The 288,358-nt window shown below is 39.8% G+C and overlaps 1 protein-coding gene and 1 non-coding gene across 4 annotated transcripts; both read left to right on the top strand.

The window, feature by feature from the left end:
- The first annotated feature begins 12,920 nt into the window (after positions 1–12,920).
- Fam107b (family with sequence similarity 107 member B) lies at positions 12,921–217,420 on the top strand. 3 transcript variants are annotated; one of them, XM_047521684.1, is made up of 5 exons: positions 12,921–13,334; positions 97,557–97,611; positions 207,288–207,471; positions 214,066–214,216; positions 214,760–217,420. In XM_047521684.1, the coding sequence occupies exons 1-5, from the start codon at positions 12,921–12,923 to the stop codon at positions 214,874–214,876; spliced, it is 921 nt and encodes a 306-aa protein (XP_047377640.1). In that variant the 3' UTR covers positions 214,877–217,420. The 3 variants fall into 3 exon arrangements, with proteins under 3 accessions (XP_047377640.1, XP_047377642.1, XP_047377641.1); XM_047521686.1 differs by lacking the exons at positions 12,921–13,334; positions 97,557–97,611 and adding an exon at positions 146,627–146,820; XM_047521685.1 differs by lacking the exons at positions 12,921–13,334; positions 97,557–97,611 and adding an exon at positions 204,389–204,516.
- Positions 82,051–82,121, top strand: Trnag-ccc (transfer RNA glycine (anticodon CCC)). Its single transcript has one exon. It is a non-coding gene; the product is annotated as a tRNA-Gly (tRNA).
- Positions 217,421–288,358: the final 70,938 nt, after the last annotated feature.

Consider the following 288,358-nt stretch of genomic DNA (forward strand, 5'->3'; position numbering starts at 1 on the left):
TGAAATGAGTTTTATGGAGTTAAAGGCAGAATATGGGGACTTTAACGCTGTTCCTTCTGGGGAACTGACTGGTGGCATCCTCCGGCTTCTAGAAGCTGCTGGCTTTCCTTGGCCAGGGGTGACATTACTCTAGTCTCAGCTTCCTTTGTCACACCACTGTCTCCTTTTCTTACTCAAATCTCTTTGGTCACCCTCCTATAAGGACATTTGTGATCACATTGAGGCTTACCCTAGTAATCCAGGAAATCTCCCCTCTTTAAGGTTTTAGCATAATCACATCTGCCAGGTCCTTTCTGTCATGTATAAAATATTCTCTGGTCCTGGGAATTAGGGCAGACTTCTTTGAGGACTATCACTCATCCAAATTGGATACATGATTAGAACTTGACAGCACACTATTTTCCAAACGTAAAAAGAATATGTACAAGAACTGAACATACACTGTGCCAGAAGAGAAATCTCAACTGATTCTGAAGAACAAATGTCATATAAATCTTGTGCTCCGACCATTATGAACAATGGTTAAGAATTAGTAATATGGAAAACGAACAAATTTCCTGTATCTAGAAACTAAATAATAATATAATCAGCAACACGGTAAACAGGAAACATAAGGGCCATGATAAAATGTGTATTTTGAGAGACTTTTAGGGACACATTTAAAGCAGTAGCTAGAATAGTGCACTATCTTATAAAACTTTCTGCAATCATGGAAATGTTCTGTATCTGCTCTATTCCACTTGGTGGTAGCCACCGGCCTCCAGGTCACTCTTACGCACTTGAAACGTGATCAGGGTGACAAAAGAACTGGACTTCAAAGTTTGATTTATTTTTGACTAATTTAAATTTAAAGTTAAGTCACTACATGTGGCTAGTGGCTACCTTATTGTGCAGTGCGAAGTCAGGGGAATTTGTGTGTCTGTAGATATGTTTATAAGAAACTTAAAAAAAGGTTGGAATAAATGATCTTATATACAGTTGGAAAAAACGAAAGTGCAAATCCCTAATCTGGCAGAGATAAAAGCAGAAATCAATGATCTAGAGAACAAAAACAAGAAAGCTGAACAAAAGTGAGTTATTTGAATAGATTAATAAGGTGGAGAGAATGCTGGTAAAACTGATTAAGAAGAAAAGAGGAGGAAAATAAACAATATACAGAAACACAGAAATAAATAGAGCAGCAGGGGCGGCAGAGGTCAGTGTTGAGGGGACCCCCTGTTAATGGTGAAATCTGGAACGCCTTTACTTGGGTAACTGTGGCAGGGGCTCCGTGGGAGGTTGATGACATTTTAATGTGATCTCTAATTGCATAGGCTCATAATCTGACTTTATGGTTTTCTTAGAGATTCCATGAACACTAATATCTTTTTAAGTAGGTTTTTGAAGGTATACTTTATATAAGATAGAATCCACACTTTGAAAACACATGATTCTGAAAGTGTGAGCAAATGGATATAAAATATTTCCTTGTGCTTTTCTGCAAACTACTTTGGTCCTCCTCATCCCTTTGTAAGTTCTTGACAAACACTAATATTGAATTCTGTCACTCTTTAGGTCCTATGGACCAATAATTAGGACATTTTTAATAAACTCATGTTGTTATGATAAAGTCAATGATAAACGTTTTCCATCCATTTTATCTTCCTAGGCACACAGGAAGGCAACCTTCTTTTGACCTCCTTTGCAATTATTCCTGAGAATGGGTACTTATGTTCTAGACAATTGAAGGTAAGTATAGATAACGTAAGACCCTCACTTGATCTTTAATGAATGCAGCCTTCTCTTCCCCCTTGACCGCCATCTTGGAAATCACATATTCCAGACAGTGGGATTACAAGATGGAAGCAAATCTGTGTCATGAGTCCCCACTTGGGGCATACCTGTCCAGAAGAGTTACCTTGGACTGTGACATTGAAAAAGAAGTAAATCTTTTTTGGGTTAAGCTATTGAGATTTTGGAGTTTATATGTTCCTGCAGCATAACTTAACCTAACCTGATTAATTCATTGTTTTTCTTCACCTTAGAGTCTTCACCTAAACTTTTGTATCCCTCAGTCCTAGTCTGTCACTCATTTCTAACTCTTAGACCTTTCCTTTCTCTTGAAGTATCTTCTCCACATCTTGCATGTGAATATGAATTTTTTTGGGGGGGGTACCAGAGATGAACTCAGGGGTCTTAACCACTGTCACATCCCTGGCCCTCTCTTCTTTTGGGTACTAGGTATTGAACTCAGGGTTACTCGGCCACTAAGCCACATCCCCAGACCTATTTTGTATTTTTATTTAGAGACAGGGTCTCAGAGTTGCTTAGCACCTCACTTTTGCTGAGACTGGCTTTGAACTCCTGATCCTCCTGCCTCAGTCTTGCAAATATAAGTTTTTAATTTCTATTTTTAGACTTTATTTTTAATTGACACAATAATTATCCATATTCATGGGGTAGAGTGTGATATTTTGATACATGTATATATTGCATAATGATCAAATCAGTGTATCTAGCATATCTATTACTTCCAACATTTATCATCTGAGATCATATGTCATAAGATCATTCAACATCCTGTCTCCTACTTTTTTGAAATATAAACATAATATTGTTAACTACCATCACTCCACTGTGCAATAGAACACCAGATCTGGCTTGTTAATTTCTTATAAAGCCTTGCTGAGGCAGAGTGATGTGTGTAAGTTGTTTAGAAATACCTTTCAAGGAACTGAACAGGCACTTCACAGAAGAAGAAATGAGATCAGTCCACAAACATACGAAAAATTGTTCTACATCTCCAGCAATTAGAGAAATGCAAATTAAAACTAAACCGAGATTTCATCCCACTCTATTCAGAATGGCAATTATGAAGAATACAAGTAACAATAACTATTGGCAGGATGTGGGGAAAAAGGTACTTATACATTGCTGGTTGGATTGTCAGTTAGTGCAACCACTATGGAAAGCAGTATGGAGATTCCTCAGAAAACTTGGAATGGAACAACCATTTGACCCAGTTATCCCACTCCTTGGCATATACTCAAAGGACTTAAAATCAGCATACTACAGTGATACAGCCACATCAATGTTTGTAGCAACTCAATTCATAATAGCCTAGCTATGGAACCAACCTAGGTGCCCTTCAACAGATGAATGGATAAAGAAACTGCACAATGCAATATTACTCAGTCATAAAGAAGAATGAAATTATGGCATTTGTCAGTAAATGGATGGAACTGGAAACCAGCATGCTAAGTGAAATAAGCCAACCCCAGAAAACCAAAGGCCAAATGTTTTTTCTGATATGGGAATGCTAACAAACAATAAGGGGTGGGGATTAAACAAAGGGGAATGAAAGGAAGGGAGGGGGGATGGGAATAGGTAAGAGAGTAGAATGAATTAGACTTAACTTTTATATGTTCATATATGAATACACCACCATTGTAACTCCACATCATGTACAATCACAAGAATGGGAAGTTATACTCTGTGTATTATAATATGTTAAAATATACTCTTCTGTCATGTATATCTAAAAACAAATAAAAATTAAAATTAAAAAAAGAAATACCTTTCAAGCTAAGCTTGTTAATACTTGAGTATTCTCAATACCACTGAATCTTCTGAAAGTTACTATTTCAATTTGTACTCTCTTAGGAAATATGTCAGTTATAATAAGAAAAATAAAAATTTAATTCCATTTTTATAGGAAAACAATAACCATAAGTAAAATATTCAACATCATGTGATATTCAGTGATAGGGAACTTTCAGGTCTTGGTATCTACTAAATGGTTCCAACATCAGCTATACTGCTTTCCTCTATTGTTTCTGAATTCATAACAAAAGCACCTGGTAGTAGGGAAAGGTTTCAGTGACATTGTTGATTTCATTACATTGTCCAAGTTTATAGGGTGAGAAGCAAAAGACTCTGCTTTTTGAAGACCAGAGATCTAAAAGATGATGGTCTAAACTGAAGTTTAGCCTAAGGCAACCTTTCATGGTGTTTATAGAGCATTACTACTAAATATAGATATCAGTGAATCAAGAGTCCATCAGAAACAGAATAAGAAATGTTTGGAGTGAAATGTGACTTTCTGTAGAAGTAAGAAATGTTTTTTTTATCATGTAGCCACATCTAAACTTTGAGCTTCAGAGAGAGGATTTTATGCTTCCTCTCTTTTCTCAAGTGTTCATCTCAGAATTTTTGTTCAAGGTCATGGCAATAACAAGTCACATATAATTTTTTTTCTGAGTTATATCAGCCTGTTAGTAACAATGTGTGAATTTTGAGGGGCACAAACATATGACCATAGCAGTGTCTCACTACTGTTTTATCAACTTTTCAAACAATTCTACACCCTTGACCTCTGATTTCTAAGGTGGGAGGGTCTGTGGGATTCAATGATAAGCTTCTCACTTATATTCTTTATAGATATTGCAACTTTCAATCAATAGACTCTATTTCCCTTTCCAGTTTCTGCCTATACATATTGCTTGTCTACTATTGTCTCTTCTATCTTCTTTGTCCTTATGGATTTAAATACTATAAATTATTTCACTGTTATTTTAGTGAAACTCTTTTACTATCATCTTAACTCTTGTTTAGATCTTGCTTTAACTCTTTGAACTATACTAGAAATCTATTTCACTTTTCTTTAACATTTGGATAATTTAACAAATAAGATCATGTATGATACTTTATAATCCATTTAAAAAAATAATATGATGGCTAGAGTTGTAGCTCAGTGATAGAGTGCTTGCCTAGCATGTGTGAAGCACTGGCTTCCATCCTTAGCACCACAAAAAAATAAATAAAAATAAAGATATTGTGTCTTTGTACAACTAAAAAAATCTTTAAATTGTTTAAAAAATTAATAAATGACCATGCACATGAACTAAACAGACATTTCTCAGAAGAAGAACTGCAAATGTCCTACAAATATCTGAAAAACGTTTACCACTATTAGCAATCAGGGCAATGTAAATTGAAACTACATTGAGATTTTTATGTCACCCTAGTTAGAATGACAATCTTCGAAAATATAAATAATAAAAAATTCTGGTGAGGATGTGGGGAGAAAGAAATCCTTATACATTGTTGATGGGACTGCAATTGAGTATAACCACTATGGAAATCAGTATGGAGATTGCTCAAAAGACTAGAAATGTAACCACCATATGACTCAGCAATCCCATTCCTTGGTATTTATCTAAAAGAACTGAAATCAACACAGTATAGTGATACATGCATTACAATATTTATGGGAGCCCAATTCACAATAGCTAAGTTATGGAATAAGCCCAGGTGTCCATCAACAGATGAATGTATAAAGAAAATGTGGAGTTCTACTCATCAATAAAGAAGAATGAAATTACATCATTTGCTGGTAAATGGATGAAACTGGAGAACATTATGCTAAGTGAAATAAGCCAGAAACAGAAAGTACTTTCTCTCGTATGTGGAAGCTAGAAAGAAAAAAAAAGTGTAAAAATGGGGTGGGGGAATATCATGAAAATAGAAGGGAGTCAGAAGAGGTAGGGGAACAGGAGGAGGGAGGTGGGAAGGGAAAGGGGAAGTACTGGAGAAGGAGATCGAGCAAATTATGTTATGTGCGTATGTGATCACGTCACAATGAACTCCACTATTATGTATAATTATAATGTGCTAGTAGAATAAAAAGAAAACATATTGCAAATGGTCCAAATTAAAAAAAAATCAACACATTATGAACACTGGATGTGGGGCCACCTTGCCATGAGTTTCCTATTCCACTGACCCAGAGTATGTCGCCCAGGAAAACAAGCATGGGTGGCACACCTGCCCCTGGGGAAGGTGGAGATTTCAGGGGCTGAAGGTCTGAAGGAAGGGGAGATGTGAGCATGGGACAAACCACTGTCCAGGTGCAGTTATTAGAAGGGAAACAAGGTGTGTGGGCTTAGGGAACTCTGAAACTACTAGAGCCCAGAATCATAATGCAGATAGCTGAGTGCAATCTGAGATAAAGTGTCATAATGATTGTGCAGGGAAGCATACTACCACCATCACATCCATGTAATTCTCTCTGCACAGCCTGTCCACTGTTACAGAGTAGGGGGGTAGTGCTGAACACAACCCTGAATGACAGGCGTGGGCCAAGGAGAAAGGTGAAAGGAGCTGTGGAGTGGGCCCATCTGGGGATCTCTGGATCCACCCAAATGTCAAGGGTCATGGAGGAAGCTAATAAGGAATCTGATAGAGTAGTATTTACTCAGACATATGGGTAGAAGCTGTACGGATGTAAACATAATACTGAAGCTTGAGGCTTTGCTGAACATCAAACAGGAAAAAGTCTGTTTTCTCATCCCACCTGACTCACCAGCTTTGAGTAGAAAGTTAAAAAGATTTTGCTTTCTTTTTTTTTTTTAAGTTTATTTATTTTGATGCATTCTAAACAAATGGAGTACAACTGTTGTTTCTCTGGTTGTACACGAAGTAGAGTCACACCATTTGTGTAATCATACAAGTACATAGGGTAATGATATTTGTCTCATTCTGTTATTTTTCCTTACCCTCCTCCCCCCCTTTTTTGCCCCCCCCCAAGAAGAGAACACTGTGATTAGCTGGGATTTTAGTGTGATAATCAAAAAGAGAAATTCCAGTTTGTGAAGGCAAGGCAGTCTTCCTTCCAGGCAAATCCCATGCTCATTAATCTAGTTTTGCAACAAATTAGAGCATTTTCAATTGCCTCAGGAATGTTTGAGAAATTCTTACCAAAAACAATTTTGAAAAAGAAAACATAACCCCATTTTTAATTCATTTTGATTTTAAAATAAGTATGGGGAGAGGGAGGGAATGTGAAATCAATCAGTCAATGACATCATTACTGCCTCACCTAGACCCATGGCTGTGTTTCTGGGTCTGAGATTTGAGTCCCCTGCTTGCTGCCCTTACTCTTCCTGTCTGAGTTGGGTGAACTCCTGCCACACTCAGAAGGAAATGGTCCTCCTGCCATTTTCAGAGACTGATGTTGGACTCCTGAATACTGCTGTACACACTCCTCTTGCTGGGACAAGGGCTAAGGTGAGGAGCAAGGGAGGTGTTCCTCGGAGCTGAGGACATTCTCCACACTCATGCTCCTGTGGCAGGCAATGACTAAAAAGGAGGGGGAAAGCTCTCGGGGCCTTACCTCTTCATTCTACACTCTAAGGAGTCTAGATGGGCTTGAGGGGCTAAGATGTTCGATTCCTCTTGGAGACTGACTGGACAGGAGCAAGGAAGGAGGGAAGCCTGAGAACCCTGCAAAGATAACTGGGGACTTTGGGCACTGACAATGATATCATCCAGCAACCAGTCAAAAAAGAACACATCTTTTTAAAGAGGCATAATTCCCTTTTGTAATCAGCCAAATCTGCTCAAATACCAGAGACCATACCACAGACCATTACTAGCTGAGTTGTGGAGAAGGGACAGGCGTATCTCCTCCAGGGTTGGTTTTGTAAAGGGAAGGGCAGTATCTACGGAAGTCACTGGGGCAGGGCAGTGGATTTCAGGGTGAGCCTATGGGCTATGAAATTAGCCTGCCTCCCTGTCTCCAGGAGCTATTTCACTTTGGGGAGGTAGTGGACTTTCCTTATCACACTTCCACACTGGCTCATGTGCTCCTCTGGACTTTAGGTTCCAAGAGGACAGGGTCCTGTCTTGTGACTTGTCTCCCCATAGCAGCACCTAAGGCAGAACCTGCGTTACCATGGGTTCTTAACAAATACTGCTTGAAGACTTGGGTCTGAGTGTTAGAGCTTCACCTCTGAGTTCTCAGGGAAGATGACTCATCTCAGGACATTCTGACGATGGCACAGAATGACTTCACCCATCTCACCTGACCAAGGTCAGTTCTGTAGTCTCCTTTTGGGAACGATCACTTGAGCCAAATACTTGACTTTCATCTGAGACTCTGCTAGAATTGATTATTTGAGTGCCATGTCACATCACCCCGTTTCTGTGCTCATTTTTAAATTAAAAAAATAATATTTACTTAAGAGTTCAAAAAAGCTCAAACAGAACAACAATATATACCATGAAAAGTGTTGACTTTTAGACCAGATTTTTAATGTCCCCCTCCAGAGGCAGACATTAATGTCTCAGACATTCTTCCACAAATTTTCTACATAAATATAAGCACACACATGTACATATTTATATGTGTATATTTATAAATATTGCACATGGTGAATACAATTGGGAATATGCTTTTGCTTTGTTTTTAATTTGCTTTTATCTTGCCAAATATTTCTTGGGGATCTTCCATATTGTCCCATATAAATTGACTTCACTCCATGGTTCGAATCCCCGGTGCCTCAGAGAGAAAAAAAAAAAGAATGATAAATTGACTTCACTACTGTTTTTTTTCCTTAAAGATGTATTAAAGTAATTCGTGCACATGGCTTAAACACAAAACATACATAAGAATCCATGAAAGGGACTCATCTTTTACCTTACCTCTAGCCTCACTCCTTGAAGGCAATCTCTTTTATCTGATTATCTTTAGTTTTTCAGATAGCGCCGAATTATTGAGAATGTGTTTAGACCTGTTTCTTAATTTATCAGCTTAAAATATTATCTATTGATATTCTGCCATGATAGGTGAGGACCTACCCAACCAATATGCTTCTTTACCTATCAGTATTAGACATTAATTATTGATTTTTTAATAAGGTAGGTGAACACCTAGCTGCTTATTCTACCCTATCTCTCCACAACAGTGCGCCATGTCTATTTACAGTGCCTTCCCTGTCACCTCTGCAACCTCAAACACCAAACATAAAACTCTACTTCTTTTTGAACCACCCATAGGAAGCATCTCTTGACTTTGAAATCCAAGAACCTTAGCAAATCTAACCATTCCTCTTCTTATATCATTCTTTACATAACAAACTTTCCATCTTTACAAATCTCTCAGCTCTCCCTTAATTTTGCCATTGTCAAGGCAGGCAACATTTTTGTTTTATTCTGTAACCATAATGAAGTCTTTGATGATTTTCTGGTACCTGTGGGTCATATGTTATTGGGACTCAGAAGCAAGCCACCGAAAACTCATGTCAAAGCAAATGAGGCAGATGAAGAAATTTATTTACTTACATAGTAAAGAGCAAAGGCCAGTCACAGTAAAATTTTTACCCAAAAGTATTATGCGGACCTTAGTTCTCGCTCCAGCTCTTAAAAACTGCTTTGTGTTGGTTTGACTGGGTGAGTCTTTCCCTCAAGGAGGCAAGATGTTGGCAGCTACTTCACCCTCTTATTTTCTCAGGTTGAAATTCAGCAAATTTTATGGAAAGAAGAGAAAGGATTTTTCCAAGTAATCAAATTTTGGGATTTATTCTGATTGCAACAACATGTTCCCATGCCCATGCTGAACCAGTGCTTGGGACCCTGTGAGCACGGATTGTAGGCTCGATGGGTATCCAACCCTGTGTCTAGGTTCCTCTCTGTAGTCAGTGCAGGAGCCTCACCCAAAGCACAGAGAATTCCCCAAAGAAAATCAGGGTGGTGTTACCCAGAGAAAGGGGAAAGGACATGTCCAAGAATGACAAATACCCATCAGAAGCAAAAGACATTCATGCCTTTGGGTTTTGTTTATGTAAATCTGTGAACCAAACCAGTGACAACAGAGTGATGGTTACTGTAGGTGAACAACTGGGCAATAATGTTTTCAAAATGTTATTAGCCAAACAAAATCCATCTGGAGGCCTAATTTTTCTTGAGAGTCATCAATATGCAACAATTGGCTTGTATCTTAATTCTGAAAGTTGAAAAAAATGCAAATAACATTTATATTATTGCAGCTATGCAAACAGTTTTTAGAGCAGAGTGCATTACTGTTTTGCAGTTCTCTAGGATCCCTGTCCTTTGGCACTCAGGGAGAATACTCCTGGTATCAAGTTGCCAAGATTCTCGCCCTTGTTCCCTAACTTGTTCAAAATCAAGCAGCGCTGGAATTTATTTGCTTATTCTTATACCATCCTCTGAATGATGGACAGCTGTCTACTCACTTGCCACTCTCATTCTTCCTGCCTAGATTGTTTTCTTTTGTTTACCTTGGTGGTCATGTATGTTTTACAGGAATTTGTTGCATATTCCTATATGCTAAGAGCTTCCTAAGGTCTTCAGTGTTGTGCATTTATGCCTTTAAGAGAATTCCACCACTATTACCTTAATTATTTCTTTGAAAGGGGAGTTTATACATACATGGCACTGTACACTGTATCACACCTGAAGTCTCTATATCATTCTTTCTAATATTATATCTTACAGATGTTTTCTTATATGTTAACAGATTTTTTTAATATGTTAACTTTTCTTCTACTGATTAACAATTTTGTGGTTATAAACACAAGTGCTATGAACAGTCCTCTATGCTCATGTATATCTTTAGAATAAATTCTTAAGGGTAGAGTGTTGGATTGAAGGTCATTGGAAAGTTCCTCTGGAGTGTGTGTGTGTGTGTGTGTGTGTGTGTGCGTGGAAAGTGGTGTTGCAGACTGATTAAGAGCATGAACTCTGTGGCTAGGGTGCCCTGGTTCATCCTCCTGGCTTTCTTCCTTAGCAGTGTGGTGACCTTGGGCAAGTTACTTAAGTTTCTGTGTCTTATTTTTCTGAAGGATAAAAATAGGAAAAATAATATCACCTTTCCCCTAGGGTTGTGAGGATTAAATGGGTTAATTGGATGAGATACATGTCTGATACTAAATACTCAACAACCATTACCTGTTAGTGTTATTTTAAGTCAGACTTAACTATAACACTAGTTAAAAAAAAATAAAATAAAAGGGAAGAAAGAAAAAAGAAAAAAAGTCATTGTTCTCAGTGGTCTGGTGCTATGATTCTGGTTACTCTGAACAGTCTCCTGAGGCTGCCCCTTGAGGGATGTGAAGTGGTCCCTATAGCCAGGCTCAGGCCTGGGGTCTCAGGTATGCAGCCCTGAGGGAGGGCTCTGGGCTTTCTCACCCACTGAAAGCTGCAGTGTTCACTGCCCTCTCTAGAGTTCTTTTCAGTGCTTAGTTCATAGTGGAATGAATAACAATGTGAGTGAAATAAACAGATTTAAGAATCGTTTTCCTGTTGTCCCTAATTCCGTCCCATTACCTCCAAGCCTTTAAAAAGTCTTAAGACTTTTGGTTCACATTCTGCCTTACCAATGAAGAGCTGGGAAGGAGAGGATGGAGCTGGGAATCCATGCTGATGACTACAGCAACCAGGGCAGATTAGAGACAAAACACAGTCCCCGTGCTCCCCAGGAGAACTTGGTGAAGGAGCCTGTAAAAGCCTGTCCTTTGTTCTCTCGAAGTGGGTTTGGAAGGCTTATACCTGTGTATTTAAAGGAGGATGAACAGTCCACCCTTGGAAATCTGGCACAGGGCCTGCCAGATTACATGACAATCTCTAATGACAGCTATTTATAATCTAAATTTTGGTACAGGCTAAAATGAAGTCTGCATTTCATACTGTATCCACTCTTTGTATCCATATCTGCCTTCACACATTGTGGATATGACTGCCCATTTAGAATGATATGGTCAACATGGCTGCTAAATGGATAAGATGATTGCCGGAATGAATGATGCACAGAGAGACCAGATAGGTGAGCAAAGATCTTGGGTTTCCAACCAGATTCTCTCAACAGCATAACCTTACCTTAGTTGGTTGAAATTTCCGAGAACTGGCTTCTGCCTCTGTAAAATGGGGATTAGTGCCATAATAACTACCACCTGTCTGTGTTTAAGAACACATCTTGACATTAAACTGGGGGGGGGGGGGGAGAGGGAGAGAAACGAATACATTACAGTGGATAATATGCCCTGAAACCTTGACCCCAAAGTCACCATTAATAGTAAAACCATTATAGTATTATGTTTCTATAACATTCCTAGCAGTTGCTTGGCTAAGGAAAAGTCCTGATTTTGAATTGTCTTAGAATATGGTTGTAATTTATTATTTCTTTTACTATTCACATATGTGTTAACATAGAAAATCTATGTTCAATAGGGGTTTACTTTCTAAAATTAGATAATGCAGAAATAGACATAACTCTCCTTCAGATAAATAGTACCTTCACATATAATGACATAGTACACATTAGTAATTGTTAATTATTTTTTAATTGTTAATTGTTAATGGACTTTTTTTAGGGGGGTATTGTTTAAAACTAATCAAGAACTTAGACTGGGCAGTAAAAACATTAACAAAGACTCTTTTGTAGTTACCAGATCCAATATGGATCCTGAAGCCAGGAAGCTTGTTTGGGGGGAAGATTCAGGAAAGATCCAGAAAAGTCTTTGTGACATCAGACCCAAACATAGATCTCTCCACGTGAAAAATTCAAGTCTACCTCTTATTTTAATAATGAAATGGCTGCTAGGGTCGTGGCCCCTCTTGTGGGGGAGGGGGATCTTCATTTGCCATAGATAACTGGGTCGTTTTTGTTTTGTTTGGGTAAATAAATATTTGAAGGGGGTAACTAAAGATGGTTTCCCTGCTGTTATGATGTTATTGATACACAAGCTGAAGCTATTATGGCCGACGCTATCAGACTACATTATCTTTATGCTTGCAAGGTAACCTGAAGCAGCACTCTATTGACTGGGCACTACCTTATACTGAAGCGTCTGCCCTGCCTGGGGACTGTAACCCGAGTCAAGCGCCTGCCTTACAGACAGCTTTCTTTAGCCACTGACAGCATCAAGGAAGGAAGAGTGCGAAATCACCTGGGATGGACAGTTCAGAAGTGGGGCTGGCGGCTGAGTGACTCTCAGGGAGGGTGGCCTTGCCATCTCCTCAACTTCTCTTTAGGGGCAATCACTAGTAAGTCCTTCTTTTCACTCCCAGAAATAGCTACTATAAGGAAGCCTCTGGAAAACTTCCTTTACCCCTTTGAACCTTGCAATGTTTCGCCGCAGGTCATGTCCACGTGGAGAGCCAAGCTCACCAAGGGACTAAAATCTCCATCTGGAAGGATGCATCCGTTTCCATGCTCAGCTCTGCTGGCTTGTTTTGGGAACACAAGGGAGAATGCCCCCTTCGATCAGTCCAGCGCGGCAGATACCCATTCAACCATCTATGTCCAACCCATGGCCAAAGTGGGCAAGCACCCAAGCCACCCAAAAGCGGAAGAGCGAGCGCCAGAGAAAAGGCAAGATTCGGGCACCCACGCGGAGCGCAATGGCAGTGCAAATCGGAATTCAAGCAAACGGAGCACTGTCCAGCCTGCTGCGACCCCTGAGGGTTTGTCGAGGTCTCCTGATGACGAACCAGACTGCAAAGCTGCTACTTTTCAGGCTTCCATCCCCAGGCCATCAATTATTGGCACGCCAAAGGTGAGTGTTTCCAATTTTCTTACAGATGGAATGGCCTCTGAGGGAGAGTTCTGAGCATTTAGGGAATGCTGAGGCAAACTGTTTAAACTCGCTGGGTAAGACGCAAAGCTCAACTCTAATTAGCGGGTGCAAGTGTGTTAAAGCTTTTTAAATTCTCAGGAGACATGGAAAGAGCCAATGACAATAAGTGCTGGAGCCTTAGCAGTGGCCAAAGGCCACTTTAATTAACTGGCTATAGTGCCGTAAAGCAAACAGTGTCTTGACCAAAGATCAGGAATGATATAGCCTGGGAAAGCATTGTTTTCTTTTTTTTTTTTTTTTTAATTGGTCTGCAAATTTATTTATGTGAAAATCCACAATATGAAAAATTTTACTGTAGGATTTAAGAAATCTCCTTTAGTGCTTAAATTGAATCACATGACATCAAAGAAGTATGGGAAAATTTGGAAATGGTAATCACTGTGTACAGAGTGGTACAGAAAGAATTGATTGATAAAACTATTCACAATATGGATGTTTCTATGATCATTTTCTGAGATTTAAAGACAGGAGGAGGAAGTTATTTGAAAAAAAATGGTGTCGTTGCTCTTAAGAAGGAGCATTTTGATTTATTTACTAATCTATTTTATTTCAAAGTTCTTGGTAAGGCAAGGTGTCTTGGAGAGACAGTATAGTTTCCTAAAAGGTGCTTTTCAAAGATCTCCCTTGAGGGACTTTTTTTTTTTTTTTGTCATTTCCTGGACAAGTAACTTAAAAACAGACTTTAAAAACTGAAAAGTCTTTGGGCTTTGAGGGATCATTACTAAGATATTCTGTTTTTTTAAATAATTTTTTCTATCTATTTAACAAATCCTTTTTCTTTTTGTCTGACTACTTAATTGAATCTAAAGAACTTCTTTAGCAATGAAAACTGCTAAACAGCAAAAATTAGTTTCATTTGCACTCTTCAAGTTTATATTAAATGATTGCATCCTTCTATTCTGAAATCAGAGGGTTTCTCCAAATCTTGTGTTAAAGCAATGACTATGATTTATTTTTAGCTCTACTAAATCAAAACCAAAAACCAACTGACAACAGCCAGAATACTTGTTCAATTTCCAAAGTATGCCCACATCCAGATTAAAATATTTTTGGTGGTACTGTAGTTAATTAGATAGACATCATGACCAAGTATATTTATTCATATTCAAGGAACTAATGATATACTGTTTCAGTGAGCTGGAAGACTTTTCTGCTGCATATGATGTCCAGCAACCCAGCACCCGCCCTATGTTGCCGAGTATAGCAGGAAGGACAAGTGTCGATTTGATTTCATCTTTCCGTTTTAGTGGTTTATGTGACACAGGGACTCATGGTAAGCATGTGTATTCAAACAGAACCAATAAAACACATTGAGGATTTTGCCACCCTAGGGATGCAAAGACCCCAAGCATACTATTTACCAACCCCAAAGAGAGAACTAGGAGGACTCAACCGAGAGGTGTTGGACATTTTATTTCTTACTCGTTCCTTGGTGGCAATAGAGTGCTGTGCCATACTTATAAGCAGGGGGAATATATAGGATAGGATGCATGCCCACTGTGCTGGTGGATTTCCTCAGATGTTTTATGAGTACATTCCTTTACAACCAGAGTCCCTCTGTATAGATCCCTCTCCCAAGGACTAGAGATAAGGAAAGTGGCCAGCTCTCCCTCCCCATTTCCCACATTCTTTTAGAGACCTTCTTACCACAGTGCAAACTTCCCTAGGCAATGCTTAGATTTAACCTAACAAGGGGTAACATGAATATTTATTGTTCAGTTGGTAGGAGCAAAGCCATGGGTAGAATACAGATATCAGGCAGGTCTTAAAATGGAACCAGATCAAGTACAAGACTATATATGGGTTACAAAGAGAGGCATGCATAAGAACGTTCAAAGGAGGGTTGGAGGTTCAGCAAAGTTGGAGGGGAGACTGTTCTAGAAGGAGGCTTAGGATTTTTCAGGGCAGAGATGAAGGAAGGACTTTGCAATAAAGGAAATCATGTAACAAAGACTATAGATGAAGAGGAAATGTAGCATAGGAATAGGGATGTCAGATAGGCCAAAGATGAAGCTGAACATTGGAGAGATACCTGGAAAGATAATTTAGGGTTGTTAGTGGGATGCCTTGAATGGTGTGGCGAGAAATTAAGTTAATGGCAGTGGGAAACTGAAAATTTTAAGCAAAAGAATTTAATGCATGCGATTCTGGGGAGAGAAATAGGTAGAACAATGCAGATGGATTCTAATTATGAAGCCTGGAGCTGAGAGGCCATTGCAAAAATCCATATCTGGGAATAATCATAAAACAACTAGTAGGAACAAGAGCTAGAAGTGGCTAAGAGGATGGGACACTGTGAGTTAGCAAATGCAGTGAGTGACTGTGCAAAGTGAGTCCAGGTTGGGAGCAAATAAAAAGACAACACCGTAAAATTAAGTGCCAGAGAGTGTGATAAGAGGGCATTATGGATAAGCAAGTGGGCTGTTTTAGTCAGCTTTTTCACTGCTGTGACTCAAAACCACAACCAGAACAATTGTAGAGGAGGAAAAGTTTGAGGGCTCATGGTTTCAGAGGTCTTAGTCCATAGAAAACCATCTCCATTCCTCAGGACTAGAGGTGAGGCAGAACATTATGGTGGAAGAGGGTGGCAGAGGGAAACAGCTTACATGATGATCAGGAATCAGAGAGAGGGAGACTCCACCTGCCAGATACAAAATATATACCCCATAGCCATGCCCCCAATGAACCACTTCCTCCAGCCACACCCCACCTGCCTCCAGTTACTACTCCGTTAATCCCATCAGGGATTAATTAACTGATTAAGTTAAAGCTGTAACCCAATCATTTCTCCTCTGAACCTTCTTGCATTGTCTCACATGTGAGCTTTTGGGGGACACCTCACATCCAAACCGTAACACATGCATTCATTCTAGTTCAGATGTCAAGAAATAACTCATACAGAGCACTTGGCAGTTTGCCAGCCATCTGCTGAGTGCTCTTCACGAATTCTCTCATCTACCTCCTCTCCCACTGAGGTGCATAGTCTCATGATTCCCATTGTGCAGAGGAGAACACTGACGCTTTCTCAAGGCCACAGAGGGAGGAAGTGACTGAGACAGGGTTGTAATCCAGCTCTATTTGATTCCAAAGTTCATCTTTTGAAATATAATGTGTTTCCACTATGATTAACTGTGTGGCATTTGAAGATTTACAATCAAATATTCATACATGATCTCACTTGATATGCAAGCAGATTTAAATTCCATATATATGTGTATGTGTGTATATGTGTTTTGTGTATATAAGTATTTGTTTCTTATTAATTTGCTCAACCTTTTTCTCTCAGTTTTGTGGTGAGAGCCACCATGGAAAGGGATAAGTTTATATTTGTACTCTGCTAGTGACAATACTTTCTTGATGAAAGTATGGGGTATTGCTTTGAGGTCTTCTGATGTAAAGTAGCACAGGATTTCCCAGATTTTACCTACTAACTTTGGGGTGGCATGTTTTTCCTCAGAATATGATGAGTGGGCTGCTTTTGTTATACTCTTGCCTGGTGACAAAAATATTTCCTCTTTGGATGCTTTGAACCTCCTCACTTAAACTACCTTGGTAGTGACCACAAATAGTAGTACTTTTTTTTTTTTTTTTTTTTTTTAATGCACAGTCTGAGAACAAAACTATAGCTAAGAATTAGCGACAAGTCTCCCAATCCGTCTTTAGTTACCTGGTGTTCAAGTAGCTGAAACAACATCTGGTCTGAGAGAAAAAGCTAGAAGTAGTAAAGCCAAGTGAACTAAGTAAAAAATGAAAGGTTTATATCTTGTGTAAATATAAATAAGTGTATGTGTCTATATTTGAAAAGTGTTATAAATTAGCCTTTGACCCTTCTGTGGTCATCTCTTCCCTGTTCTGGGCCCGAAGTCAAGATGATAACAAGTCTAGAATTGGAATCTGTCTTATAATTACAGATATCTTCAAATTATCATATTTTTCCCTTCTTGGTGATCTTAACATTGAAGCATCTCATAATTGGTAGAATTAATTGTAGGGTCAATGAAATACAGCAATACTGCTGTCTACTTTTTAGCCAAGAGTTACTGTACTCTCCTCTGTGTGAGGACAGCACTAGCCCTGGGGAAGTACAGCCGACTGGGATGTGATCCCTGAGGTTGCTACCTTAGCAGGAGAATGGGATGTGCAAATAGGCAATACCAATGCAGTATGAGAAAGCTTATGGGTCAGCTCTGAATGCCTCACAAGCACAGGAAGGAGCTCTTAACTCAGATTCTGGAAGAAAGGGGAGGCTGGACTATTTGGAGAGAAGGTTGGAGCCTTATTCTCTAAGAATTACCCCATCAGAACCAATACTGTACCCTTCCTAGTTGGATGGTGAGAAAGGTACAGTTCACATATCAAGCAACTAAGGGCTTCAAAGCAGTTTGGTAGTTTGAGAAAGTCTGTAACAGTTGTAAGTTTTTTTTTTTTTTTAATTTTTATTGGTTCATTATAATTATACATAGTACTGGGATTCATTGGACCACATTCATACAGTTCTAGCTTTTTATCTAATTCTTATTCCAACTGAGAGTGTCTAGCCTGATATAGCAAGAGAGAATAATTGTGGCACAGAAAATCATTTCTGGGTGTATTTTAACAAAAAGTGCATTGCAGTAGGGCATGACGACTCACGCCTGTAATCCTGGTGGTTTGGGAGGCTAAGGCAGGGGGATGGCAAGCTCAAGGCCAGCCTCAGCAATTTAGTGAGACTCTCAGCAACTTAGCAAGACTCTATCTCAAAATAAAAATAGAAAAGGGCTGGGAATGTAACTCGGTGGTAGACAACCTGGGGTTCAATCCCCAGTACTTAAAAAAAAAGTCAATTATATAAAAACATATGAAAAGGAAGGGAAAACTAGGTGGAGTGGCTCATGCCTGAAATTCCAGGGACTTGGGAGGCTGAGGCAGGAGGATCTTGAGCTCAAAGCCAGCCTCAGCAACTTAGTGAGGCCCTAAGCAACTCAGCGAGACCCTGTCTCTAAATAAAATAGAAAAGAGGGCCAGGGATGTGGCTCAGTGGTTAAGTACCCCTGGGTTCAATCCCTAGTACCCCCCTCAACCAAAAAAAAAATGCAGAAGGGCACATTGTGGAGTTGACAACTGTATTGCATTCTGAAACAGGTAGGTTTTGCAGTGAGACTGAGAAGAGGTAACCAGGTCATCCCTGGCACTCATACAGTGGGCTGGATGAAGATTCATGGTCTCAGAAGATCTTCCAGGTTCTGAGTCTCAGTACTGATGTCTAGCAAAGAGTCATCTGTTAGTTACCTTTCTCTAAGAGATAGTCTCTTGATAGCCAAGCTTAAAAGAGTCTGGTGTATAAATCAGAATACTCATTCAGTTGTAAGCTTTAAGAAATAACTGGCAAAGCTAGGTCCACTGAGCCATGTATTCTCCCCACTAGAAAATTACACATAAAGAGAAATGCTAAAGACAGTAATAAATCTAATATGGTTTTCTCATGTGCACATAAAATTACATCAGTGAACCCCACTGTTGTGTCCACCCACAAGAATGGGGCCCTAATTAGAATAAGATGTATCCTATGTTTGTATCAAAGTGGATTACACTGTCATGTGTAACTAAGAAGAAACGATAAAATAGATTTAAGCAAATTTGTTTGAAAACATGGACTCCGAGGGAGGCAAGTTGTTTATTTTATTGTGTGTGTGGTGAAATATACATAGCATAAAATTTATCATTTTAACTGTTTAAGTGTATAGTTCTGTGGTTTTAATCACATGCACATTATTATGCAGCTGTCTCCAGAACTTTTGTATCTTCTTCAACTAAAACTCCGTATCCATTAAACAATTGTTCCACTTCCTCCTCTCACAATCTCCTGGCAGCCACCATTCTACTTTCTGTCCCTATGAATTTGACTACCGCAGACCTCATACAAGCTCGGTTATGGTGTATTTTTCCTTTTTTGTCTGTTTTATTTCACTTAGCATAATGTCCTTGTTCATCTGTGCAGCATGGGTCATTTCTACCTTTTTGCTGTTGTGGATAATTCTGCTATAAACATAGATGTACAAATTCTTTCAAGACCCCATTGTCAGTTTTTTTGGGTTTCTACCTAGAAGTGGAATTATGGGACTATTTGGTAATCCCATATTTGATTCTTTGAGGAGCCGACATAAATTCCTAGAGTGGCTGTACCCCTTTCCATTGCCCCCCAGTGATGGTTCCAGTTCCTTCACATCCATGGCTGCCTGTGTTTTTTCTGGGGTTTGCTTGTTTTTTAATAATAGCCATCCTAATAGGTATGAAGTGCTATCTCATTGTGGTTTTAATTTGCATTTCCCTCATGACTAGTGTTCTTGAACATACTTTTTTAATTTTTTTTTTTTTTTTTGTGGAACTGGTGATCCAACCCTAGGGCCTCATGTGTACAAGACAAGTGCCCTACCGTTGAGTTATACCCCAGTCCAACAATGAATACCTTTTCATGTGCTTATTATCCATTTGTATATCTTCTTTGGGGAAATATCTGTTTAAGACCTCCCCCCACTTTTTGTTTTGAACTGGAGATTTAGTCCAGGGGAACTTTACACTGAGTCACATCCCTAGCCCTTTTCGTGTTTTATTATTTTGAGACAGCGTCTCACTATGTTGCTTAGGGCCTTGCTAAGTTCCTGAGGCTGACCTTGAACTTTTTTGTTTTGGTAGTTGCAGATGGACAGCATGCCTTTATTTTATTTGTTTATTTTTATGTGGTGCTAGGGATCGAACCCAGTGCCTCGCACGTGCTAGGCAAGTGCTCTGCCACAGAGCTACAACCCCAGCCCCTGGCCTTGAACTTTCTATCCTGCCTAAGCCTCCCAAGTTAGTAGGATTACAGGCATGTGCCATAGCACCAAGCTTCCTTTTTCCGTTTTTTAAATCGAGTTGTTGGTTTTTTTCTTGTTGAGTTGTAATTCTTTATATAGTCTGGATTTTAATCCTTCATTCAATATCTGGTGTGCAAATATTTTCTCTCATTGGTAGTGGCCTCTGATGAAAAAAAAAATTTAAATTTGATGGGGTCCAATTTTTTCTTTTGTTGCCTTTGATTTGGTGTCATGTCCAAATGATAACTGTTAAGTAGTGAAGATTTTTGTCTTATGTTTAACCATTTTAGCTCTTACATTTGGGTCTTTAATCCGTTTTGAGTTAATATTTGTATCCAGTATAAGTTAAGGAGCCAAATGCCTGCTTTTGGGTGTGGATATTCAATTTTCCAGCATCATTTGTTGAAAGCCTCTCTTTTCCCCCTTCACTGGTTTTGGCACCATTGTTGAAAATCATCTGACTATGCACATGAGGTTTATTTCCAGGTTCTCTATTCTTCCCTTGTTCTGTTTGTCTTTATGCCAGTGCAACAATGTTTTGATTACTATAGCTTTGTAGTAAGTCTTTAAATATGACAGAATGAGACCTTTAATTTTGTTGCTCTGTGTTATGATTTCTTTGATTATTTGGAATTCCTCGAGATTCTGTACGATTTTAAGGATGGATTTTTTTTTCTTTTTAGTATGCAAAAAGCACCATTGGGATTTTGATAGGGAATACATTGAATATTTAGGTAGCTTTAGATAATAGTGGCATCTTAACAACATTAAGGCTTCTAATCTGTGAACATGGGATATCTTTCCTTTTATTTGTGTCTTTAACTTCTTTTAGCAATGCTTAGTAATTTTTAGTGTATGCTTCCTTTGCTTCCTAGGTTAAGCTTATATCCAAGTATTTTATTCTTTTTGATGCCACTGAAAATAAAATTGTTTTCTTAATTTGCTTTTTGGATCCTTCATTATTATTGTATATAAATAAAATTGATTTTTGTTCATGGATTCTATCTCAAATTTTGTTGATATCATTTACTCTAATTTTATTTTGTGTGTTTTTGATGTGTGCATAATCTTTAGGGTTTTATATATATAAGATTGTGCCATCTATATACAGAGCTAATTTCTTATCTTTCTTTCCAATTTGAATGTTCTTCTTTTCCCTGCCTAATTGCTCTGACTGAAATTCTCATACCATGTTAAGTAGAAGTAGTACAAGTGAGCATCTTTGTCTTGCTTAAGACTTTAAAAAAATATTTTTTGTTGTCAGTGGATTCTTATTTTTTTAAATTTTTTATATGAAATGATGAGAATCAAACCCAGTCCCTCACACACGTGAGGCAAGCCCTTTACCCCTGAGCTACAACCCCAGACCTTGTTCACGATCTTAGAGTAAAATCTTTTAGTCTTCCAAGCTGAATATCATATATGGACTTCATTATGAGGTAATTCGTTATAGTCCTATTTTATTGAATATTTTTATGATAAAAGTGTTGTTGAATTTTGTTAAATGCTTTTTCTACATTAAGATAATAGTGCCTGTTTTCTTTCCTTTGTTCTGTTAAAGTGGTATGTTTCCTTGTATTTCAAGAATAATCTCACTTGGTCATGTTATGATCTTTTTAATGTGTTATAGAATTCTGTTTTTAGTATTTTATAGAGGAATTTTACTATCACCTAGGATATTGGTCTGTAGTTTTATTTTCTTATAGTGACTTTGTCTGACTTTGATATCAGCATAATGTTAGTCTCAGAGAATAAATTAGGAAATGTTTCTTACTCTTCAGTTCTTTGGAATACTTTGAGATGAATTGGTGGTAATTCTTTATTTGTTTAGTAGAATTCAACAGTGAAGCCAAGAGTTTTCTTTGTTGGGAGGTGGCTACTGATCCAAACTTCTTACTAGTTATAGGAACATTCATATTTTGTATATCTTTCTACTTAAGTCTTGGTAAAGAAAAGCTCCTTTTACGGCTTCAGTGAACTACAGTAATTGCAGTTGAAATTACCACTTATTTAGCACCATTAGTAAGCAAGGTATAGTGTTAAGTGCTTTACTTGGATTGGCTCATTCCATCCTCCTAATCTTCTTACGATGTTAGTTTCTGATAATACCCTCCTCTGCTCAAAAATCTCCAGTGGCATTCCATTTCCCTCAGAGGAAAAGCCAGATCTTCACAGTGGCCTCTAGGTCTTTATAAGATTTTCCCTTTACCTGTATGAACTCACCTCCTACTGTTCTTCCTGATGGGAAAACTGGACTAAGTGAGGTTAAGTGTCTGATCCATTTCCACTGTAAAACAACCCTTCCAGCAGCCTGAGAAGCTCAAGCCAACAACTCAGAACACGATTTCCTTGGGTGATACAGGCTACAAATAACTAGGTAACTCCTTATTCTTCTCCCCTTGTCTAGGTTTCAAGCCCATCCTTTCTCTTCTCTTGGCGCTGTCTTTACCAACACCTGAGATCATTTGATTATTCAAGTTTCCGTTTTCTTGGTTAGAATCAGACTCTAACCATGGTCTCCTGAGGCTGCATCAAGATCATGTTAATTGGAATTTGGTGATTAAAAGTCTCCTGGGGTACCTATTAACAGAATAATTCTTGGAGACAGTCACCTCTATAGGTAACTGATCTTATCCAACTTAATGATTTTTATTTTTACTGTCTTAAAGTTGCTCAAAGTCAAGACTTGGGGGTGCCATCTATAGAGGCACCTTAGGCTCCTTAGAAGTATGTTGCAAACTCATGTGTGATCATCCATAGCTCCTGATTCCACCTGCACTCTCCATCCACTTATATAATGGCACTTTGGGGGGCAACTCTGCTGAACTTCATATCCATTTTCTGGTACAAATCAATCCCTTTGCATTTTTAAGGAAAGAAATGCTCCTTCCTTTTCCTATGGCTCTGAAAAGAAGTGGACAGTCTGTTGAACAGATGATTTGATATAAACTCTTCAAAAATAGAAAGCAACTTACAGATCCATGCAATCAAGTCTTAGTTCTCTAGTTTCTATGCTCTGCAGTAAAACCACTATTTCCTGCTTCCTTCCCAAACAAGGAGGATGTTTGAATGAACTGGCGAGAATCCCATCCCATTCCACTTAAACCTTGCTCATTTTTCATGTCAGGTTTCTACTTTCAAAAGATGTTAAAACATAGTGGCCTGATAGTGCATGATGTACCTGTATACTCAGTCAGGAATTTTCCAATCCAGATATTTAGTTGCATCCCAACCGGAAAAGGGAGAGATGGCTTCTTGGTTCCTCTGGGAATGAAATGAAATGAATAGCTCTTGTAAAACCATGAACACTTACATTATACAACTTTGGCTATTGGAAACTACCCATAAAAGACTGCAGAGGAGGGCAAAAAAATGCAAAAATTTCAGACAATTTAGAACTGAAGGGCATGTGCCAAACTGAGTAATAACAGGTGAGTGCATAATTTAATCAAAATTTGAAGCACTGTTTTCAAGTGAGGCTACCACTGTATTTATAATTTAGATAAAAATGGTAAATTATCTCTCAGCACTGATTGAAACGTGGAAGAAGAGCGGTACAAAAGGAAGAGGTTGGCCTGTTTTTGAGCAGCACCTGTTTCCAACTCAACAGAGAATCTAGTAACCTGCCTGTGACCTACTTGTACCTTTACCCTCAAATTTCGCAGATAATGAATGAAAGAGCAGGTTTACTTTGTTCATGGGCAGTGGCCTTGAGTATCTAACCAAGGAGATTCCAACAAGACCCATTTCCCCCAAACACCTGCATCTTTCTGTTTAATTGGGATTTCTGTTTTCTTGAATATCTACATTGCATTCATGCTTCAGTTTTTAAAAAGTTGATTCCCCTATTCTACTTGCTGGGTTGCTGGAAATGTTATAATTTCTTATGCTCCGGGAACCACAGGGGCTAGCTGAATAAATGTGCTATATCAATCATGGGAAATTAGAGAGGGTTTTTTCCAACGAAGGACATGGCTAATCTGATCTGAACTGCTGCTAGTTTTCCACTCACTGTTCCTCCTTTCCAAAGAAAATACAACTCGTGGAGTTAACGCTTTTTCCAACATGAGGTTGACACACTTGGTTTTGTAATTCTGCACTAGAGGAGGCAAGAGTTTGGAAATTTGTGACAATTAGAGGAAGGGGAAGCCTCCATCAGGGGCATTGAGCCTACTAGAAGAGGTGTTTATAGTCTTGTTCTGAAGATTGGTTTGTGTGTGTACTACGTTTAGTTAGGTGGAAAATGACAACGGCAACTGTGAGAATTAAACACATAGGCATGATTTGATTGTCCCTTGTAAAGGAAAAATGTCCCCCCAAATAAGTCGCCTGACTGGGAAGAGTCACGCTATGGACATTAAAGCATCAAATCTCCACAGCAAAGGGCAGTAAGATGTATCTCATGTAATTTATTATTGTAATGAGTTCACTGAAGCTTACAAATGATAAACTACTTTGAAACATAAAGTTTTTAATTTTGATAGGAAACAATGCTTGGTCTTTTAAAAGTTCAAATATTTTATATGTACACCTGTAATTAGAGTTGATTCAAGGTTTTGTCTTTTGTTAAATTACTCACATGATCTGCTCTCTGGTATACTAACTCAAGCGGGGAAGAAAGGAGGCAGTAGATCTGGGGAGCTACTGGCTACCAGTTGTTGGCCATGCTCCTGTGTGAATAGTGGGCCTGAGAAAATCATGTACAGTCATCCCTTGCTGTCCATGGGTGATGGCTTCTAGGACCACCCACAGATACCAAAATCCACAATGCCCAACTCCTTTATATAACATGGGGTAATATTTGAGTATAACTTATGCAATCCTCCTGTATGCTTTAAATCATCTCTATATTATTTATAACACCTAATACAATGAATAAGCTATATAAATAGTTGTTGACTGCATTGTTTAGGGAATAAGGACAAGAAAAAAATCTTTATATGTTCAGAACAATTTTTTTTTTTTTTTGTACTGGGGATTTAACCCAGGGGCACTTTACCATTGAGCCACATCCCCAGCCCTTTTTAAAAAAATGTTTTATCTTGACCCAGGATCTTGCTAAGCTACTTAGCGTCTCACTAAATTGCTGAGACTGGCTTTGAACTCACGATACTCCTTGCTTCAACCTCCTGAGTTGCTGGGATTACAGGTGTGTGACCCCACGCCTGACTTTTTCTTTATACTTTTGATCCACAGTTGGTTGAATTCACACATATGGAGCCTGTGGACATGCAGGAGGGCAACTGTATACTGACGCTAAATAAATTTACTTAGGTGAATTTCGAATGGGGCCTCAATGAATATACCCTTAACCAGTAATAAGTCCTCTCTTATCTAGGAATTATTTTCCTTTTTGACTGAGCTGGCTTCTGGAAGGATACATGAAGTAGCCATGGAGCAAGAAGACCGATTGACTACACCTTGGTACACAGTGAGGTGACAGGTCTCACAGGAGACTTTCATTCCAGGCCTTTTCCAAGGACTCCAGAAGGCCTTTCTTTTTTTTTTTTTAATGTATATTTTTTTAGTTGTAGATGGACACAATACCTTTATTCAATTTATTTTTATGTGGTGCTGAAGATCAAGCCCTGTATCTCACACGTGCTAGGCAAGCACTTGACCACTGAGCTACAAATCCCAGCCCTCAGAAGGCCTTTCTTAAAGGACAGTTCTTTTGTCTGTATTTTTGCCAAAGTACATCTGCCCTGTGTGCATAATATTTGAGTCTCTGTAGGGAGAAGTAACTTGGTTTAATGGTGTTGCAAATTGACATGACTTATTTTGACCATTCAAAACCGCCCTGTAAATATTGTGAGCCTCCAACAGTTATAGGCATATGGGGCTACATATTTGCCCACTCTTGTTCCCTGGTGATATGTTGCAATAAAGAAAGTCTCACATGAATTCAGCCTCAAATACAAACATCTGTTGGCAAACAGGCACAAAAAGAGTCATGTTCCCTGATTCTGGGGTACAAGAAGAAATTCTCAGCTCTGTCCTTTTAAGTAGTAGCACCTCGAATGGATAAAATAACACACAGTAATAAAATAACATTTTAATGGCAAAACCTGGCAAGACTTCCAATAAAATAGGGCCAAAGAGCCTTCTATTACATGTGAGTCCAGGACCAAATGGAATGCAAATCCAGAATATCTTGCCATATTTCTATACTTCATTTTACAGAGGCAAAGATGGTGGTCAGTCATATCCTTTCTCAAGTGAAAAATTATTTCCCAAATCTCATGCTAATTCATGAACCCCCTGGTTAGCTTGCCTCATTTGAAGCACTTGCTGTGCTGACAAAGGTCCTTCGGTGACTACCTAGCCATTGAGTGTAGGCTTCATAACTTGCTCTTCAGAGGGACCCAAGGCAGATTTTGGCTTTAGACTTTACAGAGTGAGAATGGGATGCGTGGAACTGGCATAGCCATCCTGTGAGCCTGAGGAAGCACAAGCCACACAGCACAGGGTGACAAGAAACCTGGGTTTTTGATGATGCCATGGAGTCATGTCCAGTACAACTGACATTTGTGTATAGCAACTCAGATTCACACTAACAAATTTGAAAATAACTAAAAACCTGTTTTAATGAGCATCATCCAAACCCACCTATCCCTGGGAAATCTCCAGGTGGTCTCACAGCTGCACCTCCTCCTTGTGCCCTTCAACTTGCTTTAGCCACAAGGAAGAGAAACGCTTACTCCAACTTGACAGGCAGGCACATTCTTTCACCAGACTGCTAACACAAAGAAATGATACATGTTTAAGAAGGTGGAGATGCTAATTACCCTGATAATATTGCGTATTGAAATTATCACATTACTCCCCATAAATATGTACAATTTGTTATGAGTCAATTAAAAAAAAAAAAACCCAAGCCCTGCAGTAGGGTGGCTTTAGGGTTGATGGATTCGGTAGCCGCAGGAGGCCATGGAGCATCTGGGTTCTTCCCATCTCCGTTCTGTCATCACAGCACTGTCCTCATTCAGGCTGTGTGTGGTGTCCTTCATGATCTTAAGATAGCTACCAGCAACAGCAAGGGTGGGAAGCATCTTCCTTTCTGCTCTACTTTGTACTATTCCTGCTCATATTTTTCTGCTTTGTCCCCTTCTCTGTCACCCTATTCTGACACCATCCCCAACACTCAGTTCCAGTCTGGCGCCCTCTCCTGGGCTTGACTGGCACTGGGCCTTTATTTCTATTAAAGCACTTACGAAATCACACTGTGTGTATGTTATCCTACTCTCCTGCTGAACGGTGAGGAGCTTGAGTATAGAAACTGGGTATTTTCTTCTTTTTATCTCTTACAATTAACAACTAGAGCAATTCCTGGCACATAGAAGGTACTTAATGGTATTTTTGAATAAGTTAAAGGATGAATCCATTAAGTCAAAATTGGGGTGAAGTTTGTGGTGTAGAATCTTCACATATTCTTATCATTTAATCTTTGATTAGTATTGCAAATATCTTTGTGAGTCATTCATTCTTCTAGAAATTGATGGAAATGCTTTATGACCACATGGAGGGAGTGGGGGCAAGACAATTTGTTGCCTGGCACAGTGAACTATGTGTTACTTAGAACTGAGACAAAAGACCTAAGAAACTTTATTTCAAATTGAACTCAGCTGAAGCAGTTTCCTTTTGACTGTCCTGATAGCCCATTTCCTGGTCCCTCACTGAAATTTCTTGCATGGCAAAGAAATACTCTTGATACTTCAGTTTTTTTATTTGCAAAATGAGGGTAATAACTTTTAGAATTCTAGTACTGTACTGAAAGAACAATTATTTATCCGGCACTTTAAAGCTAAGAAAATACAGCATATTAGTTACACAAATAATGATACCTTCAAAAGAGGAACAGAACAGGAAAGGATGCAAACAACTTATTATTCTCTGATTTCAATAGCAGAAGGAGAATTGTATACATGATATTGATTACATTAACGACAGACCAAGCTGTCTTAAGAACATTACCAAGAGTGATTTTACTTTTTTTTTTTTTTCACAATTTGGGTTTTACAATGTTTTGGGTTTATTTTTTCTCATTGGCAGAGAATTTGCTATCTAAAAGTTATTTTTAGTCTGATTTAAGTATGAAATATATGATCTTTCACTTAATGGGTTACTTTCTAAATTTGAAGGCAAAGTAAAAGGCTTGTATATTATCATATCTTCCACAAGTTCTGCATCCATGCTTCAACCAATGATATTTGCTATGGAGTTAGACCCATGATGATTGCATCTGCATTATTTACACAGCATTTTCATTGTATTAGGTATTAAAAATAATACAAAGATTTAAAGTATATAGGAGGATTGCATAGGTTTATATGCAAATGCTACTCATTGATTATTCTGAGTCCAGCATTGCTGGATTTTGTCATCTGTGGGGTCCGGTCCCCACAGGATGTTGATTTAATGAGAAGCAGTTTCAAATAAAGCATTCGGCACATTATTTCTTTTGTACTTTCAGTAATTACTGTGAAGTCTAACTTTGAAGTTTTAAAATCTGCATTCATTCCTTAGGTTAACAGACTTTGTGGGGAGCCTAATGCGTGCTTTGTTAGGTGCTAAGATGCTATGAAGAACAAAATTCTGGTTTTGCCTTTTGAGTTGCTTGCTGTTAGTCAGCAGCCAGGCAAAAAACCAGCTGCAATAAAAGTTATTAAATACTGAGACGGCACTTAGCATTTATCTCATCTCTATGGCTTGTGGTTAAAAGCATTTATACAATTATAAACACTCTTTATCTTTCTCACTCTGAAATTTCCATAAACTCTCACTCGACCACAGATCAGGGTCTTATAATCTTAAAATTGCCCCATTTTCATGTCTCATAATTCCCCATTTCCATGCTGACTTTTATTATTTTTGTCTCCTTTTCTCCTAACTCAGACTTAAGCTTTAGCATTTCTGCTGTCACAGGGAGTCTCTGTCTTCAAGGCTAATCTTTCTTGCTTTCTCTCATTCATTTATTTATTCATCTTTCCATTGCTGGCCATAGGCTCTGCCAGGTCTGGAAACACAAAACATATAAGATACATTTCCATCACAGCAGAAGCTTGTAGTCTGGCCAACAGAGACAATAACATCCACTGCAGGGTGAGTGCCTTGCTGGAAGCGTGGGACATTGTGAAGGCGGCAGTGAATCAGCTGGGCAAGACTTGGGTCTCAATACTGAGCAGGTTTTCACCAGGCAAGATAGCCAGAGAAGCCTGTTCCAACAGCAAGTGGCAGAGAACCTGACTCCAACTGGCAGGGACTGGAGGGACATTTTTTTCTTCCTTTAAAAAATTTGTTTTAGTTGTTGATGGGCCTTTATTTTTATTTATTTATATGTGGTGCTGAGAATTGAATCCAGTGCCTCACACATGCTAGGCAAGCACTCTACCCCTGAGCCACAACCCCAGCCCCTAGAGGGACATTTCTTTCTTTCTTTTTTTTTTTTTTTTTCATTTTTATTGTAAACAAATGGGATACATCTTGTTTGGAGGGACATTTCTTACGTTACATAGCTAGAAGTCCAGGGTTTGGTCACCTTCTGGGTGGATGAAAGTTGCCAAGAGATAGATTAGTGAAAAGATGTACTTTGGTAGCTCTTGTAGGCTCAGGGAGACCCTGTCCCTGCCACAAGCCCATCTTACTCCCCAAAGTAAGTGATTTTTTTTCCTATGAAATTTTTATTAAGAGGTGAAGGGAAATGTTAAAAGTGTTTATGAACAATGGCTTAAGAATAAAATTTACTTGCTGGCACTGTTCTGTTTCTTTCATCTTCCTGAGAATGCACATTTCCAACCCTGCAGCCCACCCTAGACTCTTAACTTCAGATAAAAGTTTTGCATTTCTAGGTTCCTCGGGAACTGACCTGCTAGTACCTGTTCCAGATGGGGACCCAGACTAGGCATCTGGAGCAGCCTGTGCCACACTCTATTCCCACCCCTGCAGGTCTTGCCCTGCTTCTTGGTGCAGTCAATGAAAAAGACCCTTCCTAACTGACCTTCAGGATTATTTTCCTAGGCTTCGAGCCTGTCTCTTAAATGCCTCCTTGGTTTTAGGACTTTGAAACAACATACTTTTGTCCTGGCTAGTTTTAAGTTGTTGTTTGTTTGAAGTGTTCACTAACTGGTTGCTATGGCCAGTTCTTCACTCTAGAAAGAGTTTATGTACCTACACTAATCCATTTTCTGTTGTCATAATTGAAAACATTAAGACTGGGTAAAGAAAATAGATTTATATCTTAACAGTTCTGGATGATAAGGAAGTCCAAGGTCAAGGGGCTGCATCTGGTGAGAGCCTTCTTGCTGGTGGGGACTCTGTGGAGTCCCTGTGTGGTTCAGGTCATCACATGGTGAGCCTGGCTTATACAAGAGACTAGAACCAAATTGTCTTTTATAATAGACCTACCCTCAAGTTAACCCACTAACACAATAATATATGAATGGATCCCACCTGATCCCGTGTGGTCCAATCTTTTAATACCTCATAATGGGGATTAAATATTAGCATGAGTTTGGTGGGGACATTGGAGCCATAGCAGTACCTCTCATGCTTTGTCTCTGTGGTCTTGATAGTGATACCATCTTTCCCTTTTGCCCATGTAAATTATATTCATTTCCTCCATTGGCCACAAGTAAAACCCCCTCTTCATGGGTTCCAAGACTCTCTGTTGAATGATCCACTAGGTTGTTTATTTCTGCCTGAGGGAGCTTCCAACTCTTGATTCACTTGCAGGATAACATGACTGACAAATCCCAGCCCAGTCTGGCCAACTGGCCCCAGCATGGTATAGCACTGACTCTATCCATGATGATCTTCATGGATGGCCTTTCAGAAATTAATTACTAAATTTCACAGTAACAGAACTATATTACTTGAACAGTACCCAGACCAGATACAATTTCATCCATTCATTCCTTCATCCAACACATATTTATTGAGAATACACAGCATGACCAGGCACTGGTCTAGTTGCTAGGTATCCATCCACTTGTGAGAAAAAAAAAATCCCCATGGAGCTTCCATCCTATAGAGGGAAGCAGGCAATGAATAAGTTAGTAAGTGATATAGCATACTCTAGATAGTAATAACTGTAGGAGAAAAATCTGAACAAAACAAGAAAAGATATGAAACGTGGAATGGGTGGGTGCAGAAGTATTGAGAAGGTGGCCAGAGACCAACACTCTTTTGCTTTGGGTTGATGCCCACTTTGTGGTTGTTGCTGTTCCTATTATGTATGCTGTTGTTTTAATTGATGACCAACAGTTTTATTGGTAAAAAGTTACCATTCTTTATCCTAGTTGTTCTCAACTTGGTCTGCATCTAGAGCCACCTGTGAAGTTTTATTTTTTTAAATTTATTTTTATTCATTGTACACAAATGGGCTTCAATTGTTGTTTCCCTGGTTGTACACGAAGTAGAGTTGCACCATTTGTGTAATCATACATGTACATAGAGTAATGATGTTTGTCTCATTATATTATTTATCCTTCCCCCCATCCCCTCCAACCCTTCTTTTTCCTCTATACAATCCATCCTTCCTCCATTTTTGTCTCCCTCCCACCCCCCATTATGTATCATCATCCACTTATCAGAGAGATCATTTGGCTTTTGGTTTTTTGGGATTGGCTTATCTCACTTAGCATGATATTCTCCAACTGCATTCATTCACCTGCAAATGCCATAATTGTATTCTTCTTTATGGCTAAGTAATATTTCATTGCATACATATACTACAGTTTCTTTATTCATTCTTCAATTGAAGGGCATCTAGGTTGGTTCCACAATCTAGCTATTGTGAATTGAGCAGCTATGAACATTGAAGTGACTGCATTACTGTAGTATGCTGATTTTAAGTCCTTTGGGTATAGGCCAAGGAGTGGGATAGCTCGGTCAAATGGTGGTCCCATTCCAAGTTTTCTAAGGAATTTCCACACTGACTTGTGAAATTTTTTTAAAGAAATACTAATAAATAATAACACCTTAAAAATCTGTACTTAACTGATCAGTGGTGGAACTCTCACACCGCTATTTTTTAAAAGCTCTTTCCATTAATTCTAATGCGCAATCAAGGTTGAGGACCTGCTTTACCAAACAGAGATGGGAGAATATGTGAAAACCAGGCTCTAAGAACTGGTTGCTACCATTTCTGTGTAACAGGAAATGAAGAATCCTCATCAATATCACGTGACAACTTCTTTATTGTTCTTCAACTCTCAAAAATTCTCTCTCTCTCTCTCTTTCTTTCTCTCTCTGGCAAACCCAGGGACTTGTACACTCTGGGCAAGTGCTCTGCTACTGAGCTGCACCCTTGGCCTTACCCCCAAAGATCCTTAAGGAAAACAATTCCCATCACCAGGTATGACAGATCTCTTGTCATTCCTCTGTCAAGTCAATGGCAGAACAAAATAAGAAGGGAAAGGAAGCTTCCATGACCTATGCATTAAGTGTGCAGAGCAAAATAAATGGGAAAAAAGTTTCCATGACATATGTATTAAGTATTTTTAAATAACTCCATTGCAATCTGTAAGTCATTCCTTGTCAAGTCTCCTTTGAAACTTAAAACAAAAATTGTCCTGTCTATAAGCACTTTACATAGACCCATTTCCACTCCTATCTTGCAAATAAAAACAATGGCATCCATCAAATATTAGTCTCAAAAGTATAGCTAACATACTTGGCAATTGATGGGGAATCTTTGAAAACTCACCTTCAAGTTTCATGATTTGTTTCTCCAAGAAAAGAGAACCCAGATGGTTTTATGAAAGGAATAAGAAAGAGAACAGCATGAGAGCTTAGCCTTCCTTCTCTGGTTCTGGCTACATGATTTCAGCTGGGGATCTTATTTTTCTCTTACTGGGCACATTATTTCAAAACATTGCCCACTTTAGGGCATTCACAATTATGTTATCTTTTCTTTGTGGCTGGAAATGTTTTCCTCTTGGTCATCACTACATGACAGTGCAGTTTTGAGGTCTTGTTCACATTTCCCCATCTCCTTGCAGAAGTCATTAGGCTGTGGTGCTTTGGGTTTTGTTGTTGTTTGGTTGGTTGGTTTGTTTTTTGTTTTTAACACCCTAGTGATTGTCCTCTCAATCTCTCAACTTCTCAACTTCACAACTTTGGGGAAATTTGGAACTTATCCTATTTGGTTCCTTGAATAGTTTATCAGGAAATAGAACCAATAAAATGTGTGCATGTGTGAATGTGTGTGTGTGTGTGTGTGTCTGTGTGTGTGCACGTAAGAGAGAGAAGCAGGGGGAGAGGGAGAGAGAGATGGATTGAATGTAAGAAATCGGCTCACACCATTATGAATCTGATAAGCACCAAATCCACAGGCCAGGGCCAATAGCCTGGACATTCAGGCAGGACTGGATGCAGGATGCTTTCTTCTTTGGAAAACCTAGCCTTTGCTCTCAAGACCTGTAATTGATTGGCTGAGGCCCACCTACATTATTAAGGGTGAGCTCCTTTACTTAAAGTCAGCTGATTATAGATGTTAACCACCTCTACAAAACACCTTCACAGTCACACCTAGTGTTTGATTCAATACCTGAGTAGTGCACCTAGCCAAGTGGACACCTAAGACTATCAAAAAGGAAGAGAAAAGAATCCTGCATTTTGGAACTAGAAAATCTGGATTCGAGTTTTCCATTAACTTGCGTAAATTTCTTAAACATCCAGAGCCCACTTTTACTCTTCTGAAAATTTGGGGATGGGGCAGTAGAGAAGTTTCAAAGGCAGTAATGTCTCATTTCGCTCTAAAATTCAGTCTTTTGAAATAATTCAGTATCCCGAATGTTTTCACCCCATCTTAAAAACACACATACTCTTGTGGTTAAAGATTTTCTGCTGGGGAGTCTAAGTGAGTGATACGGTGTCTCCCGGGGAAGAATGGATGAAAAGGGAATTTATAGAGTGGATTCTAGAAAGAGCGGTTTTAAGGGGATTGATCAGAAAGATTTAAATTGAGGATAATGCCATAACATTGTGATCATAGATCTTTTGCTTAGGAGATTTGAGTTACTTTTGATTCCATTGCCCATAGTTCTACCCTCCTAGACCTAACCCTGAACTGTTGCTAGGGTGTTCTTGCTCAAAAAAGATTTCTCTAGGACCACTGAATCATTGTAAGCTTGAGTTAGACCACAGCTGGTGTTAAATGTAACTTAGAAGTGTCAAGTCACAAAATCTATATATTTGCTGACTTGCTTCAGATGGTTGGTTTCCAAGTCTCTATTTCTCTAAAATATGCTTTCCCTTGACAGTGAAATGACAGATAAATTAAACTGCCACCGAAACAGTTCTGAATTCACGCCTGGCCCTGGAAAGCAGAAATGACCTCAGATCTATAGTTAGGAATCAAATCCAAGTTTTCGTGTACAGAAGTGTTATTCATTTTCCCCAGATCTGTATTTGACTGAATAATTTTTAAAAGGGAGGAGATGGTGAATTTTCAATGAGTTGCCCTAAGGAAAACAAAAGAATCCACACTGCTGCACACACACAGCAGACAGGTGGATCTGACAAGGAACGTTTGTGTCTTAGTGTTAGAGACTCCAACTCAAGCAAATAAGTGTAATTGTTTACTTAATTACAGTTAAAGTATAAAATTATAGTGTTCCTTACTGTAAAGTCCAGAGCTGGGGCTGGCTTTACAGTGGTATGACTTAGTGACTCAAAGATGGCACCAAAGACCAGCTCTTTCCGTGCAGCCTCTGCTTTTTGCAGCCTCAGCTCCTTTTATTTATTTACTTATTTGTATGTGGTGCTGAGTATCCAATCCAGGGCCTCACACATGCCAGGCAAGTGTTCTACCACTGAGCCACAACTCTAGCCCCTCAGCTCCTTTTAGATTGTGGCTCCACCATGGTGTGCATGTGTAACTGTGCTTGTGCATATGTGTGTGTGTGCACGTGTGTTTTTGTGTATGTGCATAGGTGTGTGTGTGTGTGTGTGCTCACTGGCATCTGTCATCACTCTTTTTGCCACCTTTTTGATACTGTCATGAATAGCTCTTGAAGTAGACACTTTAATAGGATCAGTTTTGTAGGTTGGGAGCGCTTATACCTTATTGAAATTATGCTCAGGTTGATAAAAATCACCCATTCTTAGTATTTCTGTTATGCAGTATATTATTTGGATGGCTAAGTTTTCGTGATCCACCTCATCTATGCTTATCAACAGGCTCTGTCATACACAGACCTTCCCTCCTACACAGTGGTACCAAACACTGCATAAATTCACTTCCATTGGCATTTACTGTTCATGTCCCACACTGATTCTTCTTATTCACAACCAGGGTGGACTAAAAGTTATACGACTTTGTACTTGACTAGGCCCAAGAGAGGAATTAACTCTCTGGTCTGCACTTTACAACCTTCTCCGGAGAGTCCGGCCCCTCCTTGTCCTCTTGTTCCTGCAGTTCTCAGAGCCATAGGCCAGGGCAGAGGAGCCCCCAGGAGCCCCCAGCCTGGCAAGGACTAAAGAATTATGGACATCCTAGAGAGTCTTACAGTTTTTCAAAGGATTAACATATAAAATCACTCCACAGACCCTTGTCCCCTGGAGTTCTGCCCAGTGCTTGGCATTCCAGAATATTTCAAACTCCCCTTGTCCAAGGCATTTCCCAGCTTAGCAGGTCAGTTCAAAAAGGGATGCGGAAGACAAGATGTGCTGTCAAAACATGTTCAGTTCCAAGCCAGGCTTGGGAATTTATACAAAAACTGAATGATTCCCCCAAATGTCTTCCAGTTTTAACAACAAAGAGACATCCTTTAGAAATTCATATTTGCAGGCTTGTTTTGGAACATCCTCTTGTTTGAGAAGGCTGGGATGGGGTCTTTGTGTTTGGATTCAACCTCTCCCCTGGGATCCTAATGCGGAAGGGAGGGATTAGATGTGCAGGTCCCATCTGCACAGCTGGGGCCAGTCCTCTTCCTCACTCTGATTAACTAGCAGATGCCAACAGCACATGGGGCCAGTTCCTTCACAGACATGCTGACACAGAAACAATGCCTGAGGCAGACCTGCTCCTAATATTTGCAGGAGTAAAGTAAGAGTGAAGAGCTGAGTCCAGGCTCTCTGCCTGTGCCATCCCTGACTCCACCTTGCACCTCTAGGGGCATCTGGCCCATGCTCAAGCATCCTCTAGCCTGCAGGTCCCACCTCTGTCTCTCCCTCTCCAAAAAGCCACACTTGGAAGCTCGTTTCTGACCACAGGTGTGCACACTTGCCATGTGGTCCTTCAGGAGTATAATCGGGAGGAAGAAGGCCTCACCTAGGATGGTTTGATCAGGAAATTCCAGGTCCCAAGTACCAGGAGCATGGTCTAGATGGGGCAGGGGTGCTGGGTGAGCATATTCCCTCCCCCGAGGACTCCTGGAGGGGGTTCTCTTCAGCAAAGTGCCCTGGGTAGAGGTCCTGGCAGCTGGAGTGTAAGGGCTAGCTAGATTCAGGATCCTACAATTCCAGGCTTACCTGGTATAGTATCAGTAAAAGCAGCATGCCTCTATCTGTATGCTAACACTTTGCATAGACCTGAATGTGCTTGTCTTTGATAGCTTCACAGTGTTTTGAAAATGGGTTTCCAGGGAATTCTGTTTTCATGCCTTTCCACTATGATGCCTTTCCCTTGGTGTCCAAAGATGTCCTATTTCCCAAGACTTGGCTCAGACCACAGTCAGTACTCACCCAGGGAGGAAACGTTTAGAAGACTTTCATGAATGAGAGCAACTCTACTTCCATATGAAAGGCCTTGGGGTTGCTATGAATGGATTTTCACCCTAGCTTTGCCTATAGTTTGTTCTTATGGCCCCAGGTGGCTTCTGTATGTTCTCCTTGTTTGCGTGGTTCACTCCCATCTTGCCAAGTCCCAAGGTGAATGTCTTAGCCCTCATTCCCTGGTTCTTCAGGATGACCACACAGATGCCTCATTCATGACTGGCCTCCTGGTGTTCCAGCTGGAATTGAACCTTTCTTTTCTTCCCTCTTCCTCCTCTGAGATTTCATTCCCTTAAGGTCTGCCATTTGTGGATGTTTAGTGGCTGTGCACATTTGCATTGTCATAAGTGTCTTTGGAATTATGCCTTATTGCAAAAGGCTGAATGCTGATGATTTTAGGAACTGCAGCAGGATAGGAGGGAGAATGTCATTGAGAGGGGTGAGCTCTTGGTGCTTTTCCCAGGATGGGGAGACCAAGGGTGAGACATTGTCTAGACAGAGTCACATGGCCTAGAGCAACTTCTGTCCTCTGATTTACACATCCCTGGGAGGACCTCACCTGGAACGAGAGATGAATGCTGGGCCTTGGTTCTCATAAGGCTGCTCTGTAACTCCTTCGTCCAGGGAGTAAGGGTGCTGGAGCCAGGGCAATCTATTACATGATAAAGTGTGTGTTTTACCAAACAGATGAACTCACAGACTTGCTTTGCTGAGCAGAGTAGATTATAACTAGGGAGAAGGGATAGGCTCTGGTAGCTCAGATGCCAGGTTGATACAGAGGGCAAGGAAGAGATGTCAGGAAAATGCCAGAATGTGAGGCTCTCGCTGGGAGTGCTGAGCAAACAGCACATTTACAGCATGTGAGCAGGGAGAGAACTTCTCCCCACCTGCCACCCTTCAGAGTGTCACTCAGCTATGTGTCTTCAGACAAGCTGGATCTTAAGTGGCTGGAAGGTCACACAATCTGGTCTTTTGTTTCTTCTTAATGACATTTTCCCCGGGCTTACAAACGCAGCCATTCCACCTCAGTGATTCGTCCTTCCCAGAGAGCCTGGCACCAGCTCCTTGCAGCACTGTGATACACCTCATCTGGCGCTAAACTCTGAGCGCACCAGGGGACACACAGGTGTGGACTCTGTGAGAGGCACTCAGAATTCTTTTCTTGTTTTAAAGAAAAGTTATTTTAGATCCCAGAGGCATAACTAGATCTATTCTTACACCCTGGTTAGAGGAAGGACAGGGGTAAAATCCAGGCCAGCTGGCACTTGAGCAAGCAGGCCACACAATCCTCCCGGGACTGCTTAGGCTTTGTGGGTCCTGGAATTTTACCTGGTTTTCTTTGTGCTACATTTTAGTTAAATGTACACTGAAACCTTTGGGTATTGGCCAAGATTCATAATTGCAAGTAACAGAAATGGAGTCACGAGGAGGCAGGAGAATTAGGCTCTGGTCTAACATGCTGGAACAACATCCCAAGCTATGCTGTGGAACTGGCCCTAAGAAGATAATTCTGTTACTTCTGTGAGTGCAGATACTGCAGTTGGATCCTCTGATTCTGCTGATTAGGAGCGCTAGTACTACTGCTGTTGCTGGCCCAGAAATGCAAACTTCCTTTATGGCCACTGTTTCCAGTTCCATCTACCTTGAACTGCTAGTTTCCCATTCAGTCTCAGGGGAGGGAGGGCATCTTATGGTAGAAGTCAGGTTAGATCCAACAGCTTAGATATAGGAAAGACTAGGATAGTGAACTACTGAGATCTTCAGCAGCTGTAGTGGGAGAAAAACTGCCTCCTCCTGAGTCTCAGAGTGAGGAATTCCCTAGAGGCAGAAGGAAAGTTCAGATACTGAGTGGTCGAAAAGAATGATAGATGCCCACTACCCTCTCTTAGATCTAACCTTGATTATTTACAGCTTGGGACATTCATCTTGCAATGTACATTTATTGAGCACTTATTAAGAGCCAGACACTGTGATTACTTCTAAGAATGATTCCTTTCTAAAGAAGTCCATGTTCCCCTCAGGAAGATGCTTGGGAAACTATGTGATGTCAGATTTAGGGGAGAGAGGATATATTTTCTTTGGTAAACACTGAGTTTGAGTTTGAGGTGCTCATGAGGTACCAGAGTAGAGATAGCTGAGAGGCAGAGGAAGATGTCTCCTAAATTTCAGGAAAGTAGATTAAACTTCAGATAGAAGTTGAAGACCACCATTATCTGGTCATCCATGAAGTTATAGAGTGGCTGATATCACCTAGGCAGACTCTATGGAGTGAGCAGAGGGATTAGGTAGAAGGGTGCCAAGTGGCATAGGTTGTTGTCACCTATCAAACCATAGAGGGAGCCTGAGAGGGAGCTGAGAAGGGTCAAATTCACAGAGGCAAGAAGAAAACCAGAGAGTGCCAAAACCCGAGGAAGAGTTTTAAGAAAGAAGAAGTAGGGATTTTCAAGATGGCGGCCTAGAGGGTGGCTGCATTTCATGTTGCTCCAGGACACAGGATTCAAAAGAGGAGATAGTGAGAGACTTGGGACCAGCTCAAGGCCGCCGGGTGAGTCTCTCCCATTGGGGAGGTGTCCTGGATGGGGCAGTAGCCCCGGAACGCAGGGAACTTTGTGAAGTAGAGTTGCTTGGCGAGACGCCCCTCCCCCCACTGGAGCAGTAAACACGGACAACTGGGATCATCGTAGAGGAGGTGGCTCAGCACAGCGCTTGGACTCGGAGCAACCACTGGGGCTCCGGGCGGCTGCCTGAGGAGGAGCTTCGTGACGAGCTGTTTGGACACAGAACGACCGCTTCCGAACACTGGGGGTTTGCCCGGAGGAAGAGGAGAAGCATGGTGGGTCGCTTGGTCTAGGAGTGACTGCATCAGAGCCACAGGCAGTCACCAGAGGAGGAGGCGAGTGGTGAGTTGATTGTACTCAAAGTGACCGCTCCTGAACACCAGTGGCCTGCCTGGAGGAGGAGCGCGGTGGGTCGCTTGGTCTCGGAGCCACCGCTCCTGAACACTTGGGGGGCTACCCCGAGGAGGAGGAGGAGGAACAGGGCGGGTCACTTGGGCTTGGAGTGACTGCCTAGGGCTACGGGCGGTTGGCAGGAGGAGGAGACGCAAAGTGAGTTGCTTGGGCTCCTAGTGACTGCGTTGGAAACCGGGCCACTGTCTGGAGGAGGAGGTGTGTGGTGGGTCTCTGGGTCTCGGAGCTATTGTACGGGGCTCCAGGTGGCGGCTCAAAGGAGGGGCTGCATAGCCAGGCGATTAGGTGCAGAGCAGGGTCCCAGGAGCTGGGTGGCTTCTTGCTGGAAGAGCCGCACAGACACGCCTAGGGGCGGAGCGAAGTTTCCAGGACTGTGGACAGATTCTCTGGGAGAGGCAGCCTAAGGATACTCGCCTGCAGAGGGTGAGGCTCCCAGGCCCAGGAGATAGGTCCGGGCCCCTGGGAACGCTGCAGAGGAAGACAGCCCAGCCCAGGCAGTAGTTGTAGATTGAGGGGAACCTCTAGGAGGGCAACTGACCAGCGAGACGTCCCCACTGAGTGAGTCTTCCCTGCTGGGAGAGGTTTTCTCACAGGGACGGTAAAACCAGAGACACAGGCACAAACAGGCCTTGCCTCAGCCCACAGCCCAGTTCCCCGTTGGATGACCATTGGTCAACAAGTGAAGGCACTAGCAGGTAATATATGCCACCTGAGGGTCACCACCCCTAGAGAGGCAGCTTCTTCGTGGAGCTCTGCATTATCAACTTCCTCCAAGACTTCAGGCTACTGAAGGATAAGAGGGGATATATTAGAAATCTTCAGGGACATTATAAGTCGATAGAGGAAATCTGCAATATCTCAATGACCCACTGATTAATGAACAATATGAGAAAACAAGGGAAGAAAATGCCCCAAACAAATCTAGATGTTACATCAATAGAATCCAACGACAGCATGGCAGAAGAAATGACAGAAAGGGAGTTCAGAATGTACATAATTAAAATGATCAAAGAAGCAAACGATGAGATGAAAGAGCAAATGCAGGCACTGAATGATGAGATGAAAGAGCAAATGCAGGCATTGAATGATCGCACCAATCGACAGTTAACAGAGCAAATTCAGGAAGCAAAAGATCATTTCAATAAAGAGTTAGAGATATTGAAAAAAAACCAAACAGAAATCCTTGAAATGAAGGAAACAATAAACCAAATTAAGAACTCCATAGAAAGCATAACCAATAGGATAGAACACCTGGAAGACAGAACTTCAGATATTGAAGACAAAATATTTAACCTCGAAAACAAAGTTGAACAAACAGAGAAGATGGTAAGAAATCATGAACAGAATCTCCAAGAACTATGGGATATCATAAAAAGGCCAAATTTGAGAATTATTGGGATTGAGGAAGGCTTAGAGAAACAAACCAAAGGAATGAACAATCTATTCAATGAAATAATATCAGAAAATTTCCCAAATCTGAAGAATGAAATGGAAAATCAAGTCCAAGAGGCTTATAGGACTCCAAATACACAAAATTACAACAGACCCACACCAAGTCACATTATAATGAAAATACTGAACATACAAAATAAAGACAGAATTTTAAAGGCTGTGAGAGAAAAGAACCAAATTACATTCAGGGGGAAACCAATACGGATATCGGCAGATTTTTCAATCCAGACCCTAAAAGCTAGAAGGGCCTGGAACAACATTTTTCAAGCTCTGAAAGAAAATGGATGCCAACCAAGAATCTTATACCCAGCAAAACTTACCTTCAAATTTGATGATAAAATAAAATCTTTCCATGATAAAGAAAAGCTAAAAGAATTTACAAAAAGAAAGGCAGCATTACAGAACATTCTCAGCAAAATATTTCATGAGGAAGAGATAAAAAACAAAGAAGCAAATCAGCAAAGGGAGGAATTATCCTAAAGGAACTGTCAAATAAAGGAGGAACCAAGATGTGTCAAAAAATAAATAAATAAATAAAATTTAAATATGAACCAAATGACTGGGAATACAAATCATATCTCAATAATAACCCTGAATGTTAATGGCCTGAATTCATCAATCAAAAGACATAGACTGGCAGATTGGATTAAAAAGAAAGATCCAACAATATGTTGCCTGCAAGAGACTCACCTCATAGAAAGAGATACCCATAGACTAAAGGTGAAAGGATGGGGAAAAACATACCATGCACATGGACTCAGCAAAAAAGCTGGAGTATCCATACTCATTTCAGATAATGTGGACTTCAAGTCAATGTTAGTCAGAAGGGATAAGGAAGGACATTTCATACAGCTTAAGGGAAGCATAAATCAGCAAGATATAACAATCATAAACATCTATGCCCCAAACAGTGGCTCATCCATGTATGTTAAACAAATCCTTCTCAATTTTAGAAACCAAATAGACCATAACACAATAATACTTGGTGATTTTAACATGCCTCTCTCACCACTGGACAGATCTTCCAAACAAAAATTGAACAAAGAAACCATAGATCTCAATAACACAATCAATAATTTAGACTTAACAGACATTTATAGAATATACCATCCAACCAAGAGCGAATACACTTTCTTCTCAGCAGCACATGGATCCTTCTCTAAAATAGACCATATATTATGCCACAAAGCTAATGTCAGCAAATACAAGAAGATAGAGACACTACCTTGTATTCTATCAGATCATAATGGATTGAAGTTAGAAATAAATGAAAGAGTAAAAAACAGAAACTACTCCAACACCTAGAGATTAAACAATATGCTATTATATGATGAATGGATAACAGAAGATATTAGGAAGGAAATTTAAAAATTCTTAGAGGTAAATGAGAACAAAGAAACATCATATCAAAAACTCTAGGACACTATGAAAGCGGTACTTAGAGGAAGATTTATTTCATGGAGCGCATTTAATAAAAGAAGTAAAACTCAAAAAATAAACGACCTAACACTACAGCTCAAAGCCCTAGAAAAAGAAGAACAGACCAACACCAAAAGTAGTAGAAGACAGGAAATAGTTAAACTCAGAGCTGAAATCAACGAAATTGAAACAAAAGAAACAATACAAAAAATTGACAAAATAAATAGTTGGTTCTTCGAAAAAATAAACAAAATTGATAAACCTTTAGCCACACTAACAAAGAGAAGACGAGAGAAAACCCAAATCACGAAAATTCAGAATGAACAAGGAAATATCACAACAGACACGACTGAAATACAAAACATAATTAGAAGCTATTTTGAAAATCTATACTCCAACAAAATAGAAAATTTCGAAGACATCAACAGGTTTCTACAGACATATGAATTGCCTAAACTGAACAAGGAGGACATACACAATTTAAATAGACCAATTTCAAGTAATGAAATAGAAGAAGTCATCAAAAGCCTACCAACAAAGAAAAGTCCAGGACCAGATGGGTTCTCAGCCGAGTTCTACAAAACCTTTAAAGAAGAGCTCATTCCAATACTTCTCAAAGTATTCCATGAAATAGAAGAGGAGGGAACCCTCCCAAACTCATTCTATGTAGCCAATAGTACCCTGATACCTAAACTAGACAGAGACACATCGAGGAAAGAAAATTTCAGACCAATATCCTTAATGAACATTGACGCAAAAATTCTCAACAAAATTTTAGCAAATCGCATACAAAAACATATTAAAAAGATAGTGCACCATGATCAAGTGGGTTTCATCCCAGGGATGCAAGGTTGGTTCAACATCAGGAAATCAATAAATGTCATTCACCATATCAATAGACTTAAAGTCAAGAATCACATGATTATTTTGATAGATGCAGAAAAAGCATTTGATAATATACAGCACCCCTTCATGCTCAAAACACTAGAAAAAATAGGGATAGTGGGAACATTCCTTAACATTGTAAAGGCCATCTACGCTAAGCCCATGGCTAATATTTTTCTAAATGGTGAAAAACTGAAAGTATTCCCTCTAAAAACTGGAACAAGGCAGGGATGCCCTCTTTCACCACTTCTATTCAATATCGTCCTTGAAACTCTAGCCAGAGCAATTAGACAGACCAAAGAAATTAAAGGGATACGAATAGGCAAAGAAGAACTCAAACTATCCCTATTTGCTGATGATATGATTGTATACTTAGAGGAACCAGGAAATTCCACCAGAAAACTTTTAGATCTCATAAGTGAATTCAGTAAAGTAGCGGAATATAAGATCAATGCACATAAATCTAAGGCATTTCTATACATGAGCGATGAATCTTCAGAAAGAGAAATTAGGAAAACTACCCCATTCACAATAGCTTCGAAAAAAATAAAATACTTGGGAATCAATCTCACAAAAGAAGTGAAAGACCTCTACAATGAGAACTACAGAACACTAAAGAAAGAAATTAAAGAACACCTTAGAAGATGGAAAGATCTCCCATGTTCTTGGATAGGAAGAATTAATATTGTCAAAATGGCCATACTACCAAAAGTGCTATACAGATTCAATGCAATTCCAATTAAAATCCCAATGATGTACCTTACAGAAATAGAGCAAGAAATTATGAAATTCATCTGGAAGAATAAAAACCCAGAATAGCTAAAGCAATCCTTGGCAGAAAGAGTGAAGCAGGGGGTATCGCAATACCAGATCTTCAACTCTACTACAAAGCAATAGTAACAAAAATGGCATGGTATTGGTACCAAAATAGAAAGGTGGATCAATGGTACAGAATAGAGGACACGGACACAAACCCAAATAAATACAATTTTCTCATACTAGACAAAGGGGCCAAAAATATGCAATGGAGAAAAGATAGCCTCTTCAACAAATGGTGCTGGGAGAATTGGAAATCCATATGCAACAGAATGAAACTAAACCCATATCTCTCACCATGCACGAAACTAAACTCAAAATGGATTAAGGATCTCGGAATCAGACCTTGCATCTTATAGAAGAAAAAGTAGGTCCAGAGCTTCAACATGTCGGCTTAGGACCAGACTTCCTCAACAGGACTCCCATAGCACAAGAAATAAAAGCAAGAATTAATAACTGGGATAGATTCAAACTAAAAAGCTTTCTCTCAGCAAAAGAAACTCAGCAATGCGAAGAAAGAGCCTACAGAGTGGGAGAAAATCTTTGCCAATCATACTTCAGATAGAGCACTAATCTCCAGAATCTATAAAGAACTCAAAAAACTCTACACCAAGAATGCAAATAATCCAATCGACAAATGGGCTAAGGAAATGGATAGACACTTCACAGAAGAAGATCTACAAGCAATCAACAAACATATGGAAAAATGTTCAACATCTCTAGTAATAAGAGAAATGCAAATCAAAACCACCCTAAGATTCCATCTCACCCCAATTAGAATGGCGATTATCAAGAATACAAGCAACAACAGGTGTTGGCGAGGATGTGGGGAGAAAGGTACACTCTTACATTGCTGGTGGGGCTGCAAATTAGTGCAGCCACTCTGGAAAGCAGTATGGAGACTCCTTAGAAAACTTGGAATGGAACCACCATTTGACCCAGCTATCCCACTCCTTGGCCTATACCCAAAGGACTTAAAATCAGCATATTACAGAGATACAGCCACATCAATGTTCATAGCTGCTCAGTCCACAGTAGCCAGATTGTGGAACCAACCTAGATGTCCTTCAATTGATGAATGGATAAAGAAAATGTGGTATATATATACAATGGAATATTACTCAGCCATAAAGAATGATAAAATTATGGCATTTGCAGGCAAATGGGTGAAACTGGAGAATATCACGCTAAGTGAGATAAGGCAATCTCAAAAAACCAAAGGAAGAATGATATCGCTAATAAGTGGATGAGGACACATAATGGGGGGTGGGAAGAGTTAGTGTTAGGGTTAGAGTTAGGTTTAGGGAGGGGGGCAAGAATGGAGGAAGGAAGGACTGTATAGAGGGAAAAGAGGGGTGGGAGGGGGTGAGGGGAAGGGAAAAAATAACAGAATGAATCAAACATTACCCTATGTAAATTTATGATTACACAAATGGTATGCCTTTACACCATGTACAAACAGAGAAACAACATGTATCCCATTTGTGTATAATAATAAAAAAAAAAACTGTGGTTTAAAAAAAAAAAGAAAGAAGAAGTATAAATGTTAAGAAATGCAAGCATTGAAAAGTTGTGTATTTTATTTTGGTAGAATGACATCTTTGATGACCTTTCTAGGAATTGTTAAAGCAGAGGGATGACCAGGGAGATTGCAGCTCATCAAGGAGATAAGAAGGGTTAGACAGTGGAGAGAAAGGGAATACTTCTCAGGAAGTTTGTTTATGAAGGAAGAGAAATGAATCAGGGCAGGAGCTAAGGGGTGACATAGAATCAGAAAGGAATTTCTTAAATTTGGCCATGATTTCCTTTCCAGACTTTTATTTCTAGGGCCAATTCCAGTATCTTGTAGGGAGTTATGTCACTATAACTCTTAGTGGCTCTAGGATTAAATGCCCACAACTCCAAGTCCAGCATAAGGAAAGCATCTCTTTCCTAGATGTTCTAGCAAAAGTGCTTGAACTTGAATCATGTATCCAGCCCTAAAACAATCCTTGTGGTCAGGGGTGAATTAAATAATTTTCATTCCTTCATTAATTCATTCAGAGTGAACACCTATTATGTTTCAGGTATTGTTCTAGGTACTGATGATGATTGGTCAGGCCCACATCACATATTCTAGGGGTAAAATCTATCTTTTACCCAAACCCTATGGACTAAGAACTGACAAGGAAAGTTCCCCCAAGGCACTGTTACCAGAAGAAAGCTGGATGGATCATGAGTGCTAGGCAGGCAAAACTACCTTGCCCTCTCCCTACTTAATCTGTCCACAGAGCTTGTCCTACCCTGTGGGTGGGTACAGTTCTATGTTCTGGATCATTCCACAGTTTCTCCAAACCTAGCCTTTACTTGGGCCTTTCTAACCAGGTCTGGAGGTAGGACACCATGGCAGATTGGCACTCCTACCATTGAGACATGGGACTCTTCCCCCTCCCTTTGAATCTGGGCCACTCTGTAATTGTTTTGCATAATAGGGCATGATGGAAATAACACTATTCTACTTCTGGTCTAGACTCTAAGAGAACTGGCAGCTCCTAGAGGCCACCCACCATGTTAGAAGTATGAATGTCTGACACCACCATCCTGGGAAAGGTCTACACCACAAGGAGACACAGCAATACAAAGAGGAAGCCATCCTGGAAGGAGATCCTTTGATCCCAGCCACCCCAGTGGATGCTTGTGGATTGGAGTTAAAGAGCCTGGATGAGTCCTTTCCAAATGTCTTCCCTGCAAGATCATGAGCAAAATAGTTGCTTTTAGTCACTAATTTGGGGGTTCCTTGTTATGCTGCAACAATAACCAGAACACAGAACAAGTAGTATTATGATATGATCAACTTGAACTTTGCACACTGACCCAGTGGGCTCATGCATTTGCTAGTTTTAATGTTTGGATATCTGGCATTCACTGGTCCTACAGGTGGTCCTGCAGGTGCTGCTGACCTCATTCTATATTTACCCATCTAACCTCCTTTTTCAGATGGAGTGTGATGTGCTTCAGGCTACCCAGAAATAGGCTACTGCTGGGAATCCTCAGGGAATCTTTTGGAACATCAAGGTCCCTGAGAGACCACCTCATTTTGTTGAGAAGATTCAGAGAGACCTAAGGAGGTCAGGGGAGTTGGCTGTGGTCTGGAGGAAAACCCTGAGCTGCCACTCAAGATGACCATCATCTACCTCACTTTCTGGTCAACAACTGATCCTCTGTGAATGCATAGACTCTGTGGTGGCATGGAAAACTCCAAGTTTTATTCTGAAGTACACCTTATCTGAGCTCCCACCAAGAACAAATTTGCTGTTCGGATTGCTTTATCTTATCTAATTTAAGACCATTTGAAGATAGCCTGGGCTCTGCAGTGAGCTGTGTATTCAGGTCTCTATTCAGCCTTGTGTCCTTGTGCAAGTTAATCAGATTTTCTGAATTTGTTTCCTTAACTGTAGAATAGGGAAATATTCCTCCCTGGTTGCTGCACATTTGTATGTGTAAATATTGTTACATTACAAAGAAATCTGTGCCTCACATTTCCAGCATGTGATGAATGTTCCTCAGTGATGGCAGTAGCTACCTCTGACTGTCAGGGAAATGAAATGCATGGGACAGAGCTTTTCTTCACTAATAGGTTTTATTCTAAGATATTCAGCACACTTTATGACATCAATACCAGTTGTGGTGGGGGTGTGAATTTGTATTACCAGATGGAGGAAAAAATAAACTAAGTCACAGAGTTGGTGCCTTGTCGAAGTTTAGCCAGAGAGCTATTGAGAGAGCAGAGCTCACAGGTAAGCGCAGGCCTTTGGAGAGCATTTTCAGAGGGGCCTCTTGGTTTGGGAAGATGAATTTACCTTAGAGCATTTCTCTGTGGAAAGAAAATGCTTTCTCTATTGACAGGAAATGCTTTCCTTTATTCTTCACCCTTCTCTTCTCTCTCTCTCTTACTTCCCTTTTCTCCCTACAGCATCCGACTCCAGTTCTTTGATATATGAATAAGAGAGAAACCATACGAGTGAAACAAAAGGACTCACTGTGAAGCAGGCATGAATGGAGGCTCTTTGCTTTTTCTCGGGTCCCTGACAAGATCTCTGACTTCATCATGCTCCAGGAATTCCTCTTGCCCCACTTGCTTTCTTACCTCTTTCATTTCTCCTTTATTTCCTTTGGTGTATTCACAAACTTTCTTCTTCCCTCATCCCGGGGTCTGAGGTCTGCTCTGTGGTCTCTCCCCAGACTGCCAGCAAGGCCACCAGGTGTTGACATCCTCTTCAAGTTAGTGGATGGTATCAACAAAGCTCTAGTGGGTTCCTTGGCAGCTCTCAGGCACACATTAACCTTGTGTCTGGTTGGCAGTATTTCACATTGCAGTCACTTAGACTCTATTTTTAGATGACCCTTTCAAAATTCTAGCATTGAATATCCTGAAATAATATTGTATGTTTGTGAGTGGAAATAAATCTTAGTAATGTTTACCTCTGGTTAGAGTTAAAATAACATTTTTTGGAAATGACTAGTTAATGATTTATGATACTTATACTTAGTAAAGATTTTTATGTATCTTGGACTTGGAAAATAACATTGATTTATAGAACCAGTGAAGGAGAATTGAGTGATAGTGTGCTTCCTTAATAGCAGACTTAATTATGCTTTTATAAAGTCTTATTTACTTTAGTGTAATAAGAAGTTGAAAAGTATACAAATGAATAGAGTCTTAATTGTTATTGTTTAAGAAAACTGTCCCAAATAGTTTGGCTTCTCCCTTACATTGAGGTACACTATTCATATCATCAGAGATCTGCTAAAAATAGGTTGACAATTGATATCAAGGTAGTGTTTCTTTAACTTTCATAAAGAGCACAGTAAAGCAATACTGAGCAAAGAACAATGCTGGAGGCATCACAATACCTAATTTCAAATTATACTACAGAACTACAGTGACAAAAATATCATGGCACTGGCAAAAAATGGATAGGGACCAATGGAACAGAATAGGAAACACAGAGACAAACCCACACAGTACAGTCACCTAATTTGTATCTGTTGGAGAAAAGACAGCTTTTAAAGAAAAAAAAATAGTGCTGAGGAAACTGAATATCCTATATGTGGAAGAATGAAGCTAAATCCCTATCACTTACCCTACACTAAAGTCAACTCAAAGTGGAGGAGAGACCTACAAGTTAGAAATTATAGAGGAAAATACAGAGGAAACACTCCAACATATAGAGGCAACAATTTCCTGAAGAGGACTTCTAAAGTGATACCAAGAGTTAATAAATGGGATGGCATCAAATTAAGAAGCTTCTGTACAGCAGAGAAGACAGTTAACAGTGTGAAGAAAGAGCCTACAGAATGGGAGAATATCTTTGCCAGCTACTCTTCTGAGAGAGGATTAATATCCAAAATATATAAAGAACTCAAAAAATAGCAAAAAAAATCAACAAATGGGTGAATGAATTTCTCAAAAGAAGTGCAAATGGCAAACAATTATATGAAAATATGTTCAAAATTCCTAGCAATTGGGGAAATGCAAATCAAAACTACACTAAATTCTGTCTCATTCCAGTCAGAATGGCAATCACAAGAGCACAAATAATAAGTGCTGGTGTGGATTTGGCGACAAAAGGATAATAATTATATACTGTTGGTGGGAATGTAAATTAGCATAGCCACTATGGAAATTGGTATGGAGGTTACTTAAAAGACTAGAAATGGAACCACCATATATCCAGCTATGCCACTCCTTAGTATTTGTCCAAAATTAAAATCAGTGTACTATAGTGATACACACATGCCAGTGTTTATAGCAGTACAAGTCACAATAGTTAAGTTATAGAACCAGCCTAGGGATCTGTCAACCGATGAATGGACAAAGAAAATGTGGTGTATATAAACAATGGAGTTTTATTCAGTCATAAAGAACAAAACTATGCCATTTGCAGAAAAATAGATGGAACTGGAGAGCATCATGTTAAGTGAAACAAGACAGATTCAGAAAGATATGTGGAAGCTAGACAGAAAAAAGGAAAAAAAGGGATCTCATGAAAATGGAAGGGAGACCCTCTAGGAAAGGGATTAGAGGTTAGGAGAAGGGGAGGGTAAGGTAAGGTACTGCGGGGGCTGAAATTGATCAAATTACATTGTGTGCCTGTACAACTATGCCACAGTGGAACCCACTATTCTGTATAATTAGCATCAATAAGATATAATTCAGAAATTTAAAAAATGTAATAGAACATGCATTTCAGATTCTACATGTATTTTTCTTCAACACTATCTTACTCTTGAAATGTGAACTTGACCCAATTACTTCCTCTCTGTAAGCTTATTTCTTTACCTAAAAACTGAAGAATGAACATGTTGATCTCTCAGATCCCTTTAAGAGTGTCCATTTTAAGACTGGCAGTCACAATATATTCTAGAGGTCCACATTGTTAAAAAGGCTTTGTCAAACAGAGAAACTTTTTCTTTGAAGATGGTCATCTTTGCTATCTTCTTCCCCCAGGCACCATAAGTGAAACTTCCTATAGAATCCATTGCACCTAACCTGCAATTAAGTCCTGCTTTTCTCATAAGTTTCCTATAATAATAAGATAATAAATATGGTGTATGCTATATATTATAATGTAAATATGATAATACATAATATGACATACATATTTATATATAAATTAGAAGTTTGGGAAATTTTAGAGACATACTCAAATATTAACTGTTGACCTTACTACATTTCCTAGGGAAATCCACTTAGTAAAGCAGAACAATCACAGAGCCATGGAAATGCACCATGAAGAGTGCTGGAGTTGCTGCCCTTGTTCAGAGAAGCTTTGCAGCAACTCAGCTCCTCCTTTTGCTTTAAATTCTTTGGAAAGGAGTCTTCCCCAAATCCCTGATGAATGCATTCCAACGCTTTATCCCTTTGCAGTCTGGAAATTCTTTCTAGAATCCTTCTGAAGCATACTGTCTTTTCCCCCAAATTTTCTTGCTAATCTTTCAATGATGCATTTCAGTAAAAATGGATCTGGAATTTAAGCCCCTTCTCCTTTACTGGGAGGCAGACATCCTGAAGAGTAATCTTGCAGGCCATCAGCCTGCTTTCAGACAAGGCTATCCTGAAATAGCTCTACCAGATAGATGAGTGGCTGGCCTATCACAAAGGGCCATTAGTTCTTGGAGAACCACTTATTTTTCCCATCTGGATGCACAGGATGTCAGAGTGACTGAATACTGAAATATAATCCAAATTTGCAATAGAAGCCTACCTCCAGACAGCAGGTGGGTGACATCTTGCTGGACACCAGCATGTGTGGCAACCGTCACTGACTGGCTCCAGACTTTGCTGACTTGGCAGGTTAGTCTGGAACAGATGGGTTTCCTTGTGCTGCCAGCGGAGATCATGTATATTAATTTGCTTTCTTCGAAGGATTTGTAAAATTGTACCTACTGCCTTTTACTACCAAGGTAACTGATAAATGAACTATTCAAAAGCACAAAGCTGTAAGGAAATAACATGAGCAGTGTTTGGTTTGTGGATTGGAATTGTCACTTGGTGTGGGGACATTTCCTAAGCTTTGGTGCACAGGGCCTGTTAATTCTTACTCATCACTTTTATGATCAGTTAGTAGATGCTGCTAAGCCCCTTTAGGTCAGGATGGGCCAATATCAGGAAGTTTTATTGGGTTCTAGTTTGTATGGGACAGCCTTGGTGTCAGTAAGCACACTGTTCACTGGCATGGAGACTCTGCAGCCTGACCTTCGGTCCATTGCTTATCAAGTGATGACACAGTGAATCTTTGGCTCTCATGTGGCAGGTCATTTATTTTCCTTGTTGTCTTTAACATTTTCATCTCATTAAAAATCCATTAAGGTTGTTTTCAGTGAAAGAACCTTTACTGAAGGAAGTCCAAGTGTATGTGGTTAATCAACTCTAGTCCTAAACTGATGTGGTCAAGTTCACTTATATTTCAGTGGCTCAACCGGCGACAATAGTGGTTTGGCACTGGTTGCCTTCTCAAATTCCTCTCTAAATACCAGGTGACCACAAACTCTTTTTGAGAATGTTTATTGAAATTACATCCAAAGAATTACTGCAAGAAATATGGCCAAATTAGAAATCTGTTGAAGAAAATGTTGACAAGCAGTGTGCTTGTCTGGAAAGAATCGGGTTTTGAAGACTCCAAGGTGAACATTGCCTCTGCTTCTTACTCTCTTGTTTGGGCAAGTTGTGTAGCCTCTCTTAGGCACAGATTTCTGTTGTTAAATGGAAATTATAAAACCTGCCTCTCTGGGTTTTGAGGTAAGTAAGTTAGATAATAGAAGCTTATTATTTTTATGCACAATAATTTATCTTATAATTAATATGGCTGTTTCTCCAGTGCCATGTGTATCTATTCAAATCTTTTCAGAGTTCAACAATTCACATATATCATTTGTCAGTGTAGCTTCCTAGTTGTGACAGACAAACTATTGTCACTCTACCCTGCATTTAGAAACTACTTTGTTGTTATAGGTAAGGCAATACCATCCTGCTAGCTATCATTTCTACTTAAAGTAACTTCAGTCAGGTTTATACAAAACTTGATGATTTTTTTTGGTTAACAACTGCAGCATGATCTTTGCATATGATTCTAACAAAACTGAAATAAAATGTGATCTCTGTTGACATGACTGAATCAGATACATTAGATTGACTCTGGGTCTATTTGATTTTGAAAGGTTGGGAGAGGTTGGCTAATGTTATATTCTTTTCTGTGATGGAAGTTATAGTGATGGTTGAGAAGAGTTCAAATGCTGTATGGGATTTGAATAATTTATGCTGTTCCTAAATATCTAATATTTATTACATATAAAAGTCATCATATATATATATTATACTGTATTGCAGAAGTACATTATTAAGTGTTATGTTTTACTATTATTAAATATTAGCAATAACAATATTTTTGAACGTACTTCTTATAAATTTGAACCTTACACACCAAACTCTGTATGTTTCTACCAGCAAGAGGCACATTTTGAATTTACTGTGTCAACTATAATGTGGAATAGCAAGTGTATTCTATTTTCATATTTAGAATATCTTACATTTATATAGCACTTTACAGTTTAGAAAAACTTTCACATACATTTGCTTCTCAAAACAGCCCTCTAAAATAATCCAGGCAGATATTGTTTTTCCTGTTTTGAAGATAAGGCCACTTGTCGGAGCTCTGGTAATGAAATGACATCAAGTAAATAGCAAAGCCACCACTGAAGATAGCTCTTTGGACTGCTGGTCCAATCAATATTTTTCCACTACCGAGCACTGCTTCCCTGACAAGTTGATTAATTGTCAATCTCTGGGAGAGACTGGTTTATAGAGTGGAGAAATAGCTTCACTTCATTTCCTTGCTCCTGCTCATGGGATGTTCAGAGTGTGGTCACTGCCTGCTGGACAATGTCTGTGAGGGATCGTGTTGTAAGAATATGAACCTGAAAATCAATAGCGTGACTGAGGTGCAGAGAGGGAAGTTATACTTAGGTCATTACATACTTTACCATAGAAACTGGGATGCTCTAAGAATGACAGGTATTGCTGCTCATAGTTACAATGAGACGGCAGGTGTCAGTTGGTACTGTCCTGGAAAAACACATGTTTGGTCCTCCTATATAGTAGTATAACAGGAGAGAAAATGGTAAAAACAGATGCATATGCCCTGGGAATGAAAATAAATCCAGGTAGAATTATTGGTTCAATCCCTGCCCACCTCTGGACTGGGAGTCCTGTAAGTACAAATATCCTCTCCTTTTTCGGTGCCTGGCACCTGGTAGGTACTCAATAAACGAATCGGTGGATTTACTGATAGTTAGATACCATGACCCAAATTTTGGGATTTTTGCTTATATACCTGAAAGTGAGCAGGTTCAAAACAAAATCTACACTACCTGCCTGTAGTTACTGAACTTTCTTCCTCACACCAGTGTCCCAATCATGGTGATAGCACCCATCCATCAGTCACTCAGACCAGAAACTAGGGGGGTCAGCCTTGTCCCCCTCAGTCTCTTACGTCTCTAAAATCTATCCCCTTTGCTCCCTTCATGCTGCTGTTGTTGTGGTTTAGAAAGGGTCTTTATCTGTCCAGGTTTCCCTGGGATTGAGGGGTTTATCAGAACTTTCAGTACTAAAATCAGAACATTTCTAGACAAAGTGGGGAGTTCAATCACCCTAGGTCCAGGTCACATAATTTCTTGCCAGGTCTACTGCAGTACCATCTTCACACCTAATTTTGTCCCCTACATTTCATTCCCACACTATTTCCAGAAAAAAATCTTTGTGAATATGAACCAGATTATGTCATTGGTGAAAATCCTTCAATGAGTGTACCAAGTTGCTGCAGACCAACATATTGTTCCAGCTCCCACCTACCCCTCAAACTTATCCTTTTTTTCTCCCCTAGTTCCTCAATCACGCCATCTTCTCTACCCTGAAAGCCTTCAGACATGAGGTTTCCCCATGTGAATTGCATTGAATTCCTGTTTCAGCCTGCATTTTCCTTCTTTGAACTGTTGGGGATCAAATCCCAGGCCTCATGCATGCTAGGCCTCCATACAGTATTTTAGCTTTTAAAATGGAGCTCAAGGGCTGGGGAGATAGCTCAGCTGGTAGAGTGGTTGCCTCGAAAGCACAAGGCCCTGAGTTCGATCCCCAGTACCGCAAAAAAATAAATAAATAAATAAAATGGAGCTCAAGAATGTCATCCCTTGTGAGAGTCCCTGAACTGGGGTCACTTCACCTCAGAACAATGGTTTTCAGTCTTGGTTTCATGTTGGAATCACCTGCAAGAAGTTTAAAAGATCCTGAGGCTTATGTCACACCCAAATCAATTCAGTTCCCATCTCTGGATATGGAACCAGAGATGATTCTCAGATGATTATTGTGCATCCAAGATTTAGAACTACTAGTCCATGGAGAATCTTCCCTGATCCCATGATTCTTTCTACTCCCCAGACCCCTGTTTTGATCCTTCCTACCATATACTTCATATAGCTATCCCTCAGACACTTGTTAGCACTACTTTTTGAGGGTAGGGATATAGGTTAATCCATGATTCTTGGAATATAGAAAGGGTTTAACAAATGTTAGTTGCATGTAACAATGACCTTGAACAATGTAGGTATCTTTTCTGTATCTCATTTTTGTTTTCCTTAAAATGGGGCTAAAAATATCTAACTTGAAGAGTTGAAGATTGAACACTTTATGCCGTGTGCCCACATTGTGCTTCACTTGCTGTTTGATGGCAGTGAATAGGGGAGAGTGGTCCTTTCATTTCCACAGTGTATTAGTCAGCTTTTAATTATAACTAAATGCCTAAAGTAGGTTACTTTATAGAGAAAAAAGGTTCATTTTGGGTCATGGATCTGGAGGTACCAGGTCCAAACAGAATGGTGCAGGTTCTCATAAGAGACCCTTGGGCTGCATCACATCGTGGTGGGAGCACATACATATCTCTGGGTCCATGTGTTCTCTCTCCCTCTTCTTATAAAGCTACCAGGATTTAATCATGGGGGCTTCACCCTAGTGATCACATCTTATCACTTCCCAACTTCACCACTCCACCCCAACACTATAGTCACATTAAATTTTAGCCCTTTTGATACCATTAAGATAAGAGTTTGGTGTTTAAACTCTAGCAGGCATTTGGGGAGACAAATTATATCCCAAACCATAACACTATCTTGCCTCATTCTAAGTTTACTCTTGTCAAAAATAAGAGAGAAAATTTACCTAGTGTCAATGCCCACATGCTTTTCACACATGAGCAGGAATACTGAATTGAAATAGTGTTATAATGATAATTGGATATCTGGAGCACATGTGTCTTCCCCAGCTGGTAGCTTTACAAGCCCGTTGGTGACTAAGACTTTTACAAATAAATCAGCGTGCAGTAAGAGGGAAATGATGCGACCTCCCAACCCACCACTCTGGTCTACAAGGAGACATGGGGGTGGAGAAGCAGTTGAAAAATAGAAAGCATTTCTTGAGGCCCTCGGTGACAGAGAACCCATATACACTGGACTTCTGAGTCACTTGGAATTGATATCCTGGGGGCAGTTCTCGTCCCCTTTCCCCTTCCTTTCCATTTAATGTGTTCTTTTTCTTTTTTTTCTCATTGATTTTCACCTTAAAATAGTAAGCCTTCTACCTCTGACAATTAAAAAGACCCCTCCCACACACATACTATACCACCAAAGAAATTAATAACCAAAGTAGGAAGAAGATAATTGTTGGCTCTTTTTCAAGGAAGTTGATGGACCGAAGTGATTTTTTATCAATGGAAATACGTGAGCTAAAGAAAATGATTCAAATGCATCATTTAAGTTCAAATAATCACCCAAGCCATGGCCTTGTGCCCAGATCTCAGACCACCCACGAGCTCATAGACATTGGGTTGGCCAGACATTCCATTTTAGTTTTCAGAGTATTCAACAGATTTCCTTGCTACATATATATGTGACAGTGAACCAAGAGAGAGAAAACAAGAGAATGTGGTGATAGGGGTTGCTGATGATTTTCATCCTTAGCCCTGTCTTGGTTCCTTTGTTTGGATTTAAGAGTTTGCAGCTCGGGTGTATTTTATCTTTTTTTGCGCCTGGCTTAGAACTTTTTTTATTTACCCCAAACTTCCTGAAATCCCCTTTTTACTTAAATTAGGAAGTGAGGTGGGCTGGTAAAGCACAGAAATTTAGGTTAGCCTTTTGATGTCTGTCATGGGTTTCCTCAGAAGCCTCATAGGAGAGCGGGAAGTGACTCAAGGAAGAGAGGCTGTTACCAAGTCATGTATACAGTGGACAACTGGTGCTTCATACCATGGGGAAAGTATGGGAAGCATGTCGAATACATACCTCAGAGGGAGTTAGGGTATGTATGCACCAACTCCCAAGGGTCATCAGTTTAGTGCTGCTCCTTGAAGGTGTTAAACGCCTGGCACTTCCAGCCTGCTGGTCCCACCTGGCTGCCATCTTCCTCAACTTTAGAAGAAACCCAGTGGCACAGACATATAGCAGCAACAGTTGGAAGTCCATGCTGGAGCACACCGATAACAGTTAAGGTGCTGGAGACATGGGTTGAGAAGTGTTACCAAAGTATGTACAGCATGGTGGTACTATTTCTAGAACAATGTATATCTCTATTAAAAAATTAGAGAAAGGTCAGAGTTTAAAAGACACTTTATGGAGGAAGGCTCAAGAGAACAGCTAAAAATTTGGGAAAGATGAGTCATTTAGTCTGCCCTGGTCTGTTTGGGCAGTACTTCTTGTGTAGGGTCAGCCTATCTGCAGGATATTGGATCTGTAGATATCTAGTTGCCATGTGGCTAAATAGGGTTTCTAGCGGGAAACATGTTGTTCTTCATTTTGGAATATTATCTGCCCAAAATTAGCCCTAGAGATCTGACAAACACCTGACTGTCTTTCAGGTCTGATTTTGTGTTGCCCTGTGCTGCAACTTCAGTCCTCTTTCATCAAGCTTGGGACAGACATTTTCACCAGTTGCATGTGTCCTGCACACGAACCAAACCTTTGTAGAAGAAAAACCTCCCACTTAGCATTATCATGTCTTCACTTCTCCCTGCATTTAAATGTTTATATTCCCCCAAAATTCATTTCCAATATGATGGTATTAGGAGGTGAGGCCTTTTAAAGGTGTTAGGTTTATATGAGGTCATGTGGTAGGAACCCCAGGATGGGATTAGGGTCCTTACAAGAAGAGACACTAGAAAGCTTGCACTTCCTTATCCCCTTGCAATATGAGGACCAATGAGAAGACAGTCAACTGCAAACCAGGAAAAGGTTCTTCACCACACACTGGATCTGCTAGTGCATTAATCTTAGATTTCCCAGCCTCTGCAACTCTAAGAAATAAATGCTTGGAGCTGAAGGAATAGCTCCTATTGGAGAGCGCTTGCCTAGCAAGCACAGGGTCTGCGGTTCGAATCCCTGGCATCTCAGGAATAAATGCTTCTTGTTTAAGCCACCCAGTCTATGGTATATGTGATATAGTGGTAGCCCAAACTAAAATAGAAGCTTTGGTTGAGTATAAAATCCAGAATTCATACTTTGTCTTTTCAATCTTGTCAGTGCTCGTCAATTTCTCTCTCCATCCCTGTTTTCTTTTTCTCTTTATCCTCCTCTTCCTACTCCTTCTCCTTTTTCTCTTCCTTCTCCTCCTTCTCCCTCTTTGTCATCATCTTCTTCTCCTCCTCCTCCTTCTTCTCTCTCTTTTTTTCCAGAGACCTCAAGTGTTTCTAACTATAAGTAGAGCTTCTAGCCTCTTAAAAAACTCAGCCAAGCTGCACAACCAGCCCCGTGAGTCTGACTCTGCAGGGAGGTAGGATGATGAGAGGGTCGAAGTGTCTGTCCCGAGTCTTCCTGCAGGCCTGTGGGTTTGCAAACCGAAAGCTCAATCCAAAGGCATCTGGTTCTCAGGTGCTGATTCCCCCCACCCCCACTTCCCCATGCTGTTGGGTTTATTTTCGTGAAAATCTAAATCATATGTTTCTGTTTAATTTACACCAAATTCAAAGCCATGTTGCTTCCTTGCAGCCTTTTGAAGTTATGGGAGCCTCATGGGTTGATTTCACAAATGTTTACTTTTGAGTCTTCACTCTCGTGAGCTTTAGAAATTTCCCAGTTTCATTTTCTCACAGTCAGTGACCCTGGAAGGGAAGAGACTGGAGTCTGGGACTTTAGGATCCATGTATTTGGGGACCTTCTCCACTCTACAGATGGGGATGGACTTCTGTTCTCTCCTCCTGTCTTCTTCCAGGTCTCACTGTAACTTAACTCCTGTGTGAAGCTTGTTTGGGGCTAATTTTGATCCTTCTGGGAGGGTTCTGGTCTAAGCTTCTCATGCTAGAGAATGTTCCTTTCCTAAAAATGAAATTGTGAGCACATGCTCCAGATGATGGCTGGCACTGATCTGTAGGATTCATATTTGGGTTTAGTGTCACCCTAGTGGATAAATCATTTGACGACATGGAAAATCTATAAAATCAGGATACCAGCGCTCTATGAACCCCAGGAGGCTAAGGATCACATCTCATTTACCTTAACATTCCACTATGTCCAGACAGTGCCTGGCATGTGGCCCGAAGGTCACTGATGTACATGTAAAAAGTGAATGGGTGGCTACTTGGTAGACAAGGGAACTCTACATAAACACATATGACTATAAATATATTCATGCACATATTCATATATGAAGACAGTAAGAGTGTTAATCTCTCAAAATAACACGTAAGCACAGGTTCTAAAGTGAGTGAAAGCATTTTTTGTTTTTGTTTTGTTTTGTTTTTAGACTTTCTCACCCTCACCAGAGTAAAGTGACTTTTGATTACATAACTAACGTTTGTCAAAGTTAGGAAAGCTGAATTAAGGTAATGCTAGATCCTAAAACAAATATTCACTGACCTGTCAGAAGTTTGATGCAGCAGAAGTTTTTTTTTTTTTTTTCTCACTCACATAATTGTACTGGTGGGTGAAGAGATCAGCAGGGCAGTCTCCAGGATGATGGGTTTTGTCATCTTCAATATGGGGCTTCCCAGGTCTCCCTGGGGGTTACGTGGTTTCCAGACAAGAGAAAAAAAGAGCATGGAGAAACACCATGGAGTTTTATGAGCAATTCAAAGAATGACATCACTTCTGAGGACATTGTTAGTTCAACTCAGTCACATGGAAGAACCCAACTGGAATATGGTCACTTCCCAGTGACAATCTTGCCCATGGGAGGCGAGCATGAATTTTGGAGGACATCTATCGGTCTCTCCCACAAATGCTAAAAGGTTCACCTCAAATCCCAAAAGGGACGACCAGGTAGGTCTCCACATTCAGCATGTAGAAGGCATAAAGGACAAAGGCTTACAGGTCCCAGGCAGGGACCACTCTCCTTGGCCCAGCATCCCAGCCTTGTAAACGGGGATCACAGGAATCCATCTTTGGTGGAGGGAAGGGGAGAAGGTATATGTGTGGGACATAAAAATGTCTTGTACTTTATGTTCCTTTTAATAGAACTGAGAAGTATTGTACACAATGCATTACTTATAAAATTTTATTTCTAGGAAAAATGTAAGGTCGGGAAGATGTCAAGGATAAAGTCACAATGGTGTGAGCCTGAATTTTGAAAATGATTCTCTTTATGTCTAAGTTGATCTGTAACCCTGCAGACTTGGATCTGGCTGAGTTTGTGATAGAAAGTGTAACTGGACAGGGTAGCTGCGATGGTGGTAGACCTTCCTCTCCACTTCCCGAATGACTTATTCTTGGTCACACAGGTGCCAACCTCTGAAACATAAAACAGAGACACAAAGCTCATATGTGGCTCAGTCTCCTTATAATAATGATTCAAATAATGATGGGACTTCACTCTTACTGTGTCCTTGCCAAGTGCCAGTCACTCACCGAAGTACTCACTTTATGTGGATGAGCTATTTGTGTTTTCGTAAGTTAGGTACTCAGACTCATTTTACAGAGGTGGAATGTGAGGAAGTAACTTGTGCCAAATCACACAGCTAAGAAAATATGATGCCCCTCCCACCCCCTTCCCACAAATGAGGAGGAAACACCAGTTGCTATGGGATACCAGGAAGAAGTGGCTCAGGCAACAGTACTCATGTGGCATTAATAAAACACACCTTCTTTCACCACATTTCATTTCTCTTTCCTTTCTTTTTTGATTCTGGCACCACTTATACTTCATACTTGATAGAACATCCTAAATACTTTTCTAAGCAACTTTGCTACTTTATTTATTCTGAGGGAATGTGATACTTATTGGGAAGAGATAAATTGTGGTTTGCTGTCATTCCATTGAAATAAAAGAAGAAATTAATTTAGAATAATAGGGACAGAGAGAAAGATCTGTGGGTTTGGGCAGGGCACAAAAGTGCATTCCTTTAATAATAAAACACTCAACAACCTAAGAATAGAAGGAAACTTTATTAACCATGATAAAGAGCATCTTTGAAAAACTCCCATCTGACATCATGCTTAATGGTGAATGACTGAAAGTTTTCTCCCCAAGATCAATTACAAGATAAAAATGTCTAACCTTTGCTGATTCTATTCAGTTTGTACTGGGGGCTCTAGACAGGACAATTCAGCCAAAAAAGAAATTAAAAGCACCCATATTGAAAGGAGGAAGTAAAAGCATCCCCACTTGCAGATGACATGCTATTGTATATAGAAAAACCTAAGGAACTCACTAAAAATTATTTGAAGTAATAAAAGAGTTCAGTAAGGATGCAGGTTATAACATCAATATATGAAAATTAATTGTATTTCTATACAGCAACTAATTACAGTTGATCCTCAGTATCCATGTATTTTTTTTTATCAAATGTTCATGGCAGCTTTATTTATGAAAACCAGAAGAGTTGAGACAACCCACATATACATTAACTCACCTATAGATAATGGAATAAATTTCACTGTATCCATACAACGCAATCACCACTAAAAGTCACCAAGCAAAGGAAGACTTGCATGATACATATAACAACAGGGGTGGATTTGAATACATTGTTATAAAGAAGCCAGACACAAAAGCAGCCACCCTGTATGATCCTATTTATGTAAGATTCTGGAAATGGTAGGACTAGAGTGGTAGCAAATCAGACAGTGGTTGCCAGAGGGAGAGTCTTGGGAGAGGGGAAGGACCTTCAGAGGGAAATGAGGAACCATTTTGGGGTGATGGAAGTTGTCTGTATCCCGACTCTGTGTTTTGCGTACAAACCCAGACATTTGTTAAAACTTATTGAATGGTGGGATTTAATTATGTTCAGTTTGTTGTACTTCATTTACACCTCAATAAAGTCATGATGCTGGTGACAGCCTCCTGATAGTTTCCTATGTGAAGGAACATGTGTAGAAGGGGCACATGGTGAGACAGGAAGCAAGTCTGAACTACCTTTATAACAATCCATTATCATGAGAGTTCCTCCACTGAGAGACCAGAATTATTCACTTTTGCTGGTAAGCTCCTCCTTACTTTGCACTAGGCTCCATCTCTTACCACCTCAACACTGCCACACTGGGATCCAAGCTTTTAGCACGTGAAACACTGGGGGGCACACTCAAACCATATCCAAACCATACCAGTATTAATTCCCGAAGTCTGAGCTCCCACTACATGCCAAGTGCCCATTGTGTCATATTTCTGGGGACATGGTCTGAATTGGTTTTTTTTTTTTTTTTTTTTTTTAAATAAGGATGTATTTGGGGGAAAGTCCTGAGCCATATTGCTGGGACTGGATTTGTTGAGAATCTGACTTATTTTTTTTTTAACTTTTTAAAATTTGTTCTTTTTAGATATACATGACAGAGTATATTTTGACATATTACACATACATGGAGTATAACTTATTCTAATTAGGATCCCGTTCTTGTGGTTGAACATGACATGGAGTTACACTGGTGGTGTATTCATATATGAATGTGGGAAAGTTATGTCTGATTCATTCTACTGTCTTTTACTTCTACTGTCTACCTATTCCTATCAGTATCTGTGGGTTCTACCTCCATGGAGTCAACCAATGAAAGATCAAAAATATAGATAGGTCTATAATGGTTGGGTCTGTACCAAACATATAGAGACTGTTTTTCATGTCATTATTCTCTAAACAATACAGTACAGCCATGTTTACATAGCATGCACATTGTCTTATGTATTATAAGTAATCTACAGATGATGAAAGTACACAGGAGGATGCTCTATGTGAATTCTACATCATTTAATATCAGAGACTGAGCATCTGAGGATTTTGGTATTCATGGGGATTCCTGGAACCAGCCCTCCCTGTGCACCAAGGACGCTATGCTAGCATTTCTCTCCACAAAATATTTATGTTAGTTGAAATAATGTAAATGATTTGTTTTTAGATTCCCAATGAGGAGGGGAGAAGGAATCATTGAAAGCAGACTATTATTATATTAGGACACTTATAAACACATTTTAATTTAATTAAAAAATTGTCTTCCCAGAGGACAATCGAATGGAGAAGGTTAGGATTCTTATTTTAGAGTTAATAAAATAAAATCAGCAGAGAAATGTGTGCCTGGCTGAAATTCCAAGGCCTGAGCCCAGACCTGTGTGTATGTTCCTATTCCAGGAAAACCCAAATTAGTGGGTCACAGATCTTGTCCTGACACCCTCATCTGACAGACAAAGCCCTGTCTGAATATGAAGATACATCCTCTCCTACCACTAGCTAAGTGCATTTGAGGGACAGGGGCAGTCCTGGATCCTGGGAAGGCCTGAACTCTGATCTTAGTTCTGCACTAAAAGGTCTGACCTCAGGACTCTTATTTCCTCTTTTAAAGCTCTATTTCCTCATCTGTAGAACTAGGAATAAAATTTTTGACTCTTCTCACTTCTTAAGGTTGTTGAGGATGGAAACTGGTAATGACTGTAGAGATTAGAGAGACATGCACAAGCCTAAGTTAGCATTATTAACAATGCATTTCATCTACTGTAATAATCAGGGTCAACATCTCCACAACACACAGCATGCTGTGTGGTTTTCCCATGTCTTACATAGCTATTTCACAAAAGCCAGGTAGATTGTAAATAGACATGCAACTTTTATATGAAAGGGTGAAGGGAAAACCAGTTAGGTATCTGTTTACCACCAGATGCCAGTCTTATTGGGTGCATTTCAATGTCAGGATGGGTGGTACCTTATTCCTACCATCATTAATTCACACTGCTATTGCCTTTGCTGTGAAGTGGGAGATTGAAATGTATTTTTTTCTCTGCATTTGGCAAAGACTTCCCAAGAACTAAACACCAAAATATGACTTTTCATTAGTTCTTCATTTCCATAAAACCCATATTCCAGAAGATTCCTCTGGGCTGTAAGCAGAATCATGATCATCATTCAGAAATGATAGAGCTGATAAATGGATGAAGCTGATAAATGATAGAGCTGATAAATGGATAAATGGAGACTACCATGCTAAGTGAAATAAGCCAATCCCAATAAGTGAATTCCAGTTGGTTAGCTATCTATTTCTGATATTGTTCAGAGGGGTTCTGGTCTGGGCCTCAGCCAGAATTTCAAAGGAAACCACATACTCTTATTTTACCCAAGGGCTTCTCAACATTAATAAAAATAATAGCTGGGAATTACTGGGCATCTACCATGTACAATTCAGTTTAAATATTTACTCTCAACAGAACTTTGCACAATGGCAACAACATCACCATTTTTATTTATTTATTTTATTATTTTATTTTTTTAATGCAAAACAGGTTTATTCTCATTCAATGAAAATTAGGAAAATATTTTCCTAATTTTCATCATTTTTAGAGATTAAGAAACAGGAGAAGTTAACTGATTTGTTTGAGGAGTAGCCAAAATTCAAATCCATGATCATTTGACAGCAGATCCAGTCTTCTTTTTACCCCACCCACAACCATGAGCTACCTCAGTACTGTTAAACCTTTCTATATATTAGTATTCATATATTAGGGAGAATATTGGGTCTTTGGATTTGGGGGATTGGCTTATTTCACTTAGCATGGTAGTCTCCAGTTTCATCCATTTATCAGCATATGCCATAATTTCATTCTTTTTTATGGTTGAACAATATTCCATTATGTATATATCTGTTGAAGGACACCTAGGTTGATTCCATAGGGAAGGAAGGGAGTGATAGGAAAGACAGTAGAATGAATAGGACATCCTTTCCTACGTTCATATACGAACACATTACCTGTGAAACTCCACAACATGTACAACTGCCAAGAATGGGATCCTAATTAGAATAAGTTATACTCCATGTATGTATAATGTGTCAAAATACACTTTTCCGTCTTGTATATCTAAAAAGAGCAACAACAACAATAATAAAAAACTTCCTAGTCCCATCTTCTTGAGTCAGACTAAGGGACTCACTTCTAACAAATAGATTGTGGTTGAATTATAAGTATGTTACTTCTGAAAAGCATGAATACTTGCTCTTTGCTTTCTTTGGATTACTTGCTTTGGGATAAGCCAGCTGTCATGTCCTGTCACTCAAGTAGCCTTATAAAGAGGCCCACATGGCAAGGAACTGGGCCTTCTGCTAACAGTCAGTGAGGAACTGCCCAGTGAGTGAGCCATCTTGGAAATAGAATCTACAACCTAGTGGAGCCTTCAGATGACTGTAGTTCTGGCCAAAGTCTTGACCATAACCTCAGAACAGACCCACACTAGAACTACTCAGCTAAGTGCTGAGTATGCATAGTATGCATGAGATAATACATGTTTATTGTTGTTTTAAGCCACTGTATGCATAGTATGCATGAGATAATACATGTTTATTGTTGTTTTAAGCCACTGTGTTAGTGACTCTTTAGAGAAACAGATATAGGATGTAGATAAATAAAACAGGATTTATTACGGGAATTGGCTCACGTGATTATGGAAGTCAAAAAGTCCAGCAATCTATCATGTATAAGCTGGAGACCCAGGAGAAAATGATGTAGTTCAGTCTGAGTCCAAAGATCTGAGAATCAGCAATGATGACATAACTCTCAGTCAGACCAAAGGCCAAAGAACAAGGAGATGGGAAGTCTCTAGTTTAAATCCCAGAGTTCAAGGACCCAAGAGTCAGGGGTACTGATGTCCAAGGGCAGGAGAAGAAGGATACCTCAGCTCAAAAGAGGGAATAAATTTGCTTTTCCTCTGCCTTTTTGTTCCAGTCAAGCTCTCAAAGGATGGGATGATGCCCTCCCATATGGGTGAAAGTCAATCTTCTTTACTCAGTTTCGATTCAAATGCTGATCTCTTTCAGAAACACCCTCACAGACATACCCAGGAACCATGTCTTACCAGTTATCTGTGCATTCTGTGGCCCTGTCAAATGATACATAATATTCACTGTCACAGCCACTATATTTTGGGGTGATTTGATTCATGGTAATAGATATCCTATATTAACTCCTAAATTGATCATATTTAGGATTTATTGCTTTATTTCTTTGGAGATTTCTTTGATTTTATTTTCTAGCTTCTGTTAATTTGAGCTATCATATTTTTAATTTCTAAAAGTTCTCTCTTGTTTTGATTTTTGTGTGTTATTTGTTCTTGTTTTAAGAATCGTCTCCTTTCTCCCTGATGATGCTAATGACCTTTTGATATCCCTCCCAACACTTTGCACGTCTGATTCCTTTGAGTCCCTTTTTTCCTTTTTTTTCTCTCATGTTGAAAGTTCTCCTCAAACATCTGTGACCCTTACATGTCAGTTCATATTTAGAGAGGACAGAAGAAAGGGGGTTGGAAACTCTCTTTAAGAGGGCTGGAGTGTGCCAATTTGTGATTTCACAGCGGGACAAAGAGCGTGTCACCAAATACTTACTGTAAATCTTGTCATCAGTGTTTGATGGTCTCCTCTCTGATTTAGGTTTGTGAAAGCGTCCTTCATCCTCCTTCCTTGAGGATAAATCTGGCTACTATGGCAGTATGAAAGTTTAACACTGCTGCCACTCAGCTGAACTAAGAAATGGAGTTCATTTTCCATCATGATCTCATTCTGCTTCCTTGGTCCAACACTATTTTGGAAAGAAAAAGAAAATTCTCTTAAGTTTTTTTCTGGGTGAAATAGTCCCTTTCAGGTCGGTGTCTTTGGATAAATGTTCAGTTTTTCAGATTTTCTTTCCCTCAGCTCCTTCCTAAGATTGAGATGTTTACATGGGGCAGCAGTGGTGGTTTAAGAATTTGGATCCCATGTGCTACCATCTGAATCCTCGTTGCCATATAACCAAGAGAGGTGGGCCTAGATGTGTCCTGGCCTGCTGTCTGCTAAGGTGTGATAGTGTCTTAGGACTTTTTGAGCTATTAGGTGGCTCCTACTAGTGGATTTTATGGTCCTAGCAATTTGTATCTTGTCTTGAAGTTTCCGCACACTGTCACCTCTGTGTCCTGCACCAGTCAACCAATCCCCTGTGCCTGTGGAGGCACACAGACATTTATAAAGACCCTGAACTAACAGAGACTGGGGGCCCTAGGAACACAGCCGCAGGGTCCTCCACCTGGCCCCAACCCACCATCAATGCCCCGCTAGCCTCAGGAGCTTCCAAGCTAGAATATTATGAACCCTGATATTCTTTTATCTCAAAACAGAATACCAGAATCTGACTATTTCCCCCCAACTCTGTTTCCCACTCTCTTTTCCACTCCTCCAGAAATGTTAAGAGATTGGTACTACTTTTTCCTATTCAAAGCCTGTCTCTGGGTCTCTACTCCCTCCATATTTCAGCATTAGTTCCTCTCCCCTCACTTTGAGGTCATAATCGTGAATGTTTTTATGGAACTTTTTGTCTGAGAAGTAGTCACCTGTCAAATATTTTCAGAATGTTTTCTGTGTAGTGTTATCTGTGCTATAATGTAAACATCCTATGGAAAATGCTTTGCTGAAATTTTACAAGACAGGAACAGTATGGAGGCATTTGATGCATACTGTTGATTGTTGAAAGGGGTAACATAATAACCCATTATCCTCTATTATAACAATGTGGTGTACTTAATCTGATTAACTAGAAGAGAACATGGATTGGAGTGAGATTCTAATTCTAATCTTAGCAGAGTATTGGGTCCTGGGGGAGAGAAGCAGGGGAAACATGGCCACTTTGAAGGCTTATTAACTAAGGACTGGGCTACAGCAGAAATCTGGATACAGGAAGAAAAATCCAAGGATACAAGAAGCCCTTAATGAAAGGTGAGCTTACTTTTAGTTTTAGTCACCCTTAAGGAAGTTGCTAGAAATTAGAGCTCAAAGCAAATCTGGATTTTGAACTTTTGTTCTGAAACAAAGTCTTTCCTGAGCACTTCCAAGAAATTTAAAACTCACACACACACACACTTCTCTGAATCTCTGACCATTTTGTACCTGAAGCCACTCCCACCAGCAGTACTTTTGTTACTCATTAAGCCTTAGACTCGTTGTGACAAGCATCTTGGTTTCTAGTCTTCTCTACTTCTGTGACTTCCTTAAGTATCAGTAAGTCTGTGTGCTTTTCTTTCATCATGCTGACCAGTGAGGGTCAAAAGTCCTGTCTTTCTTAATGTGGTGAACTTGGGGGATGTCTTGTTCTTTGGAAAGAATCTGTGAATTTAAACCCCAGACTTCCTACAAGAAAACTTGCATGAGCTACTAGAAATGAACTAAATCAGAGCCTCTGTTGGAGGGCCTAAGCATTGGTGTTTCTTAAACATTTCTCATTATGTTTTTAAAAATTCATAGATTTTTTAAAAAGCAATTTAGATTTACAGAAAAATCAAGCAAAAACTACCTAGAGCTCCTATAATGAGAGCCACTACTAGGACATTATTATTATTAACTGAGGACCATAGTTTTTACATCACCCTTGGTGTTGTAGAGTCTGTGGGTTTAGACAAATACACAATGACATGTGTCCACCATTACAGATCATCCAGAGCACTTGCACTGACCCCAATTCTCCTGTGCTTCAACAATTTCATTCTTTTTTTTTCTTACCCCATTCCCTTGGCAACTGCCATCTTTTTACTGACTCCATAGTTTTGACTTTTCCAGAATGTCATATACAGTCATGTACCATATAATGATATTTCAGTTAACAATGGATGCCAAATGTGACAGTGGTCCCCTAAGATTATAATGGAGCTAAAAAAATTCCTAGTGCCTAGTGGCATCACAGACATTATAATGTCATTGGAAAATGTGTTCCTCACTTGCTTGTGAGGGCACTGGTGTAAATAAACCTACTGCACACCAGTTGTGTAAAAGTAAAACACATATGATTATGGCCCACACTTGCTACTTTATAACATGATCAATGACTGTGCTACTGGTTTATGTATTTACTACACTAAACTTCTAATTATGATTTTAATATGCAGTCTTTCTACTTTAAAAGAGTTTGGTAACACAGAATGCTGTGCTTCTGGCAACAATTTCATACATCTTAGTCTTATGTTTACCTCATTTCTCGACTGCTTCATTTCCTCTTACATATGGTTTAATCTCATGTTATTTTGTTCATCATGGCCTCTAAGCATACAATATCCACTGCTAAGATGGCTAGTAAGAGTCCACACTGAGCAATTGACCTGGAAATGAAAATAAAATGGAGGACTATGCAGATGGAAAATTAGTGATGGTTGTTGCTCCCCGGTCTATCCCATCTAAACGACAGTCGTTCTTTAAAAATTATTTATTTATTTATCTTTTGGTACCAGGGATTAAACCCAGTGGTGCTTTACCACTAAGCCACATCCACAGCCCTTTTTTACAATTTTTTATTTTAAGACAGGGTGTCCCTAAGTTGCTTAGGGCCTTGCTAAATTGCTGAGAGTGGCCTTGAACTCAGTATCCTCCTGCCTCAGCTTCCCAAACCAATGGGATTAAAAATGTGTGCCACCACACCCGTCCTCACAGCATGAGAACAAGCTGATGGAAACTGTTAATGGATCTGCTTTGTTGAAGGAAACAAGACTTACAAAAATTAGAGTAGGTCCTGTATTAGAAATGGAGAAACTTCTAATGACCTGAATTATAGACCAGACACTGAAGCGTTCCCTCTTGGCACCATGAAGTTTCCAGTCAAAGAGAAAAGGTTGTTCACGATGTTGAAGGAAATAACTAGATCCAGCCATGATGTTGAATTTCCTGCTGATTCCGGGTACTTTAAGCAATTCCAGAATCATCATTCATGACAGGATATGAAAGTGAGTGCTGAGTCTGCGAGTGCTGATGTGAAGGGAGCTGAAGAATTTTTGGAAACTTCAGATAAACTGATTGTGGAGAGAAATCACTTGCAGAACAGATCTTCAATATGAATGAAACCTCCTTATTCTGTAAACTGTGTCTGAAAGGTCTTTCATCCATAAGGAGGCCAAGTTGATGCCAGGCTTCAAGGTTTTTAAAAACAAGATAATCGTCTTGCTTGGAGGCAGTGTTGCTGGCTACAAATTGAAATACTTTGTGATCAGTCACAGTGAAAAATCCAGGCCCCTCAAGCATATCAATAAGCACAACTGCCAATGGAGCAAAAAGAAGTCAGGGATGACCCAGTTCTTCTTCCAATATGCCCTCCTGAATTGGTGTGTCAGAGAAATGGAGAAATACTTTCTGGAAAATAATATATTTCTCAAGATGTTGTTTATTATTGATAATGCTCTTGTACATCTTGCTTTTATTTATGAACTTTATCCCAATGACAAAGTTGTTTTTTACTCCCTCCAAACACCCACTTCTACTCAAATGACGCTTTTGAGGCCTGATAGCTGTGGAGAACCTTTGCCCAGGTTCTTGCTGCAACTGAGGAAGACCCTAAAAAGAATCTGATGCAATTCTAGAAGGATTACATCATCTACGACTGTATCAAGAACCTTGCTTGGGCTTGGGATGATGTCACCACAGAGTGTATGACCACCATAGACATATTTCTGAAAAGAATGACACCTCTCAAGAAGAGCCTTAGGCAGTTCCTTCAGGAGGGATTGCAGAAGTCATTGTTATTACAGGAGGTGACAGCTCCATGTGTGTCATTGGCCTTAAAGACCTTCCAGTGGGACAAGAAGTGGAAGTGGAAGACTGTGATATTGATGGTCCCGAGCCTGTGGAGGCCTAGGCTGATGTGTGTGTCTTACATTTTAACAAAAACATTAAAAAAATTTTTTTAAAAATTAATTTAAAAATATTCTACACTGTTAGCTAATAAGAAAGCTGAATCAAATGTGGGCTCTCACTTCCTTTAAGTACAGTATGATTGTGTATGTTCCTTTTGTTCAATGACAGTCATGTTGAACACAGACCTAACCAATATTGAAACAACAACCTAATAATAAGTTACATTCCTGTAAGCCTCTGATTTCATTAGCAGGTAATACAAAACCTTGTTTTATGTGTGCTTTTGTTCAAAGATACATCTTTTCATATTAAAAAAATATTCTACACTGGGGCACAGTAATTTCCTGGACCTCCCACTCACACTTTTTAACTCACCCAGCAATGCCCAGTCCTGCAAGGGTCCTCATGGCAAGGGTCCTATACAGGTGTGCCATTTATACTTTCATACCTATTCTTACTGTACCTTTTCTATGTTTTGATGCACAAATAGTTACCATTGTATTATAGTTGCCACCCACTGTAACATGCTGTACAGGTTTGTAGCCTAGGAACAATAAGCTGTGTACCATATGTCCCAGGTGTGTAGTGGACTGTACCATCTGGGTTTGTGTGAGTATACACTATAGTGTTCTCACGGTGATGACAGCATCTGATGACGATTTCTCAGAATGTATCCTGTCATTAAGGCACGCATGACTGTAGTTGGAATTATACAACATGTAGCCTTTTAGATTGGCTTCTTTTACTTTTCAATATGCCCTTAGGGTTTTTCCATAGTCTTTTCATTGCTTGATAGCTCTTTCTTCCCCCCATTTAAAAAATACCTGAGAAATATCCCACCATTCGAATGTACCACAGTTTGTTTATCATTCCATTTATTGAAGTCATCTTTTTAGATTCAAAGTTTTAGCAATTATGAATAAAATTTCTATAATCTTCCCGGGGCAGGTTTTTGTGCAGATATAAATTTCCACTGATTTAAGTAAATATTTAGGAGTACAGTTGATGGACTCTATGGTAAGAATATGTTTAACTTTGTAAGATATGGCCAAACTATTTTCCAAAGTGACTGTACCATTTTCCATTCCCACCATGAATGAGCATGCCTATTGATCCACATTCTTGACAGTGTTGTGTTAACAGTGTCTTGGATTTTAGTCTTTATAATAGGTGTGTATTAGTGACTCATTATTGTTTTAATTTGGTTCCCTAATGACATGATGCTGAGCAACTTTTCACATACTTATTTGCCATCTGCATATTTTATTTCATGAAGTATCTATTCAGTCTTTTGCCCATTCTTAAATTGAATTGTTTGTTTTCTTATTGTTACATTTTAAGAGTTCTTTGTTTATTTCAAATACCAGACTTTTATCAGCTATGTGCTTTGTTCCCAGTCTGTGGCTTGTCTTTTCTTCTTAATGGTGTCTTTGGCAGACTTGAAGTTGTTAATGTTAGTAAAGATCAACTTACCAACATTGTTCTTCAAATATACTTCCAGGACTGAGATGCTCAAAAGTGGCCAGACTGCACAGTTGCTTTCCTGGTGGTCTCAAAGGATGTTTGCCCAGGAAAGTCAGCCTCATGGATCCTAAGTGGGGAACACCCCAGTGTGCCCTTTTTGCTGATGTCATCTCAAATGCACATGAGTCATGAGCCAAGGAAATGGCCAGGTTGATCTGGGGTTCAAACTTCCTGAAGTGAGGAAACTGGGCTGTCATTCAGAGCAACATCAAGGCCAGAAATGAAGGGAGAGGGTGGAGACAATGCCTGGGTGGGAAGCATTTATCTGCAATGCTAGGGACCGATGGCTGTGCTATTTGTGGTTGTTAGCATGTGCTGTGCCTTCCACAGCCTGGTCTGCATTTGCAGTTATTTTCCCTCATAAGCTTTCTGTCTCTACTAAAAGCTGGGATTCATTGAGAGACTTTCTTTAAAGTACTTTTAAAAATTCCCAAATATATGTATATTCACCAGCATGATAAAGTGGGGGTAGGAAGAGGAAGCCATGTTTATGGGTAGAAAAAGTAAAGAGATATTAATACAGTGAAGAAGGAGAAAGAAAAGGAGACTAAAGACTTGGATGCCCCCACTCAAGGTGCTAATGTGGCTCCTTAATCTTTCTCAGATGTCCCAACCTTCAGAGGGGCATTATTCCTGGAAACCAGTCTTCCAAGTTAAAATAGATGCCAGGGAGAAACTGACTGGAGGAGTGAGCAGAGCCCCCTCCTCTGGAAGGGATTTACTTCACTTCAGTCTTGGGACATCCTACCAGGGGATCATGATTCCTTGTGTTCCTGGTGACACGGTGCCCACTAGGGCTCTCAGGGAAGTATCTGGAAGCACAAATTCTGACTGCTGAGGGTGATGATCCAGTCTTCTCTCCTGACCTCGATCTAGAGGAGAATGCCATTGTGAAAACAGTTCATGGGAAGTAGGCGAAAGGCAGGGCGCTTGTGAACTCACTTAGGAGGTGGCTACGGATGAACAAGAGCCAGACCACTTAAAATCTCTGTGTTGGTGTTCATGCGCGCGTGCACGTGTGTGTATGGGTAAAACAGGCACAACCTACCAGGTTATCATTTTAACCTTGTAAGTGTACAGTTCAGTAGCATCAAAGACATTCCAGTGTTGTGCACCCATCTCCACCATCCGTCTCCAGAACTTCATCATCCCAAACCGAAACTATACCTGTTACACCCTCTGTCCCACCCTCCAGCCCACTCTTCTATCTCTGTCTCTATGAGTGTGACTACTCTAGGTATCTTGTATGACTAGGATTGTACCGTATTTGTCCTTTCTGTGACTCTTATTTCACCTTAATAGTATGTCTTCAAGTTTCATTCATATTATGGAATAACTCAGAATTTTCTTCTTTTTTTTTAAAGGTAGAATCATATTCTTCTGTGTGTGTATGTGTGTGTGTGTGTGTGTGTGTGTGCACACGCGTGCACACGCACGCACATGTGTGTCATATTTTTAAATCCATTTTTCCATCAATGGACATTTAGATTATTTTCACCTTTAGGCTATTGTGAATAATGCTGCTATGGACATGGGCATACAAATGTCTGTTGGAGACCCTGCTTCCTATTCTTTTGGATATATACCCAGCATTGAAATTGCTGGATTGTATGGTAGTTCAATGTTTAATACTTTTGAGGAACTTGAATACCATTTTGCCTAGTAGATGCACCATTTTACATTTTCAGCAGCAATGCATGAGTATTGGAGTTTTTCTACATCCTCACCAAAAGTTGTTATTTTCTGTTTTTTTTTAAAATAGTTGTCAATATAATGGGTGTGAAGTGTCATTGTGGTTTTTATTTTCTTTTTCATAATGATTAGTGATGTTGCACATCTTTTCATGTGCTTGTTGGTTGGTTGTATGTCTTCCGTGATTAAAAGTCTATTCAACTCCTTTGTTTAGTTTAAATTGGTTTTGTTGTTGTTCTTGTTGAGTTGTAGGAGTTCTTTATATATTCTACACATCAGTCTCATCAGATATATGTTTTGCAAATATTTTCTCTCTTTGTGGAGGCTGTACTATTTTGACTTTACTTCAGATGTGCCCATTTTAATTTTTTTTTTTCTTTTGCAAAAGTTTGAGGCAGGCAAATTCCAGGTCAGCTGGAGCAACTTAGTGAAACCCTGTCTCAAAACAGAAAATCAAAAGAGATGGGGATATAACTCAGTTCTAAAACAAAACAAAACAAAAACCACCTTTGTTTTAAAACCATCATGATCGACCATTTCAGTTGCTACTGAACCTGGGAAGGAGGAGAAATTGTAGTCTGTGCTGCTCAGCTGCTCCCTAGTAGCAGCCTTAAAAAGAATTAGGGCAGCATATCTGAAAAAAAAGAAGACTTGAAGACCCAGTTTGATATCAAGTCCTGATGTAGGTGTGACAGCTGGAAGCTTTCCCTCACTGTTTACTGACGTACGACTGATCACTACCTTTCATCATGACTCCAGGAAGACTTAGAAATGAGTCCAAGTGTCACTATCAAAAGGCTAGTTTTGATCATTGATCAAAAACTTAAAGAAGGAGCAACCATATTCCAACAGAAGGCTAATTGAATCACATCTGGCCTAGGGAAAATGGTGAAACTAAGTCTTTAGATGCACACAAACACATACAATACTTACATAAATGATATTGTATATGAGCATAAGGAAATCATGTGTTCTTCTTTAAGAATATTTCATAATGGGTTCAGTCCCCAGCCCTGCAAAAAAAAATTTTTTTATGAAATGCATTGCATTTCATGCATTGTTTGTTGAACAATTTATCATGCACTTACTTATCAATGTATTCTCTATTCTATGTTTGAAAAGAAAAAAATATAAGAATTTTTATTTCTACAATTTTTTTTTCCAGTGGGCAGCTATTGCCAGCAGTAGGAATCCTGAACTGCTGAAAGTTTGTTTTCAAATACTGCTAATGTTGTGACAATTGCTTTCATTAATATTTTGTTTTCTAAGAAGTCAGTCTGATTGACTAAGGAATCAGTCTCTTCAGCTTCTTTTCAGGGTTCAAGAACCACCCTTGTTCATCTCAAAGACCCACAGAAGGATAAATATTTCAGTGGTCTAGTGTTCCCAAAGATCACAGGTCTGACACCTCACCCTTCCCTTTCCCATCCCTCATTGTTGGAAAAAGTCTTGCCTGGCTGTAGTCATGCCATCTTTCTCTTCTGTGTCCTGTTGTGTGGCATTAGATGGTTGGATTAGATGGCCTTGACCATCTTTTAGTTCTCATACTCAGGATTCTGTGATAGATATGTAGATATTATTGGACCCATTATGACTACTTAAAGCTTAAAGTGAAAAGGTTTACTTGGCACTAAGATTTCTTCCCCCACTCCAGTATTGGGGACTGAACCCAGGGCTGCACTATCACTGAGCTACATCTAATATATTTTGAGACAGGGTCTGGCTAAGTTGCCCAAGCTGACCCAGATCTTGTGATCCTCCCGACTGAGCCTCCCAAGTAGCTGGGATTGCAGGTGTGTGCCACCATGCCTTGCTGGCATTAATCTTTTAAAATATAAATTTATTAGAAGGAATTAAGTATTAGCACAATGTCAGGGAACATGAGGTAAAATCAGGACATAAAACAATGTTTTAATAGTAGTGGTTTAAAAAAGGATGAACTCAGTGCTTCCATAGTAAGGAGCAGCAGAGAGAGAATTTTCCAAGGAAAACAACTGGATTTCACCTCTGATCCTTGTCCAGCCTCAGGACAAACCTCTTGCTGATTCAAAGCATCCTGGAAGCCACGTCAGGATTGAGGTATGATGTGTGCGTGCCCCACATGCTGGTCACTGACCTGTGGCTTCCAGTAAACCCAGTGACATTTTTCAGTGAACACAGCTCAACTTTGGTGCTCACACTATTGTCATGATTTTCCTCTTGCAGTTTGTATCCAAGGGACCAGCCAGGCCTGTAGTTCATCTAGAGCTGGTATGATTTCAAATAGCTTTGGCTGTCAGAGTTGCCAATGGAAAATGGTTATTTAGTCTGTTACAACATCTGGGAAGGAGGGTGCCATTGTTGTTTATGGCAGAAGATGGGTGCCCTGGGCTCCGCAGCAGTGTGCACATCACGGATCTAGCTTGGGATACAGAGATGAGCACAGTCTGGATTGTTTTAACTTCCCAAACCCCACATTCTTCTTGTCACTTTGGAATCAGTGCATTCATCTTTTTATTAGATCTCTTTTTGATGTCGTCACTACTCATGCTCCCTGCTTTAAATTCTATGCAAATACTGAAATGCTCTCAAGGCTTCCATATGGAAATAAACCCTCCATTCCATTTTATAAAAAAAAATTTTTAGTTGTAGATGGACACAATACCTTTATTTAATTAATTTATTTATTATGCGGTGCTGAGGATGGAACCCAGTACCTCATGTGTGCTAGGCAAGTGCTCTACCACTAAGCCACAACCCCAGCCCCGCCTTTTTTTTTATTTCAAAAATTATAAGTTTGGGAGCCAAGTGCTCTCTCCACCCCCAAGGTGTCCTAGAAGATGCCCCACTTCATGGCAGGCATTGTGACATTGTTATTCTCAAGATCCATAAATTGCCCAAAGAAATGACTTACTTTCAAGGAATAGTCTTTCCTCAACTCTGCTGATTTTCTCCTGGATTATGCCTGCCCTCAATTTGTCAGCTACTCTTTCCTTATCACAGTTGTCACTTTTGCTTTTTTTTTTAAAGACTCTTCACTGTCCCATCCACTTGCAGGCTTGCCACATGCCAATGCAGCCCCTACTCAGATGCAGAGATTAACCTTCAGGATGGGCAACCTTTTGCTTCATCACAGGCTTCCCACTGCTTTGCAATTAAGTAAAAATCCTTACCATGACTCTCAAATGCTGTATGAGCAGGGTGTGGTGGCACATGCCTGTAATCCCAGCGACTCAGGAGGCTGAGGCAGGAGGATGGCAAGTTCAAGGCCATCCTCAGCAATTTAGTGAGGCCCTCAGTAACTCAGCAAGATCCTGTCTCAAAATAAAAATAAAAAAGGACCGCGGATGTGGCTCAGTGCTTGAGCACCCCTGGGTTCAATCCCCACTACAGAAAACCTCTCATATGATATATGTGAGGGTTAATTTTATGTGTCAATTTAAAATGATGTGTCATTGAGGCTAGGGGATGCCAGGAGAGCTGCTAAAACACTATTCCTAGGTATGTCTGTGAGGGTGTTTCCAGAAGGGATTAGCTTTGAGTCAGTAGACAGAGTAGACCATTGTCACCAGTGTGGGAGGGCGTCATCCCATCTGTGGAGGGCCTGGAAAGACCCAAAAGGCAGAGGAAGAACAAATTCTGTCTGCTGGAGCTGGAACACTCCCCTTCACCTGCCCTCAGGTGCAGCAGTGCTCCTGGTTCAGGATTTGCACTGTCAACCCCTGGTACTTACTTCCGGGGACTTGTGCTGGACCTATACCAACAGCTTCCCTGGGTCTGCAGCTTACAAAGATGGCAGTCATGGGACTTCTCAGCCTCCATGATCTCGTAAATCAATCCCTCAGAATAAGTCTCTTTCTTCGTATCAATGTCTGTGTCTATATCTAATCTACAGATATGTCCCATTGGCCTATTTCTCTGTTCTCCAGAGAAGTAGGCCAACAGGATATAGAACACTGACTAGCACAGCCTGGTTCAGCCTATTTCTCTCTGTTCTACGGATGCTCCCTCTACAACCAGAACCTGCCATGCAGTGTTTTTACTGCGTAACATACTTACCTTTGCTCACACCATCCTTTTAGTTTTCAGGGGACCCCTGCCTCCTCTCAGCCTGCTCACAGTGTGCCCAGTCTCCATGCTCCAACTAGAGTTTATTCTGCCAACAAGATTTTCCTTGCATCCTTCTCAGACCCTCCATGGTATAGGGAAATGTGCATGTGCCTCTTTATGGTGACCACACCTACTTTGTACTACAAGGTATTTGTTTTTCTGTCTTAGCCTCAAGGAATTTAGGGCAATGCTTTCTAAGTTGTATTTTTCTAAAGACAGCATCCAGTTTACATCAGGTAAGGAGCCAGCAGGGATATAGCAGAATGAACCCCACATTAAACATCAGACAGGTCTGGAGTTGACTATTAGTTACACCATCTTGGTCAAATCACATGGCTTTTCTGAGTCTGCTATAGTTCAGATCTAGAGTGGCCCCCACGTGTTGAAGGCTTATGGCACTCATGGTGGAATCTTTAAGAGGCGGGACCAAGTGGGAAGTCTTCTTGTCATTTGTGGGCAGGCACTTGAAGAGGTAGTAAGAGCCTAACCTCTTCCTCCCTCCCTCCTACTACCCCACCCCATCTCTCTTTTGGCTTCCTGGCCCTGAGATGAGCTGCTCCCTGCTCTGCTGTGTGTTTCTTCTATGATGTGCTGTCTCACCACAGGCCCAATGCAATGAGTCCCCAAAAAGTATAAGCCAGAATAAACCTTTTCTTTTATAAGTCTGTTATCTCAGGTATTTGTTATAGTAACAGAAAGCTGACTAACACAGAGTGCTAATAGATCCAGGTATAAAATGTGTATGACAGTTTTTTCCTCGAAGTGTGTCACATGACATAATGTATAGGAAATATCTTTTCAAATTATACAGTACAATACACATATAAAAATAAGCAGTAAATATTGGAGAGTTAACTTAAGGGTTTGCAAATGGTTTCTAAAAATCTCTAGGGTACAAGTATTCTAATAGTCCTCCTGGTTTTGCATTAGCTCTGCCCAACTTACCTGTGTCACTTCTTTCTCGTTTTGTTAAAGTAACTTTCAATTTGCCTTCAATCACTGAATTTAAAAGATGCAGGAAACTGTGTTCTATAGGTTTATACTTCTCTTCTAGCAAAGCCACCATGATTTATGGTGTCTAGGAGTATGATAGCACAAGTGATTTGTGTGTGTTAAAAGTATAAACATATTATTTTTAATCTCAGTATTTGTGTTTTGAGAGCAAAAGCTGAATTGGGACTGGGCCAATGTTTGGCAATGACCTCATAGTGATAAAGGTACAAAATTATAGAAACAATTCAGGCAGAGCACATCAAGGCCAATGTCAGGATCTCTACAGACAGGGCTGCTGACACCTAAGCCCACCAGGCAATGCATTTAGCAGAGGGGTAAGATAGACTCCAAGGGCCCCTTCACATTTGTCCTAGTGGTTATTTCTATTTACCCCCTCCCCATTCCTCTAAGGCTGTTGTTTAAAGGAAGAAAAATGGATTCTGGAACATAGTAGTTTATAAATTGCAGCCAAATTTGAATTTGGCTTACAGTTACTTCTTGGGTAGCGTGGCAAACTTTCCAATTACATAAACACAGAGCTCTGCATTATGTCAAAAACACATGATATTTACTCTGGAAATGATTGTGGATTCCAGGCCATGGTAAATCTGAAGGAGCTGACCACTGCCATTTCCGGGACTGTTAGGTTTGGAGAAAGTTGGGCTGGGGGTCTTGAGAGTGGAGAGGAGAAGAAAGGAAGAGTTGGCCATTGAATTGATGAGGGGACAGAGGGAATGAGGTATCCTTTTCCAGCTCCTTTTAAGGGGCTGAGATAATTACATCTTTCAAATCTACACCCTCAGTTGGAGACCTTAGCCTAGAACTGGCTCCCTGTCTAGGCTTTGTGCTGAAGACCATGTTCTTTGGTGACTCTTTCTCCCTGTGACTCCCCACCCCTTTCTTTCTCTAGACTGTCAGTTTATCAGAAATTATCTGAACAAAATTGTTAGGCCTGGTTGAGCAGTGGGAATTGGCAATGTTCTTGACTAGGGCAAAAATAAATAGGACAGAGAACAGCAAGACCTTCAAACTCATTGGGAACACCAAAGAAACAAAACATTGGAATTGAACCACAGTGTTCCTGGGAACAGTCAAAGGCTCTTGGGGTTGCCTGTACACTGTCCAACCTTCTTGGTGAAGTCAGACTGATGAGTTGGCAGGTGCAATCCACATTCAGAAACACCTAAAATGTGTGCCTTGCTGAGGTGTGTTTATGGGACATTGAAATTGCAGGATATTTTGTTATTGTAAATGTATGTAAGAAGATTCAAGACCAGATGGCCTCATGACTGAATTCTGCCAAAGAGTCAAAGAAGAATTAACACCAATACTTGTTAAATGCTTCAAAAAAATAGAGCTAGAGGGCATACTTCCAAACAAGTTTTATGAGGCCAGCATCATCTCGATTCCTAAGCTTAAAACATCACAAGAAAGGAAAACTACAGGCCAATACATTTGATGAAAGCTTATGCATAAATCTTCAATAAAATATTAACAAACTAATTGAATTCAACAACACATCAAAAAGATTATACATTTGACCAAGTAGGATTTATTGCTGACATGGAAGCCTGGTTTAATATATGCAAATCAATTAGCATGATACATCACATTAGTAGAATGAAACCTTAAAACTACATGATTATATCAGTTGATACTGAAAAGCCTTTGACGAAAAGGATTTTACTGATAACTCAGCAGTTTAGGTATAGGAGGAATGTTTCCCAACATGATGAAGATTACTTAATGGAAAACCCACAGCTAACATACGGAGAAAAATGAAAGCTTTTCCTCTAAGATCCAGTGGAATAAAAGGGAACTCACTCTCACCACTCCTACTCTGCATAGTACTGGAAATACCAGCAAGAGCCACCAGAGTGCTAGAGTGTAGCTCAGCTGTAGAGTGCATGCTTACCATGTAAAAGCCCTGGATTTAATCTCCAGCACCAAAACAAAACAAAATAAATGAGCAATCAGACAAGAAAAATAAATAAAGGCATACAAATCTGCAAAGAAGCAGTAAAAGTATCTCTATTTTCAGATGACAGAAACATTTATGTTAAAACTCTCCAAAGATAACACACACACACACACACACACACACACACACACACACATACTGTTAGAACTAAGAAATGAATTCAGCAAAGTTTCAGGACACAAAACAGCTAACATACAAAAATCAATGCATTTCTCTACACAAATAACAATCAACCTGAAAAAGAAATCAAGAAAATAATTCCATTTATGGAAGCATAAAAAATACCTAGGAATAAATTGAACCAAGGAACTAAAAGATCTGTACACTGAAAACTAAAAAACAGACATGGAAGACATTGTAGAAGACATAAATAAATTGTTCTTGAATCAGAAGAATCAATATTGTTAAAATGTTCATACCTCCCAAAGCAATATACAAATTCAAAACAATCCTTATCAAAATCCTGGCTTTATTCACAGAAATAGAAAAAACAATCCTAAAATTCATATGGAACCTCAAACAATCCCCCAAACTAAAGCAGTCTTGAAAAAAAAGAACAAGGCTGGAAGCATAATACTTCCTGATTTAAAATTATATTACAAAGCTTTAGTAATTACAATTGCACGGTAAAAACAGATACATAGGGCTGGGGATATAGCTTAGTTGGTAGAGTGCTTGCCTCCCATGCACAAGGCCCTGGGTTCAATCCCCAGCAGCACCAACACACACACACACACACACACACACACACACACACACACACACACAGATACATAGACCAGTGGAGCAGAAAAGAGCATTCAGAAGTGAATCTAAACATATAAAGTCAACACATTTTTGATAAGAGCACCAAGATTAAGCAACGAGGAAAGGATATTTTCTCTGATAAATAATTTGGGAAAACAGGATTTTCACTTGCAAAAGGTTGAAATTGAACCCTTATCTTAGACCATACACAAAAATCAACTAAAATGGATAAAAGACCTAAATGTAAGACCTGAAACAACAAAATTCCTGGAGAACATCATAGCGGGGAAGTTCCTTGACATTGACCTTGGCAATGAACTTTGGGCCTAGGCTATAAAGGAAAAGTAAGCAAACAGAATTGCATCGAACTAAAACTTCTGCACCACAAAGAAACAAGTTTAAAAATTAAACTGCAAGCTACAACTTGGGAAAATAATGTGTTCAAGACATACATCTGGTAAAGAGTTAATATCAAAAAGTTATAAAGAACTCATGTAACTCAATAGCAAGAAAATAAATAATGCATTTTAAAAATGGGCAAGGGACCTGAATAGGCATTTCTCCAGAGAAGACATAAAAATGGCCACCATGTATATGAAAAGGTGCTCAACATTGTTAATCATTAGGAAAATGCAAATCAGAACCATTGTGAGATTTCACCTCACACCCTTTATGATGGCTGCTATCAAAAAGTCAAGAGATAACAAATGTTGGCAAGGCTGTGGAGAAAGGGGAATCATTGTGCACTGTCTAATGGCATGTAGATTGATGCAGCCATTGTGGGAATTAGTATGGAGGCTTTAACTGAATTAAAAGAGCCTACAGCAATCCCTCTGCTGGGCATATACCCAAAGGAAATAAGATCACCACCTGGTAAAGGCATCTGTACTTCAATGTTCATTGGAGCATAATTCACAATAGCCAAGATATAGGCGCAACCTGTGTCCATTGATGGATGAATGGATAATGAAATTGTGGTCTATGCCACCATGAAATGTAATTCAACCTTAAAAATGATCCTGACATTTGCCACAAGGATGAACAAGGAGGACATTGTGCTAAGTGATGTAGAATAGAAATATTGCATGACTTCACGTACATGTGGACCTTACACACAAACAAGTCAAATACACAGAGAATAAAATAGTAATCACTGGGGGAACTAGGGAGATTTAGGTCAGTACTGTATACAAAGAGCAGATATGTAGGATGAACAATTCTAGAGATGCAAAGTGCAATGTGAGGACAATAGTTAACAAAATTGTACTATATTTTGGATTCCTATGAAATGAGTAGATTTTAGCTGGTCTTACCACAAAAACAAAAATGGGCAACTATATAGGATGATGGATATGTTAATTTGCTTCACTATGGTAACCATTTTACTGTTTATATGTATCACATAACATCATGTTGCATACCTTAAATATATAAAATAAAAAGCACTTAAATAAAAAACTTGAAAACCAATGCTGACTGGTGATTAGAATTACACTTGATAAAAAGCTTAAATCACCAATATATCAGCTCTCAGCATTGTTTACTATGGCTGAATTGATTTGCTAGGTTTCTCCAAAACAGCAAAAGACCATAGTGAATGATAGTGATTGACAGCATCACTGAGATTTTTGTATGACTTTTCATAGTCCCCGTGCACTAAATGATCCCTCGAGGTTGTTTTTAGCTCTAAGATCTATAACTCTCTGAACTGCTTCTATTTGTTATTGCCCATAAAAGTCATTGGCCTCACATTTTATTCTCACTTGGCACATACAGGATCAGAGAAGTTAATTGAATAACCTAGGCCCTTTGCAACAAGACAACATTCATCCTGAAACCAGACTTGGGCTATCTGAAGCTTAGAGTTACACTTTCATTTGTTGGGCAATTGCATACAGCATAGATGGACTAATTAATCATCCAAATCAGGTAGAAGCCATGACATATGGATACTTTGGCACAGGGGGAAAGTAAGGTAGTTTTTAATGAGGGTACAAATGGGTCTTAAATTTGAATTCTACCGAATTTATGGGGCACTCTAAATTTACAGTCATTTGTATTGCTTGCCACTCATAAAACCCCTCTTGTGTGATTAGGGTGGTTTCCTTGAGTACAGAGAAAGCATATGGTGAAGTTGCCCTGCCCCCAGCCCTAGTGTGGCTAATCACAAGTAGAACAACCTTAAATTTCAAATGTGACCCTTATGACCCTTCCCACTAGATCATTAAAAAGGAGCAGAGTTTCCCCAGAATCAAATCTCTGGTTGTGCCCCTGGGGTGCATCCTGTTTTACTTGCTGTCTCCCTCCTTTCTAATTCCAGGGCAAATTGTTAGCTGATGTCAGATTTAGTATGTGGAAAGAGGAATCCCAAAGGTGGCTTCCCCACCCATTTCTTACTATGTGCGTATAATAACAGAGATTAGACAAAATTGCAGGATCACTCTTTACCTCCAAACCCGTAATTCACTCATATTTGGCAAACACTGTTTGGTCTTGGCCGTGAATTGCCTGCTTCCAGAAGAGATACTTTGGGGGAATAGTTACAGTTACGTGCATGGGCATTAGATACAGACTTAGGTTCAAATTCAGATACTGCCAACTACTATCTATTTAATGTTCTAAGCCTCGATTTTCTCTTCTGCATGACAAGGAGGATAATACCTGTTTCACAGAAGTTGTCATAAAGAATAAATGCAATATTCTGTATAGAACTTTCATCTCACTACCTGGTTACAGAGTCTTCCATACTATCTCAAAGTAGCAGATTCATCACTCAGCAAATGAGGGAGCTTCATTCACAGTGGAAGTGCACAATGTAGAATGCTTTCTTGACCCTGCCTGGACTTTCTCTATCTGTTCTTTCCTTTTAGTGACATGGACTTTGAGGGAGTAAGCTAGAGTGTCAACTCTGAGAGTACATATTGCACCTTACTCATTTTGCCATTGTTCATAAGCTACTAGATCACATTTTTGAAACCCCAAATTAAAATGTATTGTTTCACCTTTAGCAAGGCGTGTTGTAGCTCATACTGTCTAAAATCCAGAAAGGATGGTTTCCTTTCCCATCCTGTTTTTCATGTAGTCAGCCATCAATACGTGCCTGTGGAATGAATGCACCGATCAATCAGATACCCTCACTGCCATCACTGGCGTCTCTATACAGCTGTTGTATCCTGCTCTCCCTGATGTGTTTGCTATTTGCTGTATCAGTCAAGGTTCTAACAGGAAATGCTCTCAAATTAGAATAATTCAAGGAAAGCTTAACAAAAGACTATTTATGAAAATATGAGTGGGATGTAGGGGAACCACCAGGGATACTAGTAACAGTGAACGGGCTATTACCACTCCAAGGCCCCCAGGGAAGAAGGGAGGAAGCAGAAGTAGGAACCTGGAAAAAAGAGCCTTTCCTAGAGAAGACTACCTTGATGGAAGTCTGGACCTTCGGGGACTGCAGGTGTGAGCAGGTGAGAGGGAAGTCTTCTCCTTCCCTCTGATCTGCTAGTGGTTCCCACTGACTGAACCCAACAGGAAGCCAAAAGCCAAAGAAGCCCTTTGATGTAATTATCAACAGGCATAGGGAGAAGGAAGTGGCACGTGGACAGTCTTGGGGTTGTGCTGTATCTGAGATGCAAGGTACACTGAAAGTGAAAAATATTACCAGAGGTTTTGTTTCCATAGGCAATTCTCTAGAGGCATGCTACTGCCTCCACCTTCCTAGCACATACCATCTCCCTGGAAAAGTCATCCTTGTGCTTCTCATCACCTTATAGCTCTCATCACCTGCAGACCAGGAGGTGTCCCTCCTCAGGACTCGCGAGCACCTTACCTGTAGCTCTACCCTAGCACTTTTCATGTTGTAATGATTAGTGTCCTTCTCTGTGCTTAGTCAATGTTCATCGAATGAATGGCATTGCCCACATAATGAAAGAATGCTTGACAATGGATGACCTTACTTTTCTAGATTAAAGGCCAGAATCGACCCCAGTAACCTCTTTCTTCCTTTAGAGCAGTAGGCATGTTAAGGCCAACAGAAAGAGTTCCAAGGGCACTGATGAATTTGAACATCTGGAGTGTGTTAGCAGGGGTTGTGGGAAGCATCAAACCGGCAGGAAGGTGTGGGTGGGAAGGGTGGTCAGACTAATGGGCGGTGTCTGGAGAAAGGAAACTCCATTTGTAAATTCCTTGTAAAGGGACCTCGCCATTGCTTAAGTTCACACACTCAGATTCCCATCAGCATCCCTTCCCTTTCTGGAAGCTCTCATAAAAGAGACACTAAAACAAATGGCATGTACCCTGTTAGTGAGACCAGAGGCTTTAACAGGAGGCTCGAAAGGCCGAACAACTTGAAATCCTTTCTCAGACTTAGTTTGCTCACTTTTGTTCCACTGTGCACATGTGCATTTGTATGTGTGTGCTTCTACATGTGTGCATGTGTGCATGTATATGTTACCCCAACATTCACAGTGCAGAAGTAACTCTATCAGGTTCTATGCAGGAGTAAAAATTGGACAGAAAAACATTTATAGGTGGAAAGGGAATGAAAATGGAAGGTGATAACTCTCAGGCACACTTCATTGTGACCTACCCCTCCCATCTACCCTCTCCGCCTCCACTCACACCTGCTCCTTCCCTTGCTAGTTTTCCTGGGTAGTTCATGCATGCTTCAAATTGTCTGTCTGGTGAACTCGGTCCACGAACAATACATATTTGCTGAGTGATCACTGTGTGCAAGGCAACAGAATTCCATCAGTGGTGCAGTTTTGTATTTGCATGAAAGTGCCTGAGTGAAGCCAAATAATATATTCTGACCTTTGTAGTTATCTATTTCCAAATAATAAGGTTGTTGATCCTTCAGTTATTCTAAAGACCTCAGGATGCTTTTCATGCCTCCTCCTTTATTTGATCTGGAAGCTTCGAATGAGGATGTACAACTGCTGGTGTCTCTGTCTTGCTGGGGAGAAGATGAAGCCCAGGAGAAGTATGAATTTGGTCAGGTGCACATAATCACTTTAGAGGTGAATATGGGTCTTCTCATTTTCATTAGGTGACATTGCCTTTCTAAAATGAGGTTAAGCTGGGGATATAGCTCCGTTGGTAGAGTGCTTGCCTAGCATGCACAAGGCCCTGTGTTCAATCGCCAGCACCACCCCCCAAAAAAGAATTCTTCTGAAATGAGATTAACGAGGCTTAGTGGGAAGAACATTATTTATTCTTTTCTTGGTGATAGCCTGAAAGATGAGAGCTATATAGTGATCCAAGGAAATCCTTAATACTCTCCATGAGGCTTTGCTAGGTGTTTTGAGCACAAAGCTTGCTGACATTCCTGAAAAGCACAGATTTACATGACATGACTATAATTGAAAGAGTCAACATGATTACATTTAAAAATAACAGTTTAAATTACATTTAAAAATAAAAGTTGTTGTAAGAGATGTACTTAGCAAAGACCCTGTGCATCAGGGGTGCCTAGGAGAATGTTAGACAATGGGTCACTGCCTCCCAGCACAGTCCTTCCATTCCCTTAGTTGACATTGAAAAATCCAAGTTTAGCATTTCCTCCTAGGGTGAATTCAGACCATACTTTAAGTTCATTTGGACAATTTATAAATTGTACTTTATGTCAACTTGAGATTGGGGAGAAGTGTTTGGGTGCCAGAATTGGAGTCTAAATTTCACCACAGCTTCGGCTTCAGTGAGGACTAGAACAATTTAGGATTACCAAAAAAAATCCACCACCAAGTTTTTATGCATTCTGGAAGGTTCTACAGGAAACCAAAAGAATTGTTGGGTGTCATTGCCTAGGGCTGTGACTTCTGCCCACAGACATAATTGCAGCTTCCACAAATGCCAGGACTTGAAATAAGTTCTGAAGGGGAGATTGATCAGGGTATGGAACCTGGAACTCAGAAAGTTTCTTCTCCAGGATTCTTAGGAATGCTCCAAGGAAGTGTTCATCCTAGGGCAGTTTGTGGCTTTTGGCCACACCTCTCTTCCTTCCCTATTTTCTGATCTCCCTGCCTGATCTTTGAGGGAGCAAGAGAAATCAACTGGAAACTCACTCTGCTCCTTTGATGGTTGGTGGAGGATCTGGCCTTGCCTATCTTTGTGTGGCTGTGAGGCCCAGATTTCTCATGTGGAAACTGGGGGGAGTTTCTCTGCCCACCACACAAAATTATTGAAGGAGTCAAATAAAATTATGTGCTAGACATGGTATTATATATGGAGAGGTATTAGAGAGGAGGCATTACTAATGTTTTGAACAAATGTGGAGACCGAATAAAAAATGGTGCCCAATTTTCAACAAATAACCATATTCTTTCATTCACACTGTATTTATGAAATTCTTGTGGCATAATGCTATCTATGGTCTGAATATTTGTGTCCTACAAAATTTGTATGTTGAAATGCTAACCCCCAAGGTGATAGTATTAGGGGGGTAGGGACTTTGGCAGGCAATTAGGTCCAGAGGGCAGAGTGTTCATGAATGAGATTAATGCCTTTTTATAAAAGAGTTTCCAGGAATTCATTTATTCCTTCTATCAGGCAAGATTAAGGTGAGAAGGCACCACCTGTGAACAAGGAAGTGGGCCCTCATTAGCCATCAAAGTTGCCTGTTTTGATCTTGTACTTCCCAGACTGTAGAACTGTGAGACATAAATTTCTGTTGTTTAAGAACCACCAGTCTATAGTATTTTGTTAAGCAACCTGAATGGACTAGGACACACCTTTCTTCTCTGACTGCATTGTCTTTCGGGGTATGAAACACTATGCTCTGTAATGCTGGGCAATGCTCCACTTCCTGGAGCTTCAGTTTTAGGGAAAGATTTCTAAGGAGAACATTTTACTTTTAAACAAAATTCATTCACTTATTTTCTCATTCATTCAACACATGTTTATAGAGTGCCTAAGGATAGAACTAGATGCTGTAAGTAACTACAGAGTCATGATTTTTCTCTTGTCACTCATTTGTGATCTATGACATAATCTACATATGGGATCTGTAGATTTATCAATATGGGCAGTCATTAATACAGGTAGTCATTGACAGAAGCCATCAGTTTTGCCCCCTCCATTCCCCAGCAGTTTGACATTAGTTTACTTTAATTCAAATATTTTTGCAATCATTATGTAACTTTGACCTTTGGTCCAGCAGGTTGAATTATAGCTGTAAATATTGTGTCAAACTTTCCTTTGCAACTGGTTCTGAGTGGCAGATGTTGTTTTGCTCTTGTGGTTTTCTTGGCCTGGGGCTCTGTAAACCTTCACACACACAATGGTCTGTCTTTAAAGAAGTGTCCTTTAGCCATGAGGAACACTCACTCATTCCATTGCAGAACTACACAAACTACATTCCTCCTTACTTCAAAGAGCTCCTTAGCTAGTCCTTTCTCTAAGGATAACTATCCAGTAAGTAGCTTTTATTAGAATGGCGATTATCAAGAATACAAGCAACAACAGGTGTTGGCGAGGATGTGGGGAGAAAGGTACACTCATACATTGCTGGTGGGGCTGCAAATTAGTGCAGCCACTCTGGAAAGCAGTGTGGAGACTCCTTAGAAAACTTGGAATGGAACCACCATTTGACCCAGCTATCCCATCCTTGGCCTATACCCAAAGGACTTAAAATCAGCATATTACAGAGATATAGCCACATCAATGTTCATAGCTGCTCAGTTCACAATAGCCAGATTGTGGAACCAACCTAGATGTCCTTCAATTGATGAATGGATAAAGAAACTGTGGTATATATATATATACAATGGAATATTACTCTGCCATAAAGAATGATAAAATTATGGCATTTGCAGGCAAATGGATGAAACTGGAGAATATCATGCTAAGTGAGATAAGCCAATCTCAAAAAACCAAAGGAAGAATGATATCACTAATAAGTGGATGATGACGCATAATGGGGGGTGGGAGGGGTTAGTGTTGGAGTTGGAGTTGGGTTTAGGGAGGGGGGCAGGAATGGAGGAAGGAAGGACTGTATAGAGAGAGGGGAGGGGTGGGAGGGGTGGGGGGGAAGGGGAAAATGGCAGAATGAATCAAACAACATTACCCTATGTAAATTTATGATTACACAAATGGTATGCCTTGACTCCATGTACAGACAGAGAAACAACATGTATCCCATTTGTTTACAATAATTAAAAAAAAAAGAAAATTTTCAAAAATCAAAATCACACCAGTAAAGAACTCACATTGAAGAAGGCAATGGATATCAGTGACAGTAAAGACTCTGAGCCAGGCAGATGGTATGAATTCTTCCTCCACTGTATGAAGGGGCACTGTGGTATCTCTGCCTTTTTTTTTTCCAACATAATGCCATCAATATCTATACATCAGTCAGTATGTATTCATTAAAGTGAATTTTGTCTGTGGTTAGTTTTGTTGACAGTTCTTTATACCATCAGGTAAAAGCTTTTAGTGGATGACCTCTAACCCTCTTTTTAGTGTACAATGGACATAAACCATAGTGTCCACCACTCCACTGGGGGGGAGAGAAAAGGTGCATAATATAAATTTACTCTGTGGCAGATGCTAAATAGGTATCTTATGTATATTACCTTATTTTAATCTCACAACAACCCATGGACACAGATAGTATTATCTTCAACTCCAGAAGAGGAAATGTCAAGGGAATGCCATTTGGGATGTGGGATTATCAGTATAGATCAGACCACCCGGGTTTGTCTTCAGGATCCCTCACTTATCAGCTTGCGTGATCTTGGGCAAGTTCTTTGATTTCTCCAACCTCAGTTTTCTCATCTGTAAAAAGAGAACAATAATATTTACTAAACATTGTGAAGCACTATAGAAACAGCACCTAACATAGAATTTGATAATAGCAGGTTAAAAACACCCATAATAAGGACTTCTCTTTACCAACACAGTATGTTTTGTAAGTTTTGTTTTGTTTTTGGTGGATCAGAAACATCCACAGAATTCATTCATTAAAGTTATAGACCCCCAGGCCACACCCAAATTTGGTGACCAACTTGTCCTGGTTTGCCTGGGATCTTCCCGGTTTTACCACTGAAAGTCTTATACTCTGGAGAACCCCTCAGTCTGAGCAAATTGGTATGGCTGGTCACATCTGTACCCATACTTATTTACCAAGCTGCAGTCTCTGGCAGTGGGGCCCAGGTATCCCTGTTTTCAAGGGAGAGGCACTGGTCACTGGGAGGGAATAGTATAATGAATTGTGCCAGGGGTGTGGGAGCTGGACGGACCTGGGTTTGAATCTCCTTTTTGACACATTTGGGAAATGCGACTTTGGGCGCGTTGATGGGTTCCTGGGAATCTGAATGGAAGAGAGAGTAGCACATTACAGAGTTGATTAGGAAGTGCTCTTGGGACCCACTTTTGTGGAAGGGAATAGAAGGAAGCAGGATAGTGCAGAGGGGGACTCTGGGCTCTAGGGAATCTCAATGAAGACCTCAACCAACCTCACAGAGAGCTCTGGAGGTAGGAGGGAGGACCGTTCAAAATTGTCCTGAGCTAGAACAAGGGATTGGCCGATAACCTTCATGTCTACAAGTCAGTGGATGCCACCTTCCCTGGCAGCAATCCCAGCCTGGGAGGCTGAGTGGGCCCCGCAGTTTCAAGGGTAAATCTTTCAATATCTAAGTGGCCTCCGGTAGCACACACCACATTCACCACAAGAATTACTTAATCCCTCCAAACCTCTGTCTCTCCATCTTCGAAACAGGATTGATGATAGCCAGTTTACCAACTCAGAAGATTGTTAATAATTAAGTGATCTACTACAGAGAAAACACAGTTTGATGCTGCAATCAAGAAATGTTAGCTAATATTCTATTTTAAAGTTAGAATAGAACAAAGTTTGGAATGAGGGTGGGACTGATTTAGAAATCTTTTTGAAGGAATGACTGACTTGTCTGATTTGCCAGGAGGGACAGTGTTGGATTTTTTTATCGTGACATGTGTTACTGCACTGGGCATTAATCAAAGTATAAAGCAGGTGAACAATTAGTTCATTTAACCCTTGCTTAATAAGCATCTGTTAACGGAGAGACTAGACACTGAAAGAAGTTTGAAAAAGGATCATAGTCCTTGCTCTGAATGAACTCATAATTTAGTGGGCTACACTAAGCTTAGCTATAAGATCCTGTGGAAAATTAAGCATATCTTTATTAGTAGCAATACAACATATATTGGTAGGGTCATTGGGGATGGACTTCTAAAATGACCTCCTATAAGACGCTCTTTGTATCCATCAAAATGTGCAATTAGACAGAGAAGATGTGATGACAGTGTCACAATTTTCAAATTAACTTGCTGAGACATTTGAGGGGTAATTATTAATCTATATTAGGAGCTTCAGAAACACTCACCCTTTCAACTCTGATCCAAAATTATTTGAACTAAGAAAAAATTAAAAAACTATACACTGAAAGACATAATAGAGAAAAGTTGGAAGGAAACTCCTTAGATGTTTGCTGATAGGGAAACAATTATTTAAAACTAAAATTCAACTTTCTTGAAAAGAAACAGGTCACATTTGGGACCCATTTTCTTAAATGAAGGAAGTTGAGGCCAAGAATCAGAAATAGACTTTGCTAAGGAGTGAAGACAAATGGAACCAGCTGTTCCTTAGTCCTTGCTTGAGAATTCTGTTTGTCTCTTAAACTGCCTTCTTGCCTCTAAGCATGATGTCTTAGAGTAAAATGCCAGCAGTGTCACAGAACCACAAAGCCAAAGCAAAATGACTTGAAGTATGTGAGTGAAATTAATGTTTTTAAAAGTTTTCCTTTTCTTATTCCTCCCCTCCCTTTTCTCTGTGTCTCTCTGACTCTGTCTCTCGCACTGCTGCTCAGCTTGGCAAATCTTTGAAAAGAAACTTATTCATACCAAAATCGTACCTTGAACTCACAAGGTGTAAACCCAGGTTGTGGTTTAGCATGGTCTTTTAATAAAATATTTTGGAAATAGGCCTCAAAGGAAATAAGTGAAAAGTCTAATGGTTTGCCAAATTTTACTACAGAGTCAGTTCATACCCTTAATTTGAAAACCCCAAATTTGAAATGCTCCAAGTCCAAAGCATTTTACATGCCACAAGTGGAATTTCACAATCTGAAATACCCCAAATCTGAACTTTTGAGTTCCACAAGTGGAAAAATCATACTTGATCTTATGTGATGGGTCATAGTCAAAACACAGGCACACTAAAAATGTCGTCTAAAATTATCTTTCGGCAGTGTGTATAAGATATACATGAAATGAATGAATTTCACTTTTAGACTTGGGTCCCATCCTTCAAGGTATCTCATTATGTATCTACAAATATTCCAAAATCTGAAAACATCTTAAATGTGAAATACTTCTGCTCCCAAGCATTTCAGATAAGGAATGCTCAGCCTTGTCAACATATCATCAAGGTCAGTTTGATTAAACTAGCATCATGAAGCACAGAAGGAAGCATGAGGGATAGAAGCCCATGATCAACACACATGACTATCATCAAGAGCTAGGGTGTTTACCTCGTGGTGACATCAACTAGGACTCATTCTCTTAGAAGGGACAGAAATATGATAAACATTGGATTGATTTAAAAAATATATATATATATGTATATACACATGTATATTTTAAAGCTAAATGTATTAGCTGACTTATGCTGAGAAGTCTAGAATTAAGCTTGCTTCAGGCATGGCTGAACTGGGGGTTTGACTGATATTATCAGAACTCAGAGTCAGTTCATCTCTTGACTCTGCCTTCTGTGGTGTGGGCCCCAGTCTCAGCTGCTTGTGAGAGCAAGATGGCAGCCACAGCAGCAACTCCCATCCCAACAGTTCTCTCAGGTTTCAGATCCAGTGGTTAAGAACAGGAGTCATATTCCCAAAAGTCCAGAGAAAAATCTGATTACTTCTCATTATCCCTGATTGGGTCACATGATCATCCCAGACCCATCAGAGAGAAACACGACATACTGATGGGCACAGGCCTGGGTTACAAGCACAACCTCTGAAGTGGTGTTGGGGGCACGGAGTCAGTTTCATGGACCACAGGAAGCCACAGGAACCAGTGCTCCTTGAAAGTGGGAAGGGGATGGCTTTAAAGATGAAATCAGACTGCCCTTATTAGATAGAGAGTGAATGAATGCTAAACAGCAAAATCAACAGATGTCCATTACAGTTGGGCTGCTGTCATTTCACTCCAACATTGCTGGGAAAAAGCTGCTAAGAACAAACTCAGCAAATCAAGATTTGCATTGAAGAGAAGAGACACATGAATCTACAGAGCTCAGCCACTTTTCTCTAAATAGAACATAGTTTATACTATCAAAGACAGATGTTTGTTTATTCTGTGCTGAGCATGCTCCAGTCAAGAGGATTCCAAACAGCCTTCCCTCTGCAGATTGCAGATTGTAGGGGGTGGGGTTTGCAACTCTTACTAAAGGAAAATTTGAGGGGACTCATTAGAATGGAGTAATAAATATGTTTGGAGAAAGCTAAAGGGCTATGTTATTTCACAATTCTGGAATTCAAAGCCATAAAAAAATAAGCAATCTCATTAACTCAAAGGACAGAAACTTTTATGTATGAAACAACTTTATTTGGATAATTTTGGCATCTCAAGAGACTTTCCCTGTGGCTATGTTGTAAAATAATTCCTTATGTTTTTATTATATACTATCCTGTTGGGCCTTGTGAAACAAGAAATTACTTGCTGCATTTAGTTGCTGTGCTATGGGACTTCTCTATAATTTTCATGTTCCTTGGCATATTATTAATTCACACCCTTTTTTAGAAATGCAATTTTGGAAGCAATTTTCATTAAAATTTCTTAAAACCCATAAATTTGAAATAATTGGACGGAATCCTTGTTTACCCAAATTGCCTATGCCAATACTATTTCATTGGTTTTAAAAGTAGGGCAAATTTTTGGAACTGGTCTCTGAAGATGAACATTTGGAGATGATTTTTGATCTCTGGAAAAACACTTGCTCCCAACACAGGTGACATCAATTCTTTTGTGAGCTGGTACTGATGGTAATTTAATGAAACTAATCTTTATGAAGAAAAAAGCACATTTCTGTCTTACTAATTGAGCTTGAGAATCTGATGGAGTCTGATCCTGATGAACTATTACCTAGAAACTGGTAAACTTAGCAAAAATTTGGAAGTGTTTCTATGGTGGACAATATCAGTTTTTGAGTTCCATTTTTTCATTTTGGTTATAGAGTAATCTCAGTTATCATATGAAATCCCATACCCTATGCTTATTATGGTCTAGAATATCCCCTGTTGAACTGAATTTTTAGAAAGAACAAAGTGTGTGCAGAAAGTGTTCCAGATTAGGAAGGAAACTGAATAGGCACTGCTTGCAGTGTAATTTAAGGGATGTTAGAAGGGATTCTCCTTACAGAGTAAGATCCCACAGAAATGGCCCATAATGGTACTAAAAATGTTTGTTTAATGAAAGGAAAAAATAAATGAAAGAATCAGCATAAAATCATCTTTAAGACAAAACTAGAAGGGTTAGAGAAGTATTCCTTAGGCATCCTCCTAAGTTACCTCCCTCACTTCTGGCAGGGTCTACTTTTATCAGCATTACAGTTGTCACTGAAGAATATCAGATTCTGCAATGCCTCCACAATGAGATACAATCTCACTCCAGTTGGAACTGTTATTATAAAAAATAAAAAAAATTTAGAAAAAAAATAATAATAGGGCTGGGGTTGTGGCTCAGTGGTAGAGGGCTTGCCTTGCTCATGTAAGGTATTAGGTTCAATTCTCAGCACCACAGAGATAGGTAAATAAAATAAAGGTATTGTGTTCATCTATAACTAAAAAAATTAAAATAATAATAATAAAGCTGTGGTGACTCAGGCCTGTAATCCCAGTGACTCAGGAGGCTGAGGCAGGAGGATCTTGAGTTCAAAGTTAGCCTCAGCAAAGGTGAAGCACTAAGCAACTCAGTGAGACCCTGTCTCTAAATAAAATATAAAATAGGACTGGGGGCATGGTTCAGTAGTTGAGTGCCTCTGAGTTCAATCACTGGTACCAACCCCCCCTAAAACAAAAAAACAAAAAAATAGTAATAGCAACCACTAGTGAGGATGTGGAGAAAAAGGACTCACATATGCTGTTGGGAATACAAGTTAGGACAACCATTATGTAGAACAATGTGGAGTTTCCTCAAAAAACTAAAAATTTAACTACCATATGATCCAGCTATCCCACTTCTGAGTTAATATCCCAAGGAAGTGAAATTAGCATACCAAAGAGCTACATGAACACGCAGGTTTATTATAGCACTATACATAACAGCTAAGACCCAGGTTTAACCTAGGTATCCATTAAAGGATGAATGAAAAATGAAAATGTGGTGACACACAATGAAATATAGTTCAGGCATAAAGAAAAGGAAATCCTGTCACTTGCAGCAAAATGGATAGAAACTGGAGGACTTATTTTATTTATGTTAAGTGTAATTAGCCAGATGCAGAAAGACTGTACTACATGCTATGTCTCATATTTGGGAGTCAAGAAAAGTCAACATGAATGTAGAATAGTGGTTACCAGAGAGTTGGAAAGGTTGGGGAGGGAGGTTCGATACAGGGAGGTTGGATTTGATCAGTGTATTCTCTTACACATGTGTTTGAAATATCACATTAAACCCCATTAATATGTACAATTAATATATGTTAATAAAAATAAAATATGATAGTAAGAGCTATCATATTAGGATTCAAAGGAGAAGGTAAATATCCACCTTTCCACAGATAAAAATAGTTGAACAATGATAAAACTTTCAAAAGTGCATGCAGTCGGGCATGATGGTGCACGTCTGTAATCCCAGAGCTCAGGAGCATGAGGCAGGAAGATTGCAAGTTCAAACCTAGCCTCAGCAATTTAGTGAGGACCTAAATAACTTAGCAAGACTCTATCTCTAAATAAATAAATAAATGTGACTCAGTGGTAGAGTGACCCTCCTGGGTTCAATCCCCAGAACAAAAAAGAAAAAAAGAAAAAGAAAGTGCATGGATGTCATCAGCTCCTTGAATTATGAAAAATCATATATAATTTTCTTTGTTCCACTATCCTGAAAGTACTTCTATCTTATGGAGAGATCTATTGCCATCTTGTTTAAGTAATCAGTGTCCCCAGAGGACCCCTGGGTTGTGCTACTGAAGGGACAAATTCATAGATACTTCCATGTGAGTGGCACCCCAGAAGTGTGTAACCCAACACTCCCATAGCCAATTCTCAGTATTGAGAATTTATGTGTTGCTTGCCCAAAACCTCAGCACTTTGGGGCTCAGTCTAATTTTCTCAGATTTTGATCTCATATTAATCAGTATTATGCAAAAAAAGTGTTTCTATAAATTAATGTTTTATTTTTACTTTCTGTTTTTCTGGTTTGTGGGGATGGAATTTAGGAAGAAGAATTCCAAGAAGATAAGTGCCCCAAGTTGGAGCAGAAGATGGCATCAGGTAGAGTCCAACTCGGTGTGAATCCTTTCCTGGGCTGCTGTTGCTGACAGCAGGACTCAGAGCGTCCAAAAGCTTGCAAATTGCAAAAGAAAAATTGTATGTTCCAAATGATTGGAAACACTACTAGAAATGTCACTTGTGATGTATTCCAGGCACAACAGCTGAGCAATCTGGTCATGAGACAGAAAATAGCTTGTTCTCATCTTTGTCTTTTTCTTTTATTGATTACACTTGATGAGCAAATGCTTACAAAGTAGATGATGATAAAGAAATTTCAGATTCAGTAATGCTAAAATAAGGAGTTTGGCTACTTACTGAAATAATTATCTTGGAAAATATTCCTTAGATACGTTTGCTTTAAAAGTTAGTGCATAGTCAAATAGGTAGCTTTGCTAAAGCTATTTACCCTGTAATAAGACTTTCTATGAAAAAAAAAAGACTTTCTATGAGATAATGTGGAAAGAAACAAGTTACAAGAACATTTATAATTTAATTTAAGACTAAGATCAGGAAAGATAATCAGAAATAATGGCCATAAAAATAAAATTAGGTCCATTATTGAATGGACCTAATAATAGTGAAAGCTAAATCTAATACCTTCATCTTCTATTTTCCAGCAGCTTCTAGTTTTGTGTTTTATATGACTCAGTATTAGAAGATGACTTGAGATGTGTTTGTTGCTGGGAGAAGCTATGTTCTTAGAACTTAATGGGAATCAGGGAGCAGGAGTAAGAAATTGGAAATAGTAATGGAAAGAATGTGCATGGTGAGGGTAAGGTGGCACCCTGCTCTGGTATGAATGGAAAGAGAGAAGCAGCTACTAGCCAGCTCCACCATTTCCCTACACCTGTTCTCCCCCTGCCAGGTGACCTGTACTCTACTGAGAGCCAGCATTACTCTAGTTTGCTGCCTCTTCCTAGAATCCTGTTCCCTCACAGATCCTCATATGCCTGACTCATCATTCAGTTTGAATGTCCTGTCCTAGAAAAAACTTCTGGACAACATTCACATGTCTCTGAATCACTCTTCATCTCATTACCCATTAAAACTTTTTCATAATGCTTATTCTGATCCAAAATCATCTTTCTTTTGATTGGTTTATTTCCTTATTGTCTTCTACAGAGCAGGGACATTGTCTGTTTTGCTTAATGGTATCCTTAGCATGTTGGACAGAACCTAGAACATAGTAGTCATTCAGTAAATTCTTGTTAAATGAATTCCTTGTGTTCACTTGTGCAAGGTACTCTCATTCTCCAAATGGGGACATAGATGGGGTGGGCTTGATAAGGGCCAACACTATGCCTATTTTAGATTTGGGGGTTATAACAAAGAATAAGATAAGCCTCAAAAGAACAAACTGCAAATGAAATGGATGGAACTGGAGTATATCATGCTAAGTGAAATAAGCCAATCCATAAAAACTAAAGGCTGAATGTTTTCCCTAATTAGTGGATGATGATATATAATGAGGCGGGGGATGAGAGGAGAATGGAGGAACTTAAGATTATGTAGAGGGAAATGAGAGGGAGGGGGGTTATGAAAAATGGTGGAATGAGACAGACATCGTGCACAACCATAGATACGAAATTATGTACCCCATTTGTGTACAATGAGTCAAAATGTAGTCTGTAAAAATAAAAAAAAAAAGAACAAACTCTGTCTAAAAGATAGAAGTGTTTACAACACAAGAAAAAATGTAAAATGTAGGTCGTAACTTCACAGAGCTTGCTGTTAAAGAGGCCCTGTAAATCATGGACACAGGGAGCTAAGGCAAAAGGCAGAATACAGTACACGTCAAAACTGAGATAGGAGTAGGCAACTTGCAAGCACTAAAGAAGTGGAATGAATGCAGTTCAGAGGATTGAATGACATCTGAAATTCATTCATGAAGAGAGTCACATTAGCTGGGGTATTATATTAATACATGACTACTGTACATTGAATCCATAGTTAGTGGTATCTATTTGGAATTCCCCTTGTTTTGTTTTGTTTTGTTTTGTTTTGTTTTGTTTTTACTGATGACCTACTCCTTAGGCATCTGCCACCTCATCCTGAGGTCTATAGTTTATACTTGCAGGGACCACTCAGGAGTCAATGATTTTAGCATCTGTGTATATTTGAGGGTTTCTTAGCAAGCAACTTGCCTGTGATTAATGCCTACCCCAAATCAGATGGTAATTCTCCCAGACTCTATGGACATCTAACTGGGTGGAAAGGATAACTTTTTAAAAGTGAAACTTGATCCTTAATTAAAAGTGCCATTTTAAAGATGCATCTTTTGCATACAATATTTGATGCAAAAATAAAGAAAAGGACACAAAACTGAACATAGGCTATGCCTGTGGAAAAGGAATGATGAGGTAGTGGGCCCATGAAAGATGCTATGTTGGATGGAGGATGTGAGGAGGAAAAATTTCCCTACTTGAGAGTTCCTTCAACATGACCAGAAGCAATGATTCTTTACTGACAGTGGCAAGGAGGAGGCTATAATGCTAAAGAAAGAGGACAGTTTGTCAGCAAGAGGCCATAACTTGAAGACCGAGAGCATGGCTCTCCAAGGATACGCCAGTTATTGGAGTATCTGAGGACAGGGACAGAAGCCAGCATGTGTGTTTTCACCTGAACTTATACATCATTTGCAGCAGTTGCTGCACCAGGAGCACTCTTTCTGTATTAGTAAGGGTTCTCCAGAGGAAAAAGAAAACCACTGGGATATAGATTTGGTAAGAGATCTACTATGAGGAACTATCTCTTGTGATTATGGAGGCTGACAGTCCCATGATCTCTCACTTTGAGCTGGAGTCCCAGAAAAACTGGTGGTATAACTGTAGTCCAAGTTCAAAAGCTTGAGAACCAGAGGAGCCCATAGAGTTGTTACAGGGCGCAACTTAAGAACAGACCGATCACCATTGAGAAGTCCAAATTTGAGAGTCTTTATTAAGCTGGCTGGCTGACTGTCTCACACAATGCCCCAAAAAATGTCTATTGGGAGAACAGCCCCGACCACAGGGTTGTAGGGGTTCTTATACCAAAAATCACATTAATCATAAGTGTCTGTTGCTACGATTTGAAATTACACATTAACATTATGAGGTCATCGACAGAGGGGGAAGTGGGTCAAAATGACCCTTACTTAGGCACAAACTAAAGAATGGTTACTAACATCCACACAATCACTGTCCACATGGTACATTGTTTAGGAGCAATAGGAATCAAAAGAGAGCAATTCTTTACCACATAGGAGTTGCCATTGTATATTATTAAACATGTCACACCAAGTAACTGATGATGGGCACAGAGGCGGGGTGTTCCCACGGGAGAAGTTTATTTCCTACATAACATGGAGTCTCAGAGCAAAATGGAGTCTGTTTAGTCATTTCCCTTAGAGTCTGGCCTATAACATTCTCATGGAGCCAGATCTGTCAGCCCATCACAGAGTGAGTCCCAGTCAAGGGAAGTGGAAGACTGATGTCTCCATTCAAGCAGTCAGGCTGGAAGCAAAGGGGGTGACTCCTTCCTTCCTCTACCTGTTCTTCTATTCTGGCACTCAACAGTTTGGATGACACCCACCCACACTACAGAAGGCAATCTACTTTAGTCTGGCCACCAATTCAAATACTGATCTTATCTGAAAACATCGTCAGAGATGCAAGCAGAAATATCTTTTAACTTGAGCACCCCTCGACCCAGTCAGGTTGACCCAGAATGAACCATCACACTTTGCCTGGGAGCCTCTTTCCTATTGGCCTTTCCATGGAATGTGTTCCTTTTCCTGAGTTTTTAAGGTCTCTCTGCCTTTTATTTGGAGAGGAAGTTTTATGATGAACCTTTGCTTATTCTCTTTCTATTCCACTGAAAGTTTCTTAGAACAACAACCAACCATTCTAAACACACACAACAGTCTCCGTAGGTCTCCAAAAGTGAGTAAGATAAAAAAAAATTGAACATTTCTTACCTAGTACAGAGACTCAGGCATATAACTGACACAGAGAAACAATAGATCCTGCCCTTACTGATTTTATTTGTAGCCAAATGAGTAGAAATTAGTACCAGTTTTGTAGAGAAAGAGGGATATGAGCAACCTTACAGAGGTGGAACATCATACCTTCACTTGTTCATTTATTCCCTTGTGGGCAGGGAGATGAATGACTTGGCCGGCTATGCTTTCTTGAGAGAATTCTTTTTGAAAATGAATTGCATCCTTTCTGGTGGCTATGTTTCAAAAAAAGTAAAATGTGTTTGAAAAATGTTGGCTCTATTTCACCATTCCCTTATCCATGTACTGCTGTAGAAACAGACCAAGTGTTTTCGCATGCTGAAACAACTTAAAAATGAACTTAAAATTCAAGAAGACCTTGTGGAATCTTGATTATCTGTGTTGCCAGGGCCTCAAAGATTGCAATGCTTGATAATCTGTTAGTCATAGCCCTTTTATAGTGGTCAAAGGGTGCCATCACAGTATCCTCTTTTTGTTAAAGGTCACCTGGAGTGGAGTGGGGCCCAGCACATTATTGGAGTTGATTGTGCATGTCATTTGCATTTAGTCAAGTTTTCATTTCCTGTGGTTTGTAAGTTACTTAAGTGTGAAGTAACAAACCCTGAACGGTTAGAATTCTTCAACCAAAAATGGACATAATGAGGAAAATGGTGTATGTATTTTTGTAACTTCTATGGGGAAGTGAGACCAGGATTACACTGAGCAACCCCCATTGCTGCCTGTAGGGTTGACATAGTCAGAGGTCAGACCTGCCTGGGCAAGACCCATTTCTGATTATTCAGACAAAGTGTCTGTTTTTACTTTCATGTCATGATAGAACAGTCCACAGGGAGACTTCCACAGGGAATGACTGTATTTCAGTCACATCCCCTTCTATTGGGCAAAAAGAGAATGAATAGGCAACTCTTCAGATAGGGAGGTTAGAGAAAAGAGAAGGGGAATGTCTCATCTTAGTTCACTTTTTTAGACAGCATGAGTGTTCAGGGCAGGCTTTTCATTAGAGATGATACCACTGGGGGTCATGAATGATTTTCAGGGAAGACCTGGTTTCTAAACTCCTTCCTGGGACTCTGTTCTGCATGGCTCACATCCTCACCTCAGACCAGACCTGTGCTCCCTGTGAGATCTTCTTTAGCCACTATATGTCAAATTGCAAACTGTCCTGCAATTCTTACCTCCTGCCTGGATTTGTTTTTCTAAAACCACGGGCAGCTATCCAACGCACTGAGGAGTGCATTTGCTTTTTGTCTTCCTCCCTTTTAGAAGGCAAGCTCCATGGAGGCAGGGATATGGGAGCACTTTACTGCCTCTGCACACGGAAAGGAGACCTAGAATGGAACCTGACTAGTAGCAAGTGCTCAGTACATCTTTGTCAAATGAGGAATGAATGCTTGTTCTTCTCTCTTAAACTCTTGCTAAAGCAATTTGATTAATCAGAAATGGAACATGACATCTTTTTGTACTTGGTTTTTACTTCAGCTTCTAACTGTATGCCTGGATTGCAACAGAACACAAAATAAGTAGCTCAACTCAAGTGTGAGTGCATGAATGAATGATGGGTGGGCTCATAACTCAGCCTGTGATGGAAAAACGGGTTGGCTGGGTATTTAACAGATAGGAAGCAAATCATTATCAATCCACCTTGAAATCAGAGATGAGTCAGACATGGGCCTTGCCCTCCAGAAGGGAAATGTTTTTCTTTTATCAGGAGTTTATTTTCTTCCTGTTCCCTGAATTGTAGGACAGAGAGTTTGAGGTCCATAGGAAACCTTTCATTGGAGAAAGTGCTACTCAGGTTGTAGATGACTCAGTGAAAACCAGATACCCTACACTCCTTTATGAGATTTAACTATCATAATCTTATTTTAGCCTGTGGAATCCCACTACTGCATCTTTATTTTGAATAAAAACAATTGGGTTTCACTATCACATAATTTTTTCCAGGAAGTGAAGCAACATGCTTGTTGCTGGAAGAACACAAGCTTGAGGAGGGGGTGCATTCCCATTCCCAAGGGTTTAAAACACAACTGAGCAGGAGGCCATGGGCTCTAACACACATCCATAAAGAGATGCTTCAAGAATTTATTTTCAAGTCTTGCATTGTCGAGTGGGAGTATGTAGGAGAAAGATACTGTTTTTGCCTACATTTTCTCCACTGGTTAAATCCATTGGAATAGCCTTAGACTCAGAGGAGATGCATCTCTAGTGATCAGATGTGGGACAAATGTTCACCTTTGGCAGAAGAAGCAGGAATGCCATGTTTAGGATCTGAAGTGAAAAGAGATTTCCTGACTTGTCTATTAAAGATGTGACAATCTGCTTCCAGTCCACTGCCATTTTGAATTCAGAAAGTATCAACTAATGAAATAGGGTTTCAAAGTATTTCGCACTCTCCTAGGCCAAACCTATGAAGAGATATTACCCAACCATGCCTCTGAAAACAGCACCCATCCTTCACAGGGTCATCAGCGCAGTCTATGCTATTTCTCCCTCTCTCTATGGGCAGAAAGCTAATTGTTTTAAGATTTTTTTAATTCAGGAAATTCAATAGACCGCTTATTGTTCATGAATGGGAAAATGTCAAAGGTAAATAAAAATGAGGATTTAGTTTAGTGCTCTGTATCCAGGGTGCACCTGATATGCTGTTGATTGACTGGGTTTCTGTCCCTTAGAGAAGAGCTGAGGTGCACCTGTATAGCAAACTGACAAACTGCCAGGAGACACCCTGGTGGCCTTACTACATACTCTATCACACCTGATTTTGTGTTTGTTAACACAGTGGTAGTAGAGGCATGGAGCTTTCCAGAAGTTTACCCACGAGGAGCATCAGTTACCAGGAATGAAATTTTGAGTGTTGATACTTGAAGTAGAACTGCCTGTTTTTTATGCTAAAGATATGTTTCTCTACTATTTCATTTTCTTTCAATAGTTTCTTTTTGTTTGCTTAAAATTGGATGTTTTCCCTTTGTAAAAATTTCCTGGAAGAGGAAGTATTGAGAAGGTGACATTAACTTACAAAGTCAGAAGCAAAGCGATGGTCTGTAAATGTTTCCCTCCTAGAGGAACCTCTCTGCTACTTCCCACTTCTCACTTCCTTCTCCCATGTAAGAATAAAAATATGGATCTTGTATTGCTTTCTATGGATTTGGATGCCTAGCCAGATTTCTCTTTAGATTAGTGGATGTGGAAGATACAAACCATCATCTAGAAATTCTAATTACAGGTCACAAAGGTTCATAACTGAAAAAAATCCAAGGTTTTCCAATGTGAAAGGCTATTGTTGATGTCCTTGTTATTTTTGGTACTTACCCATTTTTCCCTGTGAATAGGTGAAATGAAATTTCTGCCCCAGAGGTCCTCTATAAAGTCAGCTTCTTTATTTCCACCCCTTCTCCACACTTCAGTTCTGCTTGGCTTCTTAGCCCCCATACATTACCCCGTTTCGATGTTTTCTGGTAGATCAGTCACTGTTCCAGAAATGTACACATATAGGAGGAACATATGGTCAGCAGTGTGGTTGAAAAGTCATTAAGGAATTTGTCCCAAAGCTGTGTGGCACTGCACTTATGCAATACTGAGAACATGTCCACTGTCCGTATTACAAGTTGGGAGTATGGAGAGATGAAGTTGATGTGTGTGGCTAGTATTCCCTCCTGTGTCCCTTGGCTCCTCACTTCAGTGCACACACTGTTCCTACTTCAGCACTTGTGTACCTCTGACTAGAGGCCTTCCCTTACCTACCCCAGGGCTTGCCCTCATCCCTTATGGAGCAACCCGCGATCAATCACAAATGGGACTTGGTAGATAAATACTGCCACTCCCTTGTGCTTGGGTAGTGAGTGTTCCACACTGGTTCCCAGTTTCCCCGAAAGATTAAGCCCAGTCATCCTCAGGAGCAGCTGGCTGAGCATAACCCTGTGACAGAACTTTTCCTCCCCTGTCACACCTCTTCACCCCCAACTCCCACCTCAGCTGCTCCCATCTGATACCCTGACTCAGGGCACGCTTCTGGGGGAACTGAAACTGAGAGAGGGTCCTTTGGGAGGCTCATTGATTGAATACAACTGCAATATTCTAAGACATTGATGAGCCTGGCCAAGATCATGAAATCCTTTAAAAATATTTTTAAAACCTTCCAAAAGTAATTTAAAAACTAAATGTAAAATAGTTTCTTTTTATTTACTACCCCACTAATTGGTGAAAACAGTAACATTCCCAAGATCTTAACATTTGCTGACCTTTTCTGAGTGTACTGTTCTAGTTGATGTGTCCATTGGGAGATGTTTAATGACTGGTAAAAACAAATGGGATTTTTCCATCTTGAAGTTTACTGTCACAAAACATATCTATCTATTGCCAGATTTTGACTCAATTTGAATGTGCTTTTTTTTTTAGTTTGAGTGAACTTGAATCATAATATCATTTTTTTTTTTTTTTTTTTTTTTTTTTTAGCTCCCACACATGGACCCTGATGCTTACCCTAATTGCTGACTGGTTCTGGGTGAACTCAAATAATCATATTCTCTGTTTTCAGCCTGTTTTATTTTTTAAAAAACAGTTTAGGAAAGAATGCATCTAGTTTCACATCCTTTCTCACAGACAGAATGAGGGAGAGATAACATATAACAAAGTTACAAAGACATACCTCAAATGAATTATGACTTTCTTGTTAACTAATAAGTTCGGGCTATAACTAATAATTAGGGGTAATATGCAGTGTATGCTTCTCACAGATATTCAGAAAATAGTAAATGATTCTGAGAACTTGGAGAACCTGATTGTAACTGCTTGGGACTGTTCTAAACAGAACAAACCCATCCTATAGATGTGTTCTGTTTGGCTTGCAATTAAAAAACTTTTTGGTTTGTTTTTTTAGAACAGGTTGCCAATGTTTAACAATTATAAAATTTTATGTAAAACCTAGGTTCAAATTTCTTTTGAAATAGTAAGAACCGGCCAAACCAGGCCTTCATTCCTAAGTAAAAATAAATAAAACTCAGCAGAGTGAGGTCTTCAGCAGCTCCCTCCTCATCCTGCCTCACCCCTGCAGGCATTTGAGGATTAAACCCCTGGATTGTGGTGTGCAGAGAAATAGGAGGGGAAAGGAAGAAACACAAACAAACAATAAACCTTATCACTTCCAGGTGGGAAGAAACTCATCCCACATACTTGCAGTCTAATAGATAATATCATGTGGTTTTGCTTCTTTATCAGAAATTTCTTCTTTGGTGATGATCTGAGGAGCAGGTAAGGTGGAGTGGCTGCCGTTGCTATAGAAACAGAGGAGGAAAAGCTAGCATCAAGCTTGTGAGTGCTTGCTTTTCCTCCGCCAGCGATCTTCTCACAATTCCCTGAAGCTTCCTGCAGTTGCATTTTTACATTTTACTCTATAAAGGGTGAATACTATACTATCCAAGGCTTTTCATGATTTCAGTAATGGAGGATTACAAAAGATTTTGCACTATGAAGAGTACTGCCAGAAAATGCAATCCCTTAATGGGTGGGCGTGGCTGAACCACTAGAAATACAGTTCTAACTCCGCCCTGATGACCCAGAGGTTTGGAGATCTCAGGGAATGCCCAGGGCCTGGGCTTTTGCCCTAGCTTCTTCTTTTAACGGAAGTGAGAGACCACTGCATGCTTCTGACAGGGCTAGAGTAAAACACGCTGCTTTTGCTCTTGCTCTGCAAGGCCCATGATGCAAAATCGCCTGGGGAGCATTTGCCTGTCTGGCTGTGAGTTTGGTATCTCACAGAGAGATTTTGATCAAGCATGACTCCAGTGCATATAGTGATCATGGAAAATTTCAGTGTTGTTATCCAAGGAGAAATGGACAAAAAGGACCAAACTGCCCTTGGCTTTTCCTGAGTCATGGAAGCAGAACAGATCAAAGAGACTCAAAAAGTCAAGGGCACATTTCGCAAAGACCTGATTCTAGTATTTGGCCTGAATAGTAAATAAGGTGGCATCAGTCCATTGGATCCATGTGTTCAGCAAATATTTAGGCAGCCTTCCCTTTGTGTTGGGCACTGAGGTAGGCCTGTAAACTCTGTTTACTTGGTTTTATGTACAGTCAGAGACACTTAACCCTCACAACCCTAATGACCATGTTTCCAAAACTTTGTGCCTCATAATTTTTCTGTACCTGAATTATTTTTTCATGGCTGCCCTGCTCTGAGTAGATTGATAGTATGTGCTTTATTCTAATCACTCAAAAAGGCATAAATAAAGTGAATAATTATATGAATTTATTCAGGTGACTAAAACTGCCTCAGCTTCTTACCCTGTCTAACCCATTGTGTCCTGAGTTAATCTCGCCTGACTGCCAAATTGAATTTCAGTAATTTCAGGATCATATTATCCTAACTGGTCTTTTGTGACAATTGAACACAAAATATCTGGTCCTCATTTCAGATTTGATACTATCACAATAACAATAGCTAACCTTTATTACTACTTGCAATGCATAAGGCACTTGGCTAAGTCTTTGTGTGCATTTCTTTTTTAATCCTCTTAATAGCCCTGTGTAGTAGGACTATTTGATTCCCCCTTTGCAGATGGGCGGGTTCAAATTTAAAAAGTTAGCTTATCCAAGGTAATATAGCAAGAAGGGGCTGGTGCCATGACTCAATCCAAGCCTGGTTAAGATCAGAAACATTTTAACTCTTTGCAATTTTGCTCTGCAAAACTCAGTGGATCTTCTGAACACAGCTGAGCATTTCTGAGCAGTACCATACTAAGAGGGTAATTTTATATCCTCTGGTCTGAATGAATTTATCTGCAGGGATCTGAGATCTGGTCCTATTTAAAAGGCTAACCCTTCTGGTTTTTAATAAAGAGGGAATTCTGAGGGTTGGTGAGTTTTTGGAATTTCCCTGTGCATATAAAGTCATGCTTTGATGGAGGTGAAATATAGAAATGAATACCACTTTCTTTTTAAGTTTGCTGAAGGTGAATATCTGTGTTTTAACTCTGACTTCACTCTAATAGCACATTATATTTAAATCTGGTAGAATCAAAGACAACAACAGGGCTGGGGTTGTGGCTCCCTGGCAGAGCACTTACCTAGCACCACATATAAATAAATAAATAAATAAAATAAAGTTCCATTGCCAACTATATATATATCACAACAAATGTGCCCCAAAGTTGGCTCTTCTTTCTGACTCTACAACTTATGATCATGGTACTGCCATGGAGGCTGGTTTCAAACTTCAGTCATGTAGGATTCCTTCTTTCTATTTAAACTCTGTATCAGTCTTTCAGGGTTCCTTTGCAGTTTTTCTCATATCTATTCCAAATATTCCAGCTTTGCAATCACACTCTAGTTTCGGACATTGTTCCCTCATACCTAAACATTCTTAAGAGTTTCCTAACTGGCCTTTCTTTCTGTGTCCGAGCTTCACCTCTCCTTATATATCTTACATGTTACCTGTCAGGGTATCTGTTCACATATAAAAATCACACCCAGACTTGAATGTCCAAGTTAAATTCTGTAGTCTCAATGAAGTCATGAAGTACATACCAAGAAATCGTCTCTCCAGTGCCTTTCTTATGTCCTAATACTTTTCAGTTATATGAGGATAGGCCTTATCTCTGGTGAAAGAGATGGGTCCAATGTCTATATTCATATTTTCTTAGCCAGAGCATCCAGATATTATTGGTTGCAATGATAGCTTAGCTATAAAACTACATTTCCCAGTTCCCTAGAAAGAGGACTGGCCAGTTGTATATATAAACCGAAGTAGTCTAGATGTGTGTGTTAATTAAGTTTTCATTGGTGTGACCAAATTAACTGACAAGAACAACTTAGAGAAGGAGAAGTTTATTTTGGTCTTACGGTTTCAGAATTTCAGAAGTTTTGTTTGTGTTCGGTTGGCTCCATTGTTCTGAACCGGAGGTGAAGCAGAGCATCATGGCAAAAGGACATGGTGGAGGAAAGCTGCTCAGCTTATGGCAGCCAGGAAACAGAGAGAGAAGGATGAGCCAGGGGAACAAGATATAATCTCCAAGGGCATGCCCCGGTTACCCACCTCCTCTAGCTATGCCCCATCTGCCCACAGTTACCAACCACGAAATCTATTCAAACTAGGAAGGATCAATTAGATTACAACTTTTATAATCTAATCATTTTACTTCTGAACTTCCCTGCATTAACAGGTGTGCGTTTTTTTTTTTTTTTTGTCCACACCATGACAAGTTGTGTCTTCATTTGGTTCCTCCAGAACCAAGGCTGGAGACAAGTATTCTCATACACCTTGTTTATTTTGGATGCAGTTTCAGTAAGTGCAAGAAGTAGAGAAACATGGGAGAACAAGAGAAGGGCAGCCTAGGAGATGTTAGTTATTAGGAATTAGCCACTGGGTGGTTGGAGTTTCATGTTACTGGGCAACTTTGGGATGCACACCTCAGATGCTAGAAGTTTCCTCCACTATCCCTAACTCTTTTAGCAGCCCGCTTTTCCTTAATTTAGAGTGGTGCACACTGAAAGGATCAGAACAAAGAATTATGGCTGGGGATCTTTTTAAAATAAAGTTTTCAGTTTTACGATGAGCAAATATTCTTTAAAATTTAGTGATGTAACAAATGAGGGGGGACCCTTAATGATGTAACATTAAGTGAAAAAAGTAGGATGTAAAAATTTTGGCTGTAATTGTAGCTGCAGAACACAAAAGCTGAGAAAGAGCTTTTAAAAATGGAGAAAATACACCAGAATGCAGTTGTTCACTCTCATAGCCCTAGCTCCTAGCACAATAAGTACATAATAAATACTTGCTCTTCTTAACTAAGTATTGAAATTCAAGGTGAATTCATCTGTTTTCAAAATTTGCAATAAAGAGATCCTGTAGCTTTCATAATGAAAAAAAGAAAGTAACTGTATTCCAATAAGATGGATTTCACAGCCCCCAAACAGACTTTAATGTTCCTAGAAAGACATCAGATGCACCATGTACTATAAAAGAGCTTCAGGGAATACACCCTTCCTCCTCCTTCCTGTCTGGAGCATTGATAGGATACCATGGCAGTTATCCTGGATCAGGTGGAGAACTCAAAGATGAAACCATGATTAAGAACAGTGGAGGAAAAAGATGGGAGGTTGGGTCTGTCATAACCATGGAGAAATAATACTAGTTCTGGACTGTCTAGCTATAGGCTTCATTTATGCATAAGAACCAAAAAATGAAACCCACTATGTCATCTGTACCACTGCCATTTGTATTTCTGTTACTTGTAGCCAAACCTAATCCTTACTGTATTACAGTAAACCTCATCTCTTACAAGCCTGGAAACTTCTCTCCCTCTGTCACTCTCTTTGTTTGCTTGCAAAGGTATTTGTTTTCCTTTTTTTGACATCTCCTTCCATTCTTGTCTGTTTTTAAAAGTTTCTTTTAGTGCATTATACTCATACATAATAGTGGGGTTCATTTTGACATAATCATAACTGTATATAGCACAGTTTGCTCATTCTTACTCCTCAGTACTTCCCCTTTGCCTCCCTTTCTCCTTTCTCCTGACTCCCTTCTTCTGTTCTTCTGGTCTTCCATTTATTTATCATTTAAAAAATTGGTACATTATAGTTATACATAAAAGTGGAATTCATTGCAATGTATTCGTATATGCATATAGCATAAGTGGGCCAATTTCATTTCACTGGTCCAAGGAAACCTCACCTTCTTCAAAGATGAACTATCAAGTAAATATGATAGAGCTCAGTGTTAGAACTCATTCCTGGCATGGGCAAGGCCCTGGATTCAATCCTCAGCACAAAAGAAAAGAGAGGAAGAGAAGAGGGCAGGGAAAGGGAGTGGGGAATGGAAAAGGATCTATTCTACTGTTTTCCTTTTTATTTTATGCTTATTTCTCTGTAACTTCTGCGAATGAGAGAAAACATTCAGCCATTGACTTTCTGAGCCTGGCATATTTCACTTAGCATGATGTTCTCAAGTTCCATCCATTTTTCTGCAAAGGACATGATTTCATTCTTCTTGATGACTGAGTAAAGCTCCATTTTGTATATATACCACGTTTTCTTTGTCCATTCATCTGTTGACAGACAACTAGGTTGGTTCCATAACTTGGCTGTTGTGAATTGCACTGTTATAAACATTGGTGTGCATGTATCATTATAGTATACTGATTTTAGTTTTCTGGATAAATACCAAGGAGTGAGACAGCTGAGTCATGTGGTGGTTCCATTCCTAGCCTTTTGAAGAATCTCCATACTGCTTTCCAAAGTGGTTGTAGTAATTTCTAGTCTCATCAGCAATGTACAAGTGTACTTTTTCCCCTGCATCCTTGCCAGCAATTACTGTTATTTGTATTCTTGATGATTGCCATTCTAACTGGAATAAGTGAAATCTCAGTGTAGTTTGGATTCACATTTTTCCAATTGCTAAGGATGTTGAACATTTTTTCATATATTAGTCAGCCATTTGTGTTTCTTCTTTTGAGAAATGTCTGTTTGGATCATTTGCCCATTTATTGATTGGGTTATTTGTCTTTTTGGGTGGTAAGTTTTTTGAATTCTTTATATGTTCTGCTTATTAATCCCCTTATCAGAAGAGTAACTGGCAAAGATTTTTCTCCCATTCTGTAGGCTCTCTCTTCACACTCTTGTTTCCTTTGCAGTGCAGAAGTTTTTTAATTTGGTGCCATCCCACTTTTTGATTTTTGGTTTTATTTCTTGAGTTTTAGGAATCTTGTTAATGCCTATGTCAATATAGTAGTTTTTGAAACTCTAGCCATAGTAATCAGGCAAAATAAGGAAATTAAAAGGATATAAATAGGAAAAGAAGAAACCAAATTAGCTATTAGCTAACATAATCTTATACTTAGAAGACCCCCCCCCAAAAAAAAAAAAAAAACTCCAGCAGAAGACTTCTTGAACTGATAAACAAATTCAGTAAAACAGCAGGACACAACATCAGCATACAAAAATCAATAGTTTTCCTATATTCCAATAATGAATCCCCTGAGAGAAACCAGGAAAACAATTCTGCTCCCAGTAGCCTCAAAAACAAACAAACTTGGGAATAAATTTAACCAAGAAGGTGAAAGACCTCTACAGTTAAAATTATAGACCACTGAAGAAGGAAAGTGAAGAAGACTTAGAAGATGGGAATTCTCTGATGCTCTTAGGCAGAATTAACATTGTCAAGATAGTCGTATTTCCAGAAGTGATTTACAGATTTAATGCAACCCCACCAAAATACCAAAGACATTCTTCAAAAAACTAGGAAAAAAATAAACAAACAAAAAAACAGTCTTAAACTTCATGTGGAAGAATAAAAGACCCAGAACAACCAAAGCAATACTGAGCAAGAAGTGTGAGGTTGCAGGTATCACAATACCTGATCTCAAACTATACTATAGAGTTATAGCGACAAAAACAGATATTACCATAAAAACATATAGGAAGATCAATGAAATAAAACAGATGACACAGAGAAAAGTCTACAATATCTTATCCTTGTCAAAGGTGCCAAAAATGTATGTTAGAGAAAAGACAGCCTTGTAAACATATGGCGCTGGGGAAACTGAATGCACACATGTAAAAGCACGAAACTAGATTCCCATCTCTCACCCTGCACAAAAATCAACTCAAAGTGGATCAGAGACTGTATAATGAATCAAAATGCAGTCTGTAACAAATAAATTATTTTTAAAAACTAGGAAATTAAAATTGTTACAATACTATTAAAAAAAAAAAAAAAAAAAAGAATTAGACCAAAAACCCTACAACTGCTAGAAGACCTGGAAGCTCCTTGAGAGGAAGATTGTATCTGTGAGTTTTGTCTCCACAGCACCCCACACAGAGCACACAGAACCAAGTCCTCAATAAATCTTCATGGAGGGAAGCAACTGGATTCGAGGAACTTGGAGAGCTACTGGTAAGGCATGGTATGGGATGATGTGGAGATCTGTAGATGAAGAAAACAAACTCTCAGCGCTCAAGAATTTGATAATAAAACTGTGGGTGTGTCATTGTTTGCAGTTGATATACCTGGGCAGGTAAAGGCAGAAAGGGGTCCATCCATCCTCTGTCCCTCTGAATAAAAACACTTCCCGTTTCTCTTCTGGCACCCTTGGTTCTTTGGTGTGTGCTGGCAACAGTTGGCTTGGCCTAGTGTTACCGTGACGTCTGAGATTTGAGGACTGATTCTCTACCCCCCCCCCACAATCCTCAGAAAGATTATTCTAGTGATAACTGAATAGCTTGAGTTAGCTGTGTGTGAACACAGAGGAAGTGGTTCCCTAGCAACAGGAGCCTCTGAAAGCCTCTTAGCGCCCAGCACTTCTCTGGCTTTTTGTTTCCCCTCCTGCATGTTGCCTATCAGCAAATGGCCAGAGCTATTGCACCTGCTCTGAATTGAGGCCCATCAGTTAGACTCCAGACATTTGGTTTCACTAAGTCCAGGGGCTCTGTTCCTAGTTAGATCAAGCTGCTTTGTGAGGTCTGGGGCTTCTTTTGCTTCTGGTTAGACCATAATTCCCTCAGTTCTTACTTCCTTCTTTGTTCTTTGAGATTTTGACCCAAAATGGAAAATAATGAGGTGACTGAAGAAAATTTGAATTGCATTTTGTTATAATACTGTTTTTCTGCACGTTTTTCAGATGAACTAAATCTATGAAGAAAATGTTTTGTATTCCTTCCCCCGCCCCAGAAGAATTGACTCCTACCCCATTCTTCCTTTCAATTTGCCCACAGACAGCAAAAAATTCTTCACTTTTTAAATATGTCAACATCTTTAATATATATTTCAATATGCCAGATGGTTGGAGCAGTAATAAAGTACCAACTGTGTATTGTATTTATTGCTTTGGGCTCTAGAGACAGTCTCTTGACATTGGTCAACCTTTCTCTGGCCTCAGTGTTCTAGTTTAGAAAGTGTGAATTTATACAGACCATAGCACATAATGCCAGCCTGGGTCTAGAACTCCTAACTAGAAATCCCTTATTTGGTTTTCAAACAGCAGTCTATATGAGAGTAGCAAACCCACAGGAGAGAATTATATATAATATGCCTACCAGTTGGTTAGCATGAATTCAAAGCACTGACCATCTAGCGAAGAGTGCTGGTGATGAATGATAACATGCACCTAATTATTTTGAAACAGAGTCTCACTAAGTTACCCAGGCTACCCTCAAACTTGGTACCCCTTGCCTCAGCCTCCCGAGTCGCTGTGATTACAGGCATGCTGTGTGTAGCTGGCATGCAGCTAATTATAATTGGGCTTAAGACCCCCCCGCCGAATCCATGTCATCTATAACTTTTAATATATTTTTATTCATTCATTTATTCAACCAATGAATATGTATAATTGTCTTCTACATAGAAGACACTATTTGTATCTTGTGGGAAAAATATAAAATGATATATTCTGTAACCTTAGGGAGATCTCAATGTAAAAGAGGTTTGCTAGATGTTCATGTGACTAGTAACAGACAAGCAAGATGGTAGCTTAAAGAGAGAGAAACCATATGTGATGGTCTTTCTCTTGCATCACATCTTTCCATGAGAGGTTGGTGAAGGAGGTTTAGAATGAATCCACCTTTCAGAGTGATCAAGCAGACTGAATGTGAGGGAGAAGGAGAGATGAGAAGGTTATATCCATAGTGTAGCTAAACAGAGGGTTTGGTTCCCAAGACTATGAATCCAGCTCTTGTTATTAACCTCCCATTTATCAAGATAACAAAACAATGAACTCCCCCTGCATCATGATGTTCTGTTTCCACCCAAATGTTCTATTTTTAATCAATGTTAAGAGCTTGACATTTGTCAGCCCAAGTGACATAAAACAGAAATCAGGACGAGAATTTATCTGAGATCTGGAAAAAGTAAAAAATAAACCCTAGCTTAGGGGAAATTTGAAATGCCACTGTTTATCTTATTTTCCTCCCAGGCATAATTTTCCACTAGTAAATGAAAAAGAAGAAAAATATGTCTTAGTAGCTAAACCCTCTGGGAGGGAGGCTGTCTCTTTCACAGCCATGTGCCCCACAGGCTGAGGCATCTCTCCAGGCTGAAGTGCTCAGTCACAACCATGGTCATGGTCACAGTGAACCAGAAAAAAAAGTTATAAATGAATAGAAATGTGGTGGAAGAAAAGACTAACCAAATCAGATAGCCACGGTGTTCTTTCTCAGGCTGCTTAGACTGGTGGAGAGCAAAAATCTATCGACCACTCTTAATGCAGCCAGGTGACAAGCCTTTGGGGGATCATTTCAGAGTTATTAAAATAGCCACTGCCTTCTGTGGACTTGACACCTCTTGAAGATTTATGAAGTGAAGAATGCAAGGCAGGCAATAAAAAAGCCTTTCTAACCAAATAAATGATTTGTACCCCATGGGCAGAAAGGACAGTGAGGTCCCCACCCAAAAAAGGAATACAATTTCCCCAAGGACATTTCCTGAATCATGAGGCTGGGACTCTGATGTAACTAAGCAACTCCTAAGGCATAGTTTCCTCTCCCCATCACTTTCAGTATTTCCAATTTTGAACCTAATTCTATACAAGAAGATCATGACTCATTAATTTTAAGATACTGTAGATGGGTTCTCCATGTCCATGGTATCCCATGTAGATGGGATACCAGGCTCTGCCTCCTATGCCCATTCACATAAAGTAAAGAAATTAATGCTTATTGAGCATCTCCTAGACCAGACATCCTACATGTGTCCCATCTTATAATTAGGAGGTAATTTATTTCTCTTTGAGTCACTGCACTTGAAGAGGGTGAACTAGAGGGAGCATATATGAAAACCTCCTCTGTCTGTTACAAAAAAAGGAGGAAGATTTCTGTGTTTTGTAGAAAACAAACACTTGACTTGAATACCATTCTTCATAAAGCTTCCACAGTTATTCTATTTGAATCTGTTATTAAAACACCTTGACATTGGGTAGGAAAGATGTAATTTTCATTTTATAGGTAAAGAAACTGAGTTACAAAGCAATTAAGTGACATGATTAAGGTCATCAGGCAAATTAGGAGTAAAAGTAAGATGAGACCTTCACATTTTCTGACTTCTAGTATAGAGAAAAATGTCATACATTTTTGTATTATTTATTTCTTGATGTACCTGGTATGAATGGGTGTGGCAGGCAACATCAGTGGGAAAGAACATGGGCTTCCAATTCAGACATTCTAGATGCAAATTCGAGCTCAACTTCCTATTTATGGTTTGACTTTGGGAAATTTCCTTATCTGTAAAATAGGATAATAAGATCTACCTAATCAGTTAGGACTATGAGGATAGTTCAACACAATATATGGAATGCACAATGCCAAGAACAGTAAAGGATTAAATAGAGAATTGAGAAGGGTGTCTGGAACAGAGTGTCTGATAAATGTTAGCCATCATTATTACCATTGTTGTATCATCATAGATTCCCTCAAATACGCTGGTCTCTCCTGCCACAACTCTACCATCTCATTGCAGTAACAGGATTATGTAGAGAATAAGTTACTATGATGGTTAATTTTATGTGTCAACTTACCTGGGCCATGAGGTACCCAGACATTTGGTCAGACATTATTCTGGGTGTATCTGTGAGGGTGTTTCTGGATGAGATTAATGTTTGAATCTGTAGGCAAAGTAAAGTGGATTGACTTCCCTAGTAAGTGTGGGCCTCAACCAACAAATCAATTGAAGACTTGAATAGAACAAAAAGGTTAAGTAAGAGAGAAGCCTCCTGTCAAATTGCTTGAACTAGGACACTTGTAATGTACAAAGCTGCTCCCCCTGACCTTTCGGGTGCAGCCATTTTCCCCGCCTCCCAACCACTTGTCAATCTGTGAACATCCTAGCTAGCTATTGGTTCATCAGTCAGCTTGCAAGTATCCTTCTCCGATATTGGTCCCCTGTTAGCCCAGTGGAATTCAATTGCTTTACTGTAGCTACCCCACCATCTTTCCTCATTTTTCTCTCTTTCCTACTCACTTTCTCTGTCCTCCTTGCTTTCACGCTTTCTTGCACGTGCCCTTTCTCATTCCCTTTCTTTTCCTCTCATTTTCTCTCTTATCCTGCAGGGAGACACTCTGCTTAATAAACTCCCTTATGTGATTTCCCGTGTCCTGCGCAGTTTCCATGGGATCCCTTACAACACTGACCCTTTTCACTCTTCACTCTTCAACTGAAACTTTGGCTCTTTGTGGATCTCAAGTGGCAGCTTTCAGACTTCAGCTACATTATCAATTCTCCTGAATCTCTAGCATGCTGACTGTAGGTCTTTGGCGTTCTCATCTTCCATAAGCACATGAACTGATTCCTTATAATAAATCTACCTATTTATGAAACTATCATCTGTCTTCCTATCCATCCATCAATTAATCCACCCATCATTCATCTCTCTCCAATTGGTTCTATTTCTTTGAAAAAACCCAACTGATACAAATTTTGGTACCATGTAGTAGGGTGCTGCTGTAACAAATACTTAAGTATGGAAATGACTGTGGAATTGGTTAATAAGTAAAGGTTTGAAGGATTCTGAGGTACATACTATAAATACGGACATAAATGGCAATTTTGGAGACCTCTCCAACAGAAATGAGGATTGTGTTACTGAAAACTAGAGAAAAGATAATTCTCATTAAAAAGTGACCAACTATTTGGCTGAACTGTGTTCTAGTGTTTTGTGGAAGGTTTAACTTGGGAGTGAACCAAAGAGAATATTTAGCTGAGGAGATTTCTCAACAAAGCATTGAAGCAGTGGCTTGGTTCTTTCTGGCTACTTAAAGTAAAATGCAAAAGGATAGAAATGAATTGAAGAAGAAATTGTTATGGCCAAAGGAACCAGAACTTAAGGATTTAGAATATTTTCAGTCTATCCATATTGCAAAAAAACAAAACAAACAAACAAAAAAACGAGGTGGGGAGAAGTTCTGAGAAGATCACCAAGGGAGTGGCTTGATTATCACTTGATAATGAGTTCATACAATAATATGAGCAGAAACACATCCAGTTTAAATTGAAGGATATGGAAATGGGGCAAAATGAGGGAAGGCTATGGATTTGATGTATGGGATCAGAGATGTATGTGTTTGCAAATATGGACAATTCTTCAAGAAAAAGAAAAAGTGGTGCAGATGGCAAGTCACGGATCATCAGAGCACCACCTTGGTTTCAACAGATCAGACAGTCCCTATCTGGAGCCTTGGTGGCAGACCACCCAGTGGAGCATAGGGGGCAAGATCTTCCTACAGAACCTATGGCCTATCTATGGATAGAACCTCTGCCTGGAGCCATGGTGGGTCAGTGGACCTGGAAGGTGAAGCATCAAGTCAAAAAAGATTATTCTTAAGCCTTAAGATCTAGTGAAAATTTTCTTGCTAGGTTTTAGACTTGCTTAGAACCTGTAACCCCTTCTGATTCCTCTTTGTAGAAATGTGAATGTCTACCCTACATCTGTCCCACCATTGTATTGAGGTTGTGCATAACTCATGGTTTCAAAACGTTCATAGCTGGAGAAGAATTTTGCCTCAAGATGAATGTTGCATACAGTTCCACCTATTTCTGACTTAGATAACATCTGGTTGAAACTTTGGATTTCAAAGTTGATGTTGAAACGAGATCCATGGAGCTCTTAAGACACGGTGAATATATTTTGCATGAAAGAAAGATTGAATTTTTAGAGGGACAGAGGTAGAATGCTATGGATTGCATTGTGTCTCCCTTAAATTAATATGTTAAAGTCTTATCCCCCAAAGTGATGGTAATTTGGAGATAGGGCCTTTGGGAGATAATTAGGTTTAAATGAGGTCATGAAGATGGAAACCTCATGATGGAATTAGTGCCCTTAGAAGAAAATACCAGAGAATCAATCTCCCCTGCCCAATTCCCAGTATGTGAGGACACAACAAAAAGGTGGCTGGCCATTTGTAAACCAGAATGATAAACTTCACAAGAACTTAACCATACTTGCACCCAAGTTTGGGACTTCCAGTATCCAGAATTGTGAGAAAATAAATTTCTGTTAACCCAAATTATAGTATTTTGTTATGGGAGCCTGAGCTAAGATAGTAGTCTTTTGAAACTAGCCTAACTTGCTTTTGCATCTGTTTATGTAATCCAAGTACACTGCTCAATGTATAACTTGTATTTTACTAAAACAGTGTTGCCTTAAGTTACTCAAAGTATCACATGTCCGAAGACCCCCAATTCCCAAAATGTGTTTTATCAATTTATCTTTCAAAATTAATAGTTACAACATAGCTTGGTAATTGGAGCCACCAGAAATGAAAAGTACCACTTGGTTATTTTCTACCTAAGAAGAAATTACAGAGGGTGGTAGGGCTTTGTTGATGATCAATTATATTATTTCAGCAAACACATTTGGTTAAAGCACATTTCCTCCTTCTGCTAACGCTGCTGGTAAGGAAAGCAAAATAATCTCTTCATTTGTGAGATAAAAGAACACTTATCTCATAGAATGTTATAGAACCACTATAAATCCTTTGAATTCAAGCCAACTTGAAAGTGGAAGCCATATATAATTATACTAGATCAAGGGTGAAACAATTACATCTGAATTAAAAATCTGTTAAAGCATGTTTTTTTAACTTAAAAACTAGGGGTATCAAATTGGGTATTCCCCTTAGAGAAAAAGGATGCACCCACAGATTTTGAAGTATTTTTTCCCTTACGGACCCTGGCCCAGGGATCACTAATTGCATGACCATAGATAGTTTGACTATTTTGTCGATCTGAGCCTTATTTTCCTAGTCATTAAATTAAAGGGTTGGAATACATCATCTGTAAGGTCCTGAAATTCCTTGATGCTAGCTACAATTTATGCAAGATCCTATCCTAGTAAATTCAGCAAACCAAAAGAAACCTTGCTGGAATTACTAACTTGGAGGAAAACATCTCTTTATTATCCAGTAATCGCTGCTCTTCTGGTTCATGCTGAGCTCATGTCAGAGTTGCATTGGTTCATGTTCGGTGGTTCCTTTGCTTTATTTCTAAGAGAATGAAAGCAGATGGAAGCCTTTTTTGAGCGTTGTGGATTGAGAGTTTGCTTTGGATGTGCTAAATTGAGCAGTGAAGGCATATAGGAAAACACAGTTAACTACTTCCTACCATTCTGGAGAAATCATTCATTTCTGCACATTATTTAACCAATGCTTATTGGTAGGCAGTATAGTATGTTAATAGTTCAGGATCTGGAGTCAGATGCTCTGGGTTTAAATCCTGGTTCTACCACTTATGTGCTTTGTGCCCCTGAGCAAGCTACCTATTTTTTTAGTTTCCTCATCTGTAGTACTCATCTCAAAGGTTTGTGGTGAGGGTGAAATGAGCTTACACAGATAAAATATTTATAACAGTGACTGGCACATAGAAATCAATCAACAAATGTGTGACCAGGGCCACAGTCTGTGTTAGATACTAATGATTATTAGATATGGAAAATGAAAAAACCCAACCCAGTGAGGCCTGAGAAAAGGGAGTGAAAAAGAAAACCCTACATTGATAGCTTTCTCAGTGCATTCTTTCCCAATGACAGAACAATTCCTAGAAAGGAAGTCAAAGCATCGATCCTTCCCCAAATTAATCCTTTCCCAGTGACAGTACAATGGGACCTGGAAGGGAAAGAGATAAACGCTGAATGCTAACCCCAGATCCTCCACTCTTCTCCAAGTAAAAATATTCCCCAGTAAAAACAAATTTTCAAATTCTCACAAATCTGTTTCCCGAGTGCCCAAACTGATATGCTCACTAGACTACACCTCAAAAATAACCTGTATAAACCCAGTCCCTTTATTTGTTCAGTGTCTCCTTTTCCACTGATGCCATTTCATCCCTGCATCCCCTGTTCCTGTGTGAAACTTCATTTCTGAATAAACATCTGAGATGATTAGTGAGGTTTGCGGACTGCCTGGTCCTTTTGTGCTAACAATGGGAACTCTAAGAGCTGTAACTATGGGCCAGATCACAATTGGTACATAAATGAGGAAGCGGGTGGTAGTCAGAGCAAACTTCAGAGAGGAGGTAATCCCAATCAAGCCTCAAAGTTGGGCTCAGTCTTTGTTGGCTGAGGAAAAGGGCCATTCTCAGGAGGAGGGGCAGTGTTAGCCCAAGGAGGAAAGTGCAAATCCTTCCTACACTCAGGTGATTGTAACAGGTATTACCAATGTTTAGGAGTGGAGGACACTCCATCACAGAAGAAGCTGGATAAGTAGGTCAATAATAGGGGTCACTCTATGTTTCATGGGAACCTTGGACACTTAATTCAGTTGTTAAAGCCATGATCGGCAAGGCTGGAATTGTAAGGAGAAGGGAAACCAAGGAATGAGATTAGACTTGGATTCAGGGTTTGGTAAATCCTAGGGTTAGGCTTGGAGGGGAAGACAGAAATCTTGATAATTTGTACATATACCTTGATTCTCAACTCTATGTTATGTCATTGTATTAGATTCCCTCATTACATTCCTACGTTTCCTGAGCCAGGGACCAGTGGTCTTTCAAACCTGAGTCATGACCTTTTAAAATGTATTGAACACATGCTACATGGAAAGCTCCAAGCCCAGCAGACACAGAGACCAACATGGCAGTACATTCCTAGGGTCCCTGGTGCTGTTCAAGTTCAAAAACACTAACCATCCTTTTGACTTACTTAGTCAGAAAAAGATGCCTGGAAGATGTTTAAAGGTCAGGAAAATGTTGACAGGTAGAGGACAATCTATATGGAAATAGCATCATGAGAGGAGTTGAAGAAATGAGAACGTATAAGAAGGGGAGGCTAAAGAGAAAATGTAAGTAGTGTCTTGACTTGAGTTTGTGAGGGCCTAGACCAGGGTCTTGGCAGTAGCATGGATGAGGAAGAAGCTTATGCAAGAAGAGTTGAAAATAGGATCATTGAGCTCTTGGCCACCAACTGAATAAGGGATGAGTGAAAAAGAATGTTGGGGAATGATTAGAAAATAATCCATCTAAAAGGCTGACCAAAAATAGAAGGAATTTTGAAGTATAATGTCAAAATAAGACCTCAAGAGAAAAATTTTAAAAGGCTGCTAGAAATGTAGACTGACGTTTTGAGGAAAAGTTGGCATTTGAAATAAAAGTTTTGAATGCTATTCCCATAGAGGTAGTATTCGTGCTCTGGAAATGGGTGAGTTTCTGAGTGATAGGGTATGCAAAGAAAATGTGTCCAATTTCCCTGGATATCTTCTAGCAATAGGGAGGACTAATGTGAAAAATCATCCTGAGGGAGACTAAATGCTGTATACAAACTAACAAAATTTTTGTAAATGCACAACTAATTGCAAAAAAAGAAAAGAAAAAAAAAAAAAAAGAAGAAGAAGAAAGAAAGAAATTCCCAGAGGCCAAAAACAAAGAAGCAGCTGAAAACCAGAGTAGTAATTGTGTAAATTGATGCTGTCACTGCCCTGGGGGCAGGTTTCGGCAATCTCAGAGCTTGGGTCTGATGCCCATCTGAGTGGAGGAGCCTATTAGTTATCTTTGACTGGGTAACAAATTACCACGTACTTAGTGACTCAAAACAAGGTGCATTTGTTATCTTAAGATTTCTCTGGGTCCAGAGTCCAAGCTGGTCTTGACTGGGTCCTCCACTCTAATCTCTGCCTCCTTTTGCTCACTTGGTTAGTTTTTTTTTTTCTATTTTCTTTTAGATTTTATTTAAAGTTTACAGTCTTCATGTGAAAGCTGGCTCTGCCATTACTGGAAGCAGAAATTCATCACTTCTTTCTCTATCCTCTTGAAAATTTGTCACTTTCATGTTGATAAACCCTTGTTTTCTTATATTTGGACACTGAGCATATATTTTGAAATCCTCAAAACTATTTTGCATCATTGTTTAAGAATCAATGATAATGCCTTAAATGTGTGACTCAATAGAGAAAAAACATCAGAGTCCAGTTTATAGTGACATAAAAAATCATGCAATGTCTCCATATTCCTTCACTTTGGGTGATATGAGGCATAGTCATTACTATTTGTTTTCTATCTTCCACGAAGTGATATGACAGTTTATCAGAAATGTTTTAAATTTCTTGCTATATGGGAAGGGGAAGATATACACTTAATCCTGCAAATCAGTCTCTGTTGAATTGATATTTTCTCTGAAAGACCTGTAAAAATCAGTTGTCAGGTTTGGGTTGGAAACCCCCTTGGTTCTGTCCCTGCTGGTCAGCCTTGCAATTCCTCTGCCACATCCTGCATCTCTCCTTCCTGGAATTTGAGGGTTAATAAGGAATCTGTTTGCATTTTTCCACTTACTCATTTGCTCAACGAATATTTGTTAGGCACCCTATTTTTTATTACTAGTTTATTTAATGGAAAACTGTTTTAGTGTTCTGTGGATTAGGCATTAGTTGATGCATTCATGTTCTCATTCATTGATAAATTATTTCACAAATGTAGTTAATTTATGGATAATTCAGTGAAATAATTTAATCGATCATTAAATTTCTAGTGTCTTTTCCAAGGAACCGCAAGGTCCTGAAACACCTTCTTCAGTATTAGGTTGTTAACTTTTGCTCCGGATAATTTTAGCATCAATTACATCTCCTTGTGTTATTATTTGAAAACCAGGAGTCCATGTATGGTCTCTGTATTGATTCTCTTAAAGAACTATGTAGATTAGTTTGTATTGGTTAGTTTCACAATGAAAGACCTATGTAAATTATAACACCCTCTCCCGAAGGAATTCTTTATTCAGTGAAGTGCTTTGACCAGCTATATGACTTTTTAATCACTTATTCCTGCAAATGGCCCCAGCCTCATTTCTGAATCCCTTCCCTCTCTGGTTCTTCCTTCTTGCACCCTTTGGGCTCTGTCCTCTGCTGGTTGGCCTTGCTGCTCCTCTGCCAAGTCCTGTTACTCTTCTTTCTTATCCCTATCTCATGCCCTATCTTCTCTCTCTCTCTCTCCCTTTTCCCTAGATTTCCTTTATGTAATAATTCTTATATGTAGATTTTTTTTTTTCCAGCACAGGAATTGAACCCAGGGCCTCCCACTTGCTAGTCAAGCACTCTACCGCTAAGTTACCTTTCCAGACCTTATGTGTATATTTCTGAATCTTCTTGAGATGGCTGTGATCTAAGAAGTTCAGGAGTCTGCATTTTTCTTCACAGGCAATGATCTGTGCAGTAGTACAGGGACTGGTGCTTCAAAAGATCCCATGCTCAGTACAATGCTTTGCAGTTACCATCTTGAAATGAATTTTAGTTCTTCGCTGGCTCCCACAGCCTGTGTAGCTAGCCCTGCATTAGGGAGAAACATTCATGGAGTTGGAAGGGGTGCAACTCACTATGGAAGGGAAGGGAAGAAGCAGGGCTAATGACGAGGACTCAGAGTAGGGAGAATTGGAGCTTAGAGGAGGGGGAGAGGTCATTCTTCAGAAGGGCCCTTTACTCCCTAGAAAGAGCCTAAATAAGAGGGACAGGTTTGGGTGCATTGTGGTAATCTTAATAATTCTTAATAAGTTCAAATGATCATAGTCTATTCTGATCTGCTTTTGAGGAATCTCTACCAAATTCCAGGAAAGGAACCTATCTCTAAAATAGGTGGATTTACTAGTTGTACCATAGAAATTATACACAGACCCACCTCTTCTGTCAAAACAGGACAGTAGTATGATAAAATAGATATGTTCATCTGAGGAAAGTCATGAGCAAAAACTTCTCTTGAGCTGGGCACGGTGGCGCATGCATGTAATCCCAGCAGCTCTGGAGACTGAGACAGGAAGATCATGAGTTCAAAGCCACCCTCCGTAATGGTGAAGTGCCAAGCAACTCAGTGAGACCCTGTATCTAAATAAAACATTCAAAATAGGGCTGAGGGTGTGACTCAGTGGTGAAGTGCCCCTGAGTTTAATCCCCAGTATGCCCCCCCCTAAAAAAAAAACAAAAAAAAAAACTTCTCCTGAGAGAGCAAGATTGTACTTCTTCTGCACACTGGCTATAAGGAGCTCTTTTGGTGGTGGCTTAAAAAAGAACCTGGTAAAGGAGAGGATTGTGAGGTAGAGTTGTCGAAGAGGTGTGCAGGTGGTGTCCAGGCAGAACATGGGGAAAATCGCTAGGATTCATATGTGAGAAGGAACCAAAGGAAGACATGCTAGATAATCAAAAACTATTCTGGAAAAATAGTCTATGCTGATTCAGGGAGGAAGGTCTTTGTAATGAGTAGTACAGTGGAAGGAGACTTTGGATTATAATTTCATGCCTTTCTATTTGCTTTGGGTTCATTGTTTTGTTGGCTCTCAATAAAGGTAAAATAATAAAAGTCCAATAGGTAACTATTTCAAGCACATGAGATCCTGTTATAATTCAAAGAATTCAAACAGTAGCATCTGAAGCCTCTTTTTATGCATGGCCCAGTCAAGTCTTTTTTTCAATACACAGACTTGACTGCTCTTGAAGATAATTAATTTCAAAACATGGTTTTGAAAATAAGACCTAAGTAATATACATACTTATGTATGTACAAGCCAGCTGTGTCTGAGTGCATTATTTTATTTCTTATTCCTTGGGATTCTTTGGGAGCAGTGAGCATTTATAGGCAATCCTTTATTTTGCTAATGATCATCGTGATAAATCTTGCAATTCATCTATTTTTCCTGCAATTCTAATTCCACTGTTTCCTTTGAGACTAGGGAGAAGTAAGGGCATAGTGAACTCAACAGCCAAGTCTAACATTGCGTGTGGGGCAGGAAGAGCTTACTATAGAGCAAACTGCTGAAGTGATGGAGAGAAACACATTTTGAATGCCTTCTTAAAAGTCTTAATTATTGCCCTGAGCTTCAGTATGGAGTACAGGAAATTCCTGAGCAAAGGAAGCCCCCTATCCACATACAGGACATTGCAGAAGGAGATAAGGCTCCACTAGACTTCTACCGTGGCATAAATTATTCATTTACTGTGTAACCTCAAAGAAGATATACACATTTCATGTCTCTAAGGTGGAAAGATTGCACTTTAGTGACTTGTGTGTTTTAATATTAATCGTGTGTTTTAATATTAATGCTTGATTTTAAAGAGCAAATTTAAAAATCATGACTTTTTCCTTAAGTTTATAAGTCATATTAAGCTACGCTTAATTCTAATACATTTAAAAATTACTTTTATGTCCTTGATTGCTATCTGGTCCCACTTATAAACTTAAACTTCTTTAAACATTTTAATTTGCATTTATATTTATAAATTTTATATATTTCGTTTTTTTAAGTTCTTTTTTTTATAGAAAAATCTTCCCAAGACTTGTAATATAAAACTAAAACATATATTTATATGCACTTATGTAATCTTAAATTCTGTTTTTTTCTGTAGTTTATGAATTTAGTTTTATCATAACAGCTTCAAAGTCATGAATCCAAATCTATTAACCATGCCAAGTTATTTTAGATAATACAAATTTTTAAAATAGAAGACACATAAAATTATTTTTTATGTTAACATGAAAAAAAATTGAGAGGGGGTACTGGGGATTGAACTCAAGGTCACTCAACCACTGAGCCAGATCCCCAGCCCTCTTTTGTATTTTATTTAGAGACAGGGTCTCACTGAGTCACCTAGTGCCTCACTTTTACTGAGGCTGGTTTTGAACTCCCAATCCTCCAGCCTCAGCATCCTGAGCTTCTGGGTTTACGGGCATGTGCCATCACACCCACCTTGAAAAAAATATTAATACTATAAGTTTGACTTAACGATAGTCAAACTTATATATAGTTAAACATAGTTCTCAGTGTGCTTGGGATTAGAATACATCCATTCATCAAAGCACCAATTCATCAAAGCATCAAAGCATTCTTCAATTCATTTATCTTCCAAGAAAGCTAGGGATGCTCACCCAAGAAGTTGAGATTTCCATTCCCAAATCCTTGAGGTTGCCTGCTCATAGACTAGTTGCACATAAGCTGAAGAGATTGGTTTAGGTGGGAAATAAAGAGCTATCACTACCAGCATCATTTTTCTCACCAAAAGACTGCTGTATTGATCCTTCATATAGTAACAGCTTACACCAACAGTGTACTCCAAGTCAATGTCTTAAACCCTAGGTCCCCTGAATTCATGCTTGTTTTTTGTAATTACTTGTAACTGTGGCCTCTGATTGGGGCAAATGATGTCATGTGATTTCTCCTCTAAACCTTAAATCCCATCTCTCACTGTGCTTTATTTCCCAATTGGACTCAACCTATTTAATGTTTATTTCTACTCTGAATTATATTCGCATTCTTTCTATCTGGCAGAGCTACTATTTATACAACATCCTTTAGATTCTGTGTGTCCTCTCCTGCCTGTTTATCCATATCTTCAGTTTCTAAAGTCACCCTAATGAAACAGTCTAAATTTGATATTAAACAGATTGGGACATAAAAAACCAGGACTATGATAAAGATATGTTTTGGTAGAACTGGATGGCAGTACTTTAAGAATTAATAGCATTCATTTAGGAAAGTTTCCTTTTTAATCATTTGACCACAATTTACACTCTGTTGTTCAAGCAATGTCAATTTACCCAAATTGCCTGGGTAGTAATTGGTGCCTGGAAGGAAATAGACCCCCCAGTGTGTCTGCCTTGTAAATATCTTGTCTGCAGTTCACCTTCAGGCCATGGTCATATCTAATTAGAAGCGTCTTATGAGGGGACTAATTATTGATGAGAAAAGGGAATGTAGACAATTGGTATAGAAGAAAATCCAGATAATAAACGAGGAGTTATAACCAGATGGTCAAGAGATGGAATGAGGTACAAACAGATCATGTGGGCACAGATCAGCAACTAATTCAGAAACCATTGATTGTGTGCTTTTTATGCATGGCCCAAAGAGCTTTGTTGAGATACACAGCAGTTATGGGAACTGAGTGGAACAAGACCCCAAAAGCTATAAAACAGTCTATCTCAAATGCCACAATCAATTTCCATGAAAGTCAGAATCTGTGATAACAGAGACCCCCAAATGAGAAACCAAATAGCAGAGGCGTTGTGGGAGGAATATGTTCTTTGGCACCTCAATTCCAAGATTTCTAGCTCTTAAGACAATTGCACAGGACAATCAAAAACTCCCCATTGCCATTCAAATATAAAACAGCATTGTTTTTATTGTTTCTCTAATGAATTGTATATTGAAGACAGAGGAGAGGGGTGGGATCTCAGTTCATTCATGCTACATGAAGAGAGTCTTGTGTAAATAGAGGCCACCCAGGGGCTGGCAGTGGCCAGCAGTGACCAGCAGTGACCAGCCCTCAACAAAGTAAATAAAATCATCAGCATGGCAGGAGGTGGCTTTTCTCTTCTCCTCTGCTTTGCCAACTTCAAAACATTCACTGCCTTAAAAGAGTCTTAAGAGTGCATTGAGGGACCCAGTATCTTGAACCTCCCCTCAATCCTAATGAGGAGGAAGATATGCTTTGCTTTGATGTACAGCTGTATGTTCTCTAATAAAGTAGGCAAGAGATCGGATTCCATTAGGACTTCTCCTTTTAAGCCTTGATTATTCAGCAGCCCTGTTGAAATTAGCTGTTCATTTATCCACAGGCAGCTGCATGCAGGGTTGGATGGTTGTGCTTCTTGTGTCAAACTGAGCGGGTCTGGGCTGAAGCACTCCTGAATATTTATTTAATTCACTTATTCCTCTGTGTCACTTCTTCTCCCCCACCCCACCCCCCCCACTTCTAAGCAATAGCAGTAGATTCTGGAACCACTAGAATTTCACCAAAAAAAAAAAAAAAGACCGAGAAATTTGATCTGGATTGTAAAACACAGCTCAGTTCTAATATGAGGCAAATCCTTTCTGTCCCTCTTGTTTCTCGTGCACGCGACATTAATGCCTGTTTTGGCACACCATGTCACAGCTGCAAAGCAGGACTGGTCTCTCCTGTTCCCCTATTCTTATGAGCTCCCTGCAGGGCTGCCAGAATAGTCACATTCATGACTGTCAGGTCCTGGCTGGAGCAGTTGTGAAATGAAGTCATTTCAGATCAGGAGCCAAGTTTTGCTCTCTGTCCTGGGAGGTCTGTGGGACTAGAGGAGACTTCGTCTTAGGGTCAAGGAAGAATTCAAGGATGCCCCTGAGACAGGGTAGAGATTAAGTGCCAAGTTGGAAAACTGGCAGGGCAGGACACACACACACACACACACACACACACACACACACAACTTGTACACATACACAATTCTGATCAACAGAATTATTGTGGTACATCTCCGTCAATAGGCCAGCAGGAGTCCAAGTGTTTTTTACTCTTGAATTTTTATTATCAAGATAAATCAACTTTGTAATGTTTGCACTTTTCTTTCAGCAGCTCTCTGTAGTATTGATTTAATAGTTCCACCCACCTCTGTTCTTTTAATCCCCCATTTACCAGCTGCTTGGGTTGTTAACACATTTGTCCTAAGTACAGCTTGTCATACCCAAATAAGGAAGGCTACTTAGGAACATTCAAACTCCTTGGGAGTTGACCCCCAAGTTCTTTGACTTTGAGATAAAGCCAAGTAGATGAAACCTTGACCCAGTGAGAACTGGCCCACCATATGCTCTCCAGCCTTTGCAACCAACCTTGAAATAGCTTCCACCCTACTCATATCTTTTGATGGGCTTTATGGTTTAATTCATGATTCCTATGGCCACTTTTTACAGGTTTTACATTATTAATAGCTCTCCTGCAAAGCTTCTAGTGACTTTGAAGTTGTCCTCCATGTGTTTTCTGAATTGAGCTCCAACTTCCCTCATCTGCCTCTAATTTTTTTTTTTTTTTTTTTTGGTACCGGGGATTGAACCCAGGGGCACTTAACCACTGAGCCACATCCCCATCCACCTACCCCACTTATTTCTCATTTTGAAACAGGGTCTTGCTAAGTTGCTTAGGGTCTCACTAAGTTGCTGAGGCTGGCCTCAAACTAGCAATCCTCCTGCCTCAGCCTCCTGAATTGCTGGGATTACTCTATTTTGTTTATGTTTGCTAGGAATTGTTTAGGAGTCAGTACCATCTTTGTGACATAAGCAACTGATATTTTATAATGCTCCATCAATAAGAAGAATTCTTTGTCACGGATGTTGACAAATTCATTTTAAAAAGCCATGTCTTCAGCAGTATTTAATGTTCATTTTGAGAAAGATGGATTTGGCATTTTGTTGAGCATTAGGAAAATAGACTGTTTTACATGCCTTTAAAATGCAAGCCCAGCTTAGCTTGAAAATCTTTACAATCCAGATCAAATTTCTCGATCCTTTTTTATAATGAAATTCTAGTGGTTTCAGAATCAAGATACTAAGCTTGAAGCCTGAGCTCTGCCTGCTCCTCCTCAATGTACTTGTGCTTCTTTTATGCCCATTTCTGTGTTGGCATTGGTCGTTCTCCTTTGCGTGTCTGTGTTTTTTCTGTAGTACATGTTCCTGGGAAAGAGCTCCACTTAGTTACTGCTGGGAGGGACTGTTACTCTAATTTACCTCTGTGAGTCCCATGACATGCTGGACTCTTGCCGCTCCTGGTTCTACCAATTGGGTTGTTTGCTTACTAAGAATAAGGTGTGCTTCACTTCCTTGTTAGTATCACTTTTAGCTATAGGATTGTACTTCACTTAAGCAATCCAGAAACACTTGCCAATCAAAAAACTCAACAATAGGAAATTCTGTGAACTGCATGTGGGTCATACCAAAATCCATTCAGTCTGATCCCCTGCTTCTGCCGTTCTTACCAAGTGCCGGATAGCTTAAGAAGACAGTTTTCCCTCTTGACATCCACAACACAGATGAAAGAGAGTCGCCTAACACTCTACGTTCTCCTGAAACACCTAGGGTAGTTTATATGTATATGTATTTGTGTTTGTGTGTTTGTGTGTGTATGATGTATTTGTTTTCAAACTTGGGGATGCCAGTTGTATTTACTAATGTAATACTATCATATAATAAAATGTTAAGTCAATAAAATATGAGTGCCAAAGAAAAAGGGTTGTGATTATGAAAATCAGGTCAAATGCTTGGAAAAGAATGAAAATGAGCTGCTTAAGACAAATTGCTGTCAAATTAGGTGTGGGTAAGAGAATTGTATCAGACTGATAAATTCATATAAATCAAGAAGGATTCTTTGCTTGGACCACTCTGTAATTCTCTCCACATTTGCTGTCCTTTAAAGGAACACACCAGAAACAGCGCAGTCTACACATGGTGGGTGTGCTTTCTGCAGGAATAAAAACAAGGAACTCTCATTAGAAGTCTCTATTTAAAGGAAAATGTTGAGCCCACAATCAAATAAACTGGGAAATATTTGCCTAATATAGGTTTAGGCTAAATAAAGAGTTTAAGGCATACATTATGTTTATAAATTTCCTAATCTGATGAACTGACCATTAATCTGAACCAAAACAGACAATACAAGGATTTCTAGCATTCTGGTCTGTGTTTAATGTACTGCCTGTATGGAATCTCCTTTGGAAGATTTCTTTCCTCTACAATATGGGTTAAGGATCCTTCCTGTAGCTGATTGTCCATCACAGCAATTCATTACATCTTACATGTTTTCTCTGTTGTCTGTCTCCTCCACTGTGAGCTTGCTGGGGACAGTGACCTCACTTAAACCTCCATATTTTTAGATCCTGAAATCCTTCGTGGTCCAAGAGTCTATGCACAAATGATTATGGACTAAATGTTGAAAAGTGCACTTTATTAATGTTTTGATGAAAAAAATCGAGATAAAAATCCAGGTACCTTATTTTTTGGAAAGTTGATGCAAAAGTTTTGTTGGCATAAAGGCATCATTATTGCAGTGTTTAAGATGTGTTCTATGATTAATTTGAAGAGATCAGACCTGGGGATCACAGAGGAACTTGAACATATTTTATTCCCAGTGTCCATTGTCTTGGCACATCTTCTCTTAACTGCAAGATGTTTTTGTAGGTGTTTTTCACCCTGTAGAATTTTCCCTTCCCTTTTTTTCCCCATGTGTTATATTCTGTTTTCTTGCTAATCAGTTGTGGAACAGGGTTTGTACCATTCCACATGAGCTGGGGGAATCTCAGAAAATCTCAGTTCTTCTGAACGTGTTTATGTTCCTTCCTCTCTTCCTCAACCTCAAATCAACAGATGCATCTCCTCTGGGAAACTAGGGGAGTTCTCCAGGCCAAGTATCCTGTTTCCTTTAAAAGAGTTGCAGCCTAACTAAGGTAAGCATTAGCTTCTTTTTTGTCTTTTATATTCTTTAATTCCTTGGTCTTAGCTCTTTAATCAAACGTCTGGCTTTAATTGTTCCTTGCCTTGTGGCGTTTGGCTTAATGTCTAGCCACAAAATGTTCCATTTTGTGTATGTTTGGAAAAGTAAATGACAAGAGGAAATACTTCTTCCACAGGCAACATTATAGTTTGAAACTTCAAGATTTTAGACCAAATAGTCTGCAGTAGGACTCAGTCACAGAGCACGAATAATACAAGCACAGTTTAGCAAAAGAATTGTAAAATGAGCCTATGTGATATAAGTACTATTTTAATGTGTACTTTCAAAGCATCTGAATATGGAACCAAACGTCAGTCTTCTCACTGGCTGCAGGACTTACCCTGAGTTCCCTAAAAGGAATATCAAATTTAAGTCATAGGTAACTAAGAAATAAAGTTGCCTTTACTACAAATGACATGATTGTCTGTATTAAAAAAAATCCCAAAGGATTATCCGAAAAAGCTACTAGGATGTGAGTTTTTCAAGTTCATGAGCTACAAGGTCAATCTATGGGAATCAGTTATATTTTATATATTAGCAATAAATAATTAGAAATTAAAGTTTTATAAATATATCATTTATAATAGCATTAAAACCAATAAATATTTATGTAAATTTTTAACAAAATATGTGCAAGGTTTGTATTGTCAAAAAGTGCAAAACGTTGGTGAGAGAAATCTGAGAAGACCTAAATAAATGGAAAGATATACCACATTTGTGTTCTGTCAGAAGACTAAATGTCAAGATGTCAGTTTTCCCCACATTGACCTATAGATTTAATATAGTCTTAATTAAAATCTAGCAAACATTTTGGACATGTTACTCTAAAGTATATGTAAAAATCAAAGGACCTAGCACAACCAAAATAATTTTGAAGAACAACAGAGTTGGATGACTCATACAACCTGATTTTGGGATTTGCAATAAAGTAAGACAAAGAAGACAATATAGTATTGATGAAAGGATAGATAAATGGACACAAGGAACCAAGTAGAGATTGCAGAAATAGATCCACACTTGTATGGTCAATTGATTTCTAACAAAGCTACTAAGATAATCAATATATAAAAGCATAGTTGTTTTAACAAATGGAGCTATAACAATTGAATGTCTCTAGGTCAAAAGAGAAGAAAAGAAACTCAACTCATATCTAATACCATATGCAAATATTAACTTGAAATATATCATAGACCTAAACATAAAGAGAAATACTACCTAAAGAAAAAAAACTTCTAGAAGAAACAGAGAAAGCATGTGGAATGTTGGTTTGGGAATAGACGTTTTAGTTAGCACAAGAATAGAAACCATTAGGGGCTGGGGTCATGACTCAGTGGTAGAGTGCTTACCTAGCATGCATGAGGCACTGGGTTCAATTCTCAGCACCACATAAAAATAAAATAAAGGTATTGTGTCCACCTACAACCAAAAAAAAAAAAAAAAAAAAAAAAAGAAGGAATACAAATCATTAAAAATAATGGATAGGGGTTGGGGATGCAGTTCAGTGGTAGCATGCTTGCCTAGCACATGTGAGGCACTGGGTTCAATCCTCAGCACCACATAAAAATAAATAAATAAAATAAAGGTATCATGTCCATCTACAACTAAAAAAATAACCTCTAAAAATGGATAAATATGACTTCATCAATATTAAGTTTTTTTCTTTTTCAAAAGATATTATGAATAAGAGAATCTCAAAGGGGGAGAAAATACTTGCAACACACACCTGATAAAGGAAAAAAAGAACAACTCACTTTACTAAGAAAAATACACAACTAGAAAATATTGGATAAAAGACTTGCACAGATATTTTACCATGGAAGACTTATGGATGGCATAAGCCTGAAAAGATGCTCAATATCATAAACCAGTAAAAGAATTAAAATGAAAACCATTGTATACCTATCAGTACAGCTAAAATAAAATTAATAAGAGTAAACAGACCCTTCATGCATTGCTGGGGGCAATGTACATATGGGCATTTTGGAAAATAGTTGGACAGTTTCCCTCATGCAAAATACATACTTGTTATACATATTATTTTCTTAGGGATGCTGTAACAAAGTGTCACAAATGTGGGTGGCTTAAAGCTACAGAAATTGACATCTGCACTGTCTGATGACTAGAAGCACTAAAAATAAACAGCAGGCCTACATCACCTCTGACACTTGCAGGGGAGAATCTTTGTTTTTCTCTTCTAGAGTCTTTTGGCGATCCTCAGCATTCTTCAGCTTTTAGGTGCATCCCTGCATCCTTATCAGGTGGCCATGTTCTCCCTGGATTTCAGTCTCTGTGTCCTCTCTTTTCTTCTTAAAAGGATACTAATCATAATAGATTAAGGGCCCATCCTGCTCCAACACGACCTCATTTTAAACAATTACAAAATAAAGCAATTGTTTTATTTTCAAGTAAGGTCACAATTTTAGGTTCTGGGAATTAGGACTGAACATACCTTTTGAGGGGGAAAGAGGACACAGTTCGATCTGTAACACCATACAACCTAACAATCTCACCGAAAAATGGAAACAGAGTTCTGAGAAAGACCTCTATGAAATGTTCATAGCAGCTTTATTCTTGGTCACCCCAAAGTGGGAACAACTCAAAAGTTCATCAACTGTGAATGGATATTTATCCATGGTACAGGTAATAAAAAGAACAGACTAATATATCCAAGAGTATGAATAAATTTCAAAAACATTATGTTAAATGAAAGAAGTCACACAGAAAAGACAGGAAACTCTAATACCATGTATTAAAATAAACATCCTGGAAAAGGCAAAACTATGGAGCAAAAATCAGGGGAATAATTTCAGGAACTGTGGGGATGGGGAGGAGAGTTAATAGAAGTGAATTGACCACAAAGGGGCATGGATCAGCTTTCTCAGGGGGTAAAATATTCTCTATCATAACCGCAGGGATGGTATACAACTGTGAGTGTTTGTTGATGTTCATAGAACCTTACAATAAAATGAGTACATTTTTAACCACATGTAAATTATGCTTCAAGAAAATTTTTTTATATTAGAGACTGCAATTGAAAACTAAAAGTGCTTTAAAAAAAAATAGGGCCCAAAGTCTGAGAATGTAGCTCTGTGTTAGAGTGCTTGCCTAGCATGTGCAAGGCCCTGGGTTCCATCCTCAGCACAGAAAGGCTGGGGGTGGTGGGGGAGGAAAAGAACAAATCCCAAGATTCAGTGTAGGCAATCTAAATGTAAATTATTCTAATTTAAGGAATTATAGTGTCTACAAAGATTGTAGGACATATTAGAGTAAACTGAAATTAGTAAAAATCAAGGACAAATGAAGGCCATCTCCAAAAGCCAGGGCATATACTTCTGGGGAATGGCCCTTTGGTCATTATAAGGAGCAGCCCTTGAGACTATCTGAGGCTTAGAAAGCCTCCTAACTTGGAGCAGCAATTAGTCTCTGAGCTCTGGTTCCTGTGCTTGTCTGGCCTATTTCCTGTCATCTATCCGAATCTCTCTCTCTTTTTCCTTTTCTCCTGACAACAGTTCTTTCCTAGACAGGGCCATGCTCTGCCTTCCCTACCAGGAATACTTGCTCTGGGTTTAGGTCTGTTTTGGCTCTGAGCTCACAGTACCACTTTTGTCTGAATTCAAATTATAGATCACAACTTCCATGTTTTTTGACTCTAAGAAACATTGCTAACTTTCAAGTGACAAAAAGTACAATTTTATGTTAAGTTGCATTCAATTTGCACCACAGTTTTTTGTTTTAGACAGTGTCTCCTGCTGGGCTTGACTCTTTAAGAGCAAGATCAGGGCTCTCCCTGGACTCATTCACTCTCCAGGGTTCCAAACCAGCGGGGCCCCAGTATTCAGGTGCAAGCCCTTCTCTTTCCATATATTCTTATTGTAATATGCAACAATGGCTAGCAAGGTACATAACAAGAATTGCCTCAACAGGAAGGCTTGTTTCCTTAGTCTTTAATTCACAGTAAAACCAGGTCATGACCTTAAAAAAAAAAACTTAAAATTATCTCAGGTCTTTCTCCCTGCCAATTTCCTTTTCCTTCCCAGCCTCTTTATTTTCTTTCTTTCCCTCCTACTGTGGTGGTCTAGTCTGTGGTTAGTTCTTCCTGTCTTCTTTCTCCTTTTTTTTTTTTTTTTTTGCCCCCTCTCCCCTTCTTTTCTTTTTCCTCCTGCTCTTATCCACCCACCTGCCCACTATTTTAATTTTACTTTTTTTACTTAATTCACTCTCTTTTACTACTACAAGAGACTCAAAGTATATCTTCCATTGTTGTTATTCTTATTCAATAAAGTTTTATGTTCTCCATTAAGCCTAGAAGAAAGTCTGTTACGAACTTGCCAAAAATATATCCACTGTGTCTATCCACTTTCTAATACCAGGCTGATCTATGCAGAGCAACAATACCTTTTATCAGCTTCTTGGTGGAAGTCCAGCTTATGCATATTCATTTTCTGCCTCATTAATAGTCCCCTGGGCTTACTCCATGTCATTGGGAGAGCACTGAGAACAGTGGAAATCTCAGTTAAAACAATGCCCCTTGTTTTTTCATTTGCCATGGCATTTTTGAAGCACGAATTTCTAATAGCTCTACAGAACTGCTGATGCCGTTCTTGTCCTCTACGTAAAGAGTCTTAAAAACAGGCCAGCAAATGTGCGGTGTGCACTAAACTCAGCTTTATCAAAATTTCCAATGAAGACACTTAGTTTTGCCATCTACTAGCAGATAAAAATAAATTTTTTAGAAACATTGTCTTTAAGGGTCTTTATTTAACACAACAGGGTAAAATCTAACCTCTTTTAGAAAATATTAAAATAATTGTTGCAAAAATATTTGGAAGAATAAACTATTGCTTTGTTATTAGTTCTTAAAATTGGGAAGTAACATAATGATGCCTTAAGTTATTCAATCAATCTGATCATTGTTTTTTTTTTTTTTTTTTTTGGTGCTGGAGATGGAACCCAGGACCTCCAACTTGCTATGCACATGCTCTACCACTGAGCAACACCCTCAGCCCCGCATCATGCTGATTTTTAATATAATTCAATAAATATCAATTTAGCTTCCATTATGAAACTTTCATTGTGCTAAACACTGTGAAGATTTGAACATTGACTCTTGCCTGCCTTCAAGATTTATATTAGGTAGAGGGGAGAGAAGGGAGAGGAAGGGGTATGGGGGTAGGATAGTAGAATGAATCAGACATGATTACCCAATATACATATATACATATATAACTATATGACCCATGGGATTCTACATCATGTACAATCAGAAGATTGAGAAATTATACTTCATCTATATATGATGTGTCAAAGTGCATTCTACTGTCATATAGAACTGATTAGAACAAACAAAATTTTTTTTAAAAAGAGATGAAGAAATGAACTTAAAAAAGATTTATAAGATAATGAAGGCAAAACCCCCCCATGTGTTCAAAAAAATATAATATAGAACAGAAAATAAGTTTTTTTAGTTTCTTGAGATGCTGTGCTTTTTAGTCAACTTTCCTCCCAGGTCTAGTTCAACTCCTTTTCACACAGAGACACTTAATAAGCAATTAAGGGACTGTTCATTAGCATGGGTTCCTTAGGACAACTTTTCTGGGGGAAAAGAAAATTATATATTAGAGAAAGACATAACTGAATTTTAATAAAAGAAAAACCAGTGGTTTCTGGTTTTGAGGGGTGAAGCATGGTGCTTCACTGGATTAACCTAGTTGATGTGGTCAGCTTGTGCGATGACTTGAATTATGTGTGCCCTGTGGGCAGGGAGAAGAGGTAGGAATAGTGGATTTGCATCCAGTGGGGCAGAAGCGACAGTGGGTCAGGCAGAATTTGAAGATGGAGTGGAAAGTGTGAATTTGATGGATATGGTAGAGAGAGCAACAGCTTGACTTTGTCATCTAAGGAAATGAAGACTGTCTTGAAATTTGTGTGGCAAAGAGGCCATCAGGGGTGTTCTTGATAAGAGGGTAACGGGGGTAAGAAGGGAAGTTAAGACAGCAAAGAGGACTTTTGCTTTTAACTAGTCATACTGAAAAATTGTCTCTTAAAAGATTAAGATCTCTCACCATGCTAAGAATTATCATGAGCAAACCTTTCTTAAACTCAATTTCCATAGCACTAGCTTCCACCTGTTCTGCAAGAAAAACTTAATTGCCAGTCCAATTTATTCAAAGTGTATGGGATTCTCCAGGTTTGCTATTTTATTCCAAGTCACAAGTAGCAAGTTATATTTTTCTATTCCATTTTAATTTCCGAATGAAGCTGTTCATAGTGTCTCTGTATTCTCTTTTTAGTCTTTGAGTATTCCACAGCTGTTTTCATATGCATTCCTAGTATTTTCTACTTGTTGCCTCTCTGTATGTTTTTGTTTCTCTGTCTCTTATCAGTTTGAACAGAGGTTGGTTGATTTTCTCCTTCTTTTGAAGATCTCAATGATATCTACTGTATCTCTGCATTTTTTTCAGATAGCCTTGTAAGTACTTGCATATGGAAAGATACAGATGATAACAGATGGCTTCAACAGTTGTTGCAAAGAGAAATGAGCTGAGGAAAGCAGGTGCTTGTCAAAGTGCAGCGTCCTGCAACATTTCAGCTGTTGACTTAGAAAAGGGAGGTCATGGGGCAGGCTGGAATCTGAGGACAGGGCAGGTTGTCCTGAATGCTGGTGGTGAATGACTGAGAGGTGAACTGGGAGATTGCAAAACACCTCCTGCAAATGCCTTCAAGGGCCTAAGAAAGACTTTCTTTGTCATTCATTCTCTTTTCCCTTTAAAAGTTCAAACTTGTTTTAATCTTAATATTATCCAGTTAAGATTAACATTATTTAGAATTTTTAGTTCACAATAAACTTGGTTGAAATAGAAGGATGTTATCACTAGAAAAACAGTTTTAAAAATCCAGTAATCATTAGCAGTTCAAATGTGTGGGTGGTACACTTCTTTAAGCAGGGTTAATAAGCAAACCTTCTCTGGAAAGATTTAACATTAGCTGCAGTTTGGACTTTACTTGTAAACTTAGAGTGTATCAAACAGCCTCCCTTTCTAGCTAAGTCTGGCTGCAGCATTAGTAACATTACTAATACGGATACACACACACAGACACACACACACACACACACACACACACAGAGCTATGGAATTATTCACCATTGAGTCCAGAGGAAACTGAAGTCTACAGTGAATTAAATATCTTGTCCAAAGTCACTAACCTACAACCTACTCAGGAGCAGAGCCATGACTACAAAACAAATCTCTTTAGATGTATCTTAGTCTTCATTCCATTCTCTTCAAACTTATCTCATTGAACAAAAGGTAGATGAATATATATAAATGGCATTCAACCAGTTATTACCAACCCCAGCATTCCAAGAGATGCTTCCTGCTAATGGAAATGTGTGTATTTAGAGAGAATATCAGAAAGAAGAAAAAACAAAGTAGGAACGAATTGTAGAAACTTCTCCATAAATCAACCATTTGTATTACCTTAGTCGTCTGACTAGATAGTCATCATAGGAATGATATTTATTGTGTTTAAATGCAGGGATACTTTATATACTCTTAAATATCTACTCTTAAGCTATCTTAATATCTTTGATAGGATGAGCCGTTGAGGGCCCCCACCCCTGCCCTTTGCTTTTTAGAGATTTTAGTTTTAATACACAGGAAGACTCTCAGGAAATCCTTTTTTTCTGGTTTTAGATTCATATAAAGAAAAAGACATAAAATGCAGATCTTTGCATCATGCAGAAGTTGTTTATGTGCCTAACAGCTGTTTTTCTTGATTCTTTGTGATATTTAGTTACAAATTAGAACCACCATTTTATGCAGTCCCTTTGATTTTAGAGCTCCAAACAACAAAGAGCAAGTGTTTTGTAAAAACTAAACATTTTAAGAAACACATATATTAAATGTTTCAAAATTAATTCTTCAACTTTCTAGAAGTATTACATTACATTATGAGATATAGCTTTGCTGTAGAACTTGCAAAATGCTTTGGTGGGTTAACTACCACATGGAGGAAGATTGATTTTTAATACTGGTTCAATTAGCATATTTAATGAAATGATTCCATTCCTTTGCTCACACATGCTCAACAGCATTTTAATGCAACAGCATATTATCTGGCATACAGCACCTTTTTTGGATATATCACTTTCACTCCTTCTAAGTACCATTAATTATAAAAGATACAGACATGCTATATTTGCTTAAGAAATCATACATCTTTTCACAAAAAAGATTTCTACAAATGAGTTCTTTATATCTTTCATTGAAAAGCATTATCTTCCAAGGTTATAGAACATTGGATTAATGTTAGGTAACAATCCCACCAACCACTTAAGGAAAATTCTAGTATATCCACATTACCATGCCATTTAAATGATACTCTTAAGGTACCATATTGTTAGCTTTGGTTTTCTTTATTCTTTCAGTGTTGAAGTTATCAGCGTTCAATGAAGACTAACTGCACATGAACTGTGTGGGAGCTTGGTTATTACCTAGTAAGAATTCCTTATCAGGCCTGGTGTCCTGGTTTACTTAAGTAACTGCCGAGCTCTGTGTGGGATACCTTCTCAAGACTCCCATTTTCTGTCTGCCCTCACGTTCTATAGATTTTATGCTAACAAGTGTCATCTGTCTGCCTATCTATCCATCTAGCTAGATTCATAATTGTGTGTGCACAATTCTAAGATAGCCTCTAAGACTTCTGGCCTGTGGTGCACACACACACCTTGTCCCACTTATCCAACCATGTACTGATTTAGGTGTTTTTGTGTGTTAGTTTTGCATTATTATAATGAAATATCTGAGGCAGACTAACTTACCAAGAAAATAGGTTTATTTAACTCACAGTTTAGGAGGCTGAAAATTCAGGATCAAGTGGCACTCCTGGTTTGGAGTTTGGTCTTTAGTCAGGGCCTAATGGCAGATGGCATTGCCTCAGTGGAAGTATGTATGGGATGAAGAGATTATATCTTAAATGTGAAACCAGAGAGGATGGGGGTTACAATCCATTCTGAGGGTATGCCCACAATGCACTGAAGACCTCCTGTTAGGCTCTACTTTTTAGTAGTTCACAACTTCCTCCTGCCATACTGAGACCCAGAACTTCCAACACATGAACTTTTGGAGGACACACTCAAGCCACACCCATATGGATAAGATAAGTTCATACCATCATAACACAGGATGGTCAGCTTCTTGACTTTGAGGCCTCCCAGGACCAGCCAGTCCCTGACATACTTCCCAAGTGATTAAATGCATGATAGAAACTGAGCTAATGTCACATGGAGCAGAAACAAGAAGTCTTAGCTGAGCCCCATCCACACTGCCAACCCACAGTATTGTAGGCAAATAGTCTGTTCTTGACTTGAAGTCACTAGATTTTGATTTGTTTTGTTATACAGTGATAGATAACAGATAGAGATATTAAAGAACAGGGCTTCAAAATATGATTATAAAGTGAAAATTGTGTTTTTGAATGGATTATTATCTATTCAAATGCCCAACATATAGAGCAAAATTGAAGGTGCAAAATAATACATGTATGAAAATGGATTTCACTCCTCTAGGACACTGCCAAACTCACCTCATCTCTTTGGAGCTCCTCTGGGTGATGCTTAGGGTATAAAGTAAAAATTTCAAGATTATGCATGGAGAAAATGACCAAAGTTGAAGATAAAAGTCAACATAGCTTATTTCAAATTGATTTGCTTTGCTCCACTTTATGTTCCCAAATGTTCATTTCTGCTTTCTTCAAGGACAAGCTTAAAGCTTAGCATATGGGTTACCTTGTGAATGAATGTTCTAAGATGGAAAATTATCATATGCGTTTTCCAGTAATTTGAGATTAGAGAATCTATGGGTTAAGTGACTCAGAAACCATTCAGAGGAGATTTTTTTGTATTTCATTTGGAGAAAGCAAGCCAGTCAAGGCTCCCCATGCCTCTCGATTAACTGCATTGGTCTAGGAACAAAAATTTAACACATTCCAGCAGGTTTCTAGGCTGCAAGTTTCCCTGATCCTTCCCAGAGTCCTTTCCACATTCAGAATGTGAAATCAATGGGACATCAGACTCAGACTGAGAGTCTGGTGTCACCTGAAGTCACCCCGGGAAGTCCAGTTGTGCCCTGAAATGCCAGTCTTACTCATTAAGCAAACATCTGTCACATACCTACTTTGTTCTGTGCACTGTGGTGGATGGTATGAGCATAAATATAGACTTAATGTTCTTATTCCCAGGGTTTACCCACAGAAGCTCCAGGGCCTTAAAGTCCTGCCTCAAAGTTCTTATTCCCAGGGTCTAAGCTCCAGGGCTCCAAAATTAAATCAAATACTTCTTCAAAATTCCCCTGATTCCCTAGGGATAAAAAATATTCAGCCTCAAACAGTGGATGTAATAGACTGGATTTGGCCTGCTGTATTTTAATAAAGATTTGAATTAAGAAATTCCAAGTAAATATTTGCTCTCCACTTATTTGTTTTTGGTTTAAATGAAATTATGGTACTTGGGATTAGGGTACTGTTATGACTTGGAGTCTATAAGTATTTTTCTCTGTCTATGGAATAAGACACATTTCCATTTCTCTCAGAGGGCAGGGAAAGACTGTGTGGTCACTTATCACATGGCTTGTCATCTCAGGTGCTTTTCCAGGCTGCTGTGAGAGGACAAATCAAGCTCACTGGTGGGTTAATGCTTTTTATGGTTTGGATATGGAACGTCCCCCCAAAACTCATGTATTGAAGACATGGTCCCCAGTGCAGAGATGTTCAGGGGTGGAGCTTTGGGGAAGTGATAGGATCGTGAGTACTGTAACCTCATTGGTAGATTAATTCATCATTTGATAGGTTAATAATTTGAATGAATTACTGGGAAGAAGTGGAAACTGTAGGCAGGAGGGGCATGGTTGGATGAAGTAGGTCACTAGGGGCATGTCCTTAGGGTCCATGTCTTGTCCCTGGCCTCTTCCTCCATCTCTCTCTCTCTGCCATCATGAGCTGAGCAGCTTTCCTTTGCCATGAATCCTTCCACTATAATGCTCTGCCTCAACTCAGGCCCAAAGCAATGGAGTCAGCCAATCACAGATTGAGACCACTGAAACTGTGAGCCAAAATAAATTTTTCTTCCTTTAAGTTGTTTATGTCAGGTATGTTAGTCACAGGAATGCAAAGCTGACTAATGCAGTGCTCTACTGAAGTTAGAATTCAAAGCATGCCTTTTCTATTAGTTGGATGGGGCTGTCATAACAATACCACAGACTAGTGGCTTATACATTTTATTTTCTCACAGTGCTAGAGGCTGGAAGTACAAGGTCAATATGCCAGCAGGGTTGGTTTCTGGTGAGGCCTCTCCTTTTGGCTTATAGATAGCTGCCTTCTTGCTGTATCCTCCCTGGGCCTCTTCTCTCTCTCTCTCTCTCTCTCTCTCTGTGTGTGTGTGTGTGTGTGTGTGTGTAGAAAGAGACAGATCTGGCATCTCTTCCTCTTCTTATAAGGTTACCAGTCCTAATAGATTAAAGGGTCACCAGTCCCCTTAATTAAGGCCCTATCCTTATGATCTTACTTTATCTTAAATACCTCCTTATAGGTCTTATGTTCAAATATGGTCACACAATATAAAAATTATGGGGGTACACAATTTAATCCATAACACTTCTTATATGTCAAATGTTATGTGCTCGGCATGAGAATGTACAGGTAAGTATCTGTATCAAGCACAAACTCTGTGCTCAGGGAAGCACATATTTACAATACAGAGCAATAATTACAATACTTTACTGGGTATGAAGGGGCAGAAAAGATCCATTCAGTTTGAGTAGGATGGGAAGTTTTTCAGAGGCACCTGAGTCTTCAAGTGGGGAGGACTCTTGGAGGAAGGGGTCGGCTGGGGTGGAGGTATGCTGAACAGCAGCAGAAGCAAGTGGAAGAGCATACAAGGGGCCCTACTCATCTTCTATCCAGGCTCCATAGTCACAGAGCAGGGCCATTTGGCAAGTGCTGTGACTGCACAGAGTCCTGGGTGTTTGCAGGATGTAGGAAGAGTACACAGAACTGGTTACAGTGTTGTCACTGAAGTATGCTGCACTTTGGAAGACTGCACTAAAGAGCTTGGCCTTGATCATGGAGTAGGAATGGGGCACCTTCTTCTTCAATAAGAAATTGAGCAGTTTGGATTCAGAAAGTTCCCTGGGGAAGCAGTTGGGAGGAAAGATTGTGTGACACTGGAGACAGGGCTGGTTAGAAGGCCCCTGCCAGTGTGGTGACAAAGCATAAACCAAGCCTGGTAGTACAGGTGGACGGGGTAGGGGAACAGCCAGACATGTACAATGTCAGGAACTAAGAGTTGACACTGATATGGGGAAACAGGGAAAATAATAGACTGGATCCCAGGTTCTGGTTCATGGCTTGTGAAGCTACTGTCTAGAATAGAAACAATGCAAGACAGGGAGGAAGGAAGAATCAAATAATAGGAAACACTATGAATGAAGTTCTCACAGCTCAGCTTCTTGGGCTGGGAAGGGGCTTCTCTCTCCAGATCCTTTTGCAGGTGACTCTACCCCTCAGCAGGCTTCTGGGGCCTGGGAATGGCCAGGTTGTGGGGCTGTGGCATTATAAATTATAGATATCTTTGGAATAAGTAATTTGCTTACTGAAATCCATTAATTAATGGGACTTTTCTGTGTGATCATGACCCAGCCTCTTTTAGTCAGAAAAGTTTTCCAATGAATAAACACTTAGTCATTCATTGCCAAGAAAATTAAAAACCTTTTGATCTAGAAACCATCAAACCCCTGTCCTTATTGTACCCTGAAACACATACTATTTCAGATCCTGCTTATGAACCTGCTGTGATTCGGATAGATGGTAATCGCAGAGCCTTTGGGTTGGCCAAAAAAGCAACTTGCTGTAGGGGACCTGAAAGAAATGAAATTCAGAAAGAATTTTTAAAAAGGCAGAATCAACCCTTTCTTCTTGCACACAAATTTAAATCTTCAATTACCCTTTTATTAAGGGAGGGGAGGCACATAAGTACATCTCCAAATTACTGTCAAAATGAATTTGTACAAGTATGACAAATCTGTTTCCTTTTCCTCTCTGATTCCTTTTGAGTTTTCTTCTGAGAAGTATTAACAGGATTTCAATGGGGACAGTCTCTCCCAACATCACAGGGTGTAGTGGAGATGGAGCCCAGACATGGGCAGCCAAACACTCAGCCTGAGTAATGAATACGTGTGTGCGTGTGTGCGTGTGTGTGTGTGTGTGTGTTTATGTGTGTGCGCGCGCGCGCGTGTGTGCACGTTCATGTGAGAGTGTTTGAAAGAGACGGCGAAAAAGAAAGAATGAGGCAGAAGAAAGGAGCGAGGGAGAGAATAAGAAATAATGATAAAGTGAGAGTTCGAGGGAGGGAGGGAGGGAGGGAAGAGTGAAGAGAGAGGAGAAGGAGGACAAGAGACGAAGAAAGAAGAGAAAGACGGAGAAGGGAAGAAAGAAGAGAGGAAAGAGAAGAGAATTTCTTACTGTGGAACCCTTGAACGAGCGCTTGTCACCTAACCAATTTTCTCTCTCATGTGGCGACGCATGGTCTTTTTCTTCAAACATTGCCTCACTTCTTCCACGAGTCCTCTAAGCCAACCAAACTAAAGTAATAGAAAAGAGGTGTCCCCGCCGCACGGGATCGGAGTTCCGCCGCACTCCTTTTCCGGCAGCTCAGTCCACGCGGACCACCAGGGCACGCAGTGGGGGCGTGACCGGAGCGCGGGGCGGGCGTGGCAGGGGCGTTCCGGGGCGTGGCCTGGCGGTGACTCAGCGGTCTCGCCCCGCCCCCAGCCCGCCCCGCCGCTTAATTCGGACGCGCGAGGCCGCGGGGTGCGAGAGCCGCCCTGAGCCGGACGCGCTTGCTGGCTGGCTGTTGGAGCCGCCGTCGGAGTCGCCGTCGGAGCCGCCCTCGCGCCACCTCGGGCCGCCACAGAGCAGCCGGGCCGCTGGGCGCTGCCGCGGTCGCCCGCAGCGAGCCGGGGAGAGAGCCGCGCGCCTTTGTGCGCGCCGAGGTAGGTTGGCCCCGCACTTACTTCTCACACAAAGACGAGGGTCTCGCGGAGGCCGGCTGCCCGCAGGGGCGCGTCGCGTCGGCGGCCTGCCCAGACCCCCGGCCTGAGGGACCCTCCTGGCAGGGGGCCCGTCGAGCCGCGCGCGGCGTGGGGCTTGGGGTCTCTGGCGCGCAGGAGGGCAGTGAGCATGCGGGAGTCCGGGTCGCCTCGCGCCGCTCCCGGGGAGGTCCAGGGGCGCGGGACTGGCACGCGGTGGGTGCGGGCCGCAGCCCCGGCCCAGGGGCTTTGAGGCGACGAGAGCCACGGGAGAAGGGGGAGCCCGGGCGGATGCTCAGTTCATTGTTGCCTCCTCGGCCCTGCAAATGTTGACTTGTCTGAAGCGGGGTGCACTGCTGGGGCGCGCCGCTCGCAGCCAGATGCTGGGTCCTCGGCGCCCGCTTGCCCTGGCTGCCCCCGCGGCCCGACAGGGTCATCGGCCGACGCCAGTCCCAGCCCAGCAGACAAAGGCGGGGTCGCAGGGGTTTGTCCCCAATTGAGGGTTGGTGGTGACAGTTTGTAGTCTGCAAGTAACTTTTCTGATTTGACTCATCTGTCTCTGCTACTCCAGTGAAACCAGTATGTCAGGTGATGTCTGCACATTTAAAAAGTCCTACAATTTTGGGCTCCGTGATTTTCCCCCAGGCATGTTCATATCACTTGGAGAGGTCTGTTGTGAATGGTCAAGTTTTAATATACAGTAAGGGCTGGTATCAATCTCTTGTGAAATTTGAGGAGAAATTCTTTTCAGAGGATAAAGTGCAGATACAGCTATATCCATCCTTTCTGCGAAAGGATTTTAGTCAACAACAGCAGAGGGAAGTTTCTTGATTAGAATGGGTGTGATATAGAAGGGACCAACAGGTAAACAGCCTTGTTACATTTGACGTTCTTAAGAACTTGAGATTCCTTGCTAACAGATACATTAGTTTTTTGTTGTCCCCCCCTTTTTTTTTTCTGGGCATGTTACCCCTCCATGAATTTGGACATGTTCGCTGTCAATGTTGTTTTAAGTTGAAATAGTGTCTGGGGCGCCTTCTGGAGATTTCAAAGTGCTAGTGGTTTCAAGTTTAGACTTTAAATTATGAAAGTGCATATACTTATTAGAAAACTGAGAAAATGTGGGAAATTATCACTCATGTAAATATCACCCAAAGACACCCTGTGGATAAAGGCATCTTTGCTTGATTTATGGTTGGGTTTCACTGGTGTTTGTACAAATGAATGAAGGAGAGTATGTGAGAAAGACACACACACACACACAGCTACTGATTATTCACTCTAAAATATGGTACTTAATGATAATTCTGCAATATTATGCACATGATTAGATCAAAAATTGTTTTGGAATATAGATTTTTATAGCCTTGTAAATAACCAACTATTCAGAAGGTAGAGAGAAGATAAAGGAAAAACAGTGTCATTTCCACTTTACTTGGAAGAAGAGGCTGACAAAAAAGTTTTATGGGCTATATATTCTTTGCATTTCAGGTGTAGTTTGGAATTAACTATTTTTAAATAAAAATAAATCAGCTTTAAAGGTATTTACAGAGTAAAATGATGTTCTGGATTTGTGAGAAATATGTGATGGAAAGAAACTTTTTTTTCTTTTTTTCTTTTGGTAGAACAGGAATAGCAGTGATTTTACAGCTGGAAACATGCTTGCTTCTAAAAGATTTTGAACTGAGAAAGTGAAATAAGGGTTTCCCATTGAGTATTGAGTAGTTTTGAGTGTGGGTACTCTGGAAAACAAAAAGTAATTCAGCCACATATTCAGCCACTTGATGCTTCTATCATTACCTACTTTTATTTTTCCCTTGTAAAATTTGGGACCTTTGAATTATTTAATATGCAAAGTGAAAAGAGGCCTTTCAGACAGCCATTTAGAAGTAGATTGATCATGAGGCTGATGCAATACTTTTTGAAGTCAGAAGAGTTTACAAGAAGGAAGTTGTGGTTTTGAATTAACAGGTGCATTTTTTGTTGCTGCTACTACTGTTTTTGCTCCTTCATGTACAGTTTGGATTTCCTCAGCCTGCATGTGTTTTTAGAGTAGTTGCAGTGTCCTAGTGACCTACGAAGGAAGGGTGCGGTATGCGGTGTTCTGTAGTGAACAGAGTTCCTTTAGGAGTCTTGAATAATAACATTAGAAGAGACTTAAGTAGGAAACACCAGCATCTCAGAATCTTATTTTTTAAAATTTATTTATTTATTCATTTTTCATACTGGGGATTGCACCAAAGGCACTTAACCACTGAGCCACATCCCCAACCCTTTTTATTTTTTATTTTGAGACAGGATCTCACTCAGTTTCTTAGAGCCTCACTAAGTTGCTGAAGATGGTCTTAAACTTGTGATCCTCCTGCCTTAGCCTCTTGAGCCACTGGGATTACAGATGTGCACCACCATACCCAGCTCAGAATCTTATTTTTCAACCCTCCTGTGGCACCTTGGATGATTGAAGTAGCACAGCCACGCTGAACTTGAGGTTAGAGTTTGCTCTTCAATTCTATTGCCTCATAGGAGAGAAAAGTGTGGGAGTAGCTCAGTGTTAGGGACTTTCTGTGACTATTTCTGATGGCCAACCTCCTACCAAGGAGACTCCATTCCTGGGATGGTTAAAAGTAGACTTGGTTTGTGGTTGAGAGAAGTGCTCCAAGAAATCTTGTTCCTGTACTGTGGGATGATGGATACTGTCATTCATCCATTCGTTCGTTCATTCATTCATCTGTTTGATTCTTGTTTAAAATGTCACAAGTAAAGGTGGAAAAGATTTTTTTTTTATTGATTTTCTTCAGGATGGTTGACAAGTAGATTATTTCTCTCCAAATTGAAAGATGGCACATGGAAGATCAGTTAATAAGGCTTAGTGTTTTTGTTAGTGTCCCATCTGCCCTTTCCTTCCAGAATCCTTTGTGCAAGTGTTTTGAAAAAATGGCTCACTGAGTTTGCTAAAGTGAGATCTGGATTTCAGGCATTTGTAGAAGTCCCCACCTATCTTGGGGAATCATCACCCTTCTTTAAGTTTAGAGAAAGTGACCAGAACCCAAGTGACTTTGGGGCTGGCTCTGAGCTGGGAGAGCTGCTGTGGGATGAGAATCTGTGCATCCCAGAGCCCTGTGTGGCCTTGATATGACCCCATGAGAACGTCACTGCAGTTCCTTATGTAGTCTCCTTGTCTAATCTTGACCTGTTTTTGCTTTTCCTTCTCAAAGCAAACTGTTGTCACCCTTTGCCTTTCTAGTTCAGCAAGTGCTGGGTCTCATCCACTTGAATTTTTCTTCACCCTAAGTACATAGGGAATGTGCAGAAAAGGAATCCATGCTTTTACACACCTAGGATTATTGATTCCAGCACCCTATCAGTAATAGAGATAAAATTATTTGGCAAGCTGACTTAGGTTACCAATTGTGATAAACTCATCAGGGCTGTTTCTAAGGCTGGTGGGTGAGAGCTTTGCTTTTCATTCTCTCTACATTTACCAGATGTTTATTTAATGCCTCTTAAATGCTAGGCACTGGGTTTACTGTTAACTTGTTACTGTTTATTGTTTACTTGTTACTGTTTAACAGGATGGGTAGGGTCCTTGTCCTGTGGCAGGGCAGATAAGGATGGTATTTTAAGAATTGTACAAAACGACACAAAAATTACTAAATTATGGTTTTAAGAGCTATGAATGTAAAGCAGTACTTTATGAATTAAATCATTTCAGAAAGAATGATGTAAACCTCAGTTAAGGATGGAAAATTGGGTTTCTGACCATGTAAGGTAAAAGGAGGATTTGGGGCATAGATGGGGGTAAATAAGATGATTTGTTTAGGGCTCATCAGTTGAGAGTGTATCGGTAGGGGCATGACTGAATAGATTAAGTGTACTGCTAGGGTTTTGTGTAGAATTCCACTATGGATTTGGGACATTTTCTAGTGTAGAATTGAACAGGGTTGGGAAAAATTTCACAGTATTGTTCCATTGTCCTCTCTCAAGGTAAATCTCCAGGACCAGTAGAGATGGGAAGCCACTTGTGGTGGGGACATGGTGAATTGAGCTGGTTGTTATTGCCAGGAGTGAGGATTGGTGTTGGGGTATTTCTGTTATAAATGAAAAAGTGAGCTGGGGTTGTGGGGAGAGGGTGAGAAGACTTGTTGAAGATTATTTTCAAGCTCTGGTGAATTGTAGGAAGGAAAATGAGGAGAGCTGCAGGGACAGGAAAGACTGTTGATTTCTCACTAAGGGAACTCTTGGAAAGTGCAGTAGGTGCAGCAGTTGATGAAGCAGGGTCTAGGGTGTGTGTGTGTGTGTGCACGCGCACACATGCATACTTGTGTGGGGAGGTCATGAGAGACACATGGATTGGTGACAGTAATGTTCCCTCCACACAGCAAAGGCTTGGGGTTCTGGGGCATGGCAGAGGAGGACTTTCTGGGCTCAGCTCAGGACTGCTGTTCCTGGTGTGCTGCTGAATAAGTCCTTAGTGATCATGAGACCAGAGAGCTTTTGATGGAGAATACTGAGCCTTGGCAACCTTGTTAAGCATGTGTTGTCAGGTCTTGTCCAGCAGCAAGGTAGGAAAAATGCAGTTTCAGACCAGCTGTCCCTGACATGGTGGGATCAGGCACAGGGGTGCTGGAGGATTTTTTCTTCTCCTTTTCTCCTCTCCTTATTGTTGTTAGCACTAATGTAAATTACACAGGTTCATCTATAGGCAACAGCCCTGCTGTCTCATAGCCCTGAGCTGTTGGAGTGGAATTGCAGATTGGGACAAGGATCTGAATGTGGTGTAGAAGGGTTCAGAGTGTGGAGCCAGGCACAACAGAATTAGAGTATATTTCCTAGTTTTCTGACCTCCAGGAAGCAATATAACCCCTGTGAGCCTTGGTTTTTCTCATTTGTGAGATGAACTTGGTGTACCAGCCTCACATGGCTGAATGAGAACAAGCGTTAGGTCACAGAAGTCCCTAACTTATGGTACCTGAGACTTGGTAGCTAAAGGTGTTTATCCTGTTGTGTCAATACCCATGTCCTTTTAGAAACTTACTTTTTAAAAGTTTTATTATGGTAAGAACATGTGACACAAGACCTACCATCTTAGCAACATAGTATCTTTAAGTATAATTTAGAAGTGCATATTGTCAATTTTAGGTTCTGTTTTGAACAGTAGAGGTCTAGAGCTTATTCATCCTGCTTCACTGAAACTTTATGCCCATTGTATGCAACTCTCCATCTCCCTGTCATCCCATTCATTCCCTAGCCCTCTGACAACCACCAGTCTGTTCCTTAATTCTACGAATTTAACTATTTAGATACTTCATATAAATAGAATCATGCAGCGTTTGTCCTTGCATGCCTGGCTTATTTCACTTAGCATAGTGCCCTCAGGATTAACTCTGTGTTACTGCATGCAGAAGCACTCCCTCCGTTTTAAGGCTTACTAGTATTCCACTGAACATTGTGCCACATTCTCTTCATCCTTTCATCTGTTGGTGGACTTCTAGGTGTTTCTACAAAACTAGAAAGAAACATAGGGGGAACCTTCATGATATTGGTGAACATTGGTTTTATCAGTGATTTCATGGATATAACACCCAAAGCATTGGCAGCAACAAAAATGAACAAGTGGACTGCCTCAAACTCCAGACCCTCTACACAGCAAAGGAGACAGTCAGCAAAGGGAAAAGGCAGTCTACAGATAAGAAGTATTTGCAAGCCATATATCTAACAAAGGTTTAATCTCCAAAATATGTAAAGGCCTTCCACCATGCAGTACTACAACACCCCACAGAAGATGGGCTAGGGACTTGAGTAGAAATTTTACTCACAGCCTTTTGACTTCAATTTTTAGTCAAGCACCTGGCAGCAATGTCAGGATGTTGGCATGTGCCAGGCACCGTGGTGCATTCCTGTAATCCCAGTGGCTCAGGAGGCTGGGGCAGGAGGATCATGGGTTCAAAGCCAACCTCAACAATTTAGCAAGGTCCTAAGCAACTCAGTGAGACCATCTCTAAACAAAGTACAAAAAAAGAAAAAAAGAGCTGGGGAGTGGCTCAGTGGTTAAGCACCCCTGGGTTCAATCCCCAGAACCAACCAACCAAACAAACAAACAAAAAATGCTGGCATAGGGACATTTGGGGAGGGTGAGAGGTGAGGGACTCTGTTCTTCTTGTCATTTGGCCCTTGTCTCTCTTCATGTCTTCAGGAGAGTTTTAAAGATACCCTGGTTTTGACTTTATAAATTCATGTCATATTGTAAACTTGGTCACAGTTTGGGATTCTTTCTACAGTGTCATAATAGGAAGTGTTGGAGGGAAGGCTATGAACCTGTGGGATTGATAATAATATGGAAACCCAATGCACATTTCTGAAAACTCAAGTGAAAACTTATGTTTTAAGGCATCTGGGCCTGATGGAGTTTGCTAATGAGTTTGCAAAGAACCTAAAGTCATATTATTAAATCCTGCAACATAAATAATCAGATGTTGTTTATGGGATGTTAAATGTAGATATATTAAAATTCCCATGTCCTTAAGGAAGTTAAGAACATCATTATGGTTATATGTATATGGGAGGGAACTTAATGTTCTTTCCCTTATAATTTGATGTTATTGGAAATAGATAAACCTGTGACCAAGATTCTTTTTCCTCCCTTCTTCCCCTCTCTTTCTCTCTCTCTTCCTTACTTCTTCCTTCCACCCATCTATCCATCCATTCTTTTTTTCTTCCACCCACATAATAGTGTAATGTTTGGAAAGAGTTTTCCAGAATCCTAAGGCCTAAGCTCACCATAAATTAGTATGATTTTTGAGCAGGTCATTTATTTCTGTCTTCCACCTTCCTCTTTAACTTCCCTACCTTTCAGCATTGTCTCAACAGTGAGATGAGAGCATGCTTCCTTTATACCTGAAAAAGGGCCTCTGACTGTAAATTTTTGGTAAGAAAGCACCCTGGGATTCTCATGATATGTGGACCACCCTTTCAGGAGAACGTGAGAATAGGCTGAACCCAGAATCCTGCAGAGAAGAGAGTAAGCTGTGTTGTCCTGTAGGCTGCTGGTGTGGTGGGTCCATTTGGTTATTCTGACCTCATGAAATGGGAGGATCATACAGGTAATAACAGTCAGAGTTTGACCTGGATTATCAGAGCTCCTGTATTCATATCTGTGAAATGAAGTAATAGTAACAACAACTATAATAATGACAATCTAATTATTACCATTGAACAACTTTTTAACAAGTCCTGCGTGGCAGGTGTTAAGTGCCCTATGACATTTGTTCATTCATTCAGCAAATATTGAACAAATGCTACTATATGCAAGACACCGTTCCAGACTCCAGGGAATCTGCAGATAGGATGGTGAATAGGACAGATAGACAAAACCCTTGCCTTTGTGGCACTTATATACTGGTGGCATGATAGACAGTAAATAGATACAGAGATAAAAGTGGTTCCTATGAGAACTAAGAGAACTAAGTCAGATCAGAGAGCTGAGTCAGTAGGAGAGGAGGTGGTGTTTTAATAGGGTGAGGCCCTTCTTAGAAGAATTTGAGACCTGAATAAACTGAGCAAGTGAGCCTTGCTTCAGTCAATCCCTGCAGAGGCAAGTGTAAATAATGCCTGAGGCCAGTAAGAGCTTGCTGTGGAAGGAATGGTAGAGAGGCTAGTGTGGATGGAGCCAAATGGGTCGGGAAGGAGGAGTTGGGGCTAAGGGTCAGAACTTGACTGACAGGGAAACCATGGGAGGGTTTTGAGATGGGGTTGGAAGACATCAACCTTGCATTTTAGGCTTAGCCCTCTGACTATGGAGAACAGTGGTGGCTTCAAAGGGTCCAGTAAGAGAGGAAGTAAGAAGACCAATGGTGGAAGCCACTGCCAGATCTAAGAGTGATACTGAAATGACTGAATGAAGCTGGTGTAAAGTGTTGGTTACTTAATATATTTGGCAGATGGAACCAACAGGACTTAATGCATTTGGAGCTGATATTTGCAAGAGAGAAATCATGAGTGACATACATTTTTGACCCCAGAGTGAAGAGGGATCCTAATTATTTGAATGGGAAAACTAGCCAAGGATTATTTTTAAATGTACACAGTACCCTCTGAAATTAGTATCATTTTTTTTCCTATTTTAAAGATGTGGAAGCCAAGGATTAGCGAAGTAAAGAGTTTGCAGTGGAAAAAGCTGAATCAGAATTAGGAGCAAAGTTTGATCTGTGCCCAGGCCTTGCATTTTCAAACCAATTTTGGTTTACTCTGTAACTATTGGAATTTACAATGATGCCAGATTGATGTGAAATTGCCTGTGCAGTCACTTTGGAAATGCATCTGTGTTTTCAAGCATAACTTTATTGAGGTATAATTTACATTCCATACAGCTTATCCATTATCAGTGTACAGTTCCATAATTTTTAGTAAATCTGTAAGGGTGGGCAACCATCACCGTGGTCCAGTTTTACATTTCATAGTCAGTTCCTATTCCCATCGTTAGCATTAGGGAACACTAACATTTTTTCTGTCTCCAGAGTTTTGCTTTTCTAGAAACTTTGTGCAACTGGAATCATATAATGACCTTTTATGTTCAGTTTTTTTCACTTATTTAATGTGTTTGAGTTTATCCATTCTTGTATCACACATCTGCTTTTAAGGAAGATTCTTGACCTTTCTTAGAAGGAGGTACTCTGAGCTCCTGAGAAAAGTATCCACTGAGATGTGCCTGAAGTTGGTAAAAATAACAAGTTGCATTTACTGAGCATTTGTTAATGCCAGACCTGGGTTCTGTTTGTTATCTTATGTGATTCTATGCAGGATATAACATAATTAGTGTTTTACAAATGAGGAAACTAAATCAGAGAAGTTAAAAAGCTTGCCCAAAATCACACAGGATGAGATCATACTGGGCCTTGTCTCTACAGAGCTGCCTCTTGACCACTTCTTGGTTCCCATAGTATGCATTTAAAGCTTGTACATTTTAGCTTCAAAAAGGGCTGGGAATTCCATTGGAATAATGCACTTGCCAGATAAAGCTTCAGTTGTGCTTTTAAGGAGAGTATTTCTTCTGAATTTTTATTTTGATATTATTGTATGGAAATGACATTGTCTTGAAGTCATCCATTCATGAAGCAATATTCCAAGGCATAGTGTCAGAATGATGCCAAATTAAAAACCAAATTATTAGCCCAAGTTTGCATGTTTGAGTTGTGTTTTAAATGTCATGTTTACCAGAAGTACATTTTTGTTTGAACTATTATCTTACTATTAATGGATGGAATTTAATTAGGCATCATGATTTTTCAATGTTTTATAATTTTATTATGTGTTAATACATTCACCCATCTTTCTACCAACTCTACATTTATTTTTATTTATTTATATTTAGTTGTAGCTGGACACAATATCTTATTTATTTTTATTTGGGCCTGAGGATCGAACCCACTGCCTCACACATGCTAGGCAAGAACTCTACCACTGAACTACACCCCCAGCCCCAAACTCTGTTTTTAAATGGTGTTTTTTTTTTCCTTTATACATTATTGTCCATATTGGAAGATTTCATATTTTTTATTGCACAGGAACTCTTTGCCTGTCACAAGAATTCTGAAATGTTTGAAAAGATTTCATGCACACAGGAAGCTTAGAACTAGTTATAGGATTTTAGCCACGATGAGCAATAAACTTTTTGGAGTAAGTGCCGACTTTACCTGGGTTTTACCCTTGTTTTCTGATAATACAATTTTCACTAGTCTCATATTTTCTTAAGTTTATAAAGGAATTTATGGTCTAAACTAACTCTGCAAGTGTAATACAGTATCTTGCATTTTTAGGATTTATATTTATAATTTAGTTTACTAGTTCAAAATAACAAATAAAAGACTGCTGCTTTTTATTTTAGAATATGAGATTTTTTAAAAAATTTTTTAGTTGTAGATGGTCACAGTGCCTTTATTTTATTTATTTAATTTTATGTAGTGCTGAGGATCAAACCCAGTGCTTCCCATGTGAGGTAAGTACTCTACCATTGAGGTACAACCCCCAGACCCAGAATATATGATTTTGAGAACAAAACGTTAATAACTTTAAAAAAATTCTTTGAACTCTCTATATAATCTCTATGTGGTTGAAACCACAGGGGATTTGCTTTTCTGAAAAATGATTAATGGTGAAATGCTTTGCCAGGCCTTTGAAGTTGGTGTTTGGTTGCTGCTGTAGCCAAAATACCTGACAAGAACAATTTTAAGGAGGAAAAGTTTATTTGGGGGCTTACAGTTTCAGAGGTCTCAGTCCATGGACAGCTGGCTCCATTCCTTAGGACTCCAGGTGAGGCAGAAGATCATGGCAAAAAAGTGTAGTAGAGAGAAGTAGCTCATGTGATGATCAGGAAGCATAAAGAGACTCCACTTGCCAGATAAAAAATATATACCCTAATAGATATACCTGAATACCCACCTCTTTCAGCACCCCCTTCAGTTACCATTCAGTTAATTTCCATCAGTGGGTTAATTCACTGATTGGTTTAAGGTTCTCATAACCCGATCTTTTCACCTCTAATTCTTCTTGCATTGTCTCACACATGAGCTTTTGGGAGACATCTAATATCTAAACCATAGCAGTTGGTGAGGAAGGACAACCATGTTTCCATACTTGTTGGGCAGTTCTGTGCAGAGGCAGGATAAAAATCCTATGACTTGAGCAAAAAACTTGAGAAAAGTAGGTGTAGGGAGCAGAGGTAGAGACTTGAAAGACTCAATAAGTCTTGTCTTTACTTGCCACTCTCTGTTCAACTTTAATTTTTATGCTTTGGCTGGTCAGTGTGTGTCACCTGCTCAAGCCACAAGCAGTGCATAAAAGTTGGAAGTAGGTTCTGGATTTACTGCTCTTTCCATCTCAGGCTGACTTCTGACAGACACAAACCTTTAGAAAATGGATATTATATTGGAAAACCAAATAAAATTGAAGTAAAAATTGAATTGTACATGTAATATGTGCATTTTATGCAAGTTATACCTCAGTCATTGAAAAGGAGACAAAAAAGCAAAACTGAGAAACCTCCAGGGGTAGAGGTGCTAAGATGGAAGACTGTTCACGAATGCCAAATCTTACTTACCTCTTGGGCATTGCTTGTCTCTTCCTCCTTTCCCACCTCATGGGCACCTTGTTTGCTTCAAGTGCTGATTTCTCTACTCAGAGTACTGATTTTCTGCTTTTTACATGAATAATTTTCAGATGAAGCTCAGAGCTGCTATTGAGATCTATTGGCAAAATTACTGGGCAGGAACCTGTAAGTGTCCTTTCTAGAGATCCCCTGTAACTCCCCCTTGTTTCTCCAAGTGTGAGTCCTCTCCACTGAGGGTTTCACTGTTTGGAACTGATGAGCCCACCCATCTACTGTCCAGTTTTCTGTGACTGGGCCCTACCCTTTGAACTGGAGGGTGACTGAAACAGTTTGAGAAATCAGACAGCAAAGGATGGAAGGAGGCCTGTGATCTGTTGAACCCCTACTCCCCAACATTGATTTTTTCCTTATTAGCTTAAAAGTGGATTTTTACAATTAGTTTCTTCCAACCAGGATCCCAGCAAAGTCCACACAGCACATTTGACTGCTGTGCCTCAGCTTTAAAAATTGAGAACAACTCTACTTCCTTCACCCTTCCTTCACCCTTTTCCCCTGATTCTTTGAAAAAATTAGGTCCCTTGTCCAGTAGAACATTCTGGATTTGGCTACTAGTTTGCTTTTAAAACTGAAATCAAGTACTAAAGCTCAATTAGATTCTTGGTGAGCTTTTACGGTCAGGATTAATTTGTTGGCAGTGTCAACTACTTCATCTTGCATCATCTCACAGAAATGTCTGGCTGTCTGACTTGTAATACAGACATTGATCATCAGGTTTCTGTCCTGGCAGCTTGATTCTTCATTGTGTCTTTCCTCATCAACTTATCTCTCAGTGTTGTTAGCATCCATTGATGACAGGTGCTTGAATTAATTATTTCATTAGAGATCATTTAATGAGCATGTGACTGAGTGTGAGATGAGACAAACTGGTCAGGGTGAATGGGAAAACTGTCAACACTGATGCAGACTTAATAGCAAAAAGCAAAGACCGGTGTGGTTTTTCCAATTATTGCAGGTACTTCCTATCATTAAAGTTAATTGCCATTTGCACAGTCTTTCATAAATGCTACTGTGTTAGGTTAATTTTATTGTAAGTCTGTTGAACAGCATTATTAAATTCTGTGCATATGTAGTAATTGTATTGCTTACATAACATGAGTGGTGTTCATCACCTATGTTAGGAGATTATGATAGGGGATTATGAGGACAATTCCATGAAATGGTGTAGACCATGGTAGATTATCTTTCTCATTAATCATTTTAAATTTCCTGACATGCAAGGATATTTATGCCTAGTCTTTTCTTAGAAAAGGTAAGTCACTGATGAATTTAAAAAAGAAAACGATAAATCTGAAATAGTTTTATTTCTGTTCTGCCATAGAATGATAAATAACTCCTAAAAGGAATTTTCAACTTCATAGTTAAGAGTGTTTGGAAAGGATGGATCACAGAAATATTAACAGAAGGAAGTATTTGAGAGCTGCTTTCTAAGAAGTGTGGCCATAGCACATGAAATTGGTTTGTTTGCTCCATCACCACCCAGGGTGTACCTTGACATACTTGTACTATAGTAGCAATCTGATTTGGGGACATCCTCCATTCTATGATTCTTCCAGTTATGGCTAACTATCCTTTTGCTCCTGGAAACCACATTGTAACAAGGATGATCAGGAAGCATGTCCCAGGATTTGGACACACCTTCCCCCTGTGCAGTGTCTTAATAACAAGTCATGCTTTTGACTGGACATGTGGTATCAAGTAAAACATGGTTGTTCACCAAGTCATAAAGAAAGGTATAAGATCTTTCAAATTCTAAAAAGAATTTGAAATTAAAAATGATGCTGTGTTGTTGACATAGACAAACTGTAGAAATTGAGAATTACCTGATTTAGATACCTCATTTTTGGTGATTAAACAGATGCTTAGATGAGTTCAGTAGTTTTCCCAACACCACACAGCTAAGGTGGGTAGAGTTGGAACTGAAACTTACTGCAGAATAATGATCACTAATCCTTGAGTATTAGTGCTAAGTGCTTTACATGCATCCTTTTCTTTTTTTATCCTCATGATATAGAACTATAGTTGGTTCTGTTTTACTGAGCAGCACACAGTCGTGGAGACATACACCCAGGACCACCCAGAACTCAGATAAACTTTCTGCAGAGAATATACTCTTATTTACCCTGTGATCCTGCTTGCCTCCTCCCTCTTATTATTTTTAATGTCATTATTCCTCATTAAAAGAATGCTTTATTCTTTTTCTTGTTTTGTTTTATTTTGAACCCAGAGGTACTCTACCACTGCACCACATCCCTAGCCATTTTTATTTCTTCACTTTGAGACAGGGTCTCCCTAACTTGTTTAAAACCTCCCTCACCAATTTGCTGAGGCTGGCTATGAACTTGTGATCCTTTACCTCAGCCTATCTGCTGGGATTACAGGCATGTGCCATCATGCCCAGCTCCTAAAATAATACTTTATTCTTAGCAACCCATCAACATTGCCTTTCCAGGCCTTCCACATACCCCTCTTTTTTCCCTACTTTTGTATTTTTTTTAAAATTTATTTTTTATTTGTTCTTTTTAGATATACATGATAGCAGAGTGTATTTTTGATGTATACATACATGGAGTATAACTTATTCTAATTAGGATCCCATTTTTGTGGTGGTACGTGATGTGAAGTTTCACTGGTGGTATATTCATATAAGAACGTAGGAAAGTTTTGCCACCTGCACTTCAGGTAGAGCATTACTCTCCAGGATATATAAAGAACTCAAAGAACTTAACACCAAAAACAAAACAAACAAAACACCCAATAAATGGGCAAAGGAACTGGACAGTTCACAGAAGAAGAAATGCAAATGGTTAATAAATACATGAAAAAATGTTCAACATCTCTAGCAATTAGAGAAATGAAAATTAAAATGACATCTCACTCTAGTCAGAATGGCAGTATCAAGAATACTAGTAACAATAAATGTTGGCAAGAATGTGGGGAGAAAGGTACACTCGTGCATTGCTGGTGGGACTGCAAATTGGGCAACTATTCTGGAAGGCAGTATGGAGATTCCTCAGAACACTTGGAACTACCATTTGGCCCAGTTATCCCACTCCTCAGTTTATACCCAAAGGACTTAAAATCAACATACTACTGTGATGCAGCCACACAAGTGTATATAATGCAGCTCAATTCACAATAGCTAAGCTATGGAACCAGCCTAGGTGCCCATCAACAGATGAATGGATAGTAGTCACTCCCTGTTCCTACCTCAACTACCCCCTCCCTGGGTAACTACTAATGATACAAATCTATGGATTTCCCTGTTCTATATCTTTTGTATAAATGAAATTAACAATAAAAAATTCAAATGAATGGATAAAGAAAATGTTGTGTGTGTATATATATATATATATATATATACACACACATATATACACACACCATATACACACACACACACACACACAATGGAATATTACTCAACCATGAAAAGGATGGCTTTATGACTTTTGCTGGTAAATGAATGGATCTGGAGACTATCATGTTAAGTGAAATAAGCCAAATCCCTCGAAAAATATACTCTTAAGATATATATATATATGTACACATATACATATATATGTACATTACACACATATACATTTTTACATATTATAAGATATTTATTTTAGCTGTAAAATATTTGTGTTTATATATGTGTGTATATATAATATATATAATCTATTATAAATAAGGTTGATGGGAAGTGATGTATTAGCTAGAGTATTTATTTAAATACTAATTTCACTTGGATTCTTAGCATTAAAAACACTTCCAAGTGATTGATACTTCAGGGCTCTTACAAGATGGCTAGGCAGGTTTGAATTTACATTTTCTTTTGCTAAGTGCTCCATGTATACTCCAAAGTTTAAACATATTTTCTTTGATTAGTCTTTTAAAAAAATCACCACTTATCAAGTACTTGAAAACATCACAAAGAAGTTGATGGTGGAGGAAGCTGGTACCTCCCATACCTTCTCTCCTTTTTCCTTCCCTGCAGTGACTCCAGGGCAGTCCTGGAGCTGAGATTTCCTAAAATCAGGTAACTGGGGAGGAATGGAGAGGGGAAGACTCCCTCTGGCAGCAGGAGAGGGTATCTGGTGTTGCTTTTCTGATGGTTAGCCTTTTGTTTCCTAATTTCTCCCTGCCTTCTTTGTTCATGCTGCCCACTGTGTTGGCCCACAGGCATTTATTAGACTAGTTACCTGTGTTAAGTGAGCACACTAGGAGGGGGAGAACCAGGAGACCCCAATGATGTCCACTTGGACATGATTTGTAGTTTGATCCCTGGGTAACTTTAAACAACTTGCGATAAAAAAAACACAGTTGGTTTTGCAGCTATACATATGTAAGCCCAGAGGAGGTTTGTTTTGTTTGTTTTAAACGGCTCTAGGTTGCAATTCTTCATGTGCTTCCTGTTTCATACTCACAGCTGAAATATGTGAATCTTGGTACCAAGTCTGTTTTTTTCCTTCTACTTCATTTATGCTATAAACTAAACAACTTTCACATAGCACATGTTGCATACATGTGCTTCACGGTGAACCATAGCACAAAGCTGACCAATTTCAAAAACTGCCTATTTATAGCTGCTTCGGAATAATTGTCAGATGGTTATTGTTCTCTGCTAACGTCATGTGGATTAACATGGCTTTTTAAATGGAGATAAATTATTTTTTTTACTCATGGATGATTCATTTGTAGTCTTCTTTAAATTCACACCCTGTGATCTCTCTGAAGTGTGTCACTCTAGTAATGAACTCATTCTGAAATCTTTAGTAATTGCAATTTAGGATTGAGTACAAGACTAAGCCATATTGAGTTTGTGACTCTGAGGTTGCAGACAAAACTGAATCCTGGGACTGCTGAGTTACATAGACAGAAGCTCCTTAGTGCATGTCTGGGACTAGAACTTTTTTTCCTTGACTTCTGCTTAATAGAGTTCCCCTTGTTCTCACCAGTCCTGCCTCACCCCACCTACCCCACACGCTGGCACTTGTCACCACAAAAGAATAAAAACAAGAACAGGAAATAGAACTTCCTTGTTACCAGGATGGTGGCAAGAATTTTATTGCAGAGGAAAAAAAAAGATGTTTTAAATTCTGCCACCCTAAAACACTATCTTTGTTTGATGTGTGTGTAAGACAAAGTCTTGTTCATACTACTAGAAAGTCCAAAAAGCATTGAACATTAAAAACAGTTACTTGTACCATAAACAGAGAGCTTAGACATTTATTAAAATGGATGAGAACTATATTTGCCAACTGCTGTTGTCCACATTTTGACTTCTAGGACTAAGGAACTTCCTGTGATTGAATAAATATATGTGTTTTTTCCAAATAAACATGAGAGACTATCATTATATAAAGTTATGAGAATAAAAACACGAGTTCTCCCCCAGTCATGGAAGGCTACTTCTCACACGGCCAGGACCTTCGGCTTTTGCAGTTGTATGTTACTTATCAGTTCTGACATGGATGCACTGGAAAAAACGTGAACATTATGCTGCCTAGACCTGGGTGGCATGTGGTTCATTCTTTTCCCTCCATGAACTCAAGTGTTCTCATCCTTATGCTGTGTCACCATGCCTGAGCACGGGTATTAACCAATGTTAGTGCCTGTGTGTGCTTCCCCCAAATTGGTAACTCACTATGATGTCATACATGATTATTGACATGCTGACCCAATAGAATGAGACTTGTTTCCATTAGGAATCAGAGAAAATTAGGTCCAGGTTTGGGGTGGGTGCCTGTTTCACTGGTACCATCACATGGGCCTCTTGCTCTTGAAGTGCTGAGCTGGGTTTATAAGCAGTGATAGTAAATAGAGATGGGCTGGGAGGGTAGGGCCAAACTAGAGGTCTGTCCAAGGTCTAGTTGTAGAGTGGAGGAGATACCTCTGCGTGCAAAGGTATGGGTGACTCTTAGTTATTTGTGGGCTGCTATAAAAAATAAAGACTGGGTGGTGTAAATATCCACCATTTATTTCTCAGTTTAGAGGCTAAGAAATCTAAGATTAAGGGTTCAGGGTTGGCCTGCTTCCTGATGTGTAAACGGCCCTCTTGCTGTCTGCTCAATGGTAGAAGGAGAGACCATCTCTCTCCTGTTCCTTCTTCTAAGGATACTGATCCCATTCATGAGGGCTCTGCTCTCATGACTTTGTTACTTTCTCAAAAGTCCCACTTCCCAATGCCATTGCTTTGGGGATTATGATTTAAATATATGAATTTTGGGGGAGACACAAATATTTAATTCATAGCAGTGGCCAGAGTGAGCAGAGGTTTAGAGTCTATGGGCTGGCACGTTTCTTAGAAACAAAGAAATGTTCTGTAGGGAAGGTATATTTTCAGTGGCCCAGGATGGAACTGGAAGTAAGGAGGATTGAGTGGTAGAAATGACAGGGAAGGTGTGGGTTAGAAATCTAAACTAGGACATGATAAACTCAGGTCAGGAGGTCACCAGTAACCAGGAGTGAACAGTGATGTGAATAAGTGTTCTTGACCAGCTGGTTTGTTGCTTCGCGGGCTCCTGTTAATGTAGGAACTGGTTATTGGGTGCGGGCAGCCTCACACTCCCAAGCAAGGTGGTCAGCTTTCAGTGGCAGGAAGACAGCCAGGGAGAGCACACTACCTGGTTTGTTGGGTAGTCAGGTGTAACTACTGACTGATTCTTCTTCCGCTCTCAGAAGTGACCTGCTGTGGTTGGTAAATAACATAGACACCCTACATACATGTACTTGGTTGTACAAGTACTCGTGTGTCTGAATGAAACTCCAAACTGAAGATATTTCTCTCTCTCTCTCTCTTTTTTTTTTTTTTCCTGGTGTGTGTGTGTGGTATGGGGGATTGAGCCCAGGGGTGCTCCACCACTGAGCTACAGTTCCAGCCCTTTTTATTTTTTTATTTTGGGACGGTCTCACTAAGTTGCTGAGGCTGATCTTGAACTCATAATCCTCCTACCTCAACCTCCCACATCATTCTCACTGGGATTATAGGCCTGTGCCACCATAAGTGGTCTGGCTGAAGCTTTGGCCAACAAGGGGGTCCATAGTGAATCTAAGGTTTACTTGTCTCATGTGAGGAACTTGGCAGCTTTCTCTGGTTACTATTGTTTGAACATGAATAGTCTGCATTGCACTTTCCAGAACTCTTTTCTCTTGGTTTATATTTTATGTGACTGTTTTGTTAAGCAAATACTGTCAACTTCTGTAGACTTGTGTACTGCAGCATCTGTAATTGCACCTCTTTGCTTTGAGGCCTTCAGAGATGGTAGTCTCCTTTCCTGGGGGCTTCCCAGGGTATATATAGTAGCTTCACCCAAAGTGTTAGTAGCAGGGAGAGGAGAGAGGAGGAGAGGAATCCTTGCCTCTTTCACTTGTCAGCCGTGGCAAGTATTATTTTTATTTGACTGCCCCCAAAATGTTTGCTAAGGTGGGATCCAGGGTCCAGAGTGCCATCATGTAACTGATGTCATTACAGAGAGCACCACATGTGCATGTCTTTTATCCTTATGGGAAGGAAGAGCTGAGGTTCTTCCTCGAATTTCCACACCAACTATTTTATTTAGATACTAGCATCTGTAGGCCATCATAGTGTCTGAACTCCTTTGTTCCTGGTGAAATGCAACAAGAGACTCCAGTACTTGAATGCTGGGGGATGAGAAGGCACAGCTCTCATCGGGAGAGTGCTTTTCCACCTTGGACTTTTCCTGTGGTCACTGGATCATACACTATGGTTTTCCAAGTCAGATCGGAAACTGTGAGGATAGGAACTCTGTCTTCCTAATCTCTGTGCCCCCTGTAGGTCCTTTAGGGAGTAAGTACTTCTTCATAAGTTATTGTTGTCATTCTGAGCCCAACACTGACCAACTAACTGGATTCAGACTTGGGTTTGCTGTTTATTTCCATGGGGCTGGGCATGCTTCATAAAGTCACCTCACTTGGCCAGTATTTTCAGCATCTGGGACCTGTCAGAGTAGCTGTGAATTCCTTTCAAAAGACAGCATTTACTTCTACTTTTGTGTCATTTTAGTCCCACGTTTTCTAAACTCAAAACCCTTTTTCCTAAGAATTTATCTGGAAACACACACAAATGATAGCAGATCCTTGAAGGGGAAGTTTTGTTTGCACTTCATAGGGTGACCCCTGCTGCAGAGTCTAAGAAGTGGCTCTGTAGTAGCTGGAGTATCCCAGAAAGATGGAAATACAGCAGACCCTTCTGTGGTGGATGACCTTGGACTTCTTTTCCCTGCCTCTGTAGCTTCCTTGCAGTGGTGAACTTCTCCCCTTCCTTCACAGCAGCTGATGTTGGTGAGTAATGCACAGGCTGTTTGGGCTGAGTCTGTTCGTATTCCTCTGTCCCCACCCACCCTATCTTTATGTTTATCTTTATGTTTAGGCATGTCTGGTTACAACTTCTGTGACCCCATTCTAAACAAAACAAAGGGAGAACTAGCTGTGCTACATGCTTGTGATCTCCCATAGATTAAAAATACATACATTAAAATGTTAGAAGGGCAGGCGACTGGCAAGTGGTGGTTTTGTGCCTGGGAAGGTGAATTGTGTCCTTTTTTCAGAATTCTGTGGTCTGTGCTGTAGTTCTGCATTTCATGTCACTTGCCAGTAACAAGAGTAGGCTCCCTGCAGTGTATTTAGCTCTGGCATACATATAGCTTCCTAAAGGGTCCTCTTGCTCTGTGGATCATAAACAATATGCTCTCTTAATAGCTAAATGGAAAAGGATTGTCCTTCCCTCTCTCCTTGGGTGACTACTGTGAGATGAGTAATTTTTCTTTCCATTTTCTTTAAATTGAGTAGCAGTAGCTGGTTCTATGTTACATGCCTGTAATCTTAGCTACTTGGTAGGCTGAACCAGGAGGATTATACATCTGAGACCAGCCAAGGCAACTCAGCAAACCCCATCTTTTTTCTTTTTTAAAAAACTGACAAGTGATGTTATTTGACAGACTTTGAAATTAGATTGCTTGCATCCATATTTTGGAACTGTAGCTCACTAGCTTTGTGATATTGGGCAAGTGAATTACATGCCTGAGTTTGTTTCCTTAGCAGTAAATTGGGGCTAATAATAGTACCTTCAATGAATTTTATAATTGCATTAACTATAGACCTTCATAGAGTGAGCATTCAATAAAACAGTAAAGAATGTGGGTATGTTATTGATAGGGTCTGCCTTGAAACTCTGGTACTGTTTTTAGAACTGTCTCCTAGAGGTACAGCCATAATCTTTTCTCTCCTCATAGAGAAATGCCAGGCACAGTTCGATGTTCCCTGGGAACATCCCGATGACCTGATAAAGCTGTGGCATTGCTTTCAACATCTTTCTTTCATATGTTGGCTTCTTGTACATTCAGTATCTTGGAACTCTGACTTAACTGTTTCTATAATTGTGGGGTGAATCCAAAGCTGGTCTTACTCCTGCTCCCTTCCCACCCATTTCCAAACACTTTCCTCATTGCACTCAGCTGCACCCATGTTGGTTGACCCATTGTGGTTTCCCTAAACTGTCAAACCAATGCCTGCCCAAGACCTTTGGGGCTCTGCAGATTCCTTTCTGGAAAGTTCTTACCAGGATCTGCAGAGGCCTCTTCGCACCTGTGTGAACACAGCCCCTTGACCCTTCTTTATTTTAATACTTCATCAGAAACATTGTGGATAGCTGTGTGCCTTTAGTTTTTGGGCACCTTCCTCTGCCCTGGCCTGCCACTCAAATGTGAATCCCATGAAATAGCCATCTGAACTTGCCCGGCCTGGAGATGGAGATTTGATTTTGTTCCTGCTGAAGCACAGGTGTTCTTCAGTCACACTGCTTTTCATACTCCCCACAGCAAGACAGAGTAAGAGTTCTTTAGGTTTTAATTTCTGAGGATAGTTGAATTGTCTTCTCAGTAAACAGATAGAAGGAAATGATATATGGGATTAAATTCTGTAGACCACATTATTTCAAGTTCCATCTTGGTATGAAATTAGGATCCTGGAAATCCAAATATGAGGATCCAGCTAGTATTTCTTTTCAGTGAATTAAAATGAATTAAAGGACAGTGGATTAAAAGATAGTCATAATCCTATGCCTTTGGCCCCCCCCCCTTTTTTTTAAATGGAAAATAGCCATGTGTTCCGTGCACTAATGAGTAAAGGATATTGTGCCCATGGAGCTCACTGTTCCTTATTCTGGGTTCCATGTGGGAAACTTCTTTTAGATTATCATGCCATAGTATTTTTTTCTTTCCCTTGAGAAAATGGAATGTTAATCATTTTACTGAGAAAGTGTAACTGTTTTTGGTTCTGGCCACTGTGGAACTAAAAAACAGTTAATACTCAGGTCTGGAAATTATATTTAGTTCTACTGTTCTAACTTTTGCTGTTTCTTCAGAAGGGCATTTTGACTTTATAATTCCCTTTTATTTGCCTAATTGTTTATGTGACTTTTTTATTTTAAGGAAGGTACCAAAGAATATAAAGCAGTTTTATCTCCTCTCATCTCCTAATATGAAGTATTAAGTAGCAACTTGGCTTTGAAATTCTGTTACCCTTGTGTTTTTTTTTAATTTGGGTAATCCTACTGACATGAATTTCTGTGTTTACTTAGGTAGACTTTCCATTTTTTTTTTTTCTTTTTTTGCTGATAAGCATAGGGTAATAATTTTAGGATTGCTATCAGCTGGGTAAGAGGTGAGCATTTGTAAATAATCACAGTACCCTTTCCATGTTAATGTCTTACTGGTTTTATCTGGTTTATTCCATTTGTGAGATTTTGGTTACTTTCCATTAGAATGGTTTCAGTATGAATGTTTCAGGCAAACCAGATAGCTGGTTTCTGAGTATTAAAATATAATTTTTCAAGCATTGCTATTTCCAAAGGGCTTTATTTTATTATTATTTTTTAATCCAGTATCTTAGTGCCTTCCTGTGTTCAAAGAATTCCATTAGTTGCTGTGGCTATTTACAAATGTTGCTTAAATGTTTTCAGGGCTGGGGTGTGTAGCTCATTGGTAGAGTGCATGCTTAGAATGCAAGAGGTCCTGGTTCCATCCCCAGTACCACATTAAAAAATAGATATACATAGTTTTCAAAGTTAGTGTGTGAAATTGGTAACTATTTTGGAAGCAAATTAAAGAAACATCTTATAAAAATCAGTTTACTTGCTTCAGGCAGTTGTAAACTGCAGGTGAGTTAAGTTGCCGTTTTTTTAGATTGAATTTTGATTCCCTCATTGCTTGTCCTCTGCAGTGATTTATCAGGCATGATGTGCATATTTCTCATCTCCATTCTCTCTTATTTCAGTCTCTTCTAAAATAGTCACATTTTTCTTTTGTTGAAAAGTTCTTAAATGATTTTTTTCCCCTGTGATTGAGGGTACAGGTTGTGAAGTTTTGTTGTCTTCTGAGTGGCTTCTTGACTGTGGGAGCTGTGACCTAAGTGAGGACTACTGTTATTTACTGTATAAATAGGACCAGAAGGTGAACGAAATTTGGCAAGATCCCATCTGTTTTAGTGAGCGTTTTTGCTTCTGTGGCTAAATGACCCGACCAGAACAACTATAGAGAAGGAAGAGAGAGCTCACAGTTTCAGAGGTCTTAGCCCACAGAAGGGTGGCTTTATTCCTCAGGTTCAAAGTGAGGCAGAACATCATGGCGGAAGAGTGTGGCAGAGAGAAGCAGCTCACATCTTCTGAAAGCAGAGAAAAAGAGAGATTCCACTCTCCAGATACAAAACATATACCCATAGCCAAGCCCCAATTCCCACCTCCTCCAGCAACACCCTACCACTTCAGTTAATCCCATCATGGATTAAATTCACTGATTGGGCTAAGGTTTACAATCCAGTCATTTCTCCTCTGAACCTTCCTGCATTGTCTCACATGTGAGCTTTTAGAGGACACCTCATATCTGAACCATAACACCATCTCTAAGCATGTCTAAGATATATTCTTTTTCTCCAGTGAAGACTTGTCATATTTATAAGCCGGTGGTATTATTTCATAACCTCAACAGAAAATGGGTATCCATGATAGGGAAGTAACTTGTTTATTTTAGATTTTTTTTCATTATCTTTTTAACATTGATAAAATTACTCAGAGTTTTGGCAACGTAAAAACAGTTGAATACAGTTGGATTGAGTTTGTGAAATGTATTAATTCAACGAATGTTCATTAAACTCTGTAGGAAAATAGCATTCTGGGAAAAAATAAGTGTACAGAGTATTTGCTCTCAGGGAGCTTCAATGTCAATGGGGAGTCAAGGTACATGCTTAGAGTCAGCAAAAATGTTAAGAGTAGTCATTCATTCTGCTTTGGAGGCAAAGGTGTTACCATTTTGCTTAGTGAACTTTTCCTAATTGAAAGGTTTTGTGCCGACATTTTATTGAACATTAAAATTGCCGTCAGCTTTAGGACTGTCCAGTTGGGAAGAACTTGGGGCAAGGAGGCATTCTTCATTGACATTATTGTGAGAGTACATTAAAAATACTTATTTTAATTAAATTTGTTTCCTGATCTGTTGCAGTCACAGAAATATTAACTGTCTGAAAATGTTTATTTCAGAGAAAAATGATTTTAACAGTGGAGTTGTATGTGGCTAGAAAACTCTTAAGTAGATAGTTATGCTTGAAAACATTGGCTTATGTAACCAGGACTGCCAGTGTGGAGATGTGATGATTTAAGCAGAGGTTTATGATCTGAGCTTAAAGGAAGCAGCTCCTGGGAAAGGAGCTGAGACCAGGGTGGGGAAGCAAGGCCCCTTCTGCCATTTTGGGAGCAGAACTCCTAGGAAGTAAGTCAAGGGCAAACACTGATATAAATCATCTAGCACCCTTTAGATATCAAAGGCTTTTAAAAGAAACATTTTTTTGATTAATAAAGCCTTGGATGATTATATTCTTTTTGATCTGATGCTCAAAAATCAGTGTTTAATTTCTTGTTTTTCCTAGTTTTTAATTAAAGGTAACATGTAACTGATCCCAATATACTTTGGGAGGATACAATCTAATAAAATAACCTTTTTATATTTAGTGTTCTATGTCTATTCCTCTGAGATATTTATGCTTCATGCATTTGATAATGTGTTGATATATATATATACATATATATGCATGTGTATATATAATAATTATTATATGTATATTCATATATATATGAGTGTATATATATAATAATTTTTCTTAGCTGGAAAAAAACAAAAAGAAGTGCAAAGATGTAAATGCACTGTGAGGGTTCTAGTCTCCATTACACTGCCAAAAATATTTCCTTCCTGTTATGCTGGTTTACTCAATATCACATAGTGTAGAAACCCTTCATGTAGGAGAAATTTCTCAGTTGTTGGCTACTTCCTAACTCATTTTTTAATGTGATAAAATATAAAAATAAAGGTTTAGTATTCTAACCATAGTTCACAGTGTTGTGCAACTATTGCCACCGTCCATCCTCAGAACCTTTTTACTTCAAATGGCACCTCTGCATTCATTTAACAGTGCCTCCCGTCCTCCTCCATTCAGCCCAGGCTGCCATTCTACTGTCTGTGAACTTGACATCATGTAAGTGGACTTGCACAGTACTTTTTTTTTTTTTTTTTTTTTGCAGTTCTGGGGATTGAACCCAGGGCCTTGTGTTTGCAAGACAAGCACTCTACCAACTGAGCTATATCCCCAGCCCAGTATTTGTCATTTTGTGACAGGCATATTTCACTCGGCACACTGTCCTCAAGTGTCAACCATGTGATATATAGCTCAGAATTTCCTTTTCTTTTTAAAGGCTGAATAATATTCCATTGTATGTAAATACCACATCTTGTTTATCCATCTGTTGCTGGATTTAGCTCACTATTTCTATATTGTGGGTCACACCTGCATTTTAAAACATAAAATCAATAGGAAATTTGTGCCTGTATTGCAGATCAGGATTTTAAAGTGTGTCTGCATTGTGACAGAAAATGTTTTCTTTACTGTCAGTGGCTAATGCTGGAAGTGTGTACCTCTGTGAACCCCTGTGTGACTCTGTGCCTGTGTCCAGGCTGTGACTCATTGCTTCTCTTGGCCAGGTTTGCATGTCTTTTCAATGAGAAGTTTCCTGGCAGGTGAGACTTGGTGTAGGTAAATATATACTACTTAAACTTCAGTTTTTGAAAAAATATAGCTCCTTTTTAAAAATTTTTAGTTGTAGATGGACATAATACCTTTATTTTTTATCATTATGTGGTGCTGAGGATCAAACCCAGTGCCGTACACATGCTAGGCAGTTGCTCTACCACTGAGCCACAACCCTAGTCCAAAAAATATACCTCCTTTATTCAGTGCAAGAAACTCAACCCCTTCAGTGTTTATTTTTTTATTAACACAGATAACAATTTTATGAGCTACTTATCCCAAAGGTCAGCAAAGTCATTATTTTTATTGAAAGTCATCTTGAACTTCTATTGTTAATATAGAATGTCATACATCTTTCCCTGCTGTTCTCAGATGAGGTGCAGGGTAGTATAGGGTACCAGGATTTTGGAATAAAACAGATCTGGATCCAAACATCCTGTTGCTGGCTAGCTGTGACCAATTTTACATTAATTAGGAAGAGTTTCCAGCATCTTTTTGCAGAATATTTAGGGTCACATGTGACTTGTGTTGGAGATGGAGAGATACTAGGGAAATGTGTGATGTAAAATTATTAAAAAATATATAAATTTTCTTTCCTACATTCCTAATTCCTTTTCTATGAGTTTACAAAAATGCACCAATAATCTGTTAGAGACTCTCATGGTAAGTTTTGTTTTTTTTTTCTGTCTTTTAAACTTGGTCAAGTTTGGTCCATTGAATGACAGACCCCAAGCGTATGGCCTGCTAGTCCGATTTGTTACAAAGAGGGCAACCATTGTGGTCATTCCACCTACTTTGATCTGGGGTTTGGATGACTTCAGTAACCTTTGATCTGTAGGAGATTGGAACAAGAACTTGGCAAGTGTAGGTATGAACAGTTTTTTCCAAATGCTGTCAATCCAAGTCACTTTCTTACCATTCTGTAGTATGTCCTACTGAAGATCCTTTTTTAGAAAAGAGTAGACCAAAATAGTAGCATTAGAAGTCATGAATTACTTGATTTTTTGAAATATTTTATATATATAATATCTCATAGTACAGAATCCATATAGATTCAATTGGAAGTAACTATGTCAGGATGCCTGAAATGTTATCCTGTTACCCATTTATTAAATCCTAATTAAAGACTTTTTGAGGAGGGTTGCCTGTTCTAATGTGTTTATATGTGTGTGGTGTGGGGGGTGATTACTAAACCATGTTTTCAGTGAATTAGTTTTTTTATAAGCAAAACAGAACTGAACTCTACTACTTGTATCTACCAGGTCTTATGACACTTTGTGTTGAGAACTTTGTAGGAATTCCTTTGCTGGGGAGGCAGGAGTGTATCCGGAAAGGAGAGCAGGAAGACCTGTAGAACATGCTGATCAACTCATAGGGCATAGTTGGTTTTTTAAAATATCACATGTCCACAGTGATACATTTGGAAGGAATTTCAGAGAATCAGACATGAGCCAAACAGCATTGCTTGTAGACAGTATCAGGGTTTTTTCTCCTGGAACTTCTCCTCCACAGTGTGCTGAATGAGTGTGCTGCTTCCCTAGGAGGGAACTGACCTCTGCTGGGCATGGTGAGGGTGTGGAAGTGTCCTTGTGAACTAGAACTGAAGTCAGTTCACTAACCAAATATTGTATATGTTTCTGCAGTTGTGACTTTATAGTTTTGTTTTGATGTGAATTTGATATCTCCTACCAATTTAGTAGTAACAATCTAGAACTTAGAGGAAGCTTCCTTGTTTTGGAGAGGAGGACCCTTCAGCTCAGAGATCACAGAATTGGGACTAGAACCTAAAACTGAGGTCTCTTCTGGTTGTGTGTGTGTGTTTTTTTTGTTTTTGTTTGTTACTGATTAAATAAACATACCATTTGTTTCCCAGAGGAAATTCTCAGCATATTTCATAAGTGAACTATAATGCAGTTCTGATTTATCTTAAAGCCTGTGTGTTCCAGGTACTGTGGTGATATTTTAAGTAGTAGAAACTCAACTTTTTATTGTTGGGGAGAATATTTATAGTTAAAAAGGTAACTCAGGATGTGTCAGATGGTTAAGCTGGGTTAATGCTGAGCTGAGGATGATGTGCATCCAGGACTGGAGTGGGTCTGACCTGTTGCATATATTATATATCGTCACAGCCATCAGTGAGGGAGCTGCTTTGTAAACATTAATTAGCTTTCATGAATATTTCAGTTAATTCCTGTGGAGGGTATTTTCTTTCAAGTAGAGGAGCTGATTTTTCATGTGCAAGTGAATTTTACTTTTGCTTCTGGAAGCAGCATGTTCCCTGGGTCTGGAAGGGTTGTAACTGGTACCAGACTTGGTACAGTTTGTTTTCATCCTTTGGTCTAGTTCCTGTGCCATATGAGGTCATTCAGTTGCACAGAGTTCCCCCTTTCTGAAGTTGCTTCAGCTTCTCTCTTTGAACTTGAAACGTGGCTTGTTTGATTTCCAGAAAGAGCTTGCTGAGAGGTGGCCAGCCCTCTTTTAGGGACTGCTTCATGCTCTGAGGAGCTACCACTTTAAGGAGGTATATTCTTATTCTGATCCTTTTATTTGTTGCCTGCAAATATCTAAAGAATTCAGTCTTTGACATTTTGTTCGTAAAACCTTGGTAGGTGACAGGTGTGGAAAGATTTCCTGGGCAAACTTTTTTCTTGCTAAAGGATGACTTTTCAAACCCTTGAATGTTCATGATGAATGTTCAAAATTTGTATCTGAGCTAAGAATAAATACCAGGATCTTCTTGTGGGCTGTTGAATAATCTAGCCCTTCATTAGAAATTGTGTGAATTTAAACTCATGGACTTTACGGTGAGACAAAATTAAAGTTTAGTCTTGTGATACTGAGTATCAGGTATTGTGTCTTTGCCAGGAAGAGAGCTTTATAATAGGTTGTGTCTTTTGCAGTTGTGTACCAATTTTTTTTTTTCCCTATGATTTCTTCAAATGCCCAACCATGCCTGACAAACTGGGAACAAGTTGCCCTTTGCTTGCTTTTTAAAAAATATCTTTTCTCTCTAGTGCATTACCCTATGCTCTGAGTGTCTAGGATCCTGATGGTTCAACTGTGTGTTTTCTTTGATAATTTCCATTTCCAGTAAAATGTGACTGTACATGAAGGTCATAGGACTGATATCTATTTTGAAGTGCTTTGTCATAGTCTGAATGTTTATGCTTCCCATTCATATGTTGAAATCCTAATCCTAGTGTGATGGGGTTAGGAGCTGGGGAGTCTGGGGAGTGATTAGGTCGTGAGTGGGGAACCCTCATGAATGGCAACAGTGCCCCTGAAGAAGAGACAGGAGCTTGCTGTCCCCCTGCCATCCACCACCTGAGGATACAGTGAGTGGACTGATGACTGCCAGCCAGAAGGCAGGTCCTCACCAGACGCTGGTTCTGCTGGTACTTTTGCTCTGGACTAGCCAGCCTTCAGAACTGTGAGATGTAACTATTGTTGATTAAGATACCCAGTCTGTGATAATTTTTGCAACAGTATCCCTAGGTGACCAAGACCTGCTGCATTTTAGCAAAATAGCACTTGATTTGAAATTGTTATTGCTCATTGTCTTTACCTTCTCCCTAGTAGTTGTAGATATTTCAAAAAACAAAACAAAAAACCAAGTGAGCAAGCATAACCCAGCACTCTCTGCTGCTCCGAGTCCACTGTGCTTTTTACTGCTTAATGGGATCAGGAGAGAGTTTCTTCAGCATCCACTGTGGCAGTGGTATTTTAGCCCGTTAATACCTGTCTAATGAGGAAAGGGATTTCAGTGCTCTCCTTCATCTTAGTGTAATAATTTCTTGGGGCTTTGATTTTTCCTGGTAGATACTTTGACCCCCTTTTCTGCCTGGCCTAGTGTGCACAAATATTTGGTGAAAGTGCAGTGTTGACCTAGACAAACAGATTGTATACACACACATACCCTGGTTTTTGTTTTGTTTTGTTTTTTTAGGTGGGTGCATTTGCAATGTATTTTCATTTGAGAAAACATATGAGCTACCTTTATATTAACATGAAGTAATCATCTACCTTGCATGCATTTATATTTATTTACATAAAAATAAAATTTTCAATAGTGATGATAAATGCCATCTTAAGTAATACTGGCTTAACATGAACTCTTTATAAAAAATATTTTCTTTCTGTAGCTAATGACAGTGATTTACAGATAAATATTTATTGGTAATTCTTAGAAAATAGACTCAGCAGGTGGGGCTTCTGCGTCCTGGTTTGTGATGCTCCTTCCAGCTTGTCCAGCCTGCCTGGATGGTTGTGGGCTAAGGTTGGGGCAGGTGCTCCCCAGGTCCACGGGAAACCATGAACATACACATTCATGAGGCAGCAGGGCTCCACCTCGAGGGGTAGGAAAGAGAACTTGGCTATGTGACAGGAGACAGAGGATCCCAGGAAGCAGAGGCCCCTGATATGACTCTAAGGTCCCCAGGATCAGTGCCTTGCCTTTCCCTTGACCTGTAAGCTTACGACACTTCTTTGTTAGGTTAAGGCCCTGCACTCCCAGGCTGGCTGAATTATTTCCTCTTGCCCAAAACTCAACTGAAAGGTTAAAAGTTATGAGTTAATGGAATTTCTTCTGCATATATTTTTCCCTAAATAATGCTAAAAAGTTTTTACTAGAATAATGTTTTATGGTTAAGTCTTTCTAGCTTCCCTAAGACTTAAATCACCAGATGGTATATTCTTAACACATGTACATCTGTACAAATGCTCACACATGCACACAGAGTGCAAAATACAACTCACCATAATACATACCCTCCCCTTGCTTCCATGGGGATGTGAAAACTTGAATGTTTTTCCTTTTGAATTTTATTGTCAATAAATATTTTCTACACTTTCTATTTCTGTATTAGTTATTGGCAGTTGTCATATCTGCAAAACCATGAGGATTTTCTGGATTCCATTGCCAAACATGTATCATTAGTGAAAGATAAGGGATTTAAGGATATTCAGGTTGTTCAAAGGTTGTAGCTCAGTGGTAGAGCACTTGTACCTAGCATGTCTGAGTCTCTGAGTTTGATCCTCAGCATCATATAAAAATAAAAGTATTGTGTCCATCCACAACTAAAAAATATAGAAAAAGAAAATAAGGAAAAGAAGATGTTGATGTGTGAAGCAGACATAGGAGAATTGAGTTCCAAGAGGGAGGAATGGTTAGATGAGGACTAAGGAGTGAATTCCCAAGCTTAGAAAATTCCTCATTTCTTTTCTCCAGGATAAATTTGTCTTTTCATCAACTAGGAATTTCCACTGTGTTGAAATACAGCTATGCTTTATGTCCCACAGACATTGTAGGACACTAGATCCTTCGTAGATGCCATTTACTTACTGCTTTACCAACCAGTGGTCCCCTCAATCATTTGGGCACAGCCCTCCTCCACTACCCTGTGTTCTTTCTACTTGCCTCTCCTCTGTGGATCCCTCCATCCTTCCAAGCTCCTAGGACTTTGCTCCTAGGACAGCTCTATGTGTCCCCCTTGGTCCCCATTCACTCCCTTTTCTTTCAGGCTCTTCCACATATGTTCCTCTCCTGCTTTGTGTCCTCCTGTCTCCTCCCCCAGTATCTTCCCTCCTAGTCCTACCTAAAAGCCACTCTGAGTTTGCTACTGTCCTGACAGCCTTGTGAATGGATAGTGCCCCATCTCCCACCCCCGGGAGTACTCTGGGGTCTGGAGGCAGTAGATGATTCAGATCATTCCTCTCCATTCAGGGAGTGCCTTCTTTGGGGCTCATTTCGACCATATTCTGTCTTCTTTTCCTCAGTGGTATCCTCTTACTGGTACTGGATCCTCATTCTTTGAACACCTGGGGTACAGTCTAATGCTCCAGATGATGTGTTTGTTCAAGTTCACAGGTTGATTCCATTGTAGCCAGAACCAGAGGATCAGCAGCCTCAGTTTGCCTGGACTCCATGGGTGCTGGGCAGTCTTGGAAACGAAGGGTTGCCCAGGACATGGGACTTTCAGTGCCCAAACCATGATGGGTGGGCCACCCTGAAGAATCACCATTGCAGCTCTTGTTAATACCAGGAACTGCTTCTGCTCTGAAATTCACAGTCTACCAGGTGGCCAGAACTTTGTATCCTTAAGTTTATTCGACAGGAGATCCTAAAAAATAGGTTCTTGCACCATGGGCCAGTTTCCAGCCCCTTGCTCCCCCCATGTGTATCCCTGCCTGCTCCATATTTCCAGTTCCATGGCCATCACTCTAGCAGTGCCTTGTCAACACACTGATACCCCTCTGTCTGCTGTCTTGGCTCAAGCCAGTCCTGGAGGGTTGGGCTGCCCACCCATGCCCATATCTGATGACCCAGTCCTACCAGAGAAAGTAACACAGATGCTCCTAAAATCCTGTTCTCACCTTGCCAGTCTCAACACTGCCTGGAAATAAACATTTTCCTCATCATGCTCTCACTCTCCATAATGACTTTTCCATCCTTCTTGACACTTCTTAACTCTGCATTCTCATACTCAGCCCCATCTCTCCTCTCTGTCTCTGGTTCTCAGCAGATGATCTTTCTATCACAAGTAAGATGGTCAGATGAAGGCATTGTCTCTTCTTCCCATGGCCCCCTTGAAAATCTTCTTTTTTCTACTTATATAAGTGAAGGAAGAATCCTTTTTACTTTCTAAAAATCAGCTTCTCCACCTCCATCCTTTCTTACCTGTTTTACCCTCTCTGTGCTGGTGTTTCCTTCTCTTAGTGTTTTTGGATACTGGTTCCCTCCCATCTTAGGATCCAAGCAGAGCAGAACAAACGGTGGCAATCCAGCCAAGCCAAGCCTCCTCCTTTAGCTATTGCCTTCTCTCTCCCTTTGGTTAAGCTCAGTTAAACTTAGCTTTCCTGCTTTCTAACTTGCACTACTTACCTATTGCTGCAAAACAAATGATCACACACCAAATCATCCATCACTTATCTCACAGTCTCTGTGGGTCAGAATAACAAAATAAAACAAGTATGGATGTTTGTGGAGATCTTTAATAGTTTTTTAAAAATTAAAAAATTTTTCCAAGTCAAAAAGAATTTAATGAGAAAAGTAGTACTGTTTTCCCTTTTGGTAACTCTGTTTTATAACTCACTTTAATAGAAAATAGCTGTCTTCTCATACCTTCTTTTGTATTCAGTCTGTGTGGTAGATTGCTTTGGTTGTAGTATATGCAGAAAATCCCACCTCACACAGATACGTGAGTGGAAGGCTAAGATAATTGAAATTCTGGTTCGAATTTCCTTGTGGATATTTTCCTTTTGATATCCCACTTGACAAATGGTAGTGTCTTAAAGGTTAGCCACAATATGCTTCCTAAAAATCATAACAGTGGTCTTTTCCTCCTTTGTTACATTAAAATCAATTGCATTTCAAATAGGACAATAGAGAATAGTTGTCATTTGTAATACATCCATATAAGGACCTATTACAAAATCATTAAGTATTTTATTATAGGTGATAGGTTGGAAATGCAATAAGTCATCTGTTCACTATGAATCTAATTTTTCCTTAAAAATGAAAAGAGGTATGTATTCATATTAATTGAAAGGAAATATATCAGAATATGAATGTTTAGGAATATATTCATTGGTGGTATTTTATTTTCTTTATACTTTTCTGTGTTTACCAATTTCGTATGAACTAGGACTCTGCTTCTAAAATCGGGGAACATTAAAAAAAAAAAAAGAAGTATGTCTATTGAAATAATTACCTATCCATAGGCTACTGTATACAGGAAAAACTCCAGTATTTCCTACAGGAGTAGAAATATTGTTTCCCTCCTGTTATTTATTTAACAGACTAATAACCTTTCTATGGCTGTCCTGAGTTTCAGGATTTTTCCTCTTTATTTTAATAGCAATTCAATTGATTTAGTAGAGAAACTCAAAGATTTATTTAAGCAAAGTTGTAAAAGTTGAACTTTCACACACAGTGGAGACAGACTTTGCTTTTTCTCATTCTGTGACAGCTCAGGGAACACTATTTCTCACCCAAGGAAAATGGCACAAGACTCTTCTCCTAAAGCAGTGGTGCACCTCCCTTCACAGTGGATACGTGGCCTCCAAGGAGCATGCAGAACTGTTGTGACTGAGTCTGTTGCCAGGGATGTGGCCTTGCCTGTTTCTCCCTGGTCTTAGGTCTTGCTTTTAGACATGCAAAGGAACGCACACATCTGGGGCTTAGTTCTTGGCTTGCTTCTGAATTTCTAAAGGACGTGTGCCAGCTCTGATGTGGCTGATGTGGTGTTCTCTTTAGGAGTGCTGCTTCCAGACCTTCATCCTCTAATCTGATGGTGATCTGTTTTGCTGAAAAGGAAGGGTCTTCTGTTTATATTTCCTGTTTTACATTTCTTATGATATAATTAAGCTACTATTAAAATGTCTCCAGATGTTGCAAAGCATCCACAAAGCCTTAAGAGAGAGCTTTTACCCACTACTTGTCAAAATAAAGCTAAAAGCATCCTCACCTGGACAGTTCCTGTGACTGGAGAGTACTGTGACTTTAGTTAACGTGAGTGATGTCCATTTTTAGCAGTATATCCCAAGACCGTTTCCCAAGACCTGGCTCACTTTGAAGCCTCGCCTTTGAGAGAGAGCTACTTAATTGCATATTCTATTACAATACTGTTCTACTTTAAAAGACCATTCTGTCCTCTGCTTAAAACAACCTATGAATATTATTCTTGAGTGTATCCCTAATGGTTAAAATTGTCATCACATTTGGAAATATGCTAATTTAATTTCCATCTGATTTCAAGTTGAACATTATAGAAAGTAGAAAATGTACTCCAGATATACCTAGTGATTTCTCCTTTTTGTTGAAACCACTATTTACATTTTGTTATTTCTTGGGTCTGTTAGTGTCTTTTGTGTGTTAGACTGAACTCGGAAGGATTTGCAGATTTAGCTGCAGAAGGACTGAGGAGCATTATTATTTCTGTAGTACTATAAGCCTGAGCTGCGGGGCCCTTTCCTTCTATCTGCCTGTGGTATTGAGAACAAAATGTGAAATCCTCACATAATCTGATTACTGACCACTTTCCCATCTTATCATAGGTGAAAATCAGGGAAATTGGTGGCCATTATTTTACCCACATTCCTAAAACAGTTTCTACCATGCCTTTCTCCTCTTCAGGGACCTGCTTCATGTGTGTCTTACTGGCCGAGTCACAGGCAATCAGGCCAGATTTTGGACCCTGTGTTTGTGGCTTCTCTACCTGCCCAGCCTTGTCTTCTGCCACTTACCAGGTGTGTCCTCCTTGTCCCAGTCAGGGTGGTATCTCCCATCTGTGCCATTGGTCTTCCTTAGACTATCTTGCTGGGTCATTGCTGTCTCTGCCTGGCCCTATCCTTTCAAGGCTGGCTTGGATGGAGCTTTTGTTCTGACTAACCTATTTTCCCCACTGCTTTTCACAGTTTGTTTCTTAATGTGCTATTATGTCATATTCATATATATACTGTATACACACACACACACACACACACAAATTTAGCTTTTACATGAAGATCAAATATTCTTTAAAGGATTCTTGTACATTTTTTTATATCCCCTAAGCCCATGTTGGGCATTTGTTATGAGTGAAAAAGAGAAAGAGAGAGAGAGAGAGAGAGAGAGAGAGAGAGAGAGAGAGAGACAGGAGAAAAAATATGAGACCCAGAATGCTAACAGAACAAACATTTGTATTTGGAGCACTCTGGTCATGGGGACAGAGGGTGTAGGGCACTTAGGGGAACTGAGCAAATACTGTTGATTGGTTGGAACTAATGGAGTAGAGGTAGTGCTGGGTAGTGCCTGGTGTGCAACCAGAAATGAGCTTGGGCAGTCAGCAGCTGTAGACTTAACTAATTTGGCAATTATTTGAAGCATTAAAAGAACTAGAGGGAAGATGTTGAAGTTTATTCTAATTCTCTTCACATTTAGAGAAACACTTACCAGTTATTCAACCAACACTGATGAAACAAAAAAGTCCTTCAGTAACTGAGAGGCTGCTGTAGTTTGGATCTCAGGTATTCCACAAAGGCCTAGATGTTAAAGGCTTAGTTACCAACCCATGATGCTCTTGGGAGGTGGCAAGGCCTTTAAGAGCCTTTAGGGGCCTGTTAGAAAGCTTTAGGTTACTGGTGGCTGAGGATATGCTCTTGAAGGGAATTGTTGGACCTGTCTTATCTTTTAAGCATCCTGGCCATGTGGTAGAGGCTTTCTGTTCCTCCACATACTTCTGCCATGAAATGCTTGGCTCCAAAACAAGGAAGGGAAAATTCTCATTTCTTTTGTCTCCTAGTCTCTATTTACAAGGAATAAAATATGGTGTAGTGGTGAAGAGACTGGGTGCTCCAACTACATGACCTTGGGCAAGTTGGGCTCAGCCTCTTTCAATAAGGATGTTAACACCTCCTCATGGAACTGTTAAGAAGATGAAGTACAAATATTTAAAACAATGCCTGGAAGGCATTAAGGCTCAAAAGTTAACTTCGAGTAGTAGTAGGATTAGTATTTCTGTGGGTTTCCTGGGGATCAAACCATCTTTGCTAATAATAGTTTGTCTTATAAGTTTCAAACAATTAAATAGCAACATAACAAAATGACAGAATAAAACAGTTTAATCAAGAGTTTGTGGAAGAGCTTAGACCCAGTCAGTAGGGAGAAACAGTTATAAGACCAGTTGACAGCTATTTTTGCGCCGTCACCAATATAGGACAAATAAAAACGTTTATGGATTTTTTTCTGTGCAAAATTTATTGAGCGGTTTCATCTCTTTAACAAATGACATTTGAACATTTAATATATTATAGGTCTTGGAGATACAGTAGTATATAAAACAGAAGTGGTCCTGGACCTTGTGTAGCTAAATACCCAGAGAGAAGATGGTCAGATAAGTATCCAGCAATATAGTAATTACAGATTGGGAGAGGTGGGAAATGGGCTCAGAACAGAGATCCCCAGTTGAGGGACAGCATTAGATTAGTGTACAAGGGGGGTGATACTGGAGTAGAGATGGAGTAAAGCATGAGAATGAGCCAGTGGTAGGTGGAGATTTGGGGTGGGAGATGGCTTGTGGTGACATGCTCCAGGTAAGTAAGAGACACTGTTAAGGAAGAGTTCGATGTGTTCTCTGATGTGGCTACAACGTAGGGAGCAGGGTGGGGGAAGACTTGCATGGAATGTGGGAAGCAGGTGTGGATCAGATGAGTAGGGAATGGGGTTCATTTATAATAACACTTTGGAGAAGTTGTGAAGTACCCTGAAAATCTCATGGGACAAAAGTCAAATCTTAGTGCATAAAAGCATGGGTACTGTTTTTTGTCCATTTGCTACAGAACTAAGAGTACCTGGATATCTTTGAGAAGTGACAGTACTGAGTTGACCTTCTGAGTTCTTAGCCTGCAGTAATCATAGACTGAATTGTGAAGCCAGACCATGACCTATAGCCTGGATGGCATCATGCAGAGATCCCTTGTGAAGGCACTAGTATGGAGCATATTGTAGGATCTCAAATCAAATCTGGAGGTGGTGCACAGCTCTGCATTGTCCTGAACAGGCTCTCATTAGTTGTGGCTGGGGGACAGACAAGGACACTGTGATCTGGGCTGATAACGGCTTGCTGAGTGCTGACTGGTTTATTTCTTTTTTCAACCATGGAATCCTGGCCAAGCTGGAATAATCCAGAAGCTCGGCAATCAGCACTTCTCAATCATCTGTGCATTTGGGAGGAGTCACCATGGACTGCTTTATCAAGTGTGAATTTCTGATATCAAATCACTGGCTTCCAAAGCAATCAGTTTTGACCAGGAAGGACTCTTTGGAAAGTCATTTTAAATTAATCATTATTATTCAAATAGTATTCTTTTCTTTTATTGAATGTGGAAAGAGGAATTTAATGCTCTGTGACCATGGTTTGCCTTCTCTGTGTTCTTATCACTTCCAAGTCCTGAGAGATCCAGATATAGATAGCTGTATGGGGCTGCTTTGTAGGCACAAGCTTTAATATGAATTCCTATGGGTCATAGACTGCTTCAGGGTCACCCTGTTATTTTGTATTATAGACAAGTAAAACAGACTTCCCACATTTTCCTTTTTTGGGGAAGGGAGGAGTGTGGCTTCGAAAGATCTGGGTGTAGCTTGATTACATGACCAGTGTAGTGGACATGCATGTATGTGTATGTGTATGCAAACGTGTGTGTGTGTGTGTGTGTGTGTGTGTGTGTGTGTGTGTTCTTAGCCTGCAGTAATCACAGGCTGAGTGTTTGTGTTGGTGTGTCTGTGTGTTAAGAACATCTGCATGTTTAGAATCAGATTGTCCCTACTCATGAAAACTTCTGATTGCCTAGGCCAGGGTCCAGGGAGCACCTGTGACCAAGAAATGGATTACTTTTTTAAGGCATAGGGTCTGAGGGGTGGCAGAGCTGCCGTTGGGCCTGGCATTTCTGTATTTCTGAACCAGGACCCTTCGATAAGGCCAAAATGTGTAGTTAATCATAAAGAGAATGGTTCAGTAACAGTTCTAATGAAGAAACACACAATGCCCAATTTTTCCAAGTCACTGAATCAGATTTTCTTTTCTCTCTGCAGTGAGCATTTTAAGAGGAAACAAACTTTATTTTTTGCTGATAGTTTGGAAACAAAACTCATTTTAAAAAATAAGAATGAAGTAAAATAAAACTATATTAAAGACAAAATGTTAGTCTAAAATACTTTGTATGTTGTATCTTAAAATCAGGCATTAAATTATGTTAGTAGGAATATGATTCATAATGCCATCAGTACTTAATTAAAATAAAAGCTGTACTAGTAAATCTGCTAGTCAGTTTCAATTAATTTTTTTCTAAAGCTAAAAAATAGACATTATGTCTCTTCAAATTATTAAATAACTTTTAAATAACAATGTCCTGTTTTCTGAACATTTATAAATTCAATTTTTATCATTTAGGCTGGTGGGTACATTTTTCCAAGTAAAGATTATGACTTTCATCACAATCCCCTCTGACTTGAAAAAATAGTGGTTTCTTAATTCCTCTATAACAATTGATGGTTTGGTTATAAAGTAAAGCAAGGAGTTTAACTATTAAATACTAATCAGAGCAGGCATTGTTGTCCATTGTTGCTGTGATAGCTAATATTTAAGTCTGACATTTAGAGGTAACCTGTTATACCATGAGAGCACACACACTGAGTTACTTCTTTAAAATGCCTCTATTCTGTGATCATGTAGGTGAGGTCATGTTATTGACCTGTCTTTCATCTGCACAGTTAAATTAACTTTGTTGATGTACTTTGCTGTTTCAATATAATAGCCTGTGACTGCCTCCCTTTTCCCATTTCTTTTTTAAAGGATTGGAGAGAACAGCATTTGCAAACCAACATAGGCAGGAAAGAAAGGGGGAATGTAACCCTTTTTGAAAAGTCCTGTCAAAACTTATTAGCTGCTTGGTACTGGTGCTTCCTCTTTCCAAAACCAATGTTCATGCAATCCTACCCTGCATTGTGAGATTGTTTATTGCCCTGAGCAGAATTCCTGGCATATTTGTGGCCCTGCCCCTTTAATTTCTGCCAGGTTCCCAAGCCACAACTGGCCCACAGCAGTGCTGCCTTTACCCCTTGCTGCCTTTATCCCTGTGGTAAAGAACACATTGGGTAAATAAGTTGAACCCTAGTGATTGTTCCAGCACACTTCTGCTGCTTGGTCTGCATCCCAGTCTTTATGGCTCTCTGCCTGTCATTGTCTTGATCTTGAATTAAGTCTAACAACTTTACCCATCTGACAAATGTTAGATATCCACCTCCCTTCCTTTAGTAAATACACTAATGATAGGTGTTACTTACTTGTACCTACTGGTATTGATGAAATGGGTCATATTTCCTAAGGTCAATGAAAAGAATTCCTAGGGAAGGTGTGTTTCAGGGGTGGTACTGTGGGAGGGTAGAAGAAAAGATAAACAAAAATCCAACTCCTGGCTCTCTAAACAGGTTAAGCCGGATTACCTGGGATAGTTTGTGTGACAAGCTGTATATATATATTGATCACCAGGACGTCAGTTCATAAAGCAAGCCTGAGAGGGAAAGATAAGGAAAGTCACTCAGTGGCTTTGAGGTTTTCTGTGAGTTTCTGTGGGTCATGAAATAACTGAATGGTCACAATAAGCATTACAGAAAGGTAAAATAAGGAACATATAAAGAGTGTGCAGCATGTAGGAAAGGCTGTGTATTGGTTCTAAAAATTTTATTTCTTTTCATTTTTGTGTGTGTGTGTGCTCTTGGGCCTATTATTAGCTGCATGAATTTGGGAAGGTTTCTCTGCCTCTCTGGCTCTCAGAACTCCCTCAAAGTATTATTTTAAAATTTCAGTGCCTGTGTACCCAGTCTAGAGCCATATTTAGTAGTTTATTTTAATGTTTTTACTGTAAGATTGGCTAATACAGCAGTGCTTAGCTGAGTTTCTCAGATCTCAAAGCTTATGAGACTTCTTCTACTCTTTCATATTGCTAATATTGCTGCCCCCCCCTCCTTATTTTTTGATCAACAAGAAAAACAGATCAACTCTTTGTTTTCTCCCTTAACCTTTTTTGCCCAGTTACCGGAATTGCCTTTGACTGCTTGATTTCCTGGGTCTGGGTCTGGAGAACTCCTACCCTTGTTTTAACTATAGCTAAGTGAAGTTTTGTTCAAATCTTTAATGTTGCACAAATAAAATTATTATTTTGGTGTTAAGAAACAAATTATTCACTGGGTTACCCCCCACCCCTTTTAAAACATATACTATAGGATTTTATTTGTAGATGTTGAAGCTACCTTAAAAGATATTTTAAGGGTTGGGGGTATAGCTCAATGGCACAGTGCTTGACTAGCATGAGCAAGGCCCTGGGTTCCATCACCAGCACAGCAAAAAATAAATAAAAGTAAGTAGGACAAAAAGTACTTTGTCAGTCACCTCTGTTCCCCAGCTTTTATCATAGCAGTGGGGAAAACTTACCTATGAACAAATAGAATTCTTTTTTTTAATGTATATATTTTTAGTTGTAGATGGACCCAATACCTTTATTTTATTTATTTATTTTTATATGGTACTGAGTGTCAAACCCAGCCTCACAAGTGGTGGGCAAGCACTCCACCACTGAGCTACAACCCTAGTCCAACAAATATAATTCTTGAAGTAATCTTTAATTTGTATTCCCTTCCTCATTCACATACAGTTCAAGGGATTTGAGGTTATTCTTTAACAATTAGAGTAAGGGCAGTTTAAAGATTAGCTGGAAGAGAAGCAGATGGCTGCATTATCAGTAATACTAGCCCAAATACAACTTTTTCAGAAGTGTTTACTGTTTGTATAGGCAGCTCTTCCAATTTACATTTCTCTTGGAAGTTTCCATGTGCCTTTATCAGTCATGGAGTGGCCATGTTATTGTGACATATTTAAGTAAATGAATTAGGGCAATATTTTTCAAGCTATAGGTTGGTCCATCAGTGGGCCATGAAATAACTGAATGGTCACAACAAGCATTACAGAAAGGTAAAATAAGGAACATATAAAGAGCATGCAGCATGTAGGAAAGGCTATGTATTGGTTCTAAAAATTTTATTTCTTTTCATTTTGTGTGTGTGTGTGCTTGTGTGTAAAGCGGCTCACAGACTGAAAAGTATGGAAGTCATTTATCTGGAATATTTTAGAAAGTTTGTCAGAGTTCTTCAGAGTGAGTAACTACATAGAAAGAAAACAGTTATAGCAGGGTGACTCTTAGCTGTATTTCCATCACAGTCTGAGTTGATTCAAAGTGACCTTGTTTAGGATTTAGGACTTTGATCACAATCCTTTATTTCTCTGACTTCCACTGATATCACACACAGTCAAGCCCATTGTAACATGGAGTTACACACAGTGGATATGATCATACATTTTGAAATTAAAAATACATTCTTTCTCTGAAGTCTGTCAGGTTTTTTTTTTTTGTTTTGTTTTTTCTTACACTAAATACAGTAGCTCCAGGTACTTCACAACAGAAGTATCCTGGACATTACAGAAGGCAGGTCTTTGAGAAGGCTATTTGTAACAGAAGTGGAGAGAAATGGAAGATAGTCCAACCTCTGTAGGGTTAAAATATGTTCAACCAGTGCCCCAGTCCACTGAGCAGGCTCTGAAGCTCAGGGGAGTTTGGGAGAACTTGAAAAGCAAAAAGGAGGGTAGAAGCAGTAACTGTTTTTGGGACTGATAATCAGAGGACTAAACTGGAGGAGGAGGAAAAGAGATTCCTTAATGTTGGTAATGTATATCATTATTAAACACAATAGTTTTTAGCCATAGTAATACAGAGAATCCCCCAAACTAATACATTTTACAAATGGAAAAAAAAGGTTATGACTTCAATTCTGAATATTCAGAGGTGAAATTTTAAAAAATAACACATTCCTCCTAATTAACTTGTTACTTATAACCATTGTGCTTATGTATTTTCTACCAGAAAATGAATTTTTTAAGAAGTGCTCCTAAATATTTGAACTCTTATTCAATTTGATAATGAAAACATTGAAAACCAAAGAGTAGACAATTTATTTCTAGGTTTTGTTCTTAGAACTCTGAATTGTTGTAAACTTTTAAAGGAATTGTCGCATTTTTCTTGGCCCTTTTGCTACATTTTACTTCAAATACTTAATCCGTTTAAGAAGGCAGAACTATCCTCTTTTTTCTAAGCTTTTCAGTTTGTTTTTCTTTTTAAAGGCATAAGGGAAGTAGTTAAGTGTCATGTACATCTGTAGTTTGTTAGAGAATTATTTTATAATCGTTATTCCGGAAGCCATTTGTGATTTCCTTTATAACCAGCTGTCAGTAAAGGACAAGTTCTTATTATAAAGGTGTTGACATGTCATTTGTTCTTGTCCTTCTTATTTAATTAAAGTAACCAGTAACCTCTATCTGTGTGGATTTAAAAACAAGTACTGTTGTGTAGCTCAGTGGTAGGGTACTTGCTTAACCTACATGAGGCCCTGGATTTAATCTCCAGGAAAAAGAAAGCAAAACAAAAATTAAAGCAACAACTACAACAAATTCAGGTACTATTAAAGGAAACTTTGGACTTTTGTGACAAGAACTGTGAGAGAAGTCAGAGCCAATGGACAGTTTCTGAATATTGCTTTCTTGGATAAATGAATCCTGTTGCAGCTAAAGAAATGAAAACATTTACAATTTGGATAACTTCAGGTGAGCAGCAGAATTCTCCATTTCATGTGGAAGGGTATCTCGTCTGGCGTCTACTAAAGAATTACTATCTTTTTCTGTTCTTGTACTTAATCATGGTGGCTACTGTAGAATTTAAGTCCTTAATGACGTGCTGACACTTTGGGAAGATGTTATTTGACTGCAGCTTTATTAAGTAGTGACAGCTTTGATTGAAGTGCCATGAACTTCCAAAGTGAGTAGGCTGATGGGGGATGTTGGCAATTGGGGCCAAAGTCCTAATACCTGATGTCCAAGAACTTGGGAGCTTTAGACTCAGTGGTTGGAGGTTGGCGTTCTAACACATTTGTGTGTGAAGGATGGTGTTGGTTTAAGAGAGAGAAAAGGAATTTACTTGAGGATGGAAGGTAGTAAGTAAATAGGAGATATTGCAACAGCCCTAAGTGATCCTTAAAAGCATCCACCTTGAATGAAGATGAATCACATCACTCTACTTCTGTAGGACCTGGATTATGACTATGTCGCTGTTCCTCATCACTGAAACTGAGTGTTGTTTCTCCAAGGCCCTTTCCCATTCCCCTAGGAGTGAAGTAGTTAGGCTTTTCAGATATTGTGGCACCTGATGTCTGGATGTTTAAATGTGTCTTCTTTTTATAGGCATTAATTGTTGGTGCTTCTTGTTTGCCTAGTGTGTAGCTGTCATTTTTTCCTGTTCCTGTTTGGAAAGTTTCCCTGGACAGATGGTCCAGCACTCGAGTAGGAGCCCGTGGAGAGATCAGTGCAGCCTCAGGCCTGGGTGTGCTGTGACACGGGTGACTATAGTCACTGTTTATGGCGTGTCAGTGGTTTCAGTGAGCTGAGGTTGCCTGGTTTTTGTTTTCTGTGACTCTAGGAGGCAGCCTGTGACAAAATGGTAAGGCCTGTCATTCGAAGATGCCAGACCTCCAGAGGGAGTTGAATTCATGTGCAGAGTTCAAGGGAGAGAGTTCAGCGTGGTGTAGTGCACTCCCCTGTTCTGGGGCCCAGGCCTACTACTAATGTGTTTACATTTGGACTTTTGCCAAAACCCCCTTCCCTTGAAAAGAAAGTTTTCGAATAGACAGAAAAGCTAAGGCTGAAAAGACTTCTGTTAGCGAGTCCCCATCTTTGTTACTATTGCAGCTTTCACTCTGGATGCCAGGAGTACCAGACACTTCTGAGAAATTGTTCTTGCTGTGGTTTCCCTTTTGCTTTGGAGTTGAGGTTCCAGAGTAGCTAAATGTGGCCCAAAGAGCTCCTTGTCCAGAGCTAGCATGTCCTTTGAAGGTGTTGAGTTCCATGTATTTTGTGGTCTGCTCAGGTTGCTGTAACAAGCCTTGGCCTGGTGCTTCATCAGCAGTTATGGATGCTGGAAATCTGAGGGCAAGAGGCAGCTGCTTGGGTTCCTGGTGAGGGCGCTCCCTGGCCTGCCATTTTGTGCCATGTGCTCTCCTGGCAGGGTTGAGGAGTGTGTGATGGGAGGAGAGTGTTGAGAGAGCAATCTCTGTCTCTTCCTCTTCTTCTGAGGACACTGATCTCATCTTAAGGAGTATACCTGATGACTTCATCTGCATCTAATCCACCTGATGGGACAGGATTTTGAACTTCAACATATGAACTGCAGTCCTTGGTGGTACGTTGGTGAGGCAGAGTTGATTGTCTACCAGGTAGCCATTGCTGTCCCTCTTCACTGCTGATATGCCAGGTTTACATGTCCCCAGCTTCCTTTGTAGCTTGGTCACATGACAGTTCTGGCCACTGAGATGCATGCACTCAAGGGCTTCTGGGAATACCTTCTGTCCAGATGAAGAGAGCCAGCAAGGGGCTTTCCAAGCCTTCCCCTCCTCCTCTGAGCCCAGGGACTGTGAGGCGGATGGAGCAATGAGGACAGCCCAGCTCCCTCTCAATACCATTGAGCTCTGTGAAGCCTTGTACTGTCTAACTTCAGCCTTCTTCTGTGAGCTAAAAATGGACCTCCATGGTTTCAGCCACCTGTTTTCAGGTGTTACCTGCACTCCAGAGCATCCTCGCCGATTATCTTTGAGGGGAGACCTTCCTCCTTGTGGAGTTGTTAGGAGGAACAGTCTTGGGAAGATCTGGTTTCTGAGGTCTCCTCGCACTCCCTGCCCTGAGTTGTCTCCAGTGCACTGCTGTTCCTCTTGCTGTGTCCTGATGTTCTCATCCATAGGAGACTTCATCTTGCTGCCCACTAGGTCTTTAGGGCCCACCTCCACATACTTAAGAGGGACACAGTGAATGTTTAAATCTTCTGTGGTTCTGTCTTGTAACAACTATTGGTGTATCATTCCTATTTTGCTTTAGATGTCCTCCATAATGAAAGGGCTGTTTGTTGTTCACATTCAGAAAGCCCATGAGGCAGCCTGAAGAGAGTAAGTGGGGAAACAGACTTTAATTAAAAGTACCTGAGCTACATAAATACCTGTTCTCGAGGGTTTAGTTAGAGACAGTCTTCCCAGGGCATGCCCAATCCTCACACTCATTTTTCATTGTGAAAGCAGAAATCATTTAAGACTCAACTTATATTCTTTTAATTATGAAACATTTTAATCATACAGAAAACTATAACCATAGCCCTTGTTTCTGGCATGAAAGTCTTTATTTTTCTTTGTAAGAATGAAAAACGAAGTCTTCTGGGCAACCACTTGCGTTATTTCAGGAGTCAGACAGTAAGTTGAGTCGTTGGAAGTTGAGTCAGAATACATTCTTCCATGGGGAAGAGGCACTTGATTCACAGTATGGCTGAAATGTGGACATTTAAGATGGAAAGTTGTAAGTGAAAGGGGTATTGGTTGTTTTACCCAGATAAGTGATAAGTTAGGATTTAGGTTTATGAGCCTTTTGTGTAAGGTTCTTTCTACTTTACCACATATTGTTTGTAACTTATTAAGACAAAAGTATCTCAAATCCCATGTCCCAAAACCACCAGGATCACATGTATGATCATGGAGAGTGTGCCTTCTTCTAGCTTGCATCAGCAGGACCCCACACCCAGACCAACCTAGAAATTGTCTTGGAAAGGCAGAGGTGGCCAGGTGCCTGTGCCGAGTGATCTGAAGGTGTGATTATGGAGAGAGGCCAGATCTGGATTGGATGTGGTCAAAAGCAAGCACTGTTCAGTAATTGGGCAGCTTAGCAATTTTTATGTAGGAGCAGGAGAAAGGTAAGGTTAGAATGGTCACTTAGAAAAGGGGGAAGTCTGCTCGTTGTCATGGTGGAAACTGATCTCTGTTATCTCATTCTGAGCCTTCTTCAGGTTCTGCTATGGATGTTGGGGTAGAGCTGTCTGAGACACGTCTTTCTTTCTCCAGTTGTCAGTGGGACTGATTTTCACTTTTCAACAACTTATTATTTAATTTTATCCTGAATACTGATATTTGGGGAAGGATAGGTTTCAAGAGAAGGATGAGCTGGTAAGTAGAGACTGGAGAGTGTTTCCAAAGTGACTGAGCATTCACCGATTCACTGTTTTTATGACATTGCTGTTGTTCAATGGTCATATCTCAAGCTACCAAAAAAAAAAAAAAAAGGCAAATTGTCATGATGACTTTGTACTATCCTAAAATTTGGCAGACTATAGAAGCAGACAAACCTGTAGTGCTTTTATTAAAGTATACTTGTAATTTAAATAGATTTTTGTGGTTTTCAAAGATGCCAGCCAGTTATTGATCAGGATAATGGTGGTATTAGTCATGATGCCAGAGACACCCCAAACAGTAAAAAAACAGAGAAAATCAATTTAGAAAACTTACAAGGACAGTGGTAAGTGGAGGCAGTGTGGTGGAGTAACATGTGGATGAGAGGCGGATCCTGGGTCTGGTCAAGGTCTTGCCAGCTTCTCTGTGAACTTAGTCATTTCATCTCCCTGGACCTTAGTTTCTGCTTCTGTCCCAATGAGGAGGTTGGACAGATAGCCTGTGTGTTACTTCTGAAATTTCTGTCATTAAATGCTTTTAAAGATGTGTCTCTTCTTTTGAACTTGTTAGTTTGATCAGTTAGGCTTGGTTATGAATTTTATGGAATTATTATTCAGCTCTTGAAGACAGGAATATTGGAAGCTTTAAAAGCCAGTCCAGCAGGAAGTTTTTTTGGTCTGTGGAGTTTCCTTCCTCTCAGGAGTGACTGAGCCTAAACCAACCATCTTCCCAGTCCACCATCCCCTTTGTAGTTCTGAAATGAATGGCCGAAGTATTTCCTCCTCAAAAAGTAACATACAGTAAAAGTGTCAAGGGAGGCTTCTGTGTTCAAGAATTTGTAGGTTAGGGATAAAGTGTGATAATTTTTGTGAATTTGAATTCTATGAGTACAAAATAACAAATATTTAAACATTGTATTATGTGCAGATTTTGAAATAATGCAGAACCCAAAGGAATTGATTATAAGTTGCATGATTTCAAAGACAGTAGACCACAGGGTTTGTAAACTCTTGTTTGTGAAATTACCGCATGGCTACTCTACTCTAGCAGTCAATAGAAACACCTTACCTGTTAGTTGGTATCATGCCCCAGGCTGTCGCTTATGAACATGAAAGTTTCTAGTATGGACTGGTATTTAATGTACACTTAGTTGTAAATATCTTTGTATAGCCTTCAGATATGCCAACCAGGTATTCATCAAGAGGTATATTAATGGTGATGCTAGTAATAATGCCAAAACACCCTTCCCCTAACCAGTAACCCCATACATAACAAGTGCCAAGCCACTAGGAAGGAGATCAGATTATACTTGGGATGCATCATGCTCTTGATTTAGCAGAAAGTACAGAACAAGCTTCCAAACCTAAGAGCTAATACAGGTCCTGCAGTAAAGTAGTTCAAGTGTGAACTCTGGAGTGGGCTGCCTGATGCTGCCACTTTATTTGCTTTGTAGGCTTCCACGAGCTTCTTAGCCTCTCTGAGCCTCAGTTTTCCCATTTGTGCAATGGGGTGAATTTAATAACTCCCTCAAAGTTTGTGTGGCACATGGTATACATTATAGAAAAACAGATTGCTGGGAGCATCCCAGAGATCATGATTCAGTAGATCTCAAGTAGTGCATTTGCATTTGACAAATTCCCTGGTGCTGCTGCCACACTGGCTATGACATAGCACCTTGAAGAGCTCTTTGCTCTTTATTTAGACACACACACACATGCACACACACACAGTCATTGGTTTTATAAAACAAAGGACATGTTATTTTGGAATATGGTATTTTTCTCCCACTTAATGCATCATGAATATTTCCTTTTCATTATTTATTCTAGTACTCTCTGATTTTTTATGCTCATTACATTCCATTTGATATTTATATTTTTCCATTTTTTTAAAGTTTTAAGTCGAGCTGGAATAAGTATTCTTATACATACCTTTTTGTCTGTATCTTTGTTTATGTCTTTGGTAAATTCCTAGAAGTGGAATTTCCAGGTTTAAGTGTGTGTACATATGCTTTTGCCTCATGCTGTCCACATATTCTTCAAAAAGGAAACTGCAAAAATGTGTCTTCTTAAAAGTAGTCTATGCGGGTAGATGCTTATTTTCTAAATGTAAGGGGATATGGAGAAAAAAATTGTGTTAACTTTTTTCATGTATATGGGTTTTACTAGGATTAGGCAAGAAGAATATCCATGGATTTATAGAGAAGACAAAGAAATGTCAAGAAAAGTAATAAGGCTGAGTTGTGGCTTGATTTCAGGGTAGTTTTTAGGCTTCAGAATTGAAGTAATATGATGCTGTAATGTATAGTCAATCTAGGTGATTTTATGCAAGGAAGTATAAATATTGTTTTATTTTTACTTATACATGGTATATATGTGATTGCTACTGCTAGTTCAAGGATCTGCATTTTTAAAAATGTGTTTCTTGTTTATGATATTTAGGAGGCCCTGGATTTGAAGTTTTGGTTTAATAAAATCAAGTCCACACTCTTTTCCTATGTGAACCTCCTAGACCCTGAGTCAAGCAGTTAAGAATATTCAAGGGGGAGGAGATCAACAGATAAACTGAACTTCTTTATTACCACAATGTGTAAGTGGTAAGGAATCTCAGGGGTCTTCTGACCCATCTTTCTCTTTATACAGATAAGGAAATCAATTTATTATTTTCATTTGAGCTTCACCATGTACAAATTGGTTCTTTTTTTTTTTTTTTTTAAGAATCAGCCTTGGAACAGCATTGTCTACTTTTTATTTTATTTTTCAGAAAGAGATGAGCTTTTGAGAATTGAAGTGGCTGAATGGTTGACAGGCAAAGCAGGGATAGACACTAAAGCAGAAAACAAGGGTGGTCACAACTGCCTTCCCCAGCCTAGAGTAATGGGTTGATTTAAGGTCACCTGCCCTGTTACCGCTGTGGGTCCTCACTGCCTGCCTGTCCCAGTGGAGGCCAGGTTCAGAGCTGCACACCACTCCCTCTTGTAGTATGACCTCCTGAGGCTTCAGAGCAACTTTGGTCAAAGAATAGCTCTCTTCTGTGCCAGTCCTGTGATTTTTAGAATTTACTCACCAGTTTTCTTACTGCAATTCAAAAAACTGCTTTCTTCTTTTTCTTCCAGTAGAAATATGTGCCAGGATCTCTTTAAAAAGCAGCAACCATTCTGAACACAAACTGTGCCTTTTACCACTGGGTGACACTGTTAGATTGCAGAATGCTCTTTATTAGTAGAATCAAGGGGTCTTCGAACTTCAGATTTCATCAAACTACTCTATGTAGGAGAAAAACTCTAGAATCTAAAGTTAACACTAGTCATTTATCACATGTCATGTGATAAGTGTAACTTCTCAGTCTAAGGTAATTTTAAAGCCAGTGAGTTTAATCACTTAATGAAATCCATTAATTGAACAGCATTTTAGTTGCTTAAGAGGTTTGTGCAGTTTAATGGTGTTGCATATTAATGAACTACTAATTATTTCATGGGAGTATTTATGCAAGTCAGTATTCTAATATTTATTTCCCACCAAACAATAATCTGAGTTCTTTGTGTAGCAAAAGTCTCTTTGCCCATGCATAGCAATTAATGTTATAGACTTTTAGTGAGGATTTTATTGAGCTGTCTTATTCAGGAAGAAGTATAAACTATTGGTTAACAAAAGGGGCATTTGGTTCCCTGTACAGATACATTGTAAGAATTACTTGTCTCTAACTTGTGAGCACCTGCAGGATCAAATTAGGGCAGGAACTTTGTTCAAACTTTGATTTGTTCTGTTCTCAGCTCTTGAATCCGAGGTCCACACTTCTAGACTTCATTAGATCAGCATTAACTGGTCAAATTCAGTTGAGAAAAATGTGATATATGTCTCTGAGGATAAGAAATGAGGAAGAATCAGGCCATCCCTTTGTGGGCTTAATGTGAGTGATAAGAAAAGTTTTAAATTCTAATAGAACAGACTTCACTGTCCTAAGAGAGGTGTCAGCAACATCTGCAGGGATATAAAGAAGGAATCAGTGAAGACTTAGTGGTGAGAGATTCTCTGTTTGTATGTGCTGAGCTTCAGCCTGTGCCCTATTCATTCCATACATTTTTAGAGTACCCACAGTGTGACACACAGCACATAGCATCTGGCTGGAGAATGCAGTGGGAAGTAAGATCAGAGGTGTTTCAGGGCCTCCTGGGACTCAGCTAAAGTCATATAGACTTAGTGAGAAACCAGATCCTCAAACATCTACTAGTTGCCAGGTGTCTTGTACATGAGACTCTGTGCTAGAGCCATTGGGCACATGATGAAAGTCAATCAGAGGCTACTTCCCTTCTGCGGAGACTCACATTTGTGTCCTTGCAGGGAGATAGCAGAGATCCACCTGGAAAAATAGCTCACAGGGAAGGGGAGTAAGGATTAAATCCATGGGTACTGGGGATTATCAAGTGGGATTTCATGCAGTAGTTCAGGTGAGGAAGATAACCCCACAAGGGGCATGGTTTGTGGAGAAGCAGCTTTGCATAAGGCTTTCAAAGTACCTGTGCTTTTCATTGACTAGGAGGAGGGAATTCAGCCCAGGAGGAAATTTGGAAGAGAGGTGGAGATAGGGATGTGCATGAGTTTTGTGGGCACTGGTTATTTAGAGTAGGGATTTGTGCTGGAGAGCAGGAACCACAGTTTGAAAAGGTAATTGAGGACCCTACTGTAGAGAAACATGAAAGGGAGGCCAGGCAGTTGAACATTATATCCTCAGGTGACAGTGCTGTTTGGCTTAGAGGCTTCTGATTTGATTAAATTAGGCAATACATTGGATTTGACTGAGGGTGCAACTGGGTTAGAAGGAAGGGCCACTAGGAGGATGGAGCTCAGGTAGGATCTGATTGCATGATACTGAGAATTGGAGGGACAGGGATGGAAACCCAGGTCTCTAGCAGTGGCAAGAGAATGGTTTTCAAATACTTGTATGAGAAAGAACTGATGATTTGATCCCCCATCAAGGATGGGGGATAGGACATTGTCAGAGATAACTTAGGTTTGAAATCTGGCTGATGGTACTTTTGGGAAAATAAGGAAGTTAGGGGAGTACAGCAAGGGATTATTTCTTACAGTGGCAAGATGGTGTGACTGTGACAGACAGTAGCTTCAGTCTCAGTTTGCCTGAGATGATCAACCCTGCAGCGTCAGCTCAGTTGTGGGGTTCCTATCTTGTCCAGAACCTGGTCCTCAGTAAATGGTGAGTAGGTTGGAGCTCAACTCTTCACATGTTGATTGAGGTGAATGTTCCAGTATGCAGCTGGAATTTTAGATCCAGAGCTTGAGAATGTGGGAATGGTCTTCATATCTACTCTAGAAATGGGCCATGAAATGGAAGTGGGGGTGGTAGGAGTGCACAGAGTCTCTAGAGGCAAGCCAGAGGGAAGGCTGCAGGGCTGCAGACCTACTTCAGGATAGCTGAGGCTCTGGGAAGAAAGCGGAAGCTTGGGCAGAAAGTTGGGGCAGACACCAAAGAGGCTGGCCCATAGGGCTTGCTTTTAAATCCAAAAGGAGGTGGACAACAGCTTCAAGTCCACAGAGAAGCCGAGGTGAATGCCACCTATGAAGAGGCTGGGAGCCATGGAGTCCTGAGGAAGTCCCCCTGGACGTGGTTGGTTTGGGGAGTGGCACCATGTTTTACTGGCAGTAAATGTTTGAAGAATGGCATTGTTATTTGTTAGTGATGCAGTGGTAGCTTTTTTGTCTTTGGCTGCTTCTTGGGTCTCTCCTTCTGGACAGACCTGAAGGGCTAGAAGCAGAATTTTTATCTGAAAGAACATCTGGCTGGCTAAGGGGCACAACCAGCTGCTAGGAAGTGACTGGTAAGGAAGCCAAGGCCTTCTCAGGGTGATATTTCTCTAGGTTAGTCCCCGGCTTAGCCATTTTTCTGGAATAAACCCAGATGTATTTGTGTGGTCTATTTTAAGCCACTCTGCTTTTGTAATTCAGATGGCACTAAAGAAGTTAGACATGCAGTACTACCTGCACAGGCTGCAGAACCATCCTGTAATGGGCTGTGACTTGCTGCCTATGCATAGCTGTGCTATGTGTCACCAGGGTTGCATGCATGCGGTTGTCTGGTCACCTGTCTCAGTTCTTGTTATAGGTGCACTGCTGTTGGACAAGCCTAAGGAGCAACTCTCTACTTGGGCATGCACTTCTCACAGAATTAGGGTGTTAGTGCAGTCTACCAGGGAATTCTAGAATCTACCCTGGAGCAGAGAGAATGTGCATGGTTCATGTCTTATATCCTTAGATGTATTTGGGTAACTTAGTGAAAAGAGTCACCAAGGATCAGTCTCTTGCCAGGACAGGTTACAGGGGATGTTGCAGTTGACCAAGGGCCATGAAGGATTTTGTTAACCTCTTAAGCCCTTTTTCACCTTCTCTCCTAGCCTAGCAGCTTAAGCAGCCCCAGCTTTCATTTATTGACCCTCAGCATCACTTCCTTCTGATCAGGCAACCACAGAATCCTGGGTGCTCAACTTGGGCATGGTGCTCTCTGAGATCCAGTGGGATCTTGGGTCCTCAACTTTGGCATATGTGCTCTCTGAGCCTCCTCCCATCATTTTACTTCCTTCAAAGCCATTGTACATTTTTGAGCAATTTCTCATTAGATGTGAATGCATTAATAGTATAGAAACTTGATTTTAAGTATGCTGGTATATATGTTTGACATAAGAGCTTGACATATAGAAGTATAAACTATTGTAGTACACTTTAGGACATTTTACCATTTCTACAGCCCATTGTGTATCATTTTCCAAGGGATTACATTTAACATTATGCAAAACATGGCGATCTACAGAGATCCCCCCTGTTCTCTATTTTGACTTTTTTTTTATGGAGTTCTATCAGTGAGTGGTTTAGTTCAGATTCCTGAAGAACTTGGGAGTTAAATAGCATTTATTGGGTTTATATGATGTTTGAATAATTTAACTAAGAGATTTTATGATTTTGTAGATCCTTCATTTATGTAATTGCTCTGTTATTCCAAGTGGATACCAAGACAGTGACTAGAGAAGTGACTATTCATCATCATAGATAAGAAGACGGAAGCCCAGACATTGGGAAATTTTCAGGATTCTCCAGGCATTGGCAGGCTCAGACTGCCAACTCTACTCTGCTTTGGTCTTGCCTTATCAGGAATTTTCTTTTCTTTCCTTCACTTTCTACCTCCCTGTCCCTTCTCTGTCATCCTTCAGGGTCCAGATTGGAAAAATGACAGAGGCCAAGATTAGGTTCTTCCACCTAACTTCTTTGTCTAAAATAGTAGACTTGTAGTGTATGATAATCCATTTTGTTAGCACATTAATTAATGGAGAGTTATATTAGTGAATTCATTTGTTGGGATTATTTAACTGCCTGGTTTGTTAAGCATCTGCCACATGGGCAGGTACTGTGAATGGTAGATGTTTTCCAGAAGTACTTTCAGTGTTTAGAACAACTCTGCAACCGTAGGTATATTGGTTCAGGTTTCCTGTTGTGGAAATAAGATTCAGGTTAAGTAATTGGTACAAAATCACATAAATGACCTAAGCAGGATTCTATGTGGGATAACTGGTCCTCAAACCTGATGCAGTTTTCCATTATACCACATAACTTCTTATTAAAGACAGTATAAGATGGATGAAATCACAAATTTGTAATAATGTAGCAAGAATTAGGTAATTTCTAGGTGGTAATTTTAATAGCTATTTTATATTAACTGTGTTTATTAAGGTGTAACATACCTACAGAGAAGTACATGCACATAAAAGTACCTGCAGATGAATTTTCAGAGTGAATGCCCCTGAGTAACCAGAATCCATGTCAGGAAACAGAACACCATACCATGAGAGCCCCTGCTCTTGCAAAGCCTTCTCCTCATTACCCACTCTCAAGGTAAACAGTATCCTGATGTCCATCACCCAAGGGTGGTTTTTGCCTATGTTTGAACATTGCATACATAGAATTACCTGATAAGTGCTTCTTTGGGCCCTCTTTAGTTCAGCATTGTATTTGTGTGATTCAGCTGTGCCCTTGCTTGTGGTTTTTGTCCATTTGTTCTTAATCACTGTATAGAATTCCATTGTGTCAACACAATACCATGTATTCATCCATCCTACTGTTCATGGACATTTGGATTGCTTCTGACTTTTGGCTATTATGAACGTTACTGCTGTGGACATTCTTATAAAAACATACTTTAAAGAAAATGCCTTTCCAGCCTCCTGTCCCCATTTTCATGTTACCTTCTACAAGATGTTTTCAGTTTGGGTTTGTAATGCTATGATGTTAGAAAGCTTCTGAAATTATGTTGAGAGGCAGAGGATTCTTCTATCCATTTTCCCAGTCCAGAAGTGTGGAATGCCTGAGAGCTTTTTTTTGGGAATCAGACAAACTCAGGTTTTGTTCTTCCATGTCTTTGTAACCTTGGGATGTTACTGTTACTAATTGGTGTTCGTTACCAGTGATAGCACTAAAACCACTGACATGTATTGAAGGTGCACTATGTGCTAGGCAATTAATCTTAAGCATTTCTCATTCACTTTAACAATCTGTGAAATATTCGTCGTTCCTTTTTGAACTGGTGAGGATGCTTACCCAAGATCACCCTTTACAGTAAGTGAGGAGCTGTCCTGTATAAGCAGTGTAAGGTGGGACCCGATTTCAATTGTCCCCCTCAACTGGAGAAAGCATGGAAGAACAACCCCTATTCTAGGGCCCAGAAGATTTGAATGGTGGGGAGAAGCTTATGTACACATTTAAGAGAGACACCCAGTAACTCCAGAATGTGTTCCTTTCATCTCATATCTATAAATGGCATACACTTTTCATGTGTGCTTTTCCTAACAGCACTGAGGGTCCCATGAGGCATCGTGGCTTCTCTTTGGGCTGTCCTCATGAAAGCATAGTTGGCTTTCTAACTCAGGGCACCCAGGGCTTTGCAACAACACCATTGCCCCCTACTGGTGGCCCCGCCTTACCCCGAACAGTTTATCTTGGATATTGGTGTGCATTCTGACTTCCGGATGTTTCTTGTCTTGATCTCTTCCTCCTTTCCCATCTTCTAAATATAAAATATGTGCCTTATTTAAAAATGCATTTTGGGGGGATGAAAAAACTTATGAGAAAATGAATTCGATATTTTCCCAAGAGTATCACTGTTTGACATTTGTACAGCAGCATATTGGGAACAAATTCATTGAGAATTCTTTCTTGTTTATAATGACTGACTTGGGAGCTGCAGGGTCTCTCCTATAGTAGTAATGGAGCTTGGCAAAGTATGAAAAATTAACATTTCTGCCCTTACACGGATTGCTCTGATGGGGTGTCTTTTCTAAGCTTTGGGGATTGTGGCCCTAGAGGTTCTCTGATCATTTGTCTAATGCCTTTGGGTGCCACATCATGTCACAGTGTGCTGGTCCAGGACTGAATTTTTAAGTTTGCCTCAAGGCCAGGCAGGTCAGGAATTTGTCAGCTGAAGCCAACTGCTGCTTGGGAGAAATTCCCATCTTAATTCATTCTCCTTCCTATCTGGAAATGATGGGTGCAGAGCGAGATTACTTTGGATCCAAGAAGTGCCTGTACTTTTTCAGGCTGATGTAGGTCTGGAATTACCAGCCTCCAATCCTTGGGTTTCTTGGGAAATAGATTCTCTGAAAGAAATCTTTGGAATACTCCTAATTTTTCATGAGTTGTAGCAGTTCAAAAATGTGTTTAATGTAGACTGGTTATAGTACACCTGGGCATTGCCATGGGATGGGTAACTTTTAAACAATTCAAGTATGAATGCTTCCAGGGAGAGTTAGGTTTTTAATATTTAGGTAAACATGAAAATTACCATAATCTCTGTTCTGATTTTTAAATCTCATCAAATTAGCTTTCAAATTTATCTGTCTGACATAGAAATATGCAAGGATAGAGCCAAAGTAATGTGGTAGGGAAATTGCTGCAGTGTGTGTTTATGAGCCCAGTTGTGAAAGTGTTCAGCAGGATAGTTACCTCTGGGAAGCAAACAACATGAAATATCGGGTAGGCATAGAGCTTGTTCCAGAATGAACTTTGAAAGGGAGAGGGGAAAAAAGCAAAGACTCAAAACCCATCTGTTTGGATGGGATTTCCTGGTCCTTTGGGCTAGTCAAGTTTACTAATGACTTTCATTTGTGGAACTTAAAAGCAGAATTCTCATCAGGTGGCATTTTTTAGGCATGCTATTAGTATTTGCTAAAATGCAATTCTGTTATTATTCAACTGCTTAAAATCTTTCAGGGAGTTTATCTACCTCATCACAGCATGAAAGGCCTTTTTTTCTTGCTATACTCCAACACCCTCACTGGAGCCATTAGAAATCCATGGAACACCTTGATAGTTTAATAAAGCTTTTTGTACTTTCCACAAGGTTCTTATGTTTGTAGCATGAATGAACTTGGGAACCATTGAATTTATCAGCCAGAAAGTCTGTGGGTTATTCAGCTGAACTTGTGTTTTTGAAGAATACAAGGCCTAGAGAGAAATAGTTTTTTATACAAGGTTACTGAGACCTCTACATAAAGCATATAATGGTGTTGGTGACATAGTTAGACTGATAATAGCTTCTACTTACTGATTGCTTACCTACGTAAGAGGAATTTTATGGAGTTCTTACATATGTTTCAATCAATTCTTGTAATAATATTCGTTGTAAAATAGGGAATTGAGGTTCACAGAAGGTAAACTTTGTTTAAGATTTCAAATTAGTTTTATTTCTTCTTCATTAAGCAGACCCTGGTTTTCTTTCATTGACTTGGTACTTTTTAAAAAGTTACTTTATGAATCAGTGAGGTGGCCAGTGGAGTATGACAAGAAAGTCTTTGTGCTTATTTCTAGAAGTTTCATGTAGTAATATCACCTTGCAAAGTGCTTTCACTTATAGGCTTTCTGTGTCATTTTTCTTCTCAGGCTTCTGGATTGTTTGATGATCTGTATTGGAACCCTGCCTGCCTACCAGCCCTTTCAGCACCACTGTACCTAGTTGATATCCAGGCAGCTCAGGGGCTCCCTCTACTGGTAGTTAACCCATGACTTTGTTACTTCATTGAAGTAACACTGAACAAATACAGGGTGATTTAAGAATAAAGGCGTAACCAGACATGGTCTTTGTGGTAAAAGAGATGGTAAGACTTATGTGCCTATCCTGAAATGCAAGGTGGTAATCAATGTGTACCAGTAAAAGAGAACAAAGAAAATTCCATTACTGTTAGAGACTGGAGAGCTTAATTACAGCCGGAGAATTAGGGAAGGCTCCATCAAAGAGTTGACATTTATCTGGATCTGAAAGGAGAGTGAGATTTGGTTTTGTGGAGATCCCGGAAAGGAGCAGAAGGAGGTTGAGCATGCATGCTGGAGGGGACAGAGCTGGCAGAGGCATCTAAAGCGAAGTCAGAAAAACATCAGTTTATCTGCCACCACACTGCAGCTCTCCCGGGCTAAACCTTTTCTGGAGGGCTGTGCTAGCAGTACTCTGGTTCTCTCCCTGCCTGCCCTGTCTGTTTTAAACTCACCCACTGTAGCAGTGACCTTCAGAGGCTCTCTTCTGTTGATTTGATGTCATGGAGATTATCTGTGGTTTAGAGCTGAGAAATAGGTCCTTTTATGGAAGCATGTAACCACCTTTGTCTACTGATTAACTGGAATGAAAGTGCCTTTGACTCTTTAGACAACTGACTATGTAGAAGTGTGCATGGTGCATTTGAGGTTTCAAGCAAGGGGCATGCTGACTGTGGGCAGCATATTGGTCAGGCTGGCTGTGATGCGTTCCCTGACTCACCATGTGCAAGGTTTGTAATTCTCCACTTGGTTAAGGTTGCAGACATTCTCATTTAAAAGATCAATGTAGATAGTCTGTAAGGAATGTTTGGGGTAACTTGTCATATATTCCTATTCTTCAGTAATTTTGATCCTTGATATACAGTGACACTACAAATATTTAAACAGAAGTTGTAGCTACAATTCTTCTTTCATCAACTTCTTTGGATTTTATTAGCTTTATTTTTGAGATGTTGCTATTACAGTTTGGAGGAGAGACAGGTTTTGAGATGAGAGGACATTGATTTTAGTTTTAGCTTTATGCTGTTGGCAGTGTAAGTGGGCACGGGATTTAAATTTTGTTTCTCTGTTTTATTGTCTGTGAAGTAAATATTCTAGTTCTTTTATTTGTAAGGTAGTTGCCGGAATCAAATTTGGTTTTGTATCTGCAGGTGCTGTATCCAAAACTCTCTGTAATTTCTGGCTGCCACTTTGTACAGTTTCTAGTCAGATGTGCTAGAGTCCAGTAATATCTAGGAATACTTCAGGGATTTGTGGAGACCTCATCAGTGACTTTGAAACTCAGGCCCTGCTTTGATTTTAGTGACTATTGCTGCATGTACTTTCTTATTTTAGTTGCAAACACATCTTTGCTCTCTTCTAATGTCACCCACCCTCACATGTGCTGGAGGCCAAAGATGTACAACCTACCTCCCCTTGGCCCTTCATGCTGCCCTGCCTGTGAACAGCAGTCACACCCTTCTCCTCAGTTGTGTGCTTGTGACCACCTTGATGGTGCTGACTTCCATTCAGGAGTTCATCCGTGGAGGAGCTCCTTCTTAGTACAGATTTCATTTAGTTTGATATTTATTCAGTGCCTCTTGTGTTGGGCAGGGTATCAAAAACTGGGCAAGAAATTCTTACCTTGCAGAGAAAAGACAGAAACCTGTGGTTAGCCTGTGTCAGGATGCATTTTGTGACAGAAGAACAGGTACACTACTGCTGGGACTGGTGGGGAAGGTAGCAGTGTTGTGTGTGAGCTGTTCTGATGTGCCTCCTCCTCCCATGTCTTCCTCTGTTCTCTAATCACTGTTCCATCTAAGGGGAATGGAACTAGCTAGACAGTAGGTAATTGTGTACTATGGACTTCAGAGAAGGTCCTCCATCAGCTAGTCTGCGTAAAGAGGCCTGGTATCTGATTTTCAGTTTGGAAGTTGAAGTCACCACACCAGAACAGGGGAGCATAAAATGGCATGGTAATTGTCAGCGAAATATTGGCCAGTTTTTTTTTGCAGGAAGGGGAGCAGTTATGGGATCCACACCAAAAGTTGAGTCTTGGTGACCAGTGACCAGATGCCAGCCTTGGCTCTTTCTGCAGCCTGTTGCTCAGCCAGTCCTGTTCATCTTACCCTGGGCCCACTGGGGTTTTTCTTGTGTCTCACAAAATGGACTGGTATTCACAGGGCACCCATTATGTGTCACACACCACCCTAGGGATCTGCACGGGGCTAGGGAAGAGGGTTATAAACACCCTACTCCCCAGGAACTCCTCTCGCTGGGAAGAACACAAACACTTGAGTCATGGAATTGACAACTCCAGAGAGACCAGGGGTGGGAACCAGAGGAAGACTGAGGCCTGAAAGGTTAAGGAACTCTGTCCAGGCACTTCAGCAAATTGTTCCTTCTGTGAAACCCCAGTGACTCTATTTCTATCCTGCAAAAAAGGCTCTTGCTGCAAGGTCTTCCTCCTGTCATCTGCCTTCTGACCTTCTTCTGATCCAGCCCTGGGCATAGAGCAGTGTAAGGAAAACAGGTCACCCTTACCCTCAGGAACTCATGCCCTGTACATTCAGCCATAGATAAGTAGATCTGGTAGAATGGCTCATTTGGGGAAGTGCTGGGGCCAGAATGGCTTTCAGCAGGACCATCAGGAAGTCAGGTCCCTCTGAGCAGGTGCCATTGAAAGACAGAACTGACAGGATCTGGGTAGGATGAAGCCCACAGTGCTCAAGTTAAGAGAGGAGGAGATGTGACTAGGAGCACCACAGGTCAAATTGAATTGTTCTGAAAGCTTCTGCCCCTGATGCAAGGTTAAGGCTTGTGCGTTTCCAGTGCAGATTCATTTGCTGAGACTGAAGGAAGCTGGTGCCCAGTGCAAGGTTGTTATTGAGACATGGTGACAGGAAGCATCTCATGTGACCAGAACACAAGTATGAAAGGCAGTGATTAAACCAGGCCACCAGACTCTTCTGCCTTATTGTCTCAGGCATCACTGAAGAAAACCACACTGCTCCTCACTCCTTTGCTCCCTAGTTACCTTCAAAACACTTGGGATGACCAAAAAACCAAAAGCCAAATGCTTCCTCTGATATGTGGATGCTAATTCACAATGGGGGTGGCTAGGAAAGAATAGAATTACTTTAGATTAGGTAGAAGGGAGTGAAGGGAGTGGAGGGGATATGGGGTAGGAAGGATAGTAGAATGAATCAGATATTATTTCCCCACGTACATATATAATTACATGACCAGTGGTGTTCTATATCATGTATAACCAGAAGAATGAGAAATTATATTCCATTATATATGATGCATCAAAGTGCATTCTACTGTCATATATAACCAGTTAAAACAAATTTAAAAAAATAAAACACTTCGGGGATGATTTGCCAGTGATGTCCCTGACATGGACCTGGAAGGGTAATATGACTAGTGTGCTGAACTGGGCACACCTGGGTCTCTATTTCGAGAGAGAAATCTTGGCAGAAAAACCTGCAAGTAAGTCTTCTCCTCTTTTCTCATTCAGACAGCCTACTTGAGGATACCATCCCCAAGGACTCGTATCTCATCCCAAGAAACATCATGGCTGAGCCAGACTACATAGAAGATGACAATCCGGAACTCATCAGGCCCCAGAAATTGATCAATCCTGTCAAAACATCCCGAAACCATCAAGATCTTCACAGAGAACTCCTTATGAATCAAAAAAGGTGCTGTAGTTTCTGGAGCATGGCTTCTATAAAGGATTTTAAGATAACCAGATTTAACAGTGATTGTTTTTACAGAGGCTTTGAACAGTTTTTGTTTCTTGACTATACTTAAGGTTTCACTATTCCTTTTCTCACCTTCAAGCTAGGTCATCCCTCCCTGAAGTGAAGTCCCTGCTGCAGCTCAGTGTTCTTCCCTTCTAAAATGCACACACATTCTTAAACTTTGGTGCAAGAGGCTGGGGCAAAGATATAAGAGAGGGACCCAAGTAAAAAAGAAATACGTTTTTTTTTTTAATTCGAAATCTCTGGATTTCCCCCTCACTTTTGGGGAAGGGTAGGAATCAAATGTAAATCCTGTCTGCATTAGCAATTTGTAAGGGAGAAGTCTCTAGAGCCATATTAGAGTGAATAGATTGGAATGTTTTTCCTTATGTTTTTGTTGGTTTGTTTTTAAGTAGTATTTTAAATTATTATCATCATTATTTACTAAATTTTTAGAAGGGAGCAAAGTGTTTACCCTCTGTCTTTGTTCATAACCCATTTGCTAGTCCCATCTGTGCCATTAATTCTTTGGATGTTGGCCTGGTATCCTCTGCTCTTTGAGTGATATTGTTGGACAGGCCAGTATATCAGGAGAGCTAAAGATGCAGTCTACTCTAAATTTTTTATAAAAACTACTAAGCTTCAATTAGAACTGTTCTCAGATCTTGTAGAACTGTAGATCACTCATCTACTTCCTGTGGTAATCCCTGGTGACAAGATCTATCGATGAATGGAAAGAAAGGCAGGCCACTCTAAGCAGTGGGGTAATTTTTTTGTAGCTAAATTTGTTTCTCTGCAGAGCAAGGTGAGGGCCAAATAAACTCGTTTGTGTTGATCTCTGTTGACTCCCTCTCATTTCCTCTTCCATTTTTCTAATTTATATTTTTACTATGTTTATTTCTACAGACTGCCTTACATTCTATTTTTATTTAATGTAAATTTTAAAAAGCACAAGCGTTGGGGGCATTTTTATGGCATTTCTTCCGAGTTCACTCCTTCCTACCAGAACTAATGACTTCTGTCCCTGGATATCTTTCTGGTTGTCTTTCTAGACATCTTTCTCCCCCTGGATTGTGGGATTGTGACTCCTTTTGTCTCTGGCATATGCTAGGGTGCTATTAGATTAAAGTTTATTAAATTGAACACAAGCTTGATCATTTTTAGTAGTGCTTAGCTTCTGTTTGCCTGTCTTTCCTACACAATCAAAATGGAAAATGTGAATTTGGTTCTCTTATGCCCAGAGCAAAACAGGACTATATACATTTTTAAATAAACCCCAGAATTTGGAAGCAGGCCTGCTTGGGAAATTCTGTCTGTATTTTATTGGAAGATCATCAGGTTAGTGGACTTCAAAACAGTAGCATTTGTCACCTACTGGTTTTCTGATTGTCTACCTCTAGGGCTTACATTCCCTTATCTGTAAAATGAGGGTGGGCTTAGTTGATCTCTTAAGAAAGATATTAGCTCAAATTGTTTTGTTTTATTTTCCTGTGAAATCTGTAAAAAGGCTTCAAGTCAGAATAAAGGAAAAAGTTAATCAAATTTTACAAAATTATGTTCTCTGGATTATAGGTTACAAATTACTGTGCAAAAATATAATTAGCCTGATACACATTGCTGCAGAACATATGGATTTAAGCAGTTGAGTCTGTTTATAAATTTTCTAGAAAAGGGACCTCCTTTCTGTCTGTCTTTCTCTGGACCATTCTTTCTTTCCTTGTTTACACAGCTGACTCTTTTTTTTTTTTTTTTTTTCACAGATGACTCTTTAGGCAGGCCTAATGCAACTAATTTGGAAGAATGATAACTTTCCCTCTAGCACTGTCATGTAGCAAGGACATTTGAGGTTAGAGGTCATGAATCCTGAGGGTTCACCATTGATCTTAATGTACTTTATGATCTTGGTCAAGAAACTCCTCTTGGTATCTTTTTCTTCATCTAAAAGGGGGGAATAATAATATGTTTCTTTAAAAAATTAAATAGCATGTATTTAAAATGCACGGCATAGAATTTGTCAGCTCATACCATCCATCTTCCACTCCCCATGTGATATACTGGGAAATTCTATTGCTTTTCCCACTTTTCTTGAAAGATTCCAATCTGATGGAAAGTACTTAAAAGAAAAAAAAGACGGATTTCAAAGTCAAAAAAGATAAATATATCTCATCATATGTTGAAGACATAAACAGATTTCTCAAGGTAAAATCTTAGTTTAGTAGAGTCTTTTTTAGAAACATAGTTGGTTTTAGGCTGAAAACTTCTCAAGCTTAGAGGAAAACTTTCCTTTTATTTATCTTCCATTTCATGAACCCTTTAGAGACTGTGGGGTTTTTATTTCTATTTTAGTACCAAATAATAGGAAGCATCACATCAATAATTACTACCAGGCTTGATTACTGGTTTGTAGTATAATGAAAGCCTGTTTTCTTTTCTACATTTGATAAAGGGCCTTCCTTTGTTTTGTCTTACTCAGTGATCTTTCCAGTAAACCAGTGTGGTCCCTTGCAATTGTCCCACTTTGACATGTTAGAGAGAACTGTTACTTGTTGAAGAATCTCTCAAGATCATGCAAGATTTTTTAGAATAAAGAAGGATAGAAATAAGCATAGAATTTATGGCAGTCTATAGAGATAAGTATAGTAATTATATAAACTAGAGAAAGGGATGAGGAAATGAGAAGACGGAAGAATGAGATCAGCACAAAACAAGCTTTATCTGGAGAATTGACCTTTGCTCAACATAGCTACAAATTTGGCTCAAAGCTCTGCAGCAGTTAGTTCAAATTATTTTGCAATTCGCTTTTTAGAGATTATAAGATAAAAGCAGTTACTACTTAGGAGAATAAGTATTCATCAATCTTCTAGCTCTGAACCCACACTCCTCTATTTATCATCTTTTAGACCTGGCTCAGCCTCTAGTAACAGTATAAATTTCCACCTGGTCACAATCTGCTTGTAGATCTGATGGTTATAACCCTTTGTCAGGTTCTTGGGTTCTGTAGGCCTTCATTCAGTGGCACAAAAAGACATATTTCAAAAGGCATTATAAAGCATTATATTTTTTGTAGTTGAAAGGTCAATATTGGAAACATCTTTAAAAAATAAGATAATTTCTAACATAATTTAAGAGATTCAGGCCTCTATAAAGAATAACTTTTGGATAAATAAACCAGTTAAGTTAAACATGTCCCTAAAATGGTCTTTGGATTGTACATTTCTAAATCAGTGCTTTCTAGCTTCCTGAATTTTCAGCTGATCTTTTGAAATGCTTTACTAGACAAATAGTTTCTCAGTGAATATTTTGCCACTGTACAGCATGGAAAAAGAGGAGGTTGTAGCAGTAACAGATAAAAGTATTTATATTTTAATCTATGCAGGTAAAAATGGCTAAGCCAAGAATGTAGATGAGGCAGGTCAAACAGTTCCAAAATTAATTATCAGGACTGAAATCCAAATGTGACCATCCCTTTTACCAAAACCCAAAAACAATTAGACCAGGAGAGGTTTGGCTGGTGGGTGCAGGCAAGTGTGCTTCTGATGGTTTGCCTCCCAGATCCCACTCTGGCTGGTGATGTGTCCCTAGTGAGGAGTGACTTCATTTATATGCCTGCAGGCATGCTTGGGTTTGAGGTGGAGGTACAGTGCATATGGGTTTTTCCAGTTTGCCTCTGAATACTTAGGGTGTCTGTGCTGAGGTGAAGAGTGAGGAAGAGAGCCTTGTGGTTGTACAGGTGTGGAAAGCGTGGGGGCACACTGTTAGTTATCTCTGGGTCCAGGAATGGGTAAGACTTGATGGGGACAGGCTGTACCTTGTGTAATTTTCAGGGACACCATTGCATAGAATACAGTGCAGATGGTGTTCCAATGATTTGTTTAATGGGACAAGTTTGAGGTGTGCTTTCACTTTTTATTTTATGGGTATGGATATGCTGCCCAACTATTTTTTGGAAAAGATACAAAGAGCACCTGTTAATTTCACAATTTTTAAAATTGACTTTGCCTACTGTGATAGTCACAACTAGCTCCATGACCAGGAAATTGGTCTTGGGTAGTATGAAGCCACTAGCCCTTGACCACCTGTCACTCATGAAGGGATTGTAAGTACTTGTTATGTATATGTCAGAATTGGTTAAAGAGAATTAAGCATTCTCATGCAAGGGGTAGTATTGTTATTTACAAAATTTGGAGGTACTCATTTCTGACCCTCCACACTGTCTCTGCAGTTTGATCCACTTAGACTTAAGAGAAGCACAACAGGCAGTGCTTAACTTCTCCCATTTGGTTAAATGATCCACTATGATAAAGTACTAACTGAAGGTCTATGACTTCTTGAATGTTACAAGTACAGAATATTTATTACATGAGCACCACTTGCCTGAATTGTCTGTTACTAAATATTTTATCTTACTGTCACCATTATGTAAAATCTTTTAGTAGAAAATGAATACTGTAGAATAGTTAAACCCATTTATAAGTTGCAGTGGAATATCATCTTAATGTGTTATATATCAAAGTTCATTCAGTGGGTTTTGCATAATCCAGAAGAATGTAACAATAATTGAAGTGAATTTTGCTAGTGGAATACAGGGAAAGAAAAATCTTTGAAGTTTAAATTATTCAGATAACTAAATTCTTAATCCTAAAATTTAATTCTCTTAATTCTGTGGTGTCAAATCAAGACTTTCTATTATTAGTCATGAAAATAAGAAGCCGCTTAGTCTTTTTTCAGATTATTTTTAAAAACATTTTCTAGTGGCTAATGACTCTTCTAACTGAACAGCTAGAGTACTTATAAGCAACCTTTATTGTATGGCAATTAAAGATTTAATTTCCAGAATATTCTGTCTGTATTTTTGTACTTTTGTATAGTCTTCATAACTATGAAGCAAACTATAATTAAATCAGAAAAGTGACCTGCCTCTTTGTTTCATTGGATATTTGACAGAATTTATTTTTTTAATCCAAAGTTCTGCTAATATTTGAAATTTGAGAAAGTAGGACATATATATTATTTTGATTTGTGTCCTTATAATCAGAGACAGATTATACTAATCTTTACTCTGTAAACAACTACCCTGAGAAATTTTATTGAGATTTTTAAAAAATCAAGGTAGAAAATATGCCAGAATTTTAAAAAATTCTAGATTACTGAGGAAGTGTAAAACCATGTGATCTTGCGACCTTGACAGGGGCTAAGAAAGGTATGCTCTTGACTTTCTTATAACTAGAGCACTCATTTTGGAAACTTTTACTTGATTTACCTTTTGTTCAACTGACTCCTATGTAAGTTGACTGGAGTAGTTCAGAGAACCACTGTCTGGACTGATGTCCTGGCTCCAGATCAGCACTGAGCAGCAGGGACGGCAGTGGTGGGCAAGTGCAGCACCTCTGTGAGCCCAGGCTGAGTCTGCAGTCAGCCCAGCATGAGCCTCTCTTGAGTCAGGTGTACACCTGTGCAGCACGAGTGTGGCCATAAGCCATTACTGACCCTGTGCAGTCTGAAATCATCAGTGTGTTTCCTGTTCTGTGGTTTATTTGGTTTTTATTTAAATGCTCTTAATAAATTTTAACATCGAATTGAGCTGGTAGGTCTGGCCAAAGTAAAGAACTAGGGGAGACAAAAAGCTAGAGGTAGGTGGACTTATCCAGCATCCTGGAAAGCTTGGCTGGAGAAATCAAGGAAATGGCAAAGGACATAGAGAAAAGGTGACTCTAAGCTGGCATCAAATATAGACAGAAGTCCTACCTGAGGAAAAGCCATTGTGTCTTTCCTTTGACCTGTCTCAAACATTTCAGATGGAGGGTTGCAAGTGAATGGCCTGTTTTGGTTTTATTTCTCCCCATTTAAAGAAATGTCCACCTAATTTGTCTCTCAGAAGAGTAGAGTTTCCTTGAAGTCTGACCTCCATGCATTATAAATAAACTACGTATCTGAGGTGGCATAGGTGGAAAGAACAGTGACTGGCAGTTAGGAAATGATTGCTGTACTTTGCCAAAGGGCAAAATCCCTTTGGATTGATGTAACTTTGGTCACAGAAACCATTTCTCTTTCAGATTTCAAAATGGAGGATGGGAATAGATTTCCAGGGTGGAAAAAGGGTCTAAATTTCTGTGCCAACCAGTCCCTGGACTGCATTTGTGCATGAGATCAGAGGCTACATCTTGGGAATTCTATCCCAGTGCTCCAGCTGGAGCCTCCTTGAGTCCTGGGCATTTACCTCTCTGTGGTGGGTACATGTCATACCCATTGCATGAGGTGCTTCCCCACTAATCCCCATCTCCACAGCCCTGCTTTGCATAGCCTAGTATCTTGTACATAGTAAGTGCTGAATTCATTTTTATTGAATAAGGATTTTACAAACTCTTTGGAAGATGTTCTTGCTCTTCTTCCTTGGTGGTGAGTTTCTGAGAACCCCCATTAACTGCTTAGCTTAGGAGTAAGTATCACAGGCGTGCTAATTCTGCAGACCTCTTTTCTGTGACTGATACCTTCAATTACATTTTTATTCATGGTTAACATTTTTCATTTTTGTTAATGCTTTTTTTTTTGTAGGGGTCTTGCCCCTCAGAATAAACCAGAATTGCAGAAGGTGATGGAAAAGAGAAAACGAGACCAAGTAATAAAGCAGAAGGAAGAAGAAGCACAAAAGAAGAAATCCGACCTGGAAATAGAACTTTTAAAACGGCAGCAGAAGTTGGAGCAGGTAAGAGTGACTGGGGGAAAGCTTTCTCATTTCTGAGAAATAAGGATGTCGGAGCAAGCAGAATCTCCCAGATGTAAGAGATATAAACATTTTTACCCTGAAAGAAAAGTAAGAAACAAAATGTCAGCATATGGTGTATATTAAGCTTGAGGCAGAGACAGGAGTTCTATTGAAGACCTAAAGGAAAAACTCAAGGCAAAGACAAATCAGAGAAATATCACTGAATTCACAGAGTGCTGGAGTAATTTAATTCAGTTCAGCCTCACTTTGGACTCTAGGGCAACTGTGTGTTCTTCTTGGGATTTTGTTTTCTTAGCTTTGACTGTTTTATTCTTGTCTTCTCTTGGCTATCGTTGGTGGTAACAACCAATTGGGTGCTGTCACTGTGCAAAATCAGTTCTTCCTTCCTCCATCCCTCCCTTCCTTTCCTTCTTTCTTTCTATTGAGGGACCAAGAGAGAATTCCTTCCATTGGAATGAGGAGGAGTGCCTTGAAAAGCCTCTCAGTTTGTAAATAAATTTTCTGGTTTTGAATTTCATTTAGCTTGAACTTGAGAAGCAGAAATTGCAAGAAGAGCAAGAAAATGCCCCGGAGTTTGTGAAGGTGAAAGGCAATCTCAGGAGAACAGGCCAAGAGGTGGCCCAAGCCCAGGAGTCCTAGGCTGAGGCTGTCTGGAGACCTGGCGCATCCTGCCATCACCGCAAGAGTTGTCTAGGTGCCTCCTCTGCACTTGTCTCAGGGCCAAAGCCCCTGGAGAGAATTCCAGCCAGCCAAGAATCTTGACTATGTCATGGATTTGGTTTGATTTTCCTACAGTCTGGGTGGATAAATTATCTATGACAGTTGTAGTTCCCATTCGCCAAATGAAGGACATTGAGCACGTAAGTTGGAATAGTGGACCTGTGTTCAGAGACTTAAAGCAAAAAGAAAAAGGAAGAGGACACTGGAAAAAATTCTTGAGAGCTGCACTACTTGGTTTTTCTTCCAGTACAAGTTGAGTAGGGCAGAGCTTATTTTCTTTGAAGAGCTAAAGAAAATGTGTTTATTTCTTCTTTTGGTTATCTATAAGATAATTTAGATTACATAGAAGTGCATTTAATCTGTTACATTGAATATTTGTGAATTCTACTTTGAGAAATCAAAATTTTCTTGTTTAATTTATACTTTCACCCATGTTAGAATTAACAGTGGAGAATGTTAATGTTGAGCACATCTATTACCATTATTGGCACTGAAATTCAGAAATAGATTAAGAAGGTATAAAAGCATGTAAAGATCCATGTTGGTCTGTTTTAATTCCTTTCAGTTCTATATGTAACAGTATGCTTTGTGGTGGCATCCACTTCCCAGAAGGTATATCATGTAAATTCATTTGTTGCTTTGATAACCAGTAGGTTTTCACTTCAGTTTTATTAAATTTCTTGCTGAGATAGTTCTTTTAGGAAAAAAATTTCCTCATTCCTTTGGAAAATGGAAGTAGTCTGTATAACCCTGCTTTAATGTCAAAAGTAGAGGGTACAAAATCTGAATTTCACCTGAGCACAGTGTAGGGGAAGTATGCATCAGGAGCTGTATGGTGAGGTCTTCTTTAGGTATTTTAATGTGAAACAAGTATCGATTGGTCTCAAGGAAGCTTTTTGTTTGTACATTTTGAATATCAGAATCCAAGCTTTGAAAATTTTTTGGTTAATGATTGTGTATTTCTTTACTTTTTTTTTTTCTTATGAAGGAAATCTCACCACTCTCTTCAGTGTGATGCCGTTGGTAAGGATGATGTTGATGACTACTGTATTGCATCTCAGGAGAAGCTGAGGTGCAGGGAGAGGGAACTCAGTTTCCTCATGCTAACTAGCATGCTATTTAGAGACATCAAGGTTGCAAGTAATAGCAAATTCTCATGCAAAGTTGATTTGATACTGCTGACATGGAAGAATCCTTGTGGATTTAGTATGTTCTTCATAGAAATGATTCAGCCAATAATTTCTACATTGAGGGCTCTTTTTACACTTTCTTTATAACTCATAGAAAGCTGGATCCAGAGCTTTAGAATCCTTAACTAGCATAGTAGACTTTAGCTTTCCATGGAGGATGCTTTAGTTTTATTAGTCAACAGGTCCACATTCAATCCCAGTGTGAACAAAGTAAGATTAAATGGATGATACATATGCTGCTAGTTGGAGAAATGTTAGTTGGTTACACCTGAAATGGATTATTTTTCTCATCAGCAAATATTATTGAAATAAAATATGACACGCTAAGGTTGCTCTAAAATTGTTTGCTGTTGAAGATTGGAATGGTGACTATTTTCTTATCATTCTTCCCTTATCATTCTACCACAAGAAAGTGTGGTAAGCGATCATCTTGAAAGAACATTCCTTACTGCATATTGATTCGAGTTCTTCCTCTGTGTTTGTGGATTCATAATGTGATTTGTAAAGTGAAGATTCAGGACTGGCTCCTGTCTGTATCTAATAGGATGTTTGATCTTGAGATCTGTTCCTTGAAGCAGTTTTACCACTTGACAAAAATCTCAAGGGCTGGAACAGTTTCCTTTAGAAGGACCAATTCTGTTCCTAGAACTTCCTTAGAATTCATTCAGTACTGGGGAAAAGTTAATTAAAAAATTATTTTCCTTCTATTTGCACTCAGATCTGCAGAATTGTTTGTAGCTATACTACAAGGTCTGGCCTAAAAAAGACATGTACTTGGTGTGTAGAGTGGTAGGTGCTGCTCAGTAGCACTGTGTGCAGGGAAGGGAAGCTTTGATGTTGTCTGGTAAGCTGGACCTACAAGCCTGCATTTAAAAGGTGGTCAATCTCTCCTGTACCTAACACTGTAAATTGAGGACTTGTGAACATCTGAGCAGTTCTGTGCTTGGAGCCACTTTTTGACAAAAATGGCTCCTTTTTTCCATTCCGTGGTTTTCTTAAAATAGTTCAGTGTTTTATAGTCTCTTAGTAGTAAGGTAGTGTTGCTTTCTAAGCTATAACAGCTGACTTTATTCTTCTACTCTGAAAAATCTTGCCTTGTTTAAGTGTATATAATATATATAAAGGGAGCCTTAATGAATTTGTTTTCATAATTTAATATTTTTTGTATTTGCTCTTGTATAATTGTTTTTAATGGAAAGTATTACAGAATTGAGAGTGGAATTCTTAGAACCAAAGTTATTCTTAATAAAAATCACCACGTGCTTGGACCATGCAGCCGTGTTTGTCTGATCTGTTTAAGGTGGGTGTTCAGAACCAGAGGGGACTGTGTTCAATTCAGAGATCAGGAGGTGGTTCCAGGGTCTACTTTGGTGACCATCCTCTTTGACATCCTTCCCTCCAAAAGTCCTATCATTTTGTGTTTATAGGGGCTGGCATTTTATATATCAAACAAATTCATGCTAAGATGTTAATGGCTCTCTATATACCCTTTGCAGAGAATATATGGTACTAGAGCGGCAGTTGTCACTCCTGCAGGGAAAAGAATTGAGCATTAAAGTTGATTGATAGGACCAATGGAGAAGCATTTTGGGAAGGGCCAGTTTTTATTGCTTGTGAGTGATTGTTTTGAGTGATTCTGAAGTATTTTTTCTTAAACAAATTAAAGTTTTCATCAGAGAAGTTAATTTGGAAGACTGTTCCCATGATTGCATTATCCTCTTGGTTAAAATAGTTTGGAGGCTCAGGTCTCTTTGTTTGATAATTATGCTTTTATTTCTCAATCATAAATTAATTATTCAAGGGGTCAGTTACCTGACTTCTAGTGTCTTTGGACTCGTTTTGTTTGTTTTTTCAAAGTCTACTTCGCAGACTAGAGTTGTTATCTCTGAGGTTATATCACGAGCTCTAAAACCCAGGCAGAAGATGAATTCTAGAAATGCTTTGAGCAGTAGCTGCAAGGTTTCCCAAGGTGATAGTTTTGAAGCCTGTAGGCCATTTTGCTGGATCACTGTATGTGTGTTTTACATCCATAATATATTTGAAAGAAGACAGGGCAATTAAAGTGTTCAGTAAGTTTTAACATTCTGTAGTACACCTAAAAGAAGAACTGAAACATTACAGTGACTTACATTTATTTTAAGAAATGAACTTATTTTATTTCCAAGGTCTCAGAGTGAAGGAAAGCTTCATGGATTAGGCTTCAAATCACAATTTCTGTTTTCTTTTTTCCTCCTGAGCAAATGTAGTCTTATCAACTGGAGTTGTTTTGAGAATCTCCCTATTTGATCCTTGATTTTCTAGAAAGATCGTAATTCCCAGCTAAAGTAGCAAAAAGGACTCTTAGTGTTTTTATTGAAGGTATGTTCATTGCTACTGGGGTTTGTATTCAGACCCCCCCAAGGCATATGTGTGTGTGCATAAGTGTAAGTGTGTATGCATTGATATTTATTTTTTTATCTGCATTTATTGAACACCATGAGCAATACCACCAATGCCTACCCAATTCTTCTCCCCATCCCTCTTTCCATATTTGTAGCTCCTTTCTCTAGCAGTGAAAAGCTGGTTGCCAGCCTCCTCCCCATGCAAATTATTTTCTCAGTCCCCTGTGTGTGACCTTCCTCAACCACCTTCCTTACTCTGGTCCTGCCTAATGGTTTTTCAACTGAATTAAGGAGGAAAAAAAGGAAACAATCATTTTTCTTGAGCTTTTAAACATGTATTATAAACTTAATAAATGAGTTACCTTAAACAACCCCAACTACAACTACAGGTTTAGTACGGCTGATTAGAACCTTTCAAACTCCTAAACAGTATATGACCCATGCTTGAATACAATCATCAGCATATTTAAAAAATAACTTATAAAAACCTGCTTCTAAAGCCAAGCCTTATGTCTGTTATTTTTGCATATAAAAAACTGACTTCAATACTAATATAGCCATATTTATTTTCATGCCTCCTGGGGCCACAGTTTAGCTCTACTTCCTGGGCTTGTAGAAATCTTATCAAGCCGAAAGGGAAAGGAATGCCTACTTAGACTATGTGAAGGAGCAAGATCTGGGTTGTTGACTGATTCTTGCTTAGACTTAGAGTCTGGCTGGACAGTCCAAGTTCATTGAACTATGAGTCAAAGCCTTGGACCATGTCCTTTTTTATAATTAGCTCTTACTTGCTTTGTCATGGGAATTTTACTACCTCATCATTTATTTTCTTCAAATTTTCAAAACTTGGTGTCCTTCCCAGAAATGGTGTGTGTTTTCACTTAACAGGACCAGTATTACCTACTCACTGTCAGCCTTTATGATACATTGATCTTGTCCATTACCATTATTGAAAACTTAATGTATGGCCTTATTGATGTTCCATATAATTAGTAGGATCACTTTGATATTTCATCTATAAGAGTTTGTGTGGCAAATTATTTTCTTTGGAATATTTGTTTATTAACTTGGGCATGCTGTTGGATTATTTTTGTCATCGTATGTGATCTACTGGATTCCTTTTCTACTTGGTTATTATGTGTCTCTACTGGTGGTGATCATTCTTCTTTTTTGTACTACATATTTCCAGTTTGTTTATCTTGACTGTATTCTTTCCTGTATACATAGCTAGAAACAAGCACATTCTTACTCTCTAAGGAAAAGGTATTTTTTCATAGAATGAACAAAATACCTATATCTCTGAATGTTCTCTCAAACATATCCTTTAATCATGCTTGTTTTTTATTTCAACCTCATTTCCTCCTGTATCAGTACAAATCTGTGACTCTTTGTAGTCTCAACTTCTTCCTATAAGTTCCCTCTCCTTTTTTAGATTTTCAGAATATTTTAACTTGACCAGTAGAAGCCTTTCAAGCTTACTTTGCTTTTGTTTATTTACAAAATATTGCTTTTAATAGTTCTAGCAATATCCTTGCTTTGTTACTATAGGATGTTTTGGATCATCCTATTTTTTTTTTCCCTCTGACTTGTGACATAAAACTTTGTGCCCATCAAGGAGTACTGGTTCCTTTTGAAGGAGAACAGAAGTAGCGATCAAAGTCTGTCATGAGAAGCACATAGGAGAATTACTAGTGGACAGGTGTCCCTGCAATTTTAGTAATGAAATTGTTTGACTTTTTCCATTTTAAACCCTTATATTTTCCTGTCCTATTTTTCTTAAGAGGTAGCATTGGACTAGAAGATTTTTCATTACATTTACAAAGATTAGCCAAAATGTTCTCTTTGAAAACAAGAGTTATGAAAGGGCCCTACTTGCTCAGATATCCAAATGCACTTTCCAAGCAGTAGTGATTTAACTGACCCTATACTGGCTCAGAAAGAAGTTGATTTACCCATTGAAATTACTATGATTGAGGTAGAATTTTATTTTAAATTAGTTAGGAAAGAATAAAAAAATAAGTGAAAGATTTTAGGGCAATTGAAACCATATATTCTTCTACCTAACACCATATTGAAGAATAATTCCCAAATTAACACTATAGACATATTAGAAGAAAATATAAGAGAATACTTTTATAATCTTGGAAGTGGGGGTGGGAGAAACTTACTAAGCAAGAGATCTAACCCAAAATTTATAATGAAGAAATCTATGAATTTAAATGTACAAAAATAGAAAAAGGGCTAGGTGTGGTGGTGCACATCTGTGATTGATCCCAGCTACTCAGTAGGCTGAGGCAAGAGGATCTTAAGTTCAAGGCCAGCCTCTGCAACCTAGGCCGTGCCTCAAAATACAAAAGGACTGGGGATGCAACTCAGTAGTAAAGCACTCCTGGGTTCAATCCCCAGTACCAGAAAAAAAAAGTACATAACAGACTAAGATATATTACATATATGGTAATAAATGAATAGTACCTGGATAATATACAGAATGTCTATTAATGTCAATTCAGTGAATGAACAGAATTTATGCACAGGAAGTTTACAAATGAAATAAAATGGTCCACTGGCTTATGAGGAAATGCTCAACGTCACCAGCATCAGGGAAATGCAAATTAAAATAATAGTAATTTTGCACAATATTTACAAAACAAAAATAAACACAGTTGTGTGGGTATTTTGTTTAGTGTGCTACTAAAGATTGAATGCAGGGGTGTTCTACCACTGAGCTACATTCCCAACTTTTTTATTTTTTATTTTTAAGACAGGATCTTACTAAGTTGCCCTGGCTAGCCTCAAACTTGTGACCCTCCAGCCTCAGCTTCCCAAGTTACTGGGATTATAGGTATGCACCACTGTTCCCAGCATAGTTAATACGTATTGCTATTATATGTGTATGTATTATGTTAATACATAATAATAGCTATTAGTAGTGATATGGAGGTATGGGTATTATTTTTTCATATATCTAACTTCAGCTAGAGTACAAATTAGTAAAGCCAATTTGAAAGTACTCATATTCATACCCACTAAAATGGATATAATAAAAAAGAGACAAAAACAGGTATTGATGAGAATGTGAAGAAACTGAAGCCCTTTTGCTTTGCTGGTGACAAAGTAAAATGGTGTAGCCACTCTGGAAAAGTTCAGCAATTTTTCAAAAAGTTAAACATGGATTTACTGTATGACCTAGCACTTCTATATACCCAAGAGAAATGAAAACATTCACACAAAGTCCTGCACACAAATGGTCATAACAGGAATATTCATAATGGAATGAGAGGTGGAAACAATCCAAATGTCCATCAATTAAGGAATGGATAAGTAAAAGTGTTATGTCCATATAATGGAGTATTATTCACAAAAAGGATTGGAATGCTGATAGATTCTACAATATGGGTAGATCTCCAAACCATCATGTAAAAGAAGGCAAACAAAAGACCACATGATATATGGTTACATTTACATGTAATATCTGGAATAGATGACTATGTGGAAACACAGCAAATTAGTTGTTGTCTAGAGCTGGGTTTGGATGTAATGAGAATGTAGAGTGACTGCCAGTGGATTCAAAGTTTCCTTTTTGGGGTGATGGTTGTAAAACTCTTTAAACATACAAATAGTCTGGCTAGGGTGCAGTGGCACATACCTGTTATCTCAGTGGCTTGAGAGGCTGAGATAGGGGAATCACAAGTTCAATGGCTGCCTCAGTAACTTGGCAAGGTCCTAAGCAACTTAGCATGACCCTATCTCAAAAAAAAAACAACAAAAAAACAAAAAAAAAGTGCTGGGGATGTGGCTCAGTGGTTAAGCGACCCCAGGTTCAATCCCTGGTACAGAAACAAACATGAATAATCACTAACATTAAAGATATTAATATCAACTTAAATGGGTAATTTTATTGTGAGTTATACCTCAGTAAAACATTTAAAACTTATGTATATTTTTGACACAATTACACGTCTAGCAATTTGTCCTTCAGAATGATTTGTTTATATAGATTGTTGTTCAAAGATATATTTGTAGCATCTCTCATAATTTGTTATGAGATAACCTCCATCTAGTAGCAGTTTATTGAATTAAGTATAATATACCACTTTCCCCCTTAACAAACTATAATGCATGTCTTTATATATTATTTATATACAGAAATACAGACCTGAAGCTCTACTGTTATATAAAAAAAACTATAGAACAATACATATAGTATAATCCAATTTCCATGAAAAAATTCTGAAGGTATATTCAGTCATACATCTATTTAAAATGCTTAGAAATAGGCCTGGAAGCTTACCTATCAAGTTAACAGTAACTTCTGGGGAGAGAAAGCTGTTTGGTCTCAGGAACACAGGAGGCTTTCATGTTTAATCTGCTTATTTTTATATTTTAATGCTTTTGTGCAATAAGTATGAGCCACTAGTGTTCAAAAGGTCATAGACCCAAAGAAAAACCTGTTAAGTATGCTTAATACAAAAATATCTCTTAAAATTTAAGTGCTATTCATTTCATAACTGTTTGCATGTACGATGCATATATGAGTGCACTATGGAGGGAGATTACAATAGAATGCTTTCAGTGTTCAGAAACCACAGACACCTGTAACTGATGTAGTCAAAAGGAAAGGGGCCAGTGAAAGAATAGAGAGAAGCTTGGACTCCAGAATGGCAGTGAGGGAGGTTTTGATCTTTCATCACGCTCAATGAGGTTAATCTTGATTGTCAACTTGACTGGATTGAGACACTTAGAAAGCTGGTAAAGCACACCTCTGGGTGCATCTATGAGAGCATTTCCAGACACAATGGCATGTGCCTCAGTGAACTGAGGGAAAAGCCTTGCTGAATATGGGCTATTCAGCCCAATAGCCTGGGGGCTCAAAGGAACAAAAAGCAGAAGGGGGAAGCAGGCTCACCCAGGCACACTTAGGTCTCCATTTCTTCACTGCAGCCACTGCCTGCAGATGTCAGACTCTGGATCCTTCAGCCTTTGAATGTGGACTCTTACCAGCGACTCTCCAGGGCTTCTAGGACTGGGGCGGCACCATTGGTCCTTCTTGTTCTGAGGCTCCAGCTTTTTGGACTGAGTAGCTACTGGTTTCCTGGGCTCTCCAGCTTGCAGACAGCCATTGTGGGACTCTGATCCTAGAGCCAAACCAATAAATTCTTTTATAATTACATATACATGCTATTGGTTCTTTTCCTCAGGACCCTAAGAATTCCCTCAGAGTGGAGCAGAGAGAGAGAGCCAAGTTACTTGAGAAAGATCCAAGGGGTGTAGGTTCCACCATGAAGACAGCTTTGCCCTTGAAGTGTTTCCACTGCTTCTAGAATTTTAGGTAATGTGATTACAGTCCTCTGGATCTTCCTGCTGCTGTTTTTATTGGCTGGGGTCAAGGTGATTAGGAATGTGAGGAAACTGGTACTTGGTGTACAGGGCTTTGGGGGAGCTCCTGGTTGGCCAGTCGAGGTATTCCTGGAAGATGTGCTTTCGGGATGATGGTGAAATTTCTGTTTGTCTTCTCCCTTGATTCCAGGTGGAGCCTTCATTAGATTATTAAGTATATTTCTTCTACCCCATCTGGCTACATGCTTGAGACTTAAGCTTGGCAAAGGAGCTAGCCAAGAATTTGGAAACTGCTGACTCCTGGCCCTTTCCAAAGCTTAGTAGAAGCTATAACTGGGCATGACAGAATAGAATTAGCAGCAATGAATCTAAGTGGCCACCTCCCCTATTCTGACTCCAGTGTTTGAAGTTTGACATATAGTTGCACTCATATCTCCTAGGTCAGTTGCTCATGGTTATTTCTTTGTTCAAGAGATCTTAGGGAGGCATTGCACTTGCACCAGCTAGGTGCCAACAAAGAGGGAAAGCAGCAGGATTAAAACCATCTACAGCCAGGTGCAGTGATGCATACCTTTAATCCCAGTGGCTCAGAAAGCTGAGGCAGGAGGATCACAAGTTCAAAGCCAGCCTCAACAACTTAATGAGACCCTAAGCAACTCAGCAAGACCCTGTCTATGAATAAAATATGAAAAAGGACTGGGGATGTGGCTCAGTGGTTAAACACCCCTGGGTTCAATCCCCAGTATCCTCCCTCAAAAAAAAAATCTACAATCATGCAGGAGGGCATTATCTTACTCAGTGAACCAGAATCAGGTTTCAGAGGTAGCCCCTGGAGAGCTAACGGACATCCTAGGATGTAAACAAGGAAACAATTCACTATATGATCTCAAAGGAGCTAAGGGGATTCTCTGACTATGGCAAGTTGCCTTGAATTTGCTCAGGTGGTTCTCTGCTATCTGGAAGGGGGCCTTAGTATATGCTTTCTTGATTTTAGTGTTTCTCAAAGATAAGCAACCCAGTCAATTAACTACAAGTACTTGCCACATATGTAACAAAATATCTTGCTAGGAGCTGGTTCCAGGCCTTGAGGTGTTCATAACCTTGTTCAGAGATAAGACATGGCATAAGATGTAATAAATAATAGTAAGCATTAAATAAAATGCCACATGACACTTAAAAGATAGTAGCTATAGAAGCAAATTAAGAAAAAATGCACACCATAAATCAAATGGTTTTATTGCTGGATAGATGCTCTCATAAATGCTTTCTGAGAGAAGGATAGATATTAATGGTTCAAAAGTTTTAAATTAAATGTGAGTTTTATTTCTCCTTTATCTCCCTCTCTGCTTTCCCTGTTTTGCAAAAATGAAGACTGGGTGATTTGAAAACCCAGGTTCTTATGAGTAGCAGGAAGAGGAGACTGGTAGTGGAGAGAAGGGGAGATGGCAGATAATCTTAGAATCTACCCTACACAAGACAGCCTAAGGTGTTGCTAGGTAATATCTGTTGTTTATTTCCAAAGAATTTCCTGAGGTGCTTAAGGTTAGGTTTTGGGCAAGTTTTGCTTTGTTTCCTAGCAGTGAAATATGAAGAACTGTGTGGTTTACTGTGGCATAGTCAATAACTACCAAACAGCAGGCTGTCTTTGGGCACTGAAGGTGCGTGTCACAGGAAAGAATGAGGCTCTGGGGAAGCATGCATCTCATGCCCAAGCTGTTTGTCCATTATTATCACAATGCTTTGTGTTGGGACTACAATACTGAGCAAAATCATATGTAGTTCCTGCCTTTTTGGAGCTTCAAGTCAAGAGAGGAGACAAACATCTTTCAAAGAATCACACGAATGGCCGGGCACAGTAGTGCATGCCTATAATCCCAGCAGTTCAGGAGGCTGAGGCAGGAGAATAGCAAGTTCAAAGCCAGCGTCAGCAACTTAGCAAGACCCTCTCTCAAAATAAAAAGGGCTGGGGATTTGGCTCAGTGGTTGAGCAATTCTGGGTTCAATCTCCAGTACCAAAAGAAACAAAAAAAGAATTATGTGAATGTATGTAAAATGAGAAAATGAGGGTGGTACAAAACATGAAGGGCAGGGTGCTATGAGAACAAGTGCCTCTGTCCCCATCTCTTCACGTGGCTGATGATGATGATCAGAGAAACAATCACTGTCCTTGCACAAGCTCCATTTGCCAGACCCTGGGCTGTGTTCACTCAGGATCTAATGCAACTCTCGGCACCTTCCCAAGGTGCTACTGACATCTGTCCTGTAAAGAAGAGGGAACTGCAGCTCCCCAACATTAATGACTGAACCCAAGATCTTTGCCCCCAGAATCACGCCCTTGTCCACTATCCCATCTTCACAGATGGTGCCACCCTCCAGCAGTCTGCACATGGAAAGCTGGGAGTCAACCATTGACCCAGTCTTCCCCATGTCACCAATCACCCTGCTCTGTGCACTTAACCTTAAAATATCTACCGAATTTCTGTGCCTCCTCCCCAATCCCACTACCACCTTAGAATAAGCCTTCCCATGACCTCCTGCTCACTTTTGCCTTCATCAGATCTGTGCTCTACAAAGAAGCCAAAGTAATCTTTGGCAAGGGATCTGTTTAGGTCTCTTCCTTGTTTGAAGACTTTCCATTGATTTGAGGGTAAAACGCAAAATCCCAGACCCTGCAGTCTTGGGCCCCTCCTTCCATCTCCCAAATCCCTTCATACCTCTGTCCCTTGCTGTCCATGTTCCACACCCACTGGCTTCCTTTGTGCCCCAGGGGCTTTGCACCAAACAACTGCCTTTCTGAAAAGCTCCTGTTTTTCCTTCCATGCTTAGTTAACTCAGATTGGGCCCTTAGGTTCTAACTTCTTTTAGGGAACCTTTCTTAACTGTGAAAACAGGTCAAATTGCTCTCATAACAGTTTCATTTCTTTTTTCCAACATTAGGTAAATCGGTCTTTTCATAATTAATGTGTCATATATATGTATGCTGTGAAGTTGAGCCTAATGTCTGCTTGTTTGTTGCATGATTCTCAAATCAGGGTTTGAAACATAGTGGGCACTCAACAACTATTCATTAAATTACTAAGTGAACTTTTCAGAGTTCACATAGTGAACATCTGGCAGAAGTAGGACATGAACCCATTTTGACTATTATCAAAGCTCTTGTGCTTAATCTCTGCATTCTATTGTCATCCGTGCCACCACCATGATAATGTCTAAGACATCAGAGCTGAAGCATGCTTTAGAGTGAATGTGCACAGATGGATCCTCCTCCTTCCTTGTCACAGGACATTGTTCAGCAGCTGCGTCTCCATGTAACTGAGCCTCTCTCACCTGTCCTCACATGTGCTTCTTCTGCACTGAGTTGGAAAAAGCACTAGTGATAAAAATCAAGAGGTTCAAGAAAATTATTTTAGCAAAAAAAAAAAAATTTAAAAGAATGTAATATAGAGGCTGGCTGAGTTTTCATTTATTTGACATGGAAAGAACAGAAAGCAATTTGTGAAACTGTTTCAGCAAGTCGTTCAGTCGGAACACGACATCCATCATCAAGTATGAGATAGGACTGGAAGGAAAATACAAAAGATGATTTACTTGTGGTGTCAAGTTAGCTGAAGAAAGTATGCAGTGCCAGTTCCACGAGGTTAGGGAGGTTTGTCTTTGCTCACAGTCATGTCCCCAGTCCTGGAACATTGCTAGTCATTTAGTAGAAGCTCAGAAGACAATGAAAAATGCAAATGTGATTTCAAAAGTCCATACCAGTGAGGATGTGCTAGGTTGTTCTACAGTAACAAACAAGTCCAAAATCAAAGTGGATTAACAGAACAAATGTTTATGTCCTGCTCTGTTAAGTCCATGAAGCACCCAGGAGACTTCCTGGACAGCTGCCTTCTGCATGCATGCAGGGCTCCAGGTTGCAACACATCACTCTGACATCACCATGATGCAACAGGTGTAGAGGAGAATAGGGAGTCAAGCACTGGAATTGGTGCACATCACTGGGTAAAGTAAACATAGGACCATGCCTACTTCCTAGGAGCAGAGAAGTAAAATACTCTCAATCTCTCAGCGAGGAATAAACCTGACATTAATGAACACAGTAATACCAACCACAATGAAAGTACAGATATTGGACTATATTGTGAAATACGGGTCTCAAAAACCTCATCTTTCTCCAACATTTTAATGACCTCATTTGTGACTTTGAGATTTTTCTTAAACATGTGGATTTCTACATGTTTCTGTGCAAGAGATTGTTTTTAAGTCAAAGTTCAGCAATTCCTGGTTTGCATATCAAAATTTTTCTGTAAGACAATTTTCGTGATATAAATTTTAGAATGATATTTGTAGAGCATTTGATTTCTGTAAGTGAGCATCCACTGTACATCTGTCTCTCCATATCTGCAGTTCTGTGTCCTTGGACTTGGCCCACCATAGATTGAAAATATTTGAGGAAAAATATTGCATCTGTACCGAACATGTACAGACTTTTTCTTTATTTCCTAAATAATACAGCAGAACAGCTCAGCATTTGCATTTTATTAGATATTGTGGGTAATCTGGACATGCTTTAAAGTATACAGGAGGATGTCTGTAGGTCAAGTGCAAATAGTGCACGATTTTACATAAGGAATTTGGGCATCTACAGATTTTCCTGGAACCAATTCTCTGTGAATACCAAGGGACAGCTCTCTACCCTGCCTTTCTACCCCAGGTATCCAGCCTCGGCAATCTCCTTCCTTGCCTTCCCTCCCGCAGCAACCCCCCCACACACACACACCTGTTTTTCTTTTTTTAACTGAAGCCTGAGAAACTACTGACTGGCTGGTCTGGATGGGCAGCATCTCCAGGTATTCTGGGCTTTGGAATTGAAGCTTGGTCTTTGAGCGTCAGCATCATCTTCTCCTAGAGGATAATCTATGGGGCAGTTTTTTGCCAAGTGGCTTCAAAAAAAACATAGGACATGATCACTAATTATAATTCCCACCAAAAAGGCAGGGAGATGAACTTGAACTTATTAAGGGTGGTTCATTGTTGGTCATCTATAGTCCAACTTGCTTTCCTTTAGATTATGTGACTTACAAAAATCAGTTTTTATAAAAGTTATTTTTTTATCAAAGCAGACTACAGGATCTTTAATGGTGGGAAATGAGTCAAGAGGAAAGACAATTTTGTGTTGAACCTGATGTTTTACCTTCACGTGCTTTCCAAAGGTATTTTTACTTTGAACAAACTTTAAAAATGCAGTTTTCTCCATCCAAGTGGACTGCAGCTGGCTGAGTTCACTGGTTCATGAATTGCCCATCATCAATAAATTGACCTAAAGTATTGAGTAGGTGAATTTGTAGTATTGAGTTCTTGCTGAAAAATTTTTTTTTCTTTGGTTGAGCTGTATTGTTCTCTCAAAGAAATCTCAACCCTGGGAATGGACTTCCTCTGAAAGGGATGTGGTGGGGCTGGGGGGTTCTTTCCAGGGTGCAAAAATTTCTAGACTTGAATTGTTTCAGCAAAATCAAAGGAATTCACGCGAGGCACAACAGGTATTAAGGGCTCACGTAACCCTTAAAAGTCAAAGTGTAGACCTGGCAGTACACATTTTGCACTGTGAAATTACCCCAAAGCTTGCCACCTACTTTGTGCTGGGAGACACCAGCCTGAGATCTCAGAACTCTGTCTGAGTTCTCTATGGATGCCATGTGCTGGTCTGTGTGCAGAGCCCCTCACTCATTTTGCCTCCGGGCCCACGAGACCCCTGAGTACCCCAAGAAGCCAGAGCCCAGGCAGTGAGGGTGGACCCAAAAGGCAAGTCCGGCCAACAAACCCAGCCAACCTGAAGCGCCCGGACAGAAAGATCACGGGCAGGTCTGAATAGCACAGAACCAAGTGCACAAAACCAAGGTTGCCCTTTCTGGTCCACAATTTGCTTCTTAAGGAACAGAGTTTAACTCACAGTAAAGACGAGGAGTCTCTCAAATGCAGGCTCCTTATTTCCTCTCAGCTATCAGTCATTGGTCCTAGGATAAGCCCCTCTCCCCTCCTTCTCAGCATGATTCATTAATTTCCCTCCCTCTTCCTTACTCTTCCTGTCTCCCCTTCCGACATAGTGGAAGGAAATGTGTGTTGTAAGGGCTGAGCAGACCTTGGTGCTCACCAGGTGAGCTGTTTTCCTCCACAGTGGCTTGTGTTTCTCACAGGCTGCGCTGACCCTTCTGCCTTGCTGTGTGTCATTTCCCTCCTGTCTCACTTGCCACATGACGGCTGTGGCTTTGGATGTGTCTTGTCACGTCTCATTCCCTAGCACACAGCAGAGAGAAAGGGCAGACACGGAGGTCCTGGTGAAGCCCAGCAAGGGACAGTGAGGTGGAAGAGCAGGCAGCCCAGGGATCAAGAGGTGACCCACCCCTTCCTCTCCCTAGTGTGGGCTCACACTTTACTTTGTGTGAACCAACATTTACTGAGCACCCACTGTATGCTGGCCAGCATGGGGATGAAAACTGTGTAAGCAGAACTTCATCCTTGGGAGGCCCGGAGGTGAACAAGCGTCCTAGGCAGGCTAAGGGCTTCCTTGTATGTTGACCTTGACAAAAATGGGTATGAAAAAACATTGTGGGGTCCAGGCAAGTGTGATTTATAATTTTCTAAGAGAGTATGAGGGAAGTTCAAGTTCAGTTGTCACAAGAAAGTACCATAATCCTGTCTGTGTCACAACTCCATGTGGACAAATATGGACACTGCTCTTGGCGTGCACGCGCGCACACACACACACACACACACACACACACAGCATTATTTTGCTCAAGTGCAAAACACAGTAAGGCAAAGGCAACACTCAACTCCAGGTGTCTGTTCCTTCCTTTCTCGTCACTGCCTCAGGAGGTATTTGGGGCTGCTCTCCTTCAGTAAAGATTGTGTGTGTGTGTGTGTGTGTGTGTGTGTGTGTGTGTGTATGTGTCAGGGAAGGGGCTGCTTTCTATAACCAAGGTCAAGCACAATTCATATTTAATTTGAGGGGGAATTTGAATGGACTGTGGAGTAAGTTTAGGAGCTCAGACTCTAGAATCAGAGAATTTGGATTTCAATCTTAGTGCCATCAGTGTCTGCCTTTGTGATCAGGGAAAAGTAAATTCTCTGACCTCAGTTTCTTTGTTTTAAAAATGGGTATAATGATTATATCTGCCCCACTGTGTTGTAAGAGTTAAAGGAGTTAATCCACATAAACACTTAATAAACACTAGTGGTTATTGTTGTTATTTTTTAATACTCTTCTGTATGTTGTTTTTATGATGCTCAAGCCACTCAAGAGTTCAGTCACTGGAACCCTGTGTGGGCAGAACAGCCACAGAGCTATGCTGTTCATGTGAGCAACACAGAGTAAGGGACATGCTAGGCACAGACACTGCCACTTGGTGTGACTTGAAGCTGTAACATCTATCTGTCCCCAAGTTCCTCATCTAAAAGCCTGCAACATTAATTTTTAAAATCTCAACCACCATTTTGCTATGTTAAAGTTCCATCATACCATTGCCTGGGGAGAGAAAACACATGTCCCTCTTACAACGTGACAGACACACCTTGATGCATTCCTGAGCAGCGGGTACAGCCAAAACAAGCCCTTTCTGTGTGAGAAGGGAGGAGACCAGGCTTGGGGCAGTCAGTTGGGAGCCCCAAGGAGCCTGGAACAGGAAAGTGGGCGCTGATGGGTTGTTTGGAATGAAGCACGTGGGGCTCGAGGTTGTGTTTGGAGCATAATACCTGTCACATAGTAGGTCCTCTATAAACATTAGCTATTCATCAAAGGTCCTGGAAAGAGCCTGGGCACTAGCACGTGTGGCCAGTCACCAGTGTGTCTAGGACAGGGAGTCAGAGGGCCAGGAAGGAGGGCCTGGTAGAGGTGCTTGTAGATGTGCTCAGCCCATCCAAATGCCCAGAGGAAGCCAGAGCCTCTGCCACACCTTCCTAACTAGGGAAGAACCCCAGCTCAGAGGCTTCTAGAAATCAAGGCTTCCCCAGAGGACTTCTTCAGTGACACAGAGAGGCCACCAAAGTCAGCCTCTGGAGAGGACAAGGGAGCACATTTCCCTTCCCTCTTTCCCTGCCTGCTCTCATAGGAGGAAGGTGGTGACACAAGGATCCTGCCACTTGGGATTTGATCCTTCCACTAGGATGTTTAAGTCCTAAATGATTTTAGTATTAAATGATTTTGATGCTTAAATAAAGTAATGGAATCCAGTGCTCACCCAGGGCTTGACCTAGACAGAACCTCAGTGAAGGGATGTGACAGTTGCTCCTCGCAGTCCTTAAAGTGATGCCCAATGCTGCCATCTAGTGTGCGTGATGGAACTTTCTAACTTTTTAAATAGAATTGAATTCATTTATTAATTTATTGTTGTTTATGCTGTTATTATTATTTGCTGTATTGGTCTTCGACTCCCCCACCCCATGTCCCTAGTCTTCTGTTCTTGTTAATTTAAGTCATTAGTAGTAATATTATGTTTGAACCTGTCCGTTTGGCATGGCAGGTTCCTGCACCCAGAGTAGAAAGTCCCCTTTTCCAGTCCCGGTGATGCTTCTCACTGTGGGGCAGTGAGGACGTCAGAGTCTCCTGATGTTCAGCTCCCCTCATCTGTGAAATGCACTGCCATCTTCCTGTTCATAGCTGTGTTTTGTTGTGAGAATCACAGCGCCACCATTCATTCATTCAGCAGTGAGTAGCAGGCCCTGAGTTCCAGCAAGTAAGGCATCAGGGGCATTCTGTAGAGGAAATCAATCTCTCTCTCTCTCTCTCTCTCTTTCTCTCTCTCTCTCTCTCTCTCTCTCTCTCACACACACACACACACACACACATACACACACAGAGCAAAGCATTGACTAATGGAAGGCTCACTTCCTCTCTTTTCTTTCTCCTTTCATCAAATGACAGTTCTTTACTGAATCACAGATCTGAGCATATCACCACCTTGGTCAGAAACCTCCCTTGTCCCTATAATAAGGAACTGTGGAAGCTGTGGTCCCAAACTGGCCAGCCTCCTCCAGCTGCTCAGGGTCTTCTGCAGAAGGAGCTGGTGAGATTGCCACGCACTCAATATTCTGCTAAGTGCCTTATCTGTTGAGTCTCACAACCTTCTTATGAGCTATGTCCTGTTCTTTCTTTATGGGAAAACCAAGGCAGAGGGAAGTAAAAGAACACAACACTAAAGGTCACACGGCTCATAAATGGCAGCCTTGGAACTCAGACTGAGGGCCACCATCCATGGCGCCCATCCCTCACCCACGGTGCACCCGCCATGCTGCTCCCCACGGGGCTCCACTGCTTTCCTCCTGAGGGGATCTCACAGTTGCCCATGGCCAGCGCCAGCATCTTCACACTGCTGCTCCAGTGTGCGTGCACACGGTGCCACTGCTCTCCTGCTCCCCACCCCAGAAGACTCCCTCACGTGTGCCATCCCTGTCATGCACCACAGAGGTTTCATATGTACCTGTCCCTCGACACACAGCGGGGGTCTTGTACACATTCACAGCAGCCAGAGCTCAATAAAGGTTTGCTGAATGGGAGTAAATCAACAGCATGGAGAAAACGCTCTGAAACCACAAAGCATCGGAGAAACAGAAGCCAGCCGATGCTTTAAAAAGTTCTTTTTCAATGCAGATAGATTTAGAGTATGAAGTACTCATTTGTGACCAAGCAATTTCTTCCTGTTGATTTGAGGCCACTTTCCACACGAAGTCACTACATGAGGAAATGTACATTTCTGCCTTTTCACCAGGGGTCATTACATGGGGAAATGTTCCCATTACTTACTGAGAGAGAACTAAAACTGTCTCCTTATAATCTTTGCACAAAGGCAAGTTTGAAAAGCATCAATCAAGTGACTTTAGCTGGAGACAATCCTTTCATGGAACCTGACCCTGGAGTCAGGTCCTTTGCTTGGGTCAGAACTCTGGCCCTTGCCAGCTGTGCATCTTTGATCTTCCCAGCAGAACACCGAGACCACAAAATGATTTCTGAAGTCCCTTCCAATCCCAGGGTCCATAGATTTGGATCTTGGCTCTAGCGCCTCATTATTTGGAGGTGTTTAATTGATTTTTGAAATCAACATTCATGCCTATAAGTTGGAACTGGTCTGAATTATCAGAAAATTATGGTTATCACAGAGAAATATTAATGTTAATTGTTCAGGCAATTTAAAATCTAATAAATGTGGAGAAGAACAAAGGAGGTTAGTGTTACCCAGTTAAACAGGATGGCTCCCTAGCCTAGTGGTGGCCAGTGCTCTTTTTGGAAGATGACTTAGGTAAGTGAGGCCTGAAACCTTCTTCTTGGGGTGATATACCAAGATTTATGCAGTCTACAACCTTAGAAACTGCATTTCTTGTTCTCTAAGGAAGGCTACCTCCATCTCTCTGGTGCTTACCTGCTCTTATTTCTGGGTGGATCTATCTCATCACCCTTGTAACCTTCCAGAACAAGAGCTCCAGACTCCGAAGCTTAAACCCTTCCTGTGGCTGCTGTTTTGGTTACTAATAAAAATTACTTTATATGAAATCATTTATAGTCTGGGAATAAGCATAATATATGTATTTTTAATTTTTATTTTTACAGACTGCATTTTGATTCATTGTACACAAATGGGATGCAACTTTTCATTTCTATGGTGAAGCATAATATTTTTAAAAAGTGAAAATTATATTAAATAATGTTACATACTTCAAATGAATGAAACAGGGGTCAAAAAAACTTAAATGTCCAGAAATAGTTTCAATGGCAAGTTCTACCAGATGGTCAAGAGAAAACAATTCCAATTTCACACAAATGATTCCTGAGAATAGCAAGAAAGGGAATGTTCTCCAAAATCAAGTTATGAGGCTTTCAACATTCCAGAACCTACCAAAGACAGTAGGAGACAGGAAAAAATTTGACCAATAATTCTATACAATATATAGGCAGGCCAAATCCAGCAGCATGGCCAAGGAATGGTACATCAGAACCAAGTTCGTTTTTTCCAGGAATGCAAAACTGTCTTGAGCATTAATTACAGTAAGATTTAAACATTAACTAATGTAATTTTCTAAATTATCAGATTAAGGGGAAATGTGTGATTATTTTAATGAATATAGAAAAATATTAGTGAAATTTAATATCATTTATGATCTTAAAAATTCTTCTAAAGCTAGAATTCCTTAACATGATAAAGTAAACCAAACAAAAATCCTGCCACAGATATTCTTAATGGTGAAAAAGTAAAAACGTTTCTTTTGCAATGAATAACAATGTAAGGGCTATCACAATTTTTATTCATTATTGAACTAAAGATCTTAGTACAGTAAGGCAAGAAAAATGCATAAAAATATAAGACTTTTTAAATTATGTATAGATATTGGTTAAATAATTTACTTTTTTATTGTGATATAGTAGTTGTGCATCATATGGGGCACATTATGATAATTTGATATGTGTACATAATGTGGGGTAAACAAATTGGGGTAATAAGCACTTTCATTTCTTCAAACATTATCATATTTACATGTTGGAATTTTAAAGGGAGAAACAAGATTGCTATTCTTTTCAGATGCCATGATTGTTTATATGAGAAATCCAAAAGATTCTATAGAAAACTTACTTGATTGAATAAAAGTTTATCAAGATTATATATGTAATATCAGCATATAAAATCTTTTTGTCTTTTTATGTACTGTTATGAAGATTTAGAAAATGAAATTGAGATGCTTTTCTTTTTGTTGTGAACCTAAAACTTCTATAAAAATAATTCATAATTTTCATAAGTTCATAATTTTTAAAAAGATGCCATTTAGAATAGTAGATAGCATAAAAATTGTTTAAAAGCACTAATAATGTTGAATAAATGGAAACAGAGTTGAGTGATGGTTTCCAGAAGTGGTGAGGAGGAGGAAATGAGAGAAGCAGATCAAGGTACACAGATTTACAGGTAGGCAGAATCAAGAATAGACACCTAATGTACAGCGTGGAGACTGGGCTTAGTAATACTGTGTTATGTACTGAATATTTGCTGAGAGAGTCAAAATCAGGCGTTCTTATTATAACCACAGTGTAACGAGGGAAGGTGATAGACATGTTAATTTGTTTGTAGTAATCATTTCTTTATGTATATGCATAGTAAAACCTCATTTTGTATACCTTGAATATATACAGTTCAAATAAGTAAAACATTAAATGGGTAACAATGCTAAATGAAGTTGCCTTGTAGAGACATAAAGAAAAGGTTGTATAAATTCTAATATTCTGCATTCTGTTATAGCTTCTCCCTACATTTTGAAATATTTTAATTAATTTCATGTGGAAAATTTTCCAGGCAATAAAGCATAATGAAACTCAAAAGAGAGCATAACACATTCTTTTTCTTAATTTACTTTTATTGTAAACAAATGGGATATATCTTGTTTCTCTGTTTGTAACACATTCTTAAAGTTCTATTTTTAATGTCTTTATTGAAAAAAATAGGAAAAAAATCCTAATTAAATGGAGAAATATACTATGCTCATGGAATAAAAATATTCTCCAAATTGACTTATACATTCAAAGGAATCCCAATAGGGTGTGTGTGTGTGTGTGTGTGTGTGTGTGTGTGTGTGTAACTTGATAAGCAGAGTCTAAATTTATATGTAAGGATGAAAGTTCAAGTGCTCCAAGGATATGCCTAGGAAGGCTAGCCTCACCAGATATCAAGATATGGTATAAAATTATAATTAGCTATGTATTTATAATATGATAAAATATAATTACTGTCATGTATATCTGAAAAGAAAATATTTAGGAAAAAAATAAAATTATAATTAGGATTGTGTGGCATGGACTGAGAAATTTAAAAATAGGAAATGGTACAGAATGGGGTCTAAATACACACTATTGTCATCAAATGTACAACATGGGCAATATTGCTGATTAATGGGGGAAAGAACTGACATTTCAATAAATGATGCTAAATATTCTTATTCAGATAGGAAAAATAAAACAAGATCCTACCTCATACCATACACAGAAATCAATTCCAGGTGGATTAAAGAACCTAAATATGAAAGCAAAAGTATAAAGCATCTAGAAAAGCATATTTTCATGACTTTGGAATAGAGAAGCCTATCTTAAGACATCTCCTGTGACCCTAAGAGTTGGAAGAGTGGTTCCTACTAGACTCGATGCAGTCACTGCCCTGGGGTTAGGAAGGAGGGTGCATCAGAGAGAGGGACCCAAGAGACTTCTGAATCACTCTAATGCTATATTTCTCAACCTGGTTGGTTGCCTAAATATTTGCTTTATTATCATTGGCAATGTTGACAGATGTTGTACGCACCTTTCAGTAGTCTGAACTATCTCACATTACAATTTTTTTAAATGGAGAATTTCCAATGAAACCTTATGGTCTGTTTTCTGAGTACTAAGAAAAGCCTTGGTCATCTAGGAAGTGGACAGTGACATGTCTGCTGAGAAGAAGGAAGTGAGGTTGAGTCAAAGAAGCCAACCGTCCATGTTCTTGGAGGTAGGATGTCTGCTGTCACTGTGGACAGTACGCTCTCCCACGGCTCAGCTGGAGGATCCTACCTGTCGGCCTGTGCTCTCAAGAGGGCCTAACAACTGCACATACACAGGAAGACAAATACAGGTGTACTGTTCCAAGGGACAAGAGTGAGACAATTAGGGTGCATAATCTCACAGAAAATGGATTTAGATTAGATTTGCCTGACCTATTCATTCTTAAAACCATAGGCCTTGGCAACCACTGTAGTTAATCAGCAGAATGGAGATTGTCTTTTACTATGTAGCATCATAAACCCAGGATCCTCATCTTCATCTTTTTTCACTGGTCCTCTAGCATGAGACCTAGAGAGTGTACCAACTCCCATGGAAAACTTCATCTGGAATTCCCTTGAGAAACCAGAGTCTCATAAAAGCTGCGCAAATGGGGATGGAAGAGGGGAGGGCCCAGGACTCACCAGTCACAATTTCTTTTGACTCTAAGTTTTCTCCTCCTCCTCCTCCTCCCTCTCCTCCTCCTCCTTCTCCTCCACCTCCTCCTCCTCCTCCTCCTCCTCCTTCCTTTGGTACTGAGGTTTGAAACCAGGAGTGCGTTACCACTAAGCCACATCCCCAGCCCTTTTTTTATTTTTTATTTTGAGACAGGGTCTCACTAAGTTGCAATGGTGAGGCATCTAGAACTTGTGTTCCTCCTGCCTCAGCCTCTGGAGCTGCTGGAATCACAGGTGTGTGCCACCACATCGGGCCTTAAGCTCTCTTTTATGTCTGCTTTACATGTGTAAATGATTCTTCTGCCTTTGCGTGCAATGAAGCTCTAGAATGTATAGTCCGGCTGTTGAAATCTTTGTTCTTTGAGATTTGGGATGCATCTGCTAGAAATATGGAAACAAAGCCTTCCTCAACCATTGCATGAGAGAAAAACCCATTCAGGGAGATCCTAATCCAATCAACTCTCTCCATAAGTGATTACACCATTCTTTTAATAGAAAGAATGGGTTTCTTTAAGAAGAGTATCAGGCGAGACAGATAATAAATGTTAAATAAAAATTAAATTCATTCCAATAACAGATTCTATCATTTAAGTTCCTCCAGACACTGCTCCTGCCTCCTGCATTTTGCAGCCCCAGGACCTGGCACAGTGCCCAGCAGTAGCTCCTAGCAGGGGCTCACTTCATCATGTTAAATGAGATTAATTTTAGGCTGGGTGTCTGGGCTTTGATACTGGTATGCCCCAAGCACACTTTCAGGATCTCTGAATTAAGACACTTTTCTTGAGCTTTCCGTTCTGTGAATTTTGAATGAAAAAGATTAACCGTTGTACAAAGCGCTGAAGTGATGAATGACCTGAGGTTGGGTGTGTGATATTAAGATCCTTAAGAGTGAAGATCCTGTTGATACCTGAAATGAAAAGATGAGTTGTGTTAATTAATGTAAAAGAGCACACCACATTTATCTTTTCGCACAGGGTTTTAATTAAAGAAAATGTACATACAGTGGATGAGTTTGGATGGGCCATCAAGGTAACTAAAATAGTCCTATAACATTAGGCTCCAAAAGCTCACACTGGATCTGCAGGGCTACCAGAGACAAATTCATGATGGTTTTAAGAGCAAGTTCCTATGGCAGAAACAGAAAAGAAAACCTGCATTTCTCTATAGAAAGAGCCAGCTTTTCTCAACTACTAATGTCCATTAAATTAAATCACGGAAATAGGAATTTAAGACAACATGCAGCCAGTGAGACATGGTTCATAAACTGAATGATTTTGGAACCTTTCTGCCCACATTCCAGGTGGAGTCAGGAGGCATAGATACCTGCTCAGAGGCACAGGAGGTTAAGAGCCAGGATCTTTTTCCTTCTGAGGTTGTACCTCTTCCTGGATTGCCTGAGAACATTTTTGACTTCTGAAAAGTCCAAGTGCCCAGGAATCAACATCTTTGCTGTCCCACAGCACCCATCAAAACAAGATCCAAGGACTGGGGAGATAGCTCAGCTGGTAGAGTGCTTGCCTCACAAGCACAAGGCCCTGAGTTCAATCCCCAGTACCACAAAAAAAAGAAAAAAAAAAAAAAAAAAAAAAAACCAAGATCCAAGTGCATCAGTGAGTGAAGTTATTTTATATAAGAAGTGAGCTTGCTTCCTTTCTTCCTTTATTTTCTTCTTGTTTTGATTTATAAAGAATATTCAACTGAATCTTCTGGGACATTCACGCTTGCTTCTACAAGCATTTGATAAAAAACTCCTAGCAGCCTAGAAAATCATCAATCATCTTTTGGATGACATGTGCCATTAAGCTATTTCCCTTTTCCTAGAAAACAGGCTTCCAGCCAAATAAAGTGTTGGGGAGTAAAACCAGAGGGAGCCCGATCATGGGATTACAGTCCAAGCTTGAGTGAAGTGCTGTGTAGAGTGGACGCAGTGGAAGATAAGGGCTTTTCCAAGCAAGCAGATCTGGAATCAGATCGCTTCTCACTCATGCCATCATTTAACACACACTTGAGTGCATATTATGGACCAGGTTCTTTTATAGGGATTGGTGATCTACCAGTAGACAGAAAAACCTAAATGTCTTCTTTGAGCATGCGAATAATAGAGAGACATAGATAATGGGCAAAGTGAATGAATTATTATGCTTTGTTGATTCTGGGAAACACAGTTTCACTTAGCAACTCTATGATTGGGATGCTTTCTACAATCATGGACATCTTACAATTCCTGCTGTCTTCATGTAGTTGTCATTGTTTGTGACTCTGCAAACATGATGAAAGTTGTTCACGTCAATTCAGTTATGTTTATTGTTGGTTCTATATTATAGGATTTAATTTGCTACTTAAAATGTCTTCAAAAAGATTCCATAAGGATCTAGCATTGAATAAAAAAGTTATTGTGGACACAGAAAGGCATAGAAATGAAGAAGTAGAAATTCTTTGTTGGTAGGATGATCACATTTTCATATTTTCCTGCAAATAACTGGAAATGTTTAGGCACCATAATAAAGGAAGATACACCCAAGGGGATTAATCTGTGTCGTGTCTTACTGAGCTATGTTTGCACAAGTATTGCTTATCACACACCAAGAATTTCCACAGAAGGCAGGAGAAGATTCTTGAAATCTCCCCAGTAGTCAAAGAACTTTCAAGGTGTGATCTAATATTAAGATCATCACTCAATTGGCAGCATTTCTCTTTGAGTGACATACAACATAATAGTGTACCCTAAAAGAGACATCTGGCATTTAAGAGACATATTAAATGTTGGAAGAATGGTGGAGGAAATAAAACAGGGGTGCCATAGGGAGCAAAGTTCAATTTTCAGTGGTCTGGTCCTAGAGGGGCTCACCAAGAAGGGGATATATGAGCAGTCCTGGGGGCAAGAGTAAAGGAAGAAAATTCCTTCCAGGGAGGAGTGTTCCAGGAAGGGTGACTTTATAAAAATTGCTTATGGGTGTACTCCAACCAAATAAAACAATTTATAACTTTTATGTAGATGTAAATTCCATGAATGCAGAGGCTGACAAAGCTTGTTATTGTAGATCTCCACATGCAGCACTCAGTCAATATTTGTGTAATAAATGAAGGAACTTAAAAAAGGGAAAGAAATGCTGTGTTTTGTAGTAAACAATACAATCACCAAGTTTAAATAATGGTTGTTAATGAAATTTGTGATGTTTAATACTTGTTTGAAGGATTTTTTTTAAAATAAGCATCATATGTTATTAAGGAATTACAAACTAAAACAGCAATGTGATACCACTATGTACCCATTAGAATTGCTCAAATCAAAACACTGACATCATCAGGTGTTGGTGAGGGTGAGAAGCAACAGGAACGCTGGTTCACCACTGGAGGGAATATAAAATGGTACAGTCACTTTGGAACATAGCTTGATAGTTTCTCACAAAACTAAGCAAACCCTTACCATGTGATTCAGCATTCATGCTGATTATGATTTGGATCTGAAATGTCTCCCAAAGGCCATGTGCTAAAGGCTTAGTCTCCAACTGGTGGTGCTGTTGGGAGGTAGTGAAAGCTTTAGGAGGTGGGGCCTACTTGAAGGAAGCAGGTCATTGGGAGCATGCCCTTGGAGGGTTTATTGGAACTCTGGTCCCCTCCCCAATCCCTTTCTCCCACTTCTCTCAGCTTTCTGGATGCTATAAGGTAAGCAGCTTTGCCTCACCATGTGCTTCACGCCATGTTGTTTAGCCTCACCATGGTCCAGAATCAACAGAGCCAAGTGATCATGGACTAAGACCATGAGCCAAAATAAAACTTCCCTCCTCTAAGTCATTTTTCTCAGCCACTTTGTCATAACATTGGAAAGCTGATTAACACAAGACAGTACTCTTTGGCATTTATTCAAATGAATTAAAAACCATGCCCACACAAAAACCTGCACATGGATATTGATAGAAGCATTTTACATAATTGCTACAACTTGAAAGCAACTTCAGATGTCATTTAGTAGGTGAGTGAAAGACTTATACTGTGTAAACAAACTGTGGCACATCCAGACAATGGAATAAAAAGAAAAGAGTTATCAGGTCATAAAAAGACATGGAGGAAGCTTAAATACTTGTTGCCAAGTAAAAGAAGCCAATCTTAAAAGGCAAAGTAATGGAGACAATAAAAGACCAGTGGCTGTGAGGATTTAGAGAGGGGGAGGGATGAATATGTGAAATATAGAGGATTTTAGGGCAGTGGAGCTATTCTACAAGATACTATAATGGTGTACATCATTATATGTTTGTCACGACACATAGAATATACTACATTAAGAGTGAGCCCTAGGGTAAACCATAAACTCTGAGTGATAATGACTTGTTAATGTAGGTCTGTGGATTACAATAAGTTTGTTGCTTCGGTGGGGGATCTTGGTAGGGAAGGCTGTGCATGTGGAGGCCTTGGGGTATAAGGGAAATCTAGGTACTTTCTGCTTCATTTGCTATGAACCCACACTGCTCTAAAATGTAAAGCCTATTAAGAAAATAAAAACTGTAAACTGGAAAAAAAGTCCCAATAATAATTACAATTCACCATTAATTCAACAAAGCTTTTGGAGCAAAGGAACCATTAACAGTGGGGGGTATAAAAAGTCGTGAGCATCTCATCCTGCTTAACTTGGGGAAGAGGGAGGTTACAAGTACTATTCAATTATTGGTGTTGCAAAAATATAGTGTTTAATTAAATTTAGTTAAAATTTTAAGTAAAATTCTGGTGGAATAGGAATAGGATGAATAGGAAAAGAGTATAGGGAAGAGCAAAGAAAATTTAATGAACCCAGTATATGTTGGGAAAGGAAGGGAAAAACATGAGAAAATCTACGTAGAAAATTAAAAGGTGCTGGAAACGCAGAAGGTGCCAGGGCAAATGTGGGTTTCCCTATTAAGGGACAGGCTGGCTCTGGGTAAGGTGGGGAATCAGGAGAGGGCTGCAGGGAGCTCCCCTTGGGGCTCTGTGACCTGGGGACAGGCTGGCAGGCAGGTCTCCTTGAGTGAGGAGGGAGCTGACACAGAGTCTTTTGATGGCCTGAGCCCTCTTCACCAGCGTGACCCTGTGGGCAGACAGATGCTCTCTGGCTGCTCAGGAAGTAACAGAATTTGCTTCATTCACATCCCACCCACTTTTCTGCTGTGTGTCCTTCCAGATGTGACTAGAGAGAGGATGTGACTAGTATCCATTACTGTTCTTCTATTTTTTAAAAAATGTTTTTTAGCTGTAGATGGACACAATACCTTTATTTTATTTATTTATGTGGTGCTGAGGATCTAACCCAGTGCTTCACACGTGCCAGGCAAGCGTTCTACTTTTGAGCCTCAACCCCAGCCCTCTCCCTTCTATTTGATATAGTACATGCAGGGTACCTGGGGTACCACATTATCTAGGCTCTTTGGCCCACATTCACATGAGAGACTGTGAAGACAAATGTCCCCTTTGCCTAGCCAGCACCCTCCCTGCATGGAGCTGAGGGGTGGACCAGGCACCTGTGCATTTATGGAAGTTTCCTATGTATCCTTTTCTAATTGCACCTTTGGCTCATTCTTGCTGCCTGGCAACCCTGAGTCAAGGGTTTACAGAACTCCACTGGGAAAATTGTTCCACTTCTGGCCAAGTCTCCCTTGTTCATGCTGAATCACCAGCCAATCAACCCTAATCAAATTTTCCATCACTAATCCCATTTACTTCGCACCAACCATCGCTTTCTCAAAGTTCCTGGCTTTTGCTATTGCTTAGCACCATTGTCTTTGCCTACTTTTATGCTCTTTAGTAATTTTGGTGGAAGATTGAGAGAAAGGGCATGTATATGGCAATCTGATGGTGATTCTAAAAGGGAAATTCCAAAATCGCAGCCTTATTATATGTTCATTGTGATCACTTTGAGAATGAAAACACTCCTTTTGGTATATCAAAATCTGTTATGATGCATTTGCTAAGAAATGAAGTCCATCCCTCTCAGCATACCCAACTCCCTTTGGAGTCTTTGCATGACTCTTGCAGGGCTTCCCACAAGGATCACACAGCTCACACCTGCTCTTCCCTTCCCTCAGGTCTCTGCTCAGAAGTCCCTTCCTCAGAAGGACCATTCCAGAGCACCATCCACCTACCAATTTCACTCTCCTTCCTTCCTGGTTTTATTTGTACTTCTCAGTACTTACCACTCCTTAACATTGTAGTATGTATTTGTTAGTTTTTTTGTCTTTCCCCTCAATAGGGATAAACTCTAAAAGGGCAGGGCCTTGGATCACTAACTTCTCTCACCTCAGTCCTTAGAGCAGTGTCTGCACACAGTGGCATTCTGTGAGTGTGCCGACCTGTTCATTTCTCATTTCTAATCTGTGAGAGAAGAGGTTAGCTTAGCCACATTCCACATCACTTCTTGTAGTGCCAGATTAATAAAGCAACTTCCTTATAAATCTTAGTTTTTCATTACTGAATTCATTGCATAGTGATAAATTGACACTCTGGTTAACAAATCAGTACTCCATGATATTGAATTACCAAACCTGGAGATGTTCCCATGCTAGAAGTCTAAGCCCTGCCATCAGTCTTCTTGGTGTCTAAGGCGTCCCTCTGCGTATAACCTTTTGTTGGTGAGCACAGAGCTCCAATCTACCAGCTGGACAATCATTCAGAGGTAATAAGGCAATATAGCAGTTCCCAGTGGCTGTGTTTGGTGGGCTCTGTCCTCAGCTGACATGTTTTATTAATCACAGCAATCCTTCTCTGCCATTCTATTATTTTCCAGTGTGATTAATGGTAAGTGTATGGATGAAGGGAGCTTTACAATAGTAAATGATCACTTAAGTTATGCTTTGACTACCTCCAGCTGCCTATCCAAGCAGAAACTAACTGCTCAAGGTGGAAAGTAATCGCTGCATGTAGAAATTTAAGTACCAAGAACTGTCAAGGGGGAAAGAAGGCTTTGAGGAAGAGTAAGGACCTGCAAGCTGCAGATCTTCCAAAACAGAGTCTGGGAGTGGCCAGGGCCAGTGATCTCATTAGCATTTTTGGTGACCAGCATGTAGGTGCTACTGCAACTGAAGATCATCCAGGGAAGGTGTGTGGGTCACAGAAAATAAAAGCTGTGAGGGAGAAAGGAGAGAATAGAAAAGGCAGAGAGTAGAAAGAGAAAAAAAGGAAGTTGAATTCATTGGGAGGGAATGGAATATCCCAATCATAGAATTTTGCTCACTGATTGCCATTCAAGCTTTCTACCTGGAACACTTAGTAAGGAAGGTGAAAGTCTGTTCTCACTCTGCCATTGACTTCTGGAGACTATAATATAGAGATCAATAGAGGATAGCTGCTAAGTACTATGATGCTGGTCAAATTGTCCAGAGGTTCAGCAATTCGGTATATAGATACCACCTTTGTGAGGCTTCTGAGTGTAGAGCAAAGGAGGTACCAATGTGCAGATGGAATAAACACCCTGGTTTCTTTTCCCAGATCTCTCAATTTCCATGAGTAATTCAGAGTTCTGACGTTGTCAAGAAGCCAGAGTCTGCCCTGGCTTCCAGAATGACTACCGGGGTATTTTGCAGACCTCATAATGCCAGCTGCCACATTGGCACAGAACATGGATATAGATTAAAACCAGCTAAAAGCCAATGTTTTGATAAAAAGCTCTGTTAAAAGAAAAATCCCTTCTCTCTTTGGAGCATTTCATAATTCCCTCTTGATTTAGTGTTCCCCGTTGGCACCCAAACTAGATGCAATGATAACTGATGGGATATTATCATATATGATTATGATGGATGTCGTCATCAGAAAAGGTGGTGGGAATACCACAATTCAAGTTTTAGCTCCAGTTTGGCCTTAGAATTGTCTTCTGTCATTCTGTTATTCAGCACATTAGATCATACTCTACCATCAGCAGCAAAAGCTTTCCAAGCTTCATTTAATGTGTTGGCATCAAAGATACCACTTGCATCCTCCCCTGGCCCCTTGGCTAGCAGTAATAGCTGTTATGATCTCATAACAGTGAGATCAGTTTTTAAAAGAGGGAAGTCATCAACAAGGGGACCTGACTAGAGGCAAGCAAAGAGGAGATTGTATAGAGTAAAAGATGTGGACTTAGGGATACATAAATCCAAGATCTGTATTTGGTAGCTATATGAACTTGGGCTAATTACCTACCTTCTAGAAACCTCAATTTTTTAAATCTATTAAGTTGAGAGTCTCTCTCATAGGTGTGCTCATGAAATCTCTTAGAATCTGACCTTGCATATTCTAAAAGCACAACAACTAATTGCAGTTTGGTAGTTATTACTATTATCTTTCTAGTGAGTAATGAGAAGAAATTATAACTTGAACAAAATTGGTGCCATATCTACTGTGGTTGGAAGAATTCCCCCCAAATGTAGTCTAATCCCTCAAGAGCCTGTGACTGTAATCAATGCAGTGAACTTCCCTGCCCCTCCAATGCATCTTTCACACTGTTGCTCATTAGCATTTAAAAAAAAGATCATCTCCCCATGTTACTTTCCACTCTTCCTAACAAAAGGCTTCTAGATCTGTATTAACTGAGCTTTTCATTGATGTGACCAAAGTACCTGACATGAACAACTTAAAGAAGGAAAGCTTTCTCTTGACTCACAGTTTCAGAGGTTTCAGTCCATGGTCAGCTGGCTCCATTGCTTTGGGACTTCGGTGGGGCAGATCATCATGGTAGAAGGCTCTGGTAGAGGAAAGCTGCTTAGCTCATGGCAGCCGGGGTGGAGGTGGAGAGAGAGAGAGAGAGAGAGAGAGAGAGAGAGAGAGATTGATTTTGAGATTATTTAAAGGGGGAAAGACCCAGAACAAAGTGTAATCACATGCCCAGGGACTTATTTCCTCCAACCATGCCCCATTACCTATAGTTTTTACCACCTCCAGGGGATAGCTGAATGTGATTGAGCCAAGCCCTCATGATTAATCACTTCCCAAAAACCCCACTTCTGAAACTTACTGCACTGGGGACCATGACACAACACATGAGGACAATTCCAGATCTAAAACATTATAAGATCTCTTCATCAGGGTAACTGAAGTCACCCTATCTATAATTTTGTAGTTCTCACTCAGTTTCAGGAGAGACTCCAGACTCCTTAGCTGGACTTTGGTCAGATGAGTCCCTTTCAGGAGGATTTGTAGAGGCCTGGCACCCACACACCCTCACCTGAGTATTGCTCTTCCTCTCTCAATTCAGGCACTACTATTCATCTTTGAAGGCTCAACCCTGCAACCTCTTCTGTGAATCCTTGGATCAGACACAGCTGGTCACTCCCTCCATTGTGGTCAAATGCTGGACATAGCTCTCTGGTTGTACATATTTTGCGGTATCCTGGGTGGTTGTTCATATATCTCTCTGACCAGATGGTAAATTTCCAAGGGGTTTGGACCACATCTTGCTCATCTTGGTGTCTACTATCATTTAAATCTTAAGTGTCTCCTAAAGGTCCATGTGGTAAGGGCTTGGTTCCCAACATGGTGCCATTGGGAAGTGGTGAAACCTTAAAAGATAGAGTCAGTGGGAGGTCTTCAGGTCATTAGGGGTGTGCCCTTGAAGGGAACAGTAGGACCCCAGCGCCTTCCCCTTTCTCTCTGATTGACCATGAGGTGAGTAGTTTGACTCTATCACATGTTCCAGCCATGATGTTCTGTCTCACCAAGACCCAAAGCAATGGGGCCAACAAATCATGAACTGAACCCTCCCAAACCGTGAGCCAAAGTAAACTGTTTCTCTTTATAATTTGATTATCTCAGAGTCAGGCATGGAGGCACACTCCTGTAATTCTAGTGACTTGAGAGGCTGAAGCAGGAGGATCACAAGTTCAAGACCAGCCTCAGCACCTTAGCGAGACCCTGTCTCAAAATGAAAAGGATAAAGAGGACTGGGTATGTAGCTCAGTGGAAAAGTATCTTTGAGTTCAACCCCACTACCCCCCTCCAAAGAAGTTGATTATCTCAGTTATTTGTTTTAGTCATGGAAAGACGATTAGTGCTAATCTCTGTGCTAGGACCCAGGATCCAATAACAGAAGGTACTTGGCAAATTAGTTGAATTAATCAACAAATGAGCAGAAACTGCTGCATCTTTACATGCTAACCTTCTTTCCCATTTATGCCCCATAGGAAACAGGACTTCAGCGAGGCTGAGCAGCCCCAGTGCTTCCTGGGCTCGTCTCTGCTCAGGGTTTTCACTTCCCTTTGAAACATTCTCCCAATTTTCCCTGCCTGTCCAACTCCTGCCCATCTTTGAAGCCCTACCTTAAAGCAAAAGACTTTTGAATATTATTTGTCGTGTGCTGCTTTCCTCGTTATCTCTGGGCCCCCATGGATATATCTATTTATCTGTACTCTTCATCTCTGTTTACTGGAACCAACTCTAGTGCCCATAATATGAGATTTTCTCCATCAATATTTGTTGAACATATAAATGGAAGATAGATATGAAATTTTCTCATTACACACCAAGGACCTATTTACTACTGGTATTTTAGTTGTCTTTTCCTATCTTTGCCTTTTTGGAATTATTTTTAGTATCTATTAAGGGCTAAACATTTCACAGGTGTCCAACAAATATTTTTTGGTTGCATAAGATTTTCCTTAAGCCTTCTTTAATTTTGTATGTTATGGTCTATATTTTGCCATTCTCAAAAAAAAAATTAAAGTTATTGCAGAGGTAAAAAATAAAATAAAACAAACTGCTTACTTTAGAATGTAAATAGAAGTTTTCTCACAGAAACAGTGTTCAGATAATCATAGGCAAATGATAAATATGTAAGGAAATAGTGGTGGTGGGTGACAGAAAGAGTAGCTCAACACTAGAGGTCCCTCTCTCCATGTCATCGGGTGTCCCTGCCAGGGATGCTCTCCAGTTTCGGTGGCTTCTGACTTGGAACAAAAAGTGAGGAGCAAAGGAAATTTGAACCAGCACATTCTTTGCGGCGTTGCAAATTAGATCTTATACATCAGGCTTGCGTCGCTGAGGCCCTGGCTCAGCACCAAATGGAATACTATTTTCTCCCTCAAATCCTAGCCCCAGTTTCATTTTGTTCTATTTCTATCTGGCTTTTGAATAAACCATGTGACTGCATTCAAATCCTTTTATCTCATTCCCATCTGGGTGGCAATCTGGGTTGGTACCGAAATATCTACGTGGGGTAAGAGCAAGCAATGGAGTCCCCGCTACCCTTCAGAGGGACACGAGAGATTTGGAAATAAACTCAGGGATGACAGGCATCCACAGCTCCTCCTGAGCCTTCTTCAGGGCTGCTTCCTGCCTCAAAGTCAGGGCTCCTTGCAGTCATGGAGCACTTCTCATTGTTCACATGTGGCTAGCAGGTACACAAGGTGGACACCTAAGGTAGCTACATGGCTGCCCCACCAAGGCTCACACTTGAAGGCAAAGAAGTTAGTAGGGGGACCTATGTAAGGACAAGGTTTGTTTTCAGATGAGAAACAAAATTTCCCTTAGGTTAGGAATTAAGGAACAGAGAGATGAAATAGGAAAACAAAATTTCATTCTTTGACTTGGTGGTGATGGAGTAGAGAAGGGGCAGAGGGTGACAGGTTCTTCCATGGCCTGCTTGTCCCCAATGGCTTAATCTTCTGTGAGCTCCTGGGAGTAGCACTGTGTGATCTGGAAAGCACCTGGCCCCTTCCCTATCAGTGCCATGGGGGCCTTCATCTCTTTCTCCTGCAGACAGCCACCCCTCAGCACACTTTGCAACCTGGATGGTGCTTCTAGGCAACATTGGCCATTCAGCAGAGCACAGAATAGAAGAGGCTGGTGGTGGCCTGGAAGGAGGTCTACGTGATTTAATCTTAAGAATTTGGGGGTCTACAGAGACCTTACATCTTATAGAAGAAAAAGTAGGTCCAGAGCTTCAACATGTCAGCTTAGGACCAGACTTCCTCAACAGGACTCCCATAGCACAAGAAATAAAAGCAAGAATTAATAACTGGGATAGATTCAAACTAAAAAGCTTTCTCTCAGCAAAGGAAACTATCAGCAATGCGAAGAAAGAGCCTACAGAGTGGGAGAAAATCTTTGCCAATCATACTTCAGATAGAGCACTAATCTCCAGAATCTATAAAGAACTCAAAAAACTCTACACCAAGAATGTAAATAATCCAACTGACAAATGGGCTAAGGAAATGAATAGACACTTCACAGAAGAAGATATACAAGCAATCAACAAACATATGGAAAAATGTTCAACATCTCTAGTAATAAGAGAAATGCAAATCAAAACCACCCTAAGATTCCATCTCACCCCAATTAGAATGGCAATTATCAAGAATACAAGCAACAACAGGTGTTGGCGAGGATGTGGGGAGAAAGGTACACTCTTACATTGCTGGTGGGGCTGCAAATTAGTGCAGCCACTCTGGAAAGCAGTGTGGAGATTCCTTAGAAAACTTGGAATGGAAACACCATTTGACCCAGCTATCCCACTCCTTGGCCTATACCCAAAGGACTTAAAATCAGCATATTACAGAGATACAGCCACATCAATGTTCATAGCTGCTCAGTTCACAATAGCCAGATTGTGGAACCAACCTAGATGTCCTTCAATTGATGAATGGATAAAGAAAATGTGGTATATATATACAATGGAATATTACTCAGCCATAAAGAACGATAAAATTATGGCATTTGCAGGCAAATGTATGAAACTGGAGAATATCATGCTAAGTGAGATAAGCCAATCTCAAAAAACCAAAGGAAGAATGGTATCGCTAATAAGTGGATGATGACACATAATGGGGGGTGGGAAGGGTTAGTGTTGGGGTTGGAGTTGGGTTTAGGGAGGGGGGCAGGAATGGAGGAAGGAAGGACTGTATAGATGGAGGGGAAGGGTGGGAGGGGAGGGGGGGAAGGGAAAAATGGCAGAATGAATCAAACAACATTACCCTATGTAAATTTATGATTACACAAATGGTATGCCTTTACGCCATGTACAGACAGAGAAACAACATGTATCCCATTTGTTTACAATAAAAAAAAAAAAGAATTTGGGGGTCTAGAAGCAGAGACATGAGCTCCAGGGTTGGGGCTATCCCCTTGGTATTGGGTGCTTCTCCCTCCATAATGATGAGATCAGCTGGAGAAGGACCTGCTCAGAGCCCAGGGCAGGGACCTGGTGGCCCAGGTGTAAGTGTAGTGATAAATGTTCCCAAGGACTCCACTCCCAGTTTCTTTGACTTATGATTCCATGTCCAGTGCTCCTTGGGTTAGAGTCTTTCCAGTCCATGCCAATGACTAACCTAACCAAAGTTGCTTTATCTCATATCCAGTGACTGTGTTCTTGAGAATTTTTGCCAAATCCAGTTGCATGGGACTTGGCACAAACTGTTTAGGAAAGATCTGAATCAGAGAATTCTTGGTCAGTGAGAGGCACCTTCTGGTGGAGAATTCAGACCTAGTTTGGAAGTGGCAGAAAACTATCCCCAAGTTAGCAGTGCAGAATGACATTTATCACTTATGCCTTGACCATTCCCAAGTGGTTCACACGTGCGGCTGAGGTCACACACATTTGGGGACCCTGGTGGGGGCCTCTGAATGGGGTTTTGCAATCATAAGCCAAATGATAATATGGCTACCACCCCCTTGCCTAGAGAGCAGAGAGCCCCAGGAACAGAGGGATGGGGGTACTGCCCTAGTCATTTCCTTGTGTTGGGAACAGCATTGTAGAAATTTCTGACACATTAGTGTCAGAAGCTGTATGTCAGAGTATAGATGATGTTCATTTGCCCTACTGGAATTTGGTTAGAGGTTTTGGCAAAGTCTTAGCTGGCTGTGTCATGGCCACAAATTGGGAGGAGGTTATTGTGTTTCTTGTGGTATTGGCAACACTGGGCCCACCCAGAGAAGTGAAAGAAGTTGGGGAAATTCCTTAACTGAATCCTTATTGCTTTCATTTTCTCTACAGGGACACATCTCAGAGAACTGTGTGATTTCCAAGTCAGTGATCAGGAACACCTGTTAATTGCTAGTGGCTTGAAACTTTAGTGGGTAAAATCTCCAAACCTGGCAATATCATTCTTGTTAATTGAGGGATAGGCAATGTGCAACCTCAGACTGCTGGGGCATTGAATTTTCTGCGTGTCATTTACCTTGTTTTGTTATGAACACATACAACCTCCTATGAAGGGCACAGATTTTAAAATGGAATCCAATTAACCTCGAGCAGTGTTTGAGCTGGGAAACTGGAAAGCACATTCGTTTCACCTATTTCTGCCATTGTCACCATACTAATAGATGATAGTACACTGAGGGACATAATAGTCATTGCACTTTTATAACTTGGCAATTAACTTCATTTTTATAGCAGCCAGGAAGGCTGGGATGTGGAAGGTAGGTTCTCCATCATAGCTTCCCTTCATTCTGAGCTGTGGTGTGTGTGCTCTGCAGGTACCTGCAAAACTCCCCATGTTCTCTGCTAGAGTAAATGCAGCAAAACAGAATCATGCTTGAGAGAAAATGTAGGTTTCAAAACACTGCAATCACTTTTCTATATAAAATGCATTTCCATGGAAGTTGGAAACCCTCTCTGGTGCCAGTATTTAAAAACATAGGTTTCTGGAAGATTAGGGTATTCTAATTATAAGTTGCTCTATAGCAAATTAGCCCCAAACTTTGGTAGCTTAAAATAATAATATTCATTTACAGTCATTGTATCAGTTTGTGAGGGCTGCTATAACAAACTCCCACAGACTGAGTGGCTTAAACAAGAGAGATTTCTTTCCTCACAGTACCAAAAGTTGAAAGTCTGAGATCATGGTGTCAGCTGGGTTGGACCCTCATCTCAGCTTTCAGATGGCCATCTTCTTCCATGTCTTCACATGGTGTTCCCTGTGGATGTGTCCTTTTCTGATAAGGACATGGGTCATTTTGGATCAGGACCCACCCTAATACTCACTTTAACTTAGTTACCCCTTGAAAGATTCTATCTTCAAATGCAATCACATTTTGGGGAACTGGGGATTTGGGCTTTGACATGTGAATTTTCAGAGGGACACAGTCCAGAACACTTAGGAACCTAGAGTTTGGACAGAGGTCAGCAGGGATGGCTCATTTCTGCTGCATAACGTGGGAGCTTGACTGGAGTGTAGAGCCAGGGAGGCTAGAGGAGCTGGGAGTCCCCGGTATCTCTCTCTCTCTGTCTGTCTCTGGCTCTGTAGTGCTCCCTGGTCTTTCCTGGTGCCGTCTCCAGCATTGACTGCTTCAAGGTAGCAGGACTCTACAGTGCCCAGTCAGAGACCTGAGAAACTTAGGCAGAAGCCGCAAGGCCCTGTGTGACCCAGCCTCAGAACCCATCATGGTCAATCACCTGTTACTCTGTGGGCACACAGGGCCAGCCGTAGTCAACAGAGTACAGGTACAGCAAGGGTATGAACACAGAAGGTCTGGATAACTGGGGTCCATCTTGCAGGCTGGCTACCACAGGGGAGAATGTGGCCTGACTCACAAGGCTGATGGGACACATCTGTGTGTGGTGCTGATTCCAAGCCATCCTGTAATAATGCTGTGGCTTCCTTCCTGGCTACCTGACTTTTCACCTCAGACTTTTCTACCTCCAATGATGATCTTGTTACCATCAGGGTTCCCTGGCTTTGGAAGGGTCATAGGAAGGGCCCATGAACAAATACCCTCAAAGTGATACCTACACCAAAGGGACGGGACCTGGGGATAGAGAATTCAGAGCAATGGCACTCATGTGGAACCCTGTCCAGGATGAGAGGAGTACAGAAGTTGAGTCTAGGAGTTAAGAAATGTTCATTACAATTAGAGAGTCATTGAAGTCTGTCAAATGTGATATTTAAATATGTATGTTTATTTTTGTATGCATTCATTATTTTGTTTTTTCAGTAATTTATTTTTATTGTCCTTCACAGAAGCATCTGTCTATAAGTCTTACTTGCTGTGAGTGGCTCAGACACATGCTGCTTCCATAGCTACTGTATCTGTTTCAGTCAGTTTAGTCAAAATTTCTAGAACAACCATGGCAGGCTAGGCATGGTGCTAGGCACCAGGGTTGTAGAGATGGTTTCTTCTGTCTTTGAAGGCTCCATGTCCAGAGGTCAAGGGAATAGACCTGTAAATGGAGAATTTCAACACAGTTAGTGTGGAACTGAGGAGGGAAGGAGGAGAATCAAGGGAGAGTTCTAAGATGAGACCTTCACTGTGGTGTGGAGTTATCTACACAAACAACCAGGGCAGAACTTGCCAGCACAGGGCTTGGCTTGAGCATAAGTCAAGCTGAGGATATGCAGTGCTGACAGTCTATTGGGATGCTGGAGTGAAAGGAGACCACAGTGGACCCAGAGGTTGACCTGGGAGCACCTAGGGCTGTTAAAGACAAGGAGCCAATGAAGGGTTTCTAGAAGGGATAGGAATTAGTTTTGCTTTTCTACATTGCTCTGAGGGCAGGGGCAGGGGCTTGTCCTGGAGGAGAGGCTGAGGAGCAGGAGAATCTGTTGAGAGATTCTACAAGGGCCCAGGGATTCTAAAAGGCTGAATTAGGGCAGTGACCCCTGTAACACAGAGAAGTGGAAGATCTGAGGAGTGGTTCACAGTTGAAGTCAGCAGGGCTTGCCTGCTGGTTGTCGGGGAAGTGTAGTTTGTATGTGTATTGTGGATGCGGGTCCAGTTCTAATTGGATTGTCATTTTGCCAAGTCTCCTGTGTTGGTCCTTCCCATCATGCTGCTGTGTTGTCAAACCCCATCCTTCTCCTATCAGCGCCCCTTTTGTTCAGGCTGCCTTTTTCTGCCCTCGTCTGCCCTTTTTGCCCCTCAGCCAGCACCTCCCCTCTGCAGGACACATGGCCTAATGCAACAGAGAAGCAAGACTAATGAAAATCTCCCACAACGTACCTTTTCACCTGAGATCCCAGTAATTTAGCCATTTGGAGATATTTAATGTATGACTGTATATGTAAATAAGGTGGTTTTTTTTTTTTTTTTGAGAGGAAAATGCTTTCAAGTATTTTGGTTTTGGTGGGGTGGGGTTGAGAGTGGGGTGTTCATTAATTTTTGTTCAATTACCATTTTATTTTGTAATAACTTTAGATTTACAGCAAAGTTGCAAGGTTGGTGTAGACAGTTCCTGTATATCCTGAACCCATTTCAGTTTCCATTTCAGTTTCCTCTAGTGATATTTTATATTGCTGTGATATTTTTTTCCAAACCACAGAATCAACTTTGGTGCATCACTGCTAACCAAACTCCAGGCTTTCTTTTGCCTTTACCATCCACTTTCTAATCCAGGGTCCCACAGGATGCTCCATCATTATGGTTCCTTAGTTTCCTCTTGTCTGTGACTGGTTCCTGATCTCCTTATTTCTCATGACCTTGACAGTTTTCAAGAATATCCTCCAGGAGTTTTGGGTAAAATCCTTCAGTCTGGCCTATTCTGATGTTTTTCTCATTGGATTGGGTTGTGATCATGGGGAGGAAGACAAAGAGGTGACATGCCTTCCCAACCTCTGTGGCATCCATGTGGCATTACCGTGGATTTGGGCCTCATTGCTTGAACCAGTTGGTGTTTTCCAAGTGTCTCCACTGCATAGTTCCTCTTTTCTCCTTGCCATCCTGTGTGACTTTTGGCGGAGGGGTGGGGGGAGTGATGCAGTGATGTGTAATGTATGAATTTTAAAATGCAGGATATGTGTGCTTCCTTCTGCCCATAGAACTTTTGCCCTGAGCTTGATGATAGTTGTCACTTAAGCAGTCACCTGTGAAAGTCTTAGGTACCAAGAGAATTGAGGACAATTATAGCATCAGTGGAGAAGATAACCAACCACAGAGGCATGTGTGGCTGTGTCCCCCATGGACAACAGGACAACAGAGTATGAGGCTTTCAGTCAGACCTGGCTTCCAATCCTGGCTTCTTCATTAGGAACTGTGTAATTTAGAACAATTTAAAGAATCTTTCTGGTTCATTTTCTTCTCTCTAAAATAGGACTGAGATAACCTTTGAAGGCATGTGAATTGGGGTGTCACATCTGAATTGGGGGAATCACTATCTGAATTAGGAGAACATTTTTTTATTTCCCCTCTCTTCAGTATGGGAAGGAATTCTAGGGCAGAGATTTCCTTAATAGTTCTTCCTATTGCTGCCCAGACACTGTCTTTTCTTATCTTTAAAACAGATACCTCTCATGACTATCTACAATACAGTTTATCTGAATATTTTGTTTTCATATCCCTCCTAAGTGACATAAAGGATCTCCATGGTTTTAGTATCTTCATATGATTTGGAATCTAAAGAAAAATCCCAAGAACCAAGTATCTACTGAACTGTGACAAGATGACAGGAACCCCAAGAGGAAATAGAAAGTATCCTCCAGGACCAGTGTTTCTGAATCGAGAGAAGGTTCTGGAAGAAAGCTAATGTGTCCTGAATCTTCCCTGATCATTTTCTCCCAGCCCTGCTGTACATAGGATATGGGCTGAAATGGTGGGGTAGAGATGGGTCCATGAAGGGAAATGAGAGAGGGTTCTGCATGCTCCTGGGGACTTCTTGATCAGAAGTCCATAAGGATGTATACATCCATGGCATGGTTTGCACCATGTCCTGCTGACACACATCAACAAAGTCTCCTTTCAATCCATAAATTGCCTCAGGATTCCAGAGGTCTCCAGATCTGGGGGAGTCCTGGCATGGTGACCCTAATTGGTGGAATTTTCAGGAGGATTAAATGAGCCTTGTTATATTTATAAGAAAGACCGGGTAACTCATAAGTGATAAGCCAAAGTTCTTTCCTCTCCCTTTGTGCTCTTGGTTTGTGGTCTTAAAATCATTCCTCTAAAAAGTTAAGATTTTTAAAAAATAGTCATTTCACTGACCTAGCTATTTCAGAGAGTTTATTTTAGGTCTAGGCATAGTTTACAGCTCTATATAATAGAAGAACCAATGAACTACAGTTTAGCAGGAGGTTAAGGCAACCAGGTTCACCCCAGAGGTATCTGAAAATTCACTTGTGAAAGTCCTTTCCCTGGTTACAGCAGCTGCTTTCTTTTAGTTGCGTGAAAACAAGTCACAAGCAGGTGAGTAAAACGGTTCCTGGAGAAACAATAAAGTCCACAAGGAAAGATGTCACAGGGTCATTCTCCTGATTGCCAACCAAAAAGAATAAACCCCAAATCCAAAAGCTTGGCTTTTGGGAAATAAAGATTTATGATCTGGGTATAAATGGTGATGAATCACTTGGCAATACATGTTTTCTGGCACAACCTGTCAAAAGTAACGAGCCATAGTCTGCTCCAGAGTTCATCTGGTTGTAAGTGTTCTCTATAAAATATGGAATACGGTGCGACACAATTTGTCTGAGTCTTTGTACAACTCTCTTCCAATTACTGTGCTTCTGTCCCTGTCACCAGTGGAAAATAAATGGACTGATAATTACGGCCTCAGATACACTCTTGTGGCCTGCATTTCCCTGAGCTTTACCAGCTTGTGTGTCTAATGGGGTCACATTATGAGTCATGACTCAATTTTATTGTCTCTTTCCAATGCTCCCTGGACCCTGCACTCCCCTCAGTGACCTCCATTTCAATGCAGAGTTCTCCCTGTGAATCTCAGAATCTCCCTGGGGGATGCCTCTCGTGCCCTTGAGTAGGTCAGCTCCTTGGAATACAGTCCCTGCTGAGGGCATGCAGTATCTTCCTGGCCATATTGGATGTCCCACTATCTGTGCTGGGTCTTATTGCCTTCTACTGATATCACATCTTTCTCTGGGCACTGTCCCCAATTCACTGGGGTACTCCTGGTGACAAAATCATGTGGTGGTCTGTGGCAAGATGAGGGAAAACCAACCCCTCTCACTGTGTTTCTCTATGTTGTGTGCGCATGCAGAGTGTGTGTTTGTGTGTGTGTGTGATCTGTGACACTTGCATCATGAAGTTCTATGCATATTTTAACGAAGCATCCTTCTTCCTTTAACTCATAACCTTCTTTCTCTCTTGGACACAAGTAGGAGTTCGGGTGCTCTTCCAACAACTCCTGTTTGTCAGGCATGGCTCCTCCTTCCCCCAGTAGACTCTCTCCCAGGAAATGATTCAGTTCCCAATGCACATTATGTCTGTTTCACCCACTCATCAGAAAACTTCAACAAATATAAATCCCAGATGAATTCCAGCTGGGAGTTGCATTACTTTTTCCTCTTAATAAAATATGTGCAGACCTTTTGCAGAGGTTTTCACTATTACCCATGAATCCCTTCTTGGAAGGTGGAGAAATGAGTCATGTGGAAACTGGGGCGTGTGGCATTTCTCCTGGAGGGGCATGCTTAACTATTCATGCCAGTCTGTCCAGTAGACAGCTGACCCCATCCATCTTTTTGTTGTTGTTGTTCTTATTAGTTAAGCATGACAGTAGAATGCATTTTGACACATCATACATAAATGGAGTAGAACTTCTCATTCTTCTGGTTGTACGTGATGTAGAGTTACATAGGTCATGTAATCATATATGCACATAGGGTAATAATGTCTGATTCATTCTACTATCATTCCTACCTCCATACCTCCTCCCCTCACTTTACTCCCCTCTATCTAATCCAAAGTACCTCTATTCTTCCCTAGTGCACCACCACTTATTGTGAATTAGCATCCACATGTCAGAGAAAACATTTGGTCTTTGGTTCTTTGGGATTGGCTTAGCATGATATTCTTCAGTTCCATCCATTTACTGGTAGATGCCATAATTTCATTCTTCTTTAAGGCCAAGTAATATTTCATTGTGTATATATACCACAATTTCTTTATCCATTAATCTGCTGAGGGACACCTAGGTTGGTTCTATACTTCAGCTATTGTGAATTGAACTGCTATAAACATTGATGTGACTTTGTCACTATAGTGTGCTGACTTTAAGTCCTTTATGTATAAACTGAGGAGTAAGATAGCTGGGTCAAATGGTGGTTCCATTCCAAGTTTTCTGAGGAATCTCCATACCACTTTCCATAGTGGTTACACTAATTTGCAGTTCCATCAGTAATGTATGAGTGCCCAAGTGGCTCTGTTAGGAGTGGTATTTCTTAGGGAAGTCACTATGAGTTAGTTGTCACAGATGTAGTGTTCTGAAGGGAGTTCTGAGGAAATGTAAGGATGGAATACCTATTTGACATAATCTGACTTATGTTGCTTTTTTAAAACTTCATTATTTATTTAATTTCAGAAGATAGTCTTTTTAAAAAATGATGGATTAGGGGAGTTGAGGAGAAAAAATTCATGAAGTTTAAATACTATAACACCAGAATATCGTTCTTATAATCTTCAGTAACCTTTCCTGGAAATAAACTCAAAGCAGACTGAAGATGGAGATGGTATTAGCACCAGAAGAAACTGATGCCTGTTTCCTTCTAGAGTTTGGGCACCTTTCCAGGGTTTTGGTTCTCACTGTCTGTCTTCCTCCAGGATGACTTCATGTCATACCACTGGTTTTCACGAGCCATGAAGGACACAAGTCCAGGTCACAGATGGCTGGTTACAGTGAGTAATGCTTCCAAGTTCCAAGAAATCACTCTGAGAGGATGATTGATAGATGGGTAGAGAAGACTGCACTTAATCTTTCCAGAGGTTACCATGGAACCAGCTATCCCAGGCCAAGACTGAAAAAAGAAAGAAAGAGAGAAAAAAATTATAATAATGTGAAATGTGTTGTATTAATAGTAACAGGGATTTGGGGGAAAAATCCCAATATCCCAATGAATTTTTTTTCTGTGTTCTCTTAAAGTATATAAAAAGAAGTAGAAAGAAAAGAGGCACAAGACTTTGAGTCAATGAATGTTCTAAATTGACTAGCTAAACAACATTTAAGTAGAGGTACTTGGGTAAAAAGCTATTGTTCATACTGGATACCCCTAATTTATTCATAGGGATTAAAAAAACCAATATGAGAAAATCTATATTTTCACACACTCTGAATTTCCTTTTGTTGAATAAGAAGCACTTTTTTTAAAGGCAAAAATCAGTTTATTGCCTTTTAAAGGAAGAACTCAGTTTATTGCCTTTTAAAGACTTTTTTTCTAATTATAAAATAATACACACTTATGAGAGAAACTTGGTAAAATAGAAGAAAAATAAACATTGCTTGTAATTTTACACCACCTGCAACAGTCATGTTTTGTTTATTTTTTATAGTGTCTTTTCTATGCATATGTAGTTTAAAAGTCATATTTGGTTATATTCCACTATTGATGTCTATTTGTTTTTTGTTTTACTTATTGTTATTTCCTCAATGCCATTAAATGTTATTTGAAGGCATCAATCATTTAAAATGGTTATATAATATTTTATTACACCAAAAGAAATTTGCCTATTACTGAACATTTGATTCCAATGTGTGTGTGTGTGTGTGTGTGTGTGTGTGTGTGTGTGTGTTTCTTTGCAGTAGGGGGGACTGAACCTAAGGGCACTCTGCCTATTGATCCTCAGCCCTTTTTATTATTTATTTTTTAAATATTTGAGACGAGGTTAAGTTGGCCAGGCAGGCCTTGAGCTTGCCAACCTCCAGTTGGGGTTGCAAGAATGCACCATTGTGCTGGGCCAATGTTGTTTTAAATCATAAACATCACTACAGTGAACGAATTTGTTCTTTCATTTCTGGGTGAATTTCAGATAAATTCCTTAAAGTCTTAGAAGATATGACGGTTTCCTGTTGCTGTGCATAGTGGCACCTGCCTGTGATCCCTATGACTCACGAAGCTGAGTCAGAAGGATCCCAAGTCTGAGGTCAGCCTGGGCAACCTAACAAGACCCTATCTCAAAATTAAAAATAAAAGGGGTGAGGATGTAGCTCAGTGGGGCACTCAGCACTCCACACATGTGTGCACATGCAAACACACACACACGCATACACATACACACACACACGTATACACAGATATCCTGTTATTAGCTTGAGAGTTGTCTTTTTTCTTTGTATTCTTTTTATTATCATTTCAATGATTAAATTTTAACTTAATTCCTGACTTCTCAAAGTTTAATTTGTAATCTGTACTGTTATGATTCCAATGTGTCCCTGAAAAGTTCACGTGTTGGAAACTTAATCCCAAATTTGTATGTTAATGGTATTTGGAGGTGGGACCTATGGGCGGTAATTAGGATTAGAAGAGGTCACAAGGTCGGCTCTCATGTGGCTCAGTGGCTTTGCAAGAAGATGAAGGAGGCCTGAGCTAGCACGTGCTTGCTCTGTCTCACCAGCTCTGTCCTCTGTCATGTAATGATGCTGCAAGAAGATCCTCCCAGGATGCCAGGCAGACACTGGCACCATGGTCTTGGACCTTCCAGTCTACAGAACCATGAGCCAAATAAGCTATTTTTTACAAATTGCCTGGTCACGGGTATTTTGCTATAGCAGAAGATGGACTAAGATGGGTACTTTCAAGTCTTTTGGAATAATGCAAGGTCCTTACAATACTTTTCTGAAGTTGACTCCTTTTCCAAATCCCATAGGATCATTGCTGAGTATTTTAATTCTCTGTATATTTTATATATCATTTTTTGTTCTAAATAGCCAGAAGTTATTCATATTCACTTACATAACTCCCCTTTTCAATATTCCTCCTTCCTTCCTACAATTGTGAACTTTATCTGGGAAAAAGAATAATTTTTTTTTTAGTATTTCTTTTAGTACCAATCGACTAATGATCAATTTTCTGCTTTGTTTGTTTGAAACATTTTCATCTTCCCTTAATTCTTGATGAATACTTTCATTGGATATAGTTGAAAGTTATTGTGTTTTCTAGCTTTCAAATTCTCTGATAAAATTCTTGATCTTGTGTTCATTTCCTTGAACATTTTTACCATAAAGTCTGTGTCTGATAATGACAATATCTAGAATCCTATAGGTCTGATTCTCATCTCTGTTATTTCTGCCTTTTTTTCCATTTATGTTGTCTTATATATTCATGTACTGGGTTATTTTTGATTATGAATTTATAAGATTGTTTTTAGAATAGGAGGCCTAGGATGATTTGATTTTCCTCTGCTAGTGCCTGGGTGGCACTAACCATGTGAAATTTTCTTGGTACCATTTCAGGGATGGAGATAATTCAGTTGGGCTGCAGTACCTAGAAGGTTACTATATCAACCAGTTGCCTTACTCCTTGGATAAAGCAGTTTAAATTCTTAATCCAAAGAAATAGACATCCACCAGCACAGAGGTGCCTTGCTGAACTACGGACCCTCAAGCATTTGCTCAGTTGAGAGCAGCATTCATTCTCTCGCTGTGGCTTTAGAAAATGTCAAACACTTGTAGAGGAAATCAGTCCTCGGTATCAGTTGATTTCCCTGGACTCTGTCCTCCCCCATATCCTGATCCTATAATTTGTCCCCAGCATCTTGTTAGCTCTTTGAAGTCCCCATGCATATGTTTCAGATTTTGTCAAAATTTCTCAGTGTCCTTAGTGAGAAAGGTGGTCTGAATTTCTTAGACTCTACATATTAATAACTTTTCAAGGTTGGTGTCCTCACCCTTCTTCATCCATCCTTTCTTGCCTCTGCTCAGACCTTCTTCTGTTCATCAGTTCCCTCTCATATACCTTTACAACTTCCTCTTACACTAGTGCTACTTTTGCTCCTGGCTGTTGGCTAACTTCACTGAGTTTTTTTTATGAGCTAGACACTAACCAATTGTAATACATGAATTATTTAAATTATGCCTCACAATAACCCTGAGAGGTAGTTACTATTACTACCATTCCCATTTTAAAGTGATAAAACAAATCAACAGAGTTGCAGTTGTAGCCCTGTAGAGGGCTACATGGAGAGTGATTTATTAAAGCAGAGATTCGGCCCCAGGTCTGTCTCACTCAAACCCCACAGATCCCAGCTACAATATTGTTCTTTGCTGTTTCAATATTTCTTCTGCTACTTCCTTCTTCCTATTTGCTTGTAATCATATTCTATATTTCTCCTGCCACTAAATCTTTTAAAAATTATTTCCTTTAGATAAACTCTTTATTTCCTTTTAATGATAACATTTTAAAATATCTAGTTTTTGCTTCCTGTCATTTGTCATTGATTTTTAGCAGTTTGCCTGTAACGTGCCTTGGTATGGTTGTCTTTGTATTTATGTCGGTTGGGATTATTTGAGTTTCTTAAATCTGTTGGATGATGCCTTTCATCAGTTTTGGAAATTTCTAGCCCACACAGAGGAGAACGCCCACCCACTACCTCAGGCTGCCTGCCCTTGGGGAGGAGAGAAGAGTGCCCAGGCTGTGGTCCCCGTGGCTCCCCAAGCTGGCATCCATCTTGGGACACTGTAGTCCCATTGCCCCTCTAACATGGTAGCCTCGACCTTAGGACACCATACAGGGCTTGGAGGCAACTGCCGACTGCAACAATGCCCACCACAGCACTGCATATCTGAACAGGCTGCCCAATGCCACCACATGGCCTGCCCCTGCAGCCCCGTCTCTGAAAGCAGTCACCTTCATCCTAGGTCACTTCCACTGCTATCTTGTGTTACCTCTGCTGCTGCCACTGCCATCTTTAGTTGGGACAGCTTCCACTGTGGGACACCAGCCAGAGACTAGAAGGCAAATATCAAAGTTACAGGTTAGCTGCTGCCACCATCACCAACTAGGGATGTGACCTCTTCCATCTAGGGACAACAGCCAGGACCTGGAAGATCATTTCAAAGGTGCCTAATGACTTGGTTACAGCTGAGAGTCCCTTTCTCTCTTCTCTCCTGCTAATAGTTAACTTCTACTGATCCCTCTTTCACTCTTCCTATGATCTAATACCTCTATATTCTTACCTCCTACCTCATAAACATCACACCTACACTCCCCATTCTCTTTTTATCTACCATTAGAAACTGTAGACACTATTGCAAACCTACTGTTTATACTGTAGATAATAATTGAACACATCAATTCTGTTTATTGTGACAAAACTGTAAACATCTTAATAAGGGCTAATTGGTTTAAAGCTGCATATTGTTTGCATTGGGTGCTGTTAATATTGAGCTCCCTCTTAAAGGTGAGGTATTGGAAGCCTGCAGGAACATTATAAATCTATAGAGTAGAAACCCTAATACCTCAGATCCACACTGCTATAGGGGAAGAAATGCAAACGACCTGATAAAACAAGGGAAGAAAGCGCCCCAAACAAACCAAGATGCCACAATAAAAGAATTCATTGACAGCACAGTAGAAGAAATGTCAGAAGAGTTCAGAATGTATATAATTAAAAGGATTTGTGAAGTAAAGGATGATATAAGAGAGCAAGTGCAGCAACAAAAGATCACTTCAAAAAAGAGCTAAGAAAGCAAATACAGGAAGCAAAAGATTACTTCAATAAAGAGATAGAGATACTGAAAAAAAAGCCAGAAATCCTTGAAATGAAGGAAACAATAAAACAAATTTAAAACTCAGTAGAAAGCATCAGAAACAGACTAGATCACTTGGAATACAGAACCTCAGACAATGAAGACAAAATATATAATCTTGAAAATAAAGTTGATCACACAGTGAAGATGGTAAGGAACCATGAACAGAACTTCCAAGAAATATGGGTTAATATGAAAAGACCAAATTCAAGAATTATCAGGATAGAGGAAGGTACAGAGACACAAATCAAATGAATGCATAATCTTTTCAACAAAATAATATCAGAAAATTTCCCAACCTGAAAAACAAAACGGAAAATCAAATACAAGAGGCTTATAGGACACCAATTGTACACAATTACAGCAGACCACACCAAGGCATGTTATAATGAAAATGCCTAGCAAACAAAATAAAGATAGAATCTTAAAGGCCACAAGAGAAAAGTATCATATTACATACAGGGGAAAACCAATTCAGATTGCAGCTGATTTCTTAACCCAAACCCTCAAAGCTAGGAGGTCTTAGAACAACATATACCAAGCTCTGAAAGATAATGGATGCCAACCAAGAATCTTATATCCAGCAAAATTAAGCTTCCAATTTGACGATGAGATAAAATTCTTCCATGATAAACAAAAGTTAAAAGAATTCACACTAGAAAGCCTGCATTAAAGAACATTCTCAGCAAAATAATCCATGAGGAAAAAATGAAAAACAACAATGAAAGACAGCAAAGGAAAGAACTACACTAAAGGAAAAGCCAATCAAAGGAGAAACCAAGACAAGTTTAAAAAAAAATGAAAAATAAACCAAATGACTGGGAATGCAAATCATATCTCAATAACAACACTGCATGTTAATGGTCTAAACTCATTAATGAAATCACATAGACTGGCAGATTGGATTAAGAAAAAGAGAGAGATCCAACAATAGACCTACCTCATAGAAAAAGACATCCACAGACTGAAAGTGAAAGGATGGAAAACAAAAAAACAAGCATATCATTTTCATGGTCTGCATAAAAAAGCAGGGGTTTCCATCCTCATATTAGATAAAGTGGACTTCAAGTCAAAGCAGTCAGAAGAGATAAAGAAGCACATTTCATACTACTGAAGGGAATCATACATCAACAAGACATAACAATTGTGAATATTTATGCCCCAAACAATGGAGTATCTATATACATCAAACAAACATTTCTTGATTTCAGGAATCAAATAGACCAAAACACAATAATACTGGGTGACTTTAACAAACCTTTTTCACCATTGGATAGATCTTCCAAACAAAAACTAAACAAAGAAACTATAGAACTAAATAATGCAATCAATAACTTAGACTTAATAGACATATATAGAATATTTCATCCATCAATGAGCAAATACACTTTTTTTCTCAGTAGCACATAGATCCTTCTCTAAAATAGATCATATGTTATACCACAAAGCAACTCTTAGGAAATACAAATAATAGAGATACTACTCTGCTTCTATGTGATCATAATGGAATGAAACTAGAAATCAATGATAAAATATAAACAGAAACTACTCCAACACCTGGAGACTAAATAATATGCTATTGAATGATGCAATGATAACAGAAGACATCAGGGAGGAGATAAAAAAAAATTCTTAGAAGTCAAAAAGAACAATAATACAACATATGAAAATCTCTGGGACACTATGAACGCAGTAGTAAGAGGAAAATTCATTGCATGGAGTGCATTCAAAAAAAGAATAAAAAGTCAACAAATAAATGACCTAACATTACAAGTCAAAGTCAACACCAAAAGTAGTTGAAGACAGGAAATAATTAAAATCAGAGCTGAAATTAATGAAATAGAAACAAAAGAAACAATTGAAAAAATTGACAGAGCAAAAAGTTGGTTCTTTGAAAAAATAAATAAAATTGATTAAACTAATGAAGAGAAGGAGAAAACTCAAATTACTAAAACTCATGATTAAAAAGGAAATATCACAATGGACACTATTGAAATTCAGAAGATAATTAGAAGCCATTTTGAAAATTTGTACTCCAACAAAATAGCAAATCTCAAAGACTTTGACAAATTTCTAGAGACATATGAACTATCCAAACTGAATCAGGAGGACATACACAATTTAAACAGTTCAATTTTAAGCATTGAAGTAGAAGATGCCATCAGAAGCCTACCAACAAAGAAAAGTCCAGGACCAGACAAATTAGCAGCCAAGTTCCACAAGACCTTCAAAGAGAACTAATAGCAATACTCCTCAAAGTATCCCATGGAATTGAAAAGGAGGGAACCCACCCAAACTCATTCTATGAAGTTAGAATCATCCTGATGCCCACCAGACAGAGACATATCAAGAAAGCTTCAGACCAACATCCCTGAAGAACATTGATGTAAAACTTCTTAATAAAATTCTGGCAAGTACCATACAAAAACATATTAAAAGGATAGTGTATCATGATCAAGTGAGGTTCATCCCAGGGATGAAAGGTTGGTTCAACATACAGAAATCAATAAATGTAATACATCACATCAATAGTCTTAAAGATAAGAATCATATGATCACCTCAATAGATGCAGAAAAGGCATTTGACAAAATACAGCACTTCTTCATGTTCAAAACACTAGAAAAAAATGGGGATAATAGGAACAAACTTCCATGTTGTAAATGCTATCTATGCTAAGCCTAAGACCAACATCATTCTAAATGATGTTGAAAGCATTCCCTCTAAAATCTGGAACAAGACAGGGATGCCCTCTTCACCACTTTTATTTAACATAGTCCTTGAAACTCTAGCCAGAACAATCAGATAGATGAAAGAAATTAAAGGGATATGAATAGGAAAAGAAGAACTCGAATTATCTCTATTTACTGATGACATGATTCTATATTTAGAGGATCCAAAAAACTCCACCAGAAAACTTCTAGAACTAATAAATGAATTCAGCAAAGTAGCAGAATATAAAATTGACACTCATAAATTGAATGCATTTCTATACATTAGTGATAAATCCTCTGAAAGAGAAACTAGGAAAACCACCCCATTCACAATAGTCTCAAAAAACAAAATATTTGGGAATCAATCTAACAAAAGAGGTGAAAGACCTTTACAACGAAAACTATAGAACACTAAAGAAAGAAACTGAAGAAGACCTTAGAAGATGGCAAGATCGTCCATGCTCTTGGATGGCAGAAGAATATTGTAAAAATGGCCATACTATCCAAAGTGTTATACAGATTAAATGCAATTCAAATTAAAATACCAACATTTTTTCCTCATGGAAATGGAGAAAACAATTATAAAATTCATTTGGAAAAATAAGAGACCCAGAATAGCCAAAGTAATCCTTAGCAAGAAGAGTGAAGCAGGAGGCATCACAATATTAGACCTTAAACTATACTACAGAGCTATAGTAAAAAAAAAATGGCATGGCATTGGCATCAAAATAAACAGGTAGACCACTGGTACAGAATAGAAGACACAGAGACAAAACCACATAAATAGTTATCTCATATTTAGACAAAGGCGCCAAAAACATACATTGGAGAAAAGAGAGCCTCTTCAACAAATGGTGCTGGGAAAACTAGAAATCCATATGCAGCAAAATGAAATTAAATCCCTATCTGTCACCAAAAACAAAACTCAACTCAAAGTAGATCAAAGAATTAGGCACTAGAACAGAGATCCTGTGCCTAATAGAAGAAAAAGCAGGCCCAATCTTCATGATATCAGGTTAGGACATGATTTCCTTAGCAAGACTCCCAAAGCGCAAGAAATAAAATCAAGAATCAATAAATGGGAGGAATTCAAACTAAAAGGCTACCACTTCTCAGTAAAGGAAACAATCAATAACATGAAGAGAGAGCCCACAGAGTGGGAGAAAATCTTTACCATACGCACATCAGATACAGCACTAACCTCCAGGGTATATAAAGAACTCAAAAACCTTAACACCAAAAAAACAAATAACCCAATCACTAAATGGGCTAAGGAACTGAGCAGACACTTCATAGAAGAAGATATACAATCAATCAACAAACATATGAAAAAATGTTCATCTCTAACAATTAGAGAAATGCAAATCAAACCTACCCTAAGGTATCATCTCACTCCAGTCAGAATGGCAATGATCAAGAATACAAGTAACAACAAGTGTTAGCAAGGATGTGGGGGAAAAGGTACACTCATACATTGCTGGTGGGTGGGACTGAAAATGAGTGCAACCACTCTGAAAAACAATATGAAGATTTCTTAGAAAAATTGGATTGGAACCACCATTTGACCCAGCTATTCCACTCCTCAGTTTATACCCAAAAGAATTAAAATCAGCATACTACAGTGACACAGCCACATCAATGTTTATAGCAGCTCAATTCACAATAGCTAAGCTATGGATCCAACCTAGATGCTCTTCAATAGATGAATGGATAAAGAATTTGTGGTATATATACACTATGGAATATTACTCAGCCTTAAAGGAGAATAAAATTATGGCATTTGCAGGTAATTGGATGGAGTTGGAGAATATCATGCTAAGCGAAATAAGCCAATCCCAAAGAACCAAAGGTCAAATGTTTTCTCTGTTATATGGATGCTGATCCATAATGCAGGGGTGATGAATGGAGGAAGTTTGGATTGGGCAAAGGTGGAAGAGGGGAGGGAAGGAGGCAGGGGAATTGGAAAGATGGTGGAATGAGATTGACATTATTACCCTGGGTACTAGTATAATCGCACAAATGATATGACTCTACATCATGCACAACCAGAGAAATGAATAGTTGTGCTCCACTCATGTACAGTGAATCAAAATGCATTCTGCTGCCATGTAAAGCTAATTAGAACAAATAAAAATAAATTAAAAAGAATTTTGGAGATTTCTAATCCATTATCTCTTCAAATGTTTACTATATCCTACTGTCTCCCTCCTAAAGTGAGTCACACAGATCTTAAACCTTCTGGTGTTGTTCCCTCTGTTTCTCACACTCCTCTCTTTCTTTTCTGTCTTCTGTGTTTCAGTTTGAATAAGCTCTATGAACTTGTTTTCACATTTACTATCCTTTCTTCTGTTATTCCTAACCTGTTAAACCCACACAGTAATTGAGCTGGGCCAGGGCTGGGTTGCAACTTGTCAGATGTAGTTCATTTCTGATGACAGTATAACTTGCATTATAAGTCCTTCCTGCATCAGGACCTGAGCCCAGACCCTGGGAAGTTGTGGTCCTCTCTGATACTTTTTCAGGCCTAGTCCCCAGCCTGATGCACAGCTGCTGCAGCTACTTTTGCTATGCAACACACACTCACACCCACCATGGGAAAGAGTAGTGAGAGGAGACAATTATCTTTACCCCTGAGAATCCTACAGATTTCAGTCTATCGTGCCAGTTCCTATGGTTCTTCAAAGCACTGGTGATTTCTCCATATGCCAAACAAAGTGTCTCACTATGGCCAGCCAGATTCTCTACCTGCCCATTTCAAGTCTTAGCAGATGTCCCAAGGAGGAAAGTGACTCCTGGCCTCTGCTCAACTAGCAAGAACTCAAACGTTAATTCCTTTAGAGTTCATGTCTGTAAAAATCCAGTGGTTTTTTTTTTTTTTTTTTTTAATAAGTACTATTTTAATTTATCCATGTTTCCTTCTAGTCTCTCTAGCAGGTATATGGGTTCGATGGGTCCTTTCACATCCTATCTAGAGGCAAGAAGCCTATGTGTACTCTTCTCAATCCCCAAACACCCAATTCCTCCGACTCTGCACTCTGGCATCTATTTCTACTACAGATACAGTTTCCTTGAAGCTATGTAGTTCCACCACCAGTATGGTTCCCTTGAAACTATGGTTATCATTGATCTAACTGTCCAGAGGTTTGTTCCAGGTGTGCATCCTTAGCTGCTCCCTTCTTTAATCTCTTTTCTTATTTTGCTTTAATGAGAACAAAACTCTGCTGGTCGGTCTTGCTGCTTCTCTAGTCACTTCCAGTTCTGAACATTTTATTTGCTTGTGTCTTCATTGTCCTCACTGCTAAGGTTTGAGTATGGTTTGTCCACCTGAACTACTGCAGAAGTTCAGTCCTCAAAGTCTTATGTGCATGATAGTAAGAGAGCAGAAACTTAACTACAGTATTAAGAGGTCGACTTTTGGAAAATGGTTAGGTTTGATTAGGCCATTAAGGTGGTACCCCCATGATTCATTCTGGTGACTTAGTAAGAACAGGGATGGAGACTAGACACACAGATAGACCAGCTGTCCTGCCATGATGTGATGTAGCCAAGGCTGCCCTGCTCAGAACCTGCACCATGGTTTTTGTCCAGCCTCCAAAACTAAGCTCATGTTATTGCCTAACCTCAAATTATTTACTTACTTATATCTTGAATTTCAAGTTTTTCCCTGCCTTAAAATTAATCCTGGTGAAATCCTGTTCTTTCTCTGGGGTTGGGGTACTAGAGATTGAACCCAGCGGTACTCTACCACTGAGCTACATCCCAAGCCCCTTTTCTTTTGAGACAAGGCCTCACTGTGTTGTTGAGACTGGCTATGAACTTGCAATCCTCCTGCCTCAGCCTCCCAAGTCACTGGGAGTCACTGGGATTACAGGTGTGCATTACCATGCAGGGATGAAATATTGTTCTTGATGGCAATACTTTGATGCTTATGTCTTGGTCAGATCAGCTGTAAGTGGTGGGGAAAGTTTCTGGCAGGGCTGGTACCTTGCAGTCTCTGGTTTATTTAGGAAAGAACATCAAGCAACAACTCAGGTTAACTAAAGCAGAAAAGTGTGGGACCAAAACCACAGCTTCATTATCAAAACCAGTTGCTGTGCTCCAGATCCTTAACACCCCACTGCCTTGCTTTCCTGCACCCACAGCCACATCTGACCTTTAGACTGATGGGAAAGAAGCATGCCCTCTGGAAGGAGCTATGTCAGCTCAAGTCTGCGTTGCTGTTCATTCTCGAGGCCAGCACAGGGCATTTCTTAGAAAACTGCACTGGTGATATCTGAGCCGTGATTTCAGAGACTTCACAAATGTTAGGATCCTTGAGTTCAGAACAGCCCTTGAATTTAATGTGGGACAGTCTGACTTCTACTTAGTGGAATAGCAGGTGGATAACATGTCAACAGAATGGAGGAAACGAAAGTTAAGGGGCCAGGCCCTGCAAGTCAGTGGTGGGACTGGATCAAGAGGAGAGGTGGGGGGGAGAGGTTCAGGGAGTCAGAGAAGCAGTGCCTTGTGGCCATTGAAGGAGTTTGAATTGTACTGCTCCAGGAAGAAGCATCACTGGAGAAGGTCTTAGACAAGAGGGAGACAGGACCTAGTTATTGAATGGGCTCATCATGGCTGCTGGCTGGATAAGAACTAGCCAGGCAAGGACTGCAGCAGGAAGGTCAGCTTCTCAGTCTGGCAGTTTCCCAACACTCTAGAGATCAGCATCTATGGGCCCCTGGCTCATCCTTGTGATTGTAATTATTTCTTGTCCAAACCCTGCCTCTCCTTTATTCTCCAGGTTCTGAGGATGGAACCATCCTCACTGCCTTGAGTCCTGTGCCTGTTCACCCTAGTTTCCAAACTGCCTAAAGCTCCAGTGCTTCCTTTTCTTGCCCAGGGAGGGACTGTTCCCTGTGTGACCTCAGATGCCAGCATCCTCCCTGCTATCCAGCTAAGCTCTGCATGGAGCTGGGAATCAGAGACGAACAGGACAGACACAGTTTCTGTCCTTGGGGAGCTGGCAATCTGGCAGGGACAGATAGAATATCAAAACAGTAAGGAGACTAATGTGCACACAGTTGAAACCAACAAATGCTTCAGCTACATACTTATGTAAGTTCTGTGAAGGACCACAGTATATATATTTTATATATACATATATGTGTGTGTTATGTATATATTATATATTATGTGTATGTATTATGTATATGTATTTTGAGAGAGAGAGAGAGAGAGAATCTTAGAATCACATGTTTGTGGAAGTTCCAAATTTGCAGGGCAGATCAGCAGGCCAAAGTCTAAGGCAGGATTTGATGCTACAGTCTTGAGGCAGAATTCCATTTTCAGAAAACCTCAGTCTTTGCATTTAAGCCCTTCAACTGGTTGTATGAGGCCCACCCACATTAGGGAGGTAATCTAGCTGCTTTGCTCAAAGTCAACTCATTATAAATGCAAATCATATCTAAAAAGTATCTTCACAGAAACATCTAGACTGTTTGACCAAAAACCAGTCAAACAAAACTAACCCTCACCAAGCTGACAGGTAAAGTTGACACTCAAAGGTTTTACTTTTAATGGGGTGTGTGTGGAATGCCTTTATGAAAGGGAGATGTTTATATGATGACTTAAGATTCGAGAAGGAGCTCATCATGGGAAGAAAGTAGGAATTCTCCCAGGGAGAGAGGCAGAGGAGAACTCCAGTGTTCCATGCACTGCGCGTGTGTATGGTCTTCAGAGAAAGGGGGAGGGTTGGAGAGTCCTACTCCTCAGGACCCTATAGACCAGCAAAGGGAATCTGTATTCCATCCAGAGTGAAAAGAGAAGACACAGGGAGGTTTGAAGTGTGGAAAAGCATGATCTCATTTAATCAAGGAATGAGCAAAGAGCAGGAATCCATTTTCCTGCTCCTGGGTAGATGGACTGGATGGGGAGGGCAGGGATCAGGACACAGTGAATGAGGCACCTACCTTGGGGCCAAAACCAACAGGACACAAAAAGCACAGTCATCAAGAGAAATGACATTTTAACTGCAATATTTTAAAAGCTCAAAATTAATACAAAATTTCTGATGAGCAAAATATCAGAATTTTAAATAAAATTAGGACCCAATAGTACCAAATAGGACCCAAAAGAGAAGATGTGTGCCACGTTATAATAATTTGCATATGTGTTTGTGTGACATATATACATATATATTTATATGTACAGATGTGTGTGTATATGTACACATACTTATATAAATGGTTAACTTTTTCAAGAAATTAAAGTAATTAAAATACTTAGCAATTGGAAAGTAGGTATATTAAAACACATGTGATGATCTTTGTCATTTTTTTCAGTGGAACCCAAGGGTCTTGCTCATCTTCTACTACTGAACTACATTCTGCAGCCCTGTGATTATTTTAAATTTAAATATGCAGAAAATTTATTCATGTTTCTCCTAAAGTTTAACATCCATCAGATACATTTTAAAATTAGTTTCTACCATTTTGTGCAACTTAATAATCTTCAGTGAAAAGATAAAATGTAGACCTTGTTGACTTCCATTATATCCATGAAAGCAAAATTATAATAAGTCCTGTTTGAGGTATAAATAAAATATTCAAACTTAAAATAGAATTGTGAGTTTCAGCACATCTACTGTTCAATTTTTCAATCTTTTTGAACTACTTTTATGGTCTGAAAATGTTACCTTTTAAAACGTACAAAAAATCCTATATACAAAGGATATAGGATTTTGTATATTTTCCCTTTAACTTCAGGCACTAATAGGACTTGAGATGGCACTGTTGTGTCCTGTCTCTATTTAAAATTTTGATGTTCTGTTCATCATGGATATGTTTGTATTTACTTAGAGTTTTAAAAAACCATTGCATCAAAATATCATTCATATTTCTGGGCACCTTTTATACTTTGCATTCTAGTGAGTCCTTTATTAGCCCTGGCTTCAGGGAAGCAGGGGCAGTGGCAACCAGTGTGGCAACCAGGTGAAAGGGATGGTGTTGTGGGGCAGGTGGTAGAAATAGACCCAGAGAACACTTTGCAAGTGTAAATTAGTGTCACCTTGCTGGTTGGTGACATAGAGGTTATTTCTTGCTATGAGGATACTAATGTACTGGTTCTTACTCTCTGCCTTCTTTGGTAATATGGAGGAAAGATATAGTTTTACTTTCACATTATAGTTTTGTCAAAGCTGAATTTCAATATCCCATATCTATTTCTCACTTAGGGCTAACTCTTTACACTCACAAAGTCAGCAATTTTCTTTTCACATTTGGGATATTGGAATAGGAAGGAAATATGTTCTCTAGGCAATTCTTTCATAGTCAAGCTATGCAGACCGAATAAATGTGGAGCCAAAGGCAGCTGATCATAATCACGTCAAGGAAATAATCCATTCCATTAAAAAGTCATGTGCCATAAATAAACCAATGTGTTTCTGTCACCTTACAGGATTGTTTCCCATCTGAGACTCACAAACGTGGATGTAAACTCAGCCCGTGGTGATTACTACGAGCGCCTGATGAGTGATTTTTATTAAGTCTTCTAAATTTTGAAGAGTGGAGGGCAAGGGAATATAATAATGATACTCTCTTCATGGTTCCCATGGATATGATCATTTTGACATGGACTGGGCCATTTTCTGGGTGATTTTTTTTCTGAATGTCTCATTAATTTTCTTCCTTTCATTGTCCTCTCTTTTTTCTTTCTTTGAAGAAAGCATATTCTAGCTTAAATGACATGTTTCCATGGAAAGAGCATGTGCAAATTGACTTTTGTTAGAAATGAAAGGGCATGTCATGAATGCTTTTCCACCATAGGTTTTGAAGAATGTATTCTCTCTTCTGGACAAAGAAAAAATTGGTTCTCAATTAACTATGCAATGAAGAATAAAATGTAATTTTCACAACAGGAATCCAACAGGTACTTTACCTTCCAGACACAGGTGGTCCTCAGCTGCCTGGCTTCCTTCTGTCTACAGGTGCTGTGTATTGGCAATGGGACGTTTATAGGACTCTAAGGGAGAGTCAAACTTGGACCCAGAATAGCTGTTTTCAAATCAACAGTGACTTTATCAGTTGATATTTGCATATTACTTTGGGATTCAGTTTTGTAGCAAAGAACTGTGAATTCCCCAAAGCATTTGTATCTCAGAAGAACTGGTGATATTAAACTCCTTTCCTTTTTTAAAATTGTATTTATTCAACAAACACGTCACAGATCATGATATGACCTGCATAGTGGCTGCAGGTGCAAAACTTACTTAAAGGAATGTTTTGTTAAACTCTTGTGGATTTAAAACCTAAGGATGTATATTTTTAGTAGATTTACTAGACTGTGACTTGTAGAAGGAATCCTGGATTTCAGTTGGTGAAAAGTTCCTCCCTGGGGAGGAAGCCAGGACAGAAAATGTCTTTCATATGGAGGCACGTTGGATTGCAGCCTAAACTCCAAGAACCTGAGGGACAACTGCTCTGTGGGTGAGCTCCTTCCTTCCTCAGTCCCTCCAGGAGCAGTAGCAACCCAGCTGGCAATTTCAGTACACAAGAGTAAAGGTGAAGTGACTTATCTGGGGTGTCCCCGGGCCCAGGCCTGTGGATGGCTGCAACCTTCTCCCCATTTGTGTAATTGGGGTATGTTGGGTCTGACTGCTCTGAGGCGGCACATACTCATTTTCTTAGACACTTCCATTCAGTTCCAGTTTCTAATTCTTGGCTCCTATGTTTTGTTATTTTTCTTTCAGCTTTGTTTATGAAATGGAAGAATTAATCTCTTATCTCTTAGAATGAGAAAGGCCTTGCAGAAATGAAGCTACTTTCTCTTGGTCATTTGTCTCTCTTATTTTGAGAACTGTCTATTGGTTCTTATTTTGAGAACTAAAAGGCCTTTGCTCTTTTTTTTAACTGCAGTTTTTTATTTTTCTTTTTGCTGTTGGGTTGTTTGAGTATCTTGTATATTTTGGATATTCATCCTTTTCAGATATATGTTTTGCAAATGTTTTCTCCTATTTTGTAAATCGCCTTTTTTACTCTCTTGATTGTGTCTTTTGTTGGACAGCAGTTTTTGAGTTTGACAGACTTTGTCTTGGTGTTAAAGCAAAACATAATCATTGCCGAGATGAAAACCGCAAAACTTTCCCCTGTTTTCTTCTAGTACTTTTATGGTTTTAGGTCTTATGTTTAAGTTATTAATCCATCTTGAGTCCACTTTTGCATATCGTATAAGAGAATGGTCCAATTCCATTTTTCTGCATGTGAACATCCAGTTTTCCAATACCACTTCACAAAGAGACTGTTCTTTCCCAATTGTGTGTTCTTGGCATCTTTTTCAAAAATCAGTTGTCCATAAATGCACAGGTTTATTTTAAGACTCTATTCTGTTCCATTGGTCAGTGTGTTTGCTTTTGTACCAGTACCAGGCTGTTTTGATAACTGGAATGTTTTAAACCAGGAAGTGTGATACCTCTAGCTTTGCTCTTCTTGCTCAAGGTTGCTTTGGCTTTTGGTGGGGGGGTCTTTGTGAGTTTTGTAAAGTTTTAGGATTCCTTTTTCTGTTTATGTAAAGAGAAAAGGCATTCAATATCATTATCATCAGGGACATGCAAATCAAGGCCACAGTGAGATTTCACCTCACACTTGTTAGGAGGGTTATCATTAATAAAACAAAAGATGCCAAATAGTGGTGTAGAGAAAAGGGAACTCTGGTAAACTGTTGGTAGAATTGTAACTTGAGTCAGCCATCATGGTAAACAGTGCTAAGGTCCCTCAAAAAATTTGAAATAGAACTACCATACTGTGGGGGTTCCCGGGAACCCCAGCCTTGGGCGTGGTCAAGATGGCGCCTGACGCTGAGCCAGAGGCGGCCAGCTATACAGTAAACAACCAGCGAATTCCAATAATTGGCTAGTTAACGATGTGACTAGAGCATGCCCCCCCCTCGTGCACCCATCCTGTGCCTGCAGCTGTCCGCGTTTATCTCGTGTACTCTCCCCTGATTGACTGAAGTGTATATAAGCCTGGTGGGTGGGAGAGTAGGGGGCAGAAGCTGAGGAAGGGACGGGAGAAGCGGAAGAACCGGCGGCGACGGCGGCCGCGACAGCAGCGGGAGCGGAGCTGGAAGGAGGGAGTACGCGGGAGTGGAAGGAGCTGGGAAAAGGAAAGCTGAAAGTGCGAAGAAGCTAGGGGTAAGAGAAGCGTAGGAAAGAACCTGTGCACAATAAACTTCCAAAGCTTCAGACATTTGTCGTGTCTCTCTCTGCGGGCAGAGGGGACGCGACACCATACAACCCAGTGACAGGGCTCCCTGGTCTTCCAACAGCACCACCAATCCACTAAGCTCCTCCCCCACCTGAGAGGGAGTGGAGTCACAGATCTGTGCCCTGGGCAGGCTAGAGCCACAGGTGGCCAGCAGGCAGGAGCCTGCCATGCTGCAGAGACCTGAGGTGCAGGGGGCCAGGGCATGTTGACCTGTCACCCTGTGCAGCCCTGCCCCACCCATGAGCCATGAGAAAACAGAAGGGTTGGCACACCCCAATGGAGAGTTCAGACTCAATATTTTTCCAATAACTGATTAGCATAAATTTTGACCAATAGAGTTACATTCCAAGACCTGATTAGCATTAATTTGGACCAAAAGTGTTGACCCAAGAGCTATGTAAACCCCTAGACTCACACACTCAAGTGGCAACCTGCTGTCCAATTTCATTTCTCAACTTGCAAGAGTTCTCTTTTCTTCCCACTTGAATAAATTCTACTGTTACACTTACTTTTCCTCACCCATGGATTTCATTCTTCATCCTTCATTCTTCAAACTTTTGAGATGAGAACCTGAAAAAAAGAAATTGGCTGTGAATTTGCTCAGGTCTGCTGGGACCTGGAGGGCATAGCCTATCATCAAGAGTCGCAATGCCACTCAATGACTGTGGAGGAGAAGAATTTGGAGATGAGAAGAGTCTGGAGCTGACGCTTACAGGCATCCTCTGGGTGGTTAACTGCTGACACTAAAATGGGCTTTCTCAGCTGCAGAGGCCTGCAGCATACACAGACCCAACCTGCCAGTAGAAGCCAATCAAGATTTGCCTTAGACTCTGGTTTCACCAACAGTCCCTCTTCCAGGGCATGTACCCAGGAAATGAAACCACTACCTCATAAAGGTATGTATACTCCTATGTCCACTGCAGCTTTATTCACAATAATCAAGCTGTGGAAACAAACTAAATATATATTGACAGAAGAGTGGATAAAGAAAAGTAGATGTACAATGGAATATGATTTGGTCTTTAAAAAGAAGGAAATCCTGCCATTTGTGACAGGGACTAACCTAAAGGTTGTCATACTAAGTAAAATAACCCAGATATAGGTGAATACTGCATGATGGTACTTATATGGGCTACCTAAAATCATAAAACTCAGAATGAAAGAGTAGAATGGTGGTTACTAGAGACTGGGTAGGGGAAGAGGGAAATGGGGAGGTACCTGCTATTCAAGGGGCACCAAGTTTCAGTTATGCAGGATGAATAGATTCTGGAGAAATGTCTTACCGCCTGGAGACTAGAAGACAGTATTGTGTATTATACTTGAAATTTGCTAAGAAGGTAGGTTGATCTTGAATCTTCTCAATGTGCATGTGCACACAAAGGGAAGAAAACAGTAACCATGTGAGGTGATGGGTATGTTAATTAGCTTGATTATGGTGGCGATCATTTCACAATATTCATATATCCAAGCTTCAAGTTGTACACTTCAAATATGTGGGAGTTTAATTTCTCATTTATGCCTCGATAAATGTGGTTAAAAAAGAAGAAGAAGAAGAAGGAATGACACTACCCACCTAAGTGCAAGCTGTGAGTCTCTGGCTCCTCTCCAGTGGGTAGTTCATCCTCTGTGCTGCTGGTGGTGCTGTGGCGCCCTCCTGGAGCCTCTCCCAGGCACAGCCTCTCCCACCTTTATTCTTCCTACTTACGGGAGGAGGCAGTGACCAATCCCTTAGCAGAACAGTGGGACTCTTGCTTCTTCTCTGCAACCGTCCTCTCACTCCTCTCCCACCAGTGTCTCTATGGTGAACCAGCAAAAGCAGGGAGGTGCTCCAGATGTGCACTTCATTAGCAGTTGGAGTGATTTCAAAAGCTCTGGACATGTACTCATCTTCTACTCGGGGTATGCTCTTGAGCTCCTTGGCAAACACAGACAGCAGCAGGATACCAGCACAGAGGCAGCAGTCCTGGGCTCCATCTTCACCACTGTGGGGTGAGGGTGGTCCCAGGCTGAGGCTTTGACTCTTAATATAAGCAGGGTTTTGGAAGTAAGTGTCTTGTCCATGGTCACACAGTGGAGACTGCTGTGGCTGGGCCTGGTCAGGGGAATACCTTGATTTGAAGTGCGTTTTCCTTTGACTGGGCGACTTGCTGGGGTAGTTCAATATTCATCACTGACCAAAATACCTGACAGTGTGGCTGTCACCAGATGTGGGCTGGTGGCAGGTGCAGCATCACTGCAGAAAGGCAGAGTGGAGGAAAGTTTCTTAGTTCATGACAGCCAGGAAGTGGGGAGGGGAAGGAAGAAGGTGAGAGAGCGAGAGAGAGAGATGATCGAGGAGCCAGAGACAAGATCTATAATCCCCAAAATGCATCCCCAGTGACCTACTATCTCCAGACATGCTCCACCTGCCTATAGTTAGTACCCACTTAGTCCATTAAAATTAGGATGGACTGATTAGGTTACACTCTCCTACTTATTTTACATCCTGCACTAACACAGGAGCTGTGGGAGGACACCTCATATTCAAACCAAATCATATCAAACCTGATGCTTGTCCCATTGTGGTCACTAAGTATGAGGCTTCAGACAACCCTGCAGGGCCTTGGCTCTAGCCAAGTCCAAGTCCCTGCCTCCCCAGGTTCTTTTCCCATTGAGCTCCGCCTGGCTGTAGGATCCTCCAGGAGCACTGTTAGTTCACTGGCTTGCTCCGCACTGAATCCTGTTTTCCCTTCCTCTCCCCACATAAAATAAGAGATATATGATATTGCTGGCTTTCCAACAAGTGTTTATAGCAGGAATCATTCTTCAGATGACATCTCATGTGGAAACCCTATATGCAAATACAATTGATCTTCAATATTTGTGGATTCTGTGTTTGTGAATTTGCGTACATGCTAAAATTAATTCGTAACTCCCAAATCAATACTTTCTGGGAAACATTTGAGTTGCTGAATGTGCATGTTCCCAGCTGAGGTCAATCCAGTCTCTGTCTTTCTGTTGGACTCCATGCCATGATGCATGGTGGTTGGGGGTGGTGGTGGAAAGCAGCTGCAGGTGGTGGACGGTACAGGAAGCTCTGCTCTGGAGCCAGCTGGATGGGTCTGAATACCAGCCCCAGCACCTGTTCCTGGGGTGGCCTCAGGCAAGTCATTAAACACTTCTGATCCTCATTTTCTTGTTTGTAAAATTGAGACAATAGAAAATAGCAGTGAGCAGATTTAGGAGGGAAAAAAACCACCTCAAACTCATTTTCTCCTATAGTACTCTCACAACACGCTTCTGACACCAGGCGTGTTTGATTGTTTTCCTTCCCAACAGGCTAGCAATACTGCAGCAGTGGACACCAGCTGGGTGTCCTCTGATTCAACCCTGCTCTGACATACCTGCCTGGAGATAGCATCAGAGACCACAGATTGAGGGAGCAGTTCCCAGGACTGCCATTCCTTTCAGGTGCCAGTCACAACCCCCAGGTTGTTTTACCTGTGCTTCTGCCCAATGGGCTATAAAACAGGTTTCCCACAAAACACTCCTTGGATTCAATTAATTTTATAGAGCATATGACAGAACTTGGGAACACTTGATTACATTTACTGGTTTATCAGAAAAGAGGAGGGGACGGGGTATGAAACATGGTGGAATGAGACAGACATCATTACCCTGTGTACACGTATGATTACATGAATGATATGAATCTACATCGTGCACAACCATAGAAACAAAAAGTTGTACCCCATTTGTATACAATGAATCAAAATGCAGTCTGTAAAAATTAAAAAAAAAAAAAGAAAAGAGAAAAGATATTACAAGAATACCATCAAACACCAGTTAAAGATAATGCACGGAGCAAGTCTTGTCTGAAGGGATAGAGAGCTTCCATGTCTTCTCTGGGTGGGCCAGCCCCCAGACACCTCCATATGTTTAGCTATTTGGAAACTCTCCAAACCCCATCTTTTTAGGTTCTTATGGAGAACCTTCATATATAGGCATGATTGATTAAATCAGAGGCCACTGGTGATAAGCTTAGGTTTCAACCTCTCTTCCTTTGATATGGTTCGAATCTGGAATATTCCACAAAGGCTCATGTGTTTTAGGTTTGGTCCCCAGTGCAGCAATGTTCAAAGTGGGCATTTGTGAGAACTCTGATTTCATAAATGAATTGATTCATTGAGGGACTGAATGGACTGCTGGGAGGAAACTGTAGGAGGTGGGGCCTAGTTGGAGGGAGTAGGTCCTTGCAGGGGTTGCCCTAGGGACCATATCTTGACCCCAGCCCTTTCTCTCTGCTTCTCCATTGTAATAGGTGAGTCACTTTCCTTCACCATGTTTTTCTGCCATTATGTTTTGCCTCACCAGAGCCCCAAAGTGATGGAGCCCACTGACTGTGGACTGAAACCTCTGAAAACATGAACCAAAATAAACTTTCCTACTTTATGTTGTTTTTATTAGGTATTTTGTCACAGAAATGAAAAGCTGACTAACTTGGCTCTGCCCTGAGTTTGGGAGTGGGACTGAAAGTCCCAACTCTCCATGTGCTGGTCTTTCTAGTGATCAGTCCTTGGCCTGAAGGTATCCAGAGGCTCCCAGTCATTAGTCAACTCATTGGCAGACGAAAAGACACCTATCACTGTAGAGATTCTGAGGATTTTTAGGGTTTTTTTTACACCAGGAATCAGGGACAAAGACCAAATATGTATTTCATGATATCACAATTAGGATGAGTTGGTTTTTTAAGGTTTAATGTTATAATCTGTTAGATTTCTCCCAGAAGCAATGGTTTATTTATTAATTCAGAGCTCTAAGACTTGGCACCACATAAATGGTTGGAATGGCCAGGTTGAACTGTATGCCAAAATGCTGAGCTGGCCTTAGGGACTGCAGTTGACTTTTTGTCCTGAAAGGGCATGTGATATTCATAGTATGACAGGCCCTGGACCTGTGGCCTGGGAGGCCCTGGACACCCTGGGCCTCTGTGATGGTTCTGTGTGGTGGGCTGGGTCCCTAATCTAAGAGGGAGATGCTGCTAATCCATTCAGGTAGGGGGCAGGCCTGCTCAGTAGAGGGTTGACAAATTGTCTTCCTTCCTGAAGAATTTTCCAAGCAGCTTCTCTCAGGAAGTCTCAGCAGAATCAAAGGGACCCATTTTTATTGATGTGGCCAGGATATCAGATCCAGAAACGCCTCAGCAATTGGTTTTCTTTCTTATTTTTCTTTGCAGAGGTGTGACCATGTGAGCCTTAAACCCTGGTTGTTCGTGTGTGTGCCTGTGTCTGGTTTTTTTGGTGTGTGCACACAAGCTGCAGGTGAGGTATTATGGGAGGAGGAGGAAGGCAAGCAGCAAACTAGCAGAGTTTAAAGACAGGAGAGAGCTGTGAACTTCCTCAGTGAGGCAGCTTCAGTGGCTGGGACCAACTTAAAAGCTGATGTCAAAATCCTTTCCCTTCTCAGCATTGGCACCACAGTGCACCACCTCCCAGATGAGGCCTCCAGCCAGATCAAAAGGAGAAAGCTGCCTGCCCCCTCCCACTACTCTCCCTTCCTCTTTCCTCTTCCTCCCTCCCCTCCTTCCTATCAGGCGCTGCTTTCTTTAGCTGTCCTTCCCCTCTCCCGCCCAGGCTGTGACTGGATTTCTTTGTGGATAACTGTGATAACTGTTCCCAACTTTAAAGCCAGCTCATGTCACAAGTCCCTGGCCAATGCCCTACTTTCCTTTGCAGAGAAGGGAGAACCCAGAGGTGTCATGGCTTGGAGGAGCCCTGGGCCTTCTTGATCCCTTTCCCTACCTTGGTTCTTGGATCTGTCACCAAAAGAAGAGAAAGTGGGGGCTGGGAAGATAGCTCAGTTGGTAGAGTGCTTGCCTTGCAAACACAAAGCTCTGGGTTCGATCCCCAGCACCGCAAAAAAAAAAAAAAAAAAAAAAAAAAAAAAAAAAGAGAAAGTGGGTGACACAAGGAAATGACTGCATCCTTGTCCTCAAAGGAAAGAGTTGCAGCCAGAGAGGGGCCTACAGAAGCCACCTCTGCAGGACCTCACTGGCCAGAGCACGGGGATCTTGTGGGTCCTACAGGGACAGTCGTGGACTGTAGGAAGCTGTGACAGGCTCCTTTGGCTATGGTCACCTCCAACATGCATGATGGTGTTACCTCCAGCAGGCCAGGAGAAGGGCTGGTGGGAGGACACCTGCTTCAGCATCACAGCGTGAAAGGGACTCCGAGGGCTTCACATTTTGACATCCAACATCTCACTCAGGACAGATTGGCCCTGAGAGGGGCTGAGGTTTAGAGGCTGTGCTGAGTGGAACAGACAATGTTGCTCTCCTGCTAGTTGTTCATTTACTTACTCATGACAGATAGTGCCTACTAGGTGCCAAGAACTTTCCTGGGTGATAGGGACCCTGGACTCTGCACTAACTCAACCACCCAAGCATTACCAACTGGCCTTGGGGAAAGTGACTTCATGTTTGGGGCCAGAGAGACACCGTACTATGTGATGTCCTGACTGTCTGCTTGGAAAGTCCCTGACCCAAGTCCCCCTCTCACTTGCAGCCAACTCTAGGGCCAGGAGGGATGTTGAGGCTACTGGAACCTTGGATGTGGCCATCCATTCTCCCTGACCAGGAAAAGGCTGAGCTGACTGTCCCAGAGGTTCCATACTTGGGCCAAAGGTACTCAATTTCTAAATATTTTATTGCTTAACAATTTATAAGACTTTATTGTGCAAAAAGTTTTATGGCTAAAAAAAAAAAAAGAGAGAGAGAGCTGGGCGTGGAGGCACACACCTGTATTCTCAGTGGCTCAGGAGGCTGAGGCAGGAGGATTGCAAGTTCAAAGCCAACCTCAGCAAAAGCGAGGTGCTAAGCAACTCAGTGAGACCTTGTCTCTAAATAAAATACAAAATAGGACTGGGGATGTGGCTCAGTGGTTGAGTTCCCCTGAGTTCAATCCCCGGTACCCCACACCCCCAGAAAAAGAGAGAAATTGAAAACCCATTATCCTACTGAATCAACCTCAGATTTGGAAGTAGATTGAATGTTTTTCTAACCCTGAATCAAAGTCTAGCCTATGGCAAAGTGCTTCTCTTATAACTGTCTCCAACACAATTTATCTGGGAATAGAAATAATAATAATAATTGGTGATATCTTACATAGCTATCTCTACATATTGATAATAATTTCATATACAATAAGTTATTAAATATGCATTTCCTATTTCCCACTATCATAGTAACAATAGACAAAATGTTGTTCAACTTTTGGAAGAAGCAAGAGCATAAAGTACTTCTAAATGGATAGTTTCTGTTTAATGAGAGAGTAGGCTACAGGGCTTATTTTTCCTATAGCACAGTCTCATTATTTTTAAAAAAGCCATTTTACATTTGGGTCTCTAACTTATCAATAATTAAATGGGATCACAGAATAAATATTGCAGTGTTCCCCCACTTCCCCTCTTCCTTTCCACATGGGCACTTTGACATTTTGTGCTGCAGAGTGCCTGACAAATATGTCTACCACAGGAATAAACTGCCTTTCCAACCCAAAGGGGAGCCCAGCAGTGGCTGCTCTTGTAAGAAGACGTAAAATATATGCCTTGATTACAAGAAAATGTCAACAAGTGGAAATATTGCGCTTTCCTCTTGACTGCAAGCAGCAACCCTAAAGCAAAGTTGAGACCGTGAGAAATTAAAAGTAGTGTGCACAAAGTCCCCGAACCCAACATCACTTTATAATACCATGTTCTGTTGCAGTATTATCTACAGAAGAAACACTTTTCTGATGCATGCATCCAAATTCCATGGCTGTTCATTTTCTCCCTTTCTTTGTATTTTGTTTCTTAGTTTCAAAATTATGTCCATACATTAAAAAGATTTATGCTATAGGTTTATATTTAAGGCATGAAGAATGACTAACAACCTATACTCATCATCCTGTTTAAGAACATTGTTAGTATTTTGTGATCACATTTTCTTTTATTCCCAGAGTAAGTAATAGTCTAATTTTTGTGTTCATCTCTTCCTTACATTTCATTAGAGCTTTATTGCAAAGGCATGAATATTTAGAGTCTAGCTTTAGTGTATGTTTGAACCTTATTGATTAGTATGATTCTACTTTTGTCCTCAACTAGTTTTATTCCATGTTTCATACATGTATTTTTAGAAAAATCTATCAGTGTAATTTAATTATAATTAATTAATTTTAACTGTACAGTAATACTCTATAGAATTAATGGACCACCATTTATCCACTTTCATATTTAAAGGCACTGATTCCAGTTGTGGTCTTGTTTGTTTATTTGTTTGTTTTGCATTAGGAACATTCTGGAGCATGCTTCTGGTCCTCCAGTGCTCCAGGGTGTAATTCCTAGGAGAAGAATCACAGATGAGCACATAGCATGTGCATCTTCAACTTTACTAACTAATGTCAAATTGCTTTCTAAAATGGTTACACTCTCGGTAGCAGTGCCTAAGAACTCCATTGCTCCATAACTGTAATTAACATTTGGTATTCTTTAACTTTTTAAAATTTTCCCTCTCTCCAGTTGTAGTTTTCATTTGCATTTCTTGTCTTACTATTAAAGTTAAGCATTTTTTCATACTTTTTATGCACTCAGTCATATGCTTTTTTGGGGGTGAGGTCAGGTACTGGGAATTGAACTCAGGGGCACTCAACAACTGAGACACATTCCCAGCCATTTTGGATTTTATTTAGAGACAGGGCCTCACTGATTTGCTTAGCGCCTCCCTTTTGCTGAGACTGATTTTGAACTCGCAATCCTCCTGCCCCAGCCTCCTGAGTTATTGGGATTACAGGCATGTGCCACTGCACCTGGCAGCCATATGCTTTTATTTCTGGGGAAAAGTTCGTATCTTTTGTCTATTTTTCTATTTATTGTCTCTTTGTTAATATGCTGGATGACAATGTTTTGTCAATTCTATATGTTGTACATCTCTTGGGTTTAGGCTTGGTTTTTTACATCATTAGATTGTTGTTTAATGAAAAAGACATCTTAGATGAATGTCAAAATTCTCAGTATTTATTTTGTTTTTTTCTTTATACATATGTGCCAGAACACATATCCTGAGCTTTGAAGATGTTTTCATATAAAAATCTAAGCTTTTTGCTTTTCCCAGTTAATTCTCCATTCCACCTGAAATTAATTTTTGTACATATCATAAAGTATGGGACACATGTTATTTCCCAAATGGATAACAGGTGTTCCACCACATTTTTTGAATAGTCCATTCTCTCTCCCTGATCTGCAGTAACACTTCTTTCTTTTCTATTCCATTTGGTTGAAAGACTTCTTCCTCCTTCATCCCTGGATACAGAGGATGAAGTTGATAATCATACAAAGCTCAGGTGATGGCAAATATTATTGGTTCCTGGAAACTTCTTATTGCTTACTCCTCCTTCCTTTCTCCCTCTTTCACTTTCTTCCTTCTTTTGCTCTTACTTTCATTGCCCAATCCCATTTGCCTGTTTCCTATAGACAATCTTTCTGAAGTGTAAAAGTTTATCTTTTTGGTTTTATTGTATGTGTTCTTCACACACACACACACACACACACACACACACACACACACACACAGAGAGCTTTATTGAGCTATAGTTTCCATATAATAAAATTCACCCATTCTAAGTGTATAGTTCAATGAGTCTTGACAAATGTATATAATTATATACTTTTCTTGTTTTACTATTAAGACACCCCCTCCTCCACCAATGCACCTTAAGCTTCTCCAGAGATCCTCACCATGATTGTTCTATCAGCAAAGATTTCTGCAAAAGAGCTCAGTGTAATTAGAACTTCCTATTTCCTGTTGCTCTGTCTTGCAAAACCTAAATTTAACAATGGACTTAATGCTACTTCTGCTTTTGGGTAAGACATGTAAAACCTCTGACTGTTATAAAAAATAAAAAATAATAAAAAAAAAGGGACAAAAGCACTTTCTAAGAACTCAAAGGAAAGAAAAAAAAAAAACTTTTATATAGACTCCTGCAAAAATGTAAACCTTCAAGTCCCCCCTGCCCCAAGACTGACTGGATATAAAGTTCAAAGAATTTCTAGGCTCATGATCCAGAGAATCTTTCAGGCATGAGTCACACTCTTTGGACCTGCCACAGCCATTAAACCTGCTTCCTGAATATTCCTCGGGTGTCCACTCTTCTGCCCTACATCAATTACCATTACTATCGAGAGAGGATATTTCCAAGAAGCTCCCCATGGGCCTTTGTGTTCAATGACTTCCCTCTACTATTAGCCTCTGGAAAAAACTTATTAGATTTCTGACTCTCTATTTTCTGTTCTCCGAAAATCCAAATAAATGGAATTATATTGGAGTCTTGGTCTGCCATTTTCTCACTTGGCCCAGCATTCTTGAGATGCGCCCAAGTTGCCATGTGTATCAGTAGTTCATTTGTTTTCATTGCTGAGTGGAATTTCATTGTGTGGACATAGTACTGTTCATTTATTCATTCAAGGATTGATGGATTAACAAGTTGCAGCCAGTCTGGGGGCGGGTTACTGTGAGTTTATTGTGAGTAAAACTGCTAGAAACATTATATATAAAACTTACTGTGGAAATGTATCATTGGTGTTTTAGGCCATTACCTAGAAGGCCATTTTTAGGTTGTATGAAAAGAATATATTTAATTTAACTGTATTCAAAATTGTCAACCTGTTTTCCAAAGCAACAGTATAATGTGTAGCCAAGAATGAGTATTCTAATTTTTCTTTATCCTCACCAATGAAAATATTGTCAGTTTTTTAATAATTTTTTTCTGATCTGGTGGCTATGTTGTGGTATCTTACTGTGGTTTTAATGTGCACTTCCCTAATGACTACTACTGTTGATATTTTTTAACAGGGTTTTTAGCTGTCCTTAAGGCTGTAAGGTATTTGTTCCCTTCTTTTGCCATTTTGTTGCTTACTGGTTGCTTAATGAATAGTTATGTCCATATAATGATTTGTAATGTTCATATATATTCTGGCAATAGTCCTTTACTAGGTGTTTTGTAAATATTTTTTCCTGGGATACTGTGATGGGCTGACAGGTTTGGCTCCATGAAAATGTTACAGGCCAGGCTATATGAGCAATGACTAAACAGACTCCATTTTGCTCCATGTTATGTAGGAAATGAGCTTCTCCCATGGGAACACCCCACCTCTGTATCCATCATCAGTTAGTTAACATGATATGTTTAGCAATACAAAAATGATAA

This window comes from Sciurus carolinensis, chromosome 12, assembly GCF_902686445.1.
Source record: "Sciurus carolinensis chromosome 12, mSciCar1.2, whole genome shotgun sequence".
In the NCBI taxonomy this organism is placed as follows: domain Eukaryota; kingdom Metazoa; phylum Chordata; class Mammalia; order Rodentia; family Sciuridae; genus Sciurus; species Sciurus carolinensis.

What these genes read in the sequence shown, in the direction of transcription:
- Fam107b (XM_047521684.1), top strand. Translation starts at nt 12,921, where the DNA reads ATGTCCACGTGGAGAGCCAAGCTCACCAAGGGACTAAAATCTCCATCT. An exon ending in GGAGCAGAAGATGGCATCAG is followed by an intron (nt 97,612 to 207,287) that starts GTAGAGTCCAAC and finishes TTTCTCATTCAG; the next exon opens with ACAGCCTACTTGAGGATACC. An exon ending in CTCCTTATGAATCAAAAAAG is followed by an intron (nt 207,472 to 214,065) that starts GTGCTGTAGTTT and finishes TTTTTTTTGTAG; the next exon opens with GGGTCTTGCCCCTCAGAATA.